We start from the raw sequence: 288,358 nt of genomic DNA on the forward strand, positions 1-288,358 counted from the left end.
TTAAATCTTGAAGCAAACAAAAAAGCAAGTCAGCAGCTACTATTGGAAGCAATTATACAGCTAGAATGACTTTTTAGTCAGGAGTTTAGTGGGCACTCCAGCTGGTCATCGTAATTTAAACATACTTCTGTAATGAATGGGTTACTACTTGGGTTGAGTTCAGACGCAGATTTATATGAGACTATTCAGGCAGGCAAGGTTAGTACAGGAGCAAATGGTTGTATAATGGAAATTCAAGTAATTATATTCACATGCGAAGAGGTTGAGGCAGGTGGCAAAACAAACATAAACAATGAAACAAACACACAGCTAGACTAGACAGGAAATGCTTACGTAATGCTCACAAGGGAAACAAGACTCAGCAATAATGATTATGCGACTCTGTCCAGGGGATCTTTCAATTGAGAAGTATGTGGAGGACTTTGTGCAGGTAGCCAGGACTACAGTAGAGATCTGCGCGGGACTAAATTTTGAATCCCACTCCCGCCCGCACCCACCAGGTTTTAGCCCGAACCCGACCGCTCCCGCTTATATTAAGAATTTATTGTCCCGCTGCCCGACCCGCCCCGTTTTCTGCCCGCCGCGCCCGATCCCACTAAAAGCGGGGGAGAACAAAACCGAAAATCCCCCAGCTATACAGTCCAGACAGCCAAGCTGTCTGTATAAACACACACACACAGCACCAAGCACACACACACAGACAAATCTCTCTCTCTCTCTCATACGCGCGCACTAACACACACACAAGCACCAAGCAGACACACAGGTGTTTGCTGTTATATCAACTCAAAGGCTTGTAATACCATGTATCAAGTACCAATGTAATACCAAAAGGTTTTATATAAAGGTATATAAATACTGAGTCACGCCAGCTCCGGGCCGCAGCGCACATTACTCTCGGGCCGATTCCGGCGCGGATGCGGCAGCGTCGGCTCGCTTACGGCCGCCGCATCTGGCCCGAATCGGGCAGTGAGTCCACAAGCATCCGGAGTCCGGCAGCCGGAGCCAGGCTGAGTGGTAAGTCTCTGGCAGGCGAGAATCTAGCCGGAACTGGCCCGAGTGTATTTTGCTATCTGGGAAAACTCTCTCTCTCTCATTCACGCGTGTGTCAGATTTATATGAGACTATTCAGGCAGGCAAAGTTAGTACAGGAGCAAATGGTTGTATAATGGAAATTCAAAAGAGTAATTATATTCACATGCGAAGACGTTGAAGCAGGTGGCAAAACAAACATAAACAATGAAACAAACACACAGCTAGACTAGACAGGAAATGCTTACGTAATGCTCACAAGGGAAACAAGACTCAGCAATAATGATTATGCGACTCTGTCCAGGGGATCTTTTAATTGAGAAGTATGTGGAGGACTTTGTGCAGGTAGCAAATTTAACTACCATGATACATTGTACCAATAAAAACTCCCTGTCATTCACATGACCTACAAATCCCATGACCTACAAATGCACTGGCCTCACACACCTCTTGATTACACACACAAAACTGAAGCTCGTGAAGACTGATTACTTTGACTATATATACATCACACACACACATCCAGTGCTGAGTCTTGTTTTCCTTGTGAGCTTTACATAAGCATTTCCTGTCTAATCTAGCTGTGTTTTTAACCAATGGTGTGTGACATCATTAGCATGGTCACTCAGGACACAGTCCATATTACTAAAAATGTAAAAAAAAAAAATGTAAACAACTGTGCTTCCTTTAACACCAATAATTTTGATCAGTCTTCTTTTTCAAATATCTTGTATGCATTTTTATGCTGTGCTACAGAATATATGTATCTCATGAAATATGCTTAAAAATATATTTTACTCCTGTTAGGAAACTTGAAACAGGACTAAGGAGTGACTGCTAACATTTAAGGTAATTTAATAATAGAATTAAGGTTGTTCTCTAAATTTGATCTCCACTGTAGAATCTAGATTATATTTATTAAATAAATCAGAAAAACTGTGGTAATGCTGTCAATGAGCAGTAGGAAAGTCTCACCGCCTTATATGACTCTGTTTCTAAGTACAGTTCTGTGTCAGGAACTCTGCCAAGTAAAGAGTACCTGGGACTAGACAGAAAGAAATAACGGTATTATTTCAATAAAATCTTCGGCAATCATCTTTTTTTGACTGCCTTTCCCCCACCGCTGAGTCCTGAAGATGACAGTGAGCAGTGTGAAGGTGATGGAAGCTGCCAGACCCAGATCCAGATTCAACAGAACCGTACAGAGAAACGTGACCAGCCACACCAGCTGGAGAAACAGACAGACAGAGAAATAGTCAAGACCAGTGGTGGAAAGAGAAGTCATTCTCAAGTAAAAAAAATACTATTATTTGCACAAAAAAGTAGTGCAAGTAGAGCAAAAGTATTTTTTCTAAATACTACTCAAATCATGAATAAAAGTAGCCTTTCTAAAAGTACTGAAGAGTAGTGAGTGCTGTGCTATGAATGTTATTCCATCATAAACCCTGCCTGTGTTTCTAAGTGTAAATATATTATTTGCCATTCATTGACTATAAATGTAAAATGTGAGATTAGTTTAATTTGAGAACACATTACATTAATATTATGCACCTATAGGTAATAATTAACCCAACAGAAATATGTTTACCCTTAGAGTGAAAACGGGGTAACCTAAAAATCTAAAAAAGGGCAAAAAAAATCTAGCTGTGCTATATTAATGCTTAGGTCATGCATTTTGAACCTTGACTAACAAGCTACGAGTATCCAGTATTTGTTAAAAAACAGAAATGTGCGCACATCTATCAATCTTGAAGGCAGGTGCTCGATCAAAAAACAAACATTAGTAGCAAAAGATCTAAAGGAAATCAGCACACTGCCACTTTAGCTCTCAAAAAATCTTTAATGTCAATGTCATGACGTTTCGACCGACATGGTCTTCATCAGGTCGACCATGTCGGTCGAAACGTTGTAACATTGACATTAAAGATTTTTTGAGAGCTAAAGTGGCAGTGTGCCGATTTCCTTTGGATCTTTTATTCAGTACTTGGTCCCACAAACAAAGGACAGAATAAATGCAATGGTGCATCTATGTGTAAACGTAAAATTCTGTAGTGCATTATTTATTTTTGAGGCCATTTTTTCTGATTTCAGTCATCATACAGTAAAGGCATCCGTCATCTTATCATCAGTGACAGTCTCTCGATCATTGCATGTTATGGTTTAGCAATTTCTTGAACATTTTTAATGGTGTACATCAGTGGTCCCCAATACCCGGGCCTTGGAACGGAGGTAGTCCGTAAATCAATTGGTACCGGGCCGCACAAGAAATCATTAATTATTTCCATTTCATTTATTATCTGAGTATGAATGATCTTTTATTTTGCTTAATAGGTTGCCCCTAAACAACTCAGTAAAGTACAATTCCGATGAAAAACTTCTTAATTGCAGTGTCTTCAGTAGTTACTTCATTACTTTACACCACTGCACACATCATCCACACACCACACAAACACATTCAGAAGGCTCACCAGATCTACTTTGTTGCTCCTCCACAAAACTGGAAGATCCCGACACTGCATGAACATCCCTTTCAGATTCACAAACACAATGGTGGACAGGACAGCCTGATGATGGACACATAGTTAGGGGCTTTAAAAAAACTTGATAAGGTGCCACTATTATGAAAAATAGCTAATGTATTCTAAGAATATGCAATGTAAGTTTAATTGTAGCTAGCTTTTTTAAAAAGATATTTCAGTTGTCAACCCTGCTGAAAAATCCAGCTTAAACCAGCCTAGGCTGGTTGGCTGGTTTTAGCTGTTCGACCAGGCTGGTTTTAGAGGGGTTTTGGCCACTTCCAGGCTGGTTTTAGAAGGGTTTTGGCCACTTCCAGGCTGGTCTCCAGCCATTTCCAGCCTGGTCTTAGCTGGTCAGGCTGGGAGATGACCAGCTAAAACCAGCTTGACCAGCCTAGCCAAGCTGGGAGTCCAGCCAAAACCAGCCAAATCCAGCTAAAACCAGCTTGACCAGCCTGGTTTAAGTTGGATTTGGCTGGTCATTTTCCAGCCTGACCAGCTAAGACCAGGCTGAAATTGGGTGGAAACCAGCCTGGAAATGGCCAAAACCCCTCTAAAACCAGGCTGGTCAACCAGCTAAAACCAGCCAACCAGCCTAGGCTGGTTTAAGCTGGATTTTTCAGCAGGGAAACTATAACCATTTAAGTATAAACTACAATACATTTGAAGATTAATGCAAAGCATTCAGAAACATGTAAATAATCACGCAGTTTGACAGCATGCCTATAGCCTGAAACAAGAAGTGTCTTTTTAGAACTATCTGTGTATTATTATAGTTTTATTATTTTGAAATTACCTTGTCATTTTTATCAGTTTATGATTATTATAATTACTTTTATTCCCTCTGCACTTGATTGTAATTTTTTTACACTGATAACACAAATATTGCACGCATCATGCACTTTATGTAGATTGCTATCTTATTTTTAGTTTTCTTCTTGGAGTTTTTTAATGTAGCTCTGTGTTTTTATGTAGCATAAGAAGGACTGTTTCACTGCAATATGTACTACATCTGCTACATAAGATTGATATAAAAAAAAAAATTTAAAGGGCACCTATGGTGAAAAATCTACTTTTCAAGCTGTTTGGACAAACATGTGTGTAAGTATAGTGTAAGACCTTCATATTAGGGTGATATAAACACACAGTCCTTTTCTTTCAATTTAACAACATAAAAACAGTGGACCAATTGGAGCGGATTTCAGACTGACCGCAACTTTACGTAGGAGAGCGTACTAAAAGCCATTAGTGTAAATGAGGCCTTAGTCCCTTTATTAATCTGGGGTCGCCACAGCAGAATGAACCACCAACTTATGCAGCACATTTTTACGCAGCGGATGCCCTTCCAGCCACAACCCATCTTTGGGAAACATCCACACATTCACACACACTCATACACTATGAACAATTTAGCTTACCCAATTCACCTGTACCGCATGTCTTTGGACTGTGGGGAAAACCGGAGCACCCGGAGGAAACTTGCATGCAAACTCCACACAGAAACGGCAACTGAGCCGAGGATTGAACCAGCCGAGGATCGAACCAGTGCCCCAGCGATCTTCTTGCTGTGAGGTGACAGCAGTACCTACTGCGCCACTGTGTCACCGTGTTCATTTAAAATATTTATTATAATTAATATTTTGCTATTTATTATTTTATTAGTATTACTTCACAATTAAGCTAAAAGCGGGCGCAAGAGTTACCAATGAATTAAAAGTGTCTGAAAATATTTTATTATCGACAAATGTTAAATGATGTTTGTTCAGCCTTTACTTGAGCGCATGACTTACTGTGGGCAGTTCCTCAAAAAGTGGACCAAGCTTCAAAACAGTAATGAGCACAATAACAGCAGATATTAATCCAGCCACCTGCAGGACACAAGGGTATAGCAGTTGTGCATAACTGTATTTGAAGAGTGTAGAAGCAAAAACCTCTAAGTGCCGTCTAAACATTTCCTCTAATATTTGCATTTTTCCAGGTTGTTACATTTAGTTTAAGTGATTTTGCTCTAAGTGCAAGGAATGGGTTATTTTAATTGCCTTTAACGTAAAATAACTGAACTTAAAAATAGAAGTAAAAATTCATTCATTTATTCATTTTCTTTTCAGCTTAGTGCCTTTATTAATCTAGGGTTGCCACAGCGGAATGAACCGCCAACTGATCCAGTAAATGTTTTACGCAGCAGTTTAACTTCCAGCTGCAACTTATCACTGGGAAACATCCATACACACCCATTCACACCCATATACCATGAACAATTTAGCCTACCAAATGCAGCTATACTGCATGTTATTGGACTGGTGGGGGAAACCGGCGCACTCGGAGGAAACCCACGCCAACTCGGAGAGAACATGCAAACTCCATACAGAAATGCCAACTGACCCAGCCAAGGTTTGAAACAGCGACCTTTTTGCTGTGAGGCGATCATGCTACCCACTGCACCACCGTGAGGCCCAAAAGAAAAAATTCAAAGGTAAATTTCAGACGGCACTTACAGATTTTTGTATCTGAACTCTTTATTTATTTATGCAAAAGTGAAAAAAATTGGGGTAATTTTTAAAATTCAGTATGGGATTATTACCTGTGTTTTCCCCCCTGTGCTCTCCTGAATAAGACTGCGAGACATTGAGGAAGTGACGGCGTAGCACTGAAAGAATCCACCAATGGTGTTACTGAGACCCAACGCCACCAACTCCTGCAGAGCGACCAAAAGAGCAACTTACACCTGCACCTTTCTTAAACATTTTCCAGAGTATATTATTGTAAACAAGTGTGTAAAATACAGGACTCGTTGTAGAATTGTGGGTTTATGAAGCATTTTCTATTAATTTTGTCTGAAACCACAATTTTGTCTGAAACCAAACCACCAGATGGGCCACCAAACACCAAAACATTTCTGTCATAGGCCTTGAACCGGCCATCAGCACCCCTGGGTATTGTCTTGATTACAGGCGAGCTAACCCTTGCAGATCACTGGAGAATTCACTATTATTAACGCTACTACACATCTGAACTGAACTGGACTACATATCCCATCATGCAACTCACACACCCCAGTTTCAGAGTCTTGTCAACTGTATGTGAGCATTAGTAACAGATCAAAAGAAGTTGGTGCAAATCATATGCAAATCATATGCAAATCATTTTTCTATTAGCACTTTACATATTATTATGCCTTATTATAAGCAATGTAACAGAGTTAACAGACCTCAGGCACTTAGACTTAATAGACTTAATAACTTCATAAGAATTAAAACTGAATGTATGATTCGCAGTAGAGGTCTGCATAAATTTCCGAATAAATCGCGGGAGCGGTCGGTAACAGGTAATTTGGGACGGGAGCGGGTTGTCTAGCAATATCGCGGATATTGCTATGCGAATAAGAGAGAGAGAGAGAGAGAGAGAGAGCTTTGCCTGTGTGTGTGCTTGAAGCTTGTGTGTGTGTATGTTAGTGAGCGCGTGCGCGAATGAGAGAGAGAGAGAGATAGAGAGATAGAGAGAGAGAGAGAGAGAGAGAGAGAGAGAGCAGATAGCAAAATACACTCGGGCCAGTTCTGGCTAGATTCTCGCCTGCCGGAGACTCACCACTCAGCCCGGCTCCGGCTGCCGGACTCTAGATGCGTGTGGACTCACTGCCCGATTCCGGCCCGAATCAATCGGGCCAGATGCGGCGGCCGTAAGCGAGCCGACGCTGCCGCATTCGCGCCGGAATCGGCCCGAGAGTAATGTGCGCTGCGGCCCGGAGCTGGCGTGACTCAGTATTTATATACCTTTATATAAAACCTTTTGGTATTACATTGGTACTTGATACATGGTATTACAAGCCTTTGAGTTGATATAACAGCAAACGCCTGTGTGTCTGCTTGGTGCTTGTTTGTGTGTTAGTGCGCGCGCGCGCGTATTTGAGAGAGAGAGATTTGTCTGTGTGTGTGTGCTTGGTGCTGTGTGTGTGTGTGTTTATACAGACACTTTGGCTGTCTGGACTGTATAGCTGGGGGATTTTCGGTTTTGTTCTCCCCCGCTTTTAGCGGGATCGGGCGCGGCAGGCAGAAAACGGGGTGGGTCGGGCAGCGGGACAATAAATTCTCAATATAAGCGGGAGCGGTCGGGTTCGGGCTAAAACCTGGCGAGTGCGGGCGGGAGCGGGATTCAAAATTTAGTCCCGTGCAGATCTCTAATTCGCAGCTAGCTCTCTGCAACTCTCACATGGTTGCCCACTGAAGCTAAGCAGGGCTGAGCCCGGTCAGTACCTGGATGGGAGACCACATGGGAAAGCTAGGTTGCTGCCAGAGGGGGTGTTAGTGAGACCAGCAGGGGGTGCTCAACCTGCGGTCTGTGTGGGTCCTAATGCCCCAGTATAGTGACGGGGATGCTATACTGCTCAGTGAGTGCCGTCTTTCGGATAAGACATTAAACCGAGGTCCCGACTCTCTGTGGTCGTTAAATATCCTAGGATGTCCTTTGAAAAAGAGTAGGGGTTTAACCCCGGCATCCTGGCCAAATCTGCCCACGGGCCTCTGTCCATCATGGCCTCCTAACCCTTTCCATATCATAATTGGCTTCATCACACTCTTCTCTCCACCAATCAGCTGGTGTGCGGTCTGGCGCAAAATGGCTGCCGTCAAGTCATCCAGGTGGATGCTGCACACTGGTGGTGGATGAGGAGATTCCCCCTATGTGTAAAGCGCTTTGAGTGCCCAGAAAAGCGTTATATAAATGTAAGGAATTATTATTATTATGATTCAGGAGTCAAAAATGCTTAGTGGGGATCATTAAGTTAATATTTAAAAAAATGTCTTTAAATACACATATAAAAACAATATTTTTATTCATTCAATTCAAGAACTTTATTCATTTGTCTTATTATTCAAAACTGTTTCATTTAAGTTTGGTTTTGGAAAAATAATAGAAGGTTTAACTAGCACAAAATGTGCCCACAATCACATACAGTCAAATCAAACAGTATTCAGACACCAGCCATCATTTTACTAGTGAATGCAGGACACTTCAGTTCATTTAACAAAAGTGAGTTTAGCAAAATAAAACAAAATGGGAAGTGTTATACCCCAAAAATATAATAAACGTTGAAGGTGTCTGAATAACTCTGAAGCTTTTGATTGTACATATGTAGCAAAGTTTGGTTGACCGGTGTCAGTATTGTATCACATGTTGTACCTGATTGCTGTCAACTTTATATCCATGTTTGAGAGCAAAGATCTTGCCCAGAGAAATGCTAATGGCATATCCCACCACAGCCACAGCAAATGCATCTCCTGCCACTGACGAAAAGAAACACACCTCCGGGATTCTGGGGGGCATCAGCCTGGGGAAGAGGTCAAAGGTGGTAAAGTCTAGATTGGATACATGGCCGGCCAGAAGATATGCACATCAATATAGCAGCATTTCTTTATGACGCTGTATAACAATAATTCATATTTTTACAGTACTGTGATGGTTGGGTTCAGGGTTGAGGTGGGGGTAGGTGTTAAAAAATATATTGGGTAATTTAATAGATAGCATAAATAACACTCAACTACTGTTTTTACAATACTGTGATGGTTGGGTTTACGGTTGGGGTAGATGTTAATAAAATACATTTCATAGGAAATTTAATAAATAATGTAAATAATTCTCGTTAACATCCGGCCGCGTCAAAGATTACAAATCACCAACGGCCAATGTATAACTATAAATGTATGTTCATGCATAGACTGCATATAGAGAGGGTGATGCAAATGTTTTAAATTAGAATATTATGCTCATATTGTAAGTGCACAATGCACATTTCTATTATTGTGTGTTAGTATAAGTACAAAACAATGACACATTTCACACTGACTTTGTTGCATTATTTAACTTGTCCACAAGTTTTTGTCTTACAGTCAGAAGAGACAGAGACACAACAACTACACGGTTCAAAAAAGCTGAATGCCTGAATTTTTATCCAGTGTTATTAAAATTTAAAATGTGCTTAGCTTTTGGATGAAGTGCTTGAAAATATAGATGTTGCTTTCATAACCAATAATCTTAATAAATTCTGTAGGAAATATATATTTTACAAGATTAATACATCTTAATAAAGATATAAAGGACAGTAATTCAATATAGGGCTTAGGGCAAACATGCCATTTTTCCTAGAATACTATACTAAACTAGACTAGACTGTACTGTTTTTTTAATGGTGGACTTGAGTATTAGTCTGCTTAATATCTGTTGATACTGCTTCTTCAACAGACATTTAACTGACAATATGAAACTCAGCAAGTACATGTCAACTTACACTAACCCTAACCCCAACCTAACAGTCTACTTCTAATCTAATGAGAATAAGTTGGCATGTAGGTGCAATGTAACTTAAATTCAATAAACAGACCATCAAAATAAAGTATGACCGACTATACTAGACTAGACTATGCTACTACTATACTATAGCAAATAGCATCTGATATAATGTGAGAAAAGGTGAAAGATGGTGGCGCAGTGTCGCTTCTGTGTGGAGTTTGCATGTTCTCCCCACGTTTGTGTGGGTTTCCTCCACAGTCCTAGGACATGCACCATAGGTGAATCGTATAAGCTAAATTGGCCGTAGTGTATGTGCGGTAGTGAATGTGAGAGTGTATGGGTGTCTTCCGTAGCTGGGTTGCGGCTGGAAGGGCATCCGCTGCGTAAAACACATGCTGGATAAGTTGGCGGTTCATTCCGCTGTGGCGACCCCAGATTAATAAAGGGACTAAGCCGAAAAGAAAATGAATGATTGAATGAATAATGTGAGAAAGAATGCATATGTATGCAAATATGTCATTTGCCACACTCGTAAAGTGCTGGAAAAGTTGAAAAATGCACTTGGAAGGTGGTTGAAAAGTGCTTAAATAAGATTTTAGAAAAGGGGTAAGAACCAAAAAACTAGTCAAAAGAGCAAAAACAACAGATAATTTATGCCTCTTTCCACTGACTGGTACAGTACGGTACGGTTCGGGTCGGTACGGGTCACCTTTATCAGGCTTGCGTTTCCACCACAAAGGGTACCCTTTTGGTGGGCGTGGTTTATGACAAAGTTTAAGTCGAAGTCATGCTCGCTCCAATAAATGTCTACAGTAAAGCTGTACAGATTGTTCACATATCATAATGAGCAGCACTTCTCACAAAACAGATGCTTTATACACATAAATACTTGTTTATAAATGTTTATTACTAACTTTTCTATGAACATGATTTGATTATAACTGCAGATCAATGACAGTGCGAAATAGCCTACTGTAACGTCTGTAATTATATAAAATAAATACATAAATGCAACATATATGAACTCATACAGCCCCTTACAGTCTCTGATATATTATTAATTACAGAAAATTTACACACAGCAAACATTTAGTACTTATTTGAGTTCAAAACACACGCAATATAGCCCACAGTCAGCACAAACCTCTTATCTGTGTCTGTAATGTTCACCAGCACATGTAAGCTCTGTTAGAGAGTCATTTTGTCATTCCCAGTTCAAAATAGTCCAAAAGGCGAAGATAAACACGGCAGTTTGTTCATGATTCAGGTTGCTAAAACAATTTCGCTCTTGTGTCTTGACGGCTTTTTTTTCCGCGTTTTACTTTCGCGTCACTCTCGCGCTTGTCCTTTTTTTCTGAATAGATCTGATGACGGAGACATTTCAATAATCATACACGTTATTATCGTCAGCTCAAGAAGTTTGTTATATCAAATATAGAAGCAATCGTGAGCTCCCGGAAGAAAGCGAATACCGCTCGCACTGTTAGACGAGCTCGTAAAACAACGACACGGCAGATTTTTCTTCTTGGCTTTGTGTCCGTTCATCGAGACAACGACAAGGTTTGTTTGTTCATACATGGCTCGTTATTATATTCCATATAGTATTTCCATGTAATGTCTCGGCTTTGTATTTAAAAAAACATGGCGGTTCCTTTGTTTACGTTCTGTGTAGCTCCACGAGTTCGTGACGTATCTCTGTACCTAATCAGCGTTCAGCTGCACGTGTAGCTCCACCTTTTGGTACCCTTTCTCCTGTTTGGTACCCTTTCGAAAGGGTGCCGAAAAAGTGGTACGGTACGGTTTGGTTCGGTACGCTTTTTGACAGTGGAAACGGCCATAAAAGCGTACCAAATCGAACCGTACCGTACCACTCAGTGGAAACGGGCCAATAGTACAGCGGTTCCCAACAGGGGGGTCCTGACCCACAAGGGGGCCTCAGTGAGCTTTGTCAGGGGTCGCTTCATATTTTTTCTAATTTTTAGCTGGGGACAATTAGGAGAACGATCATGTTGCCATTTTATGCTGACCAAAAAATAAAAAATAAATGGACAAATTTGTAATACGTCCTCCACAAAAAAAGATTGAGTCTCAATGATTCGCCTTCATCAGCTAATACCAATGACCCAAGCATGCTGGACCCAGGTGAGGAATCTATAAACATTTCGGGTCGCAGCGCTAGCAATACTGGAAACACAAATACCAAGAAAGGTACCTAAACTATGGTTTTTTTCCATTTTCTCGAAGCAAAACGTCCCTGACCCAGCCACAGTGCATTATCTGCGCAAAAATTCTTGCTAGCTGTCCAAATTAATAAGACATTTGCAGATGACTCATCCCCAATACCGCGACGAGCCCAGATCATTTTTTGAGTGCAAGGCAAAATAATTGAGACACCCAAAATGAGATGAGAGACGACACAGCTACTGACAGGAAAATTTTAAAAACTTTGCAAATAATATATGGCCAAATTGAAAGCCAAAGCCTTACATTATTCAGTAAAAATGGCCTACAGATTTTTTGCTCTTATATTATACATTAGGCTTTTATTTGTGCATAATCATATCTAGAAATAGTAATAAACATAAGGTTTGTTTGAAAACAACTTTTTTTGTCATAATTACAGCAAATACATGAGTAATAATATCATTAAATGTTGAGGGGGGCCTTACAATATTTTCCGAGGAAAAAGGGGGTCTCAGGCAAAAAAAGGTTGGGAACCACTGTCTTAATAGGTACATCTTTATTGGGATTAAATGGTGCGCATATGAAAAATACTATATTCTTTAATAGTCCTATCGTACTCTATAGTTAAAGTGTTTACATTCATTCTTTCATTCATTTTCTTTTCCGGCTTAGTCCCTTTATTAATCAGGGGTCACCACAGTGGAATGAACCACCAACTTATCTACACTTTCAGAAAAAATGGTACAATGTTGTACCAAAGAAGGTACAAACCCTTGTCACTGGGGCAGTACCTTTTTATGGAACAGAATTGTACTCTAAGACAAAGAAACAAATTTGTACCATTGCAGTTTGTACCTTTAAGAACATGATTTATACCATGGGAAACCAAAATGTACCTTCATCAAAGATACAAATGTTTTTCTAGTTGTTTTGTATTATTGCATTATAGAACTTAATAATTATGTTTATGAGTTTCTTTAAACATGCTTTTAAATGATGAATAATGTTTTAATATGGAACTTATTCATAAATCACTTTGCTTTTCCAGTTATATTTATTTTCATAGATATTGTAATAAAGAAGGAGTTATCCAACACTTATGTACATTCTCACAAATAAAGGTACAGGAGCTGTCACTGGGGCAGTACCTTTTCAAAACATACATATTAGTACCCAAATGTACCTAAAAAGTACCTCTGAAGTACCATTATGGACTCTTCAGGTACAAATATGTACCGTTTAAAAAAGGTATCGCCCCAGTGACAGCTTCTGTACCTTTATTTCTGAGAGTGTACCTTTTTATGAGAACAATTATGTACCTTCATTTGAATTGTACCATAAAAGGTACAGAACAGTATCATAAGAGGTCTTTTCCTTACCATATAAGGTACAACCTTTACAAAAGGTACAAAACTGGCCCTCAAGCAACATTATTTGTACCACCGTGTACCTTTTTTTCTGAGAGTGTTGCATGTTTTACACAGATGCCCTTCCAGCTGCAACCCAACACTGGGAAACACCAATACACTCTTGCATTCACAGACATACACTTTGGCCAATTGAGCTCATCCAATTCACCTATAGTGCATGTGTTTGGACTGTGGGGGAAACTGCAGCACCTGAAGGAAACCACTGCAAACACGGGGAGAACATGCAAACTCCACAGAGAAATGCCAACTGATCCAGCTGGAGCTTAATCCAGTGACCTTCTTGCGGTGATTGTGCTACATACTGCGCCACAGTGACGCCATAGTGTTTACAGCACTTTATTATTAAATGCTACAGCATATGTTAATAGATTATAGGGTTAGGAAAGTGAAAGGTCCTGCAAATCTCACACGTGAGGGTGTACTGTAAGCAGTAATATTTCCTGAAGGCTGGGATTTGTGCTCTACTGTAGACGTGTTTTGATGGGGGTTTTAAAAAGTCAGTCAGCAGAGATCAAGACAAAGAAGTGAGTCACAAGAAAAAGTCATGTTTTTAAAAGAAACTTTGTTAGCTTTGTTGGATGAACAAACAGTAGACTACAGTGATTTCAAGCTCACTGTGTTCCTGTAGTATCCACTCAAAATATTTTACAATCAAGCATGCAATATGAAACACACTCTTACCCTTTGGGAATTTCTCCCACCACGTCAACACCATTAATAGTCTTCATTTCAGTATAATGAGAAATGAGAGTCCCTGCAGTGATCTGTAAACATACACACAGATCTGCTTATGGCTATATGTACTGGTTTGACATCTAAAGAAACCTGAGCACTTTGAGTACTCACCACCATGAGCTCTATGGGAATGGGCAGGGGTAATCTGTGACTGTAGCAGGAGTTGATCTCCTTCACAATAACCAAAGCTGTGAGAGAAACCAGACTGACCACTAAAGTGGGAACGTGAGTCTGCGGTAATAAACCGCACAGCTCCACCAGAGTCTATAACGAAAAAATCAAACAATCAAACACAATAAGTATGCTTAAAATGTCTTGAAACTCACTTTAAAGTGACTTGAATTTGATTTAAAGGGATATACTTGCAGCCCCATCATTCAAAACATTACAATAAAACAAAAACATATAAAACCTAACATAATAAATACGTGTTATAATTTCTTAAATATATGAAAATATATTTATATAACCCACTTAAAAAATCACAGAAGAGAATAAGTTAATACTCTATAATAACTATAGCAGAGATTGTTATAATAGGTGTTATGTTTTTTTTGACATCACATCACATTTTTGTAGTTTTCGCGGAGATTGTTTATGTTGAGAGTTGGGTTGAGTTTGAGTTGTGGGGTTGAGAGTTAAATATCAGCATTAGGATCATCAGCAATGTAGCCCTCACAGACCGCAGGAGAACACTCCTTGCCATTCTAACGAACTACATCATGCACCGCAGTCACACACCAGGTCCAGTTCACCTCTTGATTACACACAAACAGCTGAAGTTCATTAGGACTGATTACTTGAACTGTACATCACAGTCACACATCCATGGCTGAGTCTTGTTTTCAGAGTGAACATTACTAAGCGCTTTCCTTGTGTTGTCTTGTCCTGCTGTGTTTGGACCCTTTGTTTTGTTTACTGTTTATGGTGTTTGGCCTGCCTAGACCATTCACCTGTAACTAGCTATGTTTCCATCCAAAGATGCTAATTAGATTTATGCGCAAAACCAGATAATCGCATAAAAGACACGCGAATAAAATATTGTTTCTATTCAACAAGTCAAAGAAAACAAAATCATCACTTCCTGATTAACTGGCGCCAAATATCAACAGTTAAGATGAAATTTGTTGCTGTAGGAGAAGCTGTGTGAATCTTTTTTTATTTAATAAATTACTTGCTTCAAAAGACAATGCCGACACGCAATGAACACGTGGTGGCGTTTGAAGGTGTGGGATGCGGAGCGCAGACGCTCTTGACGCTCTTCTGGAGGTAATTAATAATATAATATCACTAATACTGAAATAGTTAGGCATTTTAGAATAGCCAAAACAACATTTCAGATGTTTTACAATGTGCTCAGCCAGCTGGTTTATCCATTTACACACATTTTCATCATCACATGATCTCTAATAACAAAATCACATACTGGAATTTGTTCGGTAAAAGTGTTTCCATCGTAGTTTATGCGCATCTTTTTTATTGAATAAACAGTTTATCCAACACAGTCATGGGCATTTTCAAAATTAATGTGCATCTTGGTATTTCCATCAACCATTTTTTATGCGTAGATCCAAAATGCGCATAAAAGTAGTTGGATGGAAACATAACTTTGCCTGACTACTCTTAATAAAAGCTGCGTTTGGATCCGACCCTTGTTGTCATACAGTTGTTCCAATCTGGACTGTGTTATTTATTTTCTAAAACCTCTGAACTGACATGCATCATCTTAGCTGATTTGACAATTTTGGAAAAATGTTTTACTTTTTGTACATTGTTTAAACATCTCAAGATTTAAAGGAAACCCATTGTGCCTCCTTTAACATTATGCAAAATGAGTCTCTGATGTCCCTAGAGTGTGTATGTGTAAGTTTCAGCTCAAAATACCAAACAAATAATGTTTCATGACTCTTTGAAACTTTTGAAACTTTTCCGCTTAGAGCCAAATTGTGCAGTTTTGGTGACTGTGGCTTTAAATTGAAATGAGATTGTGCTCTTTTCAAAAGAGGGTGGAGCTACAAATGCCTGTGTAAGAATTGAAATATTGCAAATATTCTGATATCTTTGACAATTCAAAACATGAGCTGAAAACAGAGACTGGTAACTTCACAACTCAGCAAGGGGTATGCGGGAAAAACCAGTTCCTGCTGCATTTGCATCTGAGTCTGCTTCATCCCCCCAATTCACGCATATGGTCATTTCAATGTTTGAATGTTTTAAATTAACCAAACTGACTTTAACTATCATGTTTGATATCATTTGAAATGTCTCAGTGCGATTGGTACAATGGTCTCATTCTCTCAGAAATAGACATAATCAGAACAATAAATATATAACTACAGGCATCTTTCGAACCACTGTGAGAGGTGTAACACTAAGTGTGAATGCCTTCTTTGTTATTCACACCCCCTTCCTTGAGGGAATTCTTGGATTATTTAAGGTAAGGCCTAAGAAGGACTCAGGGCGATTCTGCCTAACCAGATCAGCCCATAACATGGGGTCTGCCCCATGTTATGTATATTACGAAGTCAGGAATGCATCTTTTTCATCTTGGACTTATCTTTGATAATTTGATGTTTTGTATTGATCATTTATGAATTGACTGATTGAATTGGCATAATACATTTACCTGACTAATAAATTGTAATGTTTGACCATATTTTGCTCACTCTGTAATTATTAATTCAAGTAGATTACGCTGTATCCTTGTTTCCGCACGTCTTGCGTCAGGTCAGTAGACGGACTAAAATCCAATTGAGATGGAGCATTGGCACACTAATTGTGTTTTAGCGATCCGGCTGACTCTTGATATTGATTCATGTGTACTTAGGTGGAAAGGGCGATAACTTCCGTCTAGGTCAACAAGGTGTTGCACGACTAACCTAGATTGGGTACCCGACCTTTGTTTGAAGGTAATATCATTCTAAATTAAGTTCATATGGGAAACCATGGGCTTGGTGAAAACCAAAGTTACTATAGAGTCCAGTAGTCGGGTACATTTATATTAATGCCCTAACCTCTAATTAGAAATGATGATTGTCTTAACTCAAAGGTGTACATCTAAGCGGGACTAACTAAAGTATTTTAGAACGAGCGCGCTGGTAGCGGCCATCTAAAGTATTAGTCAATTTACCTCTGTTTAATATTCAAGACTGACCGGAGTGTGACCGTGAGGGACGCCTTCGGCCGAGGCGATTTCTCTGAGCGACATGAGCACCCGAATGAACGGATGTAATAGTTACTAGTGAAGACAAACGGTTCAAACATTTATCTAAATTACATATTGATATAATCTTCTTAATGTTTTATAATTGGAGTCAGATAAAACGAGGATAAATATATTAATATTCTAAACCACCTCATACTAAAATTGGAGTCAGATATGAGTTAAGTTTAATATAAATCAACATTGTGCACTGGAAAGACCGAACATGCAGTGAACCTTCATCCACCAGTGGACACCGGCATTGGGCCAACTGGGTGGACCTTACAAAATGGTGACCCATCTCCGTGATCTCCCAACTCAGGCGAGTTACGTCTTTCCAGCACAAAATGGATTTATATCAACCAAGAGGTTTGGATCTTCTATTCTATCTTCAGCTGCTGTGGTAAGTCAATTCTTCTTTGCCTATTAGAAATGTTGAGGGAAAGCTGGACGCACCCTATATAAACACATTGATAGAATGAGTCGGAAATGCTCAAAATGTTAGACCGGAATGCGTTATCCGGTGGGGTTGAGAATTAGACAAAACCACTTTGATTATCAGGGACATGATAACAGCAGTATAGAAAAACGCCATCCCTTGCTCTGAAATATCTCTTTGTCTGCTAGGCAGCAAGAGTTGAAGCTTAAATTGGAATAACATCATCCAAATTATATTCTGGAACTCAGTGGAGAGTCACAAATTAGATCCTAAAAGTTTGAATCAAAAATATCCATTGTTTTTAAATCTACTGTTTTATAAAAAAGAGAAAAATGGAAAAAAGGAAAACAGGAAAAAATGGTTTAAGATTTAAAAACAATTGTAAACTTTTAAATTGGATTAATAACAACAGTCTGTTTAAAGGCATTTGCATGTGAAAAATAAAGGTGAGCAGAACAGAATGATTTGATTGCAAAAAAGACAAATAAGCTCTAATGAAAACTCTGCTTTTACAAATCAGAAATTTGCCATTTAAATTTAATGGGGATAAATTCAAATATGATGCTGATCAATTAAAATATCCACTATACTTTAATTTAATCTCGAAACAGACTAAATATAAAAGATTTTAGCTTTAAATAAACCCTTAGACCTCCTGATTGCTCAAACCTTTTCATATTCAAATGGCCTGACAGAGAGCAAAGAAGTCTCACCTCAGTGATAATAAGATGCTCAGAATGTGTTTGCTGTAATTGCATAAAACAATGCACTGTGTTCTAAAACACTCTCCAGAGACCAGATATAATTATATTTAATACATACTATTTTAATATAATATAATTACATTAGGAATAAACAATAATGTACATTATATTTTAATCGCCAATCATGGCACTAAAGACTAGAGATGAAACATTCACTTTGAGGAGGTTTGCTTTCTTTATGCTTAATGAAAACACTGACAGAACTACTATAGAATAACTGATTGTAAACCAATATAATCCTCGCTGAAAAAACACCACCTACAATTAAAATTTGATCAGAGAGTTAAACTCACCAGAAAAATAATGAAAGGGGGATGGATATGATAACATTCAGAGTTACCAAAGTTTTTATGGGTCAAAAGATCTAAGAATCTGTGAGTCACACCATAAAATTACAACCGTTAAGCAGAGAACACCAAAAGGGTGAAATGATTTCTGCCAACAGATCTGACTGTTAATGAGAGCAAAAAATGAACTATGGGTATCGGCCCATTAGATTGTGAACTGAAATTAATGAAAAATCATTGATTGATTCAGAAAAATGTCCCCAGCGGAACTGGGAGATAATGCTCAGAATACAGCAGACTGTGTAAACAGGTGTCACACACTCACAGATCTGACCAGCAACATCATGTGGCTTCCAGAATTAATATTGCAAAATGATGCATTAACATTAATTCCACATGATTGAATTTGAAACTGATGAAAATTCTAAAATAACTATGGTTCTTCTCTGCTTTTGTTCTCACCTTAGGCGGACGAATAACAAAGAACACTCAAGATCCGGTCCACATCAAACAAATACAAATGAGGGCGACAAAAGGTTAAGCCATAACCTGAGAGGCCAAAAGCCTCCCATCTTGCATCTCAAAGCAAGAACCCCTGTGAGGCAAATCCCTCACCTCCTGCAGTGAGTCTTCTGAAAAAGTCTTTGATCAGTCATCAGAATAACAATTATCCACAGCTGATCTTATCAATGGATTCAGCATTCTAGGAGGCTATGTAATTTCACAAAACATCTTCAACAAAGATGTAAATTTACATGTTAAATGAAACAGAGACACAAAAAGATCTCATAGTTAAAATCTTCCCAAATTGCTTAATAGCAATGGGACTAAAACCATGGTTCCTGCAAAGACCATTTGCAACAGACTCTATTATTACGAATCCTAGTGGCATTTTTAAATTTGCTTTATACTATACACATGTTAAACCACATGTCCTGGATGAAAATGGAATTAACTATGTTGAAATTCATGATATTTGTTTCTTTGATCTCCAAAAGTAGAAAACTCTGCTATCCCCTGTATAGCTGCAGTTTGAACTACAAACAGGAGTATAGAGTGTGATAATTAAATTAACCATGAAAATTCATTTTTTACAGGATCCGGCTTTGAACATTGCACCTTAACATGCTCCGTAAAAGATATTATATGGAATCAATTTGAGCCGGAACACACCTCATGTTCACATTTTTATGCTGGCTCCCTGCTAAGACAGGACTAAAATTTTGCAACACAATTATAAAAGTTGATTACCATTGTTTGGAGCATTACACTGACACATAGCCACAGGTAAACCCAGGCACATAGATAACACCTTAGTCTTCAAAGACCCAGGAGTCAAATCTCATTAATTAAGACCTTTTGTCCATGTTTATCCAAACAAAACACATTAGCCTCACACACATAGAACAGAATAATTAATCTGATGACAGACGAGACAACAAACACCCTCTGACACCCTCTGCCAGCTGAAAAGAAATTACACATTTGCATGGCTTTGACAACAAATTGATGGTATAAAACTTCAATAGAGGCGAATTTGCCATAGATACACTGACTGTTGTGGGGATGGTTGACAAACCAGAGGGCCCCTGGTTTTCCAATCTATCACCAATAACAGGTATAAGTGCTAAAGTGATTAAAATTAAACCGAAGTGAGGACACTTCTAATAATCACTAGGACATTTAAATTTGACAAATACCATCAATTGTGTTCAAGCCCCCCCACACGCACATAAACACACACACACACACACACACACAAACACACACACACACACACACGCACACACACACACACACACACACACACCACACAACATACACACACAAACACACACATTATTATAGATATACCTTCATAATTATGGTTAAATAATGTGATTACTATCATGTATGACAAATATCTTCACGTTTTTTTCATTTTGAAAATGAATGTCATTTATTTGAATGTATTGTCATGATGATATGTTTTATGATGCATACTGCCTGTTATACTGTTTTAATAAGTTGCACTGACCTTTTGATAGCTTTACCTTGAGTAATTCAAACCAAGAATATTTAATATTCTCCCTATCATTATACCTTATCTCAGTGGTGACAAAGAATTATCTGTTTTTGATTGGACCATTTAAACAGATTGAAAGAGACCTGAGACCAGTTGTACGACTCGCACTTGCTGACTTTTATGCTTTGATCATATATTTTATGCTTAACCTCATGACTTTCTCCAATGCAGAATGACACAAGTTCATAACTGTTCAATCGCTGAGCCATCAAGTTGCTGTTTAGGTGTCCGGGAGAAGGCAGTGTATACACACTGTAGACCCCCACATGCCGATGTCTGCATATCTGGAGGTGACCAGATTCATCAGAAGAAGCAGACTATGAGAAGCCCACACGACGTGGACACTTTTGTCAGGGGAAGGACACAGTGGAAGCTATGAAGGCCTGTATGGACTGAATGAGCAGTGCATTCGGGTCAGGCTCATCAAAAGAGGTGAAAACGAGCCTGGACCTGTTTAGCTACCTGCTGAACACGACTTACAACTGATAATGCTGCAGAGACTGTCTTGAATTGCCCCTGAACGACCTCAACAAGGATACATAGTGACCCCATGGACACATTTATATCTGACCCACGGGATCAAATGGGGGTTATCTGTAAGAATTGAAATATTGCAAATATTCTGATATCTTTGACAATTCAAAACATGAGCTGAAAACAGAGACTGGTAACTTCACAACTCAGCAAGGGGTATGCGGGAAAAACCAGTTCCTGCTGCATTTGCATCTGAGTCTGCTTCATCCCCCCAATTCACGCATATGGTCATTTCAATGTTTGAATGTTTTAAATTAACCAAACTGACTTTAACTATCATGTTTGATATCATTTGAAATGTCTCAGTGCGATTGGTACAATGGTCTCATTCTCTCAGAAATAGACATAATCAGAACAATAAATATATAACTTCAGGCATCTTTTGATCCACTGTGAGGGGTGTGACACTAAGTGTGAATGCCTTTTGTTATACATTCACACCCCCTTCCTTGAGGGAATTCTTGGATTATTTAAGGTAAGGGCTAAGAAAGGCTCAAGGCGATTCTGCCTAACCAGATCAGCCCATAACATGGGGTCTGCCCCATGTTATGTATATTTCAAAGTCAGGAATGCATCTTTTTCATCTTGGATTTATCTTTGATAATTTGATGTTTTGTATTGATCATTTATGAATTGACTGATTGAATTGGCATAATACATTTACCTGACTAATAAATTGTAATGTTTGACCATATTTTGCTCACTCTGTAATTATTAATTCAAGTAGATTACGCTGTATCCTTGTTTCCGCACGTCTTGCGTCAGGTCAGTAGACGGACTAAAATCCAATTGAGATGGAGCATTGGCACACTAATTGTGTTTTAGCGATCCGGCTGACTCTTGATATTGATTCATGTGTACTTAGGTGGAAAGGGCGATAACTTCCGTCTAGGTCAACAAGGTGTTGCACGACTAACCTAGATTGGGTACCCGACCTTTGTTTGAAGGTAATATTATTCTAAATTAAGTTCATATGGGAAACCATGGGCTTGGTGAAAACCAAAGTTACTATAGAGTCCAGTAGTCGGGTACATTTATATTAATGCCCTAACCTCTAATTAGAAATGATGATTGTCTTAACTCAAAGGTGTACATCTAAGCGGGACTAACTAAAGTATTTTAGAACGAGCGCGCAGGTAGCGGCCATCTAAAGTATTAGTCAATTTACCTCTGTTTAATATTCAAGACTGACCAGAGTGTGACCGTGAGGGACGCCTTCGGCCGAGGCGATTTCTCTGAGCGACATGAGCACCCGAATGAACGGATGTAATAGTTACTAGTGAAGACAAAAGGTTCAAACATTTATCTAAATTGCATATTGATATAATCTTCTTAATGTTTTATAATTGGAGTCAGATAAAACGAGGATAAATATATTAATATTCTAAACCATCTCATATTAAAATTGGAGTCAGATATGAGTTAAGTTTAATATAAATCAACATTGTGCACTGGAAAGACCGAACATGCAGTGAACCTTCATCCACCAGTGGACACCGGCATTGGGCCAACTGGGTGGACCTTACACCTGTGTGTCAGCATAGTGGCAGATTCAAAACATGACTAATGTCCTATGCTAATAGGAAGAGATCATCAATAATGTGCCATGTTTTTTAAGAAGTGTGATTATAAATATTATATATAGAAGTTGCATAATAGGTCCCCTTTGACTGAATGAAATGCTTACATAAAGCAGCTGCAGGGGTCCAGTGAAGCGTCTGGGTGAAACTCCAAACATGTATTTGAGTTGAGCTGTGATCGCATGAGCGGCTGCTCCTGTTGTGTATCCTCGGACTAAAGGCTCTGAGAGATATGTGACCACAAAGCCAAACCGAACAACACCCAACAAAACCTATGGAAATTAAAGAAATGCTTTTGAACAAACAAAAACGTTCTCTTTTCATTTATTTTCAATGTTTATTTTCTACATTCATTCATCAGCTTTCCTCCCACATACTTTATTTCATTTGTTTGTTCTCATTCTCGCTCATTAAACGGAGAGTTCTCTTAGGTATTTACAGTGGTGTTAAGTACTTAAGTAAATGGACTTTGTTACTTAATATTTTCTTGGCTACTTTTTACTTGTGCTGAGTATTAAAAATATAAGCAACTTTTACTTTCTACTTGACTACATTTTTGATTGAATATATGTACTTTTTACTCCACTACATTTGAATGGACGCTTATAGTTACTCGTTACATTGTGATTGTGCGTGACAAGTCGGCATCTCTATCTACCACGACTAATTCGTTGGGCGGACGAGGCAATATCGCCATCTGCAGGCTGCTGGAGGTACTGTATGCACTTTATGAGCTAAATCACGTGAACATGAAATAACAGCTTGCCAAATACCAGGTGTTTAATTAGCGACATGGCTGCAGCAAATGATGAAGCCGAAGTCGGCACATCAAGCAGTGCCAGCACTGATAAACATCCATGGCCTTATCTGAAAGACATGTTTTCATTTGCCGATATGCAGAATGGCTCTTACAGGATGCAGTGTCTACTTTGTTTACCACGAGAATAAGTGCTTTTAAGAATTTATCATAAAATTTGAGAAAACACATTGAAGTAAGAGTCTATTTAATGTTAATTTAATGTGAATTAAGTGAATTTAATACAGTTACTGAAATGGCAAAAACCACTGCGACATGACAAGACTATGTTTTAGCTTAATTTATTTTTGTGCAACATAAATAAATGTTTTATTGAAATTATACATTTTGCATTTAGTTATGAGTTTGTGATGTATTTTTTTAAATTGAATTTATATGTAGTTTACTAAGTTGAAAAATAACTTCTCAGTGTTTAATATTAATACAGAGAAAACATCCTAATCAATTGAAAAACTACTCAAAATAAAAGTAACCCTTTGAGACGGTGAAGTGAATCACATGAAAGTCAGCTCTGAATTTTTTTTACTACGTTTTTTACAACTTTTTTAAAATAGTTTGTGCCATTTTGAACATTTGAGTTTGAGACCTTTTGTTCAATATTTTTTATCTATTTTGTTCTGCCGTTTTGAAACATTGAAGTGTTCAATTTAATTTCTATGTTAGGAAATAAAACCTTTCTTGGTGTTCTTTGAGCCTGCATTCAGTATGAGTAAAATACTTAAGTCATTTTTTTTTAATTGGATACTTTAATACTTTTACTCAAGTCTTACTGGAATTGGTGACTTGTAACTTGTAATGGAGTAATTTTTACAGTAAGGTATCTATACTTTTACTCAAGTAGGGTTTTCAGGTACTCTTTACACCTCTGGGTATTTAATAAATTCTCCCACATGCAATTTTAATACTTTATGCGTTTCTTTCTTATGTCAAACACAAAAGATGATATTTTGAAGAAAGCTGTTTTGCTGGTACACATGAACTTCCATAGTAGGAAAATTATGACTATACAACTACGAAGTCAACGGGTGCTAGCAATATTCTTTCAAATAATTTATTTTGTGTTCAACAGAGGAACTCAAATAGGTTTTGAACAAGTGAAGGGGGTGGCATGGTGGCTCAGTAGTTAGCACTGTTGCCTCACAGCAAGAAGGTTGCTGATTTGAGTCCCGGCTGGACTAGTTGGCATTTCTGTGTGGAGTTTACATGTTCTCCCTGTGTTCACGTTGGTTTCCTCCAAGTGCTCCGGTTTCCTCCACAGTCCAAAGACATGCGAATAGGTAAATTGGATAAACTATATTGGCCGTAGTGTATTAGTGTTTGTGCATGCGAGAGTGTATGGGTGTTTCCCAGTAATGGGTTGTGGCTGGAAGGGCATCCATTGCATAAAACATATGCTGAAATAACTGGCGGTTCATTCTGCTGTGGCGAATGAATGAATGAATGGATGAATAAACAAGTGAAGGATAAATAAATTACAGAATTTTCATTTCAGAGTGAACTATCCCTTTGATATTTGCATGCATGTTACCAGATTTGTTCATGTGTTTTCCTGCAAGACTCACTTGGAAAATGCCGCAAAGTAATGTTGTTGCTGCAGCCACTTTCAGCCTCTGCAGATCCCGTGCCTCTGTGTCCACAACCACCAATCCATCTGTCCCATTGGTCAGAAAATGACCGTCAGGAGCCAGTCGCTCCGAGACGCTTCCAATCATTATGCTAATCACAGCAAAAGTTCCTAAAGCATTGAAGGCAGGCAAAACAGCATTACTGAATAACACTGGCAGGAAACCCTAACCCTAACTACTAGAAGCTATATGTAAATAAGTCAAAGATGAAAAGGGTTTTCAAGCAAAACAATAAATTAAAATAATAGCTATGATTTGCAGAATAAAAATAAATTTGACAGTCACTTTTAAAGTAGTTTAAATAGCAGAAAAACATGCCAGACATATTTAAAACAAGCATCATCTGATGACATAATGAACTGACTATTTTGGATAGCGTTGAAGAAAAATAATTTATTTTTATTACTTTTATTTATTAGAAAATTGCTTAGACTAACAACAGATTAATCAATCTTTTCTATTGTATTATAACACATCTTGACCAGACACACTTCCTCTTTTTTACTGTGCTGCATACTTTTTTAAGGAACATGCTGACAAGTGGAAAAAGCAGAATAAGAATTAGTGTGGGGGCCTTTGTTTAATACAAAGTCTAGACATGTCACAAGTTGTCATGATGCTTGTAGAAGTTGTGAAATATATTAAAGATGCACGTAATTGTTCAGTTCTGGTATGCAGAGAAGGGTTGCAGAAAGAGGAAGTATGTCTGGGGGTACAAAGAGCCAAAGGACTGCAGAATGACTGATAAGTGATGTTAAACCAAAACTCCACCTGTTAATATCAGTTGTGTATATATGCTGAAGTCAGGAATTTTAAGTTAGTTGCGAACCTCTTGAATGTAATTCTTGTATTGCATTGAGGTAATGTAACCCAGAGCTCTGTCATTGAATTATTCATTTGTGTCTAATAAATTACTAATATTTTTGGCATTGAAGAAAACCCTCTCCAGACCTTTTCTTATTGAACACGCATGGAATTGGCTTGATATTCCAACAATAGCTATTTGTTTTAAGTGTAATATGATTAAAATGATATACAGTGCATCCGGAAAGTATTCATAGCTTGCTTATTCCAAAATGGATTAATTAAATTTATTTCATCAGAATTCTATGCACAATACCTCATAATAACAATGTAAAAAAGGAGTTTTTCTTTTTTTTTTCAATTTATTTATTTCTTTTTAAAATAAAAAAACACGAAAATTCACATGTACATAAGTGTTCACAGCCTTTGCTTTTAAATTGAGCTCAGGTACATTCTGTTTCCACCCACTGAACATTCTTGAGATGTTTCAGCAACTTAATTTGAGTTCACCTGTGGTCAATTCAGTTGATTGGATATGATCCAAAAAGTCCTACACCTGTCTATATAAGGTCCCAGGGTTGACAGTGCATGTCAAGGCACAAACCAAGCATGAAGACAAAGGAATTGTCTGGAGACCTCAGGGACAGGATTGTCTCGAGGCACAAGGCTGGGGAAGGTTACAGAAAAATTTCTGCCGCTCGGAAAGTTCCAATCAGCACAGTGGCCTCCATCATCTGTAAGTGGAAGATGTTTGGAAGCACCACAGCCATATCACCCTGCAGCCCAAGACCGGTTACTCACTGAAGCTAAGCAGGGCTGAACCTGGTCAGTACCTGGATGGGAGACCACTAGGGAACATTACATTACCAGGACTCTTCCTAGAGCTGGCAGACTATCTAAGCTGAGTGATCAGGGGAGATTAGTCAGGGAGGTGATCAATAACCTGATGATCATGCTGTCTGAGCTCCAGCTTTCTTCTGTGGAGGGAGGAGAACCTTACAGAAGGACAACCATCTGTGCAGCAATCCACCAATCAGGCCTGTATGGTAGATTGGCCAGACGGAAGCCACTTACCGCCTGGAATTTGCCAAAAGGCATCTGAAGGACTCTCAGACCATAAGAAACAAAATTCGGTGGTCTGATGAGACTAAAATTGAACACTTTGGAGTGAATGCCAGGCGTTACGTTTGGAGAAAATCAGGCAGCGCTCATCACCAGGCTAATACCATCCCTACAGTGAAGCATGGTGGTGGCAGCATCATGCTGTGGGGATGTTTATCAGCAGCAGGAACTGGAAGACTAATCAGGATAGAGGGAAAGATGAATGCAGCAATGTACAGAGACATCCTGAATGAAAACCCGCTTCAGAGTGCTCTTGACCTTAGACTGGGGCAAAGGCTCATCTTCCAGCAGGACAATGACCCAAAGCACACCACCAAAATATCAATGGAGTGGCTTCACAACAACTCAGTGAATGTCTTTGTAGGTTTTGTATGTTTTCACTATAAGCTTCATTCTCTATCTTCCACTCACCTATGGAGATGTGTTTAGAAGTGCCGAAGATGAAGTAGACCAGGACAGGATAGAAGGAGGTGTAGAGACCAAACACAGGCGGGACAGAAGCCAAAAGAGCATAAGCCATACCTGAGGAAAAGAGATTAAAATGTTTATAAAAGAGATTTCTTAGTCTGTCAATAGAAAAGCAATTAAAATGGTTAATATAAGCGTCTCCTTTAACATTTGTGCATACAGTACATGTATTTTTTTTGTCATCAATCCTAGTTGTAAGAGGAACAAATAATAACTGGACTTCTAGTTGATGGTTTGAAAAAGTGGCAGAAGGTTGATTTTTCTGATGAATAATCTGTTGAACTGCATCCCAATCATCACAAATACTGCAGAAGATCCGCATGGACCCAAGATTCTCACAAAAATCAGTCAAGTTTGGTGAAGAAAAAATGTGAGAGATCTGCTGAGTGGATGGCAACATCAACAGCCTGAGGGATCAAGTGCTGCCCATTACATTACAAACCACAGGAGAAGGCAAATTCTTCAGCAGGATAGCGCTCCTTCTCATACGTCTAAACATCAAAGTTCCTGAAAGCAAAGAAGGTAAAGGTGCTCCAAGATTGGCCAGCCCCGTCACCAGACATGAACATTATTGAGCATGTCTGGGGAAATATGAAGGAGGAGGCATTGAAGATGAATCCAAATGATCTTGATGAACTCTGGGAGTCCTACAAGAACGCTTTCTCGGCCATTCCAGTTAAGTTTATTAATAGGTTATATGAGTCATTGCAGAGATGTATGCAGTCTGACCACGCTCATGGGAGTCACAAATACACAAATACAATATTAATTCATTTTCCACTGCACTCTGACTTTATATTCTATACTGTACATTATTTATCTTAAGTCTAGTCTCAGCAAAATCAGACCTTACTGTCCTAATGAAATAATTAAAATCAAGGCATGATCATATTTTATTTATAAGCCACTTCTGATACCAACTGATCAACTAGAAGACAAATTATTATTTGTTGTTCCTAAAACCTGGATAGGACAAGACTTTTGCCATATGCATAATATTTGTGTATAAAATTTAATTGGGAATTTGGACTCAGATTTTATATTTAACAACCAGATTAGAGTGGTAGTTATATCTAGTTTTTTTTTTCAATTAAGATAACTAGCAGAAATAAAGCAATATATACCAAAACAACAGTTTGAGACAGTAATCCATGCTTTTGTGACCACTCGGTTAGATTACTGTAATGCACTGAATATGGAAAGTAGCAGGTCAACTGTTGCCCGTTTGCAAACGGCGCAAAATGCTGCAGCACGTCTGTTAACTGGTACTCACCAGTGTGGCAAATATGACCACATTTTCCTGTGTTAGCTTCGCTTTATTGGTTGCCAGTGCATTTTAGAATTTAGTTTTTTCATTTCTTTTTAAATCTCTAACTGGTTTTGCCCCACCTTATAACACTGAGCTGATACACCCCTACAAGCCCAACTCATTCTCTGATCGGCTTCTTCTGATGTGCCAAAAATAAAGCATAAGATTAGAGGGGACGGTGCTTTCGCTGTGGTAGATCGATTGGCCTCTGCCCATTAGACAGAACTCTTGTTTGTTTTCATTTAAATCAGCTCATAAAACTCTTTGACACCTGGGGTCCGTTCTTCGTACGTGGATTACTCAGTAAACTGGATTTGGATATTGACGATTTGACAAGATCCAGGATCGTTTCGTTCTTCAAAGCTGATCCGAGAGTTGTTGTCATGGCAACAGTTCTGCTAGGTCAAACCTGATCGGGAGCAGGTTCAATTCACATAAACAGGATTAGATCGGCTCAGTTCAAGCAAAGATAATACAGTAAGTATGTTCCGAATTCTGATATTTTCTTACAGTAGTAGTTATATACACTTGGGAAAATGGTACATATTTTTTAACTATATATATAAAGTTATAGTCATTATTAATAAAACGTATGCAATCTGCACCCTCGAAATGAAAGTACAAAGACAAAACTTATTGATATGAACTTTTTAGATCGCTTTAGTACAAATTGTGTATAATAGAAATGCACAATATGTGACTTTTTTTAAAGCAATAATACATTTATGCAGTCATAAACATATTTTGTTAATATGCCAGTGATTTGATGCTTCACAAAAGTTGCAGACACCTTTACCAATATGAAAATGCTTTTGTAAACAACCAGTTATTCTTTACACCGATTAAAAAACGGCTACTATTATAAAGAAAATCTTTTCTAAATGTAGAACTAAATACATTGATTTGCATTGAAATACATGATGAATAATCTTGTCTTGACAAATGAAAGTGTAAAGCCTGCAGCTCACAACAAATGTGGAAAGTTCTTGCGTGTCATATTTAACAAACCGCTAATTTGATGTAATTTTGCTCACATGGATAATTGAATATTAATCAGATGATGTCATCACGCTGCTGTGCCGTCAGCCAATCGTTGCATTGCTGATCATGATTATGAGGATCGATAGATCTGTCCTTCATAACACACGTAGCGATCTCAGATCAGTTCATCCAGACATTCTAATCTGATTCGCGAACTTGTTTGAAGAACCAAATTAGCGAGAGATCAGTTATCAAGATTAAAAGATCCAGGATCTGCCAAATAATCTCAGATCATTTAAGCGAGTTACGAAGAACGGACCCCTGATCTTAATAACTGTTTTTTTTAATTCATATGCACTTTTTTAGGTAGTTTAGCTACATTTTATTTTGTATTTTATTTACTATTATACTTATTTTGTTTTATGTTTCTGTACAGCACTTTGGCTAACTTCTGTGTTTTTAAAATGTTCTATAGCTAAAGTTTGCCTTCATTTGACTTAACTTTAGTTCGATAATTATGTACCCTCGTCCCCCTTTTTTATGATTATTTTATTTAATTAATTAATTTTTTTCTCATTTAATTCGTCTTGTTAAATAATATCCCAAAATAATGGGATTCTGTTGTGTTATTAAACTGTGCATGCTGTTTTTTTATTAATAAAGCAAAAATAAATAACACGCACACACACACACACACACACACACACACACAACTCAAAAGAGAATGTTATATAGCCTGGCTATCAACTATTTTCTCGGAGATTATCTGTTTTTGAGAGAGCAAATTAAAGGTATAGTTCACACAAAAATAAAAAGTTTGTTATTAATTGCTCATTCTTGTGTCGTTCCAAAGCCCTGAGATCTGAAAGTCCAAAGCTGTACCAAAAACCTCATTAGACCAAAAACAGACCATGTCTTTACTGGTTCAATCAGAATATTATCAAGCTACAATTATACTTTTGAAATTACAGCTTTATTCAATAGTTCCTTCCTATCAGTGTCAGTATATTGTGCATGTTCACAAGAGTGTTTCTCTGTGCACTGATATACCCCATTTGCCAACAAGAAGCTTCCTCTGTTTGCAGTGTGATTGAGTGCAACACGTAACAGCACAGTGTTTTCGTGAACGTGTCCCCTAAACTGACACTGAAAAGAAGAAACTGTTGAACTCTCTAAAAAATTATGGTTGTTGTGTGTTCAAGCTTATATAAAAAGAGCTGAAACACAATTCTTAATTTGGGGGGGGATAAAGTAATTTTTAGTTCACCTAAATCATTCATTTCATTTTCTTGTCAGCTTAGTCCCTTTATTAATCCGGGGTCGCCACAGCGGAATGAACCGCCAACTTATCCAGCAAGTTTTTACACAGCGGATGCCCTTCCAGCCGCAACCCATTTGGGAAACCTAAATCTTTAAAAATTAATAAGTTAACTTAAACAAATTGATTGTCTGGAACCCAGCATTTTTTTCAGTGTATAAAGGCTCTGTTTACCTTGTATGGGCGCACGAATGTATTCTCATAGCTTGATAATATTCTGATTTATTCCCCAAAGCACATGGTATGTTTTTGGATGTTTGTGTTGTTTTTCTGGACTTTGAATAAGTTGGGAACTCTCTATGGAGGATGAAAAAGCTCTACGATTTCACCTCAATCTTAATTTGTGTTCTGAGGATGATCGAAGATCTCAGGGGATTAGAACAAGATGAGGGTGAGTAATTAATAACATAATTTTTTATTGTTGGGTGAACTATGTCTTTAAGAAACCTATGTCTTTCTTCTCCCATGTGTAGTTTCACTTTGCAGCTTGCTCTTGTAAACTGACCTTGAGGCAGATGCATGATTCCCACACTGACGCCTGAAACCAGATCACCAAGTCCATTCTCTCGGATGGAATAACAGGGGATCCAGGACAGAACCGGCACCAACGCTAGAATCCAAACCCTCCACTGTCCCACAGTGCACCTACATCAGACAGTGAAAGAATATACACAGTAAAAAAACTGTAAAAATGCTACAGTAAAAATCTGTAACCTGGTTAACAGTATGTTTCCTTAATACTGTATACACAGCAAATAACCGTAAATTGACTTTCCCATAATTTCCTGCATGGCATGTCACTTTTTATACTTTTTGTTGGCATCACTATAGATCTTTTTTATATAGACATTTATATTACATCTAATATTGATAAACAATGTTTATTTCATGACTTTAATTTTATGCGTGTTACCGTACTGGTGTTTAGTAGCTGTTTGAATGAAACTGAGCACCTTCTTTACACTAATACTCTTTTCTGCTTGTGGGAAAAGTTGGTTGTGATGAGGACTGGTTCATTATGTAACTTTCTCATCACCAACTGTATATGGCTGTGTTAACGTGTCTATCTGTGTAACAAAAGATTTCTAGATGTTCATAATTCAAATTACAGACCATTATAAATGAATGAAATACGGTAGTTTACTGTAAGAATGAGAAATTACTTTATGGTTTGTACCATATTTTTAACGGTGAAATACTGGCAACCATAGCTGCATTTTTTTACTGTAAATTTTACGGATTTATTTTTTACAGTGTTTAAGAAGCTTTAAAAAAATGTTAAACATGTCATTTATGCTTTTTGACTACTAAATTTACTTTAACCATACAAATGAAAACCACTGAAAAAATATTTAAACTCTGTGGACCCGGTACCGTGTCCGTGACGTCATCGACTTTCGCTTTTTAGATTTAAAGGGCTAGCGTTGCACCAGACCCCCGTAAGTGGTGTCGTTTGAAAGTGTAGAATCTATATTTTATGTACATATGCATCACTGTGGTTTTTATCCTACTGTATAAAAGTTATTTACACTTAAATACACAGTATTTTGGATACTCGAGCTGGGTATTTTACATTGGTTCATTTTCATATTTTCCATATGATACGTGTACAAGTTATAGCTCAAATGAAAGCTTTTGCCGGTGCTCATACAGTTCTAGCATTCTTTTTACTGAATTATATTCATATGCCAAACAGTTGTTGAATAAATTGTGGTGTTTCCATGGTGCAGAAATGTAAACAATACATTCATGATCACTAAGCAGCCCCAGATAGCACAGACAGCTGTCATCTCTTATCTTATGCTGTGCCCTTCAGGGCCATTCTCCTCTGTTTTTGAGGTGATGTGCATAAGTAATCCTTTTATATGTCTGACGTGGTCCAAACACAGTGAATTATGTTTGATCAAACAAAAGAATAGTGAAATATGTAAACAAGGATCGGTCCCTGTGGCTTGTACAGCACCCCTCATCAGTTGGAATGCAATAACTTTTGCATAGATTATGGTAGAGACCTTTTTCTTTTTTCCTATGATTACAGACATATGCAGGAACCACCAAAATTAATTACAGCACGCTAGACCACACAGAACCTAAAAGGTACACTTTCAAATTTGAGTTTATAAAAAAGAAAAATGCAAAAAGCGCCTCTTTTTTTAGGTGTTTATTATAACACAGACAACATATACAGTTATTTTAAACACTTTCAATAGTGTTTTATGAAAATTCAAAGGGGTTTCTTTAAAATGACACCAATTTTTTTTTTTTTTTATAAAAATAACAGACAAAGTAGTTTATTACAAGGTTTTTGTACTCTAATATACAACACCAACACAGACAATATATCACTAAACTATTAAAAATGTTAATAAAAATCACTTTTTAAAAAACTTTTTAAAGTCAAAAGTTGTTGGAAGAAAGATCAAGGTCCATTAATGTAATTCAAAAGGAGAAATGAATGGACTAAGTACTAAAAAAGGTACTAATTTACAGATATTTTGAAAAAATAAGCACAAAAATCTAATCCAGATAAATTAAAATGGAAGAAATTGCTGCACTTAAGGAAATCATAGAATTTAGGTAAAATATGCAAGATTTCATAACATCCTGTTGCATGACTTTATTTATATGCAAGTAAAATGACTAACAGTATGTAGCTCAAACATCCGCTGCGTAAAACATGTGCTGGATAAGTTGGCGGTTCATTCTGCTGTGGCGACCTTGAATTAATAAAGGGATTAAGCTGAAAAGAAAATGAATGAATGAATGAAATGCACACACTCATATTTCTTTACCTCAAAGAGTCACGGATCTTCTCCTTTAAAGAAGGCTCTGGGATTTCCCTCTGCCATTGTGCTACGTCCTCTAGTTTAAGTTCATCCAGAATGATCCTATCCATGCAGTGTTTTTCTCCAGCATGTTTAGAGACCCCACTGCTTGTATTGTTCCTCATGGTACAGTCCGTCAATGTGCCTAGATCTACAGGGGTTTTAATAACTCAATCCTCTCCCATGGGTTATAACTTGGATTCAGATGCTTTTCTCTTCCTTGAGAGTGAATCTGTGAAGAATCTCCATTTAACTGAGGATAATCTATGGTTTTCTAAGCCAGGACGACACAGAAGAAGGAGCCATCTATTGAAGCAGTCAAAGTCTTCCTAGAAGTGGAATTTCTGTTTGTGAAATGTCCAACTGAGATGTTTCTTTCTCCTATCAGAGTCCTTGAGTTCTTATCAGCGTCTTCAGAGGTCCGTCCTTACAGCACACCCACCGCAGTCCCATAAACACGAGCATGCCAAATGAATCACACTCCTGTAAATTAACTCCTGACACCTCACGTACTCACAAACGCACCAACAAAAACAGTGTTTACCTTTTTGCTGTGTTGCTGATAAACAGTTTTAAGGAGAGTATTGTTTTTCTTACAGTAATAATATATAATAATTATTATTATAATAGGGGTGACATGTTGGCTCGGTGGTTAGCACTGTCGCCTCACAGCAAAAAGTTTGCTGGTTTGAGTCTGGGTCAGTTGGCATATCTGTGTGGAGTTAACTTGTTTCCTCCAGGTGCTCCGGTTTCTCCCACAGTCCAAAGACATGTGCTATTGGTAAATTGAATTAATTTATTTGTAGTGCATGAGTGTGCATGTGTTGTGATGGGAGTGACACAAACAACTGAAGTTTTGGATCCACATGCAGGTTTATTTAAAGTCAGGCAAGCGATGGTCAACACAGGTGCAAACAGGTATTTGGAGACAATCCAGAATCACAGTTAAATACAGGCAAGAGATCCGAAAGGCAGGCGGCAGGCAAAGACAAAGAGGCTAACAAGGCTAACGGTCGGTACATGGGATAACACGACTGGGAAATGCGTTGTAATGCTACTGTAAAAGATAACAAGACTCTTCAAACTGAAAGGGTGAATGTGTGGCCTAAGTAGTGAGTGCAATCAGTTTCTGACAATCCTCAGGTGGTGCGAATGTAATCAGTCTAGATGAGTTAGCATGTGTGAGTGTGACCGGAGAGCATGTATGAATATGTAGTCCAGGAAAAGGCGGAAGTGTAGTCCATGGTTATTGTGTGGGAGAACCAGCGATCGCTGGTTATCGTAACAGCATGTGAGAGGGTATGAGTGTTTTCCAATACTGGGTTGCATCTGGAAAGGCATTTGTTGTGTAAAACATTTGCTGAATAAGTTGGCGGTTCATTCCGCTGTGGCAAGTCTTGATTACTTCAAGGACTAAGCCGAAGAAAATTGATTGAATGAATAAATAATTATAATAATAATATTAATAATTGATTTTAATATTTTATTGGGACATGTAAGCACATATTTGTAATTCCAGTACTTGAAAAAACTCAACTGGGATTTTTGTGATATTTATTCATTCATTTTCTTGTCGTCTTAGTCCCTTTATTAATCTGGGGTCGCCACAGCGGAATGAACCGCAAACTTATCCAGCAAGTTTTTATGCAGCGGATGCCCTTCCAGCCGCAACCCATCTCTGGAAAACATCCACACACACATTCACACACTACGGACAACTTAGCCTATCCAATTCACCTGTACCGCATGTCTTTAGACTGTGGGGGAAACCGGAGCACCCGGAGGAAACCCATGCGAAGGCAGGGAGAACATGCAAACTCCACACAGAAACGCCAACTGAGCTGAGGTTCAAACCAGCGACTCATCGACCTTCTTGCTGTGAGGCGACAGCACTACCTACTGCGCCACTGCTTCGCCATTTTTGTGATATTTTGACATGATATAGGTTTTATGTATGGGAAATCCAAATATACTTATGAACCTGTGTCACAAATATAGTTTGCATACATTTTTAAAAATAAAGGTACACGAGCTGTCACTCCACGAGCTGGCATCTTTTCAAAAGGTACACATTTGTACTTAAAGGGTCCGTATTTGCAGTGGTGTAAAGTAACTCATTTCAAATACGCAAATTACTGTAACTGAGTAGTTTTGCTCAGAAATTGTAATTTACTAAGTAGTTTCATGAATGTGTTTTACTCTTCCTTGAGTACATTTTAGTGCAGTATCAATACTTTTACTCTACTACTTTCCTTCAACCTGCAGTCACTGCTTTATTTTTCTTGTCTATGGGGATTAGAAGAATCGGTCCTGTGATTCCTGTCCAATCAAATCGCATAAAGAAGGTAAATCGCCACATAATGAGCCACTCAAGACATGGGCGCTTCACAATCGCAGCAAACTGTATGGAAGCATTACAAGTGTCTAAGAACAAGTCGAAAATCGTCACACACAGTGAGCCAGAGATTGTTTAGATGCATGTCACTGGTGAGAAGATGACAGATGAGTACTGTATAATGACCTTAAACATGCAGCAGATGCAAGACGTCAACATGATGCTAGAATGACGTTGTACCCCAGTGTCAACGTCTAATGATGTTACAGCTGGACGTTGTGAGGACGTTATCAGCATGACGTCTATCAGATATTGGATTTTGGTTGCCAGACCTGATGAATAAATGTCAGTATTTGACATCAATATGATGTTGGTTTAAGATTTTGGCTCAACGTTGGATTTTGGTTACTTTCCAACACAACCTAAAGTCTAAATATCAACGTGATTTGATGTCGTTATTGGACATCAAAATAACGTTATCCTTAGACGCTAGCTAGCCGGAGCAAGCTGAACTGCCGCTCTAGGCAAAGGACGGTTGCGCCGCCCTCAACCCTAAAGTGAAAGCATGGGTACCTCACTAGACGCGGATATAACTAAGGGCGCGGGTGTTGAGGGTAGTGTCGCGGACACCGCCTTTTCTATTCGGCCGCCCTACGCGGATATAGGGCGCAGGTGATGAAAGTAGTGTCGGGGACACCGCCCTCTCTATTCGGCCGCCCTACACGGATATAGGGCGCGGGTGATGAGGGTTAATGTCGGGGACACCGCCCTCTATATTCGGCCGCCCTACATGGATATAGGGCGCGGGGGGTGAGGGTAGTGTCGGGGACGCCGCCCTAGATGGCTGCTTAGGTCGCCTCTATGGACGCGCCGACCCTGGTGGTCACCTGACATCACAACCTAAATCGAACCTAATATGTCTTATGACGTTGTGTGCCTGCTGGAGAAAAACTAATTGCACCACAGAATGTTACATTTACACACACATCCACAAATTACAAGTAAACCCATCAGCTTTTCACATCGTAATACTCACTACTCACTACTCTTGAGTACTTTAGAAAGGGCTACTTTTTACTCATACTTTGAGTAATATTCACAGCAGATACTTTTACTCTACTTACACTACATTTTTAGGCAAGTAATGGTAATTTTACTTAAGTATGATTTTTAGGACTCTTTCCACCATTGCAAATTGGTACCTTAAAAGTAAATATTAGTATTACGGGAACACTTTTGTACTTTTTAGGTACTAATATGTTACCATATACCGAGCCATATATCAGCTTTCTAAATGAAGATATGCAGTGAGAAACACTTCGGTTGACTTTACTACTTTGTTTTGTTTTGTTTTTTTCAGTACATTTAGGCACACCTGTCCAACTGCTCATTAATGCAAATTTCTAATCGGTCAATATTGCAGCAACTCAATGCATTTAGACTTGTGGACATGGTCTAGACCAGTGATGGGCAAACTCGGCCCTGGAGGGCCGGTGTCCTACACCAGGGGTTCCCAAACTTTTCAGCCCGCGACCCCCAAAATAACAATGCCAGTGACTCGCGACCCCCAATATCCTCTGAGGTGGTTATAAATACAGAAACCTTGCATGCAATGATGCAGACACACCAATTAAATTTGTGTCAGTGCTTTAAATGTGCCAGAAAGTATAACCTGATGTTATAAAATCAAAATGCATCTGACGCTATTGCTGCCTTTAATATAATGTAATTACCCCAGGGGTCGCAATCCAATAGAACTAGTAACTATAAGCTACTATAGTAACTATATAGTATATAGTAACTATAAACGACTATTCTTATTTTCAGTATAGTTATGAATAAAATGTTAATTCTTATGGTTTAATAAAAATAAATCGATTTTTGGAAATCACCAGGCGACCCCCTTTCATTGCCCCGCGACCCCTCGGGGGGTCCCGACCCCCACTTTGAGAACCATTGTCCTACACAGTTTAACTCCAACTCTAATCAAACACACCTGCTTATAGGTTTCTAGTGATCTTGAAGACACTGATTTGCTTGTGCAGGTGTGTTTGATTAGTGTTGCAGCTAAACTATGCAGGACACCGGCCCTCCAGGACCGAGTTTGCCCACCCCTGTTCTAGACCAATGGTGAGCAAACACCTGAAGGGCCGGTGTCCTGCACAGTTTAGCTTCAACTCTCCAACACACACCTGCTTACAAATTTCTAGAGATCTTGAAGGCACTGGTTAGCATGTTCAGGTGTGTTTGATTAGTGTTGCAGTTAAACCAGGGGTCACCATCCTTCTGGAAACTGAGAGCTACTTCTTGGCTATAGTTTAATGTGAAGGGCTACCAGTTTGATACACACTTCCTAATAACAAATTTGCTCAATTTACTTTTAATTATAAGTTATTAATAATTAATGATATTCATCTATGTGAAGACACTGATCATGTTAATGATTTCTCACAATAGTTGTCAACAATGATTGGAAACAGATAAACATCAACCAATGCAAGTGTGATTTAAAAAAAATTGCTTCAAAAATATTAGATGCAGCTTACTGGTGTGTGGTGCTATGGTAAGTTAATTTTATAACAGGCCCACAGGCAACTCATGTGATCCTCGCGGGCTACCTGGTGCCCGTGGCCACCATGTTGGTGACCCCTGAGTTAAACTATTCAAGACACCGGCCCTCCAGTACCCAGTTTGCCCACCCCTGGTTTAGACGATCTTTTGCAGTTCAAATCGAGCGTCAGAATGGTGAAGAAAGAGATTTAAGTGACTTTGAACGTGGCTGTTGGTGTCAGACGGGCTGGTCTGAGTATTTCAGAAACTGCTGATCTACTGGAATTTTCACGCACAACCATCTCTAGGGTTTATTTAAAGGGTAAAAATATGTCAACAGTCAATGTTACACTTTTGCTTGAAATATGTTAAATTAGGATGGCATGGTGGCTCAGTGGTTAGCACTGATAGCTCACAGCAAGAAGGTTGCTGGTTCGAGTGCCGGCTGGGCCACTTGGCATTTCTGTGTGGAGTTTGCATGTTCTCCCTTATGTTCTTGGGGGTTTCTTTCAGAAGCTCCGGTTTATGTGTTATAGGTGAACTGAATAAACTAAATTGGTCATAGTGGTGCGGTGGCAGAGTGTATTGCGATGTCGCCCCACAGCAAGAAGGTCGCTGGTTCAAGCCTCAGCTGCCTCAGTTGGCATTTCTGTGTGGAGTTTTCATGTTCTCCTTGTGTTTGTGTGGGTTTCCTCCGGGTGCTTCAGTTTCCCCACAGTCCTAAGACACCCGCTTTAGGCTAATTAGCTAAAATTGTCCATAGTGTATGTGTGTGAATGGGAGTGTATGGATGTTTCCAAGAGATGGGTTGCAGCTGGAAAGGCACCTGCTGCATAAAACTGGAAAAGGTGGTGGATCATTCCGCTGTGGCAACCCCTGATTAATAAAGGGACAAAGACAAAGCTGAGAAGAATGTTATTTAATATAACCCTGACTGTGTTAAAGGATTAAATTTAAGGTGTTAAGTTCACAATAATTTACCTTTGTCTGTTTGTTCTTATTTGCTTTAAATAAAAAAAATCTAATAGTTATATTAGCTGGCTTAATTTACTTATTTTTCATGCAAAAATATATGTTCTCTCTGAATAACAAATAATGTATATTGAAGCTGCAGTTACACTGATATTGTTTTTGGGAAGGATTGAGGTCAGTAGTCTCGTTTATTACAGTCTGGCTGGCACTGATGCGTGCCACCGCTTGACAGCATGGCTCCGCCCCTTATACTCACGTCACCATGTGGTAAATCCCATCAGTGATGCCGGTCCTCAGCATAATAACCAGATGCTTGAGACATTCTTTCCCACCAGTTTGTCTAAGGAAATATAAGGAAATCTGTCTTACCCGACACAGCGATTAAAACCCGACTGTCTGCTGACAGGTGAGCTTCACCTCTCCTCTCAATGGAGCTCCAGCAGTTCAGCGCTCAAGCACACACAGCGGAGGACCAGACCTCATCACGGGTGAAGAAACATCTCCACAAACACAGCCTCAAGCGTCGGTTTGAAGTGCTGGAGACGCTGGGCAGGGGCACCTACGGAAAGGTCAAGCGCGCGGTGGAGAGACAGTATGGAAAGACGGTGAGCCAAATAGATTATATATGCTTTTCTAAAAATATATTGTTTTGTTTTTGTTTTTATGTTATGCGGTTTTTGCTGTTTACCATTATCAAACATTGATAAGAAAAATCTGTATGACTATTGTTGATATTCTAAGCAATAAACGGCGTTTTAGAAAGTAAAATTAATTATTGAAACAACGAATAATTTTATTTTAGTTAAACTAAATTATGTTATGGGTTTAACTGTAATGATAACACTAAAACAGTGTGAAATGCAGTATATTTACACTAAATCAATGTACAATATTTTACCTTAGTATGGTTTTACATAATATATATATATATATATATATATATATATATATATATATATATATATATATATATATATATATATATATATGTGTATATATATATATATATATATATATATATATATATATATATATATATATATATATATATAAATAAATAAATAAAGAGTTATTGGTAATTGACAAACGTGATTCCAATGTTGTAAAATAAAAACATGATTCAAATAAAAAATGTAAAAGAAATATGCAGGGATTTCCATACTGGGGACCCAGAGGGAGTAACAATATATTGATTTTGTTTCAGATTTGTTTAAACTCGAAACTACAAAAGATAGGGAAAAATGCTATAATATATGAATGACCTTAAATATCATTGCAGGAATGATTTTGCTATATGCATTGACACTTTCAGATACATATTGCATCATATTTAATGTTTCAAATCTGATTAGTTTTAAAACCACAGGATTTTGCTTTAATTAGTTCTGGTGTTCAATTCTGAATTAGATCACGATGAAATTGCACCTTATAATTTGTCTCACCGTTGAATACATAATGAAATGTCAGAAGTCATAATGAAACAAGTTCAGGTGTGTCTGAGAGATGCTGCTGATATAGGAAAACATATCCACGTTATTGTTGATACACTTTATAAATGAATATAATATGTTAATAATACAGCATCATATCATAATTCTACACTGTAAAAAATCCTGATTGCCTAAATTTTTTTGGCCGAATTAAATAAACCCTGTGAGTCAATTGAACTGATATTATGTTAAACTAATAAAACAGCTTGAGTAACTTATAAAATTAAGTTAGAACAAGGTAAACTTAGTTTAATAAGTTACAATGACCTAAACATATGCTGTCAGGACTAATTGACTATATAATGTTTAACAGTTTAATAATAGAAAATTATTATAAAATAATAGATTGAAATGATTATGCTATAACAGCAATGTGAAGTTTATTTATAAATTAATTTCGAGAGGATCACGTGCTTTATTCAATTTATGATTCACCAATCAGACAAATCCTAAGCCACTTTAAATACCCTAAGTTCCATATAGCAGCCATCTTCGTTTTAAAGAATCCCCTCTTCCACCCCCACTCCTCCTTTTTTCCTAGATGGGTGGCACAGTGGCCCAGTGGTTAGCACTATTGCCTCACAGCAAGAACGTCACTGGTTCTAGTCCTTACCAAGCCAGCCCACGTTTCTCTGCAGAGTTTCCCACGGGTTCCCCGGTTTCCTCCCACCATCCAAAAACATGCAACTTAAGTTAATTGACTAATTCAAATCAGCACCATAGACATGCTTCTAGTACGTAGTTATCTCTTAAGAACAATCACTATCTGTTCATTAGCTACTACAGCAGGGGAGTTCTCGAGATCTACCTGAGCTCAATCTCCCCTCTCGCCCTGCAAACAGGAGGGAGCCCCGGGCTCGAGGATCTTAAGAGCTCAGGGCTCTCTCCCGGGACAGCATGCCAAACAAGCTTCATAATGATTCATCAGCTAAGTGTGAACTCTTAAAACAAACGTTAGTTAGTTTGCACGATCGGTGGAGTGGGAAGAACAGACAATATTAAAATGACCTGAAGTAAGTATCACTAAATAGAGCCAATGGCTTAATTTCAGTTTTGATTACTGTAACTTAGAAATGTTTAAATGCTTAATTTCCCCATGCTGATAAGACTATCCACCATCCCTCCCTCAGGTCTGACAGTGTGTCAGTCATTCAGCACGTCTTTACCTTGCTGGTCTACTCAGTTAATAAATCTTGAGGTCCTCCAGTAGGTGCTTTGTGTTTTGTACGCACATGTCTACAGTATGTAAGCACACTTAATTAAATACTTAACCACTCATTCATCGCTCAGTCTGTCAGTTAACAAGAGATATACCCCCACAGCCTGCCGTCCGCACTCTTTCACAGCCTGAAAACATATCGGATTAATGGAAAAAATGAAGCAATCTCGCTGTCCAATCAGATTAGAGCAGCGGCTGAGCCCCTCTCTCACTCTGTCACTCATCTGGACTCAGAGGTGAAGAATTCTGGAATCCAGGAGAGCCGAAGCATTGTTGGGATTCCTGCAGACAAACACTGATGGCATTCAGCAGGAGCCAGGCGGTGTGTGCATGTGTCAGAGGAGCGAAGCGTCTCTTTATGCCTTCAGACTGGGGTCAGAGTTGCCTGGCAGCTTCCCAGATGGCATTGCCAGAGCCGCCATACAGACACAGACATGAGGTTTCAGTGACATATGTCATACATTTATACTTTACATTTATACACGCGTTTCTATATAAGCATGAGCAAATTCCATTGGAAATGACATGGTTTACCTATTTAGCTACAGCATGACTTCAGTTAATGAATTTCAAGGAATTTTGGAATTGTAAAAATGTAATGGCTTACAATGGAGCTTTGTGTTCGCTGGTCCTAAAACTCACTGCATGCTATAAAACACTTACAGACTTCAACATGTGCCAGAAACTACACAATACCTTTGTGGTGAAATTAAAAAAGAACAATTCGAGGGACTCTTTTTCTAGCTACTAATGTTGGCTTTAACATACTACTACTGATAATAATAATAATTGTTATCATAATAAAATAATAGTACAGATTTTATTTTTCATTCATTCATTCATTTTCTCTTCGGCTTAGTCCCTTAATCTGGCATCACCACGGTGGAATGAACCGCCAATTTATCTACCACATTTTTACACAGCAGATGCCCTTCCAGCCGCAACCCATCTCTGGGAAAGATTTTAGTTTTTATAATAAAAAATAAATGACCTTTACATACAATCATGAGTTTCAATGAGTTGTTTCATGTAGGATAATTTATTGTTTATAGTGACAAGGAAGTTTCCAAATGCAGGTTTGTTCAATATTGAATGCAAGCAAGAAACGGTCACACAGGGGCAAACAAATGTATTCAGGCAAATCTAGAGTCATGGTCAAGGCATGCAGCAGACAACGTACATAAACAAAACAACAAAGCAAGGGTCTAACACGGCACGGCAAAACAAGGCAAGAAAACACATCGGCATGTTTACAAACAGTTAAACAAGACTCAGAACTGATGTGTGTGTGCGTATGCGTGTCCGTGTGTATGTGTGCTGGCCAAAAGAGTGCCCTATGCAAAATTTTACTGTTACTCACTGTTACTCACTGTTACTGTTACTGTTACTTGTTACTCTGCCCCCACAGAGTAACAAGAACACACAAACATACACTGTAAAAAATGTCTGTGATTTTAACAGTAAAAGTCTGTACAATCTACAGTAAAAACCTGGGAAATGATTAACAGCTCATTTCTGTAAAAAAAAAAAAAACGGAAAATAGCTGTAACAGATCAAACCTGCGTTTTTAAAAATCTAATCAGTGTCTGAAATCTCACCACACACCCTCATTCACTAGTCCCTAAATCAATTAGTTCAATCAATTAATCAATTAGTTTAGTCCACTAGACAGAGTGAATGACCACAAATGACTGAATGATGAACACCTGCTGTTAACAAGCACAATCACTGAAGGAAAGTACAGGAAATAAAACTACAGACACAGCCACTCGCCAAACCAACTGAATTAAAACAGAGGATTAAACAACTCCATTAAATAACAGCATTGGCAGCTTCACTGATTACAGTTTGACTTCAATTCTCTCATATCTGCAAGAATATTTGATAGTTAACAGAGGTTTAAATTTTTATTGAAAATGTTTCATTTGACCTCACCATCATGGAGATCAGAGGCTGCTTTAGTTGAGCTCCTGAACCTTTACTCTTCTATCTTAATGTTTCAATGGCTGTTATAACTGTGTATCTGAAACTCATCAGTTTTAGCAAGAAAGGCAATGAGAAACTCTACAGTGTGCACTTAATCATTACAGATATAATCTCTAGTATTTTATAAATTAAGCCATTGCAAATAGTTTCATTTGATATTGTTTGGGATATGATACAGCTTCCCATGGAGGTTCAACAAACACTTATCAAGAAATTAATGATAAATCTAATTAGTTTCCACAAAACTACTATAAAGTCACACAGACATCAAGACTTAGGATATGAACTTCAACCATGGTGCTTAATTCATTCATGCTGCAATGTATGCTGGGTGCCAGTGTAACCTCACCAGTCCTACACTGCCCAACCCACTCCGAGCTGGGATCGAACCGGTGACCTTCCGCATGGGAGTCGGTTGCTCTAACAAGGAGGCTAAAGACCATGGCCTCTAGTGTCAGTCGCCAGAGCACCTTTAGAGGTCAGAGGAGTGAGGTTTACCTGCACAGCACACACTAGCTGGCCTCTGTTACACTCACCCCCTAAACCTTACTCCCATCCGGGTCACGGCACCAATGTAACCTCACCAGTCCTACACCGCCCAACCCACTCCGAGCTGGGATCGAACTGGTGACCTTCCGCATGGGAGTTGGTTGCTCTAACAAGGACCTTTAGAGGTCAGAGGAGTGAGGTTTACCTGCACAGCACACAATAGCTGGGCTCTGTTACACCAGCACAGTACAAAAATCCTAGTGGAATCGCCCAAGGGAATCCTCCAGGTGCTCGTTTATTTCCCAGAGGGAATCAGAAAGCTGTTACTTTATTTTAATGCAAGGCAAGTTTATTTATATAGCACGTTTCATACACAGTGGCAATTCAAAGTGCTTTACATAAACAAGAATAAAAAAGACAAGTATAAGAAAATAAAAACAAATAATAAAAATTATTAAAAACAGATTAAATGTGTTAAAACGTATTATAAAAGACTGAAAAAGAAAAGAAAGACACAATAGTGTGATCTAGGAGCAATTTAAGAGCATTTATAAAATAAAAAAGATGAATGCAGTGCTACTCCATAGACATGTATTGAAGAAAAACTAAAATCTACAGGAAATCCAGCTAAATATCTGAACAAATTATTTTCCAAATTTGAAGTTGATATCTCAAAAAGTTTGCTTTCAGTAAGATTTTGTTTGTTTACCAGATAACATCAAAGTTCCATTGGTGACCAATGGTGCCCCCAATGTTTTGAGGAATAGGAACTGAATTTTTTTTATACTGGAGGACACCGTGCAAAGCGTTGAGTTTAAAAAAATCCAGCAAAGCTCGCCTAACTCGTTTTGCAGCAGAAAAATAAATCAAGGCTCACACAGGTCTCATTCCACATCTTGTGCTTTATTCTTCTTTCAGCAGTTTCACGATTTATTACAGAAAATAACTTAATCCGATCATCAATGAAAAAGAAAAAGAAAGTCCCGCGCACATGCGCTTGTTACACACATCTAAAGAAAGTTCACACATTCAAACACACACATAGACACACGCAAAGATGATCTCTCTTAAAGGAGCCGCACCCCATTTTCACTCGTTACAGACACTGGTCAGATTTTATTTTAGAGAGCAGGCAGGAGGCAGGTGCTTGTACGGGCGTGGCGTGGAGCCCATCCGCGAATCGCAGCACATTATGACGATGACCAATCAGAGTCACTTTAGGCCGGGGCTTTCAGAAGAACTAGGAAATATATCAGTCGTTTTCATGTTAGCTGATTAGCTGTATATAATCAAAGTGAGATATATGAAAAAATAACGCGATTTCCTTCAAGTGAAACATGAGCACACATTGCTTTGCATCTTATAAACACAACCAAGCCTTAAAATTACATTCTGGACCACCCCTTTAAAATGTAACCATAAATAGTCCCACAGGTTGTAGGATGACAGTAAATGCATTTTATTCCTTTACTCTTCTTAATTGACAAAAAAAAGTGGTAAAATCTGTGTTCAGAAGTCTTACACAGTAAAAAATTCTGGCTTCTGCACAATCAATTTGTGTTGGGACAACATGAAGGAATTAAGTTAAGTGGATTAAACATAAAACAATTTAGTTGTCTCCAAAAAAAATTGAGAATTGTGTTTGAGCTCATTTTAAATAAGTAATTTAAACAAACAGCAAACCTCATTTTTTAAACTTTCCAACAATATTATACATTAGCTTAGGTTTTAATTTACAAAACAGATTTAATGTAGTGTTTGAATAAAGTAAAGAGCATCACATCATTGACCAGTATGATTTAATAACGTGTTTGTTTACCTTGTGTGTTTCAGGTGGCTATTAAATCCATTAGAAAAGAGAGACTGAGGAATGATCTGGACAGAGCTCACATCCAGAGAGAAATTGAAATCACCTCTTCTCTGGTGCACCCAAATATCATCCGACTGTATGAGGGTAAATCACATGAACAATCCCACTGCGTGAATGTGTAATAATGCCAATGCTGAGGTTAATAAAGCAAAATATGAATGAAGCATTGTGTGTTCAGTGTTTGAGAGCAGAGAGAGGATAGTGATGGTGATGGAGTATGCGAGTGGAGGGGAGCTGTATGAATACATTCAGGACAAACAGAGACTTTCGGAGGATGAGGCCAGACACTTCTTCAGACAGATCACCTCTGCTGTGCATTACTGCCATCAGGTAAGTGATAATTCATCTCAAAATGCTATGAAATGTATTACTAATGTTATTTAGTTTTATCAACATTTTACCAGCTGAATGTACCTAAATGCGAATATATAATTGTTTAATATGCTATATAATTTTTTTTAAATATAGATATTGTATTTTTTTATTTAGTTTGACACCTAAATGATTATCAGAATGTTTTACTTCTACATTTTTATTAAAATAAAATAGTTGCTGTTTCCAACCCGGGCTCATTGTGGAAACGTAGCCCTGCGGACATTTCTGCAGACCGCGAGTTACGTCCCTGGAGGTACGTATTCGTGCGTTTTTTGTTTTTTGTGGATCCGCGAGAGGCTGCTCAGACCCGGCCGCCCTCCTTTTCTTCCTCCTCCTCCTTCCCTAAACCCGAGCGACGGTTTGCAAAAGCCGTCCAGAAAAAAAGAAAAAAAAAGCCCTCGTCTTCGATTTCGACCACGTTTTCGGATCCCGCCGCGTTCTCGCCCTTATTTTTCGGATTCTGTTTTTCATCTTACCTGATTTCTAGAACCGCTATTCCCCAGACTCGATCCCGGTTGTCGTCCCCGCGGCCAGCTCCTCCTCCTCCTCCGGGGCCTCCGCTCCGCCGACGCAACGCTGTGAGCTAAGCGGACAAACTGGTTGCATCGGGAAAGCCCTCCACTCGGAGGCGAGCCGTCGGCCGGCGAGCGCGGAGAGGAGGAGTGGAGCGGCGCCACACCGCCCCGTAGCGTTCGCTCGAAAAAAACTAAACGCGGCCGCACGTACCTCCGGCCACGTAAATCACGCTACGTTTCCAGAATGAGCTTGGGTTGGCTGTTTCTTATTGCATGCATCACCTAGAAAGCATTATAAGAACTTTCCGTGATAAATGTTTGACAATATGAGCCATATTAAAAACAACAAAAATTAGGGCACTCCAAAAACAATAATTATAATGGTGGTTGTAAATTACAATAATTATTGGAGTAGTATTCTCATAGTGTAGTAACATCTTTTCGATGTGATCCGGATTTTGCTCTTCAAATTGGGCTGTGCGATTTAGGGAAAATATCTAATGGCGATTTTTCGGACAGACGTTGCAGTTGTGATTTAAATTTAAAGTCAAGTTTCAGCTTAATAGTCTGTATCATAGCTTCTTACTGCAGTAAGTGTAGTTAAAAAAAGTGAAAACATATTACCTTAATCCAACATTTACTAGATTGAGTATCATTGGCAAAACTTCTCATTCAGCCACCTGTGGTGCATTTCAAGAGTTCACACTTAGCTGATGATTGATTATGAAGCTTGTTTGTTATGCTGTCCTGGGAGAGAGGCGTGAGCTCATAAGATCCTTGAGCCCAGGGCTCCCTCCTGTTGCAAGGTGGGAGGGGAGTTTGAGCTCAGGATCTCGAGAACTCCCCTGCTGTAGTAACCAATGAACAGTAAGTGATCTTGGGAGACAACTACATACTAGAAGCATGTCTATGGTGCTGATTTAGATTAGTCAATTGACTTAATTTGTTTTTGTTAGTTTTGTTAGTTTTTGGACGGTGGGAGGAACCTAGGGAACCCGGGGGAAACCCATGTGAGCACAGGGATAAAGTGCAAACTCCGCACCGAAACGTCTGCTGGTTTGGTAAAGCCTGGAACCAGAAACGCTCTTGCTGTGAGGCAACAGTGCTAAGCACTGGGCCACCGTGTCACCCATAGGAAGGAGGAGGAGGAGTAGGGGTGGAAGGGGGGTTTCTTCAAAACGAAGATAGCAGTGGAATATAACCCAGGGTATTTGTAACAGTTTAGGAGTCGTCTGATTGGAGCATTGTGAATTGGATAATGCGGATCTAGCCGCTAGCAATCATAAGCACGTGATCCTTTCGGAATTAGTTTATAAATAAACTTCACTTAGGTGCTGGTTGTTGTATTTCCTTGTGATGTGGCAACAATTCTGTGACAGCTCTTACAAATAACCTGTTTTTTTTGTTTGGTGTCTGTGACTTTGAAGTCACAATATTACCATATTACCAAAGTGCTGTTTTTCACTGATATTTATTTGTCTGTTAATGCTTCTGAAGCAGCAAATTTCATCATCCCGCACTCGTTCGGACTTTCATGCTTGTTTGTTTTTTATTGTTTTCCACTTAGTCCAGTTGTACAATTCTGATTGGGCAGAACGAATGTGTCTTCAATCAGTTGGCTAGTAAGACTGTTACACACAGACGGCAGTCACGCTTTTGTTCTGAATGGGAAAAATTAAATACAAATATCTTTCATAAGCTAATCGCAACATTTCAAATCCCGATTGCAATTCGATTTTGATCAATCGCATCCAAATATAATAATTCAGCACGTATACATACATTCATTCATTCATTCATTCATTCATTCATTTTCTTGTTGGCTTTATTAATCCGGGGTCGCCACAGCGGAATAAACAGCCAACTTATCCAGCACGTTTTTACGCACGTTTTTACGCAGCAAATGCCCTTCCAGCCGCAACCCATCTCTGGGAAACATCCATCCACACACACACACACACACACACACACACTCATACACTACGGACAATTTAGACTACCCAATTCACCTGTACCGCATGTCTTTGAACTGCGGTACAGTCCAAAGGAAACACCCAGAGGAAACGCACGAGAACGCAGGGAGAACATGCAAACTCCACACAGAAACGCAGAAGCTCTAACCAGCGACCCACTGACCTTCTTGCTGTGAGGCAACAGCACTACCTACTGCGCCACTGCGTCGCCTGCATGTATACATAAATGTATTTATTATATAGTTTGGGTTTACATTTAGTTTTTTTGTATAATATAAAACCTCTTGTTGTTCTTCAGAATGGTGTGGTTCATCGAGACCTCAAACTGGAGAATATACTTCTGGACAAAGACTTAACTGTGAAGGTAAATGGTCCTAATGCAAACTGACTAAGAAATTAATTTGTTCATTAGCATAAATTTATAGAGACCAGTTGTTTTGCATTTAGGTATTAGGTGCAGGGGATCAAACTACATATATATATATATATATATATATATATATATATATACTCTAAACAGATTATTACAACAAATATTGCTGCAAGCGGCAATTAAGGGGCCAAGAAAAATAGAGATAGAATGAAATTGTAACAGCCTGATCTCATGATGAAATGCAACTATTCTGTGTATTTGCAAAGAAGTGGCTGATTTTTATGAATTTGTATGATTTCATTTTTACAAAAAGGTTTATTTTTTAAAGGAAGGTTGTTATATTTTTAAAGGTAGAATGTCCACAAACCCCACCTTTAAACTCAACCGTCATTATAGAATGAGTAAATTATATTAAAATGTAGAAATGAACACATATTAGCCACTAAATAAAAAAAGTGTTGGATGTAAGTATGACATGGAAACTCACATCTATAGCAAAAATGAACAATTAAAGATATTTTAAGAAAGTTAGTCAAAATGGTAAATAAAGCCACTAGTAATATGATTGAAACTGATCATGTAACGTTTGTATGGGTAATTTTGAGATGTTTGGCATCATGCCATCAACATATATATATATATATATATATATATATATATATATATATATATATATATATATATATATATATATATATATATATATATATATATATATATATTGATGCAAAATCATATGTTTTGTAAAGCATGGTCTAAAGATGATGCTACCTTAAATGAAATTCTACCCAAAATGCTTGGTGGAATTAGACGGAGATTTGAATTGAAGTAGATTTTCAGAGAAAATTTTAATTCATAACAGATTTATAATGAATTGAGAATTGTGATTTTTGACCAAACGGTTCAGAAATAACATATCTAGGTGGAACTGTGCAGGATTTTTTTCCCTCTAACTATTTTGATCTGGTTTGATTCTTTTGAGAAAGATAGAAAATTTCCATGACAAAAAAAATGACATCTGGGTGAAACTAAATCTCACTCTTTTTTCCTTTGGCTTAGTCTCTGCTTTTTATTAGGGGTTGCCACAGCACATTGAACCGCAAATTAATCCATCGGGCTTGGCGATAAATGAAGTTTAAATCGATTTATTTTAAATTATTAACAATTATTTACCCAGAGAGAGGTTGCGGCTGGAAGGACATCCGCTGTGTAAAAACGTGCTGGATAAGTTGGCGGTTCATTCCACTGTGGCGTATTAATAAAGAGAATAAGCCAAAAAGAAAATTAACAAATGAATAAATGAATTAATGAATGAATTTACAAATATGATTTATTCAGTTCAAATGTTCAACTGCATTTTTGAAGTGAGTTTAAAGTAAAAATCGATTATTATATGTCGGAATTTCATGTGCAGCTTTTACTATAGATATAGTTCATCGAGAAGATGAAGCTGTTATTATCACAGAACTATTATCCTGATGTCATTTACCACTTGATTAAATTAAATTCGAATTTTGAATGATACTTTTTGCATAGCTTATACATGTAATACAACTCTGTGTAGTAAACTCTGCTCCATCTAAAAGCACGTGCTTGAGGATTACTAGAAAAGGTTTTGTGCACGAAAACCAACTGGATTGAATAACCCAGCCCTAACCCCCGCTAATGTTTTACAGTGTTTGTCATAACCCAGCATTGTGTAAAACTTTCAGTGGGAAACACCCACACAATTTTTAAAACTAAATCATCTTGAGCCAAAAAAAAAAAATATGTAGATGTATAACTTGTTAAAAGACACTATTTTAAAAGAGATACAAATAATTTAATATCTGCAATCTGAGGGATCAAAAAAAAGTTTCGATATATTTACACTAAGAAATTTACAAAATATCTTCATGGAACTTAATCTTAACTTAATAATCTAATCATTATTGCTCTAAAGGAAAATATCAACATATTATTTAGACCCACACAATGTACTTTAGGTCCATGGATTTTATTTTCTCCCACTAGATTGCCGATTCTGAATGACAGATGTGTTTTATTCATATTTGAGCACAATTTACATTATCACACATTAGTTGGAAGCAATTCAGCATAGACTTTTACATCCAAGAAGTATTTTTAAAGATCTTAAAAGAAATGATTTCACTCAAGTGTGCTGCAAATATGTTCATCTCAGCAGCTGTACTTTGTAATTGTACTTTGAAATTAACCTCCTTTTATATGAAATTCTGCTATTTTTGCACATCCTCTGTGAATCGGAAATAGATTCCATGAAATAAATAGAAGTAGGTGACCCATTTTAAAATGCAGAGCTGATTTATCTGAGCACGCTGTGTTTGTTACAGTTAGCTGATTTCGGCTTGTCCAACCGCTACATGAGAGGCCGGTGTCTGGACACTTTCTGTGGGAGTCCACTGTACGCATCACCAGAGATCATCAATGGACTGCCATACCACGGCCCTGAGGTGACAATCCACCACACCTGTTTGTCTGATTACTCTTTAGATACAAATGTGTGTTCGTTGAAATCAGAATTACTAGTCCTCCTAAATTATTCGCCCCCTGTATATTTACTCCCAATTTGTGTTTTAAGAAAAGAAGATTTTTTTTTCCAACACATTTCTAAACACAGTAGTTTAAATGACTAATTTCTAATAACTGATTTCTTTTATATTTGCCATGATGACAGAACATTATTTGACTAGATATTTTTTTAAATACTACTATTCAGCTTAATGTGCAATTTAACGGCTTAACTTGGTTAATCAGTTAAGGTAATTAGGCAAGTCATTGTATAACAGTGGTTTGTTCTGTAGACAATTAAAAAAACAATATCCCTTGAGGGGGTTAATAATATTGACCTCAAAATGGTTTAAAAAAAATTGAAATTTCATCGAAATAAAACAAAAAAAGTCTTTCATCAGAAGAAAAAATATTATTGGAAATAATAGTTCTGACTTCAACTGTACGCTGTATTGAAAGCACCCCTATACACTCTTTCTCTATCCCCTACATTAGTCTACTAGTAGTACTGTTATTTTGTTTGTAATTTTGTTTGTTTCATGTTGGTTGATAAATCCCTTAGACAAATTTAGTTCCTTAGTCATGTATTCAGATTGAACTTTTATTAAATCATTAATTTTCTTTTTTCTTTTTTAATCTACCAGCAAGCACACTTTATCAGCTATTGTTATCAGATTTTATTATTCATTTTTACTCATGTTACCCAATAATTTACCAAATAAATATTGTGCATCCTTAATGTACTCACCCTCAGTTCTTCTGTTTCTTTCCGTTTCTGTTCTGACCCTCCACATCACATTGGCCAGGTTTTCATCCTTACTGGAGGCCCATCTTTCAAAGTTTGCAAAAAAGAAAAAACGCCAAAGGCAAATTAGGTGCATTTCCATGAAGTTGATAGAGGAGCTGACTATTGTATTGGTAACCTAGCAACCAACCATAAACAAGGCAAGCATAATGGAGTCATGTTCGCTACATCAGAGTTTATTTAGCAAATGCAATTCACTCTCCCATTATTCACATTATCATTGTTGCACCAAAAACCACGTCAAGTGAGCATAAAAACTTCAATTAAGTAAAAAAATTTAACAAAAAAAGCTTAAATTAAAAATCTTAAATAAAACAAAAAGCTAATTAAGGGATTTTTTATTTGAAATGTAGCATTTCCATTACTTGTTTCTCATGTGATGCTTCAAAATTTGCTTCAAAGGTTCACAAAACCCTCGAGTACTTTTTTTGTTGTTGAGATTTTAACAGATTTGTGCGTGTTGAGCAACAGTTAAGACAATGTTAGCACCTGTTAGCTTTAATTTTGGGTAAAACTGGGTAATTTTGAGCTTTTGTCAGCTAATTTCAGCTTTCGGGTTTAAAATGATTTTAGGGGCGGGATCAAAATCGCCGACGTAGTGCAAAAACGGCAAGTGCAAAGATGACACGTTGATTTCTCATTATTATTCATAGCTGATGACTGGGTGAGATACAGCACACAGTATTTAGCTGTTCATAAAGAGTCGTATGTGTTTGTTTCCATTATTCGAGGGGTTTGTTAAATGTTTTTCCCCGCGATCCTGTCAGGGCCGATACAGCAAAGTTATGTGTGCTGCAAGCATTTATGTCGGGAGAGCAGTACGAGAATCGGAGAATGGCGGACGTTGTCTTCTATCAAGAGTTCGTTCACATTTAGACACATCGCCGTGCTGCTGTGTTTGCCTAACCCCTTCATATTACCAGCAGGGCTAATGGTTGAAATAGACAGGACAAGAGAGCTGTGCACTGAGTCTGCATTCAGACCCGGGGATTGAGGGAAAAGTCCTCATTTAGTGTTTATATGAACACGATTATCTTTATAATGATATAAATTGTTGTTATCTGTATATGAAATTATAAATGTAGCAGGGCATTAAATTACTGTTTATTTCTTTGCATATTAACTTTGTAAACTATAAAATCATGGGCCTCCTCATGGTTCGTGTCTCACTTTGTAAACTGACTGACAACACTTGTTCGCTCCCCTCCTTCTCCCCTGCTCTGCTGGCCACGCCCACTCCTGCCCTTTGCTCGCGGAGCTCCACGCCCACTCTGATGCATCTTTTGAATAAATTCTGAGGTGGACCTGAACCGAAAGTGGGGGGTGTCCTGGCCCTTTAACACAGGGTGATGGAAACCCAGCTATTGTTTTAATATGTGTGGCAGATTGTACTCAAAGTGTAATGCCCACTGCTTTGATTGGTTTACTTTTTTGCTTATTCAAAATTTGAAAAAAATGAAAAAAATTTGAAAGGACTACATTTGACAGCAACAATTAACACTGCTGTGATTTAGATTAAAAGTGCATATATTCTTAGTACATATAAAATGATAAAGTCATAACAGACAAAGGTGGAGTTCACAGATCCTTAAACCAACCATTTCAGACACTGAGAAAAAAGAGCTGATGCTGTAGTGCATACAAGAAATCACAAGCGTTTTTCTGACCTCACATGTTAATCTATTGTAGGAGACTTTCAAAACAAAACTACTAAACTTTAACAGCATTTTAGGGGGACTTTAAGAATTGAAGTTTTGAGCAAATGCAGCTTGTTGTTCACAGGGGCATTTAATACTTTAAATCCAACCATCTGAACAGTAAAAACAAAACAAATAACTCTGCATTCAAATGCTCTGTTCATGTCTCAGGTGGACTGCTGGTCTCTTGGTGTGCTGTTATATGCTCTGGTTTATGGCTCAATGCCATTTGACGGTACAAATTACAGCATCCTTAAAGAGCAGATCCGCCATGGACTATACAAGACCCCAAATATCCCATCAGGTGAGATTTATACACACTAGCACAGCTATCTTTTGGGGACTTCCCATAGATTAAATGATTGTATATTATATCCTGCCTCCTACCCTTAACCCTACCACTAATCCCAAACCTCAATGGAAATAATCTGCATTTTCAAAATGTCTTCATTCTGTGTGATTTATGTGCCATTTGAGCCAATTTCCCCCACAAAAATACTGGTATTATTATACTTGAAGGGGCATTTGATCCTTAGGGACTATATAAGTATATATATTATACTCGTTTCTTATTGATCGCGACTGTCCATGTTATTCTATAACTAATAATACAGGCTCATCCAACTACTACAAATCATCTTGACTGTTAATGACTAAAGTAACTTATCATATTTATGACTAAAGTAAGTATCATATGCTTATCTGTCACACTACTGCGGTTGACTGTTTGGCGCCATCTTGCCACTGAGTAATATGTAAGTTTTATAGTCTAGATTGTTTCTCTCAGCTTTACGATTAATTAAAGAATTAGTAAATTATTCCGCTCAAATCAATGTTTTGTGTCTAATTGTTTAGTCTTGTGACAAGTAACTAATTGGGAAAATGTACATTTAAGCGGTTGCTTATCATATGGCTGTCTGGAATACTTGATTTGGATTGGTCAGTCGCACCATTCCAAGGTATGTTATTCTGAGATAACAACTGCTCAATCTAATAATGCAACCTCATCTGAGTACTTACGTAAAACCACCTTGATCATCAATGAATATCCATATTTATATACTTGTCTGTCACAGCACTGTTTTAGACTGTTTGGCATCATCTTGTGACTGAATTAAGTGTAGGTTAGTGTATGCTCCATTCAGTCTGTTTTCCCTTTAATTAAATAATTAATAAAGTAAATGGCTCAGAACAATGTCCAAGTTTTACCTTCTGTGGCAAGTAACCATGTAAAAAGTGCAACCCAGGCTCATTCTGAAAACGTAGTCCCGTGGACGTTTCTGGAGACGGCGAAATACGTCCCGGGAGGTACGTATTTTTGCAGTTTTTGTTTTCGCGAATTTGTAAGAGGCCGCTGTGTGCGCTTTTTTGTATCTCAAATGTCTCTCGTGAGTGCCGTTCGCGCCCGCGCTGTTCTCGCATGAACCCACCAGAGGCACTGAATGATTGACTGTGCGACCGGCCAATCGGCTGACCCACCCTCCTCCTTACCTAAACCCAACCAATTTTACCGATTGACCCGCCTGTCCACTCACTTCCCTAAACCCAAGCAACAATTTAGAAAAGCCGTCTAGAAAAAGAAAAGCCCTCGTCTGATTTCACCACGTTCTCACCCTGTTATGAACTCGCTCACTTTATTTTTTGGATTCTGTTTTTGTCTTACCTGATTTCTGGAACCGCTCGTCCCCGGACTCGAACCCGGTTGCTGTGGTCAACTCCTCCTCTCTGCATCTGAAGTCTGCCGACGTACACGATGAGCTGACTGGACAAACTGGTTGCGGAGAGAAAGCCCTCCACACGGAGGTAAACGGTCAGCGCGAAAGGGAACAGCGCCATACCGCCCCGAATCGTTCACTTAAAAAAATTAAATGCAGCCATACGTACCTCCCGGAGCGTGTTTTGCGGTCTCCAGAAACGTCCACGGGACTACGTTTTCAGAATGAGCCTGGGTTGAAAAAGTGGGATAAAATACATTCAGGCGGTACTACAAATTTTTTTTTTTACAAAATACAGCCCTTCACTCTTATACAACAGCATGGTGTTATTTTGGTGGACAGATACTCAAACTGATAAATGAAATAGCACTGAAAGTGGTTAATTGGATTGTAATCATGGGGGAACTACTTTAAGTAATGGATAATGTACATCCAGGCGGTTGTTATCGCAGAATAAAGCCCTTCAGTCTTATACAACAGCTTATCTGGCTTTATTCTGCGATAACAACCACCTGGATGTACATTATCCAATACTTAAAGTGGTCTTCCCATGATTGCAATCCAATTAACCCCTTTTTAGTGCTATTTCATTCATCAAACAGTTTATTTGAGTATCTGTCCACCAAAATAACACCACGAGTGAAGATTTGCCATGATTCTTCTTACAGAGGCCTGTTCATTGATCGAATGGATGCTCACAGTGAAAGTAGAAGACCGGGCCACTGTTGAAGACATTGCCAGCCACTGGTGGCTGAACCTAAACCGTCCCAGACTCCCAGATACAGCATTCTCAAGATTCACAGAGAGTAAACCGTGTGCCTCCACATTACCCAGGAAGAAACCAAAGGAAAGGGCGTTCGCCACAAACAGCAACTCTTTTCTGCTGTCAGCCATTGAATCGTCTACCCACAACCAGCCCATGAAACATCCAAAGAAGGGCATCCTAAAGAAGCGCTACACTCAGGTTGAGTATACAGACAGGTCTGGGTTTACTGGAACCAGTGAAGACATGGACAGAATAGGCACAGATAACGGTAGGAGGAGGAAGGGTATACTTAAGTGTAACGGAAAGTTCTCCGGTGTTTCTCCAAACACATTGGCTCCTACATGGTCATATGGTTTCAGCAAACCTAGCTATGTCTGTGATGGAGGAGAACAGCAGGAGATGGAGTTTGAGATCAAGATCTCCCTGCGGAAAATACAGGAGTCTACAGGACTGGAGTTTCCCCAGAATAGATATTTTGGTAAGGGATGCTGACTATGAAGACAGTGAAATTGAATTACTAGTAAACATTCATTTTGGCATTAGATAGCATTTTCCCTAATTCACATTTTTGTAGTTAAATTGAGACAATAACAGGACAATGTATAATGTTATTTAAAGGTTTACTCACTTTTTTGGCCCACAAAACATTTATTATGTGTTACATTCCAGAATTGTGGGTACATTAAGCTTTTTCCATAATTTTTCCTTTAAAAAAATTGATAATGTACAGTAAACTTAATCCGTTATTTATACAATTTCATTCTGTTACTAATTTATGTTATTTTCATCTATAACAGTTGACAGTAACAGAGCCACCATCATTTTGTGCTTTAGCTTAAGATTCTAACCTCAAACCAGATGCATAAAGATTGTCTTAAAGCTGAATTTTCATTATATTATTGTTTTTAAAAAGTGAAATATCACAGTAACAGTTGACAAATAATTAATATATTAAATAATATGCCTCTATACCTTCCAGGATTTCATTACATGACATTATTATTTGTTTTTCTCTTATTACTCATTAAAAAAAATGTACCTGCAATTCTAGAAGTGCTTGTGTACATGAATGCAAACACTTAAGATTTCTAATTTTAGATGAAAATGATGGCATAAACAGCCCTTTATATAGCATTCATGTAGGTTAATGTTAGTTTCTAAAAATACTGTTGTTCATAGTTCTTATTTTACAAAAAGTTTTCATTTAACATAAACAATAAACTACATCTATAGCACTTAATGTTTTCCGATTAGTGTTCATTTCTGCTTGATAATACATATTTTAATTGTGAACTAACATGAATAATGATTAAGAAATTCTGTACAAATATATTCCTCATATAAATGTTAGCTAAGGGTCAGTTAAAATGAACCTTACAGCATAATGGTAATTAATTAAACATTATTGTAAAGTCTTGTCATAAACAGCTCATATATATACTGCCGTTCTTGTTTTTTGTTGTTGTTTGAAAGAATGTAAAACCTATTGAAGCCCATTCCCGCCTCTGAATAATAATAATAATTTAAAAAAAATGTATTGAAACTCGGAATTCGCAATTCTGAGTTATAAAGTCAAAATTCTAAGAAAAAATGTTGCAATTCTGAGTTAGAACTGCGACTTTATTTCTCAAAATCCTGACTTTATAACTCAGAATTGTGAGTTTGTTTCTCAGATGTTTGACTTTATAACTCAGAATTGTGAGTTTGTTTCTCAGATGTTTGACTTTATAACTCAGAATTGTGAATTCTTTGATTAAAAAAAGTCAAAATTTTGAACTTATCGCTCAGAATTGCGGCTTTATTTCTCAACATCCTGATTTTATGAGTTATAAATTACAAATTTTGACTTTTTATTCCAAGTATTCACAATTCAAACATAGAAATAAACTCACAATTCAGAGTTATTAAGTCAGGATTTTGAGAAATAAAGTTGCAATTCAGAGTTATAAAATCAAAAGTCTGAGAAATAAACTCACAATTCAGAGTTATAAAGTCAGAATTTTCAGAAATAAAGTTGCAATTCCGAGTTATAAAGTCAAACATCTGAGAAGTAAACTCACAATTCTGAGTTATAGTCATGATTTTGAGAAATAAACTCACAATTCTGAGTTATAAAGTCAGGATTTTGAGAAATAAGTTGCAATTCTGAGTTATAAATTTAGAATTTGGCGCAGTGGGTAGCGTGCTCGCCTCACTGCAAGAAGGTTGCTGATTCAAGCCTCAGCTTGGTCAGTTGGCTTTTCTGTGTGGAGTTTGCAAGTTTTCACCTTGTTTGCGTGGTTTTCCTCCGGGTGCTCTGGTTTCCCCTACAAGTCCAAAGACGTGGTGTAGGTGAATTGGGTAAGCCAAACTGTCCATAGTGTATGTGTGGGAATGGAAGTGTACGGGTGTTTCCCAGTGCTGGGTTGCAGCTGGAAGGGCATCCGCTGCGTAAAACATATGCTGGATAAGTTGGCGGTTCATTCCGCTGTGGCGACCCCAGATTAATAAAGGGACTAAGCCGAAAAGAAATTAAATGAATGAAATTCAGAATTTTGAGAAGTGAAGTCGCAATTCTGCGTAATAAATTTATAATTTTGACTTTATCCAAGAATTCAAAATTCTGAGTTAAAAAGTCAAACATCTGAGAAATAAACTTACAATTCTGAATTATAAAGTCAGAATTTTGAGAAATAAAGTAGCAAATCTGAGTTTTAAAGTCAGGATTCTGATCTCTCAATTCTGGGATAAAAAAAAAAGTCACAACACTTTTTTATTTTTTAGTCAGTGTAGGAAATGGGCTTCCATAAAAAAAAAACTATGTTTAGAAAGGGTTATGATGACCGTAAATGACAGTCATTTTATTAAAATGCCTTTTTTTCTTGTGAATTTTCTACTCAATAAATACATTTAAAAAAAAAAACCAAAAAAAAACTTGCATCTCAGCTTTCACTTTAAAAAAATATCAGCCATGATAAACGTTTTTTGTTCATTTTTTAAATGTATTTTCTTTCTGTAAATTTGTTACACAGATCTCAAAAAATGAAAAGAACTGAAAAAAAAAACACTAAATTTGAACTTTTCTATTAATGCTCTGGAAGAATTATTTTAGGGGGTTACAAAAAACTATTTTTTAGCATGAAGAATATTTTGTGGAAAGTAAAATGTTCAAATTTCTTTGTGGAAACCTTAAAGCCAATATAAAGCATTTATTTCCAAGTAGAATGTGTATGATAATGATTGGTGAAGGAACATATTCAAGCGATTATGGGAGCTATTACATTAGAAAATATTACATTAAAATTAAAACTGATATTATTTTACAATATTAAGGTTTTACTGTATTTTCGATCAATTAAATGTATCCTTAGTGAGCATAAACTACTTTTTTCCCTCAAAACCGTTACAACACCCCAAACCTCTGAACACAGATCTTGCCTTACATTTTCCACGAATCTGAATCATTTGACCTTCAGCACGAAGCAAGGAGTCAGTTAAACATGCTGCTGCAAAACTCTCAAAGCTAAAATCTGCAAATACCTGAGACATTAGAACTGCTAAGATGATCTGTGCTGTGAAATTGCTAATAACCCGCTTCAATTAGTTTATTTCCCCTCAAAGGAAGTGAAAGTAGCTATGAATATGCTAATCCTTTAGCAGAAGAATAGCGGCCTTGTGCAGAGCTACAGTCCTGCCATTCTCAGCTTATGCTGGCATATGAAATGGGCAAGAGGTTGAGGGCACACTCATTGTAAACCCTTGCTCTCTGGCTCTTGTTTTCTTCCTCACGTGAACAGAAAATACGCTTTTTAGATTTGATGCCAGACCGATTAGCATGACACAGTGGCATTAGCATTGAAATCTCAGCTAAGCAGCAGTGTTTGGTGCTGTGTGGCCTTTTAAGAGGATCGTGGTTATTCTTCTGTGTACGAGCGATTGAATGAAGGGATATGTGCAGCGTTTGTAAAACACTTAACCCTGATATACGCATGACGACAATCTCATTCTTTACTCAGGGGTAAAAGAAGTTCAGTATGCACTGCTGTGCTTTGTTGTGTCTTAAATGACATACTGTACATTAGTGATGGCTTTTGAAGCACTGCATCAGGAAACACTTACGAAACTTTTGTATGGTTTGAAGTTTTGGAAATTAAATGATTTTCTGCTGCAATATGTGTGATACTGTAAAATCTATATCACTGTTTCAAAATGTTTTGCAAATGTAATGGTTTTCCAATGGTGGCCAAGCTAGAGACCAATTACCATGTTTGTAAACATTCAGGATGCGTGCGCCGGGAGGAGGCAGAAAGGAACCGGGAGCGCCAGCATTTACAGCGAGGGAATGACATCAGATGCGGTGCAGAGTTTGTTGTTGTCTTAGAAATAAGATATATTACTTACATATTATATATATTATTTACATAATGCTTACAACATATTATAACAGCTCGTCACCCAGTGACAAGCACAGTGATTCAGCAAAATTAACGTTAAAGTTAGCGGCGTTCATCTGACAGCTCTATTAGCGATAGCACCCTCCCAATGAATATTGGCTAAGACGAAGTGACCAAGCATCCAGCCCCAAATATACAATCTCATTGAAGCTCCGAGTGATTTTACAAGAGAGAAGTTAAAGGTCTACAAGTCTTTAGATGCCAACAATTTTGTTCTTTGTGGTCATGTGCAAGTAATAATGCTCCATGATGACCAGATTCAAGCCAATAATATCCAGCTGCAGGCCCGCAGAACCACACACGTTTTAGGCACACACAATCTAGGACACACAATCTAGGCAAACCATATATGGTTAAGACGGATGTTAATGTTATAATAATAACGTCTTTTTGGACATCGTCATCGATATATTTTGATATATATGATTAATAAATATTGTACACAATAAACAATAGTGTTTAATTTACTTTATTTCACAAATATTGCGATTGAGACAGCCGAATGGGGAGCATTGTTTCCGATCGCCATTCAATATAATAAAGTGAACAGTTTTTAATTAGTCATTATAGCTGATCATTATTATCTGACAATAATATGGCAGATACTCGTTTGCTGGCCTTGCTGAATGATCTCATTTGGACATGTTTAATTTATATAATGGATTAATTTATGATGAAGGAAATAATAGCAAGTTAATATAGGCAATAATACATTATATGTAATAAAAATCTTTTTACATGTAACAAATGTATAACACTTTATTAATATTTTACTCAAGCAATTTAATAGTGTTTATAAACTAATATATTAGCTTAATTTTCTAATAACCTTTTAATTAATGATTTCCCACATTTAAAACTGTAATTTAATACTACAGTAATAGGAAACAAATAGGAACAAATTAACTTTTAATAAAAAAATCATAAGTGTGTATACACACACACACACACACACATACATATATATACATTTATAAACATATACATACATATATATATATAACAGCTTTAACAGTGACAGTTTAGTAAAAGATAGAAGTTAATATATGATTTTATAATTATAATCAGTTAAGATAATCAGTTTATAACTATATATATTGTTTAAATGGTTATCTATAGTAGGCTTATTTATTTTAAAGTGACATATTATTGTTTGCTTTTTATACCAAGAATGATAATATTAAGAGCTTGAATTAGTTTATTACACTTGATCCAACAATTAGACGGTCTATTATGTTTACTTTGTGTATATGGACACATGAATAAAGTCATAAGTTTCTTTAACCAATTATTTTTATTTACATAATTTAAGTTCAAAAACTGCAGAGATGTTATAATGATCGTTACGATATAATAATAATAATAATGACTGAAATGGGAAACCATATTTGTGAAATTCAATAGATGACGATAATGCTAAACAGTAAGTTACCATACATGGTTTGCCTAGATTGTGTGTCCTAGATTGTGTGTGCCTCAAACGTGTGTGGTTCTGCGGGCCTGCAGCTGGATATATCTCGATTCAAGAGCTAAACACCGAGATTCCGCCTAGCCAAAGACAAAGAAACAAGACGGAGCTAACGTTATACAAGGCCTGGGTAACGCAAACAACTGCATTCTGACAGTGAACTTCACCTGTACGGCAGGATATGTGAACCTACACATAGAGGTAAAGTTGGTTTTATATTCGCACATTCAGACTTTCTACTTAATAATATAATTTCGTAAATGGATTATTTGCAAACTCTAAATAGCGAAATCATATTAGCAGCAGCCAATGACTATAAAAGTACATCATTGTTCACAGTCAAATAAACAGTGCTAATGTTGTCTTCAAGTCACACTTGCAGGTTATTTCAGACCGAATATTCAAAGTGCCGTGGTAAACAATATAGGGAGTGTGTCACAGGTTGTCACTGAATGAATGTGTGAATATAAAACCAACTTGACCTTAATAAACGTAACTTTCACGTTTCATTCTTAGCATTCAGTGTCCACAGTTTAATTAACCATATGTAACTGTTTTTGCTGAAATCATTTCAGCAATCAAAAACGAGTGATGTGTATGATTCAGCACAGCGTGAACTGACCTGATATGACATGAGAACTGCAGAGTCCAGCATTTCTAATTAGCTCCTCACTTCATTCAGCTCCCTTTTAGCCAAAGACGTCTGCAGTCGGTATTAAAGCAGTGTGTGGTGGATGGTAAAAGTTAAGTTTTCTATTTTTGGACTCGAATTCGGCATCCTACCGCACAACACGACATCTTTCCTATTGCAGCCTGTCTGTTTTTTGCAACCGGGGACCCGTGTCATGTGTGACGTAGGTTGGTAGTTGGTCTATACTGTCAGTGGGCGCCGTCTTTGAGGTGGGGTGTTAAACAGAGGTCCTAACACAGTGGTCATTAAAAATCTCATGGCACTTCTCGCAAAAAGTAGGGGTGTAATCCTGGTGTCTGGGCCAAATAACCATCTATCGGCCCTTACCCATGATGGCATCCAAATCATCCCTATCCACTGAATTGGCTCCATCACTGTCTCTCCACTTCCACCTATAGCTGGTGTGTAGTGAGCGCTCTGGTGACATTGTCCTGTGGCTGCCGTCTCATCATCTAAATGGATGCTGCACACTGCTTGGGGGTGTGAAGAGACCCTCCTCATGATTGTGAAGCGCTTTGGGCGTATGGCCTACATGATAAATGTGCTATATAAATACACATTACTTACCTTAGGTTATTTTCTTCAATCAAACACAGCTGATTCAACTAATGATGGTGTTCAAGACTCTTTTGAACACTCGATTATTGTGTGCAGAGCTGCGGCCCTCCAGGAATAAAGTTTTAAGACCTATGGTCTAGGCCAGGGGTGTCCAAACTCGGTCCGGGAGGTGCTGGTGTCCGGTCCTTTTACTAAAGGTACAGCTGTCATGCAGGGAGGGGTTTTCATCTTTAATAAAAACTATGACAGTTTGTCGTAAAAAGAATGACGAATTAAAACATATGAAACAGTCCCTTAATAGTTTTAATAAAAGGAGTGGAAAAAACTCCACACATATTTAGAAAACATTTAATCTCTCCAAAGTTAAATTACAAAGGTAAATCTACATCTTTACGCACGGTAGGACAGTGTTCAAGAGTTGTCAGAGAAGACCTGACCCATGACGGCCAGTTTGGCACTAAAGGGCTGCGTAGGGCAGGAGAGCACCGGCGCTTTCCTCTGCTCTCCCGGCTTCAGTGCAATGCTCTCCGGAGAGCCACCTGCGTTCTGGTCCCGTGGTGGCTCCTCTGTTTGCGGCTGCGAGAAGCTGAGGAGGATGTCCTGAATCTCCCTGCGGTCCTGCTGCTCTCGGCTGCAGCAGTGGAGTGCGGCGGGGTCCAGCGGATGAGCCTCTGTGTTGAACACATAGCCCCCCGCGCTGAGAATACAGTCACCCCGCAGACCCCCCAGCTCAAACTCTGTGCCCGTGTTGTGAAGGAAGTTGTCAGGATCGAAGAGGAGGTAGAGGTATTTAATGGTCTCGGCTAGGAAGAAGGATTCCATGCGGTTGTCCAACTTGTGGTCCCTTACATCCTTTACCTTATGAGAAAAGATGAATGAGCAGCTGTGTTGGGTAGGTTTCTTTACAAATGGCATTAAAATTGCTAAACATTACCTCTTTTCCAGCCATTAATGAAATAACTCATCAGTTAAGAGAAAACGCTTGCCTGCCATTGGCGGGTTTTTACAGCAATCCGTGTTTTAGGTATATCACAGTAGGCCAGTGGTTCTCAATTCCTCGCCCACCAAACATATGCCCTATAGGTGAATTTAATAAACTAAATTAGCTGTAGTGTATGAGTGCATGTGTGAATGTATGAGTGTATCCCAGTACTGGGTTGCAGCTGGAAGGGCATCCGCTGTGTAAAACATATGCTGGAATAGCTGGCGGTTCATTACTCTGTGGTGACCTCGGATAAATCACGGATTTGAATATGACTATTACTCTGCATTTCTGAATTGATCTATATAAAACTGTTGAATTTATGTCCAGTTTTTAAGAGCAAGCAAATGATAAGTAACTGTTTTAAATGACCTACAAAGAAAAGTAATCTCTTACTTAATCGGCAGAAAAGTTATTTAATTAAAGCAACTACTTACTTTGTAATTAATTACACCCAACTCTGTTGAAGAGTTAACATTTCTGAGAGTTGAAACATGAAACAAAAGTATGAAAGAGACACTCACAGTGGCAAAGCCACAGTTGACCCGGCTGATTCTGTCAATGGACTCCACTGCATCTCGGCCAAGTTGGATGAATGAAGGGTCTCCAGTGGCCTTATACAGATACATTGCGCTCTCTATTAACTCTGTTCAACACACACAAAAATACACACTCAGGCCCTATGTACACTAATACGTCTCAGTTTTAAAATGCCATTTTAGAATAAAAACTATCCACGTCCACACTACCGTTTCCCTACCTAACCCTAAACCTTCCGCATTATACTGCTGAAAACGCACATCACGTGACCACACACACAAACACAAACAAACACACGCACGCACACACGCACACACACACGTTTGTTTTTGTGAAAAGTGGGGACATTACATAGGTTTCCATTTATTTTATACTGTCCAAACCGTATATTATATTGCCCTCACCCCACCCCACCCCTAAACCCAACCATCACAGGAGACTGTGTGCAGCTTTACTCTCTGATTAAACTCATTCTGTAGGATTTATAAGCATTTTGAGAAATGAGGACGTCACCGATGTCCTCATATTTCACCTCCTTTTTGTAATACCTGTGTCATACCTACGTCATTATACAGATTTGTGTCCTGATAGGTCACAAAAACACGTACAAACACACACACACACAAAATGGCTATATGTCACGCAAGATGGTATTCAAACTCGCATTAAAAATACAGTTGAAGTCAGAATTATTAGCCCCACTTTGATTTTTTGATTTTTACTTTTTAAATATTTCCCCAAATGATGTTTAACAAAGCAAGGACATTTCCACAGTATGTCTGATAATATTTTTTTCTTCTGAAGAAAATCTTATTTGTTTTGTTTCGGCTAGAATAAAAGCAGTTTTTAATTTTTTTAAATCCATTTTTATGTCAAAATTATTAGCGATATTTTTCCTGATAGTCTACAGAACAAACCAACATTATACAATAACTAGCCTAATTACCCTAACCTGCCAATTTAACTTAATTAACCTAGTTAAGCCTTTAAATGTCACTTTAAGCTGTATAGAAGTGTCTTGAAAAATATCTAGTCAAATATTACTTACTGTCATCATGGCAAAGAGAAAATAAATCAGTTATTAGAGATGAGGTATTAAAACTATTATGTTTAGAAATCTGTTGAAAAAAAATCTCTGTGTTAAACAGAAATTGGGTAAAAAATAAACGGGGGCGCTAATAATTCCGACTTACTGTAGAAAAAAAACTATAAGCACATGCATGGTACCTTTTTCATGTGGTCTATATTTAAAAAAATGAATTCTTTGAGGAAGCTTATGTTTTTAAGTTTACCTAGGTGGTTAGTTTTTTTTGCCAAATTGGATAAATCAGTTTAATATCAAAAACCACAAATTTTCTCATATAAAAGTGTATTTTAATGGGAAGACAACAGTTTGACTATTTTCAGTGTGGCTGTAATAATGTTCAAACCCGTAATCTAAGGCCCCGTTTACACTGCCAGTTAAATGTGACCCAATTCCGATTTTTTGCTCATATGTGACACAGATCGAATCTGTTCTATGACCGTGTAAACACGAAAAAAATGCATGCATTCAGATATTCAAAGATCGGTTTCAGGTCTCCTTCATATGTGGAAATAAATCAGATCCAGATCGGATTTGTGACAATGCGACAGTCATGTAAACAGGCAGATCAGATTAATTGAGGCATTCTGTTCTGTACATCATTAAACTTGTGACAATGTAGAGCTTCTCCGCAGTTTAATGACAGAAGGAAGAGCGTGTGTGGAGACCAAGCAGCAACCTCCCGCTCTCTCTCTTCCAATACGGAAGTAACTAAAACTGCAATTCATGCGAAATTCCGCTAGTCTTGTCCGCTCCTGGCTCCAAAACAGAGCAAATTTCAATTGAGCCCACTGTTAGAATGGCCAACTATACAGCAGAAAAAAAGGTGTTTACAGCCTGGTACAAAAAAAGATTTTGGGTAATATAGCTAATATTACCCTTCGTGACATCTGTGAGGGGGGTGAATTTTTCTATAACTCATCCGTTTCCTTTATATTAAGTTATATTAAGTTTGCATAATTAAGGGCGTGGCCACTTGAGTGAAAGCTTGGTCTCGTTGGTCGCCGTCACGTCACCTCAGCTGAATCCTGCAGATTAGCCACTGAACTCGGCATATTTATCCTATTTCTGTGTTGTTTTATGTGGCTTTACACAGTCAACTGCCTTTTGGACTTGTTTCCTACAATTATTAGATAGCATGGCATGCTGAGTGAACTTAATTGTGCTCACAAACCGTTCACGTGGCCTCCGTTTCCCATGTGAGTAAAGTTATATACTTATATACCATCTCTATACATGTATTTGTTTTATTTAAGATCATTTATCGTTTATATTTATATTTAGAGCTGTAATGCACTCCAGAATCTGACAGATTGATTAGCTGTAGGCTCTAGAACAGTCATCTGAAGCGTTGTCATACAGTGTTATGCTGGTCTTACATTAACTAACACAGACTATATCTGTAGTGTTTGGAAGTAATTCGTGTTTTCCTCCTGTTGAAAAACGTCATAAGAACAATGTTTAGTGGCTCAATGTATTACAGCAGTGTTTTTAAAAGTCTAAACACTTTATTGATATAGTGTACAACCAAGCACAAGTGGTCAGAATACAAACGAGTCACAGGTGATAAAGTATTAAGTGTACTCCCAAAGTAAAGTGTGTCTGAACCAGGTCCAAGCAAACTGTCAGCAGGTGTCTGTAGCTCTGCTCACTCTCCGCCTCTTTGCCCATGTTTGGTATCCCGCCGTGGGTGTGATGACGCGCGAACAAAATGCAGACGGTTGGCCGCGCCTACTTGTGGCTTCTTTTGCGCTCTTTAGAAACCTATGGGTGACGGCACAGACACTACGTCCATATATTTTACAGTCTATGGTGGAGACGCCGACGCGGTAAACAACATCAGAGGAAACACAGAGGAGGAAAGTGGTCAGTCGCCACAATTTGCTCCCACCAGACCTGAGATCTATCTCAAATTCCTCTGAATGGTGGAGGACATCATTAAAGCATATAAACCATAAGCGCAAGCTGCGATGACGGCCCTTTCCAAACCTCCGCCTCAAAATCATTTTAAAGTTGGGCGAACTTTGTGTTGTAACTTTTGCTTTTTGTCGCTATTAATACACGCACTGCGGGCTACACCATAGACTGTAAAATAAAGGGCTACACATAGAATATGCTCTCCAACACCAGTGCGCACACAGGCAAAGGCTACATCTTCAACTACACACACACACATCAGAGCAATACCATTACATGAACTGCGTGGGGGTAAATCTGGACTAAACCATTCACTGCTTATACTACAATTCGCATATTTCGCAGAGCTAAAAACAAGACAATTTCTTTCATCATGGCTAGTGTGGCACAGATGCTAGAACCCGCCTTTATGCATGCGCGACATCGTAAATTGTATGGCAAGTGTAAACGCATGAATTGGATATTGGTCACAATTAAAACAACGTGTAAACAGACAGACAAACAAATCAGATATAGGCAACAAATCGAAATTGGGCATCAAGGCCTGACAGTGTAAACAGGGCCTAAGTTTTTTTTTTTATGTGCGCATGGCTGTCTGGTGCTGTGGGGCTTCTATATACCTGGCCGCAGTGGATATCCCTCTCGCTTGTCCACTGTGTAACCTTGAGGAATGCTGTAGAATTCTGGGAGACCTCCAAACTGCCGCCACACGCTGTAGTAGTTGTGGAAGCTCTTTGTAGCACTGGAAATATCACCTATTAAACTCTGATATCAAACAAACACATTGACATTACCAGATGCCACGGGGATCTGCTTTCCAATGCAAATATAGGTGGTGAATGTGCTTTATGGGTGATTCTGTTGTGGGTACATTTTAAGTCTTCTGGATAAACATTCTTTTATTTTTCCAAAACTTTTCTGAAGCAGTTTTGAATAATGGGCTGCTGGGTGGCGTAGCGGGTAACACGTTCGCCTCACAGCAAGAACATCACTGGTTCGAGCCTCAGCTGGGTCAGTTGGCATTTCTGTGTGGAGTTCCCATGTTCTCCCTGTGTTTGCGTGGGTTTCCTCCGGGTGGTCCGGTTTAAAAATCACTGATAGAAAAAGCTGCCAACTCTGTCACTGCCAACTGTTTCTGTCAATTCTGATACTGTCAACTCTCTTACTGTCATTTTAGAGTCAACTTTGTTACTCTGTTGTAATCAATTGTTTCAACTCTCTTACTGTCAACTCTGTCCCTCTGTTTCTGTCAATTCTTTACTGCCAACTCTGTCACTTTCTGTCAGCTCTATTACTGTCAACTCTGTTCCGGTCAATTGTTTCTGTCAACTCTATTACTGTCAAATCTCTTACTGTCATATTAGTGTCAACTCTGTCGCTGCCAACACTGTCGCTCTGTTTATGTCAACTCTGTTTCTGTCAGCTCTGTTACTGTCAACTCTCTTACTGTCATCTTAGTGTCAACTTTGTGAAGGCTGATTTATACTTCTGCGTCAAACGCCGGCGTATGCTACGGCGCTGACGCATAGCCCTTCGCCTTGGCCGTTGGCGTCACTGACGTGCACGTCTCAAAAAATGTAACTACACGTCGCAACAACGCGTAGCGCAAGCTCTTTGTTTGGTCGGCTTGGTAGCGCTGACGAGTCTGGGCGGGACCGAGAGAGGCTTTAAACCAGGCTTTACTCTGTTATAATCAATTGTTTCTGTCAATTATTTACTGCCAACTCTGTCACTGTCAACTTTGTCACTTTGTTTCTGTCAACTCTGTTCCGGTCAATTGTTTCTGTTAACTCTATTAAGCCTGGTTTATACTTCTGCGCCAAGTGACCGGCGCAGAAGTATAAATGCACAGCTACGGGCGTTGCCTGCGCCGTGAGTTACGAGCATTAACAGTGAGGTGTTAATGTTCCTCTGTGTTGAGTTTCTTCGCTGATGTTTTGCTTTTCCTGAACACTTCCTGGCTGTACACGTGACTCAAACTCGCTCATTTTGAGGCAGGAACCGGCGGACATGAAACAACTTTAACTATTAGGTAAACACAAAACAAAACTTTCCATCCGGAGCTCCTTCACGGGACTCCACACTTGTAAACAATCGCTGGCGCCATTCGCGCGGCTCTCGGTCCCGCCCAGACTCGTCAGCGCTACCAAGCCGACCAATCACAGAGCTTGCGCTACGCGTTGTTGCGACGTGTAGTTACATTTTTTGAGAGGTGCACGTCTGTGACGCCGACGGCCACGGCGAAGAGCTATGCGTCAGCGCCGTAGCATACGCCTGCATTTGACGCAGAAGTATAAATCAGCCTTTACTGTCAACTATCTTACTGTCATCTTACTGTCCATTTTCTTACTGTCATCCTACTGTACTATCAACTCAACTACTGTCAATTCTGTCACGCTGTTTTAACTTTGTTACAAATCTGTTTCTGTCAACTCTGTTATAGTTTAAAAAGTTTAACAATTATTTAGTAACATTAGTAGCATAATAAAGTGTGCCCCATCACATTTTAAATTATTAATAATGGACTTAGTTTAAAGTGCATTGACTGCACTACTGTTTGTAGTAGGAAAACAAATGGAAAATGCTCAAAATGAACCCCCAACTCTGGAACGAGTCATATACTAAAACCACATTTTTTCATTGCGTTGTGACATATTTTAAAATTTTCTCACCTGCATTCCAGGCCAGAACGCCTCCAAAGACTGAAACACAGGCATTGATACTGTTCCTTTATGCATCTGCACCCACAGATACCAATCATCAAACTTAGTGTAGTTCTTTATGGACTTATCAAATTCTGCAACACACATTTAAAAGTTGATAATGCGTTTATGTAAAAAAGATAAGTGAAGATAAACAACAATCACTTGGTGCTTAGTTTAGCTATTCAAAATGAACATTTGCAAGCGAATTAGCAAGGCATTAACTGCATTTACAATAGTTGTGTAATGTATTTCAGCTATTGCTTTATTAAAAACTCAGTGTTTACCATAAAACATTGTCAACAGCTTCTCATCTTGAAGCATGATGGCACCCTTAACAAGATATTCGAAATATGAATCAACTCCTGCTCCAATGCCTGCATCCTGAGCGACCCACTTCGAGGTTATGACATCTATGTGATTGCCCACCTGAAAACATGAGGGAGTTGTGTGACTTTTATTAAAGTACACATGAACCGGAAGTTACTTTTATTGCAATATGTTGATGTATTTTCAGCTAGTGAGTTGGGGCCTTTTTTTGTGCATCATTCCCTTGTAAATGATCAGTTTTGTTTTTTGTTTTTGTGCTCTACCAAAATGAAAACATTGTCATTGTGCTGCCTAAAAAAACTAAAAATAACTTTTTTGCACTTTTTGTTATTTTAAATAACAAATTAAAGAGATCTGAACGATAGCAGTTTTATTTTAGGAATTAGCAAGGAATATCATCAATAAATTAAAGAATCACACAAAATATGTTTTACTTCAATGAATAACTGCACACTATAAATATAAATCGTAAATGCAGAAACTGAGAATTTTAAAGTGGTCTTTTAATTTTCTTTTAAAGCTGTATATTTAAAAAAAAAACAGATGTAATCCTTTTAAATCAGCTTAAACATCCAGCTATATTACACACCAACGCACTGACGAACGGACCTTTCTGGTACTGAGAAAAAGAAAACAGGAATCAGCATAACAATGGGTTTTCTGTAAACTCAGGGATAATTGGATCCATACAACAGCATTCAAACTCACATGGGCAAACATAAACACAGATTTTGCCTTTTTAATCAGCCATCCTGTCCTACTAATTGCTGTTAAAGCGATTATCGCTCTGGTAAAAAAGCAGCAGCTAAAAGGTAAATATTAGCGTCATTAGAGGCATTTGGTTTAAGCACTTCTGGCTGCGGTCAGTAGGACTGATGGGTACAGTAAGGTCATTCAGAACAAACTACATTCATATTTACGAACATATTTTGTTTTGTTATGTAATTTATTGAACTATTGATGAAATATTATTGGTGACGCAGTGGCGGAGTGGGTAGCACGTTCACCTCACAGCAAGAAGGTCGCTGGGTCGCTGGTTCGAACCTCGGCTTAGCTGGCACTTCTGTGTGGAGTTTGCATGTTCTCCCTGGGTTCGAGTGGGTTTCCTCCGGGTGCTCCGGTCTCAACCACAGTCCAAAGACATGCTACAGGTGAATTGGGTAGGCTAAACTGTGCGTAGCGTATGAGTGTGTGAGTGTGACAGGCCGGCCGGAAGGTGTGAAAAAGCCGTTATCATATGGACTTGTTCCAAAAAGAGCTGACCCCGCAATCATACGGGCCAAAGAAAAAGAAAAGATTGATGAAATATTATTGATGAAATTCCTTTCAAATTCCTAAAATAAAAATAAAAAAGTATTCAGATTGTTATTCATACTGAATATTGAGCATTACAGAAGTAGCTATGTTTAAATGTAATATTTAATAACTCAATGACACAAAATGCAGGGTTAAACAGTTAGTTGATCCCAAAATTAAGTCTATTACTATTTATTGTTAGTCCATAAACATAAGTGGTTTCTCTTTAGAACACAATTGCAAATATTTTTTAATAAATTCTGAAAGATCTGTCAACTGTAATAAGTCGTGAATATCTCCCTGTAATGCATGCTGCTTTTTTGTCAGGCTTTCTCAGATATCTTGGCCATCTGTTGGCCAAAAACGACTGATTCTATTCCAGGGCTTATAATCCCAGGGCTTAGCGAAGGGTCAATTGCACATGCATAAGAAATAAATCAAATAAGTGGTATGTTTGATTATGTATAATTAAGATTAAACGTTTTAACATGTACGTTAAAACAAAAACGGATTTAAATGAAAAGACTTTAATTTCTATTGTCTATATGCGTTGATACGTATGTGGAATTTAGGTAGTATGATGTCAAGTATTTACATTACTTAGGGTAATTAAGTTACTTTTTTAGACAAACTAATTAAAAATATATATTTTAATGATGCAATTAATAGTGAATACTTTTTGAAGTTGCTTACACAGCATTAAACAGAAGCTTAACTATAAATGTGATGCAAGAAGAAACCTCATTTGAACTTTCATATATTCAAATATGCCATAATGTGACGCACAAGAATGAACCTCATTGGTTCTCACCTACGATTTGAAAGCTGTAAAACATTCTATGCTGATCATCTAATCTTTATATAGTATATATAAGAGTATATACAAGTGGAAACCTTCAATTAATCTGTTTATCAAATAAACCGGGGTGCCCAATCCCTGGAAGGCACTCTTTAATAAAACATGCGCGATTTGTTGCTATTTTCTGACCAGCGCAACTGTCATTTTTACGTTTTGTGCCACGTTGTTCAAATACCAAATCTATTTACGCCATGTTGTGGACTCATGGGTGTGCTGGTCTATAAAGGAGGTGTGTTAAGGCGCATTTTTAGTGAATTGCTATATTGAGGAACGCACCATTGGCATAAATCCAGCACTTAGTTATGTGCCTATGCTGTCCATATTTATATGTGTGTGGTGTGCATATTTACATTTGTTTAAAAACAAGTTTATGCATAAGAATAGGACGTGTGTTTGGATGAAACCACACTTCGTTATTATTGTTCATTTAATCGTTTGCTACTAAATTTGGAAATGGTTTTGAAACAAATCTTTGCGCTTAAATGAAATTAAATATGTAGGCTATTGCATCAGTGGAGTGAGTACAACACCGTTTCCTAATCCATGAAAGTAAAGGAGTAGAGTAAAGAGTTTAAGTAAAGAAAAAGTAAAGAGGCCGAATGGACGAGGCTCATTCTTTAGTGAAGCTGTTTCCACAAATTCTGTGATGTAAATAGCAAATGCAACTGACTTTTAAAGGGAACGGGAGATGTGATTCTGATTGGTTTAATGCACATTATACTCAAAACACACACATAACTCATTCAGAGAACAAGCTCAACCCTGTTAAACCATGCGCCACACCGCAAACCATATTATTCTGTCCTTAAAATAGCAAAAGTGGATTAGGATACACCCTTTACGCTTTTGCACTTTAGATCTTGCACCTAGATAGTTAAAATAGAGTATTTTGCATTTCAAATAAAATAAAAATAATTAAATGATAGCATATTCATTTTGAGTTTAACTAACCCTTAGAAAGCATACTAATTCGGATATGCAGTGCTCTGGTGTCTACAAACAGTTGAACTACAAACGGCTTAAAGAAATTTTACCAGGCCGATGTCAGAGCGCGTTCTCCATAAGGCCCTGAGAGCTTTGCGGGCAACATTCTCGAACACAGGGTCACCGGTGAGTCGACTGAGGGTGGAAAACTCTAGGATGAAGGTGCCCACTCCGGCGGTGCAGGTGACAGGGGTTTCGCCGGGGTTCACTCCCCGCAGCAGGTTTACTGTTCCATACGGCATCCCTGTGGGCGTCTGGAAAGCTGAGAACAGATAAAACAAAATGACAGCTCATTCACACTGAAAGCGTCTTTGCTTTCTTAAAATGCAAGATGTAATGCCTCAGAATGGTTTGAAAAAAAGTGCAGCATAAAGCTCGAAGGGATCTAGACAAATACAATAGAAATTTGCAACTATAATCCCACAGTTCTTCTGACTGTTCCACTGCTTTGAAACTCACATTGATGAGCAGCGCTGTTCTTTTAACTTGAAAGGGCATCAAAAAACACACTGCACTCATGTGAATAGTGCTGCAAAAGACGCAAGATGCAATCGTTACGATCACAAAATGCGTGTTTATGATAAAAAACAATAGAAAAGTAGCACATTGGAAAGAAAAAATATGTTTTGTGTTAACTGCCCAATATTTAATAATCGTAAACATAATAATTTGTTACATTTATATAGCGCTTTTCTGGGCACTGATTTACACACAATGGGGGGGGGGGGGGGATCTCCTCATCCACCACCAGTGTGCAGCATCCACCAGCAATTTTGCGCCAGACCGCACACCACACACCAGTTGATTGGTGGAGAGGAGACAGAGTGATGATATGCCAATCATGATATGGGGAGGGTTAGGAGGCCATGATGGACAGAGGCCAGTGGGCAGATTTGGCCAGGATGCCGGGGTTAAACCCCTACTCTTTTTCAAAGGACATCCTGGGATTTTTAACGACCACAGAGAGTCGGGACTTCGGTTTAACATCTCATCCGAAAGACGGCGCTCACTGAGCAGTATAGAGTCCCCGTCATTATACTGGGGCATTAGGACCCACACAGACCGCAGGTTGGGCGCCCCCTGCTGGCCTCACTAACACCACTTCCGGCAGCAACCTAGCTTTACCATGTGGTCTCCCATCCAGGTACTGACCGTGCGCAGCCCTGCTTAGCTTCAGTGGGCGACCATGTGAGAGTTGCAGAGAGCTAGCTGCTAGCAACATACTGTGTGTGTGTGTGTGTGTGTGTGTGTGTGTGTGTGTGTGTGTCCTTGTTATTACAGTATGTTACTGTGTAACCATTCATCAAAAAAAAAAATCTTAATTTGTTTTATATATTTTAATTGATTAAAATATATGAACATATGCTACTCATGATTTAATTAAAGTCATGATTAGCAACACTTTATTATAAGGTGTCCTTGTAATTAATTATTACAGAATTACAGGCGACTAATCTCAAATTTCAATTCCTATTCACATATGGCACTTGACAAGGGTTCAGCTTCATATAATACATACAAAAATAAGGGTAACACTTTAGTTTAAGCAAAGGTTCACACCTTTTAGTCTTTTATGGCTTTTTACATCACTAATCCCAAAGCCAACTACTACCTTGCTACTGTTACGAACCGTCCAGTTTCTTTTTTGTGAATGTTCTTTCTGTCTCTTTTCCCTGTCACTTTCACATTTATCAGGCTGGCGTTTCCACTGCCAATTGGCTACTAATGGTGGGCGTGGTGTACGACAGAAAGTTTCAGTCGACGTCATTCTCGCTCGAGAAAAAGTCAAAGTAAAGCTGTACAGGTCCTTCACATGAGAAGTTTTTCTCACAGAACAGATGCTTTATACCAGGGGTCACCAACATGGTAGCCCGCCAGGTTCACATGAGTTGCCCGCGGGCCTGTTCTAAAAATAGTTCATCATAGCACCACATATGAGTAAGCTGCATCTAATATTTTTATAGGTATTCTTTTTAAATCACACTTGCATTGGTGTAAATTTGAAAATTACTTTAAGTTGTATATTAAAAAAAACTTTAAAGGGTCACGAAACACCAAAACACATTTTCTTAGCTGTTGACAGTAGTATATGTGTCCCACACAGCTAAAAACACTATTAGGACACCTATATTTCACTAAAAAGTGTAAATTGGTTGTTTTTGCGTTATTTCATGCAAATTCGTACTTCCGGTTTGAAACTAATTTTTGAAGCTGCGTCACGGACATGACATAATAGCGTTGTATTCCAGCGTGCAGACTGAACGTCTGTGCCAGAGTGTGTCTTTTTACTTCTTACAGCCTGCTGCATTAATGCATGAGTAAAGCTTGGTTCAAACCAATCAGCGCGCTCTATTGTGCAACTTCATTAATATTCATTACTGTCATAGTGTTTAGACGACAGAGACGCCACAGTTACAGTTTGCTGCAGTTAAGTTTTGTTTTCATTTTCTCTCTGTGAGAGCTCAGCTGGACTCACGTGTGGATTAACAGTGTACGCGACGCTCGACAACAATAACTTGCGTGTCTAAGGAGGAACATTGTTTACCTGAGAGCTGTTCTCATCTGCAAATGCTGAGATCCGGATTCGCTTGTAGTCTTCTCTTAATAAAGACGCGGCTCTAGTTGCTGTGGATTGTCCTGTCTCTACAGATTTGGTAAGTGAGCGACCAGCGCTCTTTGTTTATTCAGTTCGTATTTTATTTGTATCGAACAAACTATTGCAACGAGTGTAAACAAGTTAGCACTACAACCAAACTATAACCTTGTGTAGGATTTTGTGACCGGAATAACACACGCGGCTTTCTGACGCTACCTGCCGTGTGCATCTAAGTTTCCGGGAAATGCTGATTTTTTTTTTCTCTCATTCGCCGTGCGGTATCAAACATTGCATCAAAATACACGCTTAGAGCAGTTCCTCGAATCAAATATCTCATTTGTTGCGAGGGACATGAATGTATTCCCTAACTGAAAGAGCCAAACTGCATTTAAAGTCCACCATTTAATAATTTGGCAAATAATTCGACTACAGATGTCCATGTAAACACAGTCACTTTGTCCTCTGTGGGTGTGTGTTTTGACTCTGAAATTCAGCGCGCCCAAATAGACACTCCCACACCATGCCTTTTTAGTTCCTCTGACACTCCCTCCTAAACAGAGCTGGACACGCCCACTGACTTTTTCCAAAGTAGAGGTGTGAAAACACCCTGCTGAAACGAGGGGGTTTCATGGCCCTTTAAAAACAATTTCAGACAAATGAAGTGTCGCATATTGATATGTATCTAACTTGTTAAATCACTGTTGAAAACTACTGTGAGAAATCATTAACATGATGAATGTCTTCACATAGATGACTATTATTAATTATTAATAATAACATATAATTAAAAGTAAATTAAGAAAAATGTGTTATTTAATAACTGGTAGCCCTTCACACTAATCGGTACCCAAGAAGTAGCTCTCAGTTTCCAAAAGGTTGGTGACCTCTGCTTTATACACATAAATACTTGTGTATAAATGTTTATTACTAACCTTTCAATGAAAGTGATTTGGTAATAACTGCAGATCAATGACAGTGCGAAATAGCCGACTGTAATGCCTGCAATTATTCATTCATTTTCTTATTAGTCCCTTATATTAGTCCCTTTATTAATCTGGGGTCGCCAAAGCGCAATAAACTGGCTTATCCAGCACTTTTTTATGCAGTGGATGTGCTTCCAGTGGCAACCCATCACTGGAAAACATCCATTCACACTCATACACTAAGGAAAATTTAGCCTACCCAATTCACCTATACCAGGGGTCGGCAACCCAAAATGTTGAAAGAGCCATACTGGACCAAAAAAAACAAAAACAAATATGTCTGGAGCCTCAAAAAATTAAAAGCCTTATATAAGCCTTATAATGAAGGCAACACATGATATATGTATTTATATTAGCTATATTAGCCTACTATAAAAATGATTTAGTTGGCTACAAATACATACTGAGCCTTCATGATTAAATGTTTTTTTTCCCTGCAGTGCATCCTGTAGAGAATGACGCACCACGTGACTACTCTGTTGTACGATGCCGTCTCAAGTTTAACTTAATTACAATATTAATGCATTATGTTTAATGTTCGAGTTTAACTTCATTACAATATTAATGAATTATGTTTAATGTTAAAGTTTAACTTTATTACAATATCAATGCATTATGTTTAATGTTCAAGTTTAACTTCATTACAATATTAATGCATCATGTTTTGCTTTGATGAAATTAAAGAAATGCAGTAAAGAAATCAGATTTTTGATGTTTTTTATTTTGAGGATTCCAAAAAACAACATCAAAATGAACGTGCATAACGTGCCCCTTACTGGGAATGTGCTCAACAAGGAAGGGTCAATCTCCAGGGGTGTGTGACAAGGAAAGACAGTCTCGTTTTTTCCTTTCGCCACTCGCAAAATCTGCTCCCAAATGCAGTTTGCATATCAACGATCGCACCTTGTAAATAATCACCGTTGAGTGAGTGATCGGGATGGGCTTCTTTGAATTCTCTCAGGGAGGGAAAATGAGAGAGCGTGCCCCGCTGTACATCTTTGGCAAAGACAGCTTACGCTCCATGGCGCATCACACAGCCGCCGGATTGTTTACAACAGCCACCTGCCTATTCCGTGTGTCCCAGGCTATGACGCAAATCTTCGTTGACAGAAATGTTGAAAATAAATATTCTACACAATTTTACAGCATTGGAAAACGTTAAGATTGTTTGTCCTCCTATAGAAACCATATTAAAACAAAAATATATTTACCTCCCCCATCTTTTTCCGTTTCAAACATTTTTTGAAAAAGCTCCAGGGAGCCACTGGGGCAGCGCTAAAGAGCCGCATGCGGCTCTAGAGCCGCGGGTTGCCGACCCCTGACCTATACCATACGTCTTTGGACGATTGTTAGTCTGCATTATTTAGGGCAACCGGAGCTGGGAACACTTCCCTAAAGACATTATAATTTGAACAGCATCTCCGCTTATGCTAGTATTTTTTTTTTTTTATTCCTGAGATTTTCATAATCCTGGACAAATCCGAATTCTGAGCAGCTGCTGTGGTGGTCATGGAGGAATGGAGATAATGAGATGGATTCCTGAAAGATCACAGTGACAAATGTGTCTTCGCGGCGAGTCCTCCGGTGCCTAGATTGCAGCCATAAGAGAAATGGTCATGCCCAACTGAGCCTGGTTTCTTCAGCTTATTCTTTTGGTCATCTCAATGTTACTCCTTTTTTAATTCCATAACAAATTTCCATCAAGCATTGCAACTAATAAGCAACTAGTGAGTAATTTATTTAGCTGAAAATCTTGTTTATAGCGTGAATTGCACATTAAAATTAAGTGTGACCAAAATAGGATTTGGTAAATGTCAGTCCCTCACCAGGAAGCAGTTTTCGAGCGGCGTCCTCTGCCATGCGCAGAAGGGGTCCAGAGCAGGGCCAGCCCTCCTCCACCTTCATCCCAGCACGCTTGGAGAGCAGATGAGCCGAGAGAAGCCCACCGACCACTGCAGACAAACGCAAGATCATCACAAACACTATGCAAACTGGAGGACAGCCCAGTATTACAATTCAAATGACAAGAAATGAGTTTGCCAAGTCATATTTCACTCAAAAATAAATGCAACATTTTTTTAAACAATAAATAAATATTGTTTCAATATTGTTTTGAAACAATAAATAAAGTAGATTTAGCAGAGCGCAGCACAACCTCACACTTTTTGACTTCCTCAGTTTGTGTGAATCTAGAGTACGAGTTTAGTTTTTATCATTATTTTCACACTTGTCTACTACAAATATTTGGTTTTGCGCCACAATTACAGTGTATTTTTTTATAAGTGACTTATAAATGAGGAAAGCATCAAGCGGAAATCACGATGCTGAGCCGGCATCACGATCCTCCGCCCCACCCCCGTCGCAGCAGCAACCTGATTGCGAAAAATACACACTCAGGCCCCGTTTACACTAATACGTCTTAGTTTTAAAATGGCATTATAGAATGAAAACTATCCACGTCCATACTACCGTTTCATCTAACATTTCTGAAAAGCCCTCCTCCCACACTATCAGGGCTTGACAATTACTTTTATTAACCACCAGCCACAGTGGCTAGTAGTTTTCCAAGGTTACTAGCCACTCTGCATTTTCACTAGCCACAATTTTGTTGTTGGGAAAATATTTTTTATATGCATTAATATGACTTTCACATGCTAAAATTACTTAATTTAGATTTTGTGTTTCGTCCACATGACTTCTCATTCATTTCACACTTTGTGCGTTATGCGTGAGCAAATGGGTCATGGTTTTATAGGGTCATACTGCAATTAGTTTTTATTTCACATCACTTTTCAAAACTCAAAATTAAGGATTTACCAAATTTATCTCTGACCGCTCCAAACAATAATTATTTCTTAGCCTTAGCCACACATTTTAAATGTGCCAAAACAAGCTAAATATAGCTGTATACTATACTTTTTATTAGTGCTGCACGATTAATCATATCACAATCGCGATGTCAGCCTATGCGATTACATTACAGCAACTCTTGCTATTATATTAAATAAACGAATGCATTTGTGGACGTAGCGCGTGTGCTTGTGGTCACGTGACTTTCCGCAGCGCAGTGTGGAGACGGGAGAAGATGGATACAGAACAGACCGACACTGAACCCAGAAAAAAATGCTACCTCTGTTATTTGGCGATATTTTGGCTTCAGAATATCGGACCCTGAGCAGAAAGAGGTACAGTGCAAAATTTGCCAAACTAAAATTGCTACATCACGTGGCAACACAACAAATTTATATTAGCACCTGAAGCAACACAGAGAAATGTATGATGAATGCATGGTGATAAAAGCCAAGAGTAGTAATGTAAAAATAATTTTAAAAAATGGGTATTTGTTTTATTTATCTGTACATTTGACTTTTTAATTTTATTTTAAAGTTAAATTAATGTAATTTAATTCAGTAATATAAAGATGTTACTGTTATTTAACTTTGTACAATTTTGTTTTAATTTGAAAACATTGTTCATTTCCTGTTAGATTGCACTCTATACTGTATCTCAATTGAAAAATAAACATTTCAGCATTATTATTAATCTGTGTGTGCATTTTTCTTGATAACAAGCAAGTTGAGTCATACCACTTGTTTATCGTGACGCAATCGTGAATCGCAATTTTGACGTTAATAATCGCAATGTGATATTTTTCCCAAATCGTGCAGCCCTACTTTTTATTTAACAAAAATTTATTTTAAAAAAACTAAGAAAAACAATTGACTTTTAAAAAAAATTATAGTCATGTGTCAAGAATATTTAAAGTAATCTGTCCTGGCTAAAGGTCTCTCAGAGCACCAGTCAACTACACATAAATGAGGAGTTAATCTCATATTAAAGCAATGTTGTTGTAAAAAATGATAATTAAGTCATATAAACAAAAGTAACCATAAGCAAAATAAAGCAGATGAAAAAGATACTGAGTGATAATGGAAGGATGATCACACGATTAGGGCAATTAAAAATCTGTTCAAATCGAAAGCAAACGGTGCTGCTTACAAAAAGACATATTTGGAGCTCTTTAAAGCAACAAGACTGTGGGTGCATTAGCATAACTTTTTTTGTCTGACTATTTTAAACAGAACCGATCACAGTTGCGTTCCAGTAGGTTGCTTCAAGCAAGGAAACAGGAGCGCGCACGCGCTTTAAACAGTCGCCCGCATCACATCAGCTGATAGCGCGAGTGATCATCCTCTCATTCAGTATTTATCTGCTTTCTTCTGCTCGAGCGAACGCAATTTTCGCAGAAGTCGTCTGTTTCTCGATTCTAAGATCACATTTGCACGCATATTGGGTCATTATTATAGTCGAACCCTGCTTTTTAAAAAAACACAGTTTAAAAGTTATTGTCAACCAGCCAAAGTGGCGAGTGGGAGTGACTGTCCAACCTGCCAAAGCTGAAATCTACCTGCATTTGGCAGGTTGGCAGGTGTTAATGTTAAGCCCTGCACACTATATCGCTGAAAACACACATCACATGACCATACACACACACACACACACACAAATACTCTGTCATGCGCTGCAGTGTCTAAACGGTTAACAACTCTAGCTGTAAAACGTGATATTTAATTAATCTTGGCTCTATCTAACAACGCTTTGGTCTTCTGAATCTAAAAGGTAACGTGTCAGTGTCAGTACAATGCTTCAATCTTTCGCTTTCACGCTTGTACTTAGTAACTTTAGTGAAAACCTCAGATCCTGCTGGTTGTGCACCTTTTTACCCAACCAAGTTTGTCGATGCCATTATGACGACAAGATCATTCTGCCTATTCATGTCCTGTGGAAAAATTAACTGACAGGTGGTAATTTATGTGTAACTTATCTTTATTTATTTATGATTTGGTTATTGGGCAAAACAAAGACCATGCGGGTTATGTAGTTGAAAGGGTAGGCTACAAATTACTAATTCGTTATGAATGAGTTAATTAATCATAAATAAATAATTCATCACCGCCTATAACGACGATGCCATCATCCATCGTGATGTTTCACATTAGACATCATACGATGCCAAACTGGTCGACATCGCCCAACCCTATTTTGAACCATACTATAGTAAAGCACTTTCTATGAAGTGCTTTGAAATGTGTAATTTCCTTAGATGATTGACGTATTCTAAAATGAAAGAGAGGGTAGGACACAGAGTAGCTCTAAATAAAACAGCCAACAGTGTTTTGAATTATCACAGCTCTGCCAGCGAAGGTGGTTGAGCTCTTGCGCATCAAATGAAAACCAAAAGAGAAGCGTCCAACCAAAATGTCACATCTTGAAGTAGACCGGACATGTCAGATACTAGAGACCATTTGATTGGTGAGACGATTTGTTGAGAAACTGAAGTGACTGAGGTGAAGTAAAAATTTAATTAAAAAAAACTTTTACGTTCTGTATTGCACTAGCTTATAAAAATCCGTAACACTTTATAATAACTACACACTATGAATCAGTCATTAAGCATTTGTATCTAGTGAATTCATCATGTGTAAAGCAGGAACTCTACATTAATAAATGTTAGTAGGCAATTTAAAACTGCAGCTGCAAATGCTGTATTCTTGACTCATGAGCACACTTACAATGTGCCTAATAATGGTACTTTCATAATTTGTGACTGGTCTATTATTCATTACTAAAGATCATTCAGAATGAGTAAGTAAATGATTAATAAACTATTGAAATTAACATTTATAATTCTTATTATTTAGGCATATAGTAATAGTTACTTTATATGTAAATAAATGCTTTATTTACTCAACTTTATGCAGTTTTTTGACCTAATCTAAAGTGAGGATGTGGGGAGGTGAGCGTGATTGAACACCCAATAAGGAGGGAGAATATGCTCGGAGCCCGGCGGCTAATCAGCAGGCCAATCAGAAATGATAAATACCACCTGTCTTTCTAGTGATTGGGCCGGAGAGACTCCCTTCTTAAGGAAAACAGGAGGAGCAGTCGAGAGAAGAGAGAGCACTGACACACACACACACACACTGCTGCACATGTGGTGGTATTTGAAAAATAATAGAGACATTTACTTACTTGAATTGGGCGAGGCGGTGGCGCAGTAGGTAGTGCTGTTGCCTCACAGCAAGAAGGTCGCTGGTTTGAACCTCGGCTGAGTTGGCATTTCTGTGTGGAGTTTGCATGTTCTCCCTGCCTTCGCGTGGGTTTCCCCCACAGTCCAAAGACATGTGGTACAGGTGAATTGGGTAGGCTAAATTGTCCATAGTGTATGAGTGTGTGTGTGAATGTGTGTGTGTGGATGTTTCCCAGAGATGGGTTGCGGCTGGAAGGGCATCCACTGCGTAAAAACTTGCTGGATAAGCTGGCGGTTCATTCCGCTGTGGCGACCCCGGATTAATAAAGGGACTACGCCGACAAGAAAATGAATGAACTTACCTGAATCGCCGACCCTGTCTTCTTCTTCCCACAACAACAACGACCCTCACTACAGAGGACTATTAATGCTTTATTAATTCCTTATAAATGACATTTAAAGGCTCAGGATCAAATGAACAATAATCTTTCGCAATATTATCTAAAAGGTAAAATTATTGTAAAGTTTAAACATTGCTAAATAACAGGAGTGTCAAAATATAAAATAAAATTGGATAAAACTACAATATAATAATTTAACAATATAATAAGATGCAATGTGTAAACTGCACAGTAATTTTATATAAGATTGCAAAGGTTTTTTTTTATTTGATCCAGTTTCATTAGTGGATTTTCCAATGAATAGAAATTAATAAAGTCGTTTAAGTTCTTTTTTTCCTGTTTAGAATATAGCTGAGCCTTTAATTGTCATTTACAGGGGATTTATAAAGCATGAATAGTCCTCGTTTTAGATTAGATCACAACATTTAATAAAGTTGAGTTAATAAAGAATTTATAAACAAACTAATTAATTATTAGTATATGCCTGAATAATAAGAATTATAAATGTTAATTTGAATAGTTTATTAATCATTTACTAACTCTGTCTGGATGATCTTAAAATCAACCTAGATATCTTTATAATTAACATACTGATGCCAACATCTTAAAAAGTTTATCTTAATTTCACAGAACCTTTAAATAAATCTCATTCATTCTTTCTTTTTTTTTGTCGGCTTAGTCCCTTTATTAATCCAGGGTCGCCACAGCAGAATGAACCGCCAACTTAACCAGCACGTTTATACGCAGCAGATGCCCTTCCAGTCGCAACCCATCTCTGGGAAACATACACACACACACACACACACACACACACACACACTCATACATTACGGACAACTTGGCCTACTCAATTCACCTGTACCTCATGTCTTTGGACTGTGGGGGAAATTGGAACACCCAAAGGAAACCCACGCGAATGCAGAGAGAACATGCAAACTCCACACAGAAACGCCAATTAAAACGAGGTTTGAACCAGCGACCCACTTGCTGTGAGGCGACAGCACTACCTACTGCGCCACTGCATCGCCCTTAAATAAAACTGTTATTGTAATTTGGTTGTTGTCATGGTAATCCAACTGCAGTAATAAACAAATGACCCAATACTGTACTAATTTTGTATATTGTAGATATAAATGTACATTATTTACTTTTATGACATGAACATGTTTAAATATTAACAATGTTTAAACCACGCTTGTCACACCTTAACCTGCTTATTCCTAGTTTTACAACAAAAGTGTATGTTTAAAAATCAGCATTGCAATAATGAAGTCTTTGTTTCCTTTTTAGATAGATTTTAAAACATGGCTTTGTAATGATCAACTCTAACAGCACTGAGCGTACCTCGTATATTTGTCTCAAACACAGACGCATTGACGTCGATGTCGAAGTCAACAGTGTCCTGAAGCAGAGTGGCCACACGCTGAAACTCTGTGTGGTTTCCTAGAATCTGTGATGGGGAAGACATGAGAACGAGATCATTACATCAGCACCACAGCACGGCAAGGAAAAGTCTTGTTGAATTAAAGTTTGTACCAGCAATGTGTCCAGAGCATCTATGAGTGTGAGGGAGAAACTAAAGGGAGAAACGGACAAATAGAGAAGTTATAGTGATACTATACAGTAGGGCTGCATGATATTGGAAAAAGCAACACTGCAATAATTTGGTCTCAGTGATATAAATTGCGACATGAGGTCTATTTCTCTGGATGGTTTGAACAACTTGTAATAAACTTCAAAGTGTATCTGAATAAATTACAATAAACTAGATGGTCCCACTTTATGTTAGGTCCCCTTAACTACTATGTACTTGCATTAAAAAAAAAATCAGGGATTGGACAATGAGACTGAAATTCCTGAAAAGAGTTTATTAGTATTGTGTAGGACCTCGTTTTGCAGCCAAAACAGCATCAATTCTTTATGGAAATGACAGATAGTTCTGCACAGTGGCCAGAGGCATTTTACGCCATTCTTCTTGCAGAAAAGTGGCCAGGGGCCTCATGTACGAAGACTTGCGCTGAAATCATACTAAAACATTGCGTACGCACAAAGCTGTAAATGTGCGTACGCAGAAAAAAATTCAGATGTATGAAACACTGCGTACGCCGAATCCCACGCATATTCTCTTTGTACATCCGAATGAACGTGAAACTGAGCGCACACGCATGGGCGCAAAACCCCTCCCTGCCTCCTCCCCCTTATGAATATGCTAATGACTTTACTTTGGCAAACCCAACGAAAAAGCAATGGCAAAAGCAAGCCAAAAGAGAAACTTTGAACAGAGTGTGAATTGAAGAAGCTTCTTTTGGAGGTAGACCAGAGAAAAACGGTGTTATTTACAAGTTTGTCCTCCGGAATTAACAACAAAAGAAAAAAATAGAGTGGGAGAGTTTAGCTGATGCGGTTAACACAGTTGGGTCTGAACATCGCACTAAGTGGATTAAAAAAGAAATGCGATTTAAAGGTGTAACATTTTATAGAGTCTATAACAGCGTGAGTGGCGTTGCTCGTAAAACGCATGGCAACATGTTTTGACACATTCGAGCACGAACTCGAATCCAGCGACTGATGAACTCATTCTTCTTTTTTCCCCCTCTACATATCACATTTTGCCTACTCTTCATCACGATAAAGACAAGTAGGAATCATTAATAAGTCTGTGCATCATATTTTATTTGCACATTTATTGAATGGAAATGTTTCTGATTCACGTATGCAAATTCATCTTCAGGTGGCGTCTTTATAGTAGGGATGGGAAGATTAACCGATATGTATTGATACGCGGTCATGCGCGTGCACGATGCGAGTGCATCGGTTGAGCAGCAGAGGATGAATGAAATTTTGGAAGCAAATCGAGATGCATCGGTTTTTGCGAGATGCATCGATTTTTCCGAGATACAGCTTATATTTTCAATATAGAATGTATTTTTTATTTATTAACAAGTGTTGTCAACCTGTTTTTGGCGCATAATTTAATCGACCTACATAAAGTATGCATTAGCAACGGACTTGTACACTGTGTACACTTACACTACAACTCAGTGTATCAGGTGTGCGGATGAAGCTAGTGGAGCGCCCTCAGAAAGCGCGAGAAGCAAAACAAACATTTTATTCCCCACTGAGTTTTAAATCTAAAGTATGGCAACATTATGGATTTAAGGATGGACGACATGACAGGACAGATGCAATTTGCAAAATGTGCCGCGCATCTGTAAAATACGCGGGCAGTACGACTAATCTGAAATCTCACTTGAAGCGGCGCCACGGTGTTGTTGTGAAAGCATCTTCCAGTGTTCCTGCATCCCCGGCTTTCGCACTGCTTCAACTGTAGCTACCAGCTCCAAAAGTGGTGAGAAAAGCATTGCAAGTTTTTTTTCCATGCGCAACAGTTTTGTGCGCTCTACGCCAATAACGAATGCTATTGCATAGTTCATCTGCAAAGATATTCAGCCTAGTGTCACGGAGAACGAAAGTTTTAAACACCTCCTCCTGTTAATTTTTATTTAATTATAATAATAATAATAATGTTAATAATAATAATGATAAAAATAATGGGTGTCACGGTGGCACAGTGGGTAGTTTGACCACCTCACAGCAAAAAGATTGCTGGTTTGTTATATTTTTATTAGCCTGTTGTTTACAGTGACAGTGATGTTTCAAAGCAGCATAACACTGCTAGTTCACAACCTTAAGTTTTGAATTTTCAGTGGCACAATATATCTTTGTAAAACTTGTTTTCATAGTTGAAAAGGTAAATCACAATTCTTGTTGTGCAATGGTAAACCTTTATGTTGAAAGAGTGCAAATATATATATATATATTTAATATATATTGCACTTATACATTCTGTTTATCTTGAAAATACTTAAATAATATGTGCTATAGGTTCTAAAATGGCCCTCTACTGTAAACTGACACTCTGGCTCTGAGAGAAGAGCCAGTTTGTAAAAAAAAGTCTTGGTTTTGCTTGGTTTATGAATAATCAAAATCATTCAATGGCACAGCATCCTCTTTCACATCATCTCATAAACTTGATCTAATTAGTTAGTGCTGAATTATCGCATTGTATCGTGATATAGGTGTGAATCGTATCGTGTTGCATCGCAATATGTCACAAATGTATCGCTAATATATCGGATCGTATTCTTTGTATCGAGATGCGTATCGGATCGGCATTATAGCTTAGATGCCCAACCCTACTTTATAGCAATGTGCGTGCAGTCGAGCACTCCGATTACATTGGGCAAACCGGCGACCACTGGAAACCTTACATACTTGCTAGACATGCGGATGAACTCGTCTCATACAGCTGCCATTGCACAGCTCAAAGACACTTAGTAGTGTGCAATTAAACACAACTGCCTCTAGGAGTCGCCAATGGCAATAAAACAGACAAACACAAGAAATGCACGTACGCCAGGCATGAAGTTGGCGTAGACCAGCGCACATTCCCACATTCATTTCATCGTTAGTAAATCTAAACGTATGCGTGAAACCTGGCGAACGCAAAGCTTTTGTGCGTATGCAGCGTTGATACATGAGGCCCCAGGTCACTACATGATGCTGGTGGAGGAAATTGTTTCCTGATTTTCTCCTTCAAAACACCACAACATGGCTCATTAATATTTAGTCCTGGTGACTGTGCAGGCCATGGGAGATGTTCAACTTCACTTTCATGTTCATCAAACCACTCTGTCACCTGTCTTGCTGTGTGTATTGGTGCATTATCATTCTGATACATTACACTGATTACATTGTTTGAACCAATGGGTGCACATGGTCCTCCAAAATGATTTGATATCCTTGGGAGTAACATGCTGTGGGAATATAAATTTATATTCCAAAGTAATGCAAAGTGTCAGTTTCACAGCATGGCTGTGTAACTTGTTTTCTCTTTTCGGTCAACTGGTCAGGCGGTTTCTGACTCCAGAACATGATGAGATCAGACCTGAAAAGAGAAAACATGTTCCCAGTGTTGCCAACTCAGCAACTTTGTCGCTAGATTTAGCGACTTTTCAGAACCCCCTAGCGACCAATTTTCAAAAAAGCAACTAGCGACAAATCTAGCAACTTTTTTTTGTGCGTTACTGGAGATTTTTATAGACTGTCATTTGTCTATACTGTACCGTCCCGGCTCTTCTCAACGAGCTGCTGGTGATGCCCGCCTCAGAGCACTGACTGGTGGCCCAGTCCTCGTACAGCAGCCTCTCCCACCTTCAGACTGACAGCAGATCACTTCTCTGCGTACCGACGGCAATGATTTAGCACCGGCAGTGTGAAGGTATTCCCCTTGTACAGTCAAACCGATCTGCTTTTTCTTTATTTGAACAGTTTAATTTGACCGTTTATTCTCTTCTTGTTCACAATCACAGATATTTTAGAGACAATTTCAGAACTTGTCTAAGTTTATTAAGTCTGAGAGATTACTGCAAATTTACTACACATATACTGTATTCAAACAGCAATACATTGTTAAATTGACATGATTACATAAAGCGTAGAGCAAATATAAATACCTCTTTATTGACCATAGGCTGTTAAACAGAAATGGCAGAACGTGATGACGTCAGTAATATGCAAATTAACATTTGACGTAACCTAGTGACTTTTCGGGCAGAGCTTAGCGCGTTTTCGTTAAAAATAGTTGGCGACAGTGCAAGTTACACAGCCGTGCTGTGAAACTGACACTTTGCATTACTTTGGAATATACATTTACATTCCCACAGTTCCCCCTTTGAGAGTAATTGAAATAACTCTCTCAAAATATACATTTATAAGCTTTCCTAACTCCATTCAATGGCTTCTGTTGAGTAACATAGGCCCCATCTTCCAGTCATGTAACTTGAAAAAGTTACAGGCACATTTAACTTATTCTTTCATCTTTCATTCATTTTCAATATCTACGTAGATGTAAGTGTAGATTTCAAAACGGTTCACACATTTATGACAGTTATGTCATAAATCCTACATGAAGACACAAAAAATCATGTAGGTAAACAGCGTTGAGTTGATCTGATGACTTCCTGTCATTCATGGATCTCTGTAGTGACGCTCTGGATTAGAGTTTTCTTTCGATGACGCCACAGCAACGCTGAGTTCTTCTTATTAAAGGATTCTGTTTTGAAGATACCGAAAGTTCTCCCTGTTTTTTTTGGGCTCGTCTTAGAATTTCACAACAGTTTGGTGCCGTGAGCCAGACTAGAGAAATTCATAACAATGGCCATCTAGCACAAATGTTCAGCCTAGAGAATGCCATGGTATTGCAGCCCTAACCATCCCTGCACAACTGATACCAATGTTTGGCAATGGCCTGACGCCCCATTGACACGGGGCTTCAGCTCAACGCTTGACTGGAGGCGTGTCTGAAGTTGGGGCTGAAGCGATCGTCACAGCAGCGTCAGCCAATGAAATTCAGTCAGCAATAGGCCACTGTCTAGCTGGTGTATTTGAATACATCGATCTGATTGGCTGACGCTTCAATCGGCGCTTGAAGAGTTGAGCTAGTCCCAACTTCTGCAGCGAGCAATCCCTCTGAAGCAGTGCCGACGGATCCACAATGCAGTTTGGCAAAGCTTGATGTCATCCATTCAAAGTGAATGGGAAGCTTTGACGCTGACGTCCCGTGTGAATGGGGCGTAAAGGTATAATAGCCCTGTCATGTATATTGACCCTGTGGAGCTCCCGACAAACCCTTTTGGTGAAAACAGGAGAGTTGAGGTGCAAATTTCATTCTGTAGTGAGTCAGGCAGCTGTGATTTTGTTTTTATACAATCCGGGTCAGCACCCAGACATCCCTTTCGGACAGCTTCCTCCTGCGTCCACAGTTACTCCTGTCGGATGTGGTTCATCCTTCTATGTGGTTCGCTGACATTACCCAGGACACATCACAAACACTTGCTGTCTTGGTCACAGATGCGCCAGCGTGACGCGCAAAAACAATTTGTCCTCTAATATGTCACACATAATGTTGTGTGCATTGCGATATTTTAAGCAAAACTGCTATTATTCGGCTAATTTAACCATCACACTCTGTTCTTACTGGTGGAATGTGTAATCAATGAAGATCGGCCACTGGGCTGGTTAAATTTAAGGCTGATTTATACTTATGCGTCAAACACCGGCGTAGGCTACGGCGCTGACGCATAGCCCTTCGCCGTGGCCATCGCCGTCACTGACGTGCACCTCTCAAAAATTGTAACTACACGTCGCAACAACGCGTAGCGCAAGCTCTGTGATTGGTCGGCTTGCTAGCGCCGACGAGTCTGGGCGGGACCGAGAGCCACGCGAATGGCGCGAACGATTGTTTACAAGTGTGGAGTCCTGTGAAGGAGCTCCGGATGGAAAGTTTTGTTCTGTGTTTACCTCATGGTTAAAGTTGTTGCACGTCCGCCGGTTCCTGCCTCAAAATGAGCGAGTTTGAGTCACTTGTACATCCAGGAAGTGTTCAGAATAGCAAAACAGAAGCGAAGAAACTCGACACAGAGGAACATTTACACCTCACTGCCAACTAGCGTTTCGGAAGTGTTAATGCAGAGCAACAGAGACAGCGCGCAGAAGTATAAATGCACAGCTGCGCGCGTTGCCTGCGCCGTGAGTTGCGCCGGTCACTTGACGCAGAAGTATAAACCAGGCTTTAGCCATGAAAACTCCAAAACTAAATTAGCCAGTGTTTCAGTTTCATTGTCCAACCCCTTTACTTACTGTATTCATAATGTATTGTAGAACAATTCTGGTGCTCTTGAGGCATTCAGCGATTCAACAAGAAGAGGCAATACACACAAGAAGTGCTGATTATACAAAGAAACTGTTAGTGCTCAGAGAATTACGTGCTAGAGTAAGGAAGGAGGAGCGTTTCTACAGGTGGTTTGTCAAGCCCACTCAACTGTGTGAATATATGCATAATGTTGATATGCTGAGTGATTGTAAGAAAGTGTCTGCACACAAATGTACAAAACTGGAGTAAGTGTTGGTTATAGTGTGAGAGAGATGAAAGAGTGTGTTTTCTATTGAACGCCAAAGTTTAACAGAAGTGAATGTGAAAGAGATTTTATGCAAGCTTATAACAGCTGTCATTAAACGTGCTTTCACACTAGCACTTTTGGTCCGCACCCGTGTTCGTTTGACGTCATAGTATGGTACGTTTAGCTAGTGTGAACGTGTCTTCTGTACTTGGATGCGCACCTGTGAACCGTACCCGAGTCCGCCTGAAAGAGGTGGTCTGGGGTACGGTTCATGCGAATTCTTGTATAGTTCACTTCTGATGTGAACGCAATCGTACCAAATCACGGAAGTAAACCACCAACTGTACAACGAACTATCGCTTTCATAACGTTCATTCGTGTTTGTGTGTGTCACGTTTCGTACCTTGGTGACACGCGCGGGACTTAGTCAGGGCAAACACAGTGATGTCTGCTTGTCTCCTCCAAAAACAGCTTCTGCAGACACTGTGTGATGTTCTGAATGTTTATAACATTTTTGCGGCAGATGGACGTGAGTCGCTTTCTGTATGTCCAAAGCCAAAAGCTTCAATTAAAGAAGAATGACCGCGATGTGCAGAAGTCTTTCCATTTCGGCGCTTGTTTTCGTGACTGTCACCTAGCAACGGCCATCAACAAAACAGCAGCTCGATGACGCAAGCGTACCGGGGTTCAGAAAGAAAAAAGATAGTATAAACACACTGCAAAAAATGCTTTTCTTACTTAGATTTTTTGTCTTGTTTCTAGTCCAAATATCTAACAATTCCTAAATCAAGAAGAATTTTCTAGACAAGCAAAACATACTGTCTTGTTTTGAGAAATAATATGCCAATATTAAGTGAGTTTTTCCTTAAAACAAGCAAAATAATCTGCCAATGGGGTAAGCAAAATAATCTTACGTCAAAAGAAAAAACAAGATTAATTTGCTTACCCCATTGTCAGATTATTTTGCTTGTTTTAAGGAAAAACTCACTTAATATTGGCATTTAATTTCTCAAAACAAGACAATTTGTTTCGCTTGTCTAGAAAATGCTTCTTAATATAAGAAATTTTAGATATTTAGACTAGAAATAAGACAAAAAATCTAAGCAAGAAAAACATTTTTTGCAGTGCACAAACCAACCGAGGAGTTGGCAGGGGGAGACAATCGAACTTTGGTACGTTCCAGGCAAATGAACCAAGTGTGAAAGCACCCTAAGTAATTTGCTCATGTTTGGTGGCCAAACACTAATGTTTGAATGTTTTTAACAAGCTGAAATGATCAAAGTGTAATGTATTTATAAGCATTAAGTATAACCTTTTGATTATCGTGATGTCCTTTTACACTTGTTTGTGTTTAGAAATAATTTATTGTAAGCAGTGTTAAAACAACAGAAATTATTCTGCCTCTCTGAATTGATTTTTACAGAACTGATAAATGGACAGTATTTAAGGCAAGTACATTATAAATTACTCTAACTAAATTGGCTGAAAATTAAAAGTAATCCTTTACTTTAATATTTTAGCAGAAAAACAATTTAATTACAGTATTTAGTTACTTTGTAACTATTAACACCCAAAACCGACTGAAAGCTAGCATGACCATATGTCCCTGTTTTTTTCTGAGGTAAAATAGTTTTTATATTCGCACATTCAGACTTTGGTGTTAACGTAATAGTAAAGCAGCATTTAAAAAAGACTAATTCAAACTATTATTATAATGATGTGCTCTTATGAGACAACTTGTGACATGGTCGCTCTATTGTTTACTACGCCACTTTGTATATTCAGTCTGAAATGAATGTAAGTATGACTTCAAAACAAAATTAACCATATTTATTAGAATGTAAGCAATATTGTACTTTGACAATCATTCTTTGCTAAAACACTGTAATAAGCAAGTCAAAAAGTAGAGACAGCAAATGTTTACATGTCGCCTTTAACCTATTTTTAAAAGCTAATCAGGTTTCAACTCATTTTTCATGTTATGAAAAGTTTAACTTTTTTAAGTCAGTTTGATTATTGCAAGTTGATGATTAGAAAAGTTTATTTGATTCAACTCTAATATTTAAAACAGCACGATTTTTTTACAGTGTATGATTTTCCTATTTTGCAAAGAATGCTTGTCTGAAATTATATGAAGGTGAAAGTCTGAATGTGTGAATATAAAACCAACTTTACCCCAATCCATTTTCTGAGGACAATCCTGATTAAAGTTATACATTATGTATTGTCCCTATTGTTTAAAGTAATAGACAAAAAAGGCCCACACAGAATCTGCGCGTGCCGATTTTAACTCATCACTGAGTCTATGTATTTACTGTAAATTTGCGTAAATTTATATTTATCCAGTTTTTTAATTAATAATATTAAAACGTTCATATGACTTATTTACAATACAGTTTGTGAAGTAATATTTTCTGTCATTTAGTAGACATATTATATGAGAGACTTGCTTTGTTTATTAAATAAGTGGATCTAATTGGATTTGCATTTTAAAAAATTAAATAAAAGTTAAAAAAAAAAAATTTTATTTCATATATTACATTTTTAGTTCTGATACTCCCCAAATCATTCTGTATAAATCCACTGATTTTATACAAAATTCGTTGCTGAAATAGCAAAAACGTCTGCAGATTCTGTCTGACACTAGTCATAAGAGAGACTTTAATACTATGTTGACCACTGAACTAGAAAATGTCCTGTTTCCTTCTGGTCACAACATAGTAAGATAGAGGTAAAGTAGGTTTTATATTCGGATATTCAGACATTACATTATTAAGGAGAATTTCAGAAAACTTTGCAAATTCTAAATAGGGAAATCATATTAGCAGCAAATGACTATCAAATTACAACATTGTTAACAGTGAACTAGACAGTGGTAATGTTGTTTAGAAGTCATACTGGCATGCTAATTCCAATTGATTATTCAAAGTAACACAGTAAACAATATAGAGACTGCTAAATGAATGAATGTACGAATATAAAACCAACTTTACCTCTATCATAATAAGTTCATACCTGCCCCAGGTGTCCTGTCCATCACAGGTCAGCGGCCTCAGCTCATCATATGGATATGCATTGTCCAGATAGCTGTTATATGCATGATAAAACATGGACTTTACTCTGTCCCTGTGAAATTAAAGTAACATACAACTGTTAAGCAGCTAATGACTTTCCAATTTCCTTCAATTACACGTCTTTAAAGGTGACACGCAAGATAGAGTGCACTAGATAGTACACACTGACACATGAACATATGGCTAATCTCATTGACAAACGTTAAATACCTCTCCATGAAAACCCACGACTTGGATTATTTAATTGTCACTTAATTCGAAACACTTAATTATTTCTATACGACACCATAATTATCTCACCAACTCAGTAATTAATGCTGGGTGCATAAATAAGTAGATGTCACCTGTAATGAGACATTTCCTGCTCAGTAAAGTCTCTGCCTTTAACATGACTGATGATCGGAGACAGGTACGCGGCGCAGAAAATGGCGGAGAAAAGGAAAGTAAGCATGAAGTAACGAGATGTGAACAGAGGTAAATAATACAATAATTCCCGGCTACATGGAGGTGCACAAATACTATACAATAATAATAATAGGAAGTGCACACACTGCGCGTGCGTGCGAGCGAATGCTGACGTGCAGGTAGCATGCGCAAGTCAATTTTAAAATAAAAGCCCTATGTTTGTGAAAATATAAAAGTCGTTGACTGTAAAAAGTAAAAAAGCGTTTGTGAAAGAATAAAATAATTTAATATTAGAAATACAATTGCATTGTTTCAAATCTTCACCCAAAAAAGTGGACTCCTAGAATGAATTCACACAAAACAACAACAAAAGCAGACAGAAACTTATATCTTTAACCAAGTATTAAGGAAATAAAATAGTAATAATAATAATTTAAAAAAACTATTTTAGAGGTTCAGTAAATTTATATTAGGAATAAATAAAAACAAGAAAATAAACAAGAAAATAAAATGTATGTTCTGTCTGTGTAACTTGTAGTAATAAAATAAAAAAAAAATAAAAAAATTAAGTCTAAAAAATTTGTAGAAGGAATAAAAAAGACATCAGAGCACCAGAGATATATATGTAGATTTTGAAGGAAAGAATTGTACGTAAATGTGTACAAGTAGAGTAGTATAATCAATTAAATAATAAATAAATAAATAATTAAATAAATACAATCTACTTACAAAAATATTTCATTTTTGAAAAGAAAAAAAATAATATATTTACATATTACAAAATAACAAAACATGGACTTAAATAAGGAAGTCACATTAAAAAAAAAATGACATGCATCAGAAGCACCAATGAGAAAAAAATGTTGGAAAACTGAAAATGGAATACAGATAAATAAATAAATAAATAGATAAATAAATAAATAAATAAAGCAAATTATTCAAAAACGCCAAAAACGTCAGAAAAGAATAAGAAAAGATATGGATTAAGCAAGGTCTGCATATAAAATTAAATAAAATAAAAAAAGATATTTAAAAAAAATCCACCAAATGAGAAAGACACATGCAAAACAAAACAAGACAAAAACCAAGCCACAAAATTAAAAAGTGTAAAAAAAAAAAGTGTACTTAATTGTGTACAAGCAGAGCAGTAAAATTATCAATTAAATAACAAGAATCATGAAACAAATACAATCTACTTACAGAAATATTAAATAAAAAAAGTTAATATATTATAAAATAATTTTATTCTAAAAATAAAGCAATTTATTTAAAAACAAAAAAAGAAAAGATTTTGACTAAGCAAGGTCTGCATATAAAATAAGATCAAATTAAACTAAATTAATAAAAATAATATTTGAAAAAATTCACTAAATAAAAAAGACACACGCATACAGGTCTGCATATAAAATAAAATTAAATAAATATATAAAACAAATTTTTAAATATTCACCAAACAAGAAATACACATGCATTTACTTCTGAATATAAAATAAAATTAAATAAAAATAAATAAATAAATATTTAAATTAATTATTAAAAAAAAATGTGTTTTAAAAATTCACCAAATGAGAAAGACATATGCATACAGGTCTGCACACAAAAGAAAAGTAAGTTTAACTAAATAGATAGACAGACGGACAGACAGATACTGTAGATGGATATTGATAGATAAATAAATAAATAAATAAATAAATAAATAAATAAATAAATATATATATTTATTTATTTTTATTTTTTTAATTCCATCAAATAAAAAAAGACACATGCATACAGGCCTGCATATAAAATAAAACCGAATTTAAACAAACAAACAAACAAACAAACAAACAAACAATTCATTCATTCATTCATTTAAAAAAATAATAATTTTTAAAACTCCAAATGAGAAAGACACATGCAACATTTTTATTTAGTTTTATTTTTTAAATCTACTTACACAAAACAAGGATTTATAAAATGAATGAACAGACCTGGTCATCAGTCAGCAGCACCAAAGCAGCATAATTACAGAGTGAGTGATATCCGTGATGAGTTTCTGAAATATTGGCAGTATTGATATTTGATCAAATGACTGACAGTTTCCAAACCACTCCTCTGTCCAAATCACACACTAAAACTTCAAACGTACAGGCATACAGACAAATAACATGATTTAAAAGATGAATCCATTGAAAAAGTCCACGGTAAAACAAAATACTCTGTTTAATTACCATCAGAATGTACTGATGTGAATGTACAATTACTGTCAGAACATGATTAACATAGTCAGCTTTTTACAACAGTCATTTTAGGCTCAATATGCAGCACCGGATGTGAGTGTTCGTATATATATGTGTGTATTATGTAACATGAATTGCTTTAAAAAAAAACTAGCATAAATCATATGCTATACAACCAGAAGGAGAACTGTATGTGTTTCGACACAACCTCAGCTTATCGGTTCACTGACAAAACTCTTTGTATTTCAAGGTGAATAAATAATGGTGAAGGTGCATAGTGTTTTAAATAGTGTGTGCTGGAGCTGAACTGAGAGCAGTGTGTAGTTTAATAAGCCGTGACGCTCAGTAGCCTCTGCCAGCTGTTAATGATCATCCTCATCAGCTTCAGTCTCTGCCGCAGCCGTCCTCTGCGCTTCTTCACCGGTTTACAAGATGCTTTTTTCTGCAAATCAATATAGTATATCATATTAATGATAGCATATTTTGTTTCTTATTGTCCTCTAGTTATTTCAGAATTTAACTATTAAGATCAATTCATCTATTTCTAGATCATGCTACATCTCTTAATATGTTATGTGTGTACAAGCATAGTCATGGGCACTATTGGCTGATTTCCACTGAGCGGTGTGGTTTGATACAGTACGCTACAGCAGGGGTTTTCAAACTTTTAGGATAGTGCAACGGCTAGTATAAATTCTCCGAAATTATGCCTTTTCTATGACTAAAACAAAACATATTCATTGACAAAGTGTTCATTCGAATAGACTAAAGTTAAAACCAAAGACATTACAAAATCAGAGCATTTAAAAACTAAATCTATAGCTGCATCACCCTGGATTCAAACCCATTACCTTCGCATGCTAGTGTGGAACTCTCATCACTAAATCACATCAAACCTCAATTCTACAACGTGGGGGTTAATACCTCAATTTGCTTAACTGTTTCTTTGCTGAAGCCGTTCCAGAGAAATACATAAAAATGACCACTAGGTGTCACTGTAGAGATGGGTTTTGAAATGTTTTAACGCTTCGACACATTTGTTTTGACTGTTTCAGTGTTTCATGAAGCCTCGCTTTGCCCACCACTAAAGCCTGGTTTATACTTCTGCGTCAAGTGACCGGCGTAACCCACGGCACATGCAACGTGCGTAGCTATACATTTACACTTCTGCGCGCTGTCTCTGCCGGTCTGCATTAACACTTCCGAAACGCTAGTTGGCAGTGAGGTGGTTATGTTCCTCTGTGTCGAGTTTCTTCGCTGATGTTTTGCTTTTCCTAAACACTTCCGGGATGTGCAAGTGGCTCAAACTCGCTCATTTTGAGGCAGGAACCGGCGGACGTGCAACAATTTTAACTATGAGGTAAACACAAAACAAAACTTTCCATCCGGAGCTCCTTCACGGGACTCCACACTTGTAAACAATCGCTCTATCAGGCTCGCACCATTCACGCGGCTCTCAGTCCCGCCCAGACTCGTCAGCGCTACCAAGCCGACCAATCACAGAGCTTGCGTTACGCGTCATTGCGACGTGTAGTTACATTTTTTGAGAGGTGCACGTCAGTGACGTCGATGGCCACGGCAAAGGGCTATGCGTCAGCGCCGTAGCATACGCCAGCGTTTGACGCAGAAGTATAAATCAGCCTTAATTCAGAAGCAAGAACCAGCGGACAAGCAACAACTTTAATCATAAGGTAAACAAAACAAATGTTTCCATCTGGAGCTCTTTCGCGGGACTCGACTCATCGGGCTCACGACTCAGCACCACTCACACTCGTCACTGCTACCAATCACGGAGCTTGCAATACCCGTCATTGTGACATGTAGCTACTTTTTTGAGAGGTGTGCATTAGCATCAACATCAGCCACAGCGAAGGGCATGCGACTGTGCGGAGGCTGCGACAGACCATGCATGTTTGCTTGACGCAGAAGTATAAATCAGCCTTAATGGTATCTAGCACAACAGTATGGTACCAAAAAAGTGAGGTAAGAATCGCCACTAAATACTGATCAGTTTACAAAGAATCATCACTTGCGTATGCAACAAACTCAGGAAGTGCTATGTTTACCCTGCTGAAAAATCCAGCTTAAACCAGCCTAGGCTGGTTAGCTGGTTTTAGAGGGGTTTTGGTCATTTCCAGGCTGGTTTCCAGCCATTTCCAGCCTGGTCTTAGCTGGTCAGGCTCGAAAATGTCCAGCCAAATCCAGCTAAAACCAGCTTGACCAGCTTGGTTTAAGCTGGATATAGCTGGTTTTGGCTGGACTCCCAGCTTGGCTAGGCTGGTCAGTCTGGTTTTAGCTGGTCTTTTCCCAGCCTGACCAGTTAAGACCAGGCTGGAAATGGCTGGAAACCAGCCTGGAAGTGGCCAAAACCCCTCTAAAACCAGCCTGGTCGACCAGCTAAAACCAGCCAACCAGCCTAGGCTGGTTTAAGCTGGATTTTTCAGCAGGGTAAACCCACAGCCGAAACAGGACACCGACATGTGCTTTATTCTTTGTGTGAGAATGATGTCAATCTCAACTTATTGGTGTACTGCATGTCTACGAAGAAAGGGTACTAGCCGGTTTAATGTGACCTGTACTGATTCATTAGTGGACATATTATACACTATACTAGTGGTGCCCAATCCTGTTCCTGGAGATCTACCTTCCTGCAGATTTCAGCTCCAACCCTGATCAAACACAACTAAACCAACTAAGTAGGATCTGAAGGAGCGCTTAGTAATTACAGACAGGTGTGTTTGATCAAGGTTTTAGCTGAACTCTGCAGAAAGGTAGATCTCCAGGAACAGGATTGTCAAACCCTGGTCTATACTATAGGCAGTGTTGGGCAAGCTACTTGAAAAATGTAGTGAGCTAAGCTATGAGCAACTCTACTTAAAATATAGCTTAACTACACTAAAAGCTACCCCCTGGGAAATGTAGCAAGCTAAGCTAAAAGCTACAAGGCAAAAGTAGCTTAGCTACGTCCAAGCTATTTTTGCAATTTTTATTTTTAAATCAAAGCAACTTAAATCCAAGTCAATCATATCTTAGAGATCAATAAAACTGCCAATGAAACATATAAGGCATACCAGTTTAGTTATTTACTGTAAATAATATTCTGTACTAAACAGAAACACATTATAGTATATAACAGCTAAAACAAAAAATCCAATAAAAGCAGGTGTTACACATTTAAAATTCTATAGTCATTTATAGTAAAGAGAAATATTTTGACATAACCATTAACCATATTGTATATATATTTACAACTCTTTATTAATAAATTACACTACATAATGCAGTCATTTAGGCTATAGTAGTACTTATTATAAATTACTAAAGTATTTTTAAGCACAGCATCAGACAAAGTTATTGCATCTTAACATGTACTTCTCGAGGCATGGTCACGAGAAACCCTGCTTCAGAAATAACTCCTCTCCCTCAGTCATCTTTCCATCAAGCAAGTTTCTCGTCTTAGCCTAATTTGGTTGGCGACATCACCACCAGAGGGGGCAGTAACGCACCAAAACATTTGCTGTCAACCACCGTAAAACAGGAAGAAGAAGAAGCTGTAGTTCTAGCTATCATATGGATTTACTTTCATCGCCTAGAAAACGGCCTCACAGCTCTGTGAATGTCGGTGCCATCACTTACTGATCCGCGATCTGTAAATGTAGCTTTGTGGACGCTACTGCGCTACTTGACTGAAAAAATAGTTTCGCTACCGAAAAGCTATTTGATTTAGAAAGTAGCGACGCTACCGCCAAGCTACTGAGAAATTTAGTTAAGCTAGGAGCAACACTGACTATAGGCTATTGCTCAGTTGAAATGAGACACAAGTTTCTGACTGCAGTTCACTTAACAACCACTGGTGTCACTAATGACAAGGGTTTCAGCATTCTAGAGCAAGGGTGCCTAAAGTCGGTCCTGGATGGCTGATGCCCTCGCTAGAAACACTAGAAACATCCTGGCAGGTGTGTTGAGACAAGTAGTGGTGGGCAAAGCGAGGCTTCGTGAAACACTGAAACAGTCAAAGCAAATGTGTCGAAGCTTCGAAACGTTTCGAAACCCCACTCTACAGTGACACCTAGTGGTCATTTTTTATGTATTGCACTGAAACAGATTCAGCAAAGAACAGTTGAGCAAATTGAGGCATTAAACCCCACTTTGTATGCTTATGTCTTCATGTAATATAGTGGAGTGGTTAAGATATTTGACTAACAGGCGGGAATAGTGGGTTCGAATCCAGGCTGATATTGTTGTTTTAAAATGCTTTAATACCAGTTGGTAATGCTTTGCTCTTGTATCGTTTTGTTTCAACATTGGTTTGATATCCGAATAAACAATTTGTGAATAAATATGTCTTGTTTTGGTCTTAAAACAGGGTTGCTGCTAGATCAGAAACTGTGGCCTGAAGTTATCAAGAATTATTTATATTAGTCATTAAATTTCCCATTTATTGTATTTTATTAATTTCTACCCAAACCCTAAACCGAACTATCGCAGTACTGTAAAATTATTAATTATAGTTTAACAGTGTTACAAAAATGATGCTATATTGATAGCGTAACTGCAGCTGTATCCTATTTAGGCTACACAAAACAGAAACATGCTTAAAATACATAAAACCATGATTTCAGAGTATTTGTACAAGTCGGGATTCGAACCTAAAACATCAATCGAAGCACAGTATCAGTGTGCACACGCACAGTCCACTAGGCCATATGAAACAGGTCTCAAAACGCTTTAAAGCTGATCCATGGTTTTACTCGCTTTAGTCACGTGACCAGGTGTTTCGAAACACTTTAGTCACGTGACTTGGGTGCTTCGGATCATGCTTCGGTGCAGTGTTTCGAAACACTTGCGCTTTGGGATCTCGATACTGTGTCGAAACGTCAGTTTCACGTCAGCCATCCCTAGAAACAAGTTGGAGCTAAACTCTGCAGGGCATAGGCCTTCCAGGACCGAATTTGGGAACCTCTGTTCTAGAGTTGAATTTACTCTGATTATTAAGTTAAGAAACAAACAAACATTTAAATGGATGGTCTACCATTTTTTGCGGTTTGAGGCAGTCTTGTGTGAGGAGCCTCTGCATTTGTTTCACCACCTCAGTCATGCGGTCTGACTGCTGCTGCATCCGACTGTTACTCAAGCAGTTGAAGATCTGAGTCCTGCCATAGATATACCGCAGGAGGCAGCGAACCTGCTGGCAAAATGCAGTCCAGACATTATAACACAACACACTCAAAAGCAGCTCTGTCTAAAACCATCTGTATTGAGGAAACATACATGTAAGCATATGCGAGTGGCTGTACCTTCTCAGGCTGTACCTTCTCAGGACAGTGGTCCTTTTCTTTTGATATGTCAAACGAACCAGTCAGATTCTGAGACAAGAGAGGAAACAGTTTGAAACACATCCCAACAACTCATCTAAAAATCATCGTTAAATGTATGAAACAGTGCTACTCACTAGCTGGATTGTAATTCTAACAAAGATTAAGAGTGTAACTGCATCTCCATCTTATTTTCTGGATTGAAAATGAACAGGTATCAAATTTCAAGATTGAATAGCTGATAGCTTTGCGGACAGTCCGCTGACATATAGCAACATGGTGCTTTGGGTGCCCCGAGTTTGAGTCCCGGCTTGTAGATTTTTCCCAATCTAGCCCCCAATTCTGCATCCTGTCTACAGTCTTGTCTTGTGAGTACAGTCCTGTCTTTTAATAATAATGGCAACTAAAATGCAGAAAAAGTTTATAAAAGATGCATTCATAACATCTTGTTTGGATGTAAAACTTGTTCCCTGAAAGAGGGATTGGCGACATGAAAGTTGTATGAAAATGGGCCATTAAAAATCGGTGCATACATTAAAAGTCTACAGTGACTCATGAAGGTTTCTGCTGAGGAGTCAAGCCATGGCTCAGCATTCAACTGGAAGTCCAGGGTTGTGATCATTGCTTCAGGGAAATTGGGTTACTTTCGAGATGTTTCCTTTCAGTCAGTTACTACTCTGGAAGTTATGCTGGGACTGATAAACTTCAAGGAAAACACTATGACCACTGAACCAGATTACAAGTTTGGGGAAGGGGTGACAAATGAAAGCATGAGCATACAGGCACCACCAAATACATAACCGTCCTGGTTACCAAATTTTTTCTCTCTTCGGCACTCGGCGAAGGCGATCGTATTTCCTCCCGCTCCATCCCATATCTCTCCTAGCTGGCTCCTCTTGTCTTCGTCTTATTCTATCTCTGAGGCTCTCTGTGCCCTGCTATCCAAATGAATAAGGAATTATGGATTTGATCAACTGGTCTCCGAATGCAATTGACACCATCTTCTCGATGAGAAGTTTGGGCTTGCGAGAACCCACTTGTCCTGCGGGGACGATTGCAGCTGGATACTTGATGGACGGGTGGGAGAAGTAGCACGTCCTGTGCCTGGCTGCTCTGTCTCTGGAGGATATTGAAGATATTTACCTATTCGGAACTTTGATAACAGGGTTTCTGCTGATGGGCTTATGCGGGGTCCTGGGGTATCGGCGACTGATGAAAGCGGTCAGTGCTGCACAAAACCCCCGACCTAGCTGGTCGGCTTGATTGAAACGCATATGGGTAGGGTCTCAAATCAGACTATGGTCCTAGACCGGAAACTGGAAAACATCAGGGTGAAATTAGCGGCTCTGCAACAAGATTTGGCCAGATCTGGAGACGAGTGATGGACATTAAATATCTGTGAAATTGGCAGATATTGACCCAAAGTTGAAGTATTTTTCTATCTTTCTGCTCCCTGTATTCTTTTTTCCTGCCAGATGGCCTCGGCTGGAGAAAAACAACCTATCTCCTGGATAGCAAGATAAGGAGACGCTCTGAAATTCCTGCTCCCTGTCAAGGACACATGTTGGACTCTACAGGCTCAAGCACACACACATACACAACCACAGATAAACAATCACCACCGATCCCCTCATCCAAACGCCTTTGTGTGCTTTCACCAACGGGAGGAGAGGGCGGGTCTACGACCACCGCCTCCATGGCTGCAGGACCAGACGGCTGCCAGCCCTCATCAGACTACATCCATATCCCCTGTTCTCATCCCATTTGTCAATGTTGTGTCTTGTCCATGTGCTTTCCTCTGCTAGATGGGCAGTTTTTCTCCCCGTCTCACTTTGCTCTAATCAAGAGCAAGGTGAGAGGGTTTTTTTTTTTTGCCTAACCCTCCTGATGTATCTTACTTGCCTTTCTAAATGCTACCTCCTGTGACCTGTCTTTCCCTGAAAATTGTGATGTTTGTGTATGTTTGGGGGGTTCAATTCACTATGCGAAAGTGTATGTGACAAATAAAGGCCTGATTTGAAATAGGGCAACATCCCTTGTGACCTGAATTACTATACTTGGGAATTGTAAATCCTTTAGGGGAGTTGTAACATGTTCACCAAGCCAAAATTGAGTTAAGTGACTACAAAAGTACTGTGCATTGAGAAAGCGTTCTGGTGCCCAAAGGGGGAGGACGCTGTAGAGATCTCCCAACTGTTGGGAAGATAAACATATATGGGTTGCAACATATGAATTAATCGGGACAGATAATCTGTCCAAAGAAGACACAAGTTTACCTAAAGGAGAAACTGATCCATGGTCAAGAATTCATACATGGAGTTACTGAGTAGAAGCACCAGTCCCGGTACAAGAGTTATCTAAATGTGTATACACTAGATGTACTGGACCAAATGCTGGAGGTTCTGGAGGATCTCTTTAGTGTTTACTGGGTGGAGAAGCAACAGCCATATTACCCTGCAGCTTTTCTGGTTTCTCACTGAAGCTAAGCAAGGCTGAGCCTGTATGCGGAACCACATGGGGAAACTAGGTTGCTGTTGGAAGTGGTGTTTGTGAGACCAGCAGGAGGTGCTTAGTCTGTGGTCTGTGTGGGCCCTAATGCGCCAGTATCCGCTTGTTAAGTGGTGACGTGTTTGTGACGCAAGTAATACTGTTTCCGGGTCCAATCCGCCATTCATTTGAGTGGAGCATTCGTTTATGATCACGTTTTATTCCTATCACACATTAAAGTTAATTTTATATAGAATCATAGTGTACACAACAATCTCTGGGCTTGCTGGATAACAAATACCAAAAATTATAAAAAATTATAAAAACATAATCACTATCTGGCCATCGGATATTAGGCATGGACATATATATTGCGATCGTGATTTTCGAAAGCCTTAAATCGCTTTGTAAACGTTTATTATTACCATTTCATGAGTCTCCCCATTCAGTTGATTAGAGCGCTTGGACCCGAAAGCCGCTTCGCGTGACGTCACACTTAACAAGCGGATAGTGACAGGGACGCTGTACCATCAATGGGCACTGTCTTTGATGAGATGGTCAATCCAGTTCCTGACTCTCTGTGGTCAATACTCTTGTAAAGAGTATGGGTGTCCCTTCATTGTCTCTTACCCATCAGGGCCTCCCAATCATCCCCATCCAGTGAAATGGCTCTATCACTGTGTCTCCTCTCCACCTGGAGATCTGTAGTGATCTGTTATTCATTATTATTAATTATTCGAATTCTTATATTCACCAAGGTTCCGCTCTTTGGGGTTGAATGATTTTGCGGGAAAATAAATAAAAAGAGCTGAGCTGCGACAAAATAATGAATTAAAAGGGTGAGGCTATGGTCAAATAAATAAATAAATGAAAAAAGTGAGACTGCTGAGAGTGCAAGCAGCGGTGGGCAAACTCGGTCCTGAGGGACACCGGCCCTCGTGGCCAAAAAAACAGACCGGCCCACCGGGAATTCACCCGGTCGTCCTGATTAGCCAATCCGGGCCAGCAGGAGGCAACACTTCTTCTCGCCTTGTTCGCTTTCTGGAGATGGTGCTTACCTTTTTCTGGCCAACAAAACAGACAATAGCTGCGTCCCAAATGGCACACTATACACTATGCACTCATGCACTATGTACTTATGCACTTACACACTCAACAGGATAGTATATGTATGTAGTGTTGTCCCAAATGGCACACTATTGTGTTTTTACTAAGCGGAAATTCAAACCGTTTCCCTGATGATGTTTGACGGTCGCCAAATCAGTGAAATAAATGACCGAATTATCAGATAATACCTGCCGTGTGTATTGCCGCATTCACCATCGGGAGGCGCTAAAATCACTCTCGTAGGAGAATTTTGCTTTCACCATCCAAAATAAATAAAGTTATTCAACATGTGCGTCTGATAGCTCCGCCCCTTCCGCTACGTAAGCAAACCTGCGGTCGTTGAGTGCGTGAAGTGTCCATCATTCCACACTTCATTTTAGCGGCTGAATGAGTGCATCATCCGGGTAATTAAAGTGCTCTTATTATTTTTAGAGTTTTCAGTGTGAACACACTACTTACACTATTTATACTACAAAATGGCGTAGAATAGTGCACAAGTATGCGATTTGGGACACAGCTAAAGAGCTGCTCAGAATTGCTCTATCTGCACAGCAGTGCTAGACATGGGCCTTCCTCCTTCAGGAGTAGTGCCAGGGCCGGAGTGGGACTCTTTTTCAGCCCTGGAGTTTCAAGCCTCAGACCGGCCCATCTCAGTTCACCACTGACTATATTAAAATAAGGTTATTTCCAATTCAGTTTCTAATTACACTATCACGTCTTTTTTTGAGAAAACAGCACTTTTAGAACTTCAAATGTTCAACAACCCTTACAGTATTATGTCTTAACAATAAAAATTAAAAAAAAAAAATTGTTACTTAGACAAGGACCGAACCCGGGTTGGCCGCCTCAAAATCTAACGTACTAACCATTGTACCACAACTGCTGTACGTTTAATGGTGACTTATCTAGTTATATCATCATTAACCTGCATCCTGTTTACGAGGCTAAGAGAAAATAGATAAAAAGAGCAGAGCTGCGGTAAAATAATTAATAAGAAGGCTGTGGTCAAGTAAATAATTAAATTATTTTTAAAAAGTGTGACTGCTGAGAGCAACCGATTCTGGAACTAGGGACACCGGCCCTCGCTCCCAAAAACGGACCGGCCCATCAGGAATTCTCCCGGTCCTCCCGATTAGCCAATCCGGGCCTGAGTAGTGCTTGTGGGTTCACCAGCTGGGCTTCAAAATGAGTGCCAGGAAACTTGGAGGGCTGGGGTCAGAAGAGGAATCAGCTGACCCAAATTTAGAGAACAATTTCCTTTCCAAAGGAACCAGGAGTGCAGTCTTTAGTGACAGAAATTTGTGCTTGACTGAAGTGAGCGTTTTAACAAATCCCCCTTGCAGACCCACCAGGAACAGAGAGATGCCAAGAGGGCATGAGAGAAGGACTAGCAAGGTTCTCTCAGGAGCTGGATGATCAGTTACAATCAATTTATTTGTCGATATCAACAGATGTTATCTTAGAAATATTTAAGTGAAATATTTTACAGTTCAGTGGTAATAATTGAGTCATTACTATGATTTAGTCTTATACAATAATAAACACAAATGATGATGATATACATATAAATTAGTTGATCGTTGCAATTAATCAGCAATTCAATGTATTCAGCACTTAATTGTATTATACAATACTAAATATTAAATTATACTATTTTATAATAACAATGACACATTATTCTGATGATGTAATAATATTATTATTATATTAAATATGTTGTCTAAATAAAACAATTGATAATTGCAGTAAAATACATTCATAGTGGTGCTACCTACAGCTAGCAAGATTAGCAAATCAGCCCTTTCTCATGTTCTACAGGTCACCACTAGAGGGCAGCAAGTCATTTCATAAACACAATCAGTCTTACCACAGTTATACTTTACAAAACTGCTTACAACATGGGCTGGATAACCAAATCAGAAACTGTCCTGATCTTTCTAAAAGTTCAATCCACTGTGTGTCTGAATAGATGAACTGCAGTTATTAGACAAGGTACTTACCAGGGCTTGGAGCTCGACCAGGATGAGCGCCTTGTAGGTGCTGATGATCACTGAATAATCACAGGAGCGTTTACTGTGGGCCACTGTGAACAGCAGCATTACAGTGACACACACCACAGGCCTCCTTACACACTGCACACACAAACATTAGACATCATATTCAAACCAGGTTTAAAAGCTCGTCACCTACAAATCTAAAAGAGGACTTTAATATGACTGCAATAAAGTCACGTCTGTCAAAGCACCATAAAACATCATACATGGGCTGCTGGCCTACAACCTACTATATTCAATACCTGGAGAGGATTTTACTGTTTTATTTGCAACATCGTTATAACATAAGTCTCAATTGTTACTGTCCAGACAGCACAGACATGGCTCCCATTCTCTTTTGAGAACCAAATAATAATGTTGTGGGAATGTTGGCTCTAGTCAGAGTCCAAGATATATATATTTTTTACATATGTTTGTTTATTTAAGTAAGAACTTAAAGCAAACCTAAAGGAGAATATTGAAAGGACGTTTACCCTAACCCAGACTAATATACCAGAAAAGCATCTGGGAACAAAAGGGAAACCCAGAGCTCGTTTTGAATGAAAAGCTTGTGAATTATCATATATATTATAATTTCAATAAAAATAAACAATTAAATAAGCTTATTAAAATGTACATTTATATTATTGACAAATTTGACATTTTTAAATCTTTTTAACTTAAAGATAAAACACACTTTTATACATAATAATGCTCATTTTCAAAGCTTTTTCCAGTATAGCTGTATAAAGTTACTTGTTTGCAACTTTGGTCTTGCTAAAGAACCGGACTATTATAATTATTTTGCAAATATCTCTTTAATAGAAAACTGAAAAGTTTTTTTTCTTTTTAAAAAAGCATGTCAATTTGTTTCATTCACCAATCTAAACTGCACTTATATCTGATTTTAGGCTGTTTAAATAATAAAAAAAAAATTATAACAATTATCTATAAGCGTGCATGCATTTGTAAAATGTCAGTAAATAACGCTGAGCATTCCTTGCACACGCAGTGTTGTGGCGCAGTGATGCGGTGGATCCGAATCTTACCATTGACCATGAGATGACGAGGGATTCTTGCGCGCACCAGTCATGGCTTGGGAAGGTGGACATGGTCCAGCGGCGTCCGACGCCTTTTACATGTTTCTTACAGAAAGCTTTTGCAGTCCGACCGAACTTAATGAATCCTGAATGCGCGTCTGAGCTCTAGTGGGAGTCTATGCTCCGGCGAGAGGCGCGTTGGTGAAGCTGAACCGCGTCCATTCCAGCAGTGGCGAGAGAAAAGCGACGAGCCTCTAATGCGTCTCACCGTCACGGGCTGCTGCTGGCATCGCGCTTTGGATTTCACCAGATCTCTAGTCTGATCAAGTCTAGAAAACTTCCGCGATCAATCAAACTTTGCGCTTTGTTTCGGTTTCAGCCAGAGATCGCCTGCTTTAGTAAAAACGGTGAAGGGTCCTCTGGAGAAGCGCGCGGACTGCATGACGGTTCCGAATGTTCACTGCAGCCGCCGTGATGAGGAAATGACTCTTTATTGTGTTTGCTTGAGAATGACCATAAACTGTTGTTATTTGACCCACTTATGGTTTTCCAAAAGAAAAAAAATCTCTTTTTGAACACCCACCATCCCAAACTCGGGGGAGCTTCACGGTTCTCGGTCTCTCTGTGAACTCGGTTTCCATGACGATTAGAACCCAGTTCACAGGGTTACGATTAGAAAGTTCCCTGGAGTTGCAGTGATGGAATGATCAGATGTGCCAATACTCAACTCCCAGGACACCTACAGGCTTTAAGCTTCTGAATTATGAGAGAGAGAGAAAAAACAAAACAAAAACAAATACAGAATAGAAATAAATGTACTGTGTCCAGACGTGTCAGAGTTCAAAGTATGTGTGTGGTTTGGTCATCATTCAACATGATTTTTCTTGTGCAGATCTCAAAGGCAGAAATATAATAGTGGTAACATTTTATGTAAGCTTAAGTCATCTTTAGGGAAACGTTATCCCAGGCCCTTTAAGGCAGGGATCCAGCTCAAGTATTTTTTTTTCTATAGTGCTTTATACTTCTAAAGGACTTTAAATGCAAGTCTTATTGCACTGTGTAGACTGTGCAACATGGTGAAGCTAATGTCATTGTATGGACACACTTCTGATATTGTGGCATTGGGCCTATTTATAGTTTACAATGCATCATTTATGGATGAGTTTAGGTTGTCTAAATATACTTATTTGATTAAAAGGAAATACAATTAAAAGACGTTATTCAACAACAGAGCAACCTCAAACAGTAATCAAGCAAAATGTTGCCTTCAGGCAAAACGGACTGAGATAATGGAGTGGCCATTACCCCTGACCTAAACCCCATTGAAAGTCATGATGTGATATTGCAAAATTGCAAAAATTGAAAATGTACAGTAACTATAGGACTTTTTATCATCCTGGGCTGAAAAACCTGTTAGTTGACTCGATTCAATGCAGAACGCGAAGCAGATATCATAATAAAAACAATGGCTATCCGACTATACATTAGTTCAGTAATTTGAATGTGTAAATATCTTAGATTAAATAGAAAATAAAGATTAATATTCCTTTTCTTTGCCTAGTACATAAAAATACATACACAATTAATAAAAACCTTTTATGCTTTGATTTAGAATGTAATGTGTAAGGCTTCCACCATATTTGAAATAATACAGATACAAAAATTCTTAAAGAGACCTAGTACGGTAATGAATATGTATATACCTGCTGGCATGTACACTCACTGGCCACTTTATTAGGTACCCCTTACTAGAACCGGGTTGGACCCCTTTTTGTCTTCAGAAATGCCCTAATCCTTTGTGGCATAGATTCGACAAGGTACTGGAAATATTCCTCAGAGATTTTGGTCCTTATTGACATGATAGCATCACGCGGTTGCTGCAGATTTGTAGACAGCACATCCATGATGCGAATCCCCTGTTCCGCTACAACCCAATGGTGCTCTATTGGATTGAGGATCTGGTGACTGTGGAGGCCATTTGAGTACAGTGAACTCTATGACATGGTGCGTTATCCTGCTGGAAGTAGCCATCAGACAATGGATACACTGTGGTCATGGACATGGTCAGACACAATACTAAGGTAGGCTGTGGCGTTGAAACAATGCTCAAATGGTACTAACGGGCCCAAAGTGTGCCAAGAAAATATCCCCACACCATTCAACCATCACCAGCCTGAACCATTAATATAAGGCAGGATGGCTCCATGCTTTCATGTTGTTGATGCCAAATTTTGACCCAACCAACTAAATGTCGCAGCAGAAATCAAGACTCATCAAACCAGGTAACATTTTTCCAATCTTCTGTTGTACATTTTTGGTGAGCCTGTATGAATCGTAGCCTAAGTTTCCTGTTCTTTGCTGACAGGAATGGTGTGGTCTTCTGCTGCTGTAGCCTATCTGCTTCAAGGTTAGACATGTTGTGCGTTCAGAGATGCCTTCTGCAGACCTCGGTTGTAACAAGTGGATATTTAAGTTATTGTTGTTTTTCTGCTTGAACCAGTCTGGCCATTCTCCTCTGACCTCTGGCCTCAACAAGACATTTGTGCCCACAGAACTGCCGCTCACTGGATATTTTCTCTTTTTCGGACCATTCTCTGTAAACCCTAGAGATGGTTGTGCGTGAAAATCCCGGTAGATCAGCAATTTCCGAAATACTCAGACCAGCCCGTCTGGCATCAACAACCATGCAACGTTCAAAGTCACTTAAATCACCTTTCTTCCCCGTTCTGATGATCAGTTTGAACTGTAACAGATCGTCTTGACCATGTCCACATGCCTAAATGCATTGAGTTGCTGCCATGTGATCGGCTGAATAAAAATTAGCGTTAACGTGCAGTTGGACAGGTGTACCTAATAAAGTGGCCGGTGAGTGTATACACAAAATACACAGCTGCTACCGCTTTAACTACTGGTGCAGAGTAAGCACCAAGCCTTGCTACTGCCAATATATTCACAGACATGCTATATGAGAATATGCCACACTGCTGTTGCAGAATGTAAATTCTATCAAATAAAGAGCTGCATATTGCTAGTGCAAACAACATTGAAGCATTTAAATGTTGAGGAGCAAGCCTACTGGCTGCTGAGGCAACAGCAATCACCTGCACCATATAGGTAGAAGCAGATCAAATAGGATTTTTTAGTCTGTGCACCCAATAAAGCTTCATGACAGAACTTTATTTCAAAACAGATCAGACTTTTATTTCCTGATAAACCAGTAAGACATTTACACAAGCCTAATGGGAAGAAGGGTAAGAAGGTGGCAGATAGTTCTGGCAATAATGTTCAAAATGAACTCATGTCTCTGGGTGTAACTAGACTTTACAACGGAGACAACCACTCCAAAAATGGAAAAATAGCCATAAAACACAAAACAAAAATCTCTCAATGACATTCATCCACAGATTCCCTAAAAAATAACATATTTGCTAAACCAAACATGCCTGAGTTGTGAATCTGACAATAGTCCCGCGGTTTAGAAGGAGTTTTTGATCTTTGAAGCCACGAGGACCAGGATCTCTCCGATGTTCTTCTGCCAGTTGAGGATGTGCTTGGATTCAGCGCACCACAGCTCACCGTGACGCGGTTCTGCATTCTCACAACGCTTCTTCACCTCATGCTGCTGCTCCTGAGAAAGAGAGGGAGAAAGAGTGAGAAAAGGTTGATGTTTCTTACGTCCTTGTCGCAGCACCAGTGGCACTGAAATCAGGTACTGAAATTCATATGCTGATTCGGTCCGGTACATACCGGTTACAAAGGTACCGGTGCTATAATGGCACCAGGTGTTGGTACCCAACTCTAATCTTTAGTGATGTTAGAAATTATTTTCAACCGGCGAAAGTGGCAAGCGGAAGTGGCTGTACAACCGGCAACACCAGAAATCTCTGCTTACATGTCAAAAAAAGCTTGACATGTGGGCCCAATCCCAATTCTACCCCTTAGCCCAGTGGTGCTCAATCCTGTTCCTGGAGATCTACCTTCCTGCAGAGTTTAGCTCCTACCCTGATCAAACACACCTGGACCAATTAATTACGACCTGAACAACACTTGATAATTACAGGCAGGAAGGTAAATCTCCAGGAACAGGGTTGGCCACCCCTGCCTTAGCCCTTCCCCTTACCCCTATCCCTCGTTTTGCGCATGCATGCCAAAGGGTAGGGGTGTCCCAATTCTCTTTAGCTTGAAGGCATAGGGCTTAAGCCCCATTCACACGGGGCTTCAACGTCAACGCTTGACTGAAGGCGTGTCTGAAGTTTGGGCTGAAGCTATCGTCATAGCAGCGTCAACCAATGAAATTCAGTCAGCAATAGGCCACTGTCTGAGATGGTGTATTTGTATTTGCATACAGCGATCTGATTGGCTGACACTTCCGTTGGCGCTTGAAAAGTTGAGCAAGTCCCAACTTCTGTAGCGAGCAACGCCTCTGAAGCGGCGCCGACGAATCCACAATGCAGTTCGGCAACGCCTGACGTCATCCATTCAAAGTGAATGGGAATTGTTGACGCTGTCGCCCCGTGTGAATGGGGCGTAAGGGAAAGGGTTGAATTGCCCTTCGAACGAAGATTTTTCAGGACCACACTTGAAACCAAAGGGTAAGAAAATTTCCCAGAATGCACCAGCCACAGCGGCAGTATTGCTGAACCCGAAAGTAACGAGATCCACAAATTAGTATTTTTTGTCATCATTACGAATTTTTACAATAAAAAAAAAAAAAAACTTTTAATATATTCATAACCGCGTTCGTGTTTTACTGTCATGCTTAAAAAAAAAAAAAAAAAAAACCCTAAAAAAAAAAAAAATTTTCGATCTATAATCCCTATTAAATAACTCCTATACAGCAGTCCCACAACATTCTGACACTGGAATACCCTGTCAGAAATGTCTAGTGGCTGTCAATGGGCTTTTTACAGTGTCTGCTATAATGTTAATGTTGTTTTTGGTGTGTTTACATTGATGAATATGGCCACAGTGTAAATACACAGTACAGTTACGGTCTTATTGCCACATTAGATCGTCATGATAACATAATATATGCCTTTAGTGATCTCCTGAAGATAAATACCAAAAAAATAACAACTGGAATCACTACAGCAGTCACCATCGTCTGATCTCACAGGAGAAGCAGGAGATCGCGAGGACATATGATGACGTGTGCAGGTGCTGTCCCAATTCTTAGGGGTAAATTTTAAAGCCCTTCCCCTTAACCCTCGGTTGTTAGGGCCAAGGGGAAGGGGTAGGGGTACAAAAATGGAATTAGGATTGGGCCTTGATTTACTCAAATCAGATTCAGGCCCTGTTCATATGTGGAAATTTATCTGATATCAATTAGATCCGTGCACTCGTGTTCGCAGTGTAAGCTAGTAATTTGGATTTTCACCTGTCTATGTGAGTCGCGCATCATTAAACACCATAGCGAATGACGTCAACTCTTTTACTTTAGAACAGACTTTAGCAGTCCCAAACCTGAAATCTCATAAACGAGGACTAAAAAAGCTTTTGTACTGTCATATAGCACAGGTATTTAGGGATGTTAATGAGAGAGAGCTAGAGAGAGAGAGAGAAAGAGAGAGAGAGAGAGAAAGACAGAGAGAGAAAGAGAGAGCGCAGAGTCCGCCATGTAAACAATATAGGCTAGACTAAAACTGTTCAATACATCACAAGCATAAATCACGCCATGGAAATGATGTTAAGAATCCTCCTGGTTTAAAAAGCCTGGATTAAAAGAAGATGGCCAAATGAGAACTTTTCTGTCATAAACTATAGTAAAAGAACTTGTCAAAAAGAAGAAGAACAAAAAAAATGAAACCCTGCGAACAGAATAAATACAAGAATGGAGAAAGAAGCGCTCTTTTATTATCAGCTCTCAGTCAGCACCCACTCCTTTTCTTGCTCATTGCAGCTTTTGTTGCGTGCTGTGTAAATGCAGACAATCAGATACAAGTCACTTTTAAAAGATGATGCAAGCTGGTCATCAAAAAAAATCAGATACAGCCGCAAAATCGGAATTGACCAGTGTAAATGCAGCCTCAGTGAGCTGCTATGGTTGCGTTTAGGGGGAACACATTTATTTAGAAATGTGATCAAAACTGACTGCAATGATTTTACTGTACACCTTCAATCAGAATATAAATTTTTGTGGTACCATGGGGTACATTTTTTTTAACACAACCTGTTGATTATGGCTTACTAATAATATAGGTAAAAGCTTACTTCGGTCCCATGCTGAAGCTCAAACTTATAGAAGAAACCCCAAGCATCGCCCAAGTCCGGTTCAATCTTTACTGTCCGCAGGAACCACTCTCTCGCCTTTGTTATCTTTCTTTCGCTCCAGAACAATCTGCACACAAACACAGGCAGTAATGGCTTAAATGGGGAGGGTAAAAAAGGTCAGACCGTTCTTAACGAAAAACAAAACAAAAGAACAGGAATGTGGGTAGGCAATGTGGAATTTAGGGCTGAGACAATTCTGGCAAGATTCTGCAGTCTTACTTGGCCACTGCCAGAAGCACATGGGGATCGTGTTCACACTTTTTCAGAGCGTCGACACTCTTGGTCTTGCGCTGAGGTCTGGCCTCCAGGAAGACTGCTTCAGACCAGAGGATACCTAAACAGGAAGAATATTGAGAGCGTTGAGGAGTCAAGCATACACAAGCTATTGAAGATCTTGATCAAAGTTAATGCCTTACCAGAGTTAGGACATTCCTGAAGGGCTTTGGCCATGAGTGTGTTTGCAATGTTTTTCAAACCCGCTCTATATTCAAGCCGGACGGACTCCAGCCTAGAGACAATTAGATCAAATGATGTATTATTTGTTGGTGATATTCTGTCTTTAAAAGGCTCCTATTATGCAAAATCTAATTTTGAAACAGAACTGTGTAGGTATATTGTGCCCACAGCTATATTTGACTGATATATAAACACAAAGGGCCCTATCATACACCCGGCGCAGTGTGGCGCAAGGCGTGGCGCAGTAGTCTTTTGGTAGTTTCAGCTTGGCGCAAGAGTCGTTTTGAGGCGTTGCGCTATGCTGTTTAAATAGCAAATGCATTAGCGCTCATATGTGCGCCCATAGGTGTTCTGGTCTAAAAAGGAAGGCGTTCTGAGGCGGACCGCTGGCGCGTTGCTATTTTGAGAAACTATAATAGATTTTTCATTAGACCAAAACTAACCCGGTCTAAACTCCGGCGCAGAGTTGCGCCTTGCTTACACACATCTTAATACGCACAAGAGGGCAATAGGCAAATATCTTTACATATGAAAAAAATTTAAATATTAAGGATATATATAGTATATAATAAGAATAGATATAGGATATATATATATATATATATATATATATATATATATATATATATATATACATAAAGGATTAAAATATTACAAAACATATTATTTTCTAGCCTACATAAATATGAAAAATCACTGCTTTTATGTCTTCTTCATCTCGGGAGGCTTTTTCAGTTCATTCATAACAATTTGCTTTTGTATAATGTTATTATTATTAGCAGTATTATTTATTATATCCATATTTATATTTGTTTTATTCAAAACAAGCTTAGATTTGTCCACCTGCAGGTTTTAGACCATATGGGGCACTGCAGGTGTTTTAAGATATAACTGAGGTTTTTGAGCACATTTTGCTATTATTATTCATTTATTCGTTTGCTGGAAATTAGAACTGAATTTAGAAATAGTTTTGAAACGAATATTTGCGCTTAACAAACAAAATTATTTATTTATAGGTCTGTGTGTAAAGGTTTCCCTATCCAAGAGCGAAAGTGGAAGTAGATCCATTATCTCTCATTCTCACACAGTAGATGCTCTGTTTAACAGTTTTCTGTTACTTTGCGTCCTGAAAATAGCGAATGCGCTCTTGGCGTGACGCAGCTGGCTCTTATAGGAAATGGGAGATGAGACTCTAATTAGTTTATTCTCAAAACACACCTATAACTCATTAACAAAATAAACTCAACCCTTTTAGACCATGCGCCACGACGCAAAGCTGATTTTCCCGTCCTTAAATTAGCAAAAATGCGTTCTGACACTCCCTGAAAGCTTTTGCGCTCTGTGCATGGACCGTCAAAATAGAGCCCAAAAAGTTTCTTTTTTAATTGAGCATGTTAAAATGGAATCCAAATCTCAACGCAATGTAGTACAGCAGATTTTCCCACCCATCAAACTGATTGACATCCGTGTATAAATATCAAATAAGTATGGACCGAAAGTTTTTGCAGATCTTTTTTTTCAGTGTGATGATCTATTTCTAACTGAGCCATAATATACTGAGAAGGCTATCTCTCTCATCTTTCACTTTCAGCAAACGAACAGTTAAAGGGGCGTGGCTAAACATATTTCACACAAGCTGTTCAAATGACATCAGAAAAGGACTACCATTAAAAATAGTCAGATTTAAAAAAAAGTTTACTAAAACTGTTTTTTTCAGAACATTAAATTGAACATCAAGACTTTTTACATTAGGACTAACAATGTGCACTTTGCAAAATAAGCATGGTAAAATATGATTTAATGTAGACATTAATAATGTGACGCAGCTAGCTTTAAAGCAATCAGCTGTTTAGTGTTAAATTTAAATAAATGTGATACGACTTCACTGAAGTGTTGGATTACAGAGCTTGTGCGTACATATGCATACAGTTAAAACCAGATGCTTTCTTAACTGATGTTTTCTCACCAACATTATTTTATTGATTGCATTTTTAAAATCCTTTTTTTTTACCTTCACCTGGCAGGGCAATAGAGACTGTAGACAGAAAAGTGTGGAGAGGAGAGTGAGTGGAAGGATGAGAGGGAATTGGGAACTCGGGTCGTAGTGAACACCGGAGTGCCATGTGTCGAGGCACTAACCACTAGGCTATTGTGTTATTAACTGGAAAGCAAATAGCAAATATTTACAATGCCACTCTCACTGTTTGCCAACAATAAACCACTTCTGAAGTTTTAAAAAGGCACTATTCAGACATTCAGACCCCCTAGTTTTTCGCGATTTTGTAATCGCTGAATCCAATGCAAAATCAACAAAAAGTCTATTTTTGCAGTCCTGCAAAATTCTTAACTTAAATGCAAAATAATTGCAAAAAATATAAATAATCTCAAAACATCAAATTCCACAGACCATAAAATCATATTACATTTAGATCAGTCTGCAATTAATTTTTTACATGACTTATCCGCTTGTTAAGTGTGACGTCACGTGTGACGTCACGCGAAGCGGCTTCCGGGTCCAAGCGCTCTATTCAACTGTATGGGGAGATTCATGAAATGGTAATAATAAACGTTTACAAAGCGATTTAATACTTTCGAAAATCACGATCGCAGTATATATGTCCATGCCTAATATCCGATGTCAGAAAGTGATTCATTTTTTTTATAAATTGTTACATTTTTGGTATTTGTTATGCAGGAAGCCCAGAGATTGTTGTGTACACTATGATTCTATATAAAATTAACTTTAATGTGTGATAGGAATAAAACGTGATCATAAACAAATGATTTTTCCACTCAAATGAATGGCGGCTTGCACCCGGAAACAGTATTACATACGTCATCACTTAACAAGCGGATAGACATGAGATGTATTTGAGTGTCTCTCGAAAAATGATGTCTCACTCTCACAATCAATACATTAAAAGAAGATGGGGAAAAAGCAGCCTTTTGCAGCCTGTGCAGTAAGCAGTAGTGGATTGGCAGACATGTGAATTTAATGCAAGATGCGAAGCCCTAACGCAAGTCCTGAGTGAGGCACATGATGTAAAATGCTCTGGAGAGTGAAATCTGTAAAAAAGTATGATCGTGGATAAAATTCAAGAGTTATACAAACTTCCTTTGGCTTAATCCCTATGATTTAAGATCTGTTTTAGATTTTGTAGAAGCCTTATTTTTTAAGATTTGTGTCATTATACATCATGACATGTCATGCTATATATCCGGAAAGTATTCCTAGCACTTTCTAAATTTTTTTTATGTTACAGCCTTATTACAAAATGGATTAAATTCATTTATTTCCTCAAAATTCTACACATGATACCCAATAAAGGCAATGTGAAAAAATTATTAAAAATAAAAAAAGCTAGAAAATCAATGTAATTAAGTATTCACAGCCATTGCTGTGAAGGTCTAAATTGAGCTCAGGTACATTCTATTTCCACTGATCATTCTTGAGATGTTTCAGCAGCTTAATTGGAGTTCTCCTGTGGTAAATTCAGTAGATTGGACGTGATTTGAAACCTGTCTATATAAGGTCCCAGGGTTGACAGTGCATGTCAAAGCACGAACCAAGCATGAAGACAAAGGAATTGTAGATCGCCGAGACAGGACTGTAAAATGACAATGTAGTCTGACTACTGAATAGCAATGAAAATTCCAGAATAATTTCTTACCAAAGTTCAGGGCTTTGTGGATTCTTGAGGCGAGCTTTTTCCAAGATGGCTCGAGCACGTGTGAGCTGCCCAACTTTCTCCTCCAGCCGAGACAGAAGCAGCCATAAAGACATGGAGTGAGGGCACTTCTTCAGCTGCGCAGCAGACAACAAAGAGGGTCACATTTTGCACATTTTTTAATGAAATAAAATCCATTTCCATTCATAATAATAACATAGAAAGAACTGGATTATTCATGAATAGAAAAAAAAAAATTCCTTTCATTATTATTTTTTTTAAATCACAAAAAAGCATCTGTCCTCAAGAGCCCTAAAACATACTCCTTGGTTGTAGGCCTCTCGTGCTCTGTCGATGCTCTCGGACTGTTCCTCAATCTGTCCTCTCATCATCCAGAGCTTGGGGAAATCCTCATAATGCTTCAGGGCTTCTGTGCATAACTCATGTGCAGCTTCAATATTACCCAGCACCCACTCCAGCCTCACCGACTTCATAAACACCTAAATAAATAAAAAAATCAGACACAAAACAGTTAGGACATCTTAATTTATGCTTCTAATAATCGTATGCAGGTAACATTTTGATTATAGAGTAAGACTCAATGATTAATTAGATTTGCAATAATATGATATTATGATTAGTTATTTTTAAAAGGCAAAGGCTGTGATTGGAGTAGTAAAGAGGAAACATCATGTCATGTATTTCCATATTTACTGATATTGTTGGTACGGCCTGTGTAGTCATATAGTGTAGTCCTATGACGGATTTAGGGGGCTGCTATGAACATGCAGGGTAATGAAATTGCCATGAATGCATGCTTGCTTTTCAGTTGGAATTTTGCTTTGAACATCTTGGCTTAGCGTCATCTAGTAGTGGTGTTTGATCTCTTAAGCCCACAGTATAAAAGCTAAAAACTTTGATAAAACTAAAACTGATAATCTGAGTAATTAGTATTGTTGTGCGTGAGGTTTATAATGGTTTTCGTGGACACAAATTTGTATAATGACAAGGGTAAGACCTAGATACTACAATGTTGAGGTGGTTTATGAGGACATGCCTTGCATCCTCATAAATCAAAGCATAAAAATCACACTTAACAGTGTTCTTTCTAGGGGTTCTTTCTAGGGCTGGGCGATATGGCAAAAATGCAATCTTGATAGTTATTTTCCATATTGAACGATAACGATACATTAGGGCTGGGTGATTTTTCGATTAATTCGAATTTACATTAAGACGATTTTATTTCATATTAAATCGAGATATCGCGATTTTTTAAAAACAAAATATTTGATACATTTTAATGGCACAAATCCACTTTGGTTCACTCTCTGTATGAAGCAGGTCGCACACCAGAAGCGCCGCTCGGCAACGCGCAGTTCATATTTCAGCCGCAACAAAGATCGCCATCTGATTAGTTTCATGTTAAATATCATGCAAATGTGCGCGTCTGGTGTGTGATACTTTAAACTGTCATGTGCGTGCCATGTCGCAGCGCTTCTGGTGTGCGACCTGCTTGACTGCCTGTCTGGGTTTCAATCATGGTAGTGACGGACTGAACACAGAGACTGGACAGCCTAATTTAACCCAATGCATGAAGTTGTGGGCATGAATCGCAGAGCTGGTGCAAATACAGCAAATACAGAAAATCTGTATTCCTGCAACTGCAATGTTTACACAAATATTTTTTATTCAAATCTTCTGCAACGATATTTAACTCTTGAATTTGTTTTACATTTACTTACATCTTGTTGACCAATTTATGTATGGCATGGCCATTAAAAATACAATGTTCCTTAACCAGATGGTTTTTCAAGTTACTTATAAAGAGAATGTTATTTCAGTCATGCTGTTTTAATGTTTTAAGTTGACTAGTTACACAATAAAAAAAAAAACGTACGATACATATTTTGATATAGGTTGTTAATGCTTCCAGATTTAAGAGTACCCCAACAATGACTGAAACCACAAAAAAATAGATGCCAATGCCATGCATCTTTTCATCCGTCTAAACCAGGGTTCCCAAACTGTCCAGCTTACGACAAAAAAGGTTGCAGTTGTTGTAGTTGTAGCGGTAGTAGTTGAAGTAGTAGTCATTGTAATAGTATCGATTGTTATTGAGTAATTGTTACGGAGATTATTGAAGTAGTAGTTTATGTAGTAGTAAATGTCATTGGTATAGTAGTAGCAGAAGTAGTAATGGTGTGGTTGTTACAGTAGTAGTAGTAGTCGTTGTTGGTGTAGTAATATCAGTAGTAGATGTTGTTGATGTAGATGTAGTAGAAGTGATTGTAGTAGTAGTAGTAGTCGCAGTAGACGTTGTTGTATTAGTTGTAGCAAACGCTATAGTAGTATCAGTAGTGGTAGTTGTTGTAGTAGTATCAGTATTAGTAGACACTTTAGTAGTAGTAGTCGTGGTTGTGGCTGTAGTAGAAGCAGTAGTAGTTGTAATATAAGTAACTTTCTGTAGTAGTAGTTGGTGTAGCACTTGTGATTTATTATTATTGTTGTCAGTTATTACTGTTGTCCTTTCTCTCTTTTTACTCTCATATTTACTATCATACATTAATAAGCATTGTTGTTACTCCCTACCTCTGACTGGTTTCTTTCTATATGTTTTATCTATATCTGTGACACTTGCTTCATTTATTGACTGTTATTGTTCCTTATGTATGTACTCTGACCTGTCCACCAAGTTACCTTTACATGCATACACACACTCACATGCACACACTCACGCACATACCAGTACCTGACTATATTGTTGTTGTTTTTGTTTCATTGCTTTGTATTTGTTATTTGTTGATGTTTTTTTGTATTTGTATGATTTTTGCATATTCTAATAAAAAAAAAAAAAAACAGTGCACAGACACCAAAAGGAAATATATAAACAACCTTACTGACAACACAAGTGCAACAGTCTAATAACTATGAAATTTTTTTGTCATTATTCATTTGTATAATTTAATATTAACCTTACTTAATGAGGATGGCGAGCACAATGTTTACAGCACAAGACCATTCTTGGTTTAACTTTGGAAAGCGCCACTTTGGGAACCGCTAGTCTAAACAGTCTCTTGGTCGTTGCGTATAATGCTTTTGTGTCTTGGACACTGTTAATGCTTCCACACTGACATGTTTGCTGCATTTATAAAGCGTCAGTGTCTTGAGGTCAGTCTGTCTGATGGGATTTTTCTATGAAGCGATTTTGTTGAATAGGAATAACAGAACTGATTATTCTATTTAACCAATCACCAACAAAAAAGAAAGTAGTGACTGCAGATTGAAAGAAAATAATACAGTAAAAGTACCAATAAAGCACAAAAAATGCAAATTTTCAGTACTAATCCCAAAAATAACGTCTCAATTATTGCAATTTGAGTATTTGTAATTTATTACATTACACACTGCAAATGTGTGTGTGTGTGTGTGTGTGTGTGTGTGTGTGTGTGTGTGTGTGTATTTCGGGGTATGAAGGTGGTTGGGGGGTCGGGGTGAAATGAATATTTTGATATGGGAACTATTAATTGTACAACACACTAATGGTCATCCTTTATTGCATTCCTTCTTGAACGATAGAAAGGATTAATAAATAAAGAAAGAGATTTTAACTTCAATTGTCATATTGGTAAACAAAATAATAATGCAAACACATCATTCATCATCTAAAAATGTTAGCCCTGCTATTGAGTGGGTGTAAAATCAATAAAGGTATCCATATGTATAAAATAAGCAGCCAGGAAGGTTTTCATTATTCATATCCCGCAGAAAGCTCACATGGCTAGTTTCCATAGATGCGAGAAACATAATTTGTGTTTTTTTAATAACATTATCACTTATGAGGAACCCTGCCAAGTGCTTGAGGTACATTTGATCCTTTGATATGTGCGTAGATGCTGACACTCTTTCCTGGAGCCAAGAGTTAAACAAGCCCAGGCAGGAGGCCATCCGAACACCTTCCATCCTCCGCACCATTTACTCCCAAAAATCCCACGCTTCTTTATAATGTAAAGAGCAAACACATGTGCTGTGAAGTGGTTACCATCCACTTTTAGACCTAAATTGACATAATTCCTGGCCACAAGTAAGAGCAAACTACTTGTAAAAACAACACTGTGCAAAACCAACCATCTAAATTGTTCAAACACACGGACCTTTAGATTTTTCAGTCTTATTTCAAACCCAGTGTCAGCAGTTTTGTTCATAGTTGGGGAAGTAGAGTTTTTTTTATTAGTTCTATGGCAAGGTCAAGCCTTAAGCCACTGTTAGCTTCCTCTTGGGGAATGCATTATTGATCATTTATAAATGATATAGCTGACTTGCTTACTTTGCAAAAGAGAAATAAAAAAGGACCTCTTAAAAATGTAAAAATGTAAAAATGTGCATTGACTGCGCGAAGCCTTTAAAATGAAGTTTTGGGGCCCTATTATACACCCGGCGCAGTGTGGCGCAAGGCGTGGCGCAATAGTCTTTTGGTAGTTTCAGCTTGGCGCAAGAGTCGTTTTGAGGCGTTGCGCTATGCTGTTTAAATAGCAAATGCATTAGCGCTCATATGTGCGGCCATAGGCGTTCTGGTCTAAAAAGGGAGGCGTTCTGAGGCGGACCGCTGGCGCGTTGCTATTTTGAGAAACTATAATAGATTTTTCATTAGACCAAAACTAACCCGGTCTAAACTCCGGTGCAGAGTTGCGCCTCGCTTACACACTGCTTAATACGCACAAGAGAGCAATAGGCAAATATCTTTACATATGAAAAAATGTAAATATTAAGGATATATAGTATATAATAAGAATAGATATAGGATATAAATATAAAGGATTAAAATATTACAAAACATTATTTTCTAGCCTACATAAATATGAAAAAACACTGCTTTTTGAGCACATTTTGCTATTATTATTCATTTATTCGTTTGCTGGAAATTAGAACTGAATTTAGAAATAGTTTTGAAACTAATATTTGCGCTTAACAAACAAAAGTATTTATTTATAGACTAATTGATGTCTGTGCGTAAAGGTTTCCCTATCCAAGAGCGAAAGTGATCCATTATCTCTCATTCTCACGCAGTAGATGCTCTGTTTAACAGTTTTCTGTTAAAAAGCTGTTAACTGTTTGCTTGTGAAATGCTCATTTTTTCCACTTAGACTTACTTTGCGTCCTGTAAATAGCGAATGCGCTCTTGGTGCGACGCAGCTGAATCTTAAAGGGAATGGGAGATGAGATTCTAATTGGTTTATTCTCAAAACACACCTATAACTCACGAAGAAAATAAACTCAACCCTTTTAGACCATGCGCCGCAGATTTCCCGTGCTTAAATTAGCAAAAACGCATTCTGACACGCCCTGAAAGCGTTTGCGGCCTGCGTTTCGCGCTCTGTGCATGGACCGTTAAAATAGAGCCCATAATGACTATAATTAGGCCTGTTATGATATCTTTTTCTGTTGTACAATATATTACACCAAAATATATTGTGATTATATTATTGTCATTTGCCACTCATTTTTTATAATGCCAGAATTACATTATAATATCATAAAAATGAAATTACACTCTTCCATTTTTTTTCTTAAGTATATTTAATTATAGTCATTTTAACAGTTTAATAAAAATGCATTTGAAAACGTATATCCTAAACATATAATAAAAGTCAATTTAAAAAATGCAAGGTAAAAAGTAACAGAGGGTGCGATATCTGATCTATTTTTAGTTTTCAGGCACCCACACGAAAATATACTATATCAATTTAAAGTAAATACTATAGTGTTTTTAACCAGACACAGACACCTCCAATAGATATAGAGAGGTTGCACAATCAGCTAAAATGTTGCTAGAATTGTTTGCGATATATATTGCATCACCAAAAATGACTGAGGTCATGTCCATCTGTTGTGCGATAAGTCGATATACTGATTATGTGACAGGCCTAGCTATAATTCAATTTGTTAAAGCAAAAACATCTCTGCGTGGATTTTTGTATTTTATAAGATATGATCTAAGCACACTGTTATCCAGAACATCAGCACATGAGCTTGAACACAAATGTGATGGAGAGTTTATACAATAGAAGTTAATATTGAGCGAGTGATGCTTAAGATGAAATATATTGGCTCAGTTTCACAAACAGCGCTTACATCAGGTCAGGACTAGGCCTTAGATAATTTAGCCTATTTAAGCCACATTTATAAAATGACCTTAGAAAAATATATTACTGGTGTGCAGCTGGAGACAAAAAAAAAATTGACTGACATATTTTAAGACATCTCCCTGCAAGTTATTTTGAGTTGAGACAGCTCAAACATGCAATTTAATCTTGACTAGCCTTAAACCTTGTTTGTGAAACTGGGGGAATGTCAGTTATTTTTTTGCAAAAATACTGTAAATAAAAATAGTTACAAACCAAGCTTATACACCAAGTGATCGAGAGGCTTAAACTCGGCACAAAAACACACCCAGCAAAATATCATTCAATTATTGGACAAAAATCCCCTTAAATATTGTTGTTAATTATAGGAAAAAAATCTTACAAAATATTAATGCTATTATTATATATTTTTGTCAATATTGCACTCTCCTATTCAATAGTTATAGTTTATAGCTATGTTGACATCTTATTCTTGAAAATTTTCCTTAGTTTTAACCAGATAAACTCTGCTGCTTTATTGTGATTTCCGCCTGGATTTTGCCTACCCAAGTTTAAAACTTCCCAAATCCACATGCACAGGAGTAAATGCAAAAATTTGGTATCATTTTAAAGAAAACCCTTTGAATTTTCATAAAACACTATTGAAAGGGTTTAAAATAACTGTATATGTTGTCTGTGTTATAATAAACACCTAAAAAAGAAGCACTTTTTGTATTATTTGTTTTTAAAAACTCAAATTTGAAAGTGTACCTTTTAGGTTCTGTGTGGTCTAGCTTACTGTAATTAATTTTGGTGGTTCCTGCATATGTGTGTAATCATAGGAATAAAAGAAAACTGTCTCTGCTATAATCTATGCTAAAGTTATTGTATTCCAACTGATGAGAGGTGCTGTACAAGCCACAGGAAGCGATCATTGTTTTCATATTTCGGTAACACTTTACAATAAGGTTCATTAGTTAATGCATTTACTAACATGAACTAATCATGAACAACACATGTACAGCATTTATTAATCATCATTGAACATTTACTAATGGATTATTAACATCCATGTCAATGCTTGTTAACATTAGTTAATGCACCATGAGTTAACATGAACTAACAATGAACAACTGTATTTTTATTAACTAACTCTTATTAACAGGAATAAATACTGTAGAAAATGTATTGTTCATTGTTTATTTATGTTAGTAAATGCATGTGCATGTGCTATCTGGGGCTGCTTATTGATCATAAATGTATTCATTTAGCCAAAATCTTTATTCAAAAGCAAGCAAAAAGAGAAACTTTGAACAGAATGTGAATTGGAGGTGTTGCATTCGGAGGTAGAGCGGAGAAAAACGGTGTTATTTGCAAGTTTGTCCTCCGGAATGAATAACAAAAGAAAAAAATTGAGTGGGAGAGTTTAGCTGATGCGGTTAACATAGTTGGGTCTGAACATCGCACTGAGTGGATTAAAAGAGAAATAGTGAGACGTTGTGGAAATATAAATTTCTATCATCTAATTCCAAATGAACAATAATCTACGTATAACTGAAAAGTTATATTCTTTGGTTTTTAATTATATCATTTCATTGACATGCCAGCTAGGAGGGACGTTTACCCTTTGTCTTGCTGACTACAGGCTAAGCCAAAGTGATGCAATTATCGGTTTCACAGCATGGCTGTCTCTATTGTCTTCCCTGTCTCCAGAACATCATTTGCACATTGTTGTAATGATGTACTTATATATTGATAAGCACAGACCTGGAGAAGGCATGGCACCCTGCAGACAACAAGACTTCATTTGCATGCTTTGTTTGACTGTCCCCACCTACAAGTATAAATGTATAATGTTTGCTGTGCAGTTGAGTTTGCTTTCGATGACGCCACAGCCACGCGGAGTTCTTCTTATTAAAAAGGATTCTGCTTTGAAGACAACCGAAAGATTCTCCCTGTTTTTTGGGCTCTTAGAAGATTACAACAATGTAAAGGTGTAAAATTTTGTAGTGACTTTAACAGCGTAGCTCGTAAAACACATAGCAACATGTTTTGACACGTTCAAGCATGAACTCGGTTCGAATCCAGTGTCTGATGAAGACGTTCTTCTTTTTTTTCTGATTACAAATCAGATTTTGGCTACTCTTCATCACCAGGAAGACAAGTAGGAATCATTAATAAGTGTGTGCATCATATTTTATTTGCACATTTATTGAATGGAAATGATTCTGATTCACGTATTCACCTTATTCTCCGCCGACGAGTGGGCGCTGCAATTTGAATCTTTTTGACTTGAGACTTCCGGTCTCATTCACTTCCATTTATTTTTTTAAGTTAAAAACTGCTCTTTACGCTGCTTGATGTTGCAATTTATATTTTCTTATTATATTAATCTACTTAGTCTGTATAGTCATGCAAGTAGTTTGACCGTTTTCTGCCGTTTATTATTCCTAGTCATTTCTCCCATAGGCGACTGAATCGGAAGTTCTAAGACAATCACGAAAACAGGCGCACTTCCGCATTTTAGAATAAGGTTAATGCAAGTTTGTCCTTAGGGGGCGCCTTTATAGCAATGTGCGTGCAGTCAGTCGCTCTGATTACATTGGGTAAACCGGCGACCACTGGAAACCTTACATACCTGCTAGACATGCGGATGAACCCGTCTCATACAGCTGCCATTACACAGCTCAAAGACACTTAGTAGCGTGCAATTTAACACAACTGCCTCTAGGAGTCGCCAATGGCAATAAAACAGACAAACACAAGAAATGCACGTAGGCCAGGCATGAAGTTAGCGTGGACCAGCGCACATTCCCACGTTCATTTCATCGTTAGTAAATCCAAACGCGAGCGTGAAACCTGCCGTACGCAAAGTTTTTGTGCGTACGCAGCGTTGATACACGAGGCCCCAGCTCATCTTTGGGTGATTTATAGCTTAAATACAGAAAGTAATTTCGTTAAAATTAGCTCAATATCGCATATATTATCATTTCGTTACACCCTTTCTGTTCAGTGTCAAAGACAGAAAATGTTACCATAAATTAATATTTGTTTTATTGCATCGTGTTTTTTTTAACTTCAGTTAATAAGATAAATAAAAAAATTACTTTATAAAATAAATTATAATTCAGTGTGCTCGAAATGTTTATTTTAATTTCTGCCCAGAAATTTCAGTTCAGCGCATCCCCAACAAAACAACCAAAGAATGGAGATCCCTTAACACTAAAACGACACTGATCACAGTCAGTCTGCAGTTCAGTCTTTCAGACAATCTCATGTGGTTTAATAAAAATGCTATATCTGTTCTTTGAATCATTATTTTACACATAGTTTGTTTATTTAAACTGTAAATATTAGCAACACATTTTTCTGCAGGAACTCATTTTAAGTCTTCACAATGCATCTGATGAGGCACAAGTTGTCACTGGGCCACTTTTTAAAGGAAGTAGAAGTAGATTTATTTGTTTAACCCTACTTTTAACCTCATCTTCTCTGACAGGTGAATGTGTACGCTTCAGATTTTACCTCACTTAACTTCCCGAACACAAACCTGTCTGTCATACATTGATATGCTTAAAAAAATACACACGTTTGCCTTTTAAAAATTGTCTTCCAAAAAGTCACGTCAAAAAAAGCCTGTTGCACAAGCAATCATTTGAAACGCCTCACCCTTCATCTATCGCATCATTTATCTCTCCAAATCAAAACAAAAGAGAAATGGCAACTTGCAAAAGCCAAACACAGTGTGTTCCCGACAGACGGGTCCCCCCCCCCGGCGTGACATATCTATTTCTCTGAACAGTGGGCCGCTCACCCTGGCAGTGGGGGCGCTGCTCCGGGCTTTGGCCAGCAGCCTGCGGGCTCTCTCGTACTCGTTATTCTCTGATTCCAACTTCACGGCAGCCAGCCAGATCTCCTCACTGTTAGGGTTAGCCTAGCGCAATGAGAAAGACACAAAAAGAGGAGGGATGAGTGAAGTTTTTACTGGCCATCATCCCAGTGAACGCTTACATGGAGGAAAAGTGGAATGATTGGTTTCAGGAAATGAACACTCAAATTCAGATTAGCTTTTTTTTTCTAGCTTCTTTCATCTGAAGTTAAGTTTTGGTTTTTGCAGTTATATCTAAAATCTAACTGAAAAAAAGTAATTCTTACTTCAACTGTGTGTGTGTGTGTGTGTGTGTGTGTGTGTATACATATATACACACACATATATACATACATATATATATATATATATATATATATATATATATATACATATATATATATATATACATACATATATATATATATATAGATACATATATATATATATATATATACATATATATATATTTACACACATACATATATATATATATATATATATACATATATATATATATATATATATATATATATATATATATATATATACTTATACATATATATATATATATATATATATATATATATATATATATATATATATATATATATATATATATATATATATATACTTATACATATACATATACACATACAGTTGAAGTCAGAATTATTAGCCCCCCTGTATTATTAGCGCCACTGTTTATTTTTTTCACCAATTTCTGTTTAATGAAGGGAAGATAGTTTCAGCAAATTTCTCAGCATAAGTTTAAAAAACGTATTTCTAATAACGGATTTATTTTATCTTTGATCTGATGACAGTAAATAATATTTTACTTGATATTTTCAAAGAAAAGTAAATTTACAAGACACTTCTATACAGCTTAAAGTGACATTTAAAGGCTTAACTAGGTTAATAAGGTAAACTAGGCAGGTTAGGGTAATTAGGCAAGTTATTGTATAACGATGGTTTGTTCTGTAAATTATCGAGAAAAAAAATTAGCTAAAAGGGGCTTATAATTTTGTCCCAAAAAGGTTTAAAAAAAATGAATAACTGCTTTTAATCATGCCGAAATAAAACCAATAAGACTTTCTCCAGAAGAAAAAATATTATCAGACATACTTTGAAAATTTCCTTAATCTGTTAAAAATAATTTCGGAAATATTTAAAAAAATAAAATAAAATCAAAAGGGGGCTAATAATTCTGACTTCAACTGTACATACATACATACATACATCCATAACATACATTACATACATTACATACAAGTCAGAATTATTAGCCCCCTTTGAATTTTTTTTTTTCAAATATTTCCCATACTATGTTTAAAAGATTAAGGAAATTTTCACAGTATGTCTGATAACATTTTTTTCTTCAGGAGAAGGTCTTTTTTGTTTTATTTTGGCTAGAATAGAAGCAGTTTTGAATTTCTAAACACAATTTCAGGCACAAAATTATCAGCCCCTTTAAGCTATATATTTTTTCAATAGTCTACAGAACAAACCATCGTTATACAATAACTTGCCTAATTACCCTAACCTGCCAAGTTAACCTAATTAACCTAGTTAAGCCTTTAAATGTCACTTTAAGCTGTATAGACATGTCTTGAAAAATATCTAGTCAAATATTATTTACTGGCATCATGGCAAAGAGAAAATAAATTAGTTATTTGAGATGAGTTATTAAAACTATTATGCTTAGAAATGCGTTGAAAAAGTCTCTCAGTTAAACAGACATTAGGGAAAAAAATAAACAGGGGGGCTAATAATTCAGGAAAGCTAATAATTCTGACTTCAACTTTACATACACACACATACACACATATATACATACATACATACACATGCATGCACACACAAATATAGGGCTGCACAATACTGGATAAAAAAATCTAACCTTGCGATATAAATTACGTTATGAAAACAATTTCATATGGTCTGTGCTGTTTGGAGTGTATTTCTGTATTTGCATGTGTTGTGAGGATTTTCATGCATAACAATCTATAAATACAACTTAGAAAAAGTTCGACAACAAAAGTAAAGTGTTTTATTGTTCCCCAAGTCTAACAGTATTCAAGTACATTACCTGAATGCGCAGGCGCGAGCTTGCTGCAGCATGTTTTGACTGCTCTGTCTTGTCTTAGTGTTTTAGAGGTTTAATTTGTTGTCTTTATTTTTATTTTCTTTTGTTTTAGTTTATTAGTGTTAGTAAGCGGTGCCCTCCTTAAACATGAGGGTAGAGAGAGCCATCTCTGTGTTTTTTCTGGTTACTGCTCTTTGTTTGAGCTTGCCGCACGCTGCTAATGCTAACACAGCTAGCGGTTGCGGTCCGGTTTTTGTTTATACCCCGGACCAGCTGATCTCGTTGAGGCAGGATGCTTCGAAGCACAGTGCGGTGCTCTCGGGTATCCCCGCGGAGTTACGGAGGGGGAAGACTAAGAGAGGCTGCCGTGGAGGAGCGAAGGTGCGAGGGAAAAGAACGAGGAATGGGAAATTGTCTGATGAGCAGCCGAGAAGACGGTATAAACCTAACCTGCCGTCTGTTGTTATGGGCAACGTGAGGTCACTGGAAAATAAGATGGACGAGCTTACGGCACGGGTCAGATGCAACAGAGAATTTCGTGAGTGTAGTTTGATGTGTTTTACTGAGACATGGCTGCATGAGTGTATTTCTGACTCAGTCGTGGACGTGGCTGGCTTTTCGAGTGTCCGGGCGGATAGAACTCGGCGTGAGAGTGGAAAGAGCAAGGGGGGTGGACTTGCTGTTTTTGTTAATGAAAGATGGTGCCACCCGAATCACATTGTGATCAAGGAACGTATCTGTAGCCCGGACATTGAACTGTTAGCAGTGGGGCTACGTCCATACTATCTACCCAGAGAGTTTTCACATGTGATCGCCATTGTTGTTTACATTCCTCCATCGGCCAATGCGACGACGGCATGTGACGTCATTCACTCCGCTACTGCTAGACTCCAGACAATGCACCAGGACGCGTTCGTCTTAATATCAGGCGATTTTAATCATGTCTCACTAAACAGGACACTGTCCACCTTTTCACAGTATGTAGAATGCCCACCAGAGAAAATAAGACTCTGGACTTACTGTATGCTAATGTGGAAGAGGCATACAGCTGTATAGCCATTCCACCTCTAGGTAGATCGGATCACAATCTTGTGTACCTTCAGTCCACCTACCTACCACTGGTAAAGCGGCAGCCAGCTACTGTTAGGACAGTGAGGGAATGGTCAAAAGAGGCCAGTGCAGCCCTGCAAGACTGCATGGAGACTACGGACTGGGATGCTCTGTGCGTGCCACATGGTATGGACATTGATAACCTCACAGACTGTGTCACTGAGTATATCAACTTCTGTGTGGATAGTACTGTACCATTGAAATCCATACGCTGCTTTCCTAACAACAAGCCATGGGTCACTAAAGATATCAAAGCCCTTCTGAATGAAAAGAAGGTGGCATTCAGGTCAGGTGATAAGGAAGCAGCTAAGGAAGTACAGAGGCGCTTGTCGGTGAGGTTAAAGGAGGGTAAGGAGAGATATAAGAAAAAGCTGGAACAAGAGCTGAAACAGAATAACAGTAGGTATGTGTGGAGAGGCATGAAGAACATTACTGGCTTCAAGACCAGCAGCCCTAGAACTGATGGTGATGTGGATAGGGCCAATCAGTTTAATATGTTTTTCAATAGGTTTGACAGTAGGCCTCTCTCCAGCTCTGACACAGCCCTTACTGCACCTAGTGCATCTGCTCCCCCCAATAGTGTCACGTCAAATTGCAGCATTTTGCCCTACTTCATGCCCTCTCCTTCCTCCTCTTTCACCATCGTACCAACTGAAGCCTCCATCGCCTCTCCTCCTTTCATTGGTGTCTCAGACTCTTATAAACCACCTATGATCATCACTGAGGACCAAGTGAGGAGAGAATTATGCAGACTCCATCCTGCTAAGGCACCGGGTCCAGACGGATTAACCACACAAGTACTTAAGCTGTGTGCTTCTCAGTTAAGTGGAGTACTGCTGAGGATCTTTAATTTGAGCCTCAGTATTAAGAAAGTTCCTGTGATGTGGAAAACATCATGTCTGGTTCCGGTACCCAAGAAGGCGCGACCTAGTGTTCCATCAGACTACAGGCCAGTAGCACTTACTTCACACAGTATGAAGGTCTTTGAGAGGCTGGTCTTGGGCACTCTCCGCCCCCTAGTGAGGTCAGCGCAAGATTCTCTTCAGTTCGCTTACCAGGCCAAGATTGGAGTGGAAGACGCCATCATTTACCTGTTACATCGTGCCTACAGCCATCTTGACAAACCGAGTGCATCCCTGAGGATTACATTTTTCGACTTTACCAGTGCCTTTAACACTATTCAGCCAGCCCGGCTAGGGAGCAAACTGTCTGCTATGCAGGTTCATGCTCCCTTAGTTGCGTGGATTATGGACTATCTGACTGATAGGCCACAGTACGTACGGCTACAGGGGAATAAGTCCGATACGGTACTGTGTAGCACTGGAGCACCGCAAGGAACTGTTTTGTCACCGTTTCTCTTTACACTGTATACATCTGACTTCCAATATAACACAGAGGGCTGTCACCTGCAAAAATTTTCAGATGATTCAGCAATAGTCGGATGTATTAAGGGGGGGGACGACTTGGAATACAGGATGGCTGTGGACAGTTTTGTGGACTGGTGTGAGCTGAATCAGTTGCAGCTTAATATCCAAAAGACCAAAGAACTGGTGGTGGACTTGAGAAGATCACGGCGATCTCCAGTTACTCCCTTGTCCATTAGAGGGGTGGATGTGGAGATTGTTCAGGACTATAAATATTTGGGTGTGTATATTGATAATAAGCTGGACTGGTCCAAGAACTCTCTGGTCACATATAAGAAGGGTCAAAGTAGGCTGTATTTCCTACGTAAACTCCGATCTTTTAGAGTCTGCAACACCATGTTGCGTATGTTCTATGAGTCTGTAGTGGCCAGTGCCATTTTCTATGCTGTGGTGTGCTGGGGTGGTAGTGTAAAAGTGGCAGATATGAAGAGATTTAACAAATTGATTAGGAAAGCTGGCGCTGTGGTGGGTGAGGAATTGGACAATATGGAGACTGTGGCCGAAAAGAGAACATTGTGCAGACTTCGGTCAATTATGCACAATGTAGATCATCCTCTTTATAATGTGGTTGACGAGCTGAGAAGTACCTTTAGTCACAGACTTACCAGCTTAAAGTGTTCCACTGAACGCCACAGAAAATCCTTCCTTCCCACTGCTATCAGACTTCATAACGTCTCCCTCAGTCACTTACCCTCACAGTAATTTATGCAATATCTTGCTGCTCGTGCCATATATTAATTAATTATTACGGGTTTTAATGCGTGGAAGTCTGTGCATTATGTTCTATGATGTGCAATAGTCTATTAGGTGCAATATTTGTACGTTTTTTTACTGGGTCTTAAATATTTTTAGTGCAATATCTTTGTTTTTTAAATGAGTGCTGAATGACTTTACTACTTGAATTATTGTATGTGTAATTGTTTTATGTGTAATATTAGTTTTGGTTAATATTATTTTCATTACTTGATATATGACTTATTAGTATTAGTTACCACTGATTCTTTTAAGTGTAATATCTTATATAATAGTTTGTATACTTATGTATTGTGGCTGTTTTCTTTTATAGATTGGTTGGATTTATGTGACTTATTTCACTTACTTAATTTATTTATTTTGTCTTGTGGTTTTGTGTTTCTGTGTTCTGTGTGTTATGGCAGTCATTACATAAGCAATTTCCTGCGGGATAAATAAAGTTTTCTAAGTCTAAGTCTAAGTCTAAGTCTAAGTCTGAATGATAAAAATAAAAATAATTAAATAAAATTAATCATAGTTAAGGTCATAAGTGGTACAGTTTCTTGTACCTGAATGCTTTTAAAACCACTATACAATTACAGGCATCAAAAGCACATGAAAATGATAAATTTTGATACAAATTTAACATTGTATATTCTCCAATGTGACTATTGCGAATGATCACATTGCGATATATATATATATATATATATATATATACATTGATATGATTGATATGACATAATACACTTCAGTGAATATGTACACATAGACATCGCCCATATACTATATCACTGCAGGGTAACTATACTTGTATACAATTATAACCGTTAAAAGCTATTAGTTATTAGTTACTAGTTAATTAGGTAAAATTACTAGTAACTACAGACCTTAACCTTCTGAATTTGCTTGTAATGCAATGATGTGCATCTTTTGTTAAGCTGCTTTGAAACTATTTCTATTGTGAAAAGCACTATACAAATAAACAAATTGAATATCTGTAATGATTCAGTGTGCAGGCATTTTTGTTTTCCATTTTAACTATTTATTTTCTCTCTATTCAATTCTTGTAAATTGTTCAAATTAAATTAAATCGCATAACATGCAGTACAAATTATAAAGCCAGCAGTTACCACAATACTTTTAGATGTATTCTGTAAATTATTGCTTTTTATATTTCTAGGACAAAGTCTGGAGTCAGTAAAACTTTTTTCTTCCTCAAAGTCAGAGTAAAGGATATTTATGACATTTTAAAAGATGTACATGCTTTTAAATATTATGGTCATATAAAAATACTTGTCTAGAACTCAAGAATAATACTATGCACGTTTATGTTGATTTTTATAAGATAAGAGTATTTTAAGACCAGTAAAATAATTTTTTTTAAAATAATGGTTTCATATAAGTTTCATGTCATAAAAAGTAAACAAAACTTCCAACAAATCTTCATTAGTTTGTAATCCATATTAAAAACAAATTGTTTAAGGTTTGAATGTCTATAATCCAAATCACTAAAATGTAAATAAATAAATTAAAATACCGCAAAAAATAATTTATTAGACCAAAAAAGTTATGTTCAGTGTTTTTGCCTTGTTAACAGGCCTAAAGTTTAAAGATCAAAATAACTTTATTTGAAGCTAAAAAATATAAGAAACTTGATTAAAAAAAAAGTAAGATTTAAATGACAAATCACTAATTTAATTGAATAATTATTTGTTTTGTTTGCAATTAAAATTTAATTAATTAAATGAACAATTTGCAAAATGCATTTAATTAATTAAAATCATGCAACTGACAGTTTACAACCATTTTATCGCTTAATTATTTCTTTTTTTCCACTTATTGAAAAGTCATTCTGTGTTCTTGTGTTTGTGCACACTTGGCAAATAAAGCTCTTTTTAATTCTGATTCTTATGAAAGAAATTGACAACTCACTTGGAAAGCCAGAGCCAAGATACTTCTGGCTGCAGGAACATCTCCAGCCAACCATTTCGATTTAGCACCCATCAGCCACAACACCTCAGCCTTAGGACAGTGAGCTACAGCCCTCTGTAACAGAGCCTCCAATGACTCTCTGAGAGAAATACAAAGAGAGATTTGAAGCGAAAAGGCATATTTTGTAAAATATAACAAAAAAGCAGCATGAGATTATGACAGTGTTTCAATGCCTAAAGGCACCTCTTAAGCTTTCACAATGAACAGATTAATAATCTAGAACAAAATCAAGTGGACAAACTTAAATAGGCCTTGTAGCCTTCTGTTTCCCTGAACATTCAAACAGAGCCAATGAATGCTGATCTAAATTCTGTTCAGCACTGCGTAGGCAACTACAAAACTCAACAGCCTTAGATGCAGCATGTGAAATTATTGCAATGTGTATTTAGTCATATATATATATATTTTTTTTATATATATATATTATATTATATTATATTATATTATATTATATTATATTATATTATATTATATTATATTATATACAGTTTAAGTCAGAATTATTTTCACCCTTTTTATTTTTTTTTTTCACAGTATGTCTGATAATATTTTTTCTTCTGGAGAAAGTCTTATTTGTTTTATTTCGGCTAAAATGAAAGCAGTTTTAAATTTTTTAAAACACATTTTTAGGACAAAAGTATTAGCCCCTTTAAGCTCATTTTTCCCCCCGATAATCTACAGAACAAACCATCGTTATACAATAACTTGGCTAATTACCCTAACCTGCCTAGTTCACCTTATTAACCTAGTGAAGCCTTTAAATGTCATTTTAAGCTGTATAGAAGTGTCTTGAAAAATATCAAGTAAAAATATTATTTACTTTCATCATGACAAAGATAAAATAAATCAGTTATTAGAAATAAGTTTTTAAAACTATTATGCTTAGAAATGTGCGGAAACAATCTTCTCTCTGTTAAACAGAAATTGGGGGGAAAAAAATAAACAGGGGGGCTAATAATTCTGACTTCAACTGTTATTCCAAATGTTATTTTGAGCTAATTCGTACTTCCAGTTTGAAACGAATTTTTGAGTGCCTTATCACGTCTGAGTGTGCTGCATTAATGCATGAGTTAGACTTGGGTCAAACCAATCAGCGCGCTCTATTGTGCAACTTTATTAATATTCATTAATGTTACAGTGTTCAGACGGCAGAGAGACGCCGCGTTGTGTTGCAAAAACAAGCGTGCACTGTTGCTTTTATAATTTGCTGCAGTGAAGGTTTTGTTTTCATTTTCTCTCTATGAGTGGGCAGCTAGACAAACGTGCTGATTACAGCACACGCGACGCTCGACAACAATTCGCCTTTAAGGAATATTGATCACCAAAGAGCTTTTCTCATCTGGAAAAGGTGAGATCTGGATTTGCTGCTCGTCTCTTCTTAATAAAGACGCGGCTCCAGTTTGTGTTGATTGTCCTGTCTCTACAGATTTTGTGATTGAGCGACCAGTGATCTTTGTCTATTCAGATGGCAAAATTAGTTCGTATCCAACTAACTATTGCACAGAGTGTAAACGTGTTAGAACCACAATCAAACTTACCGTCGTTTAGGATTTTCACCGCGTTTTGTGACAGGAATAACACACACAGCTTTCTGACACTACCTGCCGAGTGCATCTAAGTTTCTGGGAAATGCGGAGGGTTTTTTTTTTCTCTCATTCGCCATGCGGTAACAAACATTGCATGAAAAATACACGCTTAGAGCAGTTCCTCGAATCAAATATCTTGTTTGTCACGAGCAGGGCTGGCGCTTCCATAGAGGCGACCTAGGCGACTGCCTAGGGTGGCAAAGTAGAGAGGGCGGCGTCCCCGAAACTACCCTCGCCACCCGCGCCCTCATCCGCATCTAGGGTGGCAAAATAGAGAGAGCGGCGTCCCCGAAACTATCCTTGCCACCCACGCCCACAATTATATCCGCGTCTAGGGTGGCAGAATATAGAGAGCGGCATCCCCTAAACTACCCTCGCCACCCGCGCCTCAGTTATATCCGCGTCTAGGGCGGCAGAATAGAGAGGGCGGCGTCCCCTAAACTACCTGCGCCTCAGTTATAGCCACGTCTAGGGTGGCAGAATAGACCCCCGGTTTCACTTTAGGTTTGAGGGCGGCGTGACCGTCCTTTGCCTAGGGCGGCAGTTCAGCTTGCTCCGGCCCTGGTCACAAGGAGCATGAATAAATTCCCTGAATGAACCAGGCAAACTGCAGTTAAAGTCCATCATTTAATAATTTGTCAAATAATTCGATTACTGATGTCCATGTAAAGTCACTGTCTTTCTCCCCTGTGTGTGTGTGTGTGTGTGTGTGTTTTGACTCTAAAATTCAGCACGTGGCCAAACCGACACTCCCATTTTTATGCAAATTTTTTACAGACCCTCCCTCTTTTGCTCCTCCGACACTACCCCTAAACAGAGTTGGACACACCCACTTTGCTGACTTTTTTCAAAGTAGAGGTGTGAAAACACCCTGCTGAAACAAGAGGGTTTCATGACCCTTTAAGGTTTCTTTGGTCAACTCAATTGTTTTACATTCAAACCACTTAAAGTTGTAAAAACAAGTATGTTAACTATGAATTTGTGTTGGGACAACCTGAAGGAATTGTGGAGAACCCAGCATTTTTCAGTGTATTTTGAAAAAGTAACAAATACAAAAATATTCATGCAAAATCTTGGACAGAATAACTTAAAAACATATATGTGTGAGACAGCAAACCAGTAAAGTATTGATGGGATAAAAAGCAAGCTGTTCAAATTGTAAAAAACTGCCCACATGAAAACTATGACTACTTCCAGAATATACCACACAGTTAGACAAGTGTACAAGTGCAAAGACTACAAGAAAAACTATTAGGATATGCCATCAGACTGCGAAGGTATTTCTCACCGTGTCCCATTGTTCTTCTCAAAATAAGCCGCCCTCAGCCAGACACTCTTCTTGCTGGGAAAGACCTGGAGTGCATGAGCATAGATGGCACGTGCGCACTCCAGAGCACCATGAGAAACACACTACAACACACAACAACCAATCAGAATCTACAACAGTAATAATAGCCAAACTACCGTTTAAACAGAACATCTAACATCGTCAAATATGATCAGGGACGTATGTTATAAACAAGCATGTGGTGCTTAATGAAAATAATCTGTGTTTGCGTAAAGGTGTGAGGATGTTTACACTGTCTGCGTCCTCCATCCATGTGTGTTTGCAGTCCTCTTCTTCAATGCCGATCCCGATCACAGCTCTGATCACAGACTGACATGTGACCACACTGCCAGCCTTATCACACTCCTCTGCATCCTGAAAGACATCACACAAGAGACATGACTTTGAAATAAACAAATCCTGATACTGCAGCCATGAAACAGTTGATCTTTCATATGTATATGACATGAATAAATCTGATCTAAAAAAGACCTGCATGGTTTTACTTTTTAACAGTGGTCTAAATCAGAATATTTATATATATATAAGTTCAGAATATAAGTTTAGAATATTCCATGTAACCGATGAAAAGACACTTCAGTGTTCCACCATTTTTGGAGGGTGTAATTTTTCAGATTTAGAGTCAAAATACAAGGCAAAATTGGCTTTAGAAACTTTGTTTCACAGTTCTATTCATACAATCTTTTGATTTTAGCAATCCTTGTAGCCGTAGATACCAAAAGTGACAATTTTAAAATTGAGGTTGGGGGGAACGAATCCCTTAAGCCTTACCTAACAGGGCTCGACAATAAGGATTGCACGATGGCCAAGGGCCAGCGTGCGAGACGCCCGGGACAGTAGACAGTATAGTTACTGGCAAGATCGGGCCAGTGCTCGTCACTAAAGTTTCATTTTGGCTGCGTCTGTCTGTCAATTGCATGCAAATACAGTCTTGGGGCGTACTCACACTATGCTATCCGTACCGTGCCCAGGCCCGTTTCCCAGATCGTTTGAGAAGTGTGAGTGCGCTGAATCAGGCTCAAGCACGGTTCACTTGGCCGGCCCTGGCCCGGTTGGAAGAGGTGGGCCTGAGCGCGGTTCACTTGGGCTTTGGCGCGGTACGCTTCTAGTGTGAGTGCAAAACGCGCCAAAACCCAAAACTGAAAGCGAGACGTGACTTTTAAGGGACTGTTTGATATAGATTAATTATTCATTCTTACTGTTCAGTAAACGCAAACTGCCGTAGTTTATTAAAGACTCAAACCCCTCACTGCACGACAGCTGCACACCTTCAGCAGACCTCCTCATTCCTGCAGCACGAGGGCTTTATGATTGTTTATGAGTGCCAAAAGTGGCAGATCTGTTCGGCGAAATATCTGTCTGCATGTCACCGGATCCCTAAGGATTGTTTGGCGAAATATTTGACTGCATATCAAACGAATGAAACGATATAACTAGAGAAATGTCCACTGTGCTGAGCGACAGTGCTCACTGAACAGAGCAGCATCGTTGACGTAAGCGTGCCCAGGCCCGATTGTATGTGAGTGCGGGCCGTCGGGAAAGACGGGAGGGGGGACTGAGGCAACTGTACATAGTGTGAGTACAGCCTTAGGGTGTTTTCACACCTAGACGTTTGTTTCAAAATCCGTTTTCATATTTGAATTTATTCAAATTTGAATTTAATTACATTTTGATATTATAGTTTTATTTCTTTGAGTATAGACTATTCAGTTCATAAGAGCAGTTAAATCTTTTATGAAGTTTGCTGTATAAAAATATAACATTTTTAAATATTTATAATTATCGGCCTATATTTAATGGCTATCTGAGTTATCGGTTATCGATATCGGCCAAAAAAATCCATATCGGCGCATCACTAGTTTTATTGACTCTCAATGTACCCTAGTGCTCTTTAAAGTTATGATGAAAAAAATACACTACATCTCATATGGTCTAGAAATGAGCAAATCATAGGCATATTTTAACTTCTGAAGTGAACGATCCCTTAAAATCCATCATGTCTGACCTGAATCCACTGTTCGCGGTTGATCTCCACGCCGTTGGCCCTCAGTGAGGTGATGGCTCTGTCGATGATCTTCTCCACCATCTGCGTGTTGCCATTGGCCTCCTCCAGCTTGGCAGCGGTGATCCAGATATGCCGATCGGTGGGAATGTTTTCACGGGCTTTGTTCAGGACGCGGCGAGCGTTCTCATAGGTCTCTAACCGAGCCAGAGCCAGCCAGAGCTACAGGAAAGAAGGAATACCGTGAGATCAGACGGATTTATGGCTCACAGAGAGGCTATGTAGGGCTGTGTTTGTGTACCTCCACACTGGTAGGACAGCACTCCACTGCTCTGCTCAACATGATCCTAGCATCCTCTGGTTCCTCCAGCTCAACAGCTGTCTTCCACAAACGCACAGATTTCGACACATTCTCTAAAGCTGAAGAAAATAAATATGAATATATTAAGTTTCAGTTACACACTCGTAATAAATGTTTTATGTAACCATTTTGGTAGAGCGAAAAATCAAAATACATCTCTAGAATTTACTAGTACTATAATATGTTTTGCAATTAGTTGAGGAATCAGAGAGGGAGTTGCATATTAGTAAGGAAAGTGGAGACTAAATAGTTGAGTTTTTAGTCGCTTTTTGAAGACAGCAAGTGACTCTGCCGTTCTGATGCAGTTAGGGAGTTCATTCCACCAACTTGGCAGATTGAGCGCGAGCGTTCGGGAAAGTGTTTTCTTCCCTCTTTGGGATAGAACCACGAGGCGACAATCATTCACTGAACGCAAGTTTCTTGAGGGCCTATAAATCTGCAGAAGTGAGAGCAGATAAGAAGGGGCGCAGCCAGAAATCGCTATGTAAGCAAACATCAGAGCTTTGAATTTGATGCGAGCAGCAACTGGTAGCCAGTGCAAACGGATGAGCAGCGGAGTGACATGTGCTCTTTTAGGTTCATTAAAGACCACTCGTGCTGCTGCATTCTGAAGCATCTGAAGAGGCTTGATAGAGTTAGCTGGGAGCCCGGCTAGTAGAGAGTTGCAATAGTCCAGTCTGGAAAGAACAAGAGCTTGAACAAGGAGTTGAGCTGCATGTTCAGATAGTAAGGGTCGGATCTTTCTGATGTTGTAGAGTGCAAATCTGCATGATCGAGCAGTTCTAGAGATGTGGTCAGAGAAGTTTAGTTGGTCATCAATCGTTACTCCAAGGCTTTTAACCATTTTGGATGCAGTAATGGTTGCCCCGTCTATCTGGATTGAAAAGTTGTGATGTAAAGTCGGGTTGGCAGAAACTTCTAGCATTTCTGTTTTCGTGAGATTAAGTTGAAGATGATGATCTTTCATCCAGTGTGAAATGTCTGACAGGCAGGCTGAGATGCAAGCTGGAACCGAGGGATCATCAGGATAAAAAGAGAGGTTTAGCTGGGTATCATCAGCATAGCAGTGGTAGGAGAATCCATGTTTCTGGATGACTGATCCCAACGATGTTGTGTAGATGGAGAAGAGAAGTGGTCCAAGGACAGAGCCCTGACGTACCCCAGTGTTTAGATGCTGTAGGTTGGACACCTCTCCTCTCCAAGACACCCTGAATGACCTGTTAGAGAGGTAAGATCCGAACCACTGAATAACCGTGCCTGCAACACCTAGTGACTCAAGCGTAGATAGCAGGATCTGGTGGTTTACAGTGACAAAAGCAGCTGACAAATCCAGCAAGATGAGGACTGATGATTTTGAGTCTGCTTTAGCCAGTCTGAGATCCTCCACTACCGAGAGCAGGGCAGTCTCAGTTGAGTGGCCTTTCTTAAGGCCATCTACATGCATATTGACCCACATTTAGTTTTGAAAAGGTGTACAATTTTACAAACTGTTCATGAAGCCATACAGAGATCTCAATATTTCCTGCGGAAGGTCGGCGGTAAGATACCAGTTCGGAGCGGGTTGGGTGGCGTAGGTCTGGCGGGGTAACAATAGCATCAGCCAAACTCTCCCACTCAAGTTTTTTTCTTTTATTTTTCCAAAGGGCAATGTTTCCAATCTCCAATAATAGCACTCCATAGAGTTTATTTTCTTGTCGATTGATTTGACTAATTTCTTGCTTTTCCTAAAGTGATCTCATTAACAAGTTGAAATGTATTTATTTGAGGGAGACTACAGGGTTGTTCTTGTGATTTTGGTGGGGTATTTTTTCACATTTACATGCAAGTTCTGTGAGAATTGAATGCAAGTCTTTGTACATGAGGCCCCTGGAAAATTCTAAAGAATTCGCATGACATTCTGAGCCAAAAACATGGACAGAGAAAGACATTCAATGCTTTCAGAGGCTCTCTTTCTCCCTTAAAAGAGCTATTGATATCAGTCAATGCTCGCTACACATGCAGCTTCTTCTTCAAAAAATCAGTAATCAAAAATCAGTATGGTCACACAGTGTGTGAAATATAACCCCACACTGCCATGCCAACAATTTATGCAAATCATCTCATGAATAATCAGCCATTACTAAAATGGCAGAGCAACAAGATTTTTTAAAACCGTACTAATTACTTGAAATTATTACATAGAGTTAACCAGTTAATCATCGGAGAGACATTGATGAAGTAGCAGTGCCAGACTATTTAGAAATCCTTTATTATAAAGGCGGAGATTCAGGACAGTTTAACATGCTGAGACTGATAAAAGATCCTACATAACTAACAAGTCATCTGTCTCTGTCATACAGGTATGCACCTGAAAAAAGAGCCAGTGACAGTGGAAAGAGAAAACTGATGAGGGGAGAGACTGAGAAAGTAAAGAAAGAGAGGGAGACGGAGAGAGACTGACCTTTCCTGAGCACTCTTTTCTTGGCCCTGATGTCCGTCTCCAGCTCAGCGGCTCTGATGTAGATGCGCACAGACTGAGGGAGGTGTCGCACTGCTTGGGCAACTACTGCTTTCGCTGTGTCTCCAGGCTGCAGACGCGCAGCTTCTAGCCAAACATCCTCACTCTGAACAGACAAAACACAACACGGGTTATACACGCATGCCCACACACAGTGAAGCTGATGCACACATATAAAACACTCATCAGGGCCGTACAATGTATCATTTTATCATCGATATCACAATGTGAGAGTACGCAATGCTAGTCAAGTCACAGTCCAGTTGGGTTTTTAGTTGACCAGACGATATAGTTCATAGCACTGTGGAATCATTGTTTATTCATTGGATCAAAGTTTAACCTCAGAGTGAAGCTTTCAAATGCATCTGTAATTTCTTTCATCATTTACTAATCCTTTCCTGGTTTCAAACAATTATGAGTTTATTTTTTTTCTGTTGAACATGAATATTAAAAAAAGTTGGAAGCCTGTAACCACTGACTTCCATAATTTTGTTTTTTCCTACTATGGAAGTCAATGGTTTTCAGCTTTCTTCAACAATATATAATTTTATCTTCAACAGAAGCATGAAATTATTTTCGAAAGGTTTTAGGGCTGTCAAAGTCTAAAGGTTTTTTCCTGAAACTTAAAAAACCTCCATCTCCTGTTAACATTTACATGCTTAACCACTGATTAGTCGTTGTGCTCAGATGCTCAACAGAAATGGCTATAATTGGCTGTACAGGTCATCAGTTCATCACTCTTCACCGCTGTTCACCAAGTGCAAGCACAGAGTCACAGGCACTAGTGATCCATCAGATTGCTCATATGTCAGCACATAGACAGATCTGCTGATTGACACAGCTTTCAAATGCTCCACAGCCAACCACAGTCATTTCTGTTGAGCATGAACACAGTGGCTAATCAGCAATGTTTAAGAACGTGCTCAACAGTGATCATATTTAAAATACAGATTGGTATCAAACGATATTTCTAACAACCCTAAAAAGTTTAGAACAACTTGAGGAAGTGTAAAGAGAGTGAGCAAATTTAGATTTTTGGCTGAACTATCCCTTTAAGTCAGGGGTGTCCAAACTCGGTCCTGGAGGGCAGGTGTTCTGAAGAGTTTAGCTCCAACCTTATTTAAACACACATGAACCAGCTAATCAAGCTCTTACTAGATACACTAGAAACATCCTGGCAGGTGGTTTGTAGCAAGTTGGAGCTAAACTCAGCAGGACACCGGCGCTCCAGGACCGAGTTTGGACATCCCTGCTTTAAGTGAAAGTGAAACCAGCAATACTGGCCAGTGCAGCAGCACAAAATAACCTTTTTGTGGTTCATATATTTGGCCAGTTTTCTCTTTTTTTGCAATATTCAGCAGCAAAAAATCTGTGCATCTCAAAATGAAACCATACATTTAAACCATATTAGAAGAGTTCAGATGCAAAAACCTCTAAAAGCCATTTGAAATTTCCTTCAAAAATAATCAATTTTATCAGGGTCCTGTGTGTAGGTTCAGTAAATTTAAGTTTATGGCAAAGAATACACTCTTTTAAAGGTCCTTAAAATAAAATAACTCAACATAAACATAAGAGTCTGAGAAAAATGCTCATTTTCAATGGATATTTCAGACAGAACTTAGAGGTGTTCGCATCTGAACTCTTCATATGTATGCATTTTGTTTATGCAGGCTACCAGGAACATGGCAGACATGGCAGCACACCAACTTATGATTGGCAGAGCTCAAGTTCCTTCAAATAAACTGCACAAACAGAAGCACTACACCAGTTTGTTTTAACTGAACCAAATGTACCAAGACACTTGTGTACCCAATGTACTCAAGACACTCAAACAGGCCTTTTTTCTATTATTAAATTTCAAAGCTAGCACAACTGTCTGTAAAGTGGTAACAAGACTTTAATTTACAATTTTATGTACAAATTTCTCCACTCCTGATAATTTTCATAACAAAAGCCATAGCCTGCTGGCTGTCCAAATCAGCAATTTCATTTGGATATATTTTATACCCTAGGGAAAAAGCAACAATTCACTTCTGACAGAACATAACATATTAATTATTTAATCAGCAGATGTAATAACAAAAACAGACAGGTGCAAAAAATTGGGCACCCTAACAGAATAATAACTTCAATGTTTTGTACAGCCAACTTATGCTGAAATAAAAGCCTGTTGTTGATTCTTATTGCCAAGGATAAGTCCCTGAACTCTTGCTGAAGGCATTTTGGTCCATTCTTCCCTGCAAAATTTCACCAGTTCAGTCAGGTTTGATGGGTGCAAACCATAAACTGCCCTTTCCAAACCAACCCATAGATTCTCAATAATGTTTAAGTCTGGGGACTGGGATGGCCATATCAGAACATTGTATCATGTCGGAGCATGAATTCCATGGTAGATCTGCAACTGTGTTTTGGGTCATTGTCCTGCTGAAACATACAACCCTGCCGTAACTTCAGCCTCTTGACTGATTCCTAAACATTGGTCTTCAGAATCTGCTGATACTGGGTAAAATCCATGCAACCTTTGCTGTAATTCTGACAAGGTTTCTAGTACATGTGCTTGCCACACTTCCCCACAGAATGATGGACCCTCCACCATATTTTACAGCAGGGAGCAGGTTCTTCTCCTGAAATGCTTTGTTCTTTTTCCACCATGCAAAGCGCCTATGGTTGTGGCATCTGTCTACAGAATATTTTTCTAAAATGATTCAGGCTTGTCCAGATGAGCCTTTGCATACCTCAAACGAATCTTCTAGTTGGCAGAATGCAGAGAAGTCTTCCTCTGCATCACCTTCCATTAAGCTGTTCTTTGTGAAGAGTGCGCTGAACTGTGGAACTATCTACAATGACATTATTAGCAGCAAGTTGTTCCTGGAGCTCTTTGCAGGTGGTCTGTGGTTTGTTTGTGACCATTCTAACCATTCTTCGCCCTTTGCCTTTCAGATATTTTTTCTTGGTCAAACACATCTTTCCTTCACAAGAACTGTTCCTGGGGCCTTCCATTTTCTTACTATATTTCTGACTGTGGAGATATAGACTTTAAACCTTTGTGATAGCTTTTTGCATCCACCTAATTAATGTTGATGAATTGTCCTAGTTTTTAGATCATTAGGAAGTTATTTTAGGGATCCTATGCTACTATTTTGTAGTTAGCAATCAGCTATCTTAAATATCCATTTTCATGATTGGTTTGACCTGTATCAGGATAGTTAAGAGTCACTCAAATCAATTCTGTGTTGTAATCAATCAGCATTAAATGACTACAGGTTGTGAAATCCACACGAAAAAGGATGCCCAAACTTTTGCATAGCCTTTTTTTCAGTTTCAATTAAATTTCACACATCTCAATACAGCTAAACTACGTATTTTTGTCTGAAAAACATGACTATAGCCCCTTTCACACAGTGATACCGGTAAATTTCTGGAAAATTTCCGGAACGACTTTACCGGTATATTGAAAAAAGCGATGTTCACACAGGCGAGGACGTTACGGAAATTTTCCGGAAAAGAGCATTCACACATCCATTCCAAAATACCGGTAAATTCTGACATCATTCACCACAAATGAGCTTTAAACGGCTGCGCTTGTGTTTGTAAACATTTGACTAAATTACAAACTCTGTGGATGATCAATATTGTGAAGAACTTTCGCAGGATCACTTTCGCATGTCGAGATGTTCATGATATGTGCGTGTGCAGAAGCTCATAGGCGCACGCAAAGCTTGAAGGTAAACAAACAACGGCTTATCATAAGCATCTCATCGATGATTATTTACACAGTTGGCATTAAGAAGAACATATAAACGTGATCTGACTAACTTCTAGCAGCTACATGTGTCTGGAAAAATATTCAAAGGCTTTTATCCTCACAAACCGCGTCTGACTGTTGTGATTGGCTAAAGCAGACGTCTCACGTCAGCCCGTTCTAGACGTGCACGCGCTTATTACGGGAATCTTCCTTCTGCATTCACACAGCGCAGCATTCCGGCAAATTGCCGGTAATGTTACAACTTCTCTTTCCAGAAAATAGCCAGAACGAATTTACCGGTATTTTCAAAAAGGACCTGTTCACACATACAACCTTTCCGGAAAATTGCCGGCAATTTTCCGGAAAGGTCTGTATGTGTGAAAGGGGCTATTATCTCGCTTTCTCTATAAACCGAATAGCATTTTACTGCGATCTTCTCTTATACAGATGGGTGCCATAATTTTTGCATAAAATTGTATGGTAAAACAGTTCTTATTTTAGTTGCAGTACAAAGAACAATATCCTGGTATTGACTAAAAGTTTGCATGCATGTTAAGAACGCCTGAAATATTATAATATTAATAAATGGCAGCGTTTAATAGCACCACTTGAATCAACCTTCAGTTCAACATGTTCATTCATAACTGGCATGTTTGATGACTAAAAAGTACAGATCATGCCTGAACATCATGCCTGATGGGCAGCTCACTTGACTTTGAGACAGCCAGTGTGCGTCACTGTTCTTTTCTGCTGAAATGTGAGGAAGTTGAACTCCTAACTTTGATTAACGAGCATGCAGGAATTTCCCAACAATTAATGAAGCTGTGCACACACGGAGGGCAAAAGGTCTGACATGGTTTCTGCTCTGTCTGAATGTTTTCTCTCTCTGGCCAAAGTCAGCATTAGTAAACAAATGCAATGACAGAGCCTACATAAAAAAGTCATGGTGAAAGAATTAGGTCTGGTTCATGTTATCCTTGAACCATATTTAGCATTTGGGGAAGTGGGATTTTACAGGTTATAAAAGAATCACTGTGGCAACCTGTCAACACTGGCTAGATTCCTTATGCTGTAAATCTTCAATGCTTCATAAACTCACACACACTGCCCCCTATTGGGCATACAAAGACACACAATATTTTTTGAATCCTTTGTGTGCTTTTGGGAATGTTTTAATCCACTCTGGGGTTATTATTTTGTGTTTTTGGCCTTAAATTTCTTTGTGTTTCAGCAAATAAATTCTGATGACAAATCTTATTTTGACACATATTTTAGAAAACTGCTTTTTCAAAAACTCGAACATAACTTTGAGCAAATTTGCAACCCTTTTGTTATGTTGGTGGCTGTTTTTGCCCTATTGACTTCTATTATAACCACATGTGGACACTATATAATGATGCTTTTTTGATTGTTTGTGGTTTGTCCTGGTGAGAAGAGGTACAATTTGTATTTTTAACTGTTGATTTTCAGTTGCAGTGCAAAAAACTAGCCTCTAGCTTTTATATGGAGTATAGTGTGTTGTCTATGCATATGCTGGAGGCAACATGGCGAATGCTCCCACACGCAAAAATGTCACGCTAAACAAACCATAGTAACCATCTACACCCATCAAAACTGCCAATAGCCGCTTTTCCACTGTTGGGCCAGTGCGAGCCAGGGATTTTATCTGGCCGGGCCAACTGCCCAGGAGGTTGAGTAGTGTGGCCGAAATCATGTCGCGTTTTCACTGTCAGGCTAGTAGCTCGCAGCGCTTCACGCAAACCCAGCCCCCGGAACGTCCCTCGGATGAAACGTCACACAACCCGCCCACTTCAGCAGGAATCAGGCAGATAAAGCACACCATCGCATCATCACGATAAGATTTAACTGAAGCGAAATAAACAAATTACACGTTACTGTACAGCATTACATTATATGTCTATACACACATGCATGTGTGCTCTCATTCATCATATTCATTTACTCACCGACCGACTGTTGGCATCGTGCATCAATGGTCTCGCCACTAGCGGAGAGACCCAGCACAGTGAGCGCATCAATCCATAATATAAAACCACAGAAATTCTCCGATAATAACTCTGTATGAAATGTATTTTATAACATCCTTGTTTTGACAAACAAATTTTTCCCAAGGCTATATGGCACTTAAAAGGTAATTCCCCTTTATTTAAGAGATCTTATTCGGAGATTATTCGGAGATCTTAAGTAAAGGAAAGTGTTCAGTGTTTCAGCACATAAGAGCAAGTAATAAAATATAGCCTATATTTTGTGGCGCTCAGCAGCTATCCACTAATAAAGCTCTACATCTAATTTTTTCATTTTACCACATCATATAAAAACATAAACACTTGTTTGAGGACATAAAAGATATTTTTTATTTGCAGTTTTCCCTGATGCGTTTGTAAAGCAGCGCTGCACAGGACTGGAAGACAGAAAAGAACGTCGTTTCTGATTTCACTCACCCCAAAACTGCTCTGTTTGCACGATTTCATTAATATCATCGTATCCAAATACTTTATAAATAATATTTTAAACCTCCTCCAGTGTTTATTAAATATCTAAAATCATTTTTTATTTAAATAGGCCTTTGTAAAATGAAAGTTATACAAGGCTTAAAAAACAAGGCTTAATTTATGTATTATATATACCTACATTGTTATAGCTTTTGTTTGTTTTATATTGGTTTATTTATGTAATGTGATTTTATTATATCTGATTTTCGTAATTCTTTAAATTATTTCAATACAGCTTAGGCTATTTTATCTAGATTGTTTTAAGCCTACAAAAGTGGGCACGTAATTTGTAAAGTTTTATGTCTTTTTGTTGTTTTCATATTGTGTATTATATCCAAAAAAAAAAGAAGAAAAAAAAAAAGAAGACGCTTGCGGCATCAACAAAGCAGTAAAGCGAGCTCTCTTTTGCCCGGTCTCTCACACACATAAAGGCATCTAAACATGCACTTATCATGCACAAACACACCTGTTAAACGTGACACAAACTCTCGACAACCTTCACTGGCTGCTGTGTGTTTAGTATGGTGTAACGATTATTATGTGTAATTGAAACATCAAGGAGGACGCAGCAAAGAAATGTCAATAATAAATTAAAACTTTATTATTTTTATGTAACACCCTTACATTTAAAAGGGAAACATGAGGGTGATCATAAGCAAAAGACCCCTAGCCTATAAGGTTTTTTTATGGAATAGCCCATCTTAAACTGACCAGCTATATGTTTTTTTTCCCCTTATTTATTTATTAGTTTGCCAGATGTACTCGTGTGCAATCAAACATTTTGAAATATTTATAATTATCGGCTATAGTATATCGGCCTCCAAATCTTAAGAGTTATCGGTTTTTGAAATCAGCCAAAAAATCCATATCGATGTATCCCTAATCTGACTTAGAGGCTTAAAGACAACCCATTATGACCATTTTTAAAAGATGTTAAACAAGTCTCTGATGTCCCTAGAGTGTGATTGCGGAGTTACATTTCAAAATACCCCACAAATAATGTTTTATAACTCTTTCAACTACCCCTTTGTGATCCTAATTGTGCCATTTTGGTGAGTGTCACTTTAAATTCAAATGAGATGGTGCTCCCCGCCCTCTTTTCAAAAGAGGGCGGAGCAACAAATGTCTATGTGTCAGCATAATGGCAGATTCAAAAAGGAGACTTATGTCTTATGATAATCGTCCCTAATAAGCAGGGCTTTCCCCTTCGATGATACGTACAAAGGGAAAATGTTATTCAATAGTCTTTAAATTTTTTTTACAAAGTGTGATTTTAAAAAAATATAATGAATTTTTTTTTACCATTGGAAACTGGTTATAGTCACAGTCTGTTACAACATAACTGCGTTTAAACCCCTTATTTAGCATAATAGGACACCTTTAAATGTTTTATTTAGGGTCTGTTTTGTATATCTGAAAAACAGTGACCGGTAAAATTCCCATTGCCATTCTACTGTTAAACATAATTCCTTCATGCTTTCCCAACTCACCTTGGGACACATCTCAGTGCCTTTCATGATCAGGTTTCTGGCCACCTGCAGTTTTCCAGTCACCTCTTCCAAACGGGCAGAAGCGATCCAAGCGGGTGGGTGGTGCGGGTTTGTTTCTCTCACTGATTTCAAGAGCAGACGAGCTTTCTTAATATCACTGCACACACAGAGGATGGCATAGGCAGATTAACAAAATAAAAAGCTCATATCCAAGTGTGCGATTATCGAATGTAAAGCACACTATACCTGATATCCCCTCCATATGTGGGGATCATGGAGTTGAGATCGGTGAGGTAACCTTTAGGATCAACAACTGTCTGTCCACTCACAGAATCAGACACCTGGAGATGGCAGCAAATGTCAATGAAGAAATGCTTGGCTTTCCTTAAAGTAATCTTCAATAAAAGATGTATGTTGCATCACCTGACTGAGCCTCATGTCCATCAGAGTGTTTCTGGCCTGTCCGATCTTTCTCATGTCCAGCTCTCCAGCATCGGGTGTCATGCCACCTGGGTAGGGTGTGTTCAAGCCCCCTGGAAAGGGTGTGTTCAGACCACCAAATTGCTGAAAATGCAAACATCTTAATTAGAAACCATGTTGTTTTGTGTTTTTTAATAAAAGTCAAGTTCGTTGGATAATCACAACCATAAAATGCAATGCAGTCAGTGTATTAAAAGCTAGGGCTCCCACTTAAAGCCAAATGTGAATTAGGCTTGGGCGGTAATCCAAATTTTGATACTGTCAAACCTCCTCCCTATTTTACCCCGGTATCTGGTAATACTGTGCATAATAAAAAAAATTATGACGTAAGGCTCAGACAGCATCACCAAACTGTTGGCTCCCTTTCAAATTACACCAGAGTTACCGACTGCTCCAGTGATTTATTCGTAAATTCATTCCAGTACCGCAAGAAAACTGGTCGGCTCCTGTGGTACAGCAGCAGGAATGCAGACCTCTAGTTCGTATTTACCATGTCTCGTTCGGTCGAAACCGGAAATACTGCCAAGCAGCAGGTCACTTGGTGCGTGACTCGCCTCCCCTCACCCTCTTCCTCTCTTTCTCTCTCCTCCACACTGTCCCGGGATGACAATCACGCACATGCATTTGTAGGCATTAAATAAATAATATCTAATATTTAATACTTGTCTCCAATTTAAGTGCATTGTTTTTATGAAGGTATAACGGTATTGAATCTGACACTGTTGCTATTTTTAGATCCCGCGGTATACCATATTACCATATTACCGCCCAATCCTGATGTGAATATCCCTGACTACTTTTCCCTGTGCAAAAAGATTAATTTCCATCAAGCATTTTTTCACAAGAAAAAAAAAGCATGCAGCTTTTGTGTTGCACAGTCTTTGCAACTTTTGTTAAACAAATTTTGTGATTGCCAAATTTAATTCAAAATCAAGCAATACGTTTAAGAACTTGCAGTTTTATTTTTAATTGCTGCTGATTTCCCAAAGATTTTGGTCAGCAAGGACAGTGCAAATATATTAATTATATTAATTAATTAAATATATTAATTATATATATATTAATTATATATTGCATATAGAGTGTGCTCGCCTTAATTAAAAAAATAATCCATGACGTGACAATCCTGAAAAGCCTATTTTATATAAAGTCTGAGAAACGTGAATACAGTGATGGGAAAGACATGAAACAGTGAGTATGTTTACATGGACACTAGGGGTGTAGAAATTAATTGTTTCTTCAGTGCACCAGGATGCAGACGCGGACAATTCAGTATCGGTTCAGTAACAATCATAACCGGTTATTAAATGACTGACGTCATTTATCTTATATGTGCTATGTCGCCGTAGCTTACAATGGCAAAGGAGGCGAGCGCGAGTATTTACAACACTCCAACTACTTAAAAACGCAGAAACTATGCACAATTTTACTGCATGCATGTTTGCTGGAGTCTTTCACTGACACTTACAGCAGAAGCCCCTATTTCACTGCGTTGAGAGAATGAAAGTAAACTCCATTTCTCTCTTACTCTTTCACTGGCCAATTTGACGAAAATCTGTGAAGAGCGCCAGCGCGTAAGAGCCAATGCCTTTCTGTTGAGTGCGTGAGCAACCAAAGGGGTGCAAAAACTTGGTAGACAAGGCTCATAAAGCGAGTGGGATATTTACATTTGTTTATTTGCTATAGGGTTGTGCCGATAGACGATGGACAACAAGCTTCACGATGCTGAGCCAGCATCGCGATCCATCGATTGATATATAACTTATTATTTGCATGTCATCTTTATAGCAATAACGGCCTTTCCATGAGCTGTGTTAAATGTTACATATAGCTGCCGCTTGCATGGCTGACAGCATCGTGAGGATTAAATGAATGAATATACAGTCCTTAAAATGTGTAAATTCAGTGGCAAACGCTGTTACCTGCAAACCCCGTCCCACAGACTCTACAGTGAATGGCTTTAGTCATTTTCATAGCGGACTTAAAACACTGGAAGTCTGTTACCCACTGTCGGAACCGTGTAAATGTTGGATTAACATCGAGCACATGATGTGCCATTATTAGTAACTGTGGGTAAATCTGTCAGTGTTATTTTCATTCTCTCATCTTCAGCGCTTCACATTTTCACCCTTGTAGCTTCTGTCATCTGAAGGCAGAAGGCTTTGTCTGAGTGATTGACAGCTGATATTAACCAATCATTCGCTTTCAGTTAGAGCAGTGGGCCAATAAAAAGAACACAAAGGCGGGGCAAGCAGTGCGGGCTTTTTTACTTCAGCAAGCTAATATAACAACTGTTCATCGGTTCCTGAGTGCTGCGTTTGGCGTTTTTAGGTGCAAAGATGCATTCTGCATAAATGTCTCCTAAATCCGCGAATGTGGTGATCATTTTGAAGTGAAAACAATGAAAATGTATGAACTACAGTGAACTACAACCGAACTCTCGTCTCCTCCACCAGCTGTAAAGGTGATCACTGTGCCTATTCATGCCAGAGTCCCGCAGAAAAAAAAACCTGATTGACAGGATGTCACTTGTTTGTAACTATTTATTTATGGTTTGGTTATGGGTAAAGCAAAGACCATGTGGGTCAGGTAGGGAAAATGGTAGGCTACAATTAATTCGTTATGAATTAATTGATATTTAACAACCACCCCCGCACCTCCAATGACGATGGCATCGTCCATCGCGATGTTTCACATTAGACGTCGTACAATGCCAAATTGGTCAACATCGCCCATCCCTTATTTGCTATAAATGCTTGTGTTGCTTAAAGGTACAGTTTATATATCTGACTGTTTGTATTAAAGGACAAAATTGTATTACAAATAGTATAGAAATATATAATTATACATTTTAATACAATAATTGCTGTGAAGAAAATATAAAACTGTGTATGGAAAGCATCGTCAATGCACCGAGATATCGAATTGTACCGAATCGATAGCATGATAATCTTAACCAAACCGTGAGACCAGTGTAGGTTAACACCTCTAATGGACACCAATAATAAAATTTATATGCGATTAAGATAATACTCTGATTAAAAATCAACCATGTTAAAAGCAATTTTTGTTAATTTAATCCAATTAAGGTCATAATCGAAGTAAAGAGAAATCGATTTAAGACATGTGGAGTATGCCGATTTTAGTCGCATTACTGCAGTGCAGTACAGACATGTAAACACCCTAATCTAACTATTACCGTCGTGTAAGACTTGTTTTAATTGCGACAGGATAGTCCAAACACACACACACACACACTTACACCTACAGCTATTTGATGCTCTCTGCACCTACCGAGTCAGTGCAGACCACAGACACCAGCATCGTAAAATGCAGAGTTTTTTTCTTCCATTTAGCATACGGTATGAACTTCCATTAAAACAACAGTCTTCCAGCAGTTCATAGTTGCATCCAATATCTCGTTTGTCACGGGGGCATGCATGAAACGTTCTCGAATGAAAGTGAAAGTGCCAAAGTGCAGTTATAGTCGAAAAACAAAAAATGAAACACCTGAAATTACATGAAACTCTGGAGGAAATGTGGATAGTGTGGTGGCGCATGGAGAGTAATCAAATTATGTGCTATAACATGTAAAACGGGAATCTTATTATTGCCTTAATTAATGCAAAAAATTAAATTAATGATATCCATGTAAAAGTAGTCAGTGAGATTTTCTGTCTCTTCTTTACTTTACTTTACTCTTCTTTACATTTTCTTAGCTACAGTGATGCGGGTTGTTACTCACCCCTTGCAGTGGGTCAACAGAGGTGTGGTTTTCTCCGGTCTGGAGGTGCTTGGCAAAGAAGCTGTCTGGCACAGGTGTGAGCTTCTCGTAGCGCGGATTCCTCTGACGCTTGTTCCTGGCATCACCCACCTCAGGAATACTCAACCACTCATCCTCTGTGACCTCAGACAGCTTCCTCTGGAAAACAGAAACAATGCAACATGCTTATTGACATCTACATCACTGTTCTAATATTGATAAGATTACCTTTAAGAAATGTCCAATGGTTAAAAAGACAGCATGTGTTTAATAAAAAACACAGCTAACTCAGTAATACTGCATCAATATTCCAGAGCTCAGTTCAGATTATCCTTCTATGGTTCTTGCACCTTTTCTAGCATATGTATTTTTTTTTTATTTAGTGCCATGTCAGCAACCGCACCTTTTCTAGCCAAATTTAAGGTGCATTTTCAAGGTGCATTATCAACCTTTTCTTTAGCAAATTACATATTTACAAACAGTTAAAGTGAGAATTATTAAACCCCCTTTGATTTTTTTTTCTTTTTCAAATATTTTCAAAATGATGTTAAACAGAGCGAAGAAATGTTCTCATTATGTCTGATAATATTTCTTCTTCAGGAGAAAGTATTATTTGTTTTATTTCGGTTAGAATAAAGGCATTTTTTTATTTTTTTTAAAACATTTTAAGGTCAAAAATTATTAGCCCCCTTTTTTAGCCTCAATTTTTTTTCCAGTCTACAGAACAAACTATCGTTATACAATAACTTGCCTAATTACCTTAACCTGCCTATTTAACCTAATTAACCCAGTTAAGCCTTTAAAAGTCACTTTAAGCTGTATAGAAGTGTCTTGAAAAATATCTAGTCAAATATTATTTACTGCCCTCATGGCAAAGATAAAATAAATCAGTTATTAGACATAGGTTATGTTTATGTTATCTTTGCAATAATAAGAGCTAGAATTGTTTTATTTATTTCTTTTGTATGGCTTCACTATCGTACCCTTACTCCAGTTGAACAAATTTTTGTTTGATACTTTGTTTGAATTTGATCCTTTATTATATTATTTTTATTAGTGTAAATATTTCTCTTTTTTGTATATATTTGGGCATTATTCTGGTTTCACTTTTGTACATTAAATAACTTTTGTTGGCAGTTCTGTCGTCAGTCTTTTGCTTACACCCTCACATCGTGAAATTACCACACTTTTTAAATGCTATTCCTTATAAGTACGTTTCATGAAAGTTACGACAGATAGGCGTGCGCTTTGTCTACAACACGAATTCTGTTCCTGTACTCCACTGGAAAGCCAAAATGTTCCCACACAGGGGACTTAACTGTGTCTGGGGGATCTGCAATCTCAATACTATGTGAAGCAGCCATCCTGCGTATACAGTAGTAACCGAGTGTGATCAGGGCCAGACGGAATCTGCGGACGTTTTTTGCTATTTCAGCTGAGAATTTTGGTAAAAAATCTGCGGATTTCTGCGGAATTATTTTGGGAGTATCCAGCGGAGTATCATAACTAAAACCATAATATATTAAATAAAAAGTAATAAATTACTGAATAAAAACTGAATAAATTCTGATTTACACATTTACTCAAGTAAATAAACAGAATTAATAATGGGCTAAAAATCAGCAGAAATCTGCGGAATTCTGCTGAAAATCTGCGAAACATCTGCGGAATTCTGCGCGCGCAGATTCCGTGTGGGCCTAGTGATCGCTCAGTCAAGTCACATAACATGACGTACTTGGAAAATACTAACTTTAGAATATAATATTTAGAACAAAAGCTCATCATTACTAATACAATTTAATCAAATATAAAGACGTGATATAAATAAAGACGTGTTTAAATTGGTTCAATTAGTTAGAGACAAGTTACGTCAACCTCAACAATGGGAAGCAGGAGCATGACAGTACCGCGGTACTCTGTATCGTGGTTGCTGTATCGCAATATTTTGGTTCGGTTTGTAATATCGTTACACCCTTAATATTTACACTATGTTAATTGATAAATGCTGTAAAAGTTAGACAGATCATTCGTTCAAGTTTTGAAATAAATCATAACATTTAACTGATGGAAACCTGTTGCATAGTCTGATCCTTTTTTATTTGTCTTCACGCTAAACTTGGACTATTCTGAAGAATCTTAGGATTCTTCAACTTTTTTTTTGATATTTATAAAAGCCACACAAACCTTCAGGTCTGAGAACTGTTGCTGAATTTTAGGCCGCTCCATACGATACTTCTCAATCTCCTCTTTCTCTCGCAGCTCCCTGCAGACACATTAGTCAAATCAACCCAAACGCTCTACATAAACAGCAAGTGTAGACGACAGAAGAAAGGTCAAGCTCACCTTCTTTCTTTCCGTCTCTCATCCATTCTTTTATCCAGTGCAGCATAAATAGCGTCGGCCTCCTCGTCATCTTTCTCATACGGCCCGCTGGAGAACAGACTGCCCGCATAGCCGTTAAACTAGAGGATACAGGATATAGAGGCATAGATTAATAATATTCTGCTGCATTTTGGCACATCAACTCAATATGACGCCTGCGAAATGTACCTCATCATAATTGGTGTCGTTGAGATCCTCGTCATCATCATCCTGGCTTTTCTTCATTTGATCACCCACCGTCCTCTTCCCCGGAGGTGCGTGGCGATCATCAACTGGGTCATTGGCATCACGAGCAGGACCGATATCAGATCGTGTGGTGAAACCCGTGGCACTGCAGAGCACATTGAATTACAACTCAACAAAGAAATTCAGCATATGGTTTCCAATAGATTTTATTACATCGAAGACTGGAGCAAACTTCTTGCATTGCCATCTTGGTACAGGGTAGCGCTCCTTTGAAATGAATGCGGGACCAAGGTACAGTGGAGGTTCTGTGGCCATCCAAAGCCAGAGATATACACATATACACATATATCTATGATCGGGAGTTTTCCTGGATGTGAATATGTAATTTTTTTTTTTCTAATTGCGAAAATTATAATTTTACATTATTTTTCTACATTGATGGATCAGTGACTGCATGGGCATTCCTGACAAAAAGCTTGTGTTTGTGTGTACAGAAATGTACTATTCACCCTCCCTGTTAAATTTAATCAAATCATGTCCTGAAACACACCTCCTCTCCTGCTTTCACTCCTCATACTGACGGAGGGAGCGATTCGTTTGTGAATGAATCCACCGAACGACTCTTTCACTAGCCGACATCAATACCAGTTTCTGGCAGCGCAGCATCTCGTTGTCATATTTCTTTTGCATTGTTTGTTATTCAACAAAAATAGCATAAGCCGAGTGTTTAGTGCGAGTTGGAGCTGCTTTGCCTTATGGTGAATGCAGTAAGTGACTATCATCCATAATGTTACCTGATTAGCACAAAAGTTCAGAACATACAAAAACAGAAAAAAAACTCAATATTACCTATGAAATGTTCTGCCTTTGTGCTTTGTTTTCTTTGTTTGGTCGTTACTACACCCATAGACAGCGCTAAAGTCCAGCATCTTCACATAATAACACTGTCTTGACTAGTGCGGTTGAATGACATTTGTTCTGGGAGCACTGTACCAATGTAGAGGCTCTATTGACGCATGCTCAGGGTCCCTATGCGATATCTAGTGTATACATCTATGACTGACAGCAAACTAACGGTTAGAGGGGCGTGACTAAACATTTCACACAAGCTGTCAAACTGACATCAGTGATAGATAGCCACTTGTAACATTCGCTTGCAGAACGTAATTTGGATAAGTGTGTGCGTTTGTTTGTATGTGGGTTTGTCGTTTCATGCATGTGTCGCAGGTACGAATGGCATTGGAGGATCCGCATTTCGTGCTGATGATGTTGCCTGCTGACGCTGGGTTTGCGCCACCAATCACTGGTTGGCGTAGCGTTTAAAAGCCGAGCCCAAACTGCAATGGCGATCTCTCTGTCTCTTTCCTTCTCGCCACTTCTCGCTCTTATTCTTTCTGTGGGTCTCTCTGAGGACAGTCTCTCTTGCGAGGGCTAGTCTGAGAGAATGTGTTTTGATTGTGTTTAATGCTCTTGTCTAAAGTTTGAGATTAATTTAATGTGTTTGCTTGTGAACTTGTCCTGTTAACTGACATGTTTGAGTGATACCTCGGAGAGGTGTAGGTGTGAGTAAGTCGTGCGATATACAAATACAACATTCAGATGCATATTTTGTATTAGTTCATTAGGTTCAGGAGAATGTGCTGTTTTCTGCATGTTTTGTTCTTAGTTAGAGCAGTTTAGTTAAGACGTTTGGTATGTTGAAGATGTTTTTTTTTTCATGCTTTTCTTTTTATATTTAGTTTAGTTTGGTGAAAACAGTTACTGAGTTTTGTTATATTTATTTCTTTGATTTAAGCGCATTCAAGTACTTCCTCTCCCCCCAGGTAATTCATCATTTAATCATTGTAAATATTTTTCTTTCATTGTATTATATATTTTCACTGGTTTCATTGGATGTATGGGCAATAAATAATTGCAGTGAGATTTGGTTTTCAGTTTATTTTTTTCTCCATCCGCTTGTCACACACATTAAACTATTGTATGTTATGTCATCTACTCCTAGTTTAATATAACATCTAAAAGAACGTAACACCCCTCCAGAGTGGAAAAAAGGTCAGATTTTTAAAAGAAGATGACCAAAACAAACACACTGATTTTTCCCCCCAAGTCTAACAATTTACAGCAGCAAAAAAAAAAAAGATTTTAAATTTTGATTTCACCTGGACTTTCAACGATATTCAATATATCAATAAGGGCTGAATGATATTGGAAAAATCTGTTGATAATATTCTATATATTTGAGAAATATCTTGTATTTCTGCAATATATTGTAATTTCTATATCTAATTTCACCAGATGATTTGAATAGCTCTATTTGGAAATACTTTATTAAAAAAAAAACGTGCAAATGATAAAACTTTTACTCCATTAAGGTTAAAGTACATAAACTCAACAAATCTCATGTATTTTATATAATCCTAAATCTTAATATTTATAATCCTAAACTATATAATCCCAAATCAACATTGCAGATTCTGCGATATGACTATTGCTGATGAGTCGATGCCAATGCTGAAACCACATATTGACATAATGAACATGTATATTTACAATGTGGGCATTTCAGCAAATAGTGAATAATGATTCATTATTATTAAGCGTTTGAATGCTGTTACATATTAAATATTCAGATTGCTGCTGTCACAGGCAACTTTTGTAAAAAATCCAACTACTTCCTGATTATTGATGTTCCCAAGGCGTTAACAAAAGTTTATAAAACCCTAAAAATTGATCCCAAAAATAAAAATTCTGTCATCATTTACTGATTCTCCACTTGTTCCAAATCTGAGTTTCTTTTTTCTGTTCAAGTTATTCTGAAGAATGCTGGAAAAAAGCAGCAATAGGGTATATGCCGAGCTAGTGCTGTTCCCATGCTGATACACTTCCGGTGACCTGTTATTGTGAACTTTTTTCCATTTTATACGGTTCCTTATACAGCATCGATGTTGCAATGTCATTAAAATACATTCAGTTAAATAAACTTTAGCATTTATTTAGTTGCTCAAGCGTAAAACGAGACAAAAAGCTGTTTACTCGCACGCGCCCGTCAGAATCGGCAGGCTAGGGGAGAAGCTACATTGAATATACTGGGGTAAAATAAATGCTCATATTATAAACATATGACGGGGGAAATGTAATTTAATGAAGTGCTTCTTGTACAATCTGAGACCCACTTTAAATCGGATATCACTCAGCTAGTGGAGATCTCTGATTTTTAAAGAAAACAAACCTTAAACGCACCGGATTTTGCATTGACATTCAATTCGCCGTAAGCGCTTAACCCAGTTTACTGGCAAATTAAAAGTCCTATTAACATGCTTCGGCATATACTCTATTGACTTCCATAGTATTTTTGATTCAACTATGGATATCAATAGCTCCTGATTTCCAAATTATTCAATGTATCTTGTTTTGTGTCAACAGAAGTAATTCATAAACGGTTAGAACCACTTGATTGAGAGGAAATTTACATTTTTGGGTGAACTGAGGATTGAAACATTTGATGTACTCCAAACATTGATATAGATTGAAGCTAGGAAATTAGAAACTGTAGACTCATTTTTGTTATTACGCTATTACAGAAAACTTCCCCACAACACCTTCATGATACTGTAAATCACACTAATGGCTATTGGGGTAAAGTTGGTTTTATATTCACACATTCACTCATTTTTGTACAGTGACAATTTGTGACGAAGCCCCAATATGGTTTACTGCTACTTTGAATATTCAGTCTGAAATCACATGCAAACAACAGTAGTACTATTTATTATTTTCTTATTATATTATGCTACTTGGTTTGTGTAGTCATGCAAACATTTGTTTGTTGAGCAAGTAGTTTGGCCATTTTCTGCCGTTTATTATTCCTAGTCATTTCTCCCATAGGCGACTGAATCGGAAGTTCTAAGACAATCGCAAAAACAGGCGCACTTTCGCATCTTAGAATAAGGTCAATTGACTGTGAACAATGTTCTACTTTTTAAATAGCCATTGGCTGCTAATATGATCCCCTTAATTAGAATGTGCAAAGAATACACTACTGAACTTATATTAAGAAGGGAAAAGTGTGAATTTGTGAATATAAAACCAAAATTGTACCTACATACAAAATTGTGCGCCTACATAGGACTAAACTTTAAATTATTGAGGTAAAATTGGTTTTAGATCCATACATTCGGAATTTGTCTTTAACATAATTTCAGAAAAGTATTCTTTGCAAATACTAAACAGTAAGATCATATTAGCAGTCAATAACTATCAAAGTACAACATTGCTCATGGTCAAACAAACAGTGCTAATGCTGTTTTGAAGTCATACTTACATATGATTTTAGACCCAATATTCAATGTACCATGGTAAAAAATACAGGGAGCATGTCACAAGTATGGAGGTAAAGTTGGATTTATATTCGCACATTTGTTCATTTAGCAGTCTCTATATTGTTTACAATGTTACTTTGAATATTGGATCGGAATTAGCATGCAAGTATGACTTGTAAACAACATTAGCACTATCTAACTGTAAACAATACTGTACTTTAATAGTCATTTGCTGCTAATATGATTTCACTATTTAGAATTTGCAAAACATACTTTTCTGACATTGTATTATTAAGGAGAATGTCTCAATATCCCAATATAAAACTAACTTTACCTCTATGTCACAAGTCGCCTCGGAACAATTTCAGTGTGAATATAAAATCAATTTGATCTCAATCTATATATTTTACAGTATATCTAATGTTATGAAACAATGACTGTAAACTAAAACAATATTTTATATTAATGTTTTGCTGCATTATTATTATAGCATAAAATTATCAGTGTAGTGACAAGTTTATTATAATGTATTATTATAATGTATTTGTACATTATATTTGTATTATTATAATGTATTAAATTATTATAATGAAACATTATAATGTGTGAAAAAATAACACAATTACGTCAAAATACGTCAAAAAATATCAAGACAGAACACATTATATTAAGTTACGTTACACACAAGCTAAAATTATGGCAGCCTCAACACATCAGCTAGACATGATAATGTTTACAAATTTATATAGATGTCGGAATGTCAGGTAAGTTAATGCTAATATAAATAATAACACGTGTTGTGTTGTTTTGCCGCCTGTATATATTGAATGTATGGATCTCACCCTCTGCCCAGACCGGGTACGTAACCCAGCGGTGCAGGCATGCCGAGAAACGGCTTCTTTTTCTTGTTCAAGCCTCCCATGAGCGGAGAAGCGAGCGGCATTGCCGCTGCTCCCGCCGCAGCCCCGCCGGCCCCTCCGGACGGGGCTTTGCTTGCATTTTTGGGGGGTTGTTTCGCTGCGGAGCTCGCCATCGATGCGTTGACGACAACACGCTCCACTTCCGGAACAACACTGTCGCGTTTCCTGCAACATAAAAGTCTTCTTTTGGAACCTGTCGATGCCAAAAACAGCGCCCTCACAGGATTGGCAGAGTGAAGTAGCTTAACCTAAATTTACCTTTTATTTATTTATTTTTTAAATTATTATATACAAAAATGAGGAATACAATGTTTACATGTTTTTTACATCAAAGGAACAACTCAGTAGAGAAAAAAAATAATAAAAAATAAAATTACAGGGGATATAGAAATTACAAAAAAATTGTATAAGAAAAGGATTTCAAAATTGCATACATTCTTATAGCTTTTTTATATTTTTTGTGTCTTTTAGGGTTTCTATTTAAATTTAATTTAATTTTAAACAAATGAATATTAGGCTTATCATTGGACCATTTTTGTTTGTGTACATGGTACTTCACATACTGCATATTATCATTAAATTAATAAACAATTTTTGCTCCAAAGTTTTGTTATTATTGTTGAAAATCTAAAAAATATCTTGACAAGAAAACTGAATTTTTAATTTTGAGTTTAAATATAAGATATTCAACACCAAACCAGAACATTTTCTGTCATTAAATACAACTACACACAACAACGGAAAAAAAGTTTTAATGCTGGAAAATAACCAAAGATATATTGACAAATGTACAGAGGAAGCAAAATATATAATTAGAAATAGCTGGAATGAGGCAAATGTAACTAATAATTGTGGTAATAATTAAGTTTAACATTAAAATAGCTATAAGGAAAGGAAAAGAAATGGCAAAGAGAAAAAGAAGAAAAAATTATAAGTGAAATTATAAGCCTCTCTGGAAATTACCTTTTCTTTTCTTTGTGCTTACTGTTGGGGTTGAATTACGTGACATGAAAGGGGAAAATAAGACAAATTGTGAGTGAACCGCAGTCTTTCTTTCTCTTTCATTTTAAAGGGATAAGTTAGTTCACTGATATACTTTCTTAACCTCAAGTGGTTCCAAATTTTAGGAGTTTACTTTTTTCTGTTGAACACACACACACACACACACACACACACACACAAATATATTTCAAACAATGTTAAAAACTGAAATCAGGGGTTTCTTGATTTACAGCATTTAAAATTACATTTCTGTGTTCAACAGAAGAGGGTGATGCGGTGGCGGACTAGGTAGTGCTGTCGCACCACAGCAAAAAGGTCGCTAGTTCAAGCCTCGGCTTGGTCAGTTGGCATTTCTGTGTGGAGTTTGCATGTTCTCCCCGTGTTTGCTCCGGGTGCATCCGCTGCGTAAAACAAATGCTGTATGAGATGGCGGTTCATTCTGCTGTGGCAATTCCAGATTAATAAAGGGACTAAGCCAAAAAGAACATTAATGAATCAATGTTCAACAGAAGACACTTGTGACTACTAAATTTAAGTTGTTTGTTTAAATTGGTTCGACAGCAAGGTTGCTGTTTCAAGCCATGGCTGGGTCAGTTGGTATTTCTCTGTGTGGAGTTTGCATGTTCTCCCGTTCGCGTTTCTGTGGGTGCTCTGGTTTCCCCCACACTCCAAAGACATGGGGTATTGGTAAATTGAATAAGTATGTGTATATGTGTGAATGCAAGAGTGTATGGGTTTTTTCTAATACTGGAAGGGCATCTGCTGCGTAAAACATATGCTGGATAAGTTGGAGACTCCTGATTAATAAAGGGACTAAGTCGGAAAAAAAGAATTAAATTAATGTTTAAATTCAGCCCGTATAGATTGTTATCAGTTACTGTACAACAGTTAATTCAATGAATATTTTTTTCAGTGTGTAAGAAGCATCAAACAAGCAAAGCCAAAATTTATAATAGTACATTTTATTAATTTGATTAGTACTATTACACGTAGGCCTATAATCGTATATTTTATGAATTTGATTAGTATAATTGAATTCAACAAGGATCATTTCATTTTGATTTTAAATAGTTTTTAAAAATCATTAATAATAGCCAAGAATAATGTAGTTCTTAATAGTCAGTTCTTTTTATTTGGACTAAAATATTATTAATATTTTCACTATTAAGTTCTTTAATTTGTTAATAATTTATTAGTTCTTGAATTAGCTTATTAATTATAAGTTTTTCTGTTAGGTAGTTAGGGTAGAGAATTGTACTTTCTTTTCTTTTCTTTTTGATCAGGTAAGTTAGAGATTTAACATAGAGACATTTTTGTTTATTATTTTGGCCTTGTCAGCTCCCGAATTCAAACCCCAATAAATCATTGAATTTATTTTTGTTGTCTTGTCTTTCATGTTGTGCACCATCCCTAGACGGTGTGTAACATGAAGAGCATTAATCCCGCTTGTAACGTCTGAAATGTGAAATTAATATACAACATCAGAGCTATGAGTTTGAGCTCATCAGTGTGAGTGTCTACAAAGGGCAGCAGAGGCTTATCAAGTATCTCAAAACAGCACTTACATGTGAACCATTTGTATTTTACCACTTAGATGCTTTCATTTCAACTATGCAGGTGTGCAGAAATAATCAAACACAATTTGTATCATTGGCCTATTACCATAAAAAGGGTTTTAACATGGATCAATTACCCTAAAAAGAGACACAATTTGTTTTGAGACAACATGAAGGAATTAAGTTTACTTTTTACAAATTGAAGTGGATTGAAGATAAATCAATTAGGGAGTCACAAAAAACATCAAAAATTGTGTTGTTTCAGCTCATTTTAAACAAGTAGTTTGAACAAACAGCAAATGTATTTTTTTAAGTCTGTGTAACTGATTTGAGGACATCAAATTTAAAGAACCATCAACAGTTTTCTCTTCTGAGGTAAAGCTTATTCCTGTCTGAATTTCTCCTAACAGCAAAAAAACAGTTTAAGCATATAAGCAAAGTACATATATTCTAAATTGTGTAATGAATAATGGAAAATTACATTATTTCAGAGAAAAAAATGTCTTTCTCTGAATCTATCTATCTGCACTGTAAAAAAATCCAGGGTTCCACACAATTCATTCATGTTCTCCCAACACAAATTCATTAAGTTTATGTAACAAATGGGGTATATGCCGAAGCATGCTAATAGGACTTTTAATTTGCCAGTAAACTGGGTTAAGCGATTCCGTAAAATTGAATGTCAATGCAAAATCCGGTGCGTTTAAGGTCTGTTTTCTTTAAAAATCAGCGATCTCCACTGGCTGAGTGATATCCGATATAAAGTGGGTCTCAGATTGTACAAGAAGCACTGCATTAAATTACATTTCCCCTGCCAAATCTTTATAATATGAGCATTTATTTTTACCCCGGTATATTCAATGGAGCTTCTGCGTTAGTCTGCCGATTCTGACGGCGTGTGCGAGTAAACAGCTTTTTGTCTCGTTTTACGCTTGAGCAACTAAATAAATGCTACAGTTTATTTAACTGAATGTATTTTAATGACAACATCGATGCTGTAAAACATCGATGCTGTATAAGGAACCGTATAAAATGGAAAAAAGTTCACAATAACAGGTCACCGGAAGTGTATCAGCATGGGAACAGCACTAGCTCGGCATATACCCTATTAAAGTGGATTGAACATTCCCCAAAAAAGATTCCAATATATCTGATGAGAGAGGTTTACCTGCACAGCACTTACTGGCTGACCTCAGTTACACTCACCCCCCTAAACCTCACTCCCCTCCGGGTCACGGCACCAATGTATCCCCGCTGGTCCTTCCGCATGGGAGTCGACTGCTCTAACAAGGAGGCTAAAGACCATGGCCTCTATAGCATCTGTCGCAAGAGCATCTTTAGTGGTCAGATGAGTGAGATTTACCTGCACAGCACTTAGGGCCTACTCACACTATGCCATCCGTACCGTGCCCAGGCCTGTTTCCCGGATCGTTTGAGAAGTGTGAGTGCGCTGAATCGGGCTCAAGCACGGTTCACTTGGCCGGCCCTGGCCCGGTGGGAAGATGTGTGCCTGAGCCCGGTTCACTTGGGCTTTGTGCCCGAAACTGAAAGCGAGACGTGACTTTTAAGGGACTGTTTCATAAGGATTTATTAATAGTTCTTACTGTTCAGTGAACGCAAACTGTCGTAGTTTATTAAAGACACAAACCCCTCACTGCACGACAGCTGCGCACCTTCAGCAAACCTCCTCATTCCTGCAGCACGAGAGCTTTATGATTGTTTATGAGCGCCAAAAGTGGCGGATCTGTTCGGCGAAATATCTGACTGCGTGTCACCGCATCCCTAAGGACTGTTTGGCGAAATATTTGACTGCATATCAAATGACTGAAACGATATAACTAGAGAAATCTCCACTGTGCTGCTGAGTGAGAGAGCGCTTCTCACTGAACAGCGCAGCAGCGATGACGTAAGCGTGGCGAAGCCCGTTTGTGGTGTGAGCGCGGGCCGTCGGGGGAGACGGGAGGGGGGACAAGCGTGCTTTGGCCCGGTTCGAGGCAACTGTATCTAGTGTGAGTACGGCCTTACTGGCCGGCCTCCGATATCTCCCAGCCTGACAAGCTAAGACCAGGCTGGAAAACAGCCTGGAAATGGCCAAAACCCCTCTGAAACCAGCCTGGTCGACCAGCTAAAACCAGCCAAGGCTGGTTTAAGCTTCTTTTTTTTTAGTAGGGGTATCACTGACCTAGCATAGACTGCTAGAACTTGCAGACTTTCTGTTTGCTGTCGATGTGACAGGATAGGCAGGATGATTACATTGTGATATTTTATGTTAAGTAACAAGGAAAGACTTGTGAGTTTGCAATGTTATTTTGGTTATGTCTGAGAATTTTCAGTCACCATTGTTACAGAATGGAGCTTGTTTTGTCAGCTGCTGGACGCCTGTGGTGAATATTGCTTCTCTCAGTGTGTATTGGCACAAGTAACTGGATGTTGCATAATGCAGCAGATGTTATGCATTAAGCATTTGTGTACGCCCATTGCTAACTGGTGGTTGTTAAGAGGTGTATAAAAGCCTCTCTGAGAATAGGGGAAACTGCAGAAGTTACGGATTCAGAGACAACAACAAATACAACAACAACAACAACAAGTTGGAGTTAGCGATATCTGTATCATTTCTTAATAAATAATAACTTTATTATTATATAAGATTCCATGCGGTTTTGGCTGTTCACACTGTCATCACCTGAGTCACATGAGGGGGAAAAATCAGATTCGTGCCACATTTGCCTGCAGTGTGAACGTAGCCTAACATACCTGTCAACATTGGGATGTGAAAATAAGGGATATGCCCACCATAATAAGGGATTCCACCATCATCACCCCCCCCCCCCCCCCCAAAAAAAAATTCTTAAATTACTAAATATGTTCATTTGTAGCTGTTTCATTGTAAATAAACAGGTAAATGGTCAGTAATGTTTTTAAATTAGTATTAACAAAAGAAAAAATGAATATATACATTAGCAGCAAATAAATTAACAAACAGTTCAGCTTATTAAAATTAATAGCTGTTATAATGAAATGCAATCAAGCTATCAATCTCATTAGCAGTTTCTCCACTGCATAACTTACACATTCTGATTAAAAAGTAACGAATGAATCTCTTATTTATTCATTTTTTTATTACATTAAATAAGAGGTGTCACTTTAAAAATGCACACATCTAATGTTATAATTAAGGCATTCGACTGCTTTCCTAAATTTTTTAGCTCATTTAAGACGAAATTAGAAGTGTTTGGAAAAAAAACCCTACAAAGATCGACATCCTTACAAGTTATTATTATTAATTATGTGTGTATGTCTGTTTAAACACGCACCCAAAAGCCAGACTCTCTCTCGGCTTTAAATCGCGTGTACAGAGTGCGTTTGGTAAACAGCGTCTATTTATCACTATGGAGACAGTCATGCACCATTATGACTGTTTTAAGGATTGTATAGGATGGGCGACGGCACCTGTAATCAAAAGGAAATGGAATCACGCCATTTTTAATATTTATTTATAAGTGTTTTCATTCCTAAACAAAGCGAAAGCACAAAAGACTCACGTTTTAGAGCAAGGGGCGACCCCTGGTGGTTCGGCGGTATTGATTGCGTACAGGTAGGCTCGGCTGTTCAGAGAAAGACTGAAAATACGGGAAAATACCTTTACGGGATGATAGCGAGATAGAACAGTATAATACGGGAGAATCCCGGGAAAAACGGGAGGGTTGACAGTAAGCAAATAACCAGTCATCGCTTGATCTGAGCTGTGTTTGTTGTGCAATCACATATGATGACTTGGATGAGTCAATGATGAATGAAAGTATTACAGAAGTATTTTCCTAAAAGAAAAACTCTAAACGTAAGAAAGCCATGAATAAAGAACAGGAAGACTATGAGGACACGCATAATGTGGTAAACGGAAATAAAAAAAGACCAAAACGAGTGAGAAAGATAATAGGAATGATCAAACGCTAAATGTAATATCAGGATATAAAGTATTGATGACGTTTGAAAAAGGTAGAGAGCATCCTGTCTGACTGTATCACCACCTGGTATGGAAACAGCACCAGCAGCAATTGCAAACGCCTACATAGGATTGTGCGAACTGCTGGACGCGTAGTAGGAGGTGAGCTTCCCTCCCTCCAGGACATCTACACCAGGCGGTGCACGAGGAAAGCCAAGAGAGTTATCAGTGACTCCAGCCACCCAACCTATAGACTTTTCTTTCTGCTACCCTCAGGCAGACGGTTCCGCAGCACCCGACCATGCACCAGCCGGCTGAAGGAGAGCTTCTTCCCTCAGGCCCCGTTTACACTAATGCGTTTTAGTTTGAAAACGCTTAAGTTTTGCTACGGTTACGCCATCCGTCCACACTACGCCGGAGTTCTCGAGCGCCGAAAACAGAGCGTTTCGAAAATGCTGGAGAGGCCGTTTTCATTCTGAAAATCTGCTGCTCCGTCTCAGTGTGGATGGGGAATGACGGAGACATCTGAAAACGGAGGCGGGGCTGCAAACGTTCGCCTATCTGATTGGGGCTTTTCCTCAATATTAAGTAGCCTAACACACACAGTTCAGTCTCGCATCCTCTTCTTGTAAGTTAAGACTTCGCAAGTTTGATCAAGGCTGCAGTCTCTCCCTTCTCAGTTTGATATGGAAAACATACCGAGGACACGGGTAAATCTTCAAAGGGAACAGTGTACTTTATAACTTCATTCACATCACCTTGGCTACGTTGTTTCACTTTCTCAACAATAAAATGTAAACATGATATAAGGAACTGCTTATTTTCTTTTTAATATTAGAAAACTTAACAGACAGCAGAAATGTTGAGGCGTCGTGCTGCATATATGAGCGTCATCTTCACTGTGTGGATATTTATAACAAAACGGAGCCGATAACAACTGCCTCCTTTCAATTTCAGTGAAAATACGAAACACACCCTCTCTTTTGCTGAATATCAGTTTTAATAATCGATAATTATAAAAGTATAACATACAATAAGTTTATACATTGTAGGAAATAAAGGCAAATGATCAGTCAATGTACCTGGATTAATCATTAACTTATCTTTGCGCTTAACCAAAACATGTTACCCGTGAACAAGTAACTTAATAGATTCCAATGACCAAAGTCAGGGAATTGGCCTATGTCGTTAGATAAAGACAACAACATGAATGAAATATCCCGTTTAATAAATATAGTGAGATTAGATCCAGCGGGAGGGGCTTGATGAGCAGTCCGACAAGCAGAGCTCTCATCTGGGTAGAAATGCTGGAGCGCTTGCCCGAGAGTGTGTGTGTGGTCACATGATGTGCGTTTTCAGCGTTTTGATGTGGACGGAGAGCTGTTTAGAAACGCTGGGTAAAACACGAGTGTGGACGCGGATCGTTTTCATTCTACAACGCCGTTTTAAAACTAAAACGCACTAGTGTAAACGGGGCCTCAGACTACCAGGCTGATGAACACTTAACACACCACACACAGACTCTCCATACACCTCACTGCACACCATCAATATGTAGCATGCACAGCCCTTTAACCAATCCATACTTAAAACAATACTGTCTACAACTCTGTGGACACCTTTTCACTGTACATATCGTTGTCAATTTTACATTGTCGTTGTATTTGCATCTGTATTTTGTATTGTCTGGAGCCAGCAGCTTTTCACACATGCTGCTGATGATGTGACAATAAAAGTGATTTGATTTGAGGTACAGGGAATCATATACATCCGATTGGGCTGTCTAAGGCTATAGATAAGCTAATCGGAACAGTTAGCTTGGCAAGATGTCTGGGAAAAAGAAGAGTGCTATTAATAGTTAAGGATATTGCACAAATTATTCAATTGCTTGGGATTAAAGAGATGAACGAAAAAAAAGTTCTAGGGGAATAGGAGTAGCCAAGAATGAGATGGAGGTAATTGCAGGAGTTTCAACACATATTTCCAATGAAGAGATTATGGAAAAAGTAACAGGAGGTGAAGTAATCAATGTGAGAAGATCGATTAAAAATGTAAACGAGATAGACAAGAAAGCTTGAGCATTTTGCTGACATTTGAAGGGAAAATACCTGAAAAGGGGAAAATGGGAAACATCAGTTATTCAGTTAGCGAATACACACAGTTTGGCATATAAATGATGTGAATTTCAGTTTAAAGCAAAAGAGGTACAGAAATTCAAGATGGAACACAAAGTTTCATATGCAGAAGCAGTCAAGATCTGCCAGAAAAAGGAGATACGAGTGGAGGAATTAATGACAAATGAAAAACAACTGGAAAGGAATACTGAGACTGGGAATAGAAGGGAAAATAATTGTAATCACAAATGTCAAACACTTAAAAATGTACAAGCTGCTATACCTTCTTGCTGAGAGGTGACAGCACTACCTACTGCGCCACTGCGTTGCTGACTGATATTTTAAATCTCCAAAAATTACCCCTCCTTTTTACCTTATTTATAGCAGCTTGTATATTTTTAGGTACTTGATTCAGGTTTCTTCCTCGCTTCCATCATCAGTGTAAAGAGCACTTGCTATCCCAGGTCCTAAATCTTTAAATATATGATTAATATTTATGTTGAAAAGCAATGGTCTAATAGTACTGCCCAATACCGTTTTTTTTTCATTAAAAGATGAAGAATGAGTCGCTGGTTCGAACCTCGGCTCAGTTGGCGTTTCAGTGTGGAGTTTGCATGTTCTCCGTGGGTTTCTCCCGTTTCCCCCACAGTCCAAAGACATGCGGTTCAGGTGAATTAGGTAGGCTAAATTGTCCATAGTTTATGAGTGTGTGTGTGTGTGTGTGTGTGTGGATGTTTCCCAGAGATGGGTTGTGGCTGGAAGGGCATCCGCTGTGTAAAAACGGGCTGGATAAGTTGGCAGTTCATTCCGCTGTGGCGACCCCGGATTAATAAAGGGACTAAGCCGACAAGAAAATGAATGAATGAATGAAAATATCAATCAGTAAGTCATGTTAAATGATCTTCCGTAGGAAAAAGAAGATATGACGGGACATTAAATTATCAATAAATGGGAAATCATTAGAAGAGGTTAAAGAATTTAAATATCTAGGGATTTGGTTGGATAGCAGGTACACATGGAAAAAGCATATTGAGGAAGTGGAAAAGAAGTGTATAGGAAAACTTTTAATGCAATAAGGGCAATAGCAGGCAAAGAATGGGGAGCAGAGAGATCATTAATGCCCACAGGCTGTATCATCCCAAAGTGTGCCAAGAAAATATCCCCCACACCACTACACCACCAACACCAGCCTAAACCATTGATACAATGCAGGATGGATCCATGCTTTCATATTGTTGATGGCAAATTCTGACCCTACCATCAGAATGTCACAGCAGAAATCGAGACTCATCAGACCAGGCAACATTTTTCCAATCTTCTATAGTCCAATTTTGGTGAGCCTGAGCTAACTGTAGCCTCAGTTAACTATTCTTAGCTGACAGGAATGGCACTAGCTGTGGTTTTCTGCTGCTGTAGCACATCTGCCTCAAAGTTGGACGTGCTGTGCATTCAGAGATGCTTATCTGCAGATCTTGGGTTGTAACGAGTGGATATTTAAGTCAGGGGTTCCCAAACTTTTCAGCCCGCGACCCCTAAAATGAGAATGCCAGTGACTCGTGACCACCAATATTCTCTGAGGTAGTGGTTATAAATACAGAAACCTTGTATGCAATGACGCGCACACACACACACCAATAGACCCAAGTCTATTCTGTTTTTTTTATGTATGTCAGTGCTGTAAATGGGCTAGAAAGTTTAACCTAGTGTTACAAAATTTGCTGCATCTGACAGTATTGCTGTGTCTTTAGTATAATGTAATTACCCGAGAAGTCGCAATCCAATAGAACTAGTAACTATAAACAACTATTTTTTCTCATCAGTAGGTTGATAAAATACAGTAAGTCTTAAGGTTTAATAAAAATTAATTGATTTTTGAAAATCACCAGGCGACCCCCCTTCATTGTCCAGCGACCCCTCGGGGGGTCCCGACCCCCACTTTGAGAACCTCTGATTTAAGGTACTGTTTCCTTTCTATCAGCATGAACCAGGCTGGCCATTCCCTTCTGACTTCTGGCATCAACAATTCATTTGTGCCCACAGATCTGCCACTCACTGGATATTTTCTCTTTTTCTGACTATTCTCTGTAAGCGCTAAAGATGGTAGTGCGTGAAAATCCCAGAAGATCAGCAGTATCTGAAACACTCAGATCAGCCCATCTTGCACCAACAACCATTCCCCGTTCAGTCACTTAACTCATGTTTCTTCCCCATTCTGATGCTCCGTTTGAACCGCAGCCAATTGTCTTCATCACGTCTACATGATCTGAATAGTGTTGCTGCCATGTGATTGGCTGATTAGAAATTTGTGGTAAGTAGTTCAACAGGTGTACCTAATAAAGTGGCCGTTGAGTGTATACCGTATGTGTCCTAGTGAGTAAAGAGAAAGATAGAAAGAGATTTAGGAGAAGAAAAAAAAAACGACAGCTTGCTTTAGTTTGTATTTGGGTTGTTCCTTAAAACTTTTATCGAAACTGCTGCATAAAAATGACTTGACAAAGAAAGTACCAAAACTAATTACGTAGCAGGTGATTAGAAACACAATGGGTTGAAAAGAAAATCACGCACATTTATAAAGACAAGAACAGGCCCACTCACAAACTCCCTTTTTGACAAGTTGTTGGAGTAAAAAATACACAAAAACCAACACAAGTCAAACACAAACATCATGCCACGCTTTGTTGTTGCATGTTCAAATTCATTGTGCAAATCGTCAACTTCTGAGTGCATCATTGTCATTCAGGGTTGGTCATATGAAAGTCGATGTCATCCTACGAAATCTATCACATTAGTAAACGAAAACATGAGAAAAGTAACCATAACAAATGCGCATGTAATAATAAATAAAAACCTCAACATGGTGTATCATTGGTAAGATGTATTAGTTAAACCAAATGAAGTTTAAATGTAGATGCATATTAAATTAACAGAGATGTTAGTTACGCTTCTTATATTTGGATTCAAGCAGCTCGGGGTACTTCAATATTCCAAAACAAAACAAAAAAATCTTGCTACATACAAAAAGGAATATAAAATGCCGTTTAAACAACCAATAACTTTGTCCTTTCATGTTTTACAGTGTCATCCAACTGTAAATTTAGCAGAAACAAAATCAGTGCAATAATATTTTCCAGTGTAATCTCAAAGTGAAGTGCTTCTCTGGAAAATCCCACTTGGGATACAGTTGCAATAAGGTCATTTTGTAAACCTTCATCTCTCCCTTGCATCTCTATGTGACACCGAAGCCTTTCTGTCCTGCTCATTCCTGAGCTACAGCATTTTGCCACATTTTGAAAACTGTTATTCAAAATGAAATATAAAAAGTCTTACATGCTTTAGATGGTAACAGAATGCCGTCTAGAACTGTGTGTGATACAGACAAAATACAGCTTAATGGCACATAGTTCTCTACTGTACATGGTTTAGATGCTGTTTTCCATCAGAGAAGTGAGATTAAAGTGCAATTTAGAGAGATTTAAGGGTTTATGAGTAGGACATTTAGATCGTTTTTCTGTTCTAACTGTGCGGATTGATGCAAAACTTTTTAAAGGCACAGTTTGCAACTAATTGTCAGTTTTCCTTCATGTATACTGTAACCGAGCAGCAATTGTATTAATCATTTTCTACATTTTACAAAAGCGTAACACTTAATAATATCTCTTTCTGTTGCATTTATATTAAGTGCTCTTTTTTCACATCACCTATGGCTTTTTCCTTACAAAAAAGGCTCTAATCTTTAATTTAACTTATATATATATAATGTCAGTAGACATCGATTTCAATTAGCTTTTGGTTGATTCAGTTAATTGTTTAATTCATATGGATAACACCATATTTTACAGTATCGTTGTTACATGTACTTGAAACAGTATATCAAGTACATATTTTCAGCTAATATAACTGTAAATTCAAGGCAAGACACTGCAGGTGAATGAGATTTAAAAAAAAACTTATCACCATACTTTCATAGTCAGTTGATTATGTAACCCTTCTGGTTGTACTGCACTCATCCTGTTCTGAGCTGGGATCAAACCAGCGATTCTTCGTATGGGAGTGGGTTGCTCTAACAAGGAGTCTAAAGACTATGGCCTCTAGCCAGGGCCGGCGCGTCCATAGAGGCGACCTAGGCGGCCGCCTAGGGCAGCAGTATAGAGAGGGCGGCATCCGCGACACCTCTCTTACCACCCGCGTCCTCAGTTATGTCCGCGACACCTCCCTCACCACCCGCGTCCTTAGATATATTTGCGCATAGACGACAAAATAGAGAGGGCGGCGTCAGCGACACCTCCATCAGCACCCGCGTGTCCTCAGTTATATCCGCGCATAGGGCGGCAGAATTGAGGTCCGCGACACCCGCACGTCCTCAGTTATATCCGCGCATAGGGCGGCAGAATAGAGAGCGCAGTGTCCGCGACACCTCCCTCCCTTCCTCCCTCAGGACCCGCGCATCCTTAGTTATATCCGCGCATAGTGCGCTGGAATAGAGGTCCGCGACACCTCACTTCATTTTCATAACCGGTCACTTTCGTTTTCACGTTGGGGTTGAGGGCGGCATGATCGTCCTCTGCCTAGAGCAGCAGTTCAGCTTGCTCCGGCCCTGCCTCTAGCGCCTGTCACTAGAGAACCTTTTGAGGTCAGAGGAGTAAGGTTTACCTGCACAGCACTTCACTGGCTGGCCACACTCACCCCCCTAAACCTCACTCCCATCCGGGTCACGGCACCAATGTAACCCCGCCGGTCCTACTGCACTCTTCCCGTTCTGAGATGGGATCGTGATTCTTCGCATGGAAGTCGGTTGCTTTAACAAGGTGGCTAAAGACCATGGCTCCTAGCGCCTGTCGCAAGAGCATGTTGCGTTCACACCAGACTCAAGCGTCAAGCGTGAGTGATTTACATGTTAACTCAATGCAAAGATGCGGATGAATCTGCGCGAGTTGAGCATTTTGCACGACCAAATAAGCGTACCTAGACCTGCCTGAAGAGGTGGTCTCAGTACGCTTTCAAACGAACCCTGGAGCGGTTCGTTTGTGGTGAGAATATGATTCGAAATAAAACAGGTCCAACCGCAAAAAGTACTGCGCCTTTTGGACTAATCCAGCTGCCATAGGCCGATGCGCTGTGCATTATGGGATATGGAGGAAAAATATTTGATGACAGCTCTTTACCAACAGAGAGAGAGAGAGAGAGGGGAAAACATCACCTGATGGATCGTTGGTAATATTTCTGCAAGATGATCATGTCGCAGTTTAGCTAAATTAATTCACGCCTCCTCCTGAAGTGACAAGCGATGCATTAAAACATTGTTTTCCACCAGCAGCCGCGCTTCATTCTCGAAATGAATAGTTTGTCTAAAGCAGGGATACAATCAGTCAGCGCAGTCGTCCCTCCAGAGTAATAACGACATTTTGTGTCTGCCGGTTTTGTTTACTTGCGGGAGTTCATTGGCATTTTCCTGCACGTAAATTCTAACCAATCAATAAGCAGTAAATATGTTCAACAACATCTGGCCAATGAGAGATGTGGATTTTGTCAGATGACTGCATTTTGGTTCGTTTCAACTGGTTCGGACCAAAGCCAGCAGTGTGGTGTGAAAACGACCCAAAGACGGCAGAAAATGCAACAATGTATTATTTATTGCCCTCGGTCCAGACCAAATGAAGCGAACTACAGATGTGAACTATGTGTGAAAAAAATCTTAATAGTGAGTTTTGATTGTATTCTTTTCATTGTCCTGAAATTAAAGCCAAAAAAGGCCCAAAATCTTAAAGTTTTAGCCTGAAGTGTCTCGCCTTAAAAGCAAAGTTCACCCAAATTGTACATTCCCTCATTATCTACTAATCCTCAAGAGTTTCCAAACTTTTATGAATTTTTGTTGAACAAAAAAGAAGATATTCTGAAGAATGTTGGAAACCAGCAACCACTGACATCCATAGGATGTAAAAAACAAGTACAATGGAAGTCAATAGCTGCTGATTTTAAGCATTCTTCAAAATATCATCTTTTTATGTTTACCGCAAAGAAGAAAGCAACACATTTGGAACAAGTGGAGGGTGGGTAAATGACAGAATGTTTAATTTAGGGTGAACTATCCCCTCAAATATACAATTGCACTGTAACAAGGACACTGTAATATACAGTGTGTTTCACCGCTGACCTTTGGTCTATCATTGTGACGGAGGCTTTCCCTCTCAAGGTTGATCTAGTTTCAGTTCTAAGACTATATATGAATCGCAAGTGCATGTTGGCAAGGATGTCCAGTAAGAAAGACAGGGCACAGTGATGGTGTTTGACCTTACACTCATTCTCATCCTTACACACATTCTCTGAGGTGAGTTGTCAGTGTAGATGTGCACTAGGGTCATAATTTAGCGTGTGGGTTGGAGATGATTTCTGCAGGGTGGTCTTTGATGGGGAGGTCTTTGCTCTCTCCTACATCTGTGCTCTCACAGCTGCTCTGAGGAGACTCAGGGGGCGGCTTGTAAAGCAGGGTGGCCAGCAAGAAGAAAAAAGTGCCTAAAACCTGTGAATGAGAGAGAGAAATTGAATTTGTGATAAAAATGGCCCTCAATTTCATTTAAAGTAAACATATAAGGTTGCTGTGAATGTGATCTGTAAGTAAAATGCTATTTTGTACCACAGGTCCAATAGACAGGACAAATTAAATCTAGGTAATGCAACCACATAAAAAGACTGTTAAAGTATCTTAAAATAAATCCTGTTCTTTTCAACTTTCTATTCATCGATGAATCCTTAAAAATATTATAATGTTCCCATAAATAATATTAAGCAGTGCTAACTACTTAATTTTTTTATTTCTTTTAAAGAAACAAATGGAGATTATTTGTTTTTTTGTTTTTTAACCAAGATTTGCCAAAGGTACCCATAAAAATCACTTAGTGTAACAGGTTATTTGCTGATTAGCTTACATGTAAAAAAGCAATATAAACACTGGCATTCGCTGTTATTTTCTGTTCAACCTTTTCTTCTTTTGGTGAAAATATAATACATAATGAAAACATTTGTTAAATAAGAAAATTTGTAAAAATTGTGAGAGGGGTCTGGATGCAGACCTGGGCCCTTATGTACGAAGACTTGCGTTGAATTCACACTAAAACATTGCGTGCGCACAAAAAGCTGTAAATGTGCGTACGCAGTAAAAAATTCGGATGTATGAAACACTGTGTACACGGAATCCCACGGATATTCTCTGTGTACATCCGAATTAATGTGAAACTGAGCGCACGATTCACGAATCTGATTCAAGACCTTTATATTTGCTAAAGTGCATTCAATGTTGAATGAGTCAGCTTTGGTTCTCAGGCGACATTTCTGCATTATTTACTGGAATTCTAACAATATCCAAGTGTATATTTGTCTACCTTGTAGATGATGCCGGCGACGAGCGAGTACTGACTCATGGCTGAGTTGTGGTACAGGTAACAGGAGCCGTATTCCCCACACTGCTCCTCCCACAGCAGGCAGGAGATGTCGATCACAGAGCCGAACGCTATGGGGCCTGGGATCCCACCCAGAGTCCTGACCACGATCCACTGGATTCCCAGTCCAAATGATCTCTGACTGTCAGGAACACACCTGAGGTGAACACCATTACATGACAAACATCTGTTTTATTAGGTAATACTGTCTGTGTTTGAAAAAAATTAAAGCTTACATATAACTTATAATCAGTATAATTCAGTTTGAAACAGTAGTATGCTATACGGTGGTATACTGTTGTCACGTGGCATTTATCTAACATTTTTAAACTAAGCAACAATTTATAAAGTTAATCATGTGCACGTGTGTGTTTGTCTACCATTCACTTAAATGCTGCATTTACAAAAATACAGTAAAATAGTAATTTATTAAAGTAAAAGGCCCGGTTTGACATTTCTGTAGTCTAAAGGCTGATTTATACTTCTGCGTCAAACGCAGGCGTATGCTACAGCGCTGACGCATAGCCCTTCGCCGTGGCCGTCGCTGATGTGCACCTCTCAAAAAATGTAACTACACGTCGCAACGACGCGTAGCGTAAGCTCTGTGATTGGTCGGCTTGGTAGCGCTGACGAGTCTGGGCGGGACCGAGAGCCGCGCGAATGGCGCGAGCGATTGTTTACAAGTGTGGAGTCCCGTGAAGGAGCTCCGGATGGAAAGTTTTGTGTGTTTACCTCATAGTTAAATTTGTTGCACGTCCGCCGGTTTCTGCCTCAAAATGAGCGAGTTTGAGCCACTTGTACATCCCGGAAGTGTTCAGGAAACGCAAAACAGAGGCGAAGAAACTCGACACAGAGGAACATTTACACCTCACTGCCCACTAGCGTTTCGGAAGTGTTAATGCAGACCAACAGAGACAGCGCGCAGAAGTATAAATGGGCGTAACTGCCTGCGCCGTGGGTTAAGCCGGTCACTTGACGCAGAAGTATAAATCAGGCTTAAGTGTTAGCATTTATAGGAATTCTATGCAGTATTGTGTCAAGTAATTAAATTAAATATTCAGAAGAGTATTTTAAGTACATTTTTAATTATGTAAATAGTCATTAACTACTTTTTTAAAGTAAATTACCCAACACTTAACTACAATGGCAAATACTCAGTCAACTTGCTATCGATTGTTCACAGACTGGCTTTTGACAGTTGCTAAGTTGCAGATGACCAGTGGTGGAAAGAGTACACAAAAATCTTACTCTAGTAAAAGTACCACTACTTGCCTAAAAATGTAGTGCAAGTAGAGTAAAAGTATCTGTTGTAAATATTACTCAGAGTATGAGTAAAAAGTAGCCCTTTCTAAAGTACTCAAGAATAGTGAGTATTTCGCTGTATAAAGCTGATGTGTTTACATGTAATTTGTGCATGTGTGTGTAAACATAACATTCTGTAGTGCATTGAGTTATTGTCCAGCAGGCACACAGCATCATAAGACGTTAATATTAGGTTGTGATGTCAGGTGACCAAAATTCAATGGCTAGTCAGCGTATTTTGGTGTCCAATGAAGACGTCAAATGACGTTGATATTTGGTTGATGTTAGGTTGTTAGAAAATGACCAAAATCCAACGTCGCGCCAACATCTTAAACCAACATCATATTGACGTCAAATACTGACATTCATTCATCAGGTACGGCAACCAAAATCCAACGTCTGATAGACGTCATACTGGTAACGTCCACACAACTTCAAGCTGTGACATCATTAGACGTTGATATTTGGTTGGTTTTAGGTTGGACGTTGATGTTGGTCTGATGAAGAGTTCTGACGTCAACCCGATTTTCATTTCCAAACAAAATTCAACATCCCCATGATATTATAGTACAACGTCAATCTGACGTCATGTTGACGTCTTGTCCCTGCTGGGTGTTAAAGGCTATTTTCAGAAAATGAATTGTCTATATTAAAACATTGCTGCTTAATATTTGAAGAACTGACATTACATGAGGGATGTTTTGATGACTATAATTGAATTCATCCTTGCTGAATTCAATTATTAATCTCTTTAAAGTTTTTAAAATCTTACTGAAGCCAAACTTTCGAGTGCTGGTGTTCATACCTCAGTGTGGCAGTAAGTGCAGGGATGCTGCAGAGGAAAGTGAAAAGGATGAGGATGAAGAGGAAGGTGAGGAAGGCTGGCATGTGATTGCAGGACGACACACATCTCCCTTCTTCAGCAAAACCCTGCTCTCCCCATGATATATTCCCAGCCACACAGCTGCAGCCAGAGAACACCTGTAAATGTGTAAACGTGAATCAAAAGGACAAATTCAATTTAGAGTACAACCCATTTATATATATATATGTATATACAGTTGAAGTCAGAATTATTAGCCCCCCTGAATTATTAGTGCCCCTGTTTATTTTTTTCACCAATTTCTGTTTAACAGAGGTAAGATTGTTTCAGCACATTTCTAAGCACAACAGTTTTAATAACTCATTTCTAATAACTGATTTATTTTATCTTTGCCTTGATGACAGTAAATAATATTTTACTAGATATTTTTTGAAACTTCTATACACCTTAAAGTGACATTTAAAGGCTTAACTGGGTTAATAAGGTGAACTAGGCAGGTTAGGGTAATTAGGCTAGCTTAATTATTACTAAGGGTAATAATTAGCTTAACGGGGCTAATAATTTTGCCCCAAAAATGTTTTTTAAAAAATTAATAACTGCCTTCATTGTAGCCGAAATAAAACAAATAAGACTTTCTCTAGAAGAAAAAAATATCATCAGACATACTGTGAAAATTACCTTGCTCTGTTAAAAATCATTTGGGAAACATTCATAAATAAGTAAAGTGTTTGGTCAGGTTAACAACAAGCCATCCTTTGCATGGCACATTGAAATGAATAGGTTTCATAGCACAGAACTTTCCGTGTCCAGTGTGAAATCCCCTTAAGACCATGCAATATATATGGCTGGAGGAAGAGTGAAACACTAAACACTCTTTCGGATGAAAAACTACAATACCATTGACAATCCTATTTTGCACTGTACCAATAAACTTTGAGTGAGATAAACTGAGAAATGTTGCATTTTAGTTAAGCAGATGTTGCCAAAGATTCCTCTGGGAACATGAATTAAAGTTGGAATAAAACAGTAAAACAGCAATATGTTTAAAATAACATTAATATTGTATCATGACACAATTATTGTGACAATATTGTATCAAAAGTCCCACCCATTATTAAAACCAGTGTATAATATCATCCATGTATTAATAACAGCAGGTGTTAACAGGACAGAGAGTTCGTCGTGTACCTGTCTGCCTCTCGGACCGAATGTGTGGTTGAGGGAACTGCAGCCGGCATGACAGGGAGAGAAATACATCACTCCATCTGCACCACACACAGGGTTAAATGACTCCTCTAGACAGTGACATCCAATGTTACAGGCTACGGTCAGGTTGCTCAGATCTGAGAAGCTGAGAGAGAGAAGTGTTTCAGTGTACTTTCTTTTTTATTTCACCTCAGCCAATCAATAAAACACTGTCAGTCAGACTTGTATTTACTCTGGATATTAAGGTAAACCATTAACTGTGTGAAAAATATATCAGACAGCATGTCGGGCTGGATTTAAAAGGGTTTAACAGCTAAATAAAAATACATTTAATGTGTCGATTAGTCAATGTTATAGCATTTTGCGCAATGTGAGTTGTCATCTGTTGTCAATTTAAATGTACTGTACTACATAGCGAATGCCACCATACGTTTATTTATTGTATACATTTTTTATTTTTGATAAGTTTGGAAACTAAAATGTATATTATTCAACAAAAAAAATGTTTTAAATAAATAATAAATGACTTTCCAATGTAAATTACTGTATCTGTTTGTCTCAAAAATGCAATTTTGACACAATGTCTGGAAAATACATTATTATCGTAGAACCAATTTTCTTTTTTGTCTTTTTCCAATAATATTTATTTATAAATAAATAAAAATATTAATACAGTGCATCTGAAAAGTATTCATATTGCTTAAATTTTTACACTTTATTTTATGTAACAGCCTTATTTCAAAATGGATTCAATTAGTTTATTTCCTCAATATTCTACACACAATAACCCATAATGACAATGTAAAAACAAGATTTTTGAAATTGTTGCAAATTTATTAAAATTAAAAAACCTGAAAAATCACCATTAATAAGTATTCACAGCCTTTGCTCAATACTGTGTTGATGCACCTTTGGCAGCAATGACAGCCTCAAGTCTTTTTGAATATGATGCCACAAGCTTGGCACACCTGTCTTTGGGAATTTTTGCCCATTTCTCTTTGCAGTACCTCTCAAGCATTATCAGGTTGGATAGGAAGCAATGGTGTACAGCCATTTTCAGAGATGTTCAAAAGGGTTTAGGTCTGGGCTCAGGCTGGGCCACTTAAGAAGATTCACAGAGCCACTCCATTGATATTTTGTCGGTGTGCTTTGGACCATTGTCCAATTGAAAGATGAACCATCGCCCCAGTCTAAAGCCGCCTTTCCACTGCACACAACATTTGGACACGACTGTCGGAATACACCCCCTTGGGGCAGTCGCACAGTATTTTCAGTGTTGTCGTGCACCATGGGAGTGAAGCTGTTCTCACAGTGTCCGAAATAAAGGAGTGCAAAAGCAAGAACCTTTATTCTCTGTGCGTTTACATGATTTTAATGAAGGAATGAATACTAGAAACTTATAGACCGCTACAAATATTGGAGGGAATGTGGAGACAACATTAAAAATATATATTTTTAATACTGTCTTACTTACATTTATGAACAGATGTTTTTTTTTTTTAATCTAGACTTTTTATAATTCAAAAAATAACCAAATAAACTCCTATTTCTCATCTCGCGCGCACGGACCTGCTTGTACAACACTGGAATACATCACATCCGGTCGGTCAAGAGCACTCTGAAGCGGGTTTTCATTCAGGTTGTCTCTGTACATTGCTGCATTCATCTTTCCCTCTATCCTGACCAGTCGTTCAGTCCCTGCTGCTGAAAAACATCCCCACAGCATGATGCTGCCACCACCATGCTTCACTGTAGGGATGGTATTAGCCTGGTGATGAGCGGTTTCTGATTTTCTTCAAATGTAATGCCTGGCATTCACTCCAAAGAGTTCAATTTTAGTCTCATCAGACCAAAGAATTTTGTTTCAGTTGCCTTTCGGCAAAGTTCAGGCGCACTGCTATCTGCCCTTAACTAAGGGGTGTCTTCCGTCTGGCCACTCTACCATACAGGCCTGATTGGTGGATTGCTGCACAGATGGTTGTCCTTCTGTAAGGTTCTCCTCTCTCCACAGAAGAAAGCTGGAGCTCAGACAAAGTGATATTCAGGTTATTGATCACCTCCCTGACTAAGGCCCTTCTCCCCTGATCACACAGCTTAGATGGCCGGCCAGCTCTAGGAAAAGTCCTGGTGGTTCCAAACGTCTTACAGATGATGGAGAACACTGGGCACATTGGCACTTTCAGAGCATCAGGAATTTTTCTGTATATTTCCCCAGCCTTGTGCCTCGAGACAATCCTGTCTCAGAGGACTACAGGCAATTCCTTTGTCTTCATGCTTGGTTTGTGCTTTGACATGCACTGTCAACCCTGGGACCTTATATAGACAAGTGTATGCCTTTTCAAATCATGTCCAATCAACTGATTTTCCCGACAGTTAAACTCCAATGAAGCTGCTGAAACCTCTCAAGAATGATCAGTGGAAACAGAATGTACCTGAGCTTCATGGCAAAAGCAAATTTGCAACAATTTCAAAAAATCTTTTTTTCATTGTCATTATGGTGTATTGTGTGTAGAATGTTGAGGAAATAAATGAATTAAATTCTATTTTTGGAATAAGCATGTAACATAAAAAATGTGGAAAAAAAGAAGAGCTATGAATACTTTCCGGATGCACTGTTTATAGCAAATCAATAGTAGTACATTACGTCTGTTAATATGTATAGGTAAAAACTTAAAAATAAATATTACTACATAAAATATGAATAATAAACCAAATAATGCCTTTTTTAGCATTAAAGGAGAAAACAAAAATGTTGAATCATATTATATCCCCTTTAATAAAAATTCACAGTTGACTATAAACAACAGACTGATGTCATACAGCTTGGGATCTTCTGGCATAATAACAAACTAGTCTCGAAATTATATTGTATAATACAATTTAATTTAGTCTAAGTAAAGTCTCCAACTTATATTGTAAGCAGATCTGTACCAAGTTCAGTGTTCATTACCTGCTGTTGTGTTTGTCTTTCTGCAGGTAGAGGGCGCTGTTGTGGTTGTGTGTTACGTTGCTGTAGTATGAGATGGTTACTCCAGCCATAGGCACATTAGGACAGTGCACCAAAAAGATAAAGATAGCCATCAGACTGACCAGTGCACACAGCATGCAGAAACGGATGATCCCACGACAGCGAAGATTCAGCTTCTTTATAATGAAGCCACCCAGAAAGGTGCCACCTCCACCAGCTGGCACTACCATATACCCTGGAATAAGAAGATGGAGTAGCAAACAATTTAGTGTATGTAATGTAGTTGTTCATATGCTAAAGAGCTTTCATAGACAGCTCACCTAAAAATCTCAATCATTTACTCACCCTTCACTTGTTCCAAATTGGTTTAAGTTTTGATGAATGAAATCTATTGACTTTTTAGCATATTTCTTTCCCTACGATGGATGTCAATAACTACTGGTTACTGATATTCTTCAAAATATCTTATTTTGTGTTCAATAATAAAACAGAATCTCATAAAGATTTGAAACCACTTAAAGGAAAGTAAATGGTAAGTAAGTTTGGATTTTTGGGTTGAACTATGACAATATCACGATCTATAAAGAAACATTTTACACCAGTGTTTTAGAAGCAGTGTAAGAAAATTACAGCTAAATGCTAACCACCTGACAGCCAGCTCATTTTTATGGAAAAAGTCTTTAATAATGACAGAAAGTAGGGCTGGGCGATTATGGCAAATAATTTATCATGATAATTTTTTTTCAAATCAGTCGATATCGATAATTATTATAACAATTATTACGATTGTGTTTTTGCCTGTTTTTGATGGCACAAGTCGTCTGGGTAGTTTGCAGGGCACATTGCTCTGTTTTCGGATTGCAAAAAAACTATGTAGCTCCAGACTACTGAAGTTTAGTCATGTTTCTTGTCAACAATGTTTGTGAACTTTTTTTTAACCTATTTTTTTCCTACTCCTCCAAGTGCAACTAACACTGTATGGCTGTAAACTTGTACATGTGGCATCTAGAAGTGCAGGCTGCAAAATGCCTGTGCAGTGTTATGTGTATATACTAGGGATGCAACAATACAGTTAGCCCACGGTTCAATACATACCTCGGTTTTTTAACACGGTTTTCGGTTCGGTTTGGTTCTCATGGCTTGACGTGTTTTTTTTTATTCTATAGGCAATAGGAACAGTAAGATGTTAAGGAGAAAAAAATAAAAACGATTTATTGCAGTTCTCATTTTGTTTTACTTAAAAGCCAAGAAAAGTACAGTATTTCCTAGTGTATTGTATAAAAAATAACACTGAAATCTTACAGCTGCTTGTAGTCCATGTACAAACTGGGGAACACATAAAATCCTACACTTTGAAAATAAACACACATGTGAAGTTAATAAAGATAAATTGGCCATTTCAGATAAACATATTTGTACTTAAGTAAACATAAATAAACCATCGGAATTATCTCGGTGCTGCAAAAATGCGAGACTGTAGTCTGTAACGTGGATTGAGTGCTTTTATAAAATGACAAAAGCCCACATCTCCAATCACCCAAAACGGCAGCAAATCTTTAGCAATAAACACCCGCACTGCCTTTGTTGTTTTTATGTGTCTCTTAGAACCAGTTGGGTATGTTTGCTTGAAAGATTCAGGGAGGGATTGTTTTTATTATGAGGACTTTATTACCTTCTCTGCTATCCTGCCTTCAGACTGTGATATTGCTGGGTGATTGCGCTGCAGATGAGCAGTCATGGTTATACGTGTGAGACAATGCTTGCACACAGTTACTTTTTGTTCACCGTTTTTTCTTTTATTGGCATTATACTAATCAGCAAATCCGAAATGTCCTCACACCACAGATTTGAAAGACGCCGGCTCTTTCTCGTACTGTTGCCTCACTTCGCCGGCGCTTCCTTGTACTGTTGCCTCAGCCTCACTTCACCGCCGCTCGTAATGTCAAAGTGTGGAATGATGGTCAAGCGCCCCCTAACTTTAGAGCATAGTGCTTGGATATTTACTCGCAGGGAGGAGTTTCCTCATCTCAGCTCATGGACTTAAAGGCACACACTGAGTCAATTCGGGGTGATATAAAACGCACAGAAATTATTTAAACGCAAAACCGAGAAAACTGCAATTCACAAGCGCGCACTGAAACGTGGAGGTCGTACCGTACGGTTCAATATTATATTGAGAACCATGCCATCCCTAGTATATACATTATCGAACACTTTTCAAACTGTCATTATCGTTGTTTTTTCTGAGAAATATGTATTGTTATAATTATCGTTATCGAATTATCGCCCAGCCCTAACAGAAAGCGTGACACCTGTATATAAACACAATATGTAATAGGAGAAAGCCAAATCCAACAGCCTTAAGGATTATACTGTATGAAAAATTTGAAATTTTGAGCAGTGTGAAATACAAAGTTAGATATCTCAGCATTTTGTTTAACTGGGGTTAAGAATGTCCCACTGTTGACCGTTTCAGGTGTGAGCAAGAACGTGTCATTGAGATTAATTAACATTTTTACCAAACCAGGTTGCTGCCTCTGAAGCACTCAGACTAAACTGAGACTCAAGAAATTTGGGGCCAAATGTGGACATCCCAGCTATCAGCGTGGCCTCCGTAGCACCAGCAAGACACAGAAAGATGAAGGTAGGGTTCTTTAGTAGAAGCAGCATTGACCTATAGAGAGAAAAGGGGGAAAATACTTCCTATTCAGTTACTACAACTATTGTGGCATATTGATGTGGTATAGAAACACTCTTTGTGTACATAAGCATCAAAACCCAATGCATGTAAAGCTTCGAGGCACCCTGGAGTACTTTTTTGAGATTTTAACAGATTTGTGTGTGTTAAGCATCGGTTAAGACAACGTTAGCACCTGTCAGCTTTATTTGTGGGGAAAACTGGACAATTTAGAGCTTTGGTCAGCTAATTTTTAAAAAATCTTCTGGGTTTAAAATATTTTTTGTGGCAGGATCAAAATAGGTGACGTTCAGTAGCATGAATCTGCTGGTCAAGTGATGCGTCGGTTTCTCATTATTATTCATAGTGGAGTTTTCTTGTCCTATGAGAAGACCCTGCTTCTGAATTATTCATGAGAGCAAGTGCTTACCGAAAATCACCCAGATTACCGACAGGGCTAATGGTTGAAATGGGTAACTGTCAGCGCAAGAGACCTGCTGCACTGATATCCACTGTGTCTGCATTCATACCCAGGGATTCAGGAGGAGAGAAGTCCTCCTCATTTATATAAACACAATTAACTTAATAATAATATAACAAATTGTGTTTACGTGTATATGAATTTATGAAAAACATATATAGCAGGGCATTCAATTACTTTTGATTTCTTTGCATTTTAACTTTGTAAACTATAAAATCATGGGTCTCCTCACGGTTTGTGTCTGAGTATTATTCAGTATTAAATTATAATTAAGTATGCTAGTGCCCATTAAGTGATTCAATAAACCAATTATCTTACAAATCTCAAGTATTTTTCTACAATAAAAACTCTTTTTTAATTTTATTTTTTATATTATGCTTAATATTTTAAATTAAAAAAAGAATATTAAAATATATTTTAGATGGGCCTACAGCAACCTATTATATATGTATGTCAATAAAGTGTTTTCTGGTTCTGGACTATTATGCTGGAATGAAAGTGTAGTTCCTAGCCAAATCATAAAATAGCAATATTTCAACTTTTTTTCAGTTTTTGTACATGCATGGTCTAACTACAGAAGAATCAAGCATTAAATAGGAATATTATCAAAATTCTTTGGTCAATTATGAGTGAGATCCTAATGGTCTAATCTGATTCAATGATCTATGCTAAGCTAATCTAAAAGTGCTCCCCCAGATCTGGAGATCTGCTGAATAAAAAAAAAAAGGTAAACTCAACTTTTTAAATCTAAAGGGAGTTTTTTTTTTAAAGTGGAGTATCCCTTTAATTTGTTTGACCTTGAATAGATCATATACAACAGCGTCCACTGACAGCATTGACCTGTGCTTTTTATAGTTTATTACGGTCGAAAGATTCTCTGTTGTGAAATGGATCGATTGTCTTTGTAACTAAATGAGGTTTGGGTTTGAAAACTGTTAAGAGGAGTGAAAAACAGCTACCCTACTGAAAAACCCCAGCTTAAACCAGCCTAGGCTGGCCATTTCCAGGCTGGTTTACAGCCATTTCCAACCTGGTCTTAGCTGGTCAAACCCTGGTCTAAACCCTGCTAAAACCAGCTTGACCAGCCTAGCCAGGCTGAAAGCCCAGCCAAAACCAGCTATGTGCAGCTTAAACCAGGCTGGTCAAGCTGGTTTTAGCAGGGTTTAGCTGGTCAATTTCCACCTGACCAGCTAAGACCAGGCTGGAAACCAGCCTGGAAATGGCCAAAACCCCTCTAAAACCAGGCTGGTCAACCAGCTAAAACCAGCCAACCAGCCTAGGCTGGTTTAAGCTGGATTTTTCAGCAGGGAAAGAAGGCTTTAATGATATCTTGTGGAAACTTGTGGCTTAATGAAAAACGACAACTCAATAACTTGTACGTGGCAGTTTGATCTGAGGAAAGTGTGAGTAAAAAGTGCTAATATCCTGAATGTTAAAAAAAGAAAAATCGTCTAGGGACCCATCACCCGTCTGAATTCGCTGAAGTTGGCAAACTAGAAAACTACAGTTTCAGCTCCTTCCCATCAACCAAGTGTCTAAATATAAACACGGCAGTGCTGTGCATTTTAACAGACTGCGAAATGCTTTATATACAGTAGGCAATGTAACTGAAAAACCAGCAGGGCAAGCCACTCTTAGCTCACTCTTATCCTCGTTTAGGTCATGTGTTATTACCTGGGCATGTCTTTTACAGTTTTTCCAAATTGAGGATCAGATGCTGTGACCTGACTGCCGTCCTTTAGCTGGTGAGCCTCTGAGACGCGCATAGCCACATACCGCTGAGAGCCTGCCATAGAAAGAAAGTCAAACGGTTATTGACGCTAATGCTATATTGTGCTGCGGTCACTTGACTTCTTTTGATCTGGGCTTGTGGGTAGCACCTGGCAGCTGCCGTGGGTAACCCAGAATAGGCAGAGCGATAAGCAGAGCTGCCGCTCCTCCTGCCAGGAAACCAATCCACCAAGCTCCAACCCACAACGGGTTTTCAGGTGTCAGTTCTGTCCTAAAAGAGAAAGACAAAAAGGTGAAGCTGTGCAGAACTTGGCATATAAATCGAATTGTATATTTTTGTTGCTTCTATGGACGTTTGTCAGATTCAAAAGTAATAAAGTTAACCTAACAGGAGTAACAGCTATTTTTTGTCCATCATTCCATTTAATTTTTCCAAAACGGAAGGTTTTAAAATGTAAACAAAGATGTTTGAAAATGAACACTGACCATAATTAAAGACTTTCAGATTCTTCCTAGTTATTAAGACTAATCTGAAGTAATGTTTGTTACTTCACTCAGAGAGTCATAGCTGTGCTAATAGCATTTCTGAAATCAGTCTAGTTAAAGTAGTTACATTTGAACTGCGGTGATTAACAGAATTAAAATCTGGTTTTCATTAATTTACAAGAGTAAACAGACATGCTTAGGAAAATCATGTGACTTCATTGGTTCAAAATAAATTTTGCTTTTCAGTTTAATTTGCCTAAAATACGTTTAAATAATGTGATTCAAATGAGTGAAAATGTCAAAATTAAATTGTTATACCAATGGTTACTATTTTAGAGTGTTATAAATATCGCTTAAAGTAAAAAAGATGTTTTTAATCTACTTAAAATGCACATTATGATGCTTAAAGTCAAGCAAAAAATGCATGATTGTTGATATATAACTGTCAACCATTTGGGGTCCGTTCTTCGTACGTGGATTACTCAGTTAGCTGGATTTGGATATTGACGATTTGACACGATCCAGGATCGTTTCGTTCTTCAAAGCTGATCTGAGAGTTGTTGTCATAGGAACAGTTCTGCTAGCTCAAACCTGATCGGGAGCAGGTTCAATTCATATAAACAGGATTAGATCGGGTCAGTTCAAGCAAAGATAATAGAGAAAGTATGTACCGAATTATGATATTTTCTTACAGTAGTAGTTATATACACTTGGGAAAATAGTTAAATAATAACATTTTTAACTATATATATATATATATATATATATATATATATATATATATATATATATATATATATATATATATATATAAAGTTATAGTTATTAATAAAATAAATAAAGTTATATTAACAAAACTTATGCAATCTGCACCCTCGAAATGAAAGTACAAAGAGAAAATTTATTGATATAAACTTTTTAGATCGCTTTAGTACAATTTGTGTATGATAATAGAAATGCAGAATGTGACTTTAAAAAAAAAAGAAATAATAAATTAATGCAGTCATGAACATGTTTTGACAGTTAATATGCCAGTGATTGATGCTTCACAAAAGTTGCAGACACCTTTACCAATATCAAAATGCTTTTGTAAACATCCATTGTAAACGGTTTACTGCTAATTTGATGTAATTTTGCTCACATGGATAATTGAATATTAATCAGATGATGTCATTACGATGCTGTGCCGTCAGCCAATCGTTGCATTGCTGATCATGAATTCGAGGATCGATAGATCTGTCCTTCACAACACACGCAGCGATCTCAGATCAGTTCATCCAGACATTCTAATCTGATTCGCAAACTTGTTTGAAAAACAAAATTAGCTAGAGATCAGTTATCAAGATTAAAAGATCCAGGATTGACAAAATCATCTTAGATCATTTAAGCGAGGTACGAAGAACAGACCCTTGGTTTTGGCTACAGTGTTTAATCAGTGGACGCCTACATCAAATACATGTTCATAAAAATGGTTATATTTTTGTCAGCAGCCAAATACACTTTATTAGATACACCTTATTATTACTGGGTTGAACCTGTTTTTCGCCTTCAGAACTGCCTTAATACTTTGTGGCATAGATTCAACAAGATACTGAAAATATTTCTGAGAAATTTTGCTCCATATTGACATGACAGCATTATGCAGTTGCTGCAGATTTGTCAGCTGCACCCATGATGCAAATCTCCTGTTCCACAACATCCCACTTGGATTGAGGTGCTCTATTGGATTGAGATCTGGTGACTGTGGAAGCCATTTGAGTACAGTGAACTCATTGTCATGTTCAAGAACATGGCGTGTTATCCTGTTGAAAGTAGCCATCAGAAGATTGGTACACTGTGGTCATAAAGGGATGGACATGGTCAGCAATAATTTAGAGCTGTGAACCTACACTAGTCTCACGGTTCGGTTCGGTTACGATTATCATGCCATCGATTCGGTTCAATTCGATATTTGGGTGCATCACAGTGCCTTGACGGTGCTTTCCATACACAGTTTTATATTTTCTTCACAGTAGCAGTTCTTGTATTAAAATCTATGAATATATTTATATTTATATACTATTTGTAATACAATTTTGTCATTTAATACAAACAGTCAGATATATAAACTGTACCTTTAAACAAAACGAGCATTTAGCAAATAATATAAACAAATATAAATATCCAGCTCACTTTCGGATCCTTGTCTAGTTCTCTTACACCTCTTTGATTGGTCACACCCTCAAAAAAAAAAAACGGTTGCGATTGGCTCTTGCGCGCTGCGCTCTTCACAGATGAGTGACACTGATAAGCGGCAGGCGGCGATCACAGCTGATGTATGATTGACACGGTGGAGAAAACTCTGCAGACACGCGCTCGATTCTGTATGCAAAAGTAACGCTGTAAAACAGCCGAGAAGAGAAGAAAAGCCACGCCAGCAGGTCAAATGGGCCACTGTGTGTGTGTGAGAAAGAGAGAGACAGAGCGAGAGCGAGAGAGAGAGAAATGGAGTAGGCTACTTTCATTCTCTCGATCTCAGTGAAATAGGGGCTATTGTTGTATATGTTAGTGAAATACTGATCCAGCAAACACACACAGTGAAATTGTGCACAGCGTTGTAAATACTTGCGCTCGCCTCCCTCGCAACAGAGCGCATATGAGGTAAATGACGTCAGCACATAACCGGTTATGATTATTACTGAACTGATACCGAATTATCCGCGTCTGCATCGCAGTGCCCCGAAGAAACGATTAATTTTGACATCCCTAGCAACAATACTCAGGTAGGCTGGGGCGTTGATATGGTGCTCAATTGGTACTATGGGCCCAAAATGTGTCAACAACCTGAACCGTTGATGCAAGGCAGGATGGATCCATGCTTTCATGCAGTTGACACCAAAATCTGACGTCTGTGTGAATTGTAGCCTCAGTTTCAACTACCACTTTCAAAGTCTCTTAAACCATCTTTCTTCTCCATTCTGATGCTTGGTTTGAACTGCAGCAAATCATCTTGACCATGTCTACATGTCTAAATGCTGCCACATGATTGGCTTTTTTTGCGATGTACAAATCTCAATAGCACAAAAATGAATACAGTGTATGACTGGTTTTGTGATCCAGGTTCACGCACTGTATGACTACTTAATGACAAGGATCAGACATTTTCAGTCAGACTATAATGTCAATGTTTAAGAATATGCAGATGAACTGTTGACACTAGTGAAAACCTTTGTCGTTCATTCAGAAATGAAAACCCTGTCATTGCATATATGCGCAATATCACACGAGTAGCAGTGTGCTATGGCTGTATATCAGCACTGGTGGGAGGCGTGCGTTAGCGCCCCACCAGTGCTGATATACAGCCATAGTACACTGCTACGAGTGTGATATTACGTTTATACAACAGTTTAATGGCACAATCTTGTACATAAAAAAAGAAAATCAAACACAGGGAGTCTAAAACTTTTTTGTATTAGGAACTACTTTCTTACGCAATTCATTCACATCTGCAGCTGACATCAAAACAGCAGAAGCCATTACTAATTCACCACCGTCACTTTAGAGCTAGTGTTTGATAGACTTTGTCTAAAGTGATGACAAAACTGCTGATTTTGCTTACACTTTAAGATTATAAGACTGAACGTGACATGAAATGCCATCCATCTACAGAGATATCTTCTTACAGTGTTACAGTCTACAGTATTTCTCTGTTGCAATCGGGATTTCGCAATAATTAACCCCGAAAATAACAACAAATCCACTAACGTTACCAGACTGCTGTTGTGTTTGCGCTAAGGAAAATTGCTAAACAGGTGCGGACTTTGCTTATTTCAATCTACCAACACAACACACCTTCCTGATATGCAAGCAAATCTGTATAAATACAGCACAATAACATACAAAAAGAGATATCATCTAACCTGCCAACATATCTCTGAAAACCTGGGATAACGGGGAGGAGAGGGTGTACGGGGGTGAGGTTGAGAACAGGATGCAGTGGGTTTTGGGCGACTGCTTAGATCGGATTCTGTACCAAAGTTGGCAACCCTATATATATAGGATTTTCCCATAGGGTTTTCGAAGATTGCGAATAATACGCTCTGTGTTCAAACACTGTTCATTACACTTACACGTTTTGTTCAGCCGGATAATTGTCACACGAAAATACAACATTGAGCACTTTTGGATCTTAAATGCAAACGCAAGACTTGAAAAGCTAACATTAGGCTATAAACGGACTACAATGCCCTCGGGGCACTCTTCAGTGACGTCAGCCCCACCCTGCGACTTATCGAGCTTATTTTTAGAAATAACGTCCATGACAAAAAGTTAATCTCTCTGTTTATTATATTGTAATCCACGGTATATATTATAAACTAATAAATAAGCAAACACACATAGACCTTTGTGCCTTTTGGATCGTTTTTACGTGGGAAATACATCTGTTTTGCTTTGCGGTTGTTCTAAAAGTTTTAAAAATGTGTATAAATGTGCCTATATAGTATTATTATGAGACATATTTAAATAAGTGTATCGCTCGCGTGCACACAGCCCGCTTACCTTAAACAGACGACAGAAATTAGGCGTGAGGAGGAACAAGTCTATCAAATGCCTGCAAGTTTCATCATCATGGACACAGAACAACATTCAATATTCCTTTTGTGTCACGAAGTACAGCGAAAAACAGCCCATAAAGTCACATCTGCTATACGTTTTATGGAGGAGTGTAAATACTGCAGTTAAATGTGTTCAGATGAAGAAAAAAAGACGAGAAATCACTTGATCACGTGAAAATGACAGTTAATATGTCTGTATTTTTACACATTTATTCACACGTTTGCATTACTGAGAGCAGGAAAGAAACAGGCTGCACTGAGCAGTATCTTCATAATATCGTTTAATTAAAATAAATGATCAACAAATTAGTCTGTCTCGACAGCCTTTACATGTGAAGGAATTATCTACACACAATCTGAATTCTCAATTAGAATAATACTACAAACTATAAAATACTATTCATGAAAATACTTAAAATCACAGACAAATCCAAACGCCTAACACAAGCGAGCTGCGCTCCAGACCAGATCAGCTCGAAGACGTTTAATGTCCCCGACGCCGCCTGTAGTCTCATTTAGCAACTTGACAGCAACCGTCTTTTTAAAGAAGCATAATCGATTTAAAAGTTTAAGAGTGAGCTGTAACTGATGTGTTTTATGTCGTAGAACAAAACGTGAAGGTATATTGAGTTGGTGCACTGAAAAAAGTGTTACATGCAGAACTGTTGCAAACTATTTATTTGTGTTGAATTTAAACAATCAAATTAAATTGAATAATGTTTAACTTAATGTGTTTGTTTAAATTCAACACAATTAAATTGTTTACAACCACTTAACATAATAAAATTGAGTAAATCCAAGGAATCATCTTTGAATAATTTTTTTCAGTGTGTCAGCCACGGACCTTATTTAAGCGATTTTACTGAAACCCTATTCAAAAAACCCATTGACTTTGGGACGAGGGAACCGGAAGTGCTAAAATGCTAACAAATTGACGTCATAGTTCCTCCACTCTATTATGCGGTTCTGTTGCCATCTTGTGGATTGAAAATGTCAACTGTCGCCAACGAGCTGTCTCTCAGAAATTGTAAATATTTTAAAATAGGCACTATTCTTGCAAATAAACTGCATAGTTGCAATCTAAACAACTACATTCTCGACTAAAAAAGCCTCAAAAGTATATTTGGTTGTCTAACAGCAGTAATATTTGTCAAACTGTAGTGTCTGCTTGTAGCTGGCTGTATGTGGGCAGAGTAATGCACAAAGGTTAAAGAGGCTGTACGGATGCTGATATTACTTCAATATATCATGGCTATCAGCCAATCAGATTCGAGATCCAGACAGAACTGTTGTATAAATCAGGGGTTCTCAACTGGTTTGGCCATGGGACCCACATTTTTACATGGTCATCAAGCTGCATCAAGTAGTGACAGATACATCATAAAAAATTCACCAAGACTTACAAATAAACAGTATTTTATTGCTGTAATTTAACAAAATGGATCAAATTATAGAAATATTACAAAGTAAAAACGACAAATACTGTTAATAATAAACTGTTAATAAAACATGTTTTCTGGTTTCTAAATGTGGTTTTAATTTAGAAGTTTTCATGCTCTCTTATGAGAGCACCTCACTACATATGACACTGAGGCTTTAATTTTTTTTTTGTCGTCAATAGATAAATCCATACTTTACATATTCGGGGTTGTACTTGCACTTCGACATTTGTTGCAATAATTAAATTAAATTTAAAATGTCAAACAGTACGGTTGTCGTGCAAACATTTCAAAATAAAAGTCCGGTATAAGCAAAATAACTAAAAAAAATAAACTTTTGTTGTTTTTTTGACCACACACTCCGCGACCCACTAAAATGTTTCCACAACCCAACCCACCAGTTGAGAATCACTGGTATAAATAATACTGAAAACTGAGTGTGAAACAGGTGACTATAGGTTAATGTGCTTCAATTTAAAAATAATAATAATGCTACTAGTATACCCGTGTTAGCTTGCTAAAGTGTACATTTTCAGACTTATTAGATTGCCTTACGTTTGGCCAATCTCAGTGTAAATGTTGAGAAAGAATCCACCCAGCAGGTATCCGGCCGCAGGTCCTACGATGGCGGCTGTGTAGAAGATCCCTGAGAAAACAGAAGTCACATCTCTGAGTCACAGAAAAGTTTTCTATCAAAAGACGTAGTGAGACGCAGTTTGATTTTCTGAGTGCCTATGTCTGGAAAGGGAGCAAGCAGGGCAATGATTGTCCTCAATGGCCTTTGAAAAAACTGGATGGTGGAGAGACAAACAATGGAAGGAGGTTTTATTGATGTCTGAGGTGGAAGCTAGTGGCGCTCGCTGATAACGACAAAAGAAAAATGACTAGGCGTGTCAAAGCCCGAATGGGACAAAATGGAGGGGTTTAGTGAGGATAAATATCAATTCTTGTGTAATCTGTCTTATATGCTACGAGAAAGCACTCAAGTAGTTTTTCTTTATATCAATATGAGTGCTTCAGTACTATTAAGATCAGCTACAAAGTCACAAACACACGCTTTGATAAAAATCATGTCCAGTCAAGAAAAGACGAGCCAACATCAGTGCCCTAATATAATGGCATTTGTTTTATCATATGAATTCAGTGAGTTTGTGAATTCGTCCTTAATACTGCATTAATTTTCAATGGCAAATCAATAAATTAACATTTAAAATAGAACTTATTATAAACTATAATAAGTAAAATAAAATTATAATGGATTAAGTTACAATACTACAATAATCATTATTAATTATAATTATAAGTATCACTGTGTAATTATAGGTGTAAATTATGTATATATTATAATATGCATATATATTATGATCGTTGCTACCAAAACAAATTTTTCTTCATGTTTTTTTTATTTAATTAATTGTACAGCCCTTGTTTTGAAATGCAGAATGGATTTAATCAATTTTAAAGGCTACAAAAATGTATTTAGGCATCATATAATTTAATGTAGAGCATGAAATTCAATTTATATTCAGTTCTAAAAATGTTATACTTGTTAGTGAATTATAACATAAACTGATTTTATTTAAAATGATGGTATATTGCTCTGTTATTGCGTTTTATGTGAATAATTCGAATGCTGCCATCCACACCTTGGTGTAATAAACAAAACAAAAACAAGTCTTTACAGAACTCTGATACAGTTTGACTAACACATGAAAGTCAAGAAACAAAGGCATCTAAAAGAGATAAAAAACAAGACATGTATTCAATAAAGGATCATAAAAAGAACAGAATGCATTTACATTTATTCATTTACTGTAGCTGATGCTTCTCTGCTTTTTACGACATGCAAATGATGGTAAAAGCTCTTCAAATCACCAGAGAGCAGCGATATATAGATGCCATGACAAAGCTCAGTTATTTTAGCTTTTTTGTTTTGGTCAAGCTTGGTTTTTCTTTTCATATGAGCTATGTTGCCCATTATAGTTCAGTTTAGGGATTGCAAATGCTGTTTACTTGAAGCAAATCTTTATGGAATCATTTAGGAGTGCATTTGTGGTAAAAGCTCATTTTTTTTATTTTGTAGGTTTTATATTAAAAAAACACACAGAAACTCTAAATCAGGGGTGCTCAATCCTGTTTCTGGAGATCTACCTTCCTGCAAAGTTCAGATCCAACCCTGCTCAAACACACCTGAGCCAATTAATTAGGACCTGAACAGCACTTGATAATTACAGGCAGGTGTGTTTGATATGGGTTGCAACTGAAATCTGCAGGAAGGTAGATCTCCAGGAACAGGGTTGGTCACCCCTGCTCTAAATGAACCAAGACTTAGGGCTCTATTTTGACGATCAATGCGCAAAGTGCAAAGCGCAGGGCGCAAACGCATTAAGGGCGTGTCAGAATCCACTTTTGCTAATATAAGGATGAAAATATCCGATTTGTGCCGTGGCGCATGGTCTAAAAGAGTTGAGCTTATTTTCCTAATTAGTTATAAGTGTGTTTTAAGAATAAACCAATCAGAGTTTCATCTCCCATTCCCTTTAAGAGCCAGTTACCTCGTGCCATAGCACATTTGCTATTAACCAGATGTAAAGTAAGTGGAAGTGGAAAAACTGAGCGTTTCACTAGCAAGAAAACAGTTAAACAGAGCATCTACAGCGTGAGAATGAGAGATTAGCCTCCATTATCTCCTTTCACTTTCGCTGTCATGGCTAGGGAAACCCTGTACACACAGACTAGCCTATAAATAATTATTTTGTTTGTTAAGCGCAAATATTTGATTGAAAACTATTTCTAAATACAGTTCTAATTTCCAGCAAATGAATAAATGAACAATAATAACAAAGTGTGTTCAAAAACCTAAAACACATGCTGTGCCCCATAAGGTCTAAAACCTGACAGGTGGACAAATCTAAGCTTGTTTTTAATAAAACAAATATAAATACGCATATAAAAAATAATACTGCTAATAATACTAATAAATTATATGTTTTGTAATATTTTAATCCTTTATATTTATGTCCTATATATACCCTTAATATATTTATTCTTTTTCCTATGTAAAGATATTTGCATATTGCTCTACATTTGTGTGTATTAAGCAGTGTGTAAGCGAGGCGCACAACTAACCCGCTCTGCGCTAGACTTTAGACCGGCTTTGTTCTGGTCTATTGAAAAATCTATGACAGTTTCTCAAAATAGCAACGCGCCAGCAATACACCTCAACACGCCTTCCTTTTTAGACCAGAACGCCTATGGGCGCACATATGAGCGCAACTGCATTTGCTATTTAAACAGCGTGGCGCAAAACGTCAAAGCGACTCTTGCGCTGAGCTGAAACTAGCAAACAATAATTGCATTGCGCCTTGCGCCACATTGCGCCAGGTGTATGATAGGACCCTTAATGTAAAAAAATATGCTGTAAAAAAACTATTAAATTCATCAGTCATCTTTCAGTAAATGTTTTGATGTTGAGACGCCACACTCACCTATATATACTGGTGCGTAGTTTGACTTGACGTTCTCATCAAGGTATGTGACCCCAAGGGTGTATAGTGGGGTTGCCCCAACACCATGAAGAAACTGTCCCAGCATAAACACATAGCGGTATGCCGAGAGCCCGCCTTCCTCGCCAACGCACGTCTCTGTGTGATTTTCTGAGCACAGTCCCATGCGCTCTGGAACTCTCACCTGATAGGCTGGTGTGGTGAAATGGGGCAGGGCAAAGACCAGAGAGCCCAGAGCCATGACGAGCACACCCCAACCCAGCCATCGAGGTTTATGACCAGTACCACCAAAGTAGCTCACAAATGTCAGGCACAAACAAGCAGCAATGTCATAGGAGCTTGCAATCAGTCCTGCCTGCAACAGACATGAGAAAAAGTCAACAAAATGGTGAGATGTACACAAGCTTTAGTTTAGAGAGTTAGAGTTTATATTTAAATGCGATCGGTTCTATACTGTATGAGATTAAGACTGAAGTGTAGTGAAAAATATCCATATTTTCATTCAGTTTTAACAGTATGCATCCATTGTAATATGCAGGATGGTTTATGAGCTTTTCTGATTATGCAGTTTTGCGTTTATGAGCTTGCCTTATCATTAAAAAAGTATATACTGCGCAGTTTTTCTGTTTTTATTAGCATTTTTTTGTTAATACTTTTATTCTACAAGAATGTTTTATACTGAACAAAGGTTATTATTAAGATTTATTGACACAAAATATTTCTATTTGAAAAAAAAAATGCTGTTATCTCCCCCTTCTGACATTCGGTTAACAGATATTATATCATTCCTCTCTACTGATACATTTTATAAACCTTTGACTCTTTGGTTCGGTTTACACTGCCAGTTAAATGTGACCCATATCTATGGGATGAATTTAGTATCAATATTATTTGCAAACTGTCATCCACGTGCTCTGTTGATGTTGTATCTGCAGTTTTACATCCACAAACGAATGGCTTTCCAACTGAGTGTGAATTGAAGATTTGCGCAAACATAAACATGTTCGTGAAAACAAATATTATGTTTTGCATTCATGCATCTTAATTTACGTGTGCGGAAAGGAAGTTTTGCATTTACGGATCAGGTGATGTTCGTGTGTGAATTAAGTTTTTGTTTGATCTATGCTGCCAGCTTCGTTTTAATTTTGAGACTTTCTTTTTCGCGGTTTTGAGGCCTTTCAGGAATCAAACACAAACTATTTTAGACGGAAAAGACACAACATTCCTATGCAAGGTATTCACATCAACCTACCGATCTGAGAAATATACAATCCTGCATTACCACACTTGTGCCTGAAAAAGTCTGATTTAAATAAATGTCCAGCATTTTGTAAAAACATACTGTGTTGTATTATTCTGGCAATAACTTGTTTTATTGTCAGGGATGGGAAACAATACATTGAAATGTATTTTTAAATAAAATTCCATTCATTCATTTTCTTTTCGGCTTAGTCCCTTTATTAATCTGGGGTTGCCACAGTGGAATGAACCGCCAACTTATCCAGCATATGTTTTACACAGAAGATGCCCTACCAGCTGTAATATTGATACTAAATTCATCCCATACAATTCCAATTTTTTGCTCATATGTGACACAGATCGGATCTGTTCTATGACCATGTAAACACGAAAAAAACGCATGCATTCGGATATTCAGAGATCAGTTTCAGGCCTCCTTCATATGTGGAAATAAATCAGATACAGATCGGATGTGTGACAATGCGACTGTCATGTAAACAGGCAGATCAGATTAATTGAGGCATTCCTTTCTGTACATCATTAAATTTGCAACAATGTAGAGCTTCTCCGCGGTTTAAAGACAGAAGGAAGAGCGTGTGTGGAGACGCAGACGTGGTAAACAACATCAGAGGAAACACAGAGGAGGAAAGTGGTCAGTCGCCACAATTTGCTCCCACCAGACCTGAGATCTATCTCGTACCCACAAATTCCTCTGATTGGTGGAGGACATCATAAAGCATATAAACCATAAGCGCAAGCTGCGATGACGGCCCTTTCCCACCTCCGCCATAAAATCATTTTAAAGTTGGGCGAACTTCGTGTTGTAACTTTTGCTTTTTATCACTATTAATACATGCACTGCAGGCTACACATAGAATCTATTCTCTACTACACACACACATCAGGGCCATACCATTACATGAACTGCGTGGCGGTAAATCTAAACTAAACCATTCACTGCTTATACTACACTTCGCATATTTCGCAGAGCTAAAAACAAGACAATTTCTTCCATCGTGGCTAGTGTGGCACAGATGCTAGAACCCGATTTTATGCATAAGCGACATCGTAAATTGTATGGCAAGTGTAAACGCATGAATTGGATATGGGTCACAATTAAAACAACGTGTAAACAGACAGACAAACAAATCAGATATAGGCAACAAATCAAAATTAGGCATCAAGACCTGACAGTGTAAACGGGGCCTTTGACTTCTTGACCTCATTAGTTTCCTATTTGAGTTTATCAGTGGTCAGGTTTCCTGCGTAAAAGAATAAGCCTGTCTGTGTTTTTATATGTATATGAGTAGGCACTGGACCATCAGAACAGGGCTCATTAATATTCATGACCATTCCAAATAGGGTCAAAACTGCGCTTTGCTTTCCAGAGATAACTACTCTTCTTATAAATGTAAATTTAAGTTTCTGGATAATTTTTGAACCACATACAGTACCACATACCTACTACTGTATGTAGATATCAGAAAAACAATTCAACACAACTGAATCAATGCACCCTATAGCCATACCTGTCAGCATTGGTATGTGAAAATAAGGGATATGTCCATTATAAAAAGGGATTCCCCCGACCCCCGAAATTCCGATTTCCCTGAAAAATATGCTCATTTGGAGCTGTTTCATTGTAAATAAACACTTAAATGGTCAGTAATGTTTCATAATTATTATTATTTATAAAATAAAAAATAAGTAGTATACATCAGCAACAAATAAATTAGCAAACAGTTCAGCTTATTAAAATGAATAGCTGTTATAATGAAATAGAATCAAATCTCTTTAGCCGTTTCTTCACTGTATAACGTACACATTCTGATTAAAGATCAATGAATGAATGATTTAGTTAGATTTTTTTTTCGTTTGATTACATTAAATAACAGGTCTCACTACATTTACAATTGAAATGAAAGCATTCGACTGCTTTACTAACTGTTTATGCTCATTTAGGAAGAAATTACTTGTGTTTGAAAAAAATAAAAAAAAACTCACCAAGATCAACATCTTTACATATTAATATTATTATTTATGTGTATGTCTGTTTAAACACGCACCCAAAACCCAGACTTTGAATCCGTTTGGGAAACAGCGCCTGTTTATCAATATGGAGCGCGTCAGCTGACAGTCATGCACCTCTATATGACTGTTTTGAGCATTGCATATGAAGGGAAGATGACACTTGAAATGAAAAAGTAGGGAATCGCGCCGTTTTTATGTTTATTTCAAAGTGTTTTCGTGCCTAAACAAAGCAAAAGCACAGAACAGACTCACATTTAAGAGCAAGGGGCGGCCCCTAGTGGTTTCGGCGGTATGGGTTGCGTATAGGGAGGCTCGACTCTTTAATGTTTATTTGCCACCCTTCAGAGAAAGACTGAAAATACGGGAGGAATACAGGAAAATACCTGTACGGGATCATAGCAGGATAGAACTGTAAAATACGGGAGAATCCCAGGAAAAATGGGGGCGTTGACAGGTATGCCTATAGCACCATAATGGTAGGCGTTTATTCATACTTAAAAAAAAAAAAAAATGTCCTTACTTACCTTACAATTTTACAATTTATTCTTACCGTACAATTTTACAATTTATTCTTACCGTACAATTTTACAATTTATTCTTACCGTACAATTTTACAATTTATTCTTACCGTACAATTTTTACAATTTATTCTTACCGTATAATTTTGAATAAAGGTGTTTGCATGAATTTCAATGAATTATTCAGTGTTTTTGTGCAATGTAACATTGTTTTTTTTTCCTTAACAAATTAAATACATAAAAACAGTGGTTCATTTGAATGTTTTTAGACTTTGTTTAACAGACCTGGTAGCTGCGCAGGTCAAAACGTCTTTCGATTGAGGTGATGACGGTGTTGATGAAGCCGTTGATGATCATGCCCTGGAGGAAGGAGGCCACACAGAGGAAGAACAGAACCCATCGTGGGGTGTTGAATGTTTGGATACACCGCGGGGTCAGTGCTCCCCATCCACACAGATTCTCAGAGTCTGTTGGGACAAACTTCAACCCATTTGGGGGATCTGTGAGCTCCAATCCTAATTTGCCTGTATTGTGGAGTGGAGTGTGGGCATCTCCAGACGGGCTGCCTGAACCAGAGCCCTGGGACTCCACAGGACTGGGAGTGTCTGGACTGGGTCCCAATGGGCTGTTATGTAGGACCAGAAGCTCTTGCTTGGAGCTGAAGGAAGTGTCATTGTTCAACAGGTGGGGCATGGCCCCAACAGGGGCGCTGGGACAGAATTGATGAAGGATAAGAAAACAAAACTTTTCCACTAGAAATTCTGATTATTATTAATTTCTTGCTGGATGATGTGTTGACAGCCTCTGGGTGAGGAGAACTCTTTGGGGTTTCTTTGAGTTTAAACTGAAGTCATACAGATCTTGGAAAGCTTAATTCTGCAAAGAACAGAGAGCAAAATACAAAGTTGCAACATCAGTAAATTCACAGTATATTTTTGATTTATTAAAGTCGGCATGAAACAGAAATTGCAATAGACTTTTATTCCCTATTGTGATGCCTAGCTGTCTTTGTAACAAGAAAAAAAAATGTGGCGTGGGGATTGAATTTGTCCATTGGGAATTCATTGAATGGTTGTAATTTGATAGCTGTCCATTTGATGCGAGTAAAACCTTGCTCCTATCTCTCAAGGATTCCTGAATCAATTAGATTTCTTTAAGAGACACTAGCTTTATCATGCTCTTTGATCATTAAAACATTACACATCTTTGCACACCAGCTACAATACAGTTGAAGTCAGAATTATTAGCCCCCTTTTGATTTTTTTTCTTTTTTAAATATTTCCCAAATGATGTTTCACAGAGCAAGGAAATTTTCACAGTATGTCTGATAATATTTTTTCTTCTAGAAGAAGTCTTATTTGTTTTTTTCCGACTAGAATAAAAGCAGTTTTGAATTTTTTAAAAACTATTTTTGGGACAAAATTATTAGCCCCTTTAAGCTAATTCTTTTTTCGATTGTCTACAGAACAAACCATCATTATAGAATAACTTGCCTAATTCCCCTAACCTGCCTAGTTCAATTTATTAACCTAGTTAAACCTTTAAATGTCACTTTAAGCTGTATAGAAGTGTCTTGAAAAATATCAAGTAAAAATATTATTTACTGTCATCATGGCAAAGATAAAATAAATCAGTTATTAGAAATAGTTTTTTAAAACTATTATGCTTAGAAATGTGCTGAAACAATCTTCCCTCCATTAAACAGAAATTGGGGAAAAAAATAAACAGGGGCGCTAATAATTCGGGGGGGTGGGGGGGGGGGGGGTCAACTATAATAAGGGGCTAATAATTCTGACTTCAACTGTACAGGCTGTATGGAAAGCTAATATTCAAGAAGGAAAGACAATACAGTTTTGTTCAAGAATCATTTAAAATAACAGCACTTATTATTAAAAATTGTCCATTGTTTCAAAAGCAAATCTCATAAGCTCCAAAAGCAAATTCAAATGGCATACAATCAAATAATCTTTATTTTGTCCAGTGAAGTCAAGCGTGATATCCAAAGACCCTAATGAACTATAATAAGGGATTAGTTCTGCATGCAATCCATGCTTCCTGACACAACAGTCAGTTGGCTTGCCAGACTCACACTGTTTATTCTAATTACACGTAATGACCTCCAGTGACCCACAGGACTGTTAAAAGATTTTGAATATTCAAAATTACATCTCAAATTACCTTCCACACACACTTAAGTTCTTCAAGTACAGTGGTTAAAACAATGATAAGTTCATTTGTTACACTAGCAGGCTGAACTAAGACTTTTACCCAGTTTTTTTTTGGAAGTCTGAGCTGAGATGAGTAGTTATTTTTTATTTATTCTTAATTGCAAATGAGTGGCCTGTTCATTGTGAAAATACATCAAATGTTGTTATGCATTTGAGCTGTAAAAATGCTGGGGAACAGCCATTGGTATGAATAGCCTCAAGTACCACTGCGATTCAGGTGTCCCGAGATAAACTTCCCACAGAACTTTCTCGATTCACCCCAATACCCAATATCTTCAACCCCTACCCCTACCCCATATTGTAAATGACAAAAAATAAAGGCAAAAAAAAAAAAAAAACAAGAAAAATTAGTATTTAAAAAAAAGAGGGAGCAGCCAGTTGATGGTAAAATGAAAACTAAAGATTAAAGAGCCCCTATTATGGGTTTACAAAACTGACCTTCCATGTACTGTATAACACAGCTCTAAGTGAAGTGAAATACTGCGGTATCCGCTTGTTAAGTGGTGACGTTTTGGTGACATACTGTATGTAATATTGTTTCCGTGTCCAAGCCGCCACTCATTTGAGTCGAGAAATTATTCACATTTAATTCATTTCACACATTAAAGTAAATTTAATATAAAGTCAAAGTGTACACAACGATCTCTGGGCTTGCTGCATAACAAATACCAACATTTTAACAATTGAAAAAAAATTTACCACTTTCTGGCCATCATATATAAGGCATGCCTGAATATTGCGATCGTGATTTTCGAAAGTATTAAATCGCTTTGTAAATGTTTATATGTGTCCCTATACAGTTAAATAGAGCGTTTGGACCCGGAAGCCGCTTTGCGAGACGTCACACTTAACAAGCGGATACCTTGAAAATGGTTATTGTCCCATGGCTCCTGTCATTAGCAGCAGGTTAGTGCAGACACTCCACTGAAAATACTGGGCTTAAATTTATTTCCACATAATAAAGACATGGCGCAGAAAAAATATATAATTTTAATGCATTTTACATTGCATCTCAGCCAGGCAGTGAAGAAGATGTTTTTTAAAGAATTCAGATCTTAAACGCAGCGATTCTGTACGAAATGACAATTAATCGGAAGCCCTGGGGGTGGCTGACTAAAATTAAAAGTCCACGTGCATATACCCCAGAAATACAGTCTAAATGTGACAGTTACTTAAAATTGGAGACAGATTGATTTACAGTTTTTTTTTACAACGGCTATGACAGTTTTTTCAATACATTTTACAAGTTTTCTAAACTCTTAACACGGTTAGCACAATATCCGTCTTTGTAGGCTATACAATTAACACATTTCTTGTTGCTTTGACACAAAATGCATCCAGTTAACACCAATTTAAATGGCTTGAGCTTCTTTTACACACAAACTCAACCAAGACCAACCAGAACAGATAACATCATGATCTATTCTAAACAGAACTTACAGGCTTAAGTCAAAGTGACACACACACACACACACACACATGCATGCACACACGCACACCTATCACAGTTGATTCCCATATAGAAAGCACACTCATGTGTCGAGGTTTTTCCAATCACATGAAAGGAATAGTGAGCAAGCGAATCAAAGAACTCCGTCACCAATATATTCAGGTAAGGTTATGCAATACAGTCATTACTATACTATACACAGTATGTTTTGCAGTAAACTACTCTATAAACCTGGAGTGCATTAGTACATACAGTAGATATACAGTACAGTACAGAATGTGCATACATTGTGTCTAATTACTTTTAGAGTCATGGAGTTGGAGGCCAATCAGGTCCCACATGAAATGATCTGTGTTGACGAAGCTGGCTTCAACTCTGCAAAAAGATGTTGCCAAGGGAGAATAATAGGTCAAAGGGCCACCGTTATTGCGCCAGGCCAGAGAAGATATCAGGTGTGATGTGGATAAGAACATGTGGCCAAAAGCAGAAGATTACAGTTTTTCTTGATTGCTTTGATGCAGCCGTCAATTGAAACTCCACATTTTGAGAACAGTTGACACGCAGGCCTAAACAGCGGCACTCATGGTCAAAATGACACATTTTGCTTGCAAAACGCACCTACTGCGTCAAAACATTTAAATTACGCAACAAAAGCTAGTTTTACCTTCAAACAACACAACTTGCAAACAAGTACACTGTATATGAGCTTTCAATTAATCATTACACAATGTACAACAAAATACAGAACTCAGTGTGAATCAGTGCACCATTGCTTGCCATTGTAGCCTATTGCCAATGCCGTTTGTTGTCTTTCTATTTGGGCTGTCAAATTTGCCTTTTTGCAAAGAATTGGATCCAGAATAAGAAATGCTTTGATTAAATTTATATTGAATTCATGACATACTACAAACTGCTGCTGATAACAGCAACAGACAAAAGTAATAAAATACTGTAAATATTAGAGAAAACACATGTAAACCAATATACAGTCAAATCTATAGGGAGTATAGGCCACTTTTGACCTCCTCCATCCATGCTGGCACAGAACAACACAGACCTTCCACCGTTTTTAGGTTTGCAGACTGATTGCTTATTGAAGATTTGTGTGAAGGAGTGTTAAACCTGTGCTTCAGTAAATTCATACTGATCTTGGTGGTTTCTAATGGTTAGGAATAGATGGTTTCTGTTTAGTTACATCCACGTCAACTGTTTTGAAAAATAGTGGGGAAAATGTGTCAACCCAACGAGAAAGGCTTTAAACATTTGCAAGACCGGTCTGGGATAGTGATTATGAAAATGAAGTGGAACCAAGTTTATTTAACCAGGTCAAAGCAAACAAGAAAAACTGTAATTTGTTTTCATTCATTCATTTTCTTGTCGGCTTAGTCCCTTTATTAATCCGGGGTCGCCACAGCGGAATGAACCACCAACTTATTCAGCAAGTTTTTCCGCAGCAGATGCCCTGCCAGCCGCAACCCATCTCTGGGAAACATCCACAGACACATTCACACACACACTCATTCACTACGGACAATTTAGCCTACCCAATTCACCTGTACCGCATGTCTTTGGACTGTGGGGGAAACCGGAGCACCCGGAGGAAACCCACGCGAATGCAGGGAGAACATGCAAACTCCACACAGAAACGCCAACTGAGCCGAGGTTCGAACTAGCGACCTTCTTGCTGTGAGGCGACAGCACTACCTACTGCGCCACTGGCTCGCCTGTAATTTGTTTATTTATTTTTCTTTTTTTTTATATTACAATTATTTTCTGTTTGTATTTCTTGCAGTATTGTCCTTTTTCAAGTAAAGTCTTCACTGCAGCAATTCTGTACTATTATTTTTACATTTAATAAAGCTACTCTGAGATGGTCGTTCATATTTTTGTACTGAATTTCTGCAGCAAAAGAAACAAAATGCATGAATTTACAAAACCCAACAACACAAAACTGTAGAGAGGCTTCAAAATCAGGGCAGACCTGACACATAAAATAAAGCAGTTTCTGTAATTTTAGCTGATTATGGTGTTTTATTGTCAATGTGTTCTGATTGACTAAATGTTCCTGTAGGATGAGAACATGTGTTAGTGTTTTGAATAGTGATTTGATTTTGAAACATGTTTGCAGTGTTTTGTTAGACATGGTGAATTTTGTTAGTTTATAATTGTGTTTTAACCATTAGTGTAGGAGTTCAGTTTCCAATGTGTGATTTTGAGCATGAAATAAGCATTAAACTGTGTGTTTTAGGTGTGTTGCTGCGATAAGAGTTTAACAAACTTGTTAAATGTATTGAAAAAAACTGTCATAGCCATTGTTAAAAACTGTAAGAGTTGAAAAGAAATGCAAATAAATTTGAATAATAAATAACATGCTTGAAAAGGCTGACACGCATTTAACCTTCAACCATTCACCTAATTCTGTCCTTGGAATCCTCCACAGGTGAGTGGGTTTGACAAACCACGTGTAGAAAACACATTTTTTGACACTTGCACCAGTTTTTTAAACATTTGCCAGATCAGCCTGATCTCACTAAAAAACTTAAGTATTTTACGTTTTGCCAGTTTAGTGCCTAATTCGTACAAATACGTACGAGTTCAGTCGTACTAAATTGTACGATTTTAAAAAGGAGGCGTGGCACCTAACCCCACCCTTAAACCCAACCGTCATTGGGGCATGAGCAAATCATACTAAATTATACAAATTAGATTGTACGAATTCATACGAATTAGCCACTAAAACAAAAAGTTACGAATTGCCGTGAGATTGTGTTGGCCAGACACATTCTTACAATCACTCCATATTTAAAAATAAATGCATTTAAGAAGTGTGCCTCACATAGATGAGTGGGCTTGACAAACCACCTTTCCCTTTTTCTCTTTTTCCACAAACACAAACAGTTCCTTTGTATAAATAGCACTTTTTGTGTGTGTTGCCTCTTCTTGTTCAATCGCTGAATGCTTTAATTGTAAGTTCCTTTGGACAAAAGTGCATTTAAAAAAAATAATGTGAGCAAAACTGTTGCAAACTATTTATTTGAGTTGAATTTAAACAAACAAATTAAATTTAATAAAATTCAACTTAATTTGTTTGTTTAAATTCAGCCCAAATAAACTGTTTACAGCCACTTAACGTAAATTTTTTTTAGTAAATCCAAGGAATAACCTCTGAATAATTTTTTTCAGTGTCTGCTAAATGACTGAACGGTAGTGTAAAAACTGAAATAATGCATATAATGTATCAAATACGGCTTCTTGACTTAAGCAGTTTTAAAAGATGAAATATAAGATTTAGCAAAGGAATAAGTCTTTATTGTGAGAAATATATTATCAAGTGATAACTTTTACCTTTGAGAAAGTGAACAGTGACATAAAAATCATAGGTGTAAAAATATAAGGGTGACTATTTTAGGCACCAGCGTAAGACCATTAGCAGATTTTCAAGCTTCTTCTTTTAATCCCTACAGTCAATTTAAGTTGATTATTTAAGCCAGTGCACACAAACATTGCCAGGGGAAACTGCATTATTTTACATGTAAATAATTTCATTTACTCCTCACCGTGTGTGTTACAGTATTACTATATATGCAGTATCACATTTTAGTCATTTTTAATTTTCAGTTGCATTAATACAGGTATACCTTATATAAAACATCATACTGTAGAATAGCACACTTTTTAAATAGTTAGAATTCTCTAGAAGTTAAACTAAATGGTCACAAACATAAACATCATGCTATAGCCAAAATATGTATTACAATTACCACACTGAAAGAACAGTTGAGAAACCTTAACTTACGTACCTGATTCCTCAGTGGTCTACAAGGGTCTGAGATCTTGACTGTAAAAGATAAGAGAGAAAACAAGCATCATGAGGCATTCGGAGCAAGCAAGACAGCCCCAAAACTGGGCGTTACTCCAAACGTACTCCTTCACATCATTGAATCAGCACTGCTAAAATTGCTCAACCAACATTTCAGGCATCACAAATATCTCTCTTTAAATCAAATTTATTGACACAGCATTTATTTTTTTGTCTGTCTTTTAATGGAGAAAGAAGCGGACCAGTAGGGCAATTCACTTAAATTTTGTTTTTGCTATTCAGATTTCTGCTAGCCCTGCTAACACCTGCTCACCACTTGCTCTTTTGCAAGCCAAGTACAGAGTTAATAAGTAATAGCCAACAACAAAGAAAATGCTTAAAGCTAACTCTAAGTGTTATAGACTTCTCCACCATATACAGAGAATGACTACATTGATGCATACAAGAGATGAAATGAATCGCTTAAGCTTTTTATGTAAATCATACCTGTACGCCAAACATCAGAAAGGAAAACATTAGACTGTGTTCACCAAAGCATTTCTACGCAGCTAAAAATGTCAGCGCTCTATAGCTTTGGGTGCTTGTTAGTGCTTTTGTGGCTTTTGGGTTTTTTCCCTCCATTGTGAGAGTGATCTAAAAATGCTAAGGTGTCTTTATGGTGTCTTTTTTCTCAGCTTTGTGACTGTATTTGTGCCATTTCTTGTGTTGTTTTTCAGTAAAAATATACAAGATGCTTCATTATATTTTGACCTCAAAAAAAAAAACACTGATAAAAACATCAGTTTGTAATTTAAATAAAGGAATTGAGAGAAGCAAAGAGATAAACCTTTTACATCTTAACCCTTTAGTTATTTTAGACTATACATGATCAAAATAAACAACTTTGTTAAGATCTCTTCAACCACAGCATTAGAAGAACCATGCTAAAGTTATTTATCAAATTTGAATATTTATTTGGTCAATAAATCAGTTCAGAATGGCCTTTCAGCTATGGTTTTTCCTTATCTGATAGTGTTGAAAATGCCACCGATTTCCAATGGCATTGGTCTCGGCGATAATTTTAAAACCATAAACCAATCTGTTACCATTTTTTAAAGGAGACCATATAGTTTTGCTTAACATTAACAAGTAATTTCTCATTCAAAAAAAAAATAAATAAACTAAATAAAGCATCTGAAGGCTCATCAACCTGTAGTACAGGGGTGTCCAAACTCCTACAAACTCCTGTCCTGCAAAGTTTAGCTCCAATTTCCTTCAACACACCTGCCTGGAGGTTTCTAGTATACCTAGAAAGAACTAGATAGTTAGTTCAGGTGTGTCTAGTTGGGGTTGGAACTAAAATATGCAGGACACCGCCCCTCCAGGACCAACTTTGGACACCCCTGCTGTAGAACACTATGGCTTCACAAGTAAGTTAGTTAGTTAGTTAGTTAGTTAGTTAGTTAACTTTATTTGTCCCTCTAGGGAAATTTCATTTGTTGCTTACACTCACAGAGGCATCTGACATTTCACATTTGGCATTTATATAATAAATCATTTAATAATAATAATACATTTTATTTAAAGGCGCCTTTCTAGCAACTCAAGGACACCGTACAATCAACAAGAATAATAAAACAACAAGAGAAATAATAAAATATACACAGCAATTGTGCAAATAAAATTAAGTATTAAATTAGGTATAAAAACATGGTTCCTCTAAATAAATAATCCAGTCTAGCTGTCAACTGCTACTGAGACATGAGGAATTTAAAAGCTTAACTGCTTAAATGTTAATTTTATCCTACTTCTTACACATCTGGGAACACATTATCGATGACCTGATGGAAGGTGTATGAAAAAGGATGTCTCTCATCGTTGACAATCATGATAGCCTTATTTAGTACTCTTACTATCAATACTCTTTCATTTTATTCCCAACTACATACTGGCTGTTGTTACCACCTTTCTCAGTGACTTCTTCTGGGCCTCAGAAGCATTTAAATGCCAACAGATCGCACACAATGTTGCAACACTGTTGACTATAAAAAATGATCAACAATGTGTTGACAACATTAAAAGACAAAAGTTTCTTTAAGAAGTAAATTCTCAGTTTTTCCTTATACAGACATTCCATACAAAACACTGGATGAGCCAGAATCAATGAAGTTTGAAAGGGCCATTGAAGCAAAGCAACAAGTTTTACCTGGTCACAATGAGCTCCATAAGCTATTTGAGAGTGCATGAACACACCAAATAATTAACATGATATCGGAATCTTTATTGGAAACAGAAAAAGGGATCAGAACATACTTTACTGTCATCCACTGTGATTGGACGGCTGACTAAAATATGATTTTGATTGCACTGAACTGCAAAAAAATGAAAAATAAAAAATAAAACATTTTAAAAATTGTGGATTTCTGTCATAAAGCTATTGTGCTTTGTCCATTTGTGACTGGGGGTACACATTAGATAATATTTCGGATTCCCGAACAACTCTGCTTCTAGGTCAAAACGCATGCATGAGAAGTGATGCAGGAAATGATATAAGATCACGCATGAGCAGAATTCTGGCATGGGATTTCCTCCAAATTAAAATGGTGATCCAAATGAGCATGCAACCCAGAAAAAAAGAAAAGAAAAAAAAGGATTCTCTTAAGTCCATATATGCATATTTTTTTACATTGCAGATCTTCATAACTGATTTTGTTTTTGTGACTGCATCTGATTTTCTTGAAAAACCGTACACCAAAATATCTGGGGTTATGTTTTCTACCCAAATGTTGGGTAGAGGCAATTTTGTAATTTTTAGGGGTTAATTTCTAAATCTTGGGTAGTTTTTGGGTAGAGCTATGTAACCCAAACCTGGGTTATTTTCTGGGTAATTATTGCTAAGAGTTAACTAATGCAACCCTAGCACCACACAGACACATTAACTCACAGCAGGGGCTGATTGGGATGCCATATATTTGATTGTTACCTACCTACCTACCTATCTGTGTGTGTGTTTTGTGTTTAAATGCAATGCTTTCATTGAACACAAATGAGTAATTTTGTTTATCCCGCGGTTAATGATTTAAAAGAAAACAAAAATTACATATGAAAATATAACCTATTTATTAAATCAAATTAGCCTATTATTAAAGTAAAAACAACCAATTATTGGGTAGAAAAAAACAACCTGTGGGGTTAAAATTAATAACCCAATTAATTGTGTTAATTTAACCCCTGACGTGTACTGTCCTATATTTACCCAGCCGTTGAGTTGAAAACAACCCAATTTGGCTAGTTTTTAACCCTGTGTTTTTTAGAATAAATCTTCTTTTAAAAGTTTTAAAAATGGTGAAGGAAAAGTGAGGACCATGCCCAGAACTAGTTGATGTTGCATTTATGTTAATGTGCGGTCATCAATGCCACATACTGTCTCTGATGCCACTTATCCAATGCCAAGTGCCACGTGATATCTGCAACTAAATTGACCAAAGATGAATTAAATGAGGGTGGAAAGTACTAGTTGATCTATTCCTATATTAATTACATGGTTTAATTCAAGATTTAGGCTTCTTTCATGAACATAGCATCCTTAAGCGCAGTGTCATTTCTATTTTTCTCTACACTGTTGGCAAAGCTGTTGCTTAGGTTGATTGTTATTGTTTTTTGACAGAAATATTTACATCTGGCCATCTTTTATTGATCTAGGCTTTTTTTAAAGCAGTAAGCATTTACATTTCATGTCCATATAATGTGATTTATGCACAATGGAACTAAAATATTTTGATCATGTGGTTTGCAGTAGTTTTGTACTGTTTACACTCTTTCTTTCTCTCTCTCTCTCTCTCTCTCTCTCGTTAATCTGTTGCTTAAATGCATTACCTGGTCATACTTTAAAATAAGGTTTCATTAGTCAATGTTTTTACTAACATGAACTAATAATAAACAATACTAGCATGGCATTTATTTATCATAGTTTAACATTTCCTAACACATTATAAAAAAACTAATTCATGGTTGTTGATATTTTAATTAATTTTGTTTTCAACGTGAAACCCTTTATCATGCTTTTATGTTATGTAACAGGCTTGGTCCTTTTTTTCAGGTCTTCACTAATTTGTTCGTTTTGGTGAGATGTTTTCTTTGGAAACGATCATTTGTGGTTATAAGTATACACGTAAATGTTATTTTATTTTTTTTCTGTCAGCTATTACATCTTCTTTTGGGTCAAGCAAATATGGCAATTTATGACACTAGAAAGGTACAAGTTGAGCAAAACTCAAGTGGCTGTTTAAAACATTTTTTTTAACATTTTTAATTTTTTAAATACTGAAATCCAGAATTTTTATTGATTTTCAGTATTACAAAGCAATGGGTGATCTTATGTGTTTTGAAAAGATTTAGTGTTACAAAGGAGTTTTATGTCAAATTTGTGATGAAAATTTAGAGTTTATGGTTTATTAGGCTGTTTTAAATTTTTATGTGTAACATTTGATTGTATAATGTCTTTAAATTTTTTATTTAAGGCGTGACGAAAAATCTAAATTCTCTCTCATTCTTCCTCTCTCTCTCCCTCTCTTTCGTTAATATGTTGCTTAAATGCAACTAATAATAAACAATACTTGTATGGCATTTATTTATCATAGCTTAACATTTCCTAACACATTATTAAAAAACTAATTCATGCTTGTTAATATTAGTTATTGCATTGAGAGTAACATCAACTAACAATAAACGACTTTAATTTCATTAACTAACTTTAACTGCCATGAACAAATAATGGAATAAATGTGTTTTCCAATGTTTGATCATGTTAGAAAACTCAGGGGTTTTCAAACTTTGATCCGCGGAAAAAAAACATTTTTTCTGAGATACTTTTTTCCAATCCTAAAATAAGTAATAATGGTTATAAGTTATTAATCTATATATAGTTTTATGATTTATAATACTTAATTGTAATATGTTTATCCTAAAATCCTTTGCGCTCTTTAAGGTTTTGCATTCAGTTGAATGGAGCAATTAGCGGCTGTAAGTGCAGTACAGATGATGGAAAGATTTTTAACGAAACTCGCTCCCGCAAGCAGTTCAGGCAAATCTGACTTGGCAACCGTTAGGGCAAAAAACAGAAAATATGACCAATCTTACATTGCGTTTGGTTTTACTGCGTATTAAAAGTAGGGAGTCGAAAGACCACAGTGTGTTCTGTCAAGAGATTCTCTCCAACGAATGCATGGAACCATCTAAGCTCAAGCGCCATCTACAGCAGAAACATCCCAATGAGGCTGGAAAATCGAGTGACCATTTCAAACATCAGGAGTTGTGTTTGGCCCGGCAGGCTAGTATTTTTCTGCAGCGAGCATTAGTCCCTGAGAGGTGTTTTAAAGCCTCATATTGGGCATCACTCCACATCGCGCGTGCTAAGAAGCCGCACACAGTTGGCGAAGCAATGGTATTACAAGCTACCAAAGACATCGTCAAAGAGTTATTTGGAGAGGAAGTGGCACGAAAAGTAGATTGTGTGCCTTTGTCAGACAACACAGTAAGCAGAAGCATATGTTCAATGTAAATATTTTGCATGGGGAAAAAACTACAGAAACTACAAATGTTACAAACGTCCAGGTTTAACTTTTTATCTGCCAGTGCCTTATTTAGAAAAGCTATCTTGTTTAGTTGTTGTAAATATTTCATTGTTGCTGTTGTTTTAATGAAATATAAACATTTTGAGAATCGCTGTCGCCACTGGCTTGCATGGCTCAGGATCTGAAAAGCTATGCATCGATGAATTTGCTCTTCAGTGTTTGGACTCTGAAACTGAACTACCCTGATCCAGTTACTATGACCGTTTATGTGAAGCTGCTTTGACACAATCTACATTGTAAAAGCGCTATACAAATAAAGCTGAATTGAATTGAATTGAATCATTTTTGGCTATACTGAGTTGCCAACTAATAAAATAAATAGTTTTAAAAATAATACCATTTTGCATGCCTGTGAAATATGAACTATAATGTCTTTATGTTATACGGAATTTTAGTTTACATATTTATACTTGAAATACATAAGAGACTTTAAACTTTAGACAAAGGGGTCCCTTGCAAGGAATCATCATATTTGGGGGTTACTGAGATTAAAAAGTTTGAAAACCAATCTCACGGCAATTCGTAACTTTTTCATTTCGTGGCTAATTCGTACGAATACGTACGATCTAATTCGTTCATTTTAGTATGATTTGCTCATCCCCCAATTACGGTTGGGTTTAGGGGTGGGGTTAGGTGCCACGCCTCCTTTTTAAAATTGTACAATTTCGTACGACTGAATTCATACGAATTAGCCACTGAACTGCCAAAACGTAAAATACTTACGTTTTCTCGTGAGATCAGGCTGGAAAACCCCTGCACTAACTAACATTAACTTGTGCTACATGACAAAAGCAAATGCCCTTATATGAGAATTAAGGTTTAGGACCCATGCATGCAGCAATTTGATCCAAGATGTCAGAACTGACATTTGCTACCCTTTTTCAATGACATACAATTCCTAGACAAGTAAATATATCTGATCTACCTGCTTGCATTGTAGAATGCTCATGTTGTCTGATTCATATGAAAAACTTATTTCCACATATAAATGAAACCATTCTGAGTATATCAGACAAAATAATCATACATTTTTAAGAGAAAAGAAGAATTACATGTCCAGATCAGCATTTTTATTATGCATAAAAGCTAAGTGTAAGTCAATGCAATTGCCAATTTTTATTTCTGATGCATTTGCTATGAATAATGAATGCATAGCTTAATTGCGATATCACTGATTTAGCTGGGACTGTGTGATTGAATAATTTCTCAGTTCTGCCTTCAAACAAGCTCTGTAGTTTGTGCTTTGTTACAATGAGATTAATAAAAAAGCCAAATTATTTGTTTTGGTGTTCTATGAATCCTTTCATTTCTAATTTTAAACGTGCGATCAAACAGAGGGAAGGATAACATCAGCGAGAGCTGCGGGTGGGAACATGTGTTTGTTGTGGAGTGCAGGTTCCTTCCCTTCTCTTTGAACTGTGCTGGACGGTCATATGGTGATATACGATTTACACAGGAAAAAAAAACAAGGTAAAACAAAAGGAAACAAAACAAGACTGCGAGAATGGCACTTTCACTGAGGATTTCTGGGAGGGAAGTGTCCTGTAAATAAATTCATACAAACATCTATTTATAATCGCCTATTGCATAATGACTCGGGTGCTGAGTGCATATTGAATGGACTAAGAAGTGCTTCTTACAAAATGAAAAAAAAGCTCCTTTCCCACCACAAGTTTTTATTGTTTCCCATTTCATTTACATATTTGACATTTTATTTAAAAACACTTCATTCAGCTTATTCATGCCATCTTTGTGAAAAAAAATACCATGACATTGCCAATATTCTGTTTCATTTAAATCTTAAAAAAAAAAAAAAAGAGTAAGGCAACGCAGTGGCGCAGTAGGTAGTGCTGTCGCCGCACAGCAGGAAGGTCGCTGGGTCGAGCCTCGACTCAGTTGGCGTTTCTGTGTGGAGTTTGCATGTTTTCCCTGCATTCGAGTGGGTTTCCTCTGGGTGCTCCGGTTTTCCCCCACTGTCCGAAGACATGCGGTACAGGTGAATTGGGTAGGCTAAATCAGGCGTGTTCAAACTGTTGGTCGCAAAGTGAACAAAGGTGGGTCGCGCAACGTCACATAGCTGCAGCTGTATTTACACTGCGGTGAATCAAAACCAGTACGATTGACGGCAATAACTCAAAAACCTTTTACACTAAAATATCTAAAGTGTGTTTCCTACAAAAAGACAAAGCTGGTTATGTTTCACGGCTGTCTTTTTCCTTTTTTTTCGCTCGACATTACGAGCACTGCTCCGTTTGAGCCCTTGCAATCTGCCGGTTAGCTGGTAGAACTCGCGCTGAGCGGAGCTCTCAGTAAGGGACCGTCGGAAAAGTGCTTCCTTTTTTCGTTTTTGTTTTTTGCTCCGTCCTGCGTGTTTCATTTTAAACACTACTAATTTTCTCTTAAATGAGCACAAACAGTTACTAAAGTACTCGAATGCTTCATTATATATCTGTGCATTCTTACAATAACACCTCTGTTATCAAACAAAACACAATGAGAGATTCATTTGCTGCTCTCCACTAAATAACTATAGTATCTTTAATCAGATTTCATCAATATATTTGATAGCTTTATTTATTTCTGTATAGGCCTTTGATTTTAATAGGCTAAACCTTTTATTTTATTGTCAATATTTTCTAATGTTTGCTATGTTTTCTATCATTTGAAGCTATTTGTTGTCCTATATTTTTTACATCCCAATGTTGACAGATTGCTAATCAATAAATAGCTATAGTGCTATCTGTTAGTTTTAACGTCAGCTAATGTTATGGAGGGGCATAGATGTTATGGAAAATAGTAATAGTAATGTAACTACCCCCATCAGTCCTTCCTCAAGCAAATGTGTAAATATTAGATCTATTCAGCTATAACGCTAATTTCATTGACATTTTTATCTGACGTTTTCCCAGCTTGTAGTAGTCGATCAAAAAGCTATTTAGTTTCTTATGACTACACCAGCAGTGGAATTTACTGCGATGTGACGGGGCTTGATCATAATCAAGGGGCTTGATCAAAGGTTGATCATATTCTCTTCTAAAAAAAGAAGGGTATCTTTTTCAACAAAAAAATGATCACAGTTACAGTCAGCATCCCACAAAAAGCACTTCGAGCCTAATTTTGTGTATATCAAATCGCAAAATCTTAAAAGCCACACACCATATATTTTGACTACTTTAAATCGATACATTTTTTTTACCCATTTTTCCTTATTAAAATATCATGGTGGGTCTTGAGATTGAATTACTTGCCTAGGTGGGTCCCGGAATAAAAAAGTTTGGGAATCCCTGGGCTAAATTGTCCCTAGTGTATGAGTGTGTGTGTGTGTGTGTGAATGCCACTTTAAAATAGAGTAACATAATGCATAACTGTCCTACAATAAAATACAGTTCATATTATAGTTAAATACTGTATAATTTACAAAAAATGTTAACAGTTTATAATTTTTTTTTTTTAATAAAACCTATTTATAGTTTGTAGACTTATATTCAGTAATATGGAAATACTATTTTCTAATACAAGGTTTTGTAATAACTTAAAAGATAAATGCTAATAACTGAGAATGACTTAAACTACTACAATTTTCTTCATATTGTGCACATTGTTATATCAATCGGCAAATGCAATATATTTGATTTATTTATTATTTAGATGAATTATTTTGATTCTAATTACTTCAGCCTAGATATGGATAAGTAGCCAAACAAACCTAGAGAGAGATACCTCTTTAAATAAGAAAAAAGTTAACACACAAAGTGAATAATAAATATGATAATGACAAACCTGAAAACTGAAAGTACAAGCTTGTTTTCACCAGCGGATGATTCTCCATGCAACATGTTTGTTTCACCAGAATTATGGCCAGCAGCAAGTCAATCATTCAGCTGTAGCTATAAAAAATAAACTCACTATCAGCTGGGAGATGGCAGTCAAACAACCAGCAGATGCTAGGAAAACAACTAAAAGCAAATAAGTTAGGTAAGGTAGCCAGCACCCTACCTGAACATGTATTTTTCTAGCAACCTGCTACCAAGTCAGTATGTCCTATTAGTCATATACAAAATTAATCTATTTCCATGGAATAAGGAAGTAACTGAACCGTGTATTTATAATACCTGCATTGTTCATGTCTTATTATGATAGCCATTCTATCTTTCACTGAGGTTGTGTCTGAAATCGCCTACTACTCGAGTAGGTACCACATTTGAAATTGAATTTACTACATGACTGTAAGAAAAGTGTGTTCTATATCAGAAGTGCCCAAACTTTTTTGTATGTAGGGCCAAAAACAAAATATCATTGATAGCCGCGGGCCGAAATAAAAATACGAAACTATATTACACTTACGTTGTCATGGGTAATTTCCTAATTTTTTTTATATTATTAAAAAATAAATAGAAAACATTACTTTAATTGTATTAAAGAGTCCATATTATGGATTTTTAAAAATGACTCTACATGTAGTGTGTAACACAGCTCTAAGTGAAGTGAAATATCCAGCTAAGGCTTAAATCTGTAAGAGTACAGTGTTTAAAACTGTTGAGTCGACTCATAGTGCTTCAAACGAGTCGTCTTGATAACGAGTCATTAGGTGTTTCGCGATGACGTATCTACGAAACACAAGTAGTTGCGCGCACAAACTCGGGAGATTTGAAACCTGCGGCCCCGCCCTCTAACACAGAAAAAAGCCACACACACACACACACACAGATGCCAGTCAAATAAAGTCATGTTGTGCAGATGGATATTATTGAGTCTCTACCCAAAGATGAAACCTCAGCATTATAGCCCAGCCTTGAGCAGTTTGAGTGCTTCTGGAAACTACATGCTTCCAAAGAAGACTTCATCGGCCGTTTGTTAAAGGAAAGATCAGTAAAGAGTACTGATGGACTATGTCAGAACATAGAGCGTTTTCTTCCTCCATTTCACAAGTGTAAGTACGTGCAATTAGAGTCGTTGCCTCGTTTACTCTAGCTTGCAAATGTATTTAGTTGTGATTTGTTACTTGCAACCGCATGTACTGTATCAGGTTAACTTTATATTATCATATCGCGATTTGGTTACGGACCTCCGAGGAGGAGGGTAATGTATGTGTGTGTGTGTTGTTTCCTCTGAGGAGGAGGGTAATGTGTGTGTGTGTGTGAAAAGAGCAGGTAGAGTGTGACGGGCTAGGAGATCTCCTCGCCAGTTCTTGGAGTTTTTGCTCAATAAAATAGTTAGTCGTTGTTATTTTCAAGTCCATCGTCTGTATTTACATTCACCCACTGGCAGCCAAAATCTACGCCTTACACTATGAAGCGTGTATGCACTCTGACTACTTCTATATTGTTGATTAGCTGCGGTGCATTTCACTCTGTTTCGCGCTGAAGGCTGTCAGTGTCGACCAATCGCAGCAGGCTGTCATCAGTCCAATCAGAGCAGATTAGCTTCGCGCTAAGGAGGGGTTTGGGAACAAATGAATCACTGAACGATTCATAGGGGAGTCGCTGGGATAACTAGGTAAAAATAAATGCAGATTATAAGACCATGAAAGTGTTTTTTGACCTTGCATGCATATTAGACTGTTGTTGGAGACCCTTACAACTGAAATATGACCCTATTTCACTTATAATAGGGGCTCTTTAACTAATGCAATATAACTTTTTAAGCTGTGTCAGTTGCGCCGCTTCACTCCCATTCATAAATTTTCTCGAGTGGCATTATGGGATAGCGTATGGTGCCCATCGGATGAGCACTTCAGAATCTCGCTGAAAGTAGTATGCCATCTGAGTACTTCTCGCAAACTGTTTTTAGAATACTATGCATTTGGACATACTACTCAGCTCGCATACTGTTTTTATTATGCTATATAGTATAGAAGTATGCCATTTCGGACACAACCTGAATCTTGTATCTCCAGGGTTTTGCAGCGTGGCCTTGTGGGATATATATATATATATATATATATATATATATATATATATATATATATATATATATATATATATATATATATATGTGTATCTTCTTCTTCTTCTTCTTTTTTTCTTAGTCCCGTACGGCTCTTTCTGAACAAGTCCTCCATTTAGACTTGTCCATATGATAACAACTTTTTTTACACTGGGCCTGTCACCCTCATACACTCACACACTACAGACAATTTAGCCTACCCAATTCACCTGCAGCATGTCTTTAGACTGTAGGGGAAACCGGAGCACCCGGAGGAAACCCACGCGAATGCAGGGAGAACATGCAAATTCCTCACAGAAATGCCAACTGAGCCGAGGTTCAAACCAGCGACCCAGCGACCTTCTTGCTGTGAGGCGACAGCACTACCTACTGCGCTACTACTTCAGTCATTTATATATAGTTGAAGTCAGAATTATTAGCCCCCTCTTTGAATTTTTTTTTTCTTTTTTAAATATTTCCCAAAAGATGTTTAACAAAGCAGGGAAATTTTCAAAGTATGTCTGATAATATTTTTTCTTCAGGAGAAAGTCTTAATTGTTTGATTTTGGCTAGAATAAAAGCAGTTATTAATTTTTTTAAACACCATTTTGAGGACAAACTTATTAGCCCCTTAAAGCTACATTTTTTTCGATAGTCTATGGAACAAACCACCGTTATTCTAGCCAAAATAAAACAAATAAGCCTTTCTCCAGAAGAAGAAAAAATATTATAGGAAATTATTTTAAAATTCCTTGCTTTGTTAAACATCATTTGGGAAATATTTATTTTAAAAGAATTTCACAGAAGGGTGAATAATTTTGACTTCAACTAATAATTCATTCATTCATTCATTTTCTTGTCAGCTTAGTCCCTTTATTAATCCGGGGTCGCCAAAGCGGAATGAACCTCCAACTTATCCAGCACATTTTTACGCACTGGATGCCTTTCCAGCCGCAACCCATTTCTGGGAAACATCCACACACACACACACACACACACACATACACATACACTCTTACACTATGGACAATTTAGCCTACCCAATTCACCTGTACCACATGTCTTTGGATTGTGGGGGAAACCGGAGCACCCGGAGAAACACAGGGAGAACATGCAAGCTCCACACAGAAACGCCAACTGAGCCGAGGTTCGAACCAGCGACCCAGCGACCTTCTTGCTGTGAGGCGACAGCATTACCTACTGCGCCACTGCATCGCCCTCAACTGATAAGTGTTTTGAATAATTGTGATTACAATTATGACCAAAGTAATCGTGCTTATGATTTTTCCCAAAATCGAGCAGCACTAATATATATATATATAAAGGCCCATATGACTTTTGACCATATCATTTACTACATCTGTGTTACAATATGTTGTGAAGCATGTGTGCAGACTACGTGTGTCATATCTCCAGGGGCCTGTCTCATCATTTAGCTGTAAACGTGTCTGTGCCTAGGTGTAACCAAGTGGAATGAATGACCTACAGAAGCAGCCAATCAGCTCGTCTGCACTCCAGAATTCGCCTCTGGCACAGGGAAATGTGGGTTAACAGACTGTCATAACAAGACAGTAGCAACTACATTTGCATGCCATGGGATTGTATTCAATTGCAGACTTTTCGCCTGAACTGTAAAAAGTCATAAAAGTAAAATTATATATATATAGTTATACAGCTGAAGAGAAAATGATTAGCCTCCTGGCTGTGAAACTGGATTTCTTTTTAAAATATTTCCCAATTGCTATTTAACAGAGCGAGGCATTTTTAAACAGTACACTTTTTTCTAGAGAAAGCCATATTTCTTTTAGCTTGGCTGGAATTGTATATTTCTTTATTTAAAAACTCAATATTAAAAAGGTCAATATTATTAGCCCCCTTAAGAAATATTGTTTCCCCCTGACTGGCTTTACTACAAACTCTGGCTTTTGTACAGAACCCCTGAAGGTATGTGGTGTTGTAAAAAAACTGGGTAAGAGGAAAAGACAGATGTACAAGTTTTTGCATTCTCTCACAAAACTTGTTGTGTTCCACAAACACATCCTGTTCGCTACGTCACATTTTAAATGTAAACTGTGTGTAATGTAATGTCATGACATTTAAAGGCTTAACTAGGTATATAAGGTGAACTAGGCAGGTTAGGGGAATTAGGCAAGCTATTCTGTAACGATGGTTTGTTCTGTAGATCGGAAAAAAAATTTGCTTAAAGGGGCTAATAATTTTGTCCCAAAAATGTTTTTAAAAAATTTAAAACTGCTTTTATTCTAGCCGAAATAAAACAAATGAGACTTTTTCCAGAAGAAAAAATATTATCAGACATACTGTGAAAATTTCCTTGCTCTGTTAAAAATCATTTGGGAAATTTTTTTGAAAGAAAAAAAAAATCAAAAGGGGAATAATAATTAAAACTGTATATATACTTCAACTGTGTGTGTGTATATATATATATATATATATATATATATATATATATATATATATATATATATATATATATATATATATATATATATATATATATATATATATATATATATATAGTTGAAGTCAGAATTATTAGCCCCCCTTTGAATTTTCTTTTCTTTTTTTAAATATTTCCTACAGAGAAGGGAAACTTTCACAGCATTTCCTATAATATTTTTTTTCTTCGGCAGAAAGTCGTATTCGTTTTATTTTGGCTAAAATAAAAGCAGTTTTTAATAAAAAAAAAACATTTTAAGGTCAAAATTAGGCTTTAAGCTTAACCTTTTTTTTTTTTGATAGTCTACAGAACAAACTATTGTATTTAGAAATGTGTTGAAAAAAAATCTTCCTTCCGTTAAACAGAAAATGGGGAAAAAATAAACAGGGGGGCTAATAATTCTGACTTTAACTATCATTTAAAGAATGAAACTCCTTTTGGTATGTTTTGATGCCAGGGGGCACGAGCACAAACCCCATTAATGGTCAAGGTAACCACGTGCTCATGCTTGCCACTTCAGGTCAGAATGAGTTTTAGCATAAGGGGGTAATATAGTCATGCAACTCCAGAATTTTTAATGTCCAGTATGTATTTAAATGATGGCTGGTTCCTACCTGATAGCTCAGATTTGATTCTCATAATTAATTTTGTTCACAGAATTTGAGGTGTACTGTATCATTTTTATTCACAGATTGTAGATGTTGATCTTCCTTAGTTGCACACACTTTGTTCAAGTTTAAGAGTCTCTTTAACACTTATTTTCATTTTATTATAAAGATATTTTGTTTAACTATTTCTGTTTTTGACTATTAAAATTATTTGCCTTAGTAATGTTGGTAAAATAAAGTGGTTAAATAAAATCCTACTATTCCTAAATGTATTGTTAACAATTATATTTATCCATATCGAATGATATAAAACATGATATCATGATGTTTTTGCAATATCGCCTAGCCCTAGATGTATGTATATCTTTTTGACCCTGCACCAACAATACTATCAAAACGCCCAAATGCAGCCTCTATTCTTCACAAAAGATGGACAAAAAGCTGCAAAGGAAACAAACTGGTATACACTGTAAAATGCACACCTACTAAGTTGAAAAATTTATGTGAGCATAAAACAATCGAGTTGTCCAAAAAAAAAAATGTTGCTTCAGCTCATTTTATATAAGAGGCTTAAACAAGCAGCAGAAATAATTTTCTTGAACGTAGACTTTCGGCACAATCACAGAGATGCTGATTCAGGACTAATATCTCACTGCAACATAATATGATTTGCGAGGGAATTTTGCTTTAAATTACAGACATAGTTTCACATAGGATTAAGATCATAGACAACATGTGCAATTATAATAAATGACTAGAAGTAATCAGGTAAAACTAATCTTGTGCAAATAGGGCTCAAATCCACCGATGATTTCAGGGATCACAATGTTATTTTTTTAAATGGCCTGTTCAGCCTTCAGGTTTAAATCCACTTAATATCATATATATATCTCAAGAGGTTATCTAGAATAAAACATTTTTAACAAAATTTTACTCTTGGGTGTTGAATAATTGCTAATGTTTGGAGATAATCTGGTAGCTCCATTTTTATTTTGATTATGTCCAGTTTGCATCATAAATGGTAGCTGCGTCCCAAATCGCATACTTATGCACTATTCTACGCCATTTTGTAGTATAAATAGTGTAAGCAGTGCGTTCACACTGAAAACTCTAGAAATAATAAGTGCACTTTAATTACCCGGATGATGCACTCATTTAGCCGCTAAAATGAAGTGTGGAATGATGGACACTTCACGCACTCAACGACCACAGGTTTGTCTACGTAGCGGAAGGGGCGGAGCTATCAGACGCACATATTGGATAACTTTATTTATTTTGGATGGTGAAAGCAAAATTCTTCTATGAGAGTGATAATAGCGCCTCCCGATGGTGAATGAAGTAATACTCACGGCAGGTATTATTTGATAATTCGGTCGTTTATTTCACTGATTTGGCAACCGTCAAACATCATCAGGGAAACGATTTGAATTTCCGTAAGTGTGCCATTTGGGAGGACACTACATACACATACTATCCTGTTGAGTGTGTAAGTGTATAAGTACATAGTGCATAGTGTATTGTGTGCCATTTGGGACGCAGCTATTCTTTTTATATATTCAAGAACATTGAGGCACAGTTAAAATGTGCATATCAGTTCAGTACAGAGAAACACCGAGCGCTGAAAAAGGAAGTGGGTTTCCAATTTAGTGGAAACTGATGTGTCTTTTAAACAGTAACTGACATGCAAAACCCCATTCCGACATTAGTCATTACCAGTCTACATCAAGCAACAGAACAGCAACACGTCCACACACCCTGACCACCTTTGAGGTCCAAAAAAAATTACGGTTACCAATAGGTATACATAAATAAATAATCATATCTGGAATGTTAAAGGTCTTACAAGTACATTAGTGTACGCTAGGCTTATATTATATTGAATATCAAAATAAACCCTCTACAATAAAAGCTGGCAGGATAATGGATCCTTTTCACAAACTTTCACAAAATTTTGTAATTGTAACCAATTTTTATATTGTCATTGAAATTAGTGAGAAGTCAGTGAAAATATTTCATGTATTTGTGACATGTTTTGTGTTAGAATTTACCTAATTAAAACTGGTTTATGCTATCTGAAGGTGTTTAACATCTGGATGTGGGCATGTTTCTTTCTACCTAACCAGTTTCATTGTTATTGATTTATTTTGCTTTAAAGTAACAGAAAATTATAGTCTTTTTTTTGGTAGATTTTATTCAGGATATACATTTATTCATCTATGACAACTAATGCTTCTAAGAACCCTGGGAAAATATTAATGGTAAATGGCAGTCGCTTTAAGTCTTAAAGGTCAAAAGCTGTTTAACAGATATTATACTGTACACTGGCTTACAGATTAGCAGAGCAAGCAGTGGGAGGTGGATGGACATAAGGATTTTCAGCTAATTTAATCTATTGCATCACGGCTGCAGTGTGTCAGGAGATTCATATTTCACTAAATCATTACTGTTGAATGGTCTCTGGAGGAGAAGAGCGTATTCACAAAAAAAAAGTAACAAATGACTATAATAATGGGTCATCGTACAGTTGCACAGCTGACTTTTTTTTGTACTATTTTTATCAGCATAAAGATACTGAATGAACGAAGAATAGTGCTGCAACATTTTTACTTCCCTTATTTCTGTCTCTTTCAGAGCCTGAGAATAAATATAATAAATACCCAATAAAGGTTCAAAATAACCCAACAAAGCACCACTAATTTAACCCAACTTGTTTAGTTATTAAACAAACCAACATAGGTTAAAAATAACCGAACAAAGCACTAAATATTTCTAACTTAAATAAATAACTCAACTTTTCTTAGAGTGTCTAATTCATTCATTCATCTTTATTAATCTGGAGTCACCACAGCTGAATGAACCACCAACTTATCCAGCACATGCTTTATGAAGCGGATGCCCTTCCAGCTGCAACCTATCACTGGGAAACATCCATACACACTCATTTACACACTCATACACTACGGACAATTTAGCTTACCCAATTGACCTGTACCACATGTCTTTGGACTGTGAGGGAAACCAGAGCACCCGGAGAAAACCCACGCGCACACGAGAAGAACATGCAAACTCCACACAGAAATGCCAACTGACCCAGCCGAGGCTTGAACCAGCGACCTTCTTGCTGTGAGGCGATCGTGCTACAGCTACCTATACTATATATATATATATATAAAATTAAAATATATATAATAAAATATATCATCTTAAATATAGAAAAAAATTCTTATGTTTCAGAATAATTTAGACAGATCTACTACTTTTAGGTAACTGAATTTAAAAAAGTTATTAGCAGTCTTTAAGGGGGAAATTTATGACTAACATTGTGAGACTAGTCTAAGCACCAGCCAACTGGTCACATAACACTACAACTTTAAATTTACTTATTTATTATTAATAAATATATAATAAAAAAACACAAAAATATATAATTAAAGTAACACCATGAATTACATTTTTAGAGAATTAACTTGTTTTATAAGTTATGGCATGATTTTGAATTTCAATAATTATCATAATGTATAATTTAATAATAATGAGCATTTGTTTTTTTCTTTTATAAAAAAGTTTTGACACATTCTACACTGTATAGGCGCAGTGGGTAGCGCTGTCGCTGCTGAAAGGGCATCCGCTGCGTAAATCATATGCTGGATAAGTTGGCTGTTTATTCTGTTGTGGCAACCCCAGATTAATAAAGGGAGTATGCCAAAAAAAAATGAATGAATGAATGAAAATTGTATACACTTAATGAACACTATACAAAAATGTCTTGTTGTCTTCATTTTTTATTTGAATCAAATTAACCTTTTGGGTAGGCCCACATGGAATCTGCGCGCGCAGAATTCCGCAGATTTCCAGCCCATCATTAATTCTGTTTATTTACTTGAGTAAATCTAAGTTTATTCAGTTTTTAAATTAATCACAGTAATATTATAGACTAACATGAAAATGTTCATCTGATTTATGTACAATGCAGTTTGTAAAGTAATATTTTCTGTTTTTTAGTGGATGTATTATATGTGAGACTTACTTTGTTTATCAAATAAAGTGAATCTAATTGGATTTGCATTTTAAACTTTAAATAAAAGTTAAAAAGATATTATATTTTATTTTACACATTAATGTTTTATTTATGATACTCCCAAAATTATTCCGCAGAAATCCGCAAATTTTTACCAAAATTCTCCAAGTGGTGCTCGCTGCAGAGCCATTTGGGCGAGCTGAGCTCCAGCGAGGGGGAGCTTGAGCTTGAGCTCCACCTTTTTTGCACTTCTTTTACGAGTGATGTCACTGGGGGTAGGGTTAGGGGTGGGGTTGGTGTACGCATTAAAACAGCTTACAGGAGGCAGAGCGAGAGCTCATGCTCCCCCTCGCTGGAGCTCAGCTCTGCTCAAATGGCTCTGCAGCGAGCACCCCCTCAGCAGAAATAGCAAAAAAACGTCCGCAAATTCCGTCTGGCCCTACTTAAGGGTCATTTAAACTAAAGTACAATGACTGGCTTAAAATAGACTATATGCCTAAGCATGCTAATAGGACTTTTAACTTCCCAGTAACCTTGTTTAAATGCTTCCGGTGAACTACATGTCAATGAAAAACCGGCACGTTTAAGGTCAGTTTTCTTTAAAAATCAACAATCTCCACTGGCTGAATGATATCCGATATAAAGTGGGTCTCAGATTGTACAAGAAGCACTGCATTAAATTACATTTTCCCCGCCATGTCTTTATGAGCATTCATTTTACCCTAGTATATTCAATGGAGCTTCTGCACTAGCCTGCCGATTCTGACAGACGAGCGCGAGTAAAAGGCTTTTTAGTCTCGTTTTACGCTTGAGCAACTAAATGAATGCCAAAGTCTATTTAATTGAATGTATTTTAATGAAATGACAACATCGATGCTGAAAAAGAAATTGTATAAAATGGAAAAAACTCACAATAATAGGTCACCAGAGGTTGGGAAGAACACTAGCTCGGCATATACCCTATAGCTTCTTCCTTGAAAATGATGAATTTAAGTTATAATTAACATAGTTAACATAGAACCTGCAGAGAACATTATAAATTGGTTCTCCCCAAAAAAGACAACAGCATCCATGTTTTAAATTAGTGTAAATTATTGTATAGACAAAAATAGACAACTGCTTGAGCCTTCGGTGCCTTTACTGAATCGTGCAGGGCACGTTTGTGGATTTAAAGCTTATTTAAACTACTATAATCCCAATTAGTGTGATAAGCGGCAAACAAGCGTGTAGTATGTAATTTTACTATAACAGACAACAAATAAAACACTTAACAGCATAACAAGTTTTTCACGTTACGTCGTTTCAGTTAGAAAAACAGTTATATCAGATAAATTTGTGACAAAAATTACGAATCATCTATGTGATTCGATTCCTTCGAATCAGCGGTTCTAACGTTACCCGTTTAAATGCTCAAGACTCGACTCACAAGAATGTTTGATTCGTGATTCGAACACCATAAAAATTGTTCTCAAGTACATGTCTACATAAAAAATAAAAAAGTACATGTCTACATGAGCATGTGGGGAACTGAGGAGCCAAAATATTACAGAGGGGCGCGCCCTTATTGGAGCTTATTGAGATTAAACACGGAGCTATTTAGGAATACATTTCACGTTAAAATCATTCAGGAAATTTGCTATTCACTGTTAATATCCCCCCTGGTCAATATATCCTAATAATAACAACAATATCTTCATTTCGGGATGGGACGCACATATGTTATGGAGTGACCCGACAGAGCATGTGTGTCTCCACTGGCATGTGGAAACAGGTGGAGGAAAGACGCAGTCCAGACTGGCTGCTTTTCATGTCTGAGCATTTACTACAGTACACAACAATAAGAGCTCAGTGAGGGTACCATCAGCCATGGCTAGCTGCGGTTTAAAAGACCATGTCTGGCCAGCGCTGCTTTACTGAATATCCTTTTGAGTTATCATTACTCTCACATGGTGTTGCTCACTCATCACTGTCGCAACATGGAAATGTCATGAAAGCTACTCACGTTGTCACGCTACTGAGGATACAGAGCACTCCTCCATTTCCCACAGTTCTGGCATTGCCTTTCACATTCGCGTGCATTGTCTCTCCCTCCGTAAATCCATGAATAAACGCTTAGGCTGTAGATGTTATAAAACGGTGAGCTTTCGGATTAAGCTGCTGTCGCCCAATGAGAATCCGCCCCCCATGGCGTTATGCTGCTGGACCAATAGGTGTCATCCGTACTAACGGCCGCGCGCGTGTGACAACTGTCTTCAGCAGCAGCAGCAACAGCAGCATCCTCTCAGTTCATTCTGACTTATGCACATCACAGATAGCAGGCTCCACGTTTCATTCATGACTTAAATTTAAAATTATAAAGTGAAAAATATTTAATGAGGAGAGACATAACTGTTAAATGGCAATTAAAAATTATTTAAAGGGATACTCATTTTATTATATTTTGTTTATTATACTTACGTTTGATATTTAGTGATACATATTTTAAACAGAAACATATATTTAGTTATTAAAATATATTATTATTTTCTACCCAGAAATAAATGTTGGCTACGAAGGCTCTGTAGCAGTATGGACCCTTCAAGTAAACAAAGGTACCTACTGCCCCAGCGACAGCTTTTTTAACATTTACTTCTAAAAGAGTGTATTATATATTTTTTATATCCAAATATAATCTATACCAAATTATCTAATTATTATCTATACCAAATTTACACCAAGATATTCATTTATTATTCTACACCAGATTGTATCAGTTTTAATACCATGACCTGTTGACACAAGGCAATGGTGGTATTATTAAATTTCACATTAGTGGCCTCTGTGTCGTGCTAATCTGAAGCCGGTTTATTGACAGTACATAAAACAATGTTGTAACTTAAAATCCTGATGCTCTGCGGAAGTTCATGACCTATTTCTGTGGTCTAAGAAAAACATCTGCACTCTTCGGTGGTTTCCTGTTCTTCTATCTTCATCTCTAGGTGCGAGACAATGCCTTTTCTCTTGAAGTAAGCTGCTCTCTGTGCTTGTTTACAACTTTATTGCATGCCGTTAAATGGTTGGAGGATGATATGTGAGTTTTAAAGTCAATGTTAGTTTGCATTGCAGATATATCAGTGTTGTACTGACAGGCAGGGGTGCAAAATGCAAATCATGCAGACTACACTCACCGGCCATTTTGTTAGGTACACCTGTCCAACTGCTTGTTGATGCAAATTTTCAATCGTCCAATCACATGGCAGCAACTCAATGCATTTAGGCATGTATATATGGTCAAGACGAACTGCTGCAGTTCAGAATGGGGAAGAAAGGGGATTTAAGTGACTTTAATAGCGGCATGGTTGTTGGTGCCAGACGGGCTGGTCTGAGTATTTCAGAAACTGCTGATCTTCTGGGATTTTCACGCACAACTAGGGGCGGACTGGCCATAGGGAACACCAGGGTTTTACCGGTGGCCTGACGGTCAATTTGGCCTGCCACCTTGACTCTGGCCTGGCGCACACCATGGATCGCATAAAGCATGGATCCATCCTGCCTTGTATCAACGGTTCAGGCTGCTGGTGGTGGTCTAATGATGTGGGGGATATTTTATGCGCACACTTTGGACTCATGTGTACCAATTGAACATTATGTCAACGCCACAGCCCACCTGAGTATTGCTGACCATGTGCAATCCTCTTACGACCACAGTGTTCCCATCTTCTGATGGCTACTTCCAGCAGAATAACCCTCCATGTTATAAAGCACGAATCATCTCAGACTGGTTTCATGACCATGACAATGAGTTTACAGTACTTAAATGGCCTCCACAGTCACCAGATTTCAATCCAATAGAGCACCTTTGCAATAGTATCTGGATGCAGCCATGATGATGCAAGGTGAGATTGCATATTTCAGTGATGCAATGTCAGACATAATAACTTAAATGGAGCTAGTGACACCACTGGGTTGGGGGTAGGGTTAGGTGAGCATATTCCAGAGGAATATTTTCAGTACCTTGTTTAATCTATGCCACGAAGGATTAAGGCAGTTCTGAAGGCTAAATAGGGTCCAACGCGGTACTACTAAGGCCTAATAAAGTGGCCGGTGAGTGCACTATATGCTCACTATACTCAAAACATATACTGGCCACTTTATTAGGCACAACTAATAAATTGCTTTTATTGCAACAGTCTGATCAGCCAATCAGATAACAGCAACTACATTTTAGCATGAAGACATAGTCCAGACTGAAGTTCAAATTGAGCACCAGAATGGGGAGAAAGGTGATTAAAAGTCTGCTTGAACTAGAAGTTATTGCATATGTTAATTTTAGAATGCCTTTTTTCCAACTGAAAAGAAATATTGAGGGTGTGGAGTTTTTTTGTGTGCATTTCCTCTCATCTTTCACTCACAGCAGACTAACAGTTGGAGTAGCATGGCTAAGTGGAAGAACAGAGGAGTTATAACGTCAATTTGTATGCAAAAATTGTAGCATTTTAATTACATGCACAAAGTGAAAGTATATTTTCATTGCAATGTGATTATAAAATGTATATTTTCAGAAAGATAATGTGTCCTTTTACCAACTCAACTTTTTAGATTTTGGAAAAAGTCTATTTATAATAAGTAAAAATAATGGACAAAATAAGTTAAATAATGGACAAAACATTTATTTCCCAAAAAAACTTGCAATTGTTGCACGTTCTTTTCAAAATAAAATCCAACATCTAAAATATTTTGTGGCGATGCAGTGGCGCAGTAGGTAGTGCTGTCGCCTCACAGCAAGAAGGTCCCTGGGTCCATGGTCAGAGCCTTGGCTCAGTTGGTGTTTCTGTGTGGAGTTGGTATGTTCTCCCTGCGTTCGCGTGGGTTTCCTCCGGGTGCTCCGGTATCCCCCACTGTCCAAAGACATGCGGTACAGGTAAATTGGGTAGGCTAAATTGTCCATAGTGAATGAGTGTATGTGTGTGTGTGTGTGGATGTTTCCCAGAAAAGGGTTGCGCCTAGAAGGGCATCCGCTACGTAAAAACATGCTGGATAAGTTGACGGTTCATTCCACTGTGGTGACCCCGGATTAATAAAGGGACAAAGCCGAAAAGAAAATGAATGAATAAAATATTTTGTCAAACTTTTAAACAGTTTTAACTGGCTCTTAATGGTTAATTAAGAAATCACAAGAGATGCTTTACTCAGTTTATAAATAATTAGTTTATTTTCATAAAAGTATTATTGTAAATTTTAATGTGGAGTAGTGTAATTTGCAGCTGTAATATTGCTCTAACCTACCTAATCCCTAACCCCAAACCATTAAAATACAGTGTTGAAAGTGTGATCTGATGGGTTGGAAAAAATGTCAGGACACCTGTTCCGCTATTGCCATCTATAGGTACATGTTAACAACTGTAGGATAATAGTTCAAAAGCAAATACTGCAGAATGGACATACACAGCAAAATCCTCTGAGTATAATTCACTCAATTTTGATAGTATTTGGTCCCTCTCTAAATTGCGTTAAAGTAACTCAAGTTATTGAAACAATGAGAGCATAAATTTGATGATGATTGATAATAATATACAGAAACACAGGACAATAACCGACTTCAGTCGCAAGCTTAGATGAAATCCGCTGAAATATAATAGATTGAATCTCAAAATCTCTGCAAAGGATCTTTAAGCAACTCCACAAACAGCAGCTTTACTCATTACAAACCTGTATGGTAATACAGAGCAAATACTCTCTGAACTGAGTAAATGTTACTCTGAGGATTTTGCTGTGTGTTGTCGTATTTTTAAACACTCATTAATTCAACAGAAGTAACAAGAACCTGATGGCCAGGCCTAGTAGAAATCAAAATATACATGATTCCTGCCTCTGCAAAAATGTAAATGCATATTAAAAAGAAAATACAGTGTAAATGGTGAAAAAAAAAAATAGCTTAGAAAATTTATTATAATCATTGCTTTTTTTATTTGTCCTTTTTTTCTCTGTCTTTTTAAAAATAAAATTATATATACAAATATCAACCACCCCAGTTTTTTCCAACTGCTTACACACGTTTTTTAAACAGTGTCAACTTTTATCAAAACTCCACAAAAATTTTCAAAACTGCACACACAAAATGCCTTACATCCTCAAACTGTAACTCTGCATTCAACATTCCATAAACACATGTCAGAATGAAGCATTTGCATCAAATGGCAAACAATTATTTCAAAATAAAACACTTTTGAATATACGAAGTAAACACTGTTGTTTTAAATCTAAAGCTATGTGCTCTTTCATACAGTAGGCTTATAACTACTGATCAGTACAGTGTATTACAGTGACAGTATCTGCTGAGAAGTAATAGGTACACCGTAAACAGCAATGACATGAAAAAACAGAAATGTTTTATGATGGCAAACCTTACTTGTGTATACAGTAGCATACAACAAAACCATGAACATACTGTATGTAAAATAAATGTAAAAAATAGGCCTTTGTAAAGCAAAAGTATATTCCCCAGAATACAGTATACTTGTGTGTGGGGGTCTCAGGGGGAGAGGGGTTGGCCATCATAAACTTTACAGAACCAGGCTGAAAACATTTCTCTATTCTTTTCTAAAGGAATTTAGCATTCAGAAAAGGTGAATATAATTATACAGAAAAGGAATATAATTATACTTTACAATTAAGTGTAGCATTTTGTGTGACAAGAAAAAATATGTGTAAGCATTTGGATAAAAACTGTACTAACTGAATGCGTTGGTAATCTAATTAGGTATAAATAAATAAATAAATAAATAGCCTTAAAATCTGACGATGTCTCAATTTTATGACATCATCGTCAGTCAAGTCACTCGTGGTTACACCGCATCAGTCAAAATAAGAGAAATACATTTTAAGATCTTGCATAATGTTTATCTTACAAATTCCCAAATTGCTAATTATTTTGATATATCTAATTTGTGTACTTTCTGCTATAAACATGAAGAGACTTTATTTCACTTATTCTATAGTTGCACTCACATTAAACATCTTTGGAATGACATTATTTTTTTATTTATCTTCCTTATTTAAACATGATTTAAATGTGTCTATAAAATATATAATATATATTTATAATTAATATATATATATATATATATATATATATATATATATATATATATATATATATATATATATATATATATATATATATATATATATATATATATACTCGGATGATGATCATGCTCTCTATCTTATTGTAAATTTTTTTTGTGTTACACTGTAAATTTTTTATACACAAAAATACGTTTCTAAAAACAATACCTATTTTTAATACTTTCCTTGTTGAAATTTCTTACAATATTGAATTTCTTAAGCTTATTAATAATAATAATAATAAGTTTCTTAAAGCTTATGACAATCTTTTTTTCTTAATGATTGAGGCTGTGTATTTTGTTTTTTGTTTCTCTCTCTTCTCTCAGTCTTCTTTCTTATTTTTTGTTATTGCATTTTTTCTTCAATGCAGTGATGTTATAATTCTTGTATTTAAAAAAAAAATAAAATAAAAAAAAATACACCGCATCAGTCCTGCGAGGAATCAGCAAATAGTAAGATGCGATTCTCAAAACATCTGTTCAACTTTTTAAGTATTGCAAAGAAATGAGCTTCGATGATCGTACTCTAGTGTTCATAAGGGTTGTTGTGTTTTGTCGGCCTGCATTGATTTCGGTTTGTTGATCTCATTTAGCTAACAATGTGTTGACACCGTTGATTGCTTTCTGGCTTATATATTTACCCGTGCGTGGTTAAACAACACAATAATAGACACATTTACTGTAAGGCAGTACTCATAGGCAGCTAGAGACAACTGTAAATCAAATAAAAGACTTTTCATTTAAGATTTTTAAATCTTTTGGTGCTGAGGGCGGTAGTTAGATTGTAGGTTTATATGTTCACCACTAGATGGTGGTGTCAGCAAGGGATTGTTAGTTTACTAGTACTGGTGTGTGTTACACCCCTCACCGTTCAACTCGGTCCTACAATGTGCTCAAATGTGTTTTCAAAAAAAATGCAGTAACATCTTTCGTTTATAAAAAGGGTAGAATTTGCAGTTAAATTTAATTCTTTTCAGGCCATACAGTTGTCACCCCTTCTGTAAATCATGAAATATATTGAGCTGAAATAATGGCCCTTCCTTAATGATTCATAAAATGTCATAAATGTCATATATAAAGTCAATATTGCTACTGACAAATTTGAAATAGCTACTGACACGGAAAAAGAAAAGACAAAACCCATGGCTTGCTGTAGGCCAGGGGTCACCAACCTTTTGGAAATTGAGAGCTACTTCTTGGGTATCGTTTAATGCAGTGGTCACCAAACTTGTTTCTGGAGGGCCGGTGTCGTGCAGATTTTAGCTCCAACCCTAATCAAACACGCCTGAACAAGCTAATCAAGGTCTTACTAGGTACATACTTGAATCATCCAGGCAGGTGTTTTGAGGCAAGTTGGAGCTAAACCCTGCAGGGACACCGGCCCTCCAGGGCCGAGATTGGTGACCCCTGCTTTAATGTGAAGGGCTACCAGTTTGATACACACTTCCTAATAACAAATTTGCTCAATTTACTTTTAACTATATGTTATTAATAATTAATGATATTCATCTATGTGAAGACACTGATCATGTTAATGATTTCTCACAATAGTTGTCAACAATGATTGGAAACAGATAAATATCAACCAATGCAAGTGTGATTTAAAAAGAATAGCTACAAAAAAATATTAGATGCAGCTTACTGGTGTGTGGTGATATGGTAAGCTGATTTTACAACAGGTCCACGGACAACTAGCCCGCGGGTACGATGTTGGTGAACCCTGCTGTAGGCTGTGTTTGTTTGCAGTGGCGCCCCCAGAAAATTTTCTTAGGGGTGGCCATAAGTGGCCGCATCAAATCTTGGGGTGGCACACAAAAAGATTTATGAATTTAATGTAATGTTATACTTTTGTTTCTGGTAAATGAAATAATGTGGCTTTAATTCATTTAATTAATTACTCTTGAATTATCTCAATTTATTCCTAAAAAAAAATAAATTGATAAAAAAATCTATATTTAGTTAAAAAACACTTATCATATAAATATCTTTTCAGTTATTTTTCACATACTTTTATTGTATAGCATGTGGTGCATGCCCTGTCTAAAATGAATGAAGATTAATGAATTAATTAAACAAACAAATAAGCAAAATGCATTACTTAATACATGCACACTCACTATAGAGACTCTAATAATATTATTTATCCACATTCCTTTTTGAGCCACAATATTATTAATACAGCTTCTTCTATTGATGTACCTTAATGTTAATATTAAATTGCAATTGCTGTCTGTTGAAGGTGTGTGCGTGCTGTCAACGACAATTGGGGAGGGGGAGGGGCAGTAAATGAGCTATGTCAGTGGCACCACTCAATTAACAAAAATTTAGTGGCTGCTGTTTATTTATTTATTGAAATATTGTGAAATTACGCAAGTACATCTAAATTAATAATATCAACAACAAAATCATATTGGGGTGGCCAGAGTCTGGGGTTGCCCTTGGGGGTGCCCCTGTTTGTTTGGGACAGAGAGAGAAATTATTTAGTACTTTATTTTATCTTTAATCCACAGCCTTAGTAAATCTGCAGTGCAAGCTTTCTGTGGCATAATAATAACAACAGAAACAAACCAACGAAAACTTTCACAGCAACAAGCTCAAAGATTCACAAGCTTAAAAATCATTTGATCATTTATGACGATTATTTATTATTTATCATCATCAGTATTATTTGTTATCATTAAATGAGCCTGCAATAAATAAATCACACAAATAAAAGTAGTTGATTAAATGTATAGGCTATATCTGTCTTGTCTCCATTTACAGCACGTCATCTCCTAAGATCATTAATTGGGGATTACATCAGCATGTTTGATGTATGCATTTGATTGACTCAATCAATGCACTGGAGAAAACAGCAACCATGTAAAGAGCTGAAGGTCAATCTAAAAACTGACCAGTAATTTTTATTTTTTTAAAATACATTTTTAACAATGTAAAAAAAAGCCCAAAGTTCTTTATTATTAGCAGACTTGTTATGGTTTGTTTACAACTCTTATCTAAGTCAAAGCATCATTAAAAAAATAAAATAAACTGTACTATTTTGATGAATGATACAACACAAGCATCTTCCCTATCCATAGTAAACATCGAGAATGTTAGCAGAGGCTGTAGATTAAGTATAATCTTGCACAGATTGATTTATTTTTTTATAAACCCCTGAATATCACCAGGAGTCACAGGAATTTGATTATTATTATTATTAGTTATATTTCACATTTTCTTTTTCTAGACTCTTAATCTCCAAACAAAAACTAAATAAAACAAACAAATTAATCTAGTATGCACAAATGACAGCTTTAGTCTGTCAGCAGTTTGCATCTGCCTATGACCGCAAGATCTGCAGCGTGACCCTTCTGTGTTATATTGTACTGTCACCACTAGAGGGCACAGTTTGTTGTCCCATATGGTCCCATTAAAATACCGGATGGTTAAGTTGTGCACAAAGAAAAGTAATGACTTGTCGTTATTTCTTGTTTTTCTATTTAAACTCATTTCTCTAGTGAGTCAGGAAGCCATCTTTAAAGTAAGCTTGAGTAGGAGTTGTGATGTGAAATTGATCTGTGCTTAATGAAAGTGTCTGCATCACTAAAGGCCGTAGTGAACCCAGGATTTTGTGATAAACTAATGAGGCAAAATTATCTGGATGCTAGCCGAGACTGCATCTTTCACTGATACAATATCAGACACAATGCACTCAATTGAGCTAGTGACATCACTGTTGGGGGTGGGGTTAGGTGAGCGCAATAAAAAGCGTTGAATGCAGCTCAGATTGCACTGCTCCAGGTCTGCATCCAGACCCTTCTTGAGGTTTGTGGGGCTGTCACTCATGCTAATAAACTCCTACTAAACAGCAAATGAATGCAAAAGATGCTAATTGCGGTTACACAAATTGTCAAAGTGCTCCGAATATAGGCTACATGATTGACTCACGGTGCATTTTCAGCTGATGGGGAGACACTGGTGGGTGAAGTAGCCAAAACAAACTGATTGACCTATATTTTATATATTATGTCTTTTATATTTATATTTATATATATATATATATATATATATATATATATATATATATATATATATATATATATATATATATATATATATATATATATATATATATAATCTACATTTACATTTAGTCATTTAGCAGACGCTTTTATCCAAAGCGACTTACAAATGAGGACAAGGAAGCAATTTACACAACTATAAGAGCAACAATGAATAAGTGATGTAGGCAAGTTTTTTGGGTACAGTTAGTGTGCTATCCAGAGAGGCAATTGCAGATTAGGAAGTGAAGTGGAGACTAAATAGTTGAATTTTTAGTCGTTTCTTGAAAATAGCGAGTGACTCTGCCGTTCTGATGCAGTTAGGGAGTTCATTCCACCAACTGGGCAGATTGAGCGTGAGCGTTCGTGAAAGTGATTTCTTCCCTCTTTGGGATGGAACCACGAGGCGACGTTCATTCACAGAACGCAAGTTTCTGGAGGGCACATAGATCTGCAGAAGTGAGAGCAGATAAGAAGGAGCAAGGCCAGAAGTCACTTTGTAGGCAAACATCAGAGCTTTGAATTTGATGCGAGCAGCAACTGGCAGCCAGTGCAAACGGATGAGCAGCGGAGTGACATTAGCTCGTTTAGGTTCATTGAAGACCACTCGTGCTGCTGCGTTCTGGAGCAGCTGAAGAGGCTTGATAGAGTTAGAGAGTTGAAGTAATCCAGTCTGGAGAGAACAAGAGCTTGAACAAGGAGTTGAGCTGCATGTTCAGATAAGAAGGGTCGGATCTTTCTGATGTTATAGAGTGCAAATCTGCACGATCGAGCAGTTCTAGAAATGTGGTCAGAGAAGTTTAGTTGGTCATCAATCGTTACTCCAAGGCTTTTCACCTTTTTGGATGCAGTAATGGTTGCCCCATCCATCTGGATTGAAAAGCTATGGTGTAAAGTCGGGTTGGCAGAAACTACAAGCATTTCCGTATATATATATATATATATATTTCATAATAATAGTGGTGATATGGTGGCGCAGAGGGTAGCACAATCGCCTCACAGCAAGAAGGTCTCTGGTTCGAGCCTCGGCTGGGTCAGTTGGCATTTCTGTGTGGATTTTGCATGTTCTCCCTGCGTTCGCATGAGTTTCCTCCGGGTGCTCTGGTTTCCCTCATAAGTCCAAAGACATGCGCTATAGGTGAATTGGGTGAGCTAAATTGGCCGTAGTGTATTTGTGTGATTAATAATAATAATAATAATAATAATAATAATAATAATAATACATATACATGCCTAATTAACCAAAGTGACCTAATTTAACGTAATTAACCTACTGTAGTTAACTCTTTAAATTGCATATTAAATTTAATGTTATAGCTTGCTAAATTACAAGCAATGTCATATTTATCAAATTATATTAACAAAATAAACGGGTTTTCAATCAATTATTTAAACGATTATGTTTTAAAATGTGTTGAAATAGTAAATGAAAGGATTTTTTTAAAATGATTGAATTCAGGAGGGCTAATAATTACGACTTCAAACATATAACACAAACATATGACTTTGATGTACTATTAATAGTATTTGTTAGGTCTAGGCATGTGGCGATTACCATTTTCAAGGTATACTGTGGTTGGGGAAAAGTTAAAGTTTTACAACTTTAAAACGTTTTAAATTTATTTATTTATTTATTTATTTTTTTTACTTTTTTAGGACAACAGTATCTCCGGTAGAAAAGATATCTAAAGACGCCCTTTTAAATTGGAAAGAAATCTGTGTTTTTGAAACAAATGATGATGAAAGAAGTCTATAATTCTTTTGAATTATTTAGCTTGATATATTTACTGTTCCAAAATATTTTAAATGTTTTTAAAAATAAAATAATGTGTGTTAAAAGGTGAAAAAGTTGTTGTTTTTTTCCCAGACATTGAAAAAAAAATATTTTTTAGAGCAGAAATCATAATAGGCAAGGCAAGTTTATTTATATAGCACATTTCATACACAGTGGCAATTCAAAGTGCTTTACATAAACAAGAACAAACGAGACAAGTGTAAGAAAATGAAAACAGATAATAAAAATAAAAATTATAAAAAATAGATAAAACAGATAAAAAGGTGTTAAGATATGTCATAAGATAATGAAAAAGAAAAGAAAAACATAATAGTGCGAACTGTCAGACGCAGCACAGTGCTCATTCAGTAAAGGCACAGCTAAACAGATGTGTTTTCAGTCTTGATTTGAACGTGCCTAACGTTGGAGCACATCTGATCATTTCTGGAAGCTGATTCCAACAGCGAGGGGCGTAGTTGCTGAAAGCTGATTCACCCTGCTTTGACTGAACTCTTGGAACTTGAAGTTTATACGATCCTAAAGATCTGAGTGATCTGTTAGGTTTGTATTCAGTCAGCATATCTGTAATGTATTAAGGTCCTAGGCCATTTAGTGATTTATACACAAGTAATAATACTTTAAACTCTATTCTGAATGTAACTGGGAGCCAGTGTAGAGACCTGAGGACAGGTGTGATGTGCTCTGATTTCCTGGTTCTGGTCAGAATCCTGGCCGCAGCATTCTGGATGAGCTGTAACTGTCTGACTGTCTTTTTGGGAAGGCCAGTGAGGAGGCCGTTACAGTAATCCACCCTGCTGCTGATAAAAGCATAAACAAGTTTCTCTAAGTCTTCACTGGAAACAAAGCATCTGATTCTTGCAATGTTTCTGATGATAGTATGCTGATTTACTTACTGCTTTGACATGACTATTGAAACTCAGATCTGACTCCAGGGTCACACCAAGATTCTTGACCTTATTTATTTATTTATTATTATTATTATTATTTTATCATCGTGAAACCATGATATTTTTATCCCAGGCTATCATACCATCAGAATCTTAAACCGGCCCATGCATGCCTAGTTAGGCCCCATTAAGGTTTGTGACGGGTAAAAAATCTTAAACTGTGAGAGTGTGTGACAAAGATCTGTTTTTAATGTGTAAGAGTGTGTGAGTGTAGTATACCTTGTGTGAGAGTAGTATACCCTGTTTGTTCTTAACTCGCTTGTTGTTTTGCCCATCTCTCTCTCTCTCTCTTTTTCTTGTTTACAGACTGGGTGTTTTGCTAAGTGTACAGTACATTGTCCTCTCTCAGGCCAGACAGTATTCAGACAGGATGTTAAAGGCAGTCATTGATCCAGAGCTCTGCTGCAGTCTTTTAAACTGATAGACCCTCAATATATTCAGATTGAGGGAACTGTGTTTGCCTTTACATCTGGATTTATGACCTTGACTCGGTAGAGTATATTGGATAGTGTGTGTGTGAGAGAGAAAGAGTCCTGCGGTTTTTGCATGGATGAATATGATTGTTTCCCTTTGAAGCATGTGTTACCCTTGTTTATGTAAAGAGTGTTAGTGACTTGTGAGCTAATTTGTCTTGTCCCCCCCTTCACCTTCTTTCTTTCTTACTTTCTCTCTCTATCTGTGCTGAAGGAAGGAGGTTATCCTTAAACTTATTAGTGCAGGTACAGTGCATTGAAAATCCATTCAGTGCTGCTGTCACAGCAGTTCTGTTCCATTGAATTAAGTGGGGTCAGTCCAGCAAATCAAAAGATTACACCAGGCTCAGAAAAAGAGCGGATGACACAAACAAACATGCTCACATATGCTAACACAAAACGGTCAAATACATTGGCACAATGAGTCACGACTGGTGGTTGTCACACTGTTAAAAAAAAAATGTGTAACTTATAGGTCTATTCTGACAATTTATGATTTGGGAATTCATTATATGATCTTAATCTCTGACTGTAAGGTTTTGAATGTCATTCATTCATTCAATTTCTTTTCGGCTTAGTCCCTTTATTAATCCGCGGTCGCCACAGCGGAATGAACCACCAACTCATCCAGCAGGTTTTTTTACGCAGCGGATGTGCTTCCAGCCGCTCTTGGAAACATCCAAACACACTCATTCCCACACACTCATACATTACAGACAATTTTAGCTTTAGTCTTTAGACTGTGGGGGAAACCGGAGCACCCGCAGGAAACCCACGCGAACGCAGGGAGAACATGCAAACTCCACACGCAAATGCCAACTGACCCAGCTGAGGCTCGAACCGGCAACCTTCTTGCTGTAAGGCGACAGCACTACCTACTGCACCACTGCGTCGCTGTTTTGGATGTTGATAAGTCTAACCAAGTGATTTTATTGACATTTTTAGCAGTTTAAAACAGTCTGGCTTGGACATCTAAATCATAAGCTATGTTTCCATTCAAAGATGTTAATTAAATTTATGCGCAAAACTGGAATATCACATAAAAGACGTGCGAATGAACCAGCATTTTCATCCAATGAGTCAAAGAGAACAAAATCGTCAAAATAATACTAAAACTGAGATGATTAAGGCATTTTAGAATGAATAAAACAACATTTCAGATGCTTTACAATGTGCTTATTAGGGGTGTCAAAATTAAATGTCTCTTAAATCAAGATTTCTGCAGATGTCATTATGCAAATTTAAGACTTTTAAAGACCTTTTTAAGACCATTGAGTAATACATTTAAGACCTATATCACAATGTCAAAAACATGCATACACATAAAGAGAAAATGCTATTTCGCAAAATTAGAGGCAAAATAAATGTATTCAAATTGAACAGTGCTAAAGGCAGGTTAGATGAACCATTGAACTACAGAAAAAACAAACAAACTAACCTCTTAAGGCTGATTTGTACATTTGCCTGGTGCTGCATTGCACACCTCATGAAATGGATGAGGCTTTTATATTTGACGCGTTCGCCATTGAGATATTCTTTTGAATGACAGGGGGCGGTCAAAAGAAACAGACGGATAAACAGAGAAGTAGTACGTTTCCGGAGCTAGTTCATATCATTAATATCATTGAATATTTTTAAACTAATTGTTTTTTTGTTATTTTTATAATTTATCTTGCTGATTATAAAGATTTTTATAACGTTTTAAGATTTTTTAAATCAAACTTTGATGCATCACTTGCTTTTGTTCATATCTCGGACACTTCTACCTATTAACGTTAAATATTAATGGCGACAGAACATGGATTGCTCTACAATTATATTAAAAAGTACCCTGCTGAAAAAAACAGCTTAAACAAGGCTAGGCTGGTTGGCTGGTTTTAGCTGGTCGACCAGGCTGGTTTTAGAGAGGTTTTGGCCATTTCCAGGCTGGTTTCCAGCCATTTCCATCATTTCCATCCTGGTCTTAGCTGGTCAGGCTGGGAGATGACCAGCTAAAAACCAGCTTGACCAGCCTAGCCAGGCTGGGAGCCCAGCCAAAACCAGCTATGTCCAGCTTAAACCAGGCTGGTCAAGCTGGTTTTAGCTGGATTTAACTGGATATTTTCAGCTGCCGTTTACCACTGTTTATCATCGGTGAATAGCGCCAGAGCCAATCACAACCCTTTCTGTTGAGTGCGTGAGCAATCATAGGGGTGTACGAACACGCTCGACAACGTTCAGAAAGCCAGCGGGATATTTACTTTTGTTTATTTGTTCTAAATGTCATGTTTTGCTAAAAATGTTTGAGCTAAAAATGCTTATGCTCATGTTTTGCTAAAAATGCTCATGTTCTGTGCATGTACTTGAGTTTTTAAAGGTGCAGTTCATATATCTGACTGCTTGTATTAAAATACAAAAATGTATTACAAATAATTTATAAATATATTTATTAGGGATGCAACAATACAGTTAGCCCACGGTTCAATACATACCTCGGTTTTTTAACACGGTTTTCGGTTCGGTTTGGTTCTCATGGCTTGACGTGTGTTTTTTTTTATTCTATAGGCAATAGGAACAGTAAGGGGTTAAGGAGAAAAAAATAAAAACGATTTATTGCAGTTCTCATTTTGTTTTACTTAAAAGCCAAGAAAAGTACAGTAGTTCCTAGTGTATTGTATAAAAAAAAAATTTAACACTGAAATCTCACAGCTGCTGGTAGTCCATGTACAAACTGGGGAACACATAAATTCCTACACTTTGAAAATAAACATATATGTGAAGTTAATAAAGATAAATTGGCCATTTAAAAAAAAACATATTTATACTTCAGCAAACATAAATAAACCATCTTAATTATCTCGGTGCTGAAAAAATGCGAGACTGTAGTCTGTAATGCTTTTATAAAATGACAAAAGCCCACATTTCCAATCACCGAAAACGGCTGCAAATCTTTATCAATAAACACCCGCACTGCCTTTGTTTTTTTATGTCTCTCAGAACCAGTTGGGTATGTTTGCTTGAAAGATTCAGTGAGGGATTGGTGCTATTTGGAGGACTTTATTACCTTCTCCTGCCTTCAGACCAGTGGCGTAGCGGACGGGCACGCACGTAGCGTAATAAGAGGCCCCCGCGTCGTCATGATTTTCAATAATTGTAAATCCGGCAACCGCAATAATCAAACTCTTGGGAACAACTGTGGTCGGAACCAAAGTTCAAAGGTCTGTGTTCTCTGAACACCTCTCAAGCGGTGGACTACTTCATTCTGAATGCTTGCCGCCGAGCCGCGTTATAGCTCATACCATAAAGTTGACTTGATTTCAACTATCCTCGACGGCCACACAGGAGTAGACGTGCCGCGCTGTTTCTCGCCGCCGGCACTCATTAAAAATGAATGACTTCTGGCTACTTTGACGCTCTCGCTGCTTTCGGTTTGTGATCGCTCCTCAGTTTGTGAAGGCTTCCCCGCGTTGTCGCTCCACCCCGCCCCCTTTCCCGCTCCTCAATTTGTGATCGCTTCCCCATGTTGTCTCTCACCCCCCCACCCCCTTCATCAGGGGGCCCCGTCAGTGATCCCTGCAGGGGGGCCTCCGCATTTTGCGCTACGCCACTGCTTCAGATTGCTGGGTGATGGCGGTGCAGATGTGCAGTCATGGTTATACGTGTAAGACAATGCTTGTACACAGTTATTTTTGTTCACCATTTTTTTCTTTTATTGGCATTATACTTACCGGCAAAACCGAAATATCCTCACCCCGCAGATTTGAAAGACACCGGCGCTTCCTTGTACTGTTGCCTCACTTCGCCGGCGCTTCCTTGTAATTTTGCTTCAGCCTAACTCAGGGCCGGAGTGGGACTCATTTTCAGCCCTGGAGTTTCAAGCCAGACCGGCCCACCTCAGTTCACGACTGTCTGTATTAAAATTAGGTCATTTCCAATTCAGTTTCTAGTGACACTACCACGTCTTTTTCAAGAAAACAGCTGCTTTAGAAATTCAAATGTTCAAAAGCCCTAACAATATTATATGTCTGAACAATAAAAATGAAAAAAAAAAAAAATTTATTTTTCAGATGAGATTCGAACACGTGTCGGATGGCGTAGTAATGCAACCTGTTTACCACTGGTCAACTACAGCGCTAATGCAGGGAGAGTAAAAAAAGTATTGGACTGTGACCTGCAAGACACGGTATTACTTTCTATTAATGGCTTAATCTTTTTCTCCCCTTTTAGATTTCTGATCAAGTTATGTCAGATTTATTAATGTAGTGAATCCTCTGATTTTCATTAATCAGGTGTATTATTCATTAATATTAATTATTCGAATTTGCTGTTTGGAGTCGAATGATGATAGTTAACGTTACATCTTATTAACGTTAGTTAACCTACAGGCTGTATTTTGCTCACGGGGCTGCGAGAAAATAAATAAGAAGAGCGAAGCTGCGGCAAAATAATGAATAAAAAGAGTGAAGCTATGGTCAAATAAATAAATAGATGAAAAAAGTGCGACAGCTGAGAGTGCAAGCAGCTAGGGACACCGGCCCTCATGGCCAAAAAAAACAGACCAGCCCACCAGGAATTCTTCCGGTGCTCCCCATTAGCCAATCCGGGCCTGGCCTAACTTCACCGCCGCTCGTAATGTTAAAGTGTGGAATGATGGTCAAGCGCCCCCTAACTTTAGAGCATAGGGATTGGATATTTACTCGCGGGGAGGAGTTTCCTCATCTCAGCTCATCAAGCATCTTGAAGGGGCGGGACATGTCAAATATAGAGAGCATTTGATTGGAGAAGATGTGATGAGTAAAAACATACATTTAGGCTGAAGTGACAAACCGCAAGCTTCGGATGTTTATATTGCTAATTTTGTCACTGTTGTGAAGCACACTAGCCTATAGATATCCTTAAAACAAGCATGATACTGATATTAATATCTAACAACTTTAATTTAAATGTCATTGATGCATTTTTACAGAGTAATTATTAAATTTTGATGAGTTATAAAATGAGGTTTCCCCTGAGATTTGAAGACTAATATTTGGGTTTGAGAAATATAGGATGCATTTCTGAAATTTGGTTGATCTGGCATTGAATGGCTCTACTGTATGTCCATTATACTAAAACAATAGCACTAACAGAGTTTTAATAACCCAACAGGGTTAAATAACCTCCGGGTATTTGACTGATGTTGTTTAGATACTTAAATACAGATTGGTAACATTAGTAGAGACATTAGCGTGGAGCTGTTGCTGTTGTGTAGCTTGTGTGTGTGTGTGTGTGTGTGTGTGAGAACACTGTGACCTTTAAGACTGTGCCGTCAGCAGAAACATCCACCTGTCTGATTATTGCTCCTGTCATTTCCTAAAACGAATGTGTTACACTCTGAGAGCACTTTGAAGGACGCTGTGTAGCACGTGTGTATTTGTCTTGTAATTCTGTATCTGTCCATGTATTTATGTCTAAATCAGATGTGTGTGTGTGTGTGTGTGTGTGTTTGTGGTTATGGGAATGTTGGCTGAGCGTTTTAATTAATTCAGTGTCCTGGGTCATTGATCCTGTGCTAATTCTGGTCTGTTCTCATATATTTATGCCCCCAACGCTAACACAAATTAAACAATTATTACTAAATGATTTTATTACAGATTTTAAAGTACTTACCATAAATATGCAAAGTATATCACTTAATAAATTATTAGGACTAGATAAATACAAGAGAACCAACATGTAAATTAAATAATCAGTGCTTTGTTTTATTTCTCTCTACTAACAGTATTCAGGTGTAGAAATTGAATAAAATAATGACAAATAAAACAACTAAATAATTTAATTACAGTTTTTATAGTACTTTTTTCCCTCTATCTATGTGTGTGTTGCTGAAATATGACAAATATTTACTTTAAAACATAAAACATGAAAAAAAAAAACTTCTTTTGATAATCAATATAATTTATTTGAAGAGTTCAGGTGCAAAAACCTTTAAGTGCCATCTAATTGTCTTCTACAAAGAGCATTTTTCTCTGCCTCCTAAGTTTGTTTAGTTATTTTCTATTAAAATAGCGGAAAATAACCTATTCTTTGCCATAAAAATCAAAATTGCTGAAAATTTCAGATGTTTTTTTTTTTTTTTTTGCATCTTAACTCATTTAAACTTTGCTTCTCAATCAATACAACACCTTACATCTTGGTTTGAATATAACTATACACTCTTACATCATTTTGTTTATGTAGAACCATAAATAAACACATTGAACCTACTAATAAATTATTAGAATAGGATAAATACAAGAGAACCAACATATAAATTAAATAATCATTGCTTTGTTTTATTTCTCTCTACTAACAGTATTCAGGTGTAGAAATTGAATAAAATAATGACAAATAAAACAACTAAATAATTTAATTACAGTTTTTACAGTACTTTTTTCCCTTCTATCTATGTGTGTGTTGCTGAAAATTACAAATATTTACTTTGAAACATAAAACATGAAAAAAAAAAACTTCTTTTGATAATCAATATAATTTATTTGAAGAGTTCAGGTGCAAAAACCTTTAAGTGTCATCTAATTTTCTTCTACAATGAGCATTTTTCTCTGCCTCCTAAGTTTGTTTAGTTATTTTCTATTAAAATCGTGGAAAATAACATTCTTTGCCATAAAAATTAAATTACTGAAAACTTTAGATGTTTTTTTGCATCTGAACTCACTTAAACTTTGCTTCTCAATCAATATAACACCTTACATCTTGGTTTGAATATAACTATACACTCTTACATCATTTTGTTTATGTAGAACCATAAATACACACATTAGACCTACTAATAAATTATTAGGATTGGATAAATACAAGAGAACCAACATATAAATTAAATAATCAGTGCTTTGTTTTATTTCTCTCTACTAACAGTATTCAGGTGTAGAAATTGAATAATATAATGACAAATAAAACAACTAAATAATTTAATTACAGTTTTTACAGTACTTATTTCCCTTCTATCTATGTGTGTGTTGCTAAATATTACAAATATTTACTTTAAAACATAAAACATGTAAAAAAAAAAACTTCTTTTGATAATCAATATAATTTATTTGAAGAGTTCAGGTGCAAAAACCTTTAAGTGCCATCTAATTTTCTTCTACAATAAGCATTTTTCTCTGCCTCCTAAGTTTGTTTAGTTATTTTCTATTAAAATCATAGAAAATAAACTATTCTTTGCCATAAAAATTTAAATACTGAAAATTTCAGATGTTTTTTTTTTTTTTTGCATCTAAACTCATTTAAACTTTGCTTCTCAATCAATATAACACTTTACATCTTGGTTTGAATATAACTATACACTCTTACATCATTTTGTTTATGTAGAACCATAAATAAACACATTAGACCTACTAATAAATTATTAGGATTGGATAAATACAAGAAAACCAACATATAAATTAAATAATCAGTGCTTTGTTTTATTTCTCTCTACTAACAGTATTCAGGTGTAGAAATTAAATAAAATAATGACAAATAAAACAACTAAATATTTTAATTACAGTTTTTACATTACTTTTTTTCCTCTATCTATGTGTGTGTTGCTAAATATGACAAATATTTACTTTAAAACATAAAACATGTAAAAAAAAAAAACTTCTTTTGATAAACCAATATAATTTATTTGAAGAGTTCAGGTGCAAAAACCTTTAAGTGCCATCTAATTTTCTTCTACAATGAGCATTTTTCTCTGCCTCCTAAGTTTGTTTAGTTATTTTCTATTAAAATCGTGGAAAATAACCTATTCTTTGCCATAAAAATTAAATTACTGAAAACTTTAGATGTTTTTTTGCATCTGAACTCACTTAAACTTTGCTTCTCAATCAATATAACACCTTACATCTTGGTTTGAATATAACTATACACTCTTACATCATTTTGTTTATGTAGAACCATAAATACACACATTAGACCTACTAATAAATTATTAGGATTGGATAAATACAAGAGAACCAACATATAAATTAAATAATCAGTGCTTTGTTTTATTTCTCTCTACTAACAGTATTCAGGTGTAGAAATTGAATAATATAATGACTAATAAAACAACTAAATAATTTAATTACAGTTTTTACAGTACTTATTTCCCTTCTATCTATGTGTGTGTTGCTAAATATTACAAATATTTACTTTAAAACATAAAACATGTAAAAAAAAAAAACTTCTTTTGATAATCAATATAATTTATTTGAAGAGTTCAGGTGCAAAAACCTTTAAGTGTCATCTAATTTTCTTCTACAATAAGCATTTTTCTCTGCCTCCTAAGTTTGTTTAGTTATTTTCTATTAAAATCATAGAAAATAAACTATTCTTTGCCATAAAAATTTAATTACTGAAAATTTCAGATGTTTTTTTTTTTTGCATCTGAACTCATTTAAATTAAACCTTACATCTTGGTTTGAATATAACTATACACTCTTACATCATTTTGTTTATGTAGAACCATAAATACACACATTAAACCTACTAATAAATTATTAGGATTGGATAAATACAAGAGAACAAACATATAAATTAAATAATCAGTGCTTTGTTTTATTTCTCTCTACTAACAGTATTCAGGTGTAGAAATTGAATAATATGATGACAAATAAAACTGTATGGCACTCTACCATATAAATTAAATACTATGAATCTTTGTTAATGATACAAAACTGTTTGTGTCTTGTACCTGAATGCATTGAACTCATTTAGAATGTTTAGCGGGCCTTAAAAACCTCAGCAAAATGCAAATGATAAGTGTTTCAGCTCATTTTACAATTACAATGGTCTCGTTTTCTTCCATTCCATTTTTTGACTAGTATTAAAAAAAAATGTATATGCACACTGTGATGTTGATTTTGGAGCTCTTTGTTGGCAGAATGGTTCTGTGTTTGAATCAATGCCCAGTGACTACCATCAAGTCTTTCCAAAATTAGCTTCTCTTGCTGTATTATCCATAATCCTTATTTATTTATTGAAATACATTTTTTCTTTCTCTATTTGTCAATGAGTAGTCTAAATCACTAAGAATGAATTGTGAACACACTGCTAGCAATGCTTATTGTGATGTCTGTTCAGAAATGATTCACAAAAATCTGAAGAACTTTGGCATCATCTCTAAGAGGCTTCAAAAGACCTACTTGCTAAGCGATACAATGCTGTTCAAAGTTTTAGGCACTTGTGTAAAAATGCTGTAAAATGATCAAAAATAATGCATTAACTTACAGTATACACTCACTGGCCACTTTATTAGGTACATCTTATTAGTACTGGGTTAAACCTCCTGTTTTGCCTTCAGACCTGCCTCAATCCTTTGTTGCATAGATTCAACAATGTACTGGAAATAATCTTCAGAAGTTTTGGTCCATATTGACATGATAGCATCATGCAGTTGCTGCAGATTTGTTGGCTGCGCGTCCATGATGCAAATCTCCCATTCCACTACATCCCAAAGGTACTCTATTGGATTGAGATCTGGTGACTGTGGAGGCCATTTGAGTACAGTGAACTCATTGTCGTATTCCAGAAACCAGTCTGAGATGATTTGCGCTTCATTGTAATCAAGTTGATCCTGTTTATGAGACACAAATAGACAAAAATGTGGCCTTTGTTGTTTGATATTCAAGTCATAATTTATTACATAAACATCAATATATTTACATATTTTAACTGTACATTGCTTATCTCTCTCTCTCTCTTTTGTTTCTTGTCCTCTGATTAAACTGATAGACAGATGGCCATCATCTCTCCACAGTCAATCCTCTGGATGGAAGAGCGGAATCGGCTGCTCTCTCAAATGAGGTTGGTGAGCATGAGGTAAAATGTGCCAATTAAAGTGTACCTAAACTGTGCTCTTACTCAGGGATTCTCAACCTGTGGGCTGCGGTCTACTAGTATCAGAGTTGCATATCTCCGTTGATTCACAAACTATAGGTGCTCTCTTCTTGTGAACTTTTTAGAATTTCAGTATAGTTGTCCAAATGAGTGTTTTATAGGGATGTAACGGTATTGTAAATACCGTCATACCGCAATATTCAATTTTTTCGATATTACCGAAGTCGCATGACTCGGTAAAACTATAGGTCTTCAGAGAAAATTTGCTCAGGCGAATGAAGCAAACGGGAGGTAGCTGAAACTTCATTTCCCATCAGCCCCGGCGTGGCCATAATCCTTTGCGGTCTGTTGTCGCTACAGATCCAGTAATGCGGAAATGGAGTGTGCTGCCAGTAGCGGAGATGAAAAAAAGATGGAAATGATCGAACCTAAAGCAGTGTTGTCGCCGCGCGCGTGCTGAATAGCGGTGCTGTCGCGCGCGTTCTGATCAGCTGTGATGTCGCGCGCGTATTGTAAAGCGCCGAGGCGGGGTTGAGCGCGCATACTCAAGAGAGGTGTTGTCGCGCGCCTACTGAAGGGCTGGACTGGACGGAGGTTGTGTCGCGTCGCGGGGGCACTTTTGATCGTTTTGGAAGGGCATTTTCTATCAAGGACTAAAAAGGGCATGCACACTGCACAGGTTGAGCCCTATGTGTGCACGTGCCTGCAAGTTGGGGAATACGACTAATAACAGTCATGGGGACTGCAGAAACACAGCACACTGTTCAGATTGATGCAGACATTGACTTGTACCGCAAAGAGATCTCTATCTCACTCATGGTTTGTCTTCTCAAGTGGGGGAAAGACAATGCACAACGTTACCCCACTGCTGTCAACATGGGCCAAGTCATATCTCTCTGTCCCAGAATCCTCAGTCCCAAATGAGAGGGGTTTTTTCTGTTGCAGGGGACATTGTAAATACCCAGAGATACCAGCTTTTACCAGATTATAATTATATGATAATTTTTCTTTAAACCCATCTCTATCTAAGTGAGTGATTAAATGTTGAATGTGATGAGTTTTCAACAATACTAAATTGAAACTTTATTTTTTTACATGGTTTAATAATTTTTTTGTTATTAAAATTGAAGTTCCTGTTTCAAAGCTAACAGATAGATGGCTAATTTGTATGTCATTGACACTTTTGGCACTTTTTTGGAGTATTTTCAAAAGTTTTTTTTTCCTGTAAATGATTCAATAAATACCGTACCGTGACATTCATACCGAGGTATTACCGTACCGTGAAATTCTGATACCGTTACATCCCTAGTGTTTTATAATGCGAGTGCGAGTATTTTATAACTGACGTGCACACATACAGGAGGATCTAGCAAGACTTGGTGGTAAGATCGGTTTCGCAGGTGGGCCCCACATGGGCAATCCCAGGTGGGCTCCACTCCTTTCCCAGAAAGGCCAGGTGGGCCCCACATGGGCATTCCCTGGTGAGCTCCACATGGGCTTTCCCAGGTGGACCCCCCTTTGAAATTGTTGCAAATTTATTAAAAATAAAAACCTGAAAAATTACATGTACATAAGTATGAACACTGTAGGAATTACAATAGTTTGCAAATGTGCCTCCCACTTGTTAAGGGTCCAAAAGTAATTGGACAATTGGCTTCTCAGCTGTTACATGGCCAGGTGTGTTATTTCCTCATCCCAATTACAATAAGCAGATAAAAGGTCTAGAGTTCATTTCAAGTGTGCTATTTGCATTTGGAATTGGTTACTTTCAACTTTCAAGATGAGATCCAAAAAGCTGTCACAATCAGTCAAGTAAACCATCCTTAGGCTGAAAAATAAACTCATCAAAGAGTTAGCAAAAACATTATCTGGCCAAAACAACTGCTTGGAACATTCTTAAAAAAATGCAGAAGTGAGCTCAGCAGCACCAAAAGACCCAGAAGACCATGAAAAACAACTGTGGTGATCAACCAAAGAAATATTTCCCTAGTGAAGAAGACACCTTGCACAAGAGTTGGCCAGACCACAAAAACTCCCCAGCAGGTAAGTGTATTTGTGTCTAAGTCAACAATAAAGAAAAGACTACACCAGAGTGAATATAGAGGGCTCACCACAAGATGTAAACTATTGGTGAGCCTCAAAAACAGGAAAGCCAGATTAGAGTTTTAAAAATGCCTTCACTGTGCTGGGACAACATCCTATGTACAGATGAAATCAAGATCAACTTGTACCAGAGTGATCAGAAGAGTATGGAGAGGGAAATTAACTGCTCATGATCCTAAGCAGTAAAGCATGGTGGTGGTAGTGTCAATTGCGTGGCCATGTGTGGCTGTCAATGGAACCAGTTCTCTTGTATTTATTGATGATGCAGGATAAATTCTGAAGTGTTTCAGTCAAAATTTTTGCTCATATTAAGTCAAATGCTTCAAAACTCAATGGACAGTGCTTCACAATGCTGATGGAAAATAACCCAAAGCATACTGCAAAAGCAACCAAAGAGTTTTTGAAGGGAGAGAAGTGGAATGCTAAGCAATGGCCAAGTCAGTCACCTGATCTGAATCCGATTGAGCATGCATTTCACTTGCTGAAGTCAAAGCTGAACGGAAAATGCCTCCAAAACAAGCAGGAACTGAAGACAGGTGCTGTGGAGGCCTGGCAGAGCACCACCAGGAATGAAACCCAGTGGCTGGTGATGTCTATGCATTCCAGACTTCAGGCTGTAATTGAGAGCGTAGGGTTTGCACCTAAAAAAATGAAAAATAAAGTTTGATTTATGATTATTATTCTGTCCAATTACTTTTGGTCCCTTAACAAGTGGGAGGCACATATGCAAACTGTTGTAATTCCTACACCGTTAACCTGATTTTGATGTAAATAACTTTATATTAAATCTAAAAGTCTGCAGTAAAACCAGCCTGATCTCACGAGGAAAATTAGTATTTTAAACTTTGTATTGAAACTAAGTTTAGCGTTAAAAAGTATTTTACGTTTTGTAAGATTGGTGGCTAATTCGTACGAATTCGTATGAGTTCAGTCATACGAAAATGTACAATTTTAAAAAGAAGGCGTGGCACCTAACCCCACCCCTAACGCCAACTGTCATTGGGTGATGAGCAAATCGTACTAAATTGTACGAATTACATTGTACGAATCAATACGAATTAGCCACTAAATCAAAAAGTTACGAATTGCAGTGAGATTGCGAACACATCTAGTTTATTTTAAATCCATTGTGTTGGTGTATAGAGCCAAAAATGTTAAAAATCTGTCAATGTCCAAATATTTATGGATCTAACTGTATATAAATTGAAGAACACTGGACCCAGAATGGAACCCTGCGGGACACCGCACAAAAGAGGGGCAGATGTTGACATAAAATCTCCAACAGACACTTAGAAAACTAGTTTGAAACAATATATTTGACTGGGATTAACCAACACAATTCGTAACTTTTCCATTTAGTGGCTAATTCGTATGAATTCGTACGATCTAATTCGTACAATTTAGTACGATTTGCTCATCCCCCAATGACGGTTGGGGTTAGGGGTGGGGTTAGGTGCCACGCCTCCTTTTTAAAATCGTACCATTTCGTACGACTGAACTCGTACGAATTCTTACAAATTAGCCACCAAACTGGCAAAACGTAAAATAATTACGTTTTCTCGTGAGATCAGGCTGAACATAAATTGACACGAAAACTGGTGATGATCTTTTTTCACATTATTGTATGATTTATTGTTATATACTATTTAGTATATTGTAGTATAACGGCCACTTTACTAATATGAAAACTTAAATTTTCAACATCAAAAGTTGCTACTGGACTCAAGGTCCCATAATGCAGTTCGACAGTAAAATTTAATGGGAAAAACTTATGAATCATAAAATATGAGAACCTGTTAATTAACATATTTGTTTTACAGTGTGTTTGTTGATATAATAGTATTCATCTGAAGAAAAAGCTGACTATCATTATTAACCGAGTTGCTGGCCTAGACTCTTTGCACCCCATGGCTTGCATTTTCCCCATAATAATTCAGGAATGATCTTAAGCCAAACAATATCCACTCACACCTTTCACACTTCTTTCCTGTTTCAAGCATTTAAGCATCTTGTTTTGCGTCCAACCTTTGCACTTACCACAACAAAGCAGGCAAAATAACAACAAAAACCTTATTAGTTCAATCACCTATGGCTTCCTCCCTTCATGCGGTTTCTGCGCGCACTAAATCTGAGAATAATGCATCGGCATCATTAGGTCCATGTTAATGTGAAGCTGGAGCCTCTGCGCTATCGAGCGCCGCATAATGTATTAAATTTGATGCTGGAGATCTTTCCAGATTGAAATTGATGAGCTTCAGAATTGTTCTGGCTGACTGATGGAGCCGAACTGAGCGTGCGGACAAGCTGAAGTCATAAACCTCAGCCTGAACCACATCATTGCGGCTTTACGGCAGATTCAAACTCAATTGATGTCTGGAGCCAAAGAAAGAGTGATGATAAAAGTAAATCATGATGTTTTGTGTCGCACAAAGCTGGAAAACCTAAATACAATCAGGGTACAAGAAAAGAGACAACATATCAATGCGAACGGACTCGGGACCAGAGCAGACTCTGTATCTGTGATGTGTTGTGTGGAATGGGAAGCAGGGAGAGTAATGGGAAGAAATTCTCCAATTTGGTTCCCTATCGATTTCTTCGTCTCTCCTTCTCCTGTCCTCTCGCAGTCACATGGCAGGAAAACCACTAACATACAAGACGTCACCTGGTTATGGCTGCGTGTTGACAAGAGCCGAAGGGAAAAGACAATGAGGCCTCGAGGAAGCTGTAAAACAGGCTGACGTGAGCATTAAGTTAATTTATTGTGTTAATTGTCTAAAAAAGGATTGGTTCAATCCTATGGTCTCCAGCAGCAGCTGTGAGGCCCTCATGGAGGACAGCGGCGTCAGCAGTCTTGTGCTAAAACTGTTAAAATAGCCGGTCAGTTCAAAATCTTGATTAATTTATCATTAGATTAGTGACTGTGATGCGCTTGGGTGACAAAGTTTAAACACACACTTTGACCCGCTGCGGGTTTGAATGCCTGCCCAGGTCCGGAGAAACTCAATTGGGTAATTTTCAGACTGGGTGAGCCGATCGCGGCTAATAAAATCAGCAGTTCTCAAAGCTATTACACAGAGGAATCTGAAGGAAAAAAAAGTGCAGACCTCTTGATCTGGATGTTTCACTGAAGGTTATGATCGATATTAAGGTGTAAAGCTGCTTTCTTTACACTTGTTAGTCTGTGATTGCCAAATCTTTTGTCATTGTTGTGTATAAGTTGAAAAAAAATTGAAAGGAGGTATTTACACATGGAATTAAAGGGATGGTTCACCCAAAACTGAACACTGGCTGTTTCTCAGTATGCGTTCTTCAGCTGTCTTGCGTCCTCGTGTTCTCGTGCAATGTCATCATCAGCTGCCTAAGTTTAGTTCCAATACTTAAGAGTGCAAGAACAGAGGACGCGTGAAACTTCCCTGATGTGATCTTGATATCGAGGACGCACGGATGCAGACTTGAGCACCGAACTCGCTCAGTTCAGATCAGAGAGGTCGTTCCTCCCAATCACGGCTCTCCAGGTACCACTGTCATTACCCACGTGGGCATTGAAGTCCCCCAGTAGAACAATGGAGTCCTCAGTCTGGGCACCTTCCAGCACCACTCCCTAGGACTCCAAGAAGGACGGGTACTCTGCACTGGTGTTTGGCCCGTAGGCACTTACCACAGTGAGAGACTTATCCCCGACCCGAAGGCGCAGGGAGGCGACCCTCTCGTTCACTGGGGAAAACTCCAACACATGGCTGCTAAGTTGGGGAGCTATAAGCAAGCCCACACCAGCCCACTGCCTCTCGCTGCAAGCAACTCCAGAGTAGAAGAAAGTCCAGCCCTTCTCAAGAAGTTGAGTTGGAGGTGGAGGTGAGCCCAACTATCTCTAGTCGGTATCGTTCAACCTCCCGCACAAGCTCGGGCTCCTTCCCTCCCAGTGAGGTGACATTCCATATCCCAAGAGCCAGTTTCTGTGCCTGATGAGTTGTCGTAGTCCTAACCTTCGACCACCACCCGTTCCACAATGCACCGGCCCCTAACGGCTCCCCCTGCAGGTGGTGGGCCAGCGGGAGAATGGTCCCACGTCGCTCCTTCGGGCTAAGCCAAGCCGGGTTCCCTTGGAAAAAACCCTGCCACCAGGTGCTTGCATACGAGCCCCAACCCCAGTCCTGACTCCAGGGTGGGGCCTCGGCTACGCCATACCGGGCGCATCACAGTCCTTGATGTTTTAGAACTCATAAGGGGTTTTTGAACCGCACTTAGTCTGACCTGTCACCTAAGACCTGCTTGCCTTGGGAGACCCTACCAGGGGCATTAGCCCCCGACAACAAAGCTCTTAGGATCACTCAGGCACTCAAACCCCTCCACCACGATAAGGTGGTGGTTCAGGGAGGAGTAAATCATATTAATTACATTAATATAAAATATTAAATATATTATATATAATATATATTTTATAAAAAAAGTATTAATATAAAAATAAATATTTATATTTTTTAGATAATATATTGGCTATCAATCTCTAAATCGAAAGTGTTATGAAATATTATTTTATCCTTCTTTTTCCTACTATGGATGCCAGTAGCTACTGGTTTCTAACATTCTTCAAAATATTTTCTTTTTGGGTTTAACAAAAAAAAAAAAAAAAAAAAAAAAAAAACAGAAAGGTTTAGAACTAAAACCGTGTAAATAGTGAGTCAGTTTGCTATTTTGGGCAAACTATCCCTTTAAGATGCATTTTTGTTAGCCTGAATCAATTAATTAAAACCTTTGGATAGAAAATGGACCTGAAATTAGTGCAGGTAATGAAGAACTCTGTTGGAAAGTGTCTCTCTAGAACTAGAAGTGAGGAACATTGCTACAGATATCAAATATGTTACATTTATTTTACTAGAGGGAAGCATCAAATCTGTTTTATGTCAACACTTTTTAATAACAACTCAACTCAGCTCAATAGTATCATACTTTTTCTCTCAGTGGATACCTAAAAAACATGGTTTCCTTTTTGACGTGCAGTGCTGAGTTATGCTTTTAAAAAAAAAGGTAGTATACAGCAACATTGTGAAATATTAGCCTGTATTTTGGGAAGACGAAGGGTTACTTTTTACTCAGAATTTTAAGTAGTATTCAAAACTGATCCTTTTACTACCACTACATTTGTATTTCTTTTTTTTTTTAACAAAACCTATTCATTATTACTTTTTAATGATACTTACAGCTTTGTAATGAAATAACCTGAAGTACAACAAATGACTAAGTCATTAAAATTATCAGCAGATGATTAAACAACCACACAAGCATCATCACTAGCTACAGTTATTACTAAAACGTTTATTTTTGTACAACAACTACTAAAGTTGTTCTCCCTGCAAAAAAAAAAAAAAAATCCAGCTTAAACCAGCCTAGGTTGGCTGACCAGGCTGATTTTAGAGGGGTTTTGGCCATTTCCAGACTGGTTTCCAGCCATTTTCAGCCTGGTCCTAGCTGGTCAGGCTGGAAACTGTCCAGCTAAAACCAGCTTGACCAGCCTGGTTTAAGCTGGACATACCATTTTAATTTTATTGTTGAGGTACAAGGTCTGATTCATGAGGTCTGAGTGTGTCTTTGTAATAACTGAAATGTTTTTGTATGTTATTTTATATTAAGTGGCCTTAACTAATATGTATTTACACAGAAATTGATAGTTTGTTACAATGTACTTATTGTGTAAATACATGTATTTATTGTGTACTTATGCTTGATTAAATACAAGTATGTAATTACATCTGTAGTTAACTTAAGTAGTTACATTTGTAAATACACTGCTGACCATTCCCTACACCTTAACCCATCTTTAAACCTACCCATGCAACCAAACCTGTTCATAACCCAACCTCTGTCTCAACTCAAAAGCACCACAAGTGTTCTCAAATACATCATAAACACAGTAAGTACATTGTGTTTATTTTTTGATGCAAGTACATAGTAGTTAAGGACACTCAATATAAAGTAGGACCCATAACTCTGTTAAGGAATTAGGTATCTATCCTGTTTTCATTTATTCAATCATTTTCTTTTCGGCTTAGTTCCTTTATTAATCTGGGGTCACCACAGCGGAATGAACCGTCAACTTATCCAGCATATGTTTTACGTAGCAGATGTCCTTCCAGCTTCAACCCATCTCTGGGATCTTTCCTGTTTTCACTTCTCCTTATTAAAATAATATCATAATAATATTAATAATAATAATATTATTAATAATATCTCCTTATCCAATTCACCTATACCACATGTCTTGTCGGGGAAACGGTAGCACCCGGAAGAAACCCATGTAACCATGGGGAGAACATGCAAACTTCATACAGAAATGCCAACTGACCCAGCCGGGGCTCGAACCAGCGACCTTCTTGCTGTAAGGCAATTGTGCTACCCTCGGCGCCACCATTCTGCCCGATTTTATCCATTGTTTATGTAATTGCAATGCTTTGGCAATACCTGACAAGTTATGCTAATCAAGCACTTTTGAATGGAAGTGGATTGAATGGAGTGAGAAAGAGAGATATAGTGATAGAGAGGGAGAACAATCCTCTCATAACTCACCTGTGCAGGTGTAAAAGAGGGTAAGATGTCAAGGTGCTTATGTGTGTGTGTTTGCACGCTGATGTCTCTATTTGCTAAACATGACTCAGATTTTCTATGCAAGAATTCTTTCACCCTGAGCACATAAGAGAAACAATTCTCTCTTCTACACTTGTAGAGTTTGTATTTGGCACACACCGATACTATGCACATAAAGTTCCTATTATTGAATTGTGTGTGTGTGTTGTGAATGGCAGAGAGCAGCTGGTGTGTGAAGGAGGATGGAGACAGAGGATAGGCAGCATTAGGGGAGCGGAGCGGCAGAATTTAGTGCTTGGTTACTTCAGCAGCTCCGTCTCTCTGCTCCTCGCTCCTTCAGGGTCCTGTACGAGGCAGAGCACTGCTGATCCAGGGTCTTTTTTTATACAGTGCTCAACCTCTGTAGCGCAGAGCTGTGTAACTGCAGTTTAGAGAGCTTAACCATGCAACTCCAACACCTTCAGGAAATTTAGCATGTGAGAACAAATCGGAGGCCACTTGCTGCATATGTATGGACACATTAACTTCAGTCATGGTCTTCGGTTAATCTAGATTAATCACACATTTGAATTGTACGTTTTGAAGAAATGTGTGACAACTTAGTTTAAAGGTGACCTACTATGCCCTTTATTACCAGATGTCAAATAAGTATATGGTGTTCATGGTTTCCGCTCCATTTGTTCTTCCATGGCGAGGCGCCATGCCAAAATTCATCCCGCCACGGCTACATTACAGCTTCTCATTCAAAACATTTTATTTTTTTAATAGCGGGTAATAATCGCAGCAAAACGTATTAAAGGGTAAGTGAATTATAACAGCACAAACTTTTCTGTAACTGTAGTAGTGCTGTGCGTCATTTGTTTAACGCTTTAAGTTGACGTGCTGACTGACTGACTCACTGACAGGCGCGTGATGCGTGAGGCCAGCAAACACGACGTATTGCTGTTTCACTTCAGGACGCATTAATATCGACATTCATAAATATTCCTAGCAAATCTAATAAAAACTGGAGACGTACTCGTTACATAAACGCACTAATGCAGCGTTTATTTAAGAGCGCACAAGAAGATCTGCGCGCTCTTGAAGCGGCTTATATTTGAGGGGGCGTGCAAGAAGTTTTTTGCACGAGCAGAGGAAATCGGCACGCAAGCAAAGAGATCCACATGCTGTAGGCTATTACATAAATGCGATCTCGACTTCTAATATTGCGCTCACGACAGTTGTCATTGAAATGACCCACAGGTTGATCTGTGTAAAAAAAAGGCCCACCGCCACAGGTGGAAAAAATCCTAGAGGAAACATTGGTGTTCCTTGTGTGTGTGTGTGTGTGTGTGTGTTGTGTGTGTGTGAATGTGAAGCTTCAGCTCAAAATACCACATTAATATATATTTTTTTACTCTTTGATGCAATTTGTGGGTCGCTTTAAATTGAATTCAAATTGTGCTCTTTTTCCAAAGAGGGCGGAGCTACAAACACCTGTGTGTCACCCTAGCAGCAGATTCAAAACAGGACTAACGTTATCGAAAATAACGAAAATGTCAAAAGAAGAGTCTCAGAAGGAATACAGTGTTCATTTGTGCAACTCCACATACAGTTATGTCCATAAGTATTTGAACGCCCACACAATTCTAACTTTTTTGGCTGATATACACCAACACAATAGATTTGACATTTATTTATTTTTATTTACATCCAAATCAGGTGAATGCTGTAATAATTACAACAGTTTATATATATATATATATATATATATATATATATATATATATATATATATATATATATATATATATATATATATATATATATATATGCCTCCCACTTGTTAAGGGTCCAAAATTAATTGGGGAATTGGCTGTGTGGGTTTGTGTGGGTCCTAATGCCCCAGAATAGCGACGGGGACAATATACTGCTTCAGTGAGCGCCGTCTTTCGGATCCTGACTCTCTGGGGTCATTAAAAACCCAACCCAGGCTCATTCTGAAAACGTAGCCCAGTGGACGTTTCTGGAGACGGCAAAATAAGTTCCGTGAGGTTCGTATGGCTGCATTTCTTTTTTTTAAGCAAACGATATGGGGGCAGTATGACGCTGTTCCCTTTCACGCTTACCGGCTGACCGCTTACCTCTGTGTGGAGGGCTTTCTCGCCGCAACCAGTTTGTCCAGTCAGCTCATCATTTACTTTGGTGGACTTCAGATGCAGAGAGGAGGAGTTGACCATGGTGACCGGGTTTGAGTCCGGGGAAGACAAAAACAGAATCCAAAAAACGTGGTGAAATCTGAAAACGTGGTAAAAAAAAATCAGACGAGGGCTTCTCTTTTTCTGGACGGCTTTTCTAAATTGTTGCTTGGGTTTAGGGAAGTGAGTGGGGGGGTGGGTCAATTGGTAAAATTGGTTGGGTTTAGGGAAGGAGGAGGGTGGGTCAGCCGATTGGCCAGTCGCACAGTCAATCATTCAGTCAGTCAGACAGTGACCTCTGGTGGGTTTACACGAGAACAGCGCGGGTGCGAACGGCACTCATGAGAGACATTTGAGATATGAAAAAGCGCACACAGCGGCCTCTCGCGGATTCGCAAAAACAAAAACACCAAAAATACGTACCTCCCGGGACTTATTTCACAGCCTCCAGAAACGTCCACGGGACTATGTTTTCAGAATGAGCCTGGGTTGTAAAAATCCCAGGATGTCCTTCGAAAAAGAGTAGGGGTTTAACCCCGGCATCCTGGCTAAATTTGCCCACTGGCCTCTGTCCATCATCCTAACCATCCCCATATTATAATTCACTTCATCACTCTTTAAATCGTATTTTAACATCAGAAAATTTAAACTAAGAGACTTACTGTCTTCATATCACCCCAATATGACTGTGGACACACTTTACCTGCACACATTGTGGAGGATAGTAGCATCTGTGTGCAAGTCCAATATGAACTAAGGATAGCTGATGTTGTGCTGCATCTTCTTTTGTTTAAAGGTAACTGTGTAGTTACTAATGCACTGAAAATCTGTTTGCTAATTGTACACACTTGAACACATTAGTGGATTGAATGACTACGTTTTTGCGAGCTAAACTACGTTTTTGTGAACTGAGCATTGCATCAGTTGATGAAATACGGTTATTTACTGTAAATTTAAACAGTCCTATAAAACTTTAGTATTTTTACCAAAAAAATCCTGGCAACCACTGCCGGTATTTTTCCGTAAATTTAACGGATCTTTCTAACAGTGTAAATAAATTAAAGCTAAATTATAAATGTTGTGTTGATTGATCTAAACAACATTACATTACCTTTATGTAACTAGCTTAAGTTTACTCAAATGAATATTCTTTCTTTAAGGTAACTTAACTCGGTTACGTGGAACCTGTTGACATAAAAAAACTTAATTTAAGCCAGCATATCATTTTTTTGAGTGCAGTTCTGTCAACCCTGCTGAAAAATCCAGCTTAAACCAGCCTAGGCTGGTTGGCTAGTTTTAGCTAGTTGACCAGGCTGGTTTTAGAGGGGTTTTGGCCATTTCCAGGCTGGTTTCCAGCCAAGCCTGGTCTTAGCTGGTCAGGCTAGAAAATGACCAGCTAAATCCAGCTAAAACCAGCTTGACCAGCCTGGTTTAAGCTGGACATAGCTGGTTTTGGCTGGGCTCCCAGCCTGGCTAAGCTGGTCAAGCTGGTTTTAGCTGGTCATCTCCCAGCCTTTATGTAACTAACTTAAGTTTACTCAAATGAATATTCTTTCTTTAAGGTAACTTAACTCGGTTACGTGGAACCTGTTGACATAAAAAACTTAATTTAAGCCAGCATATAATTTTTTTGAGTGCAGTTCTATCAACCCTGCTGAAAAATCCAGCTTAAACCAGCCTAGGCTGGTTGGCTGGTTTTAGCTAGTTGACCAGGCTGGTTTTAGAGGGGTTTTGGCCATTTCCAGGCTGGTTTCCAGCCATTTCCAGCCTGGTCTTAGCTGGTCAGGCTGGAAAATGACCAGCTAAATCCAGCTAAAACCAGCTTGATCAGCCTGGTTTAAGCTGGACATAGCTGGTTTGGCTGGGCTCCCAGCCTGGCTAAGCTGGTCAAGCTGGTTTTAGCTGGTCATCTCCCAGCCTGACCAGCTAAGACCAGGCTGGAAATGGTTGGAAACCAGCCTGGAAATGGCCAAAACCCCTCTAAAACTAGCCTGGTCGACCAGCTAAAACCAGCCAACCAGCCTAGGCTGGTTTAAGCTGTTTTTTTCAGCAGGGAAAGCAGCTTACAAAAGATAACTTTTATCATAGGTGCCCTTTTGAATAATAAAAAAGGAAGAAACTCCACTTGTATTAAACTATGATAGTTCAAATTAGCAGATGCTGTTTGTGCTTAAACAACAACAACAACAAAAACCACAGCTAAAAAAAGTTAAATCATAATCAAGTAGTCCTACAATTTGTTTCCCCCAGAGCTGTATGTTGTCATGGTTTTTGAATATATAGTGTAATGTTTGGCAACCAGAACATGCCAAGAAGCTTTTAAGCTCTTTAAGCAGTACCTTTAAGTTATATTAGTGCTTTCTATTGCAGTTTCTCCAGGTCTAGTGGATTCATCTCAATCAGTGTGCATCACAGTGCTTCTCTGTATCTGTTCTCGCTGTTGTCGTTTGGCTGCAGTTAAGTTCACCCTGCGTCCCTGCCAATGTCACTGTTCAGTTCTTTAGCTTTCTCTCTCTTCCTCTCTCTCTCTCTCTCTGTCCCGCTTGCTCCCAGGAGATGCTTTGCTGGTGGCGGTCGGCTGAAGGACGTGACGTGGTGCTCTGCGCTCTCTCTCTCTCCCTTCTGGAGTCTGGAGAATCTGTGTATGTGTGTGTGTAAGAGAGAGAGAGAAACACATGATTCCCTGCTCCGTCAGGACCAGCTGTAGATGATTACATTAGACATAGTCAAGAGGGTTTGTTTTCGGCTGTGTGTGTAGTTGTGATGTGTGAGGCAGTGAACACCAGCTCAGCAGCATGATTGTGTGCGTGTAAGTGCGCGCGCTTGTATTCCTGACATTCATGTTTTTGACCCCTCATCAGAATGCTCTGTTTGAATCAGCGTGGCAGACTGTAGACTCAGAAGTCCATGCTCACTGCTGTGATTGGCTTAAACCTTTGCATATTAACAGGGTTGAACAGACAGTGAAGTAAACGTATATGTTGATCTTCTGTGGAGGCGGGGCTCATCCACTCTATTACGTCACATAGTAGAACTTTCCTTTTCCTGTGATTTTGTTCAAATTTTTGAGCTCCAAAACTTACAGGCTGTTTTTATAGTACTGTGACTTAGGGTGCTTTCACACCTACACTTTTGTTTCAGAACGTGTCTTGTTTGCCCAGTTAGCGCGGTTCGTTTGGCATATGTGAACAGGGCAATCGCGCTCTGTTCCGCGCCAAAGTAATCGCTCACCTGTGATCTCGGAGCGATTACTTTGGCGCGGAACAGAGCGCGATTGCCCTGTTCAGATATGCCAATCGAACCGCGCTAACTGGGCAAACGAGACACGTTCCGAAACAAAAGTGTAGGTGTGAAAGCACCCTGAGAGCGCTTGAATGTGATGGTCTCGGCTCGATTGAAACGAACCCTGGAGCGGCTCGATTGCAGTGAGAAAGTGATCCGATCCGAGCACGGTTATATCACAGTGTTTTATGGATATGTAATAGGCTTATGGCTATATAAAGAGAGAATTATGAGTAGGGCGGGAAGTTTCGCGAGTCTCCGGATGCCCGCAAACGAGTGATGATCTCCCGGTAATCTCGCGTCTCCCTCCCAGTCCTCAAATAGGCATCGTCGCGCACCCTTCTCTCCTCAGACACGTCGCGCCGGCGCACCCTGTCAATCACCACCAAACCACCACATCTCCTGACAGCTTAGCGGGACGCTGCAAAATAAACCCTGACACTCTGACCAATGTAAGGGGAGTTTACTCGCACGTGACTTGTTTTAGCTCTTTTGGTCCGATTAGAAACTTTGCAGTGTGAAAGCGAACCGCTCCAAGAGCAAAGAGCAACAATGTAACAATTGTAATCTCTGTTTCGGAACAACTGAATCGATTCACAGCACCACGATGTCAAAGCACCCTTAAAGGACATTTTTGGTTTCTCAGTTCATGACCCGTTTAAAGTTGTGAGAAGGCTTGGTGTCGTTATTAGTGTAATGTACTGGAATGACAAGAGTCAGTCATGCAATGCTTCTCACATGTAGACTTTACTTGGGTGGGCCGCCCAGGTATATTAACGGCCTCTCAAGTATATTTAGTGACACATTTTTTTTTCACTATCATCATCTTTTTACACTTTTTTATCCGCCCAATATAAACAAACACCCGTGAGCAATTATATAGTGGTAAATCTTCTTTCCTTTGCGAGAATCTCACAGACAGTCTCATGTGCTCTGCAGACCCACAGAGACCTGCACCTTTTTGCATCTGGCCGGGTTTCTTAATCTACTAAATTGTCCAGGATTTGGTTTTGCTTTCGTTTTCTAATCTGTTGTTAATTTTGTGTGCACAGCGGGAGAGACATTATATACATAATTCTTTAATCGAAACGACTCAGCAAAACTTTTATCACCATCTAAGCTTGCTGCAGAATATGTGTACACTATTGATAATGCGTAATCAACTCATTTGTCTTATTCAAATTCTCTGCACATTTAATTCTTGTAATTATTGACATTTTTAGAGATATTGTGATTTTTTCTGTCATTTATTTCTCATTTGCTGTATACTTTATTAATTTGATGATGTCAATATATTACCTATTTTATACATCTAAAATGCTTTAGCAATAATGTACAAAATGTCATGTTAATAAAGCAACCTGAAATTGAATGAGAGATAGAGGCAGATTTGACCTGTCAGTGGGTGCACATAGCTCCTGAATAGCATAAAAGAGAAATAGTGGATTTTTTATTTATTTATTCAAAAATCTTTTTTACTTTAATCCATTCAAAAAAAGTTTACAACTGATTATAATAAAAATAGTGTTAAAAATCTAATTATGTTTTGTTTGTCGCATATACTTAAGTTATTTTTAAGGAAAAAATAAAAACGGGATGTTTGCGGGAGACTGGTCTGAAATACAGGATACTCCCATGAAAAATGGAAGTGTTGGCAGGTGTGCTTACCAGTTTAATATTGATTTGATCTGCTATAGTTAGAAATCAGACTGTTATATCTTCTAAGCGTAAGGGCTTATTATGCGGTTCTGTCGCCATCTTGTGGATTGAAAACATCAACTGTCGCCAACGAGCTGTTTTAGAAATTGTAAATATTTTAAAATAGGCACTATTCTTGCAAATAAACTGAATAGTTGCAATCTAAACAACTACATTCTTGACTAAAAAAGCCTCAAAAGTATATTTTGTTGTGTAACAGCAGTAATATTTGTCAAACTGTACTGTCTGCTTGTTGCTGGCTGTATGTGGGCGGAGTAATACACAAAGGGTAAAGAGGCTGTACTGATGCTGATATTACTTAAATATATCACGGCTATCAGCCAATCAGATTCGAGATACAGACAGAACTGTTGTAGAATCTGCTTAAAATCTATATATATATTTGTAAAAATAAATAAATAAACAAATAAAATAATTGTACAGCTTATTTGTCAAACCATAAATGTGACACTTTATTTTGAAGTATTAGTAGACTGTCTGCTTAATATCTCCTGATACTGCTCATTCAACAGATATTTTACTGAATATATAAGAAACTTTGCAATAACATGTCAACTTACACTAACCCTAAACCCTAACCCCAACCTAACAACCTAAGTCTACTTATAATTTAATGAGAATTAGTTGGCATGTAGATGCAGTGTAACTTAATATCAACAAACGGACCATCAAAATAAAGTGTAACCCATAAATGTCTTAGCTGTCATATATGCTCATTTTATTGCATGCTATTTATTTATTTATTTATTTATTTATTTATTTATTTATTTATTTATTTATTTATTTATTTATTTATTTATTTATTTATTTATTTATTTATTTATTTAACTTATTTAACTTATTTATTTATTTATTTATTTATTTATTTATTTATTTATTTATTTATTCATTCACATATTCACTTATTTATTTATTTATTTATTTATTCACTTATTTATTCATTTATTTATTTATTCACTTATTTATTTATTTATTTTTCTCATTTTCTCTTTTATTTTTTCTCTCTGTCACATTTATTCTGAGTCATGGAAGCTGTATCCATCCTTTAAATCTCGTCATTTATTTTCACATTAAGCTAATGCCCAATTAATTAATATGGACTCCAATTACCATTCAATTACTCTGCCATGCAAAAAAAATAAAAGGCGGACGTGTACTAAATTACACCGCAGCATCATGCAGGCCACACTGAGAGCGAACCCAGGTTAATCACAGTAACAGAATTGACTAAAGGAAACATTAATGATGCTAATTAAAGCAGGCCAAGAGGAAGTCATTTTTTTATGTACTGCTATTGGTTTCAGACACACTTTTGTAAGATTTGCATACTAGTTTTTGCTATACCATTTGTATGAAGTGCCAGCAGGCTTTTTAGGAAAGTACTGGCTCTGGGATATTTAAGAGTCTCAATGGGACCGTACTTAACCCCAAATGACAATGAGGTAAAAGAAGACTCTATAAACCCCATTTAGCAGTAGTAAATGTTTGTTTATAGCTCAGGGACATTTCCAGGTGCATGGAAATCACCAAGAAGCTCTCATGAAGTTAATGAACGATTAACTATAAAGACCACAGCAGCTAAAAACTATAATGACATCAGGAAAGTGTGATAATACTGTGTGGCAGCACAGTTGAAAGTATTCTGAACAGTCAGATCAAAGTTTTTTTTTTAATGAATTACAAATAAAGTTTCAGACATAATATTATATCCTTGCTGTAAAAGATGTATTAATGATGTATTTAGATGTATTAAAATGTACTCCAATTGAATGTATTAACAAGTACTGTGATAACATTGGGTGACACGGTGGCACAGCAAGAAGCAAGAAGGTCGCTGGTTCGAGCCTCGGCTGGGTCAGTTGGCATTTCTGTGTGGAGTTTGCATGTTTTCCCCGTGTTCGCGTGGGTTTTCTCCGGGTGCTCTGGTTTCCCTCACAAGTCCAAAGACATGTTCTGCAGGTGAATTGGGTTAGCTAAATTGTCTGTGGTGTATGTGTGTGAATGGGAGTGTATGGGTGTTTTCCAGTGGTGGGTTGTGGCTGGAAGGGCATCCGCTGACTAAAACATGTGCTGGATAAGTTGGCATTCCTCTGTGGCAACCCCAGATTAATGGAGGAACTGAGCTGAAGAGAAAATAAATAAATGTATTCACATTAATTTTTTAAATTTGGAATATGGAATAGTGATTTGAAAATGTTATTAAGTTAAAATAATTAATGATAATTAAAGTTTTTTTTTGGTATTTTAGTGATGTAATATTTTTGTTTATATTTAATAGAAAATTGTAATTGCAAAGAGGGACATAGTAACTATTTTTTATTGCAATAACATGAAATTACAATGAAAATGCAGTAGAATAATGTTTCTGTCACCGACTCGGTCCCAGTCATTCCCCTCGCTGGCCAGCAGAGGCCGCCATCCCCGGATTTTTAAGCATTACATCATCCACCTAGACTGATCGTGCACACACCTGAACTGAATCCAGTTAACGACCCACGGTCCCTATATAAGCCACACTCAAACTCCAGTTCACTGCGAGGTCTTGTTTCAGCCCCGGCCAGCATTACTGAGCGTTATATCCTGCCTTATCTCCTGTGCATTACTCCAGCCCGTTGCTGACTCTGCTTTGCCTTCTGCCTGCCCACGACCCAAGCCTGATACACGGACTCTGATACTTGCTGCCTGCCCTTCATCCAAGCCTGATACACGGACTCTGAATCACGCCGCCTGCCTCTGACCCTTGCCTGGTAATTCACTCTGTGTCTGTCAGCCGCCAGCCTTGATACCTTTACTGCTACTGTCGACGTGTGTTTGCACCTTTGTGTATATTGTATGTTTAAGTGTAATTAATAAATACTGCATAATGGATCCCTCTGTGTCAGCCTCCACGTTACAGTTTCAAGATTTTTAATAATAATAATAATAGTATTAATTAATAATAATAATAATAATTCTAGGAGCTTGCATGTTCTCCCTGAATGGGAGACACAGCAGATGATATTTGATCCTTGAATTGCAAAAAAAAAAAAAAAGTTAATAAAAAAAGACTGCCACCAACACTGACAACAAAATAATTTTTTTAACAGTTTACCTTTTTTCTTTTTTTTTTTTTCTGTCATCCCAGTATAAATCTTTATTTTTGAGATCTGTGCTCATTGTTAGCTCCAATCAAATGAAGCTTGTGTTTGAATCAAATATTCATTCATTTATTAATTTTCCTTCGGCTTTATCAGGGGTTGCCACAGCAGAATAAACCACCAATTATTCCAGCATATGTTTGCACCTTTGTGTATATTGTATGTTTAAGTGTAATTAATAAATACTGCATAATGGATCCCTCCGTGTCAGTCTCCACGTTACAGTTTCAAGATTTTTAATAATAATAATAATAATAATAATAGTATTAATTAATAATAATACTAGGAGTTTGCATGTTCTCCCTGCATTCGCGTGGGTTTCCTCTGGGTGCCTGGGTTTCTCCCACAGGTACAAAGACATGCGGTAAAGGTGAATTATAGGCTAAATTGTCCATATTGTATGAGTGTGTATGGATGGGTTTCCCAGAGATGGGTTGCAGCTGGAAGGGCATTAGCTGCATGAAACATGTGCTGGATAAGTTGGCGGTTCATTCCACTGTGGCGCCCCCGAATAAATAAAGGAACTAAGTCGAAAAGAAAATTAATGAGTGATAATAATAATAACAATAGTAAAATATATTTATAAAGTAATTACAAAAATACAAACAGTAGTGTAGGGATGCAATAGTGTACACTAGTGTAGCTTAGGGATCTCCTGTAAAAGGTATAGTAATGTGGTAGCAAATAATGCGGAAAAGCTGTGTATTGTGTTATTTCAATTATTTCAACCACCTCCTACATGACTCTCCATGCTATCCATTTTCTGCTGAATGGCAAAAAAAGTGAACTTTACAGAAACAGGGAAGTTTTCCCATCTTGAAGTGACACAGACTTATGAAACCACTATGTTCCTACCTTCAAATATCAGAGGACCCTAATGCAATCAAACCAAAGCATTTGACCATTGCCACATCAGCAACTTTGCCCTGTTTCATTGGGTGAGCTCGGAAACTTCCGTTGCCTTCATGTTTCCCAGCAGACCCAATGATGTGCTGGCCAAACGGGGAAAAAAATCACTTTGATTGAATGGGAGACACAGCAGATGATATTTGATCCTTGAATTGCAAAAAAAAAATAATAATAAAGTAAATAAAAACGACCGCCACCAACACTGTCAACAAAATCCTTTTTTAACAGTTTACCTTTTTTCTTATTCTTTTTTTTCTGTCATCCCAGTATAAATCTTTATTTTTGAGATCTGTGCTCATTGTTAGCTCCAATCAAATGTAGCTTGTGCTTGAATCAAATATTCATTCATTTATTAATTTTCCTTCGGCTTTATCAGGGGTTGCCACAGCAGAATAAACCACCAATTATTCCAGCATATGTTTTTAGCAGCAGATGCTCTTCCAGCTGCAACCCAGTACTGGGAAACACCCATACACACTCGCATTCACACACACTCATACACTATGAATGCACTGGTACGTAGTATTTACTTGTGTAATACTGGTGTAACTACATGCATGTAGCAACACACTGATTAGTCTGTGTACGTTCAAATGTGTAACAGGACATTGGTAACAACACAACAAGTACACATATGTAACAAAAATTACATAAGTGCATTGTGTTACAACAATATGTGCAGGTGTTTTCCCACTTCCACACCTGTTTGCATACCATGTACTTCTGAACACTGTATTAGAATAAGAATGGCAGAACTAACACTGCATTAGAAGGGTTCACCTTGTGATGTCAGTGTAATAACAGGGTAAATCCTCAGGAACTGTCCACTCAATGTAAAGTGTAAAATAGTCCCAAATTACTGTGTAATATATATAAAACCTACAACTGTTTAAAAACAGTAAAAAACTTCTGGCAAAAAAATATAAGTGTACATAGAAATATACAAATGCCTTATTTGTATATGTAGTTTTAAGGTAAATTGTAGATTCACACCAGTAATTCATATTAAAGGGGCAGTTTACCAAAGATAGTGTTATTAATGTCCTGTTACACATTTGAATGTACACATACTATTGTGTTGTTACATGTGTGTAGTTACACCAGTATTACACAAGTAAATAAGATGTACCAATGTGTACATACACTGTAGTTACATACTACTTACACATCTAGTTACCATGTAAATTTACAGCTAATAGCGACACTTAATATAAAGTGGGACCTAGGAATCTCTTTTCATGACTCTATATTTTAGAAAGTGTAAACAAACAGAAAAATAATCCACATTTTTGGTACACATGGTTTTTTGATCCAAGGTGAAAACCCTACTCGGTGTTTGTGCTGCAAAACTCATCTTACTGTAAAACATATTTTACTGGACTGTCCTGCTTTTACTGATTCCAGAAGGACTTTTTATGAAATGAACTCTTTTAAGGACATTTTTGACAAAGTGAAACAAGAAAAGATTTTAGAATTTTTATCATGTATTAACACAAAAAATCTTATTTAATTTATGTTTTATTTTGTTTGTTAATTTTTAAATTGTATATTTATTGTTGAAAGATTCCTGCCATGAAGATAGCCTTGGTTGCTGACATGGCACTAAATAAAAATACATTACATTACATTAATCCACATTTTTGGTAACATAAAATGATTTATAATAAAAGCAGTATATTTCTCTCCCCCCCAATTTCTGTTTAACGGAAAGAATTTTTTTTTTTCAACACATTTCTAAACATAATAATTTTAATAACTCATAATAACTGATTTGTTTTATCTTTGCCATGATGACAGTAAATAATATTTTACTAGATTGTCTAAGACCTTTCTACATAGCTTAAAGTGACATTAAAGTCTAAACTAAACTAGGTACATTAACTAGGCAGGTTAAGGTAATTAGGCTAGTTTTTGTATAACGATGGTTTGTTCTGTTGACTATCAAAAAAATATAGCCTAAAGGGACTAATAATTTTGACCTTAAAAAATTATAAAAAAAAAATTAGTAAAGTAGGTAGTGCTGTCGCCTCACAGCAAGAAGGTCGCTGGGTTGCTGGTTCGAACCTCAGCTCAGTTGGTGTTTCTGTGTGGAGTTTGCATGTTCTCCCTACCTTCGCGTGGGTTTCCTCCGGGTGCTCCGGTTTCCCCCACAGTCCAAAGATATGCGGTACAGGTGAATTGGGTAGGCTAAATTGTCCGTAGTGTATGAGTGTGTGTGTGAATGTGTGTGTGGATGTTTCCCAGAGATGGGTTGCGGCTGGAAGGGCATCCGCTATGTAAAAACTTGCTGGATAAGCTGACGGTTTATTCCACTGTGGCGACCCCGGATTAATAAAGGGACTAAGCCGACAAGAAAATTAATGAATGAATAAAACTGTTTTTTTATATATATATATATATGACAAGTATGTGCTACATGTGGAGATTTATGGCTCGATGCAGAAGGAAAAAAAAACAGGTTTTGAGAAATGATGTATGCCTTTAACAGGATGTATTGTGATTGAAATCTAAAGACATAAAGTGCAACAAAAGAAACACTTTTTAAAATATATTTTCCTCGCAATAAACTGAAAAAAAAATATGAAAAAGCCCAACATTTTCAAATTGACAAGTGCATGACAAGATTGCCTGCAGTGTTTTGCCTTAAGAATAATTGTTTGATTTCTTGCAACACTTTTTTTTTTTAAAGCTGTTGCTCCATGGTATGCATTAGCGTGCAGCAAACTGCAGCGGAGCAAGGAATATGCATAGAGAGAGACACTGAGTGTATGTGAGAGTGAGGAACAGAGAAAACGCGGCATATATGAGCTGACACGCACAGAAGATCTTCTGACAACATTGACTCCATTGATTTGTCTTGCTGTGGTGTGTCAGTGCCGCAGTCGATCAGGTCTCTAGCAGGCCTGCTTTTATGACAGTGGAAGTGCTGCGCTTTAACTTTGAGCCGTTGAGGAAGCTGTGGGAAAGAGAGAGACTTCTAGATAATTGAGTTCTTACATCAGATCCTGCTGACAACTACATTTCTCCATGAGGATGCGCTCCAGCCATCGCGTTTTGACAGATACATAGTAAAGAAATTACTGAGGAGAGAAAGGAGGATGGACCAGCTCAGACCTCTGTGTCACAGTGAAGCTCCATCAACAGCTATTGTAGCATGGTATAAATGCTGATTTACCAGTCAATCAAGCAGTCAGTCAATCGGTAAATACATGTACATATAGCTATATAGGAATACAAATTAAGAGACCTTCTCTTATTTCTCTGGATTTGGACTGAAAGGTTGATATGTGTTTATTCTTTAAATGTCTGATTTTGATCAAAGTCCCTTTGAAGCAGGGTTTCTCAACCAAGACCCCTGAGGAACACCAGCCCGGCATGTTTTCCATGTCTCCTTAACCACCCTGCTGAAAAAAAAAACAGCTTAAAGCAGCCTAAGCTGGTTGGCTGGTTTTAGCTGGTTGACCAGGTTGGTTTTAGAGGGGTTTTGGCCACTTCCAGGCTGGTTTCCAGCCATTTCCAGCCTGGTCTTAGCTGGTCAGGCTGGAAAATGACCAGCTAAAACCAGCTTGACCTGGTTTAAGCTGGACATAGCTGGTTTTGGCTGGGTTCCCAGCCTGGCTAGGCTGGTCAAGCTGGTTTTAGCTGGTCATCTCCCAGCCTGACCAGCTAAGACCAGGCTGGAAATGGCTGGAAACCAGCATGGAAGGGGAAAAAAACCTTTTGAAACCAGCCTGGTTGACCAGCTAAAACCAGCCAACCAGCCTAGGCTGGTTAAGGGCTGTTTTTTTCAGTAGGGAAAACTGATCTGATTCAGATGATCAGCTCGTTAGCAGAGACTGGAAGACCTGTAATGGGTGTGACAGACAACGGAGACATCCAAATCATGCAGTGTTGGTGGTCCTCCAGGAACGTGGTTGAGAAGCACTGGCTTAAAGCGAGTAATTTTACTCGACAGCCATCTTTGAAATGCCTCTCGGGCATTCTGTCTGATCAGGAAAACTAAATCTATAATATGAATCTAAATTTTAAGAAATTGACACTTATAACTGGTTTTGTGGTACAAATTTAGGTTGAATTAATCCAGTGTTTTTAGAGTGTAAGAATATACACCCACTGGCCTTTATTAGGTATACCTTACTTGCCTTAAAAACTGCCTTAATTCTTCTTGGCATAGATTCAGCAAGACACTGGAAATATTCCTCAGAGATTTTGGTCCATATTGATATGATAGATTTATCAGCTGCACATCCATGATGCATATCTTTCGGTACACTACATTCTAAAGGTGCTCTGTTGGATTGAAATCTAGTGACTGTGGAGGCCATTTGAGTACAGTGAACTCATTGTCATGTTTAAGAAACTAGTCTGAGGTAACTCGCACTTTAGGACATGGCGTGTTATCCGCTGGAAGTACTGTAGCTATCAGAAGATGGGTACACTGTGATTATGTGAGATCGAGATGGTCAGCAACAATACTCAGGTAGGGTGTGGCATTGACAACATGCTCAATTGGTACTAATGGGCTCAAAGTGTGACAAGAAAATATCCCCCACACCATAGGTCACCAACCTTTTGGAAACTAAGAGTTACTTCTTCGGTACCGATTAGTGTGAAGGGCTACCAGTTATTAAATAACACATTTTTCTTAATTTACTTTTAATTATATGTTATTATTAATAATTAATAATATTCATCTATGTGAAAACATGAGAAAACATGTTGGTGACCCCTGCCCCACACCATTACACCACCACCACCACCAGCCAGAGCTGTTGATACAAGGCAGGATGGATCCATGCTTTCATGTTGTTGATTCTAAACTCTGACCCAACCATCCAAATGTCACAGCAGAAATCAAGACTCATCAAACCAGGCAACGTCTATCCAACCTTCTATTGTCCAGTTTTGGTGAGTCTGTGCAAATTGTAGCCTCAGTTTCCTGTTTATAGCTGACAGGAGTGGCACCCAGTGTGATCTTCTGTTGCTGTAGCCCAGGGGTTTTCAAAGTGTGAGGCGCGCCTCCCCTGGGGGGCGCCAGAGCACGTCAGGGGAGGCGCGGGAAAAAATATTATATAATAAAAATATAATTATTAAGTTTAATTATTATATGTAGTTTTATTATATTTACACGTTTTAATTAAACAAAGCTAAAAAAAAATACGTCAAAAATAAGAAAACCTTTTTTACCCAGAAGGCCATAGCTGTGAATTCGCTTCTGTTTGGCAAGCCCGCCAATACTGGTATATGCCTGCTAATACAATGGATCGGTTTCTGAGACCCCCCGATTCTAAGCCTTCAAGTTCAGGGCTTAAACCCAAAAGACGACGATATGATGATCAGTATTTGAGTTTAGAATTTACGTGGACAGGACCAGCTGATGAACCACAACCTTTATGTGTGGTTTGTCAAGATATTTTGGCTGATGACAGCATGAGACCCGCTAAACTTCGACTGTTTTGACTGGGATGGACAGTTCTTGGATCTGTTCTATTCATATTGAACCATCATTCTAGTTTTAAAAACGTTATATTAAAATACTTATTACTCTGTAAATTATTGCAATTTCATGCAAATGATGATAAAAGTGAGTTAACAGTCTGTCTTTATATATACTGTATATATATATATATATATATATATATATATATATATATATATATATATATATATATATATATATATATATATATGTGTGTGTGTGTGTATGTATGTGTGTGTGTATGCGTGTTTGGGAGGAGGGGGGCGCCAATGGATAAGTTGTGTCAAAAAGAAGGCCCACTGTCTTAGACTTTGAAAAACCCTGCTGTAGCCCATCTGCCTCAAGGTTAGACGTGATGTGCATTCAAAGATGCTCTTTTACATACCTCGGGTTGTAACAAGTGGAAATTTGAGTTGTTGCCTTTCTATCAGCTCAAACTAGTCTGGCCATCCCCCCCCGACCTCTGGCATCAACAAGAAATTTGCGCCCACAGAACTGCCGCTCACTGGATATCTTCTCTTTTTCAAACCATTCTCTGTAAACCCTAGAGATGGTTGTGCATGAAAATCCCAGTAGATCATCAGTTTCTGAAATACTCAGCACCAACAACCATGCCACGTTCAAACTTCACTTAAATCACCTTTCTTGCCCATTCTGATGCTCGGTTTGGACTTCAGCAGATCGTCTTGACCATATCTACAAGCCTAAATGCATTGAGCTTCTGCCATGTGATTGGCTTATTATAAATTTGCGTTAGTGAGCAGTTTCACAGGTGTACCTAATAAAGTGGCCGGTGAGAGAGAGGATGAGTGTTAGGGACATTAGTATTTCAAAGGTTGTTTGTAACATTGCTTTATTGTTGTAGTTCTGCTAGGATACACTAATCCAGCACATTCCTTTAATAATTAAATATGTGTTCCTCCATACAACCAGTTATGAAATGGGGTATATGTGACCCCAGAGGGACAGTAAGCATGTCTTTTATACAGTATGTTTGCTCTCGTAGTTCACTGGGGCATGCTGTAATGCAGGTGATGAGTGTATATTGAAACATCAATACGGTCTGAGTAGCTAGACTGGACTCTTCAGTCTGCCGTGCCGATGTTTTTGTTTTTCTCCGCCATGTCTCGTTGCACCCTGCCCCCCCCACTCAATCTCAATATTAAAATGTCTGCTATTGTTTTATGTTGCTTGGCATAGCGCTCCCAGTTTCTTCAATGTCACCCGCTACATAAATCCATGTTCTGCACAGCACAGCCTTATCATGTTATATTATGGCTGAGTTGTTGCCTTTGCGAGTGTAAGTCTAGTGTCTGGTTGTATACTGAGGTTAAAGAGAGCTATTCTGAGCTTTACGACTTTGATTATGCTAATAATATGCTAATAATAAAAATATGTTGTGAAATGTAAACGAGGAATTTAGATGTTCTGTTGACTGCAAGTAACTTTGCTACCAAAACTGACTGTCAGCATATTGAGTGTATTGTAAGGAGACTGGTAGGATGGCATTAGGGTTAGGATTGAAGGAATAAACTAGAGGAGATACCTGCAGTCTATAGACCTTTTTCTTGGAACGCAAAATTACCCATCATGCTTTGCGTGTATGCGCAAGGAGAATGCGAAGAACTTCCGGTCGGCAGCTGATGCGTGTAAACCAGGGGTGTCCAAACTCGGTCCTGGAGGGCCGGTGTCCTGCAGATTTTAGCTCCAACTTACTTCAACACACCTGCAGGATGTTTCTAGAAAGCCTAGCCTAGCTTGATTAGGTAGCCTAGGTGTGTCTGATTGGGGTTGGAACTAAACTTTGCAGGACACCGGCCCTCCAGGACATGCCTAGTGTAAACAGTCACATTGGGACAGCTTTGAAACGATAGTTTGAATCTTTTTTACCTGCTTTTATCCTCTTTGAACTAATGCTGTTGTCCATCAGCACCATCTCCTGGACTGATCATTTAAAGAAATGCGATCTGATAGGATGGAAAACAGCTGCTTTGAGGCATTTCCTTTTCGTTGTCAAGTGTCATTTCGAAATGACAAAAGAACACAAACAGTGGTGAATACAACACACGAAATAAATCACAAACACCTCGCGATTAGAATGAACAGCAAATCAGCCAGCAGAGTATCAATAACAGACTTTTATTGGTCATTTTTGTAAATTGCACGACTTTCATAACTTACCTGTTTAGTTTCATGCCAGTCCTCTGGTTTGCTCTCTCTCTCTCTCTCTCTCTCTCTCTCTCTGTGTTTGTGTGCATGTGTGTGTGTGTTAAAGAGCCGCTGAGCTAACAGCTGACAGGCCGGGAACACACACTATTTCTGACGGCAGACACGTGAACTAGGAGAACGTTTTTCTCGTATTTCTGACGCACTTGAACCACACGTGACCGATTATAACGGCTTTAAAAGACACATTTCTAAGTTGTGTGTCACAAAAACACTCTGTTATCCATTAAAAACGTCATTGAAACCCATTTTCGGAGCGCAAATTACCAGTTGTACACGCTGTAAACAGAAGTTTTTAGCATTATACCGGAAGACGCTGGTCACTATAGCGTTCTCCATGCAGCAGCCATGAAAAAGGTCTATATAGCAATATATTTGTTTTTGTTGCTTGTCCTGATTGCTCACGCATTTTGATTAAGGAGACCATTGGCATATGGATTCTCCAGATGGCTCCTGCTTATGATGACAATATTTGTGGTTAATCTTTTGAATTATAAATACTCTTTTAAATTAGTACTCTTTTTTACACTATGTAGGAACTGCTAGTAATGCATCCTACACTGCTGTTTTTTGCGATCAATAATCTTTGGTGATTACTATTGCAATTCCCTCCTATCTGGTATCCTTCTTAACCAACTTCACAGACTACAGTTAATCCAGAACTCAGCAGCTAGGGTAGTCACCTGCTCGCGTGCTTCTGAACACCTAACTCCAATTCTCTTTCACTTGCAATGGCTTCCTGTTTTTTATTGTGTACAAAATAAAATTATTAACTTACGGAGTTCTTCACAACCTGGCACCCGATTATCTCTCTGATCTTCTTCACTGGGACACTCCTCGGCGCTCACTGAGATCTTCTGCGGCTGAACTGTTGTCAGTTCCAAATTTTAAGATGAAATCATTTGGTGGCAGGGCTTTTAGCTGCATAGCACCACAGTTATGGCATTCCCTGCCGTTAGATATTCGTCAGGTGGACTCTATCTCCAATTTTAAATCCCAGGTTAAAACCTTTCTGTTCAGGATTGCTTTTAATGACTTTCTGGATTAATATTATTTTTATTACTTTTCTGTCTTGTTTTTATAATGTGCCTGTGACATACTGTAAGGTGTCCTTGAGTGCTCTGAAAGGCGCCTATAAATAAAAGGTATTATTATTATTATTATTACTATAAAACTACTGTAAAATGTACTAAATTTATGGATTTGGATGCATTAAATTGACCAAAAAGTAGCATTAAATGCTTTGTTATTGTTACTAACAATTTCTGAAGTTAATGTTTCTGAGTCTTAATTTCTCTGTGTTTCAGCAACTGGGATGATTTTTGGTGAATGTTTTAAAAATGTTTAAAAATTCAAAAATACACTTCGAGCAAATTTGCTACCCTTTCGTTGGTCATAGCTATTTTTGCTCCACTGACTTTCATTATAATGGCGTTTTTTTATTGCATAGGCATGACACTATTTACCAGATACTTTTTTTTAAGTACACTTGTCCAACTGAATGTAACGCAAATTTCTAATCAGCCAATCACCTGGCAGCAACTCAATGCTTTTGGGCATGTAGACATTGTCAAGACTATCTGACGCAGTTCAAACTCAAGCTTCAGAATGGAGAAGAAAGGTTATTTAAGTGACATTAAACATGGCATGTTTTTTGGTGCCAGACGAACTGGTCTGAGGATTTCAGAAACTGCTGATCTACTGGGATTTTCACCCACAACCATCTCTAGGGTTTACAGAGAATGGTCCAAAAAAAAAAAGATATATATATAGTGTATATATTATGGTATTTATGGTATATAGAAGAAGCGTAAATCGCATTGTTTGTGTATATATATATATATACTGTACATATAAATAATGTCATGCCACGGTGCCATGCAGTGTTTGCTAATGTAGTCTTGTTTGGAAAATCTCCCACTCTGCCTTTCAGGAAAAGCATCCAGTCTTGTTCTTGATCTTTTCCAGCTTGTCCTTTGAAGTGTGTCAACTTCTCTTTGATTGCAACACCTACTTTGGTTATACTATAATGGCCTCTTTTTACTATGTCATAAAAAAGAAATATACTAAAGCAATGTTATAAATCTGTTAGGTCATCCATCAAGGGATATCATCCAGTCTTTGACATTTAATTACTATTAACACAACTGAACAGCTCATAGTAAGGATTACTTGATAAAACTGTAGGTCTGTAAGGGTCACATGACATCAGGAAAACAAATCCTAATGGTTGTAAAAAATTATAATAGTAATTTTTTGAGAGATGGAAAAAATAAAAATGTATGAAAGTGTCCAGAAGAAATGCATACTTCATAGCCAGGGGGGTTTGGGTGGTTCGAAGAAACCACCCCCCACAGCAAAAAGGTCAGAATTTGTCCTTTTAATTATTTAATTTAATTTAATATTATATAATATATTTATTATTTAATTAATATAGGCATAATATATTTATATTCAATTTATATATATATAGTTATAAAGTGTTATTTTAAATAACTATGGCCAGTAATTCGAATCCCATAGAGCCACAATAATGTGACGTGAGTCACATGACAAAACCCACTGAGTGGTAACATTTGAATCTATATGCGACATCCATAC

At 37.7% G+C, this 288,358-nt stretch overlaps 5 protein-coding genes, 1 long non-coding RNA gene and 1 other non-coding gene across 17 annotated transcripts in view; 2 read left to right on the forward strand and 5 right to left on the reverse strand.

Annotated features, from left to right (window-relative positions):
• Positions 1 to 34,722, reverse strand: part of slc26a6l2 (solute carrier family 26 member 6, like 2) — a 45,272-nt gene extending 10,550 nt beyond the window's left edge. The window contains exons 1-13 of the mRNA XM_087306519.1: positions 34,287 to 34,722; positions 32,000 to 32,139; positions 27,830 to 27,940; positions 25,430 to 25,602; positions 23,158 to 23,322; positions 14,291 to 14,443; positions 14,126 to 14,208; positions 8,724 to 8,871; positions 6,130 to 6,243; positions 5,339 to 5,416; positions 3,501 to 3,596; positions 2,154 to 2,260; positions 2,008 to 2,077 (exon numbers count right to left, since the gene is read on the reverse strand). Coding sequence (XP_087162645.1) covers positions 2,008 to 2,077; positions 2,154 to 2,260; positions 3,501 to 3,596; positions 5,339 to 5,416; positions 6,130 to 6,243; positions 8,724 to 8,871; positions 14,126 to 14,208; positions 14,291 to 14,443; positions 23,158 to 23,322; positions 25,430 to 25,602; positions 27,830 to 27,940; positions 32,000 to 32,139; positions 34,287 to 34,444 — 1,596 coding nt within the window. The 5' untranslated portion in view covers positions 34,445 to 34,722. The remainder of the gene's footprint in view (positions 1 to 2,007; positions 2,078 to 2,153; positions 2,261 to 3,500; positions 3,597 to 5,338; positions 5,417 to 6,129; positions 6,244 to 8,723; positions 8,872 to 14,125; positions 14,209 to 14,290; positions 14,444 to 23,157; positions 23,323 to 25,429; positions 25,603 to 27,829; positions 27,941 to 31,999; positions 32,140 to 34,286) is intronic.
• Positions 34,723 to 39,773: 5,051 nt separating this feature from the next.
• Positions 39,774 to 58,947, forward strand: LOC101885029 (NUAK family SNF1-like kinase 1). Its single transcript, XM_087306532.1, has 7 exons — positions 39,774 to 40,781; positions 47,194 to 47,314; positions 47,409 to 47,560; positions 50,392 to 50,457; positions 52,818 to 52,937; positions 55,669 to 55,801; positions 57,881 to 58,947. Exons 1-7 carry the CDS (start codon positions 40,605 to 40,607, stop codon positions 58,468 to 58,470), a joined length of 1,359 nt encoding a protein of 452 aa, XP_087162658.1. The 5' UTR covers positions 39,774 to 40,604; the 3' UTR covers positions 58,471 to 58,947.
• A 6,465-nt stretch (positions 58,948 to 65,412) lies between these two features.
• On the reverse strand, positions 65,413 to 97,438 carry edem2 (ER degradation enhancer, mannosidase alpha-like 2). 6 transcript variants are annotated; one of them, XM_087305413.1, is made up of 12 exons: positions 97,213 to 97,413; positions 96,810 to 96,920; positions 87,370 to 87,409; positions 87,178 to 87,283; positions 81,228 to 81,353; positions 75,873 to 76,084; positions 72,641 to 72,782; positions 72,324 to 72,448; positions 70,272 to 70,416; positions 66,635 to 66,756; positions 66,115 to 66,205; positions 65,413 to 65,986 (listed from the first exon to the last, which is right to left on the reverse strand). In XM_087305413.1, exons 1-11 carry the CDS (start codon positions 97,317 to 97,319, stop codon positions 66,158 to 66,160), a joined length of 1,284 nt encoding a protein of 427 aa, XP_087161539.1. In that variant the 5' UTR covers positions 97,320 to 97,413; the 3' UTR covers positions 65,413 to 65,986; positions 66,115 to 66,157. The 6 variants fall into 6 exon arrangements, 5 of the variants coding, with proteins under 5 accessions (XP_087161539.1, XP_087161542.1, XP_087161540.1 ...); XM_087305416.1 differs by lacking the exon at positions 87,370 to 87,409; NM_001305614.1 differs by lacking the exon at positions 66,115 to 66,205 and having other exon boundaries at positions 65,414 to 65,986; positions 97,213 to 97,438.
• Positions 97,439 to 99,171: 1,733 nt separating this feature from the next.
• wu:fl05b04 lies at positions 99,172 to 111,632 on the reverse strand. Its single transcript, NR_186825.1, has 5 exons — positions 111,484 to 111,632; positions 110,402 to 110,533; positions 104,764 to 104,858; positions 104,525 to 104,677; positions 99,172 to 99,934 (listed from the first exon to the last, which is right to left on the reverse strand). It is a non-coding gene; the product is annotated as a wu:fl05b04 (long non-coding RNA).
• A 3,017-nt stretch (positions 111,633 to 114,649) lies between these two features.
• Positions 114,650 to 166,956, reverse strand: prpf6 (PRP6 pre-mRNA processing factor 6 homolog (S. cerevisiae)). Of its 3 annotated transcripts, NM_212655.2 has the most exons (21): positions 166,717 to 166,956; positions 161,538 to 161,700; positions 161,331 to 161,449; positions 161,172 to 161,250; positions 158,970 to 159,146; positions 155,168 to 155,308; positions 154,991 to 155,085; positions 154,745 to 154,901; positions 146,940 to 147,102; positions 144,440 to 144,558; positions 144,142 to 144,360; positions 142,368 to 142,490; positions 142,077 to 142,198; positions 139,143 to 139,281; positions 131,802 to 131,921; positions 122,192 to 122,368; positions 121,872 to 122,005; positions 118,161 to 118,252; positions 117,964 to 118,078; positions 117,685 to 117,811; positions 114,650 to 115,102 (listed from the first exon to the last, which is right to left on the reverse strand). In NM_212655.2, the coding sequence occupies exons 1-21, from the start codon at positions 166,905 to 166,907 to the stop codon at positions 114,950 to 114,952; spliced, it is 2,925 nt and encodes a 974-aa protein (NP_997820.2). In that variant the 5' UTR covers positions 166,908 to 166,956; the 3' UTR covers positions 114,650 to 114,949. The 3 variants fall into 3 exon arrangements, 1 of the variants encoding a protein (NP_997820.2); XR_015522646.1 differs by lacking the exons at positions 114,650 to 115,102; positions 117,685 to 117,811; positions 117,964 to 118,078; ... (3 more) ...; positions 131,802 to 131,921; positions 139,143 to 139,281 and adding an exon at positions 139,751 to 140,943 and having other exon boundaries at positions 141,358 to 142,198; positions 166,717 to 166,949; XR_015522647.1 differs by lacking the exons at positions 114,650 to 115,102; positions 117,685 to 117,811; positions 117,964 to 118,078; ... (5 more) ...; positions 142,077 to 142,198; positions 142,368 to 142,490 and adding an exon at positions 142,939 to 143,066 and having other exon boundaries at positions 143,720 to 144,360; positions 166,717 to 166,949.
• LOC141380633 (uncharacterized) lies at positions 133,948 to 149,179 on the forward strand. Of its 2 annotated transcripts, none has more exons than XR_015523168.1 (3): positions 133,948 to 134,479; positions 146,839 to 148,034; positions 148,228 to 149,179. It is a non-coding gene; the product is annotated as an uncharacterized LOC141380633 (transcript). The 2 variants fall into 2 exon arrangements; XR_015523167.1 differs by having other exon boundaries at positions 148,235 to 149,179.
• Positions 166,957 to 177,834: 10,878 nt separating the features above from the next.
• On the reverse strand, positions 177,835 to 236,149 carry slco4a1 (solute carrier organic anion transporter family, member 4A1). 3 transcript variants are annotated; one of them, XR_015522923.1, is made up of 14 exons: positions 235,966 to 236,149; positions 215,323 to 215,360; positions 208,130 to 208,720; positions 204,039 to 204,411; positions 201,106 to 201,196; positions 194,180 to 194,301; positions 193,974 to 194,085; positions 191,661 to 191,815; positions 189,124 to 189,376; positions 186,156 to 186,318; positions 184,950 to 185,125; positions 182,786 to 182,999; positions 180,417 to 181,926; positions 177,835 to 180,371 (listed from the first exon to the last, which is right to left on the reverse strand). XR_015522923.1 is itself a non-coding variant. In XM_087306051.1 (13 exons), the coding sequence occupies exons 3-13, from the start codon at positions 208,535 to 208,537 to the stop codon at positions 181,765 to 181,767; spliced, it is 2,229 nt and encodes a 742-aa protein (XP_087162177.1). In that variant the 5' UTR covers positions 208,538 to 208,720; positions 215,323 to 215,360; positions 235,966 to 236,149; the 3' UTR covers positions 177,835 to 181,764.
• Between the last annotated feature and the right edge of the window lie 52,209 nt (positions 236,150 to 288,358).

The sequence above is a fragment of the Danio rerio genome, chromosome 23 (assembly GCF_052040795.2).
Source record: "Danio rerio strain M-AB ecotype USA chromosome 23, GRCz13ab, whole genome shotgun sequence".
NCBI lineage: Eukaryota > Metazoa > Chordata > Actinopteri > Cypriniformes > Danionidae > Danio > Danio rerio.

Bases quoted from the DNA above. Each gene is read 5' to 3' on its own strand.
- LOC101885029 (XM_087306532.1), top strand. From the start codon at position 40,605: ATGGAGCTCCAGCAGTTCAGCGCTCAAGCACACACAGCGGAGGACCAG. The intron at 40,782-47,193 runs GTGAGCCAAATA...TGTGTGTTTCAG, and splicing joins AGAGACAGTATGGAAAGACG to GTGGCTATTAAATCCATTAG. The intron at 55,802-57,880 runs GTGAGATTTATA...TTCTTCTTACAG, and splicing joins GACCCCAAATATCCCATCAG to AGGCCTGTTCATTGATCGAA.
- edem2 (NM_001305614.1), bottom strand. From the start codon at position 97,319: ATGCTTACTTTCCTTTTCTCCGCCATTTTCTGCGCCGCGTACCTGTCT. The intron at 72,449-72,640 runs GTAAACACTGAG...TGTGTGTTGCAG, and splicing joins GCTGTTGACAATGTTTTATG to AATTTGATAAGTCCATAAAG. The intron at 65,987-66,634 runs GTGAGTGTCTCT...TTTTCTCATAAG, and splicing joins TCAACTGTGGCTTTGCCACT to GTAAAGGATGTAAGGGACCA.
- prpf6 (NM_212655.2), bottom strand. From the start codon at position 166,907: ATGGCGAGCTCCGCAGCGAAACAACCCCCCAAAAATGCAAGCAAAGCC. The intron at 142,199-142,367 runs GTAAACATCCTC...TGTGTGTTGTAG, and splicing joins GGATGGAGGACGCAGACAGT to TGTGTTTCTCATGGTGCTCT. The intron at 131,922-139,142 runs GTGAGTTGTCAA...TCATTGCGCTAG, and splicing joins TCTTGGCTCTGGCTTTCCAA to GCTAACCCTAACAGTGAGGA.
- slco4a1 (XM_087306051.1), bottom strand. From the start codon at position 208,537: ATGCCCCACCTGTTGAACAATGACACTTCCTTCAGCTCCAAGCAAGAG. The intron at 204,412-208,129 runs GTCTGTTAAACA...TGTCTGTTGCAG, and splicing joins TTGACCTGCGCAGCTACCAG to GCAGGACTGATTGCAAGCTC. The intron at 194,086-194,179 runs GTGCTACCCACA...TTTCTATGGCAG, and splicing joins TTACCCACGGCAGCTGCCAG to GCTCTCAGCGGTATGTGGCT.